The sequence below is a fragment of the Mesoplodon bidens genome, assembly GCF_964165515.1.
Source record: "Mesoplodon bidens genome assembly, chromosome: 2".
NCBI lineage: Eukaryota > Metazoa > Chordata > Mammalia > Artiodactyla > Ziphiidae > Mesoplodon > Mesoplodon bidens.
The window spans coordinates 9,359,701-9,648,058 of record NC_138177.1 but is presented as its reverse complement, the minus strand read 5'-3'; the positions used below and the strand labels follow the sequence as shown (position 1 = coordinate 9,648,058).

At 40.5% G+C, this 288,358-nt stretch overlaps 3 protein-coding genes and 1 long non-coding RNA gene across 6 annotated transcripts; 3 read left to right on the top strand and 1 right to left on the bottom strand.

The window, feature by feature from the left end:
* Positions 1-19,905: 19,905 nt before the first annotated feature.
* RGS1 (regulator of G protein signaling 1) lies at positions 19,906-24,245 on the top strand. Its single transcript, XM_081256223.1, has 5 exons — positions 19,906-20,200; positions 20,566-20,646; positions 21,060-21,121; positions 22,499-22,662; positions 23,422-24,245. Exons 1-5 carry the CDS (start codon positions 20,103-20,105, stop codon positions 23,605-23,607), a joined length of 591 nt encoding a protein of 196 aa, XP_081112349.1. The 5' UTR covers positions 19,906-20,102; the 3' UTR covers positions 23,608-24,245.
* Positions 24,246-89,798: 65,553 nt separating this feature from the next.
* Positions 89,799-108,236, top strand: RGS13 (regulator of G protein signaling 13; the record flags this gene model as incomplete). The annotated part of the gene is made up of 4 exons (XM_081223975.1): positions 89,799-89,863; positions 93,091-93,152; positions 105,604-105,770; positions 106,896-108,236. 4 exons carry the CDS (start codon positions 89,799-89,801, stop codon positions 107,079-107,081), a joined length of 480 nt encoding a protein of 159 aa, XP_081080101.1. The 3' UTR covers positions 107,082-108,236.
* Positions 108,237-112,764: 4,528 nt separating this feature from the next.
* Positions 112,765-234,928, bottom strand: LOC308607169. 3 transcript variants are annotated; one of them, XR_014013960.1, is made up of 9 exons: positions 234,638-234,928; positions 229,085-229,197; positions 228,374-228,403; positions 225,845-226,065; positions 225,098-225,195; positions 199,730-199,880; positions 194,677-194,820; positions 162,052-162,096; positions 112,765-112,875 (listed from the first exon to the last, which is right to left on the bottom strand). It is a non-coding gene; the product is annotated as an uncharacterized lncRNA (long non-coding RNA). The 3 variants fall into 3 exon arrangements; XR_014013962.1 differs by lacking the exon at positions 234,638-234,928 and adding an exon at positions 234,149-234,274; XR_014013961.1 differs by lacking the exon at positions 194,677-194,820.
* Positions 234,929-235,102: 174 nt separating this feature from the next.
* Positions 235,103-238,381, top strand: RGS2 (regulator of G protein signaling 2). The gene is made up of 5 exons (XM_081216030.1): positions 235,103-235,232; positions 236,274-236,375; positions 236,473-236,534; positions 237,110-237,276; positions 237,524-238,381. The coding sequence occupies exons 1-5, from the start codon at positions 235,123-235,125 to the stop codon at positions 237,716-237,718; spliced, it is 636 nt and encodes a 211-aa protein (XP_081072156.1). The 5' UTR covers positions 235,103-235,122; the 3' UTR covers positions 237,719-238,381.
* The last annotated feature ends 49,977 nt before the right edge of the window (positions 238,382-288,358 follow it).

Genomic DNA, 288,358 nt, shown 5'->3' with positions numbered 1-288,358 from the left:
CATGGTGAAATGACCCAGGCACTTCCTGAAGCCAACCGTGAAGAGCACTGGACAGTGCAGTCCAGAAAGAGACTCATAACTGTATCTGTGACTTATGTTGGATTTTTCAACCAGAATCTTCAAGGTTAAGGTGGTGAGTCACATTTCCTCCCCAGCTACAGATGTAACTCCCAGGTATCACTCACACAAGGCATCTGTCTGCAGCCACATCTTCATTTTCAGGAGTTGTGTGTGCCTTGCGTGAGGTTTCCTGCTTGAGCTTCCAGCCAGGGTCTCTCTTGGTTGATGCAACTTGCGACTAAGTGTGGCCACTAGCTTTCACACTGGCATTTTCCGAAGTTTTGGAGTCATTTATTTAGTCAGATATAGAATGCCCTATGCTGCCACCATCTTGGAAGAGAACTTGACCCACTGTCAGCTGGAACACTTCTGTCACATGAGATGTCACGAGGGAAGTTCAAGAGTCAGACTGAAATTGAGAAGGAGAATGGACCTCTGAGGACAGGTCAGGGGGGTGATGAATACACGTGTTCTATGGGCAGCTTTGAAGTTGATCGCCAGGGAATGTGATCTCAGTTTACAGGACGGAAAGGTCAGGGGCTGAATCAAAGTCAAGGCTTTGTGAAGGATGCAGGGTATGTGTTTCAAATAGTTACGGGAAGTATCTTGGAGATATTTTCTTTTGAGTATGTTTAATCTGTATTTATGATCATAATGGCAACCAGTCACTCCTGAGGGCACCGTTTTAGATAAGAGGCTATTCCAGACACTCGCTGCTGAGCCACTAAAGCATCTTCTGTCACTCCTAGCCAAGGATGTCTCCTGGGCAGATGAGTCTGCAGCTGTACTCTCGTGAGTAATACATCATGTAAACCATCAATTTGTTGAAACTTCCACACCAGTGAATTCTTGTATTTATAAAACTGACCCATCTTCAAGCAGATACTCTATGGTCAATGGAGTCGGAGGCCCTGGGTGTGTGTCCTGGCTCGGCCTTCCTCAATGGACCAGGGAAAGAAAATATGGTGGAGTGGACAGTCACTGGGTATCGAATCAGACACCCAGAACTAAGAACTCTAGCCCTAAATTGTGCTAATTATTTTAACTCAGATTTGTTAATTAACCTCTCAAAGCTCTGGTGCCTCATTGTCAAATGGAGATAAAGTTGTCCTTTTCTCCTGGCTCCTTGGAGGGTTGATGAATACACGTAAAACGTAGCACATAGTGAGTTCTCAATATATGTATTTTATATTCCATCTGTGACCTTAACAGGTTTTAAAAAAAATCTCTGAACTTGGATTTCCCACTGTAAAATATAAGAATAATAAGATCTATCTCATAGTATTGTAGTAAAGACAAACTGATATATAGGGGGAAATGGTACTTAGGCTCTAAAAATCTATGAGTTAATCGTTACAATTTTTTTTTTGCGGTACGCGGGCCTCTCACTGTTGTGGCCTCTCCCATTGTGGAGCACGGGCTCCGGACGCGCAGGCTCAGCAGCCATGGCTCACGGGCCCAGCGGCTCCGCGGCATGTGGGATCTTCCCGGACCGGGGCACGAACCCGTGTCCCTTGCATCGGCAGGCGGACTCCCCACCACTGCGCCACCAGGGAAGCCCAATCATTACATTTTTAAACTAGTGTGCTCTTCTAGTAAAGCTCTTTTGAGATTCTTTAGAAAAAGCATAATATTTCAGAAGTGAAGTGAATTATCTTAAAATGTTTCTCGAATGAGACATAAGAATAGAAACATGAGAAAGCATATATACGATTCATATGCATGTGTCTACATGTTAGCATTAATGCTAAGTATAAGAACAGGTGATTGCATGTGCAAAGATGCTTGAGAATTTGATTGAATGTGGAGATTCTCCCATCACTGTACTTAAAGTACATCACGTGAATAATAATCAACGACTGGTTACCGGAAATGGCCACATTAGTATGAACCAGTATGCAGGGCATCCTGCATAGCTATTGTATATCTTTCTCATCTTTTTTTGAACCTATTTCCTGCACTGCAAAGAAACTGACACAGGATGCTTATGAAACGAGATTTAAATTTTCAGTCCAGATGTGTTACAGCTTAACATCAGAAAGCCCCTAGATTTCACAGAACTAAATTTTAATGTTTTTCTAATGGAAACCCCCATGGTTTGCAGGGTTCTCATAACGTACCTTGGAATCATATTATTAAAGTCGGTCTCATACTTCTTTCTGAGCTGACTGCCACCAAAATGTTTTTTCACATTTGGCACAAAATGTTGTCTCACTGAGTGATCTTAAAACACTAACTTTAAGGACAACACACTGGGTAAAGAACTCCCCTACACTAAAATTTACAAAATACACTCAAAATCAGTATGCAATCGATAAATTTGAAACCCAAAACAAGAGTCAGTTTTGATCAGGGACGTTCAGTGAGGCATGCAACTCACAAGCCGTGTCCTAAAAACTGCATAAGATGATACATTATTATTCTAATCTTGAACTGAAAGAGCTAAAGCTTCTAAATCATACTTGAAAATTCGGCAAAGGTCCTAATACACTGTTAAAAACTACAGTCTTTATACACTGATGAAAATTTCTATGAGGAGAGCTGCCTAGGACAAGAAAGCAAGTGGTGCAGGTGATGGGACAAGAGGTACCTTTCAGCTAAGGAAGAAAAGTTGCCAGGAAAGAGCTTTAATTCTGCACTGTGGGCTCCACACCAGTGAGAGAATCCCCAAACCAGATTCCAACTTGGGAAAAGACAGAGATGCAAAAAGGAAGCTACAAGGGGAGCCCTCAGGAGTACCCAAGGAAGGGAAAAACTTGGTCCGAGATGGGAAAGATATTCTCTTTGGGGTGCTGAGGAAGCCTTCAGGGGGCACTGGGCTCACACACTAAGGGAAGTGGCACCTTGCTGTGCTGGCGACGTTGGTCACAAAGCAGTGATTTTGAGAATCAGCTGAAAACCATGGAACAAGCACAAACTCTGAAGTCAGACTTCAGTTCTATTCCAAGTTTTGACCCTTCCGGTTAGAAAATTAATCTCTTTGAAACTCAGCTGTCTAATTTGTTAAATGGGGATAATGACATCTGTCTCAAAGGATAATGTTAAAGATTAGATCAAGTGATCTAAAATGTCTGAGACAATTTTACATCTGTTATCTCACTTCAGCTATCATTGTTACTTTTATGAGTGGTATAAAATGACTTCCATACCAAATGTGAAGGGAAAAAATAGGCATGTGTGGCCTAGGGTAATATTTCTTTGGCATCACTGGTATATATAAACAAACGAAAAATTGACACAGAGAGCTGTGCCACTGAGAGCATAGCTGAAGTCTCCTGATACCCAGCCTCTTCCAGGTCACTTTACGTCCCTGAGTTTATCCCTTTCCAGATCACAATACTGAAGGATCCACTACCTCAAATCAGTCTTGAATGAGATTTTCATTTTCAGATGCCTGTACCATGGGCAAGGTTTCTTTTATGGTCGAACTATTGCAAATATAATTGTTATTTCCTGCAGTGATAAGAAGGGGAAACTGGTGTACGTTATTCTATGAATGAATTTCTAGATCTACCTGTGACACATCCAGACTTGGGAGTTACCGTTTGCCATAAGTACGCAAACAAAGTGAACAGTTCTTCCTTAACCGTGAGCAGGGTTTTAAATGATGGAAAGTGTGGTCTGGAGGTTAGGACAAGTGATTGGAAATCATGCTCCCGGGAGCCACCTGCCTCTGACAGTGATGCGCTGGCTGACTTCAGACTAGTCATTTGACCGGTGTGGGCCAATTTGTTCACTTATACTACTTCTTTTAGACCTCAAATGCATCATGCCAGAGACAAAGTCCAACACTTCAACTTTAAAAACTGTGAAAATCCAGGTCACTTGGTAATCAGTACATTCATTATATTATATTATATTATATCATATTATATTATAAATAAGACATTATATTCATCAATAAGTGCAATAAGATCAGCATGGTAGTACTCTAAAGGTCAAAACAGTAATCAAATGAATGTATGAATGAAGAATAAAATTTTGACATGAATGGATTATTGTCAACATGCAATGTCATACGTAGCAAGAAGGGGTCAGGACTAGGTAACACTTCTATCCACATAAAAATGACACAGAAACTATGGTCAGTGGATTTAAGGATGTCACCAAGCTGGGAATTTCTTTATCCAATGACCTGCTATTCTAGGGCTCTCAAGACATCAGACAAGAAAGAATGGCAACACCTGGAGATGGGGAATGAGGTACCTCGTGAGGGCACAGCTGGCTGCTGGGGCAGGCGGCCGTGCTGGAGGCCCCCGGCAGAGCTGGGCAGTCTCCCCAAGTCCAGGAGGGAACAGTGGAGGCATAGAGAGAGCAGAGAAGTTAGGGTCAGCAGGGAAAACCCAGAAAAGAACCAGCTACACAGAGAAATGACTCTCTAGGTTGTGGAAGGTTCTGCGTTGATAAGCGCTTGATAAGCGCTTGTCTGTAATGAAACTACCAGAGGCCAAGGAAGGAGGTCACTTAAAAGCACAATAGGTAACAACACTCAGACATCACACAGGGACAGAATGAGTCCCAAGAGCCAGAGTGGAAGACCTAAAAACTCAAAGGATATTCGGTAGAGTACTACAAAGGGAGTGCTACTACTTCTTGCCTCGGAAGCAGGAAAAAATTAACCTGTGACAAAACACTACTTTGATCCCACCTAAGAAAGCCTAACCTGGGAACTTCCCTGGTGGCACAGTGGTTAAGAATCCGCCGGCCAATGCAGGGGACATGGGTTCGAGCCCTGGTCCGGGAAGATCACACATGCCGTGGAGCAACCTAGCCCATGAGCCACAACCACTGAAGCCCGCGTGCCTAGAGCCCGTGCTCTGCAACAAGAGAAGCCACCGCAACTAGAAGCCCTCGCACTGTACTGAAGAGTAGCCCCCGCTCGCCGTAACTAGAAAAAGCCCGCGCGCAGCAACGGAGACCCAATGCAGCCAAAAATAAATAAATAAATAAATTTATTAAAAAAAAAAAAAAAAGGCTTCCCTGGTGGTGCAGTGGTTGAGAGTCCGCCTGCCAATGCAGGGGACACAGGTTCGTGCCCCGGTCCGGGAACATCCCACATGCCGCAGAGCGGCTGGGCCCATGAGCCATGGCCGCTGAGCCTGGGAGTCCGGAGCCTGTGCTCCGCAACGGGAGAGGCCGCAACAGTGAGAGGCCCGCTTACCGCAGAAAAAAAAAAAAAAAAAAAAGAAAGCCTAACCTGGAAAAATCAAAATGCTTTCAAGTAACTTAACCGTGTCTAAGAATATTTATAAGAATGAAAAAATATGTGGCACTCAAAAAGGTAAAATCATAACTTCTGGCATCCTATCAAAAACTACCAGGTATGCAAGAAGCCTGGAAAATACAAGCCATAATGATAACAAAACCCAATCAGTTGCAACTTCTCCAGAAATGATACAAATAACACAACTAATATACAAGAACATCAAAACAGTCATTATAACTGCAACCTATACGGTTAAGAAGTTAGAAGATTGAAGATGTTAAGGAAAGATACAGAAGATATAAAAAGGCACAAATTAAAATTTTTTAATTTTTAATTTTTGATGGAAACTACAGTATCCAAAATGAAAAATGCAACTGGATGGGATAGTGTCACATTACACAATTAAGACTAAACCTCAAGGGAGAAAATAGCGCATGTGTGTGTGTGCCCCATTCATCACAGTTCCTGAAAAGAAAATTATAAGCAGAGCCTCAAGAGATAAACTTAAAATTTCATAGATCAACAGAGGAACCTTAACTGGGATGTAAAATATCCTGTCACTGAGACCAAAAAAGAAAAAAATAAAAGCGGGAAAAATCACTTTAGATGGGAGATTTTGATTTTCTTTTTTAGAAGCATTAAGGGTGTGTGTGTGTGCATGTGTGTGTGTTTCTTTCCCTTCAAAAGGGGAAGGAATAGAAATGAAAGTAGAGTGAAGGGAACAAGGAGGTTTTCCCCAGTACGTGAAGGCCTGCAGGAGGAGGGCACCGCCAGGCCTCCAGAGATCTGGGGGATGAAGTGAGGGCTGGGAGCGGACACCACTAAACAGACCACCAGCAGTGTGAAGCAAGACCGGTTCCCAAGAGACAGTTGGTCCTTGGCTTGGAGGACAGGAACAGGCAGGGCCTGCGCAGGGGGTGGGGAAGGAGTCTCTTCCTTCTCATAGTCTTAACTACATGGATCAGCTGGGTGATAGTGGGCATGTTATTTAATCCCCCTGAGCCTCCATCTCCTTATCTAAGATGGAAGTATTGATAATTATATAGATTGCATGAATTGCTTTGAAGATTAAATGATACACTTTTCCTAATCAGACTGCTCAATAGCATCTATGTCCTCGGGAGCTGGGGCTGGGAGGGGGAGGTGTATAAGTAAAAGTGAGCTGCGATAACCAGACACACAGACTTGTGTCCTGAGCGTGCTGACAGAACGGTAAGCTCGGTGCGATGCTCCGTTGACCTTCCTATTATCTTTGCTTGCCTTCTTCTTTTGCACGTGTTCTAGTTAATCTTGACAAGCTATTCTTTTCTTTTTTTTTTTTTTTTTTTTTTTTTGCGGTACGCGGGCCTCTCACTGTTGTGGCCTCTCTCGTTGCGGAGCACAGGCTCCGGACGCGCAGGCTCAGCGGCCATGGCTCACGGGCCCAGCCGCTCCGCGGCATGTGGGATCTTCCCGGATCGGGGCATGAACCCGTGTCCCCTGCATCGGCAGGCGGACTCTCAACCACTGTGCCACCAGGGAAGCCCGCCTGCCTTCTTTTTTTGCACGTGTTCTAGTTAATCTTGACAAGCTATTCTTTTCATATTTTTAAAGAAACTGAAAGTGGTATGATAACAGTGAGCAGTGCCTCTTTTGAAATAACATGATAGGAAAAGTGCTCTGGCCTCGGAAAGCTGTGCGGCAGCAGTGCTTCTTCCTGAGGCTCCAGACAAAGGCCAATTCAGCTGGGAATCCCAGTATGTGTCGATAATTTCACTAACTCTTTAAGGGTTCAGAATGCTGTTGCTATAGAGTATAACGGGGAGTCGTAGGACACGGCTCCTGATGCAACAACTAGGAAAATACAAAAAGAAAAATACCAAAAACATCATTTTTTTCAGTAAGGACTTCTTAAAAGTTTTACTGTTTAAATATTTAGTTTCTCCCCACCCTGAGGTTTACTGAAATATAACTGACATGTAAGACTGAATTAGTCATAGGTGTGCAACATAGTGATTCAATACATGCATATATTGCAAAATGGTCACCACAATAAGCTTAGTCAACATCCATCACCTCACACAGTTACATAATTTTTTCTTGTGATGAGAACTTTTAAGGTCTACTCTCTTAGCGACTTTCAAATATACAATACAGTACTGCTAACTATAGTCACCATGCTGTACCTTACATACCGAGGACTTCTTTATCTCATAACTGGGAGTTTGTACCTTTGACCTCCTTCACCCATTTCCTCCACACCCCACCCTCCCCCCACCTCTGGCAACCACCAATCTGTCCTCTGTATCTATGAGTTGCGTTTTTTTTAGATTCCATTTATAAGTGAGATCATACAGTGTGGTCTTTCTCTGTTTGACTTATTTCACTTAGCATAATGTCTTCAAGTTTCATGCATGTTGTCGCAAACGGCAGGATCTTCTTTTTCGTGGCTGAATGATATTCCATTATCTATACATAGATAGATAACATTTTCTTTATCTAGTCACCCATCAACGGACACTTAGGTTGTTCCCGTGTCTTGGCTATTGTAAACAATGCTACTATGAACATGGGGGTGCAGATATCTTTTCAAGATAGTAATTTCAAAAACACGTCATAGGGCTTCCCTGGTGGCGCAGTGGTTGAGAGTCTGCCTGCCGATGCAGGGGACACGGGTTCGTGCCCTGGTCCGGGAAGATCCCACATGCTGCGGAGCGGCTGGGCCCGTGAGCCATGGCCGCTGAGCCTGCGCGTCCGGAGCCTGTGCTCCGCAGCGGGAGAGGCCACAACAGTGAGAGGCCCACGTACCGCAAAAAAAAAAAAAAAAAAAAAGTCATATTTTTATTTTTATTTTGGCCACACCACGAGGCTTGCAGGATCTTAGTTCCCCGACCAGGGATCGAACCTGGGACCCCCGCAGCGGAAGCGCAGAGTCCTAACCACTGGACCGCCAGGTCATTGCCCGTCATATTTTTTAAGATAACAGATGATTATAGAAGCAAAGAGGACTAGGTGAATGAAAATTCAGCAAGGGAAGAGCCCTTCATAGGTGGGCAGAGATCACCAGCCATTTTCTTTGCCACAGCCAGGCCCAGGCAGAACAGAGGGTTTTGGACCAGGCAGAGAAAACCCAGGAGTGGAGAAGGTATTAGCAGTGCTTCCACATGGGCTGACATAATGGATTAGAACGTAAAGGAGTCCCCAGCACACAGCCGGTTTTCCACGTAGGACACCTGCTTTGTGCTTTTGCTGCACAGCGGTTGGGCACCTGGTCCTTAAAAGCTAAATGAAATCTCCAGCACTCCATTGTGTGAAGCTGCCCATATGGCTTTGTGAAAAGAAGCCTACAGTGCACAACTGTTGCTGAAAGCAACGGGACAAAATGGTTTTCACTGCTTCATCTCCCTCTGGAGCATGAACTCCCTCCAGAAAGGTGGGAGCCCATATCCCTTTACCCTTCCCTCAGGTCCCAGTCGCCCAGGGACTGATGCTCCAACTAGCAAAAGCTGGAGAGAGAAAGAAGGGTGGAGGCCATGGGAGATAAGCTGATTTTCTTCTCTTTCACTGCTGTGTGGCAAACGATAACTCAAAGATAAGTTATACTGGCAGAAGTATTTGCAAGTATTACAAGAGAAGCTGAGAAAATATCATCTAACAACGCCGTATTGTAAAGGGAAAGGAGAGAATTAGGGAAAGCAGACTATACTAATGGGATGATCATTCATAGTCAGTAACAGACCCCATTTAAAGCAGTAAAGGTTAAAGTGCATAATGTAAAGTCATAAAGATAACCACTAGAACAAAAAAACAAACTTTCAAACTAATCAGGAGGAATATAAAAACAAACGAAAACAGCAATAGCAAAAAATCACACAGACTATATATTTTAAAACGGTGAGAACAGAAAGAGTAACGTAAGGTGGTAAGACAACCGAGTTTGGTCATTTTCTTCTTCTCTTGTACAAGAGATCCGTAGGGGCCGCTGACCAGGCTGCCGCTGTTGCTCTGTGGCTGCATCGGACGCTCAGGCCCCCTGTATTTCTGCTCTGCCATCCTGAGCCTCTGGCTTTCATCCTTTGAAAGCTCACGGTGGCAACATTGCAGCTGGCAGATGACAGAAAGGGCAGGGGCCAAGGACAAAGACATATGCCAGTGGAGCCTGGCCTCTTTCAACGTGCCTGGAGCAGTAACCGGCACGTGCTAAGTATTATCTGTTGAATGAATACATGTTTCATGACCCTGCTGATACTGGGTTAGGTGACACTTTACATCCGTCCCCAGAATACCCTGTGCTGAACCCTACATTGTACACAAGTTTTGAAATTTCTCATTTATTTGTCTCTCTCCAGAATAAGATTTGCCCCTAGATTCCCTAATACTTACCAGAGCAAGCAGTATGCACTAAGCACTCAATAAATATTTGTTGAATAGTTGAAGAAATCAGTGTAAGCCTCAGCCCTTGACCCCTGATTCAACTAGCTTTTTTTGGTACCTCATATGTGCCAGGCATTGTTCTGGACATCTGAGCAAAACAGGCTCATTCTTATACATTATAATCATGTAAAAAAAAAAAAGTTGGTTTAGAAGAGATTTGCGTTGCTTGTAGATTAGATGACTGAAAGACTATAGATTCTGTTGGAGCTTGGGCGACAGAGCCCTCAGAAACCCTAAGCTTTCAACTAGCCGATGACGTGCTCTGTTCTTTCTTCTGATTTCACAAAGAAAGTGAACAAAGGTAAAGGTTCACAGTGAAATCAGGTAGCCATAGTCCAACTGCACATTCAGAAGCCAGTGAAATTAGGGAAGAGAAAGAGGGGAAGGGAGGGAAGAAAAGGGGGGAAAAGAGTGTTTGGGTACAAAAATACAAGGGTTTTAGGACAAAACAGCAAATTAGGAAAGGGGGACTGAACAGTGTTTCTGAGAAAGGATCAACAACTGTGGATAATGGCCCGCTTGCTATGTAATATGTGGTACAGTTTAATCGTTGGCTGATATCAATTATTGCCACTGAGTTGGGCTGCGGTTAAAGCAGACTTTAGTTTGATGGAATCACAGGTACTTTATGTGTTCTGTGAGACCACAGACACCTGTGTCAGTATCCTCATCTTCCCGCAGCTCTGCAGTCAAATGCCCCTCTGGTTTTAGAGACACCCTCAGCTGCCCAGACCTTCTACCTGTAGACTGACTGAGGTTTGATTTGATACTTGGGTATGGTTTCTGCCAGGAAACAAAACAAAATAAAACAAAACCACCTCAACATTGCAAACCTCTTTCATCGTTAGTTCTGATGTGATATACTGTGTAAAACAACTCTGCTCATAAAAAGAGAAGGGAAAGGGAGACATTCTCCCTGGCATTCCTGGCATTACTCCATTGTCTTTGAAACTGTCCCAAATCAGAGGGAATTCTGTACAACGGGGAAAATCCCATTTTTCGATCTTCTCAGAAGCGTTTCATTGTCTATGCAAGGTGACGATTCATTGAAAGTTGTAAAGGATGCATTATAAATGTAACCATCTATAAGACCATTGTTTTAAAGAAAGTGGCTTCTAGGATTGGACAGGATCATGTAATTTATGATGCAGCCACCATGCTGTAAAGAGGTTTCAATTTCCTCAGGAATCAACGGCTGTCCCGTGGTGAACGGTGCAGTCAGGAGGGGGACAGATCAGTTCCGGAGATCATCATGGACACCGCCAGCGCCACTGGGACATCTGAGTCCTTGTCCCATTCTGACCCAGCTTCCCTGCCTTCTTGCACATGGCCACCCTCCTGCTGTAACTCAGTGTAAGCTGTACTCGTCACCTCACTTTGCCTGCATTGCCCCCTCACCCTTTCATGTGGGGAGGCAAATAGACGTTGCTCAAACAAAATGTGAGAAAAGAAACCCCAGGCTAGGAGAATAGAACAAACTCCCACACAAGCCAGGCTGCTTTAATAGTTCTGTGCAGTCTTCCGTGTGTTAAGATCTCCCTGTCGCAACTAAGAGCCTGGGCAAAACAGAATCACAAGGGGAAAAAGCCAGAGAGTCACAAACAAGACACCAAATCAAGATGCGGTGGAATTAGACAATGGTTAAAAATGGTTAATAGTTAAATGGTTAAAAAAAAAAAAAAGACAAAAATTTCTCACAATAAAAATTACCTGATTTTCCCAAAGAAAATAACAGAAGTGTAGAGCAGTTTGTAAGTTTATGTACCCCGATCTTCCGTATCATCCAAGACAAACGATAAAATAAGATTATGTGCTTGTTCTAACTTTGAGTTTCCACCAAATATAGTGTCCTGGTTTTCTGCTTCTACAAATCCAACTGAAAACAAAACAAAGTACATAGAAGAAAACAGAGATAGGAAGAGACTACAAGAGGGGCTATTTACACTTTAGGAGTCGGCTACCTTTGGAATTTTTGAATATAACTTTCCCAGTTGGTGGCAGCCATGTTTCCTCAATCTGTAGGTATTCCTGTTCTAAAGCAAATTCATAATTTACAAACATTCTGAGGCCTAGCTTAAGCTCAGCTGACCTTCAAAGGGTTAGTTTGTTCAGCATTTCCTTTTATTACCCGAGGTACTCCCAGGATACTTCAATTATCTTCCTGTTTGCCTGAGCTATTGAATAGTCAGAATGGGGTTCCTGACACTTGCAATCATGAAAATCCCATCTTAACAACAGACTCCACAACAGAAGCTTTCCACCACCCCTAATTCAAATGGAAATAACTTAGTGCTTTCCAGCCTCATCATGGGTTGGCTTAGAAACGGGAGCTGGATAAGGTCTGAAGTTGGGAGTGATCAGTATTTCCAGCTATGAGTATCTCTAAAAAGCAGATGGCGAGAAAATTAGATTGGGGTTGGCAGAAATAGTCTGTGATATTTCCACATCATTAACATCTGAACATTTGTACATTTGTCTTAACGTATTAGTTTGCAAAAATACACTAGCTAAAAGCAATGGAGGCCCATGACAAATAAATATTGATAGAGAAAGGAATAGTGTGGAAGACTGGCCCAGTGAATGCCAGGAGTCCTCCTGCCTTTGGAGCAGTTGGGTTGCCAAATTCACTGAGTTTTAAGAAGAAGAAGTCTAGGCAAAGGGCTCTAACCTGGAAATAAAAGTTGAAAACATACTACCTATAACAAATTCCATCTAAATCCCCTTTGACTTCTACACAGAGGAAACTGGCAAAAAGTGAGATGATACAATCAACCTCACAAATCAGGCCAAAGTTAGAGCTTGGTATTGAACCCACAGCCCTTTGAAATGCAGAAAGATTAGCACTTCACTAGGATTTAACAGGCACAAAAGCTTTCGTTTAATTTTTTTTTTTTTTTTAAAAAGGAAAAATGCTGGGCTTCCCTGGTGGCGCAGTGGTTGAGAATCTGCCTGCTAATGCAGGGGACATGGGTTCGAGCCCTGGTCTGGGAAGATCCCACATGCCGCGGAGCAACTAGGCCCGTGAGCCACAACTACTGAGCCTGCGCATCCGGAGCCTGTGCTCCTCAACGGGAGAGGCCACAACAGCAAGAGGTCCGCGTACCGCAAAAAAAAAAAAAAAAAAAAAAAAAGGAAAAATACGATAATGAATCAAGCTTACTTGAAAAGTACAGGCACAGGAAACTGTGGAGGACCACAGACCACTTGACCCACAAAAGCAGTAGAATCACGCTAGAGTGGTCACCACTGACTTAAAGCTATTCACCAAAGAAGGAAGATTATGACTTATTTTGAGTGTATGACAGTTATGATGAAATAAATGTCCGGTGGGTCTGACCTCCATACATGGTATATAAAAAAATGTAAATAAACACAAAAGCAAAACATTAGAAAAGACATGGAAAAAATGCAGTTAGGATAGTCACAAGAAATGAGAGACACGGCTTTGGAAAGGACAGAACATGTCAGGCAAGACGGATTCTTTCAGGAAAATCACGTAGTTAATGGAGAAAAACAAAGGATATAAGTCACCATTGTTAACCATTTTAATGTGTAGTAAAGGCAAAGGCAAATCACTGGAATCCTATTAGAAATTTGAAAAACTTCCTTTACAAATGGCCTCTCCAGGCTGACTTTGAGCATCTTTGCTTTTGCATTTATGTCCTGTGTCATGTAACAGAACGTTCCAGTCCAACTGCAAATAATTTATCAATGTTCTTATCGCACAGTTTCCATTTATCTGAACTTGTGAATAAGACACTTGCTTTAGTACTTGCCCGATTTTATTTGCAAAGCATAATCAAACAGAGTCTGACATGACTACTCTCCCTGGTTGAAATGATTATAAATCATAGGGTGAAAATAAATGAAAATGAATCCAATATGCAGGAAGTATATCAGAGATAACATTAATCAAGAATAACTGGAAAGATGGGCCTATTAATGAGAATGTTATTGGTAAGATAAGATCTAGGGTGAGTGAAGTTTACAGAATCACATGAGCCCAGTTCACTGAAGGTCCCACATTCAATTTTCTTATAACCTCTTAAATTATAGAAAGGAGGTGTTCGGTGTTTACTATAAGTAGATTAGAACAGGGTGAGAAAAAGAAACTAGATTCTTATCTTGCTCAGTTTCCAATTACTGAAGATCACTGAATTTCCCCAAGTTGCAAAGATCTTCTCTTACTAAAACCTATCAGTTGATTTCTTCATTTAGAAAATAAAATTGTAAACAAGTCTAAAATGTTTAATTCTTTTATTCATAAATGATATAACGTAGGTATCAATGTCCCCACCAACGTTTTACCTGGACACAGAGAAAAATCCTTCCAAATCCACATTTGTTGAAGCTTTTCAAATAAACTCTATGAAATGTAGCTGTAACAATGTCAGTAGCCCTACCCACAAGCCTGGAGAGTGAAGGAGCCAAAACAGACCCAGGTAGTGACCCTCTGTCTTACTTCCTTAACCAGTGAGAGGTTATGCTAATGCAGCAAAGTCTTTCAGAGCCTCTTTTAAACTCTGCAAAGCTTTGCATCTTCAGATCCATTCTTCCGTGGTCTTCATGCATGTTAAGAGGTGTCTACGTGCTGGAGACCAGTTTCTCCACTGCAGTTTTTTGTACTTTCCAAGGGGTGTTGATCTTGAATGCAGAAACAGGCAGAATAGTACATGTTGATTTTGTAGTAAATGGCAACAGCGCTTTTTAAAATTTAATTGAAGTATAATTGATTCACAATATTGTGCTAGTTGCAGGTGTACAGCAAAGAGATTCGGTTATGTATGTGTGTGTATATGTGTACATATACACACACATATATACATATATTCTTTTATTTCCATTCTTCTCATTAGAGACTATTATGAGATATTGAATATAGTTCTCTGTGCTCTACAGTAAATCCTTGTTGTGTCTCTCGTTTATACATGATAGTGGGTGGGTATCTGTTAATCCCGTACTCTTAATTTATCCTTCCACCCCCTTTCCTCTTTGGTAACCGTAAGTTAGTTTTCTATGTCTGTGAGTCTGTTTCTGTTTTTCAAATAAGTTCATTTGTACTGTTTTTAGATTTCACACGTAAGTGATATATTTAATATGGTATTTGTCTTTCTCTGTCTGACTTACTTCATTTAGTATGATAATCTCTAGGTCCAATATACTTCATTTAGTATGATAATCTCTAGGTCCATTAATGTTGCTGCAAATGGTAGTATTTCGCTTTTTATGGCCGAGTGATATTCCATTGTATACATGTGCCACGTCTTCTTTCTCCATTCATCTGTCAACGGACACTTAGGTTGCTTCCATGTCTTGGCTATTGTAAATAGTGCTGCTATGAACATTGGGGTGCATGTGTCTTTTTGAATAGAGTTTTTGTCATTTCTGGATATATGCCCAGGAGCGGGATTGCTGGATCATGCAGTAACTCTATTTTTAGTTTTTTGAGGAACCTCCATACTGTTCTCCATAGTGGCTGCACCAATTTACATTCCCACCAACAGTGCAAGAGGGTTCCCTTTTCTCCACACCTTCTCCAGCATTTATTGTTTATAGACTTTTTAATGATGGCCATTCTGACTGGTGTGAGGTGATGCCTCATTGTAGCTCTGATTTGCATTTCTCTAATAATTAGTGATATTGAGCATCTTTTCACGCTCCTGTTGGCCATGTGTATGTCTTCTTTGGAGAAATATCTAGTTAAGTCTTCTGCCCATTTTTTGATTGAGTTGTTTGGTTTTTTTGATATTGAATTGATGAGCTGTTTGTATATATATTTTTAATTGAGCTGTTTGTATATATTTTTTAAATTAATTAATTAATTAATTATTATTTTTTGACTGTGTTGGGTCTTCGTTGCTGCACGTGGGCTTTTTCTTGTTGCAGCGAGTGGGGGCTACTCTTCGTTGCGGTGCACAGGCTTTTCATTGCAGTGGCTTCTCTTGTTGCAGAGCATGGGCTCTAGATGCGTGGGCTTCAGTAGTTGTGGCACATGGGCTCAGTAGTTGTGGCTCATGGGCTCTAGAGCACAGGTTTGGTAGTTGTGGCACGTGGGATTAGTTGCTGTGGCATGTGGCATCTTCCCAGACCAGGACTCAAACCCTTGTCCCCTGCATTAGCAGGTGGTTTCTTAACCACTGTGCCACCAAGGAAGTCCCTATATTTTTGAAATTAGGCCTTTGTCAGTCGCATGATTTGCAAATATTTTCTCCCAGTTCAAAGGCTGTCTTTTCATGTTGTTTATGGTTTCCTTTGCTGTGCAAAAGCTTATAAGTTTGATGAGATCCCACTTGTTTATTTGTGCTTTCATTTCTTTTGCCTTGGGAGACTGACCTTAGAAAATATTGCTATGATTTATGTCTGAGAGCTGTTTTGTTCTCTTCTAGGAGTTTTATGGTGTCATGTCTTATATTTAAGTCTTTAAGCCTTTTTGAGTTTATTTTTGTGTAGGGTGTGAGGGTGTGTTCTAACTTCCTCGATTTACATGCAGCCGTACAGCTTTCCCAGCACCGCTTGCCAAAGAGACTGTCTTTTCTCCATTATATAGTCTTGCCTCCTTTACAGAAGACTGACTGGCCTAGATATGTGGGTTTCTTTCTGGGCTCTCTATCAACAGCACTCTTCTTCTGTCCCACACTTTCAGAGCTATTCCCTCCTCAGTACATGCCCCTCTGATGGCACTTTTCACCCTGAGGACTTGCCTAAGTATCTGTCTGCCCAACTATACTGTGACCCTCTTTGGACATTCATTCCTCTTTCTACTTGCAGTACTTAGGTCTGATACATTGTACGACTACAATTAAAGTTTGTTAAGTCAAGATATTTTGTTTCAATGGATCAAGATTTCTGTTCCTGTCACCGAGTCTTACCACATAGATATATTTCTACTTTTAAAATACAATCTCATACTCCTCATTGTCCTTTCCCCCCTAATTCCTAACGTCCACACTAAAATGTCAGCAATATTATGAAGGCCCAACATCAGTTTAATCAATATCAAGACCGAAAACGTCATTCAGCAAAGAACTCCCTACAAGGATTCAGGCAGTTGGAGCGAGTGGAAACTAAATGTAAAATCAACTCAGCAAAGATTAAAATTTACCCCCATTGAAGTTGATAGCCATAATCTGAAATGTTTTATTAAACCAATCTTCTGGACATTTTAAATTGTAACACTGGAATTTTTAATGCAGGGAAACTCTTCTTATGACACTATAATGGTAGATATATACCATTATACATCTGTCAAAACCCAAAGAATGTACAACACCAAAAGTGAACTGCAATGTAAACGAAGGACTTTGGGTAATAATGACATGTCAATGTAGGTCCATCATTGATTGTGTAACAAATATACCACACTGATGCGAGATGTTGATGGTAGGGGAGGCTGTGGAGGTGGAGGGAGTATGTGGGAACTCTGCACTTTCAGCTCCATTTTGCTGTAGAGCTCTAAAAATAAAGTACTAATTTTTTAAAAAAGAACATGAAGGCCATATGAAGTATTCCTTTCCTTAGCACTGCAATCTGGTTACTTAAACACAGTTTCACAGGGCTTCCCTGGTGGCGCAGTGGTTAAGAATCCACCTGCCAATGCAGGGGACACGGGTTCAAGCCCTGGTCCGGGAAGATCCCACATGCCGTGGAGCAACTAAGCCCTGTGCGCCACAACTACTGAGCCTGCACTCTAGAGCCCATGCGCCACAACTACTGAGCCCACGTGCCACAACTACTGAAGCCCACACACCCAGAGCCTGTGCTCCTCAACAAAAGAAGCCACCGCAATGAGAAGCCCGTGCACCGCAACGCAGAGTAGCTCCCACTCGCTGCAACTAGAGAAAGACCGCACGCAGCAACGAAGACGCAACACAGCCAAAAATAAATAAAAATAAAATAAGTTTATTAAAACACCCCCACAATTCCACAGAAGAAATGTACAAACAAGATTATATTTTTAAGAGTCACTATTTATTCTATTGGCTTTTGTCAAGTCCTCTACAATTCCAACCAAAGCCATTGCTTCAGTAAAGATACTATTTGATCACTTGTCTTTTCTTAATGATTTTCACAAAAAGGAACCAGACAGTGACACTCCGTGTGATTGATAGGAAACTTCAGTGCCCTACCATGGACTCATCAGCCTTACTGCTACAGCTTCTCCAGATTTGCCCAGCTTTGGTACATACAGGCTTTGCAGGTGCTTCCAAGCAGCCTTTGAAACAGCAGCTACATTATTGTGCCACTGTGAATTTCAGATGGACCCCCTCTACCAGGAGCTTAATTCTCCATTTGGGCTTTGAAGCACACAATCGTAATTGCTTGCAAATGCTTGAGCTTGAAAGTCTATATTGAGGTAGCAAAAGGTTGGAGGTTTAAGGAATTATTAATATGTAAGAGGCAAATATTTATTTCATTCTCAGACCACAGCTTCTAACGTGGTGTCAAAAGAACATTGTTTTTGCCAACTATTTTCCCTACTTACTGAGAGTTCAGTTCTCAGAAATGTTAAGACACTGCTGCACATTCCACCCTCCTTTTAGAGACTGACAAACGTGCACTAACATATTCAAGGTTCTCAGAAGATCGGCATTGATCAATTATTCAACTTTAACCCAACATTTCCCAAACTTATGTGGCCCCAGAACCTTTGCTGCTGCTGGTGTCACAGTCCTTATCATACTTATTAACATCCAAAGGAACTACTGTTGCTGAAACATGCTTTGGAAATTATCAGTATATCTGGATAGTAATAAGAAGAGTGGCCTTTACAAATAAACTTTAAATCATTTTTCTCTAACGTAACTTACCCACAATTATCCAGAGGAATGAGAGGTTATTAAATAAATAAACATGAGCAATGCTGAAGATTTTAACTGAAAAGTAACTATGGACTGAACCACAAGAAACACATAAACAAATGCCTTTATTCTCTGAACCCCATCATTTTTGTCTGGGTAACTTCCAAAGTGGCCAACTTATCTCACTAGTTCTCTTCCTAAATGTATCACATTATCTTTCGAATATCAACTGATGCTTACTACATACAGCATAATATTTGTGCATGCCTGTGTAATAAGCACATTTTGAAATATAAATGTGATTCCTTCAAATACTTTTTATCCTGAAGATAGAACTAAGACAGGAAAATTCCCTTCCGTTAGGTTTACCTAATACCTTCAGAAGCTTCTCTGAGTAAAATCTGTTTTGTCTTTTCAGGGGTAAAAACCAATGGAGGTTTAAATTAAACTGGACACTCTATAAATAAACCACATTCTATATACAAACTCCGTACGAGCTTATATTGCACTAGCCCCTCTACCCTGATCAGTGATTAGTCATCTATTTCCTTGGGTTTTTATTTTAATTCTTAATTTTAATTAAAGCTAGACTATATCTCTCCAGAGATACTACCGAAATTTGGAAGATCATCACCTAAGAAGTACACTACTGGCCTGGCCAAATATATTCTTATTTTTACCATGAGTAGTTTTTCTCCTGATACTGTGTAATTCTTTTGTATCAGCATATTTACACATTATGTCATATTTTTGTGTTAACTATACTTTTATGTGTTTATAGTTTTGTTTTTAATTTTACTTTATTCCTTTCCTAAGTGGTAATATACAAAAAAACCCAGTTTGATACATTAGTTATATTTCTAATAAATATTAAAATTCATGCACCCCTTAAAATCATCTTGTATATCACCAGTAGAGTGTTTAGCACACACCCTGGAAAAGAGAAACATGAAAATTTCTTGCCATGGAAATAAGGGATGAGGTTTGGAGTAGGGAAAAGTTAAGATAACTTCTCATGACTCTCCTTCCTCCCAGATGTGTGCACTGCACGAATTAAAAAAAAAAAAAGTATTTGTTTACTTTACTTTGCTTTTGGAAAGAAAAATAAAACCCTTTTTAAAATACTGTAATCAAATGAATTTTAGAGTCAAGGACAATCCAAAGTCCCGAGGGGACCCATCTCTAGTCTGTGTGATACAATAAATCCACCAAATGAAACATTTCATTGAAACATGCAGTTTTTATGAAGAAACAAGCACCCCCTAGAACCAAAGACTGATCCTGCTGAGGCTTTAGACATGTGGTATATGTGTGTGCACCTCTGTAGGTCTAATTTTCTTTCTTTCTATATAATCAAGTGACCTAGTCTCATTGGGTTAAGTTTCAACCACAAAACACTGTGTGCTTCTTTTTTTTTTTTTCAAGATACACGTCACAACACACCAAGAAAGGGGGAACTTCCAGTGTCTGTGGTAACATCATCGCTTGATAAACAGACTCGTTTGAACGGCAAGGGCCTGTGAGCCGTCACTATATAAAGCAGCAGAGACGTGGACTAGCAGATACTTGCCTTCTGAGGACCATGCGAGCAGCAGCCATCTATCTCCACGCCAAGGTCAGACAAAATGCCAGGCGTGTTCCTCTCTGCTAATCCAAAGGAACTGAAAGGAACTGATCATTCGCTTTTAGACGACAAAACGCAAAAAAGGAGGCCAAAGACTTTGTAAGTTCACTAACTGTGCAAATTTTGACTTGGATGATCCTTAATGGCAGAATAATTGAAAATGAATGAAGGGAAGAAAATACGAGCCTTTAGTTTACCTAGACCAGGGCAATGACCTGCTGTGAGTTACAAGTATATTCAGTTGTATGTAAAAATGAATCATGACAGGGCATTAAATGAGGTGGGAATTCTTCCAGACTTTGGCTTATAAAAATTGGCTCACTTTTAATATAGCAATATGTTGTATCAGCTATTTTTATTATGGCCTTATTCCTTGGAGAAGTTCGCTTCATGCTCTTTTCTTTTTACAAATAAAATGTATTCTTCTGAAGAAATATGAATATTTACTTTTGTGTCTTTTGTAGTGGAATGGATGTGAAAGCGTACCTGAGATCTATGATCCCACACCTGGAATCTGGAATGAAACCTTCCAAGTCCAAGGACCTGTATGTACACTAATACACGGAACTATCGCTATATAAGCGGCCTGTGCATTAGCTCTGTATTCTAGCAAGGCAGTAATACTACACATAATGGACTTCGTTTCTTTTAAGTAACAAGCCTAATAAGATTAAGCTGCATTAGTACCAATGTAAATTAAATACAAATGTGCATGCATATATTTGCTACTTATTATACTGTTGCAGTACATTTGGATTTTTTCACATTTTATTGGCAGATATTTTCATAACGATAGTAATTCTAAGCAAATTTTTGGTTTCTTCTAGATAAATTTTAATAAAATGTATTAGAAGTAGAGTCTTAGTTTGTGAAGTTATCAAAATGCAGCAGCCATTCTGATTTCATTTGCGCTTACACACAAAACAATACTCATTTATGTAAATGTCGTCCCCTGTAGACTCTCTGCTGATGAAGTGAAGCAGTGGTCTGAATCTCTGGAAAAACTTCTTGCCAACCAGAGTAAGTACAGATTAACTATTGAATGTTTCTGGGTTTATCTCAGTATGCTAACAGATTGAATGGCTTCATTAAAATATAGTATTCTGGATGGGAGGGTGTGCGAAAAGTTGTACTCTAGCTGTTCTCTAGCACTGATAGTTTCAGCATATTATGCCTCATCGTGGCATAATGTTGACTCGGCACTCAGTTCTGCTACTGTCCTTTAGAAACATTTGCCAAGGCAACTAGCTGTTTCCTGGATCATTATAGGAGCAAAATTTTAAATTATGCTGGGATTCTGAAGTTTAAAGCTTTAAAAAGTAAACCAAACATCTCAACATGTGAACTGCTATTCTGAAAGCGACCTAAAGGATGTATTTTTGTACCATTGGATGTAAGGGGTAGGATTCACTCAGTCAATTAATAACTTTTTCCATTCATACATGCATTGTCACTCATTCAGCCCCGGCATTTATGTGCAGGCATTTTAGAAGCACCAAGGACTCAAGAGTAAAGACACAGTGCCTTGCTGCCTTGAAGGCAGCTGAGACACACAGCATAAAACTGCATTATATATAACATGACACATTATAACACAGATATGATCAAAAGGCTTTTTAAACACAGAGTCTCACGGGGAGTTTCTGATGAGAGAAGGGAAATGGGATCAGCTTGTCTTAGCCCTCATCATGGGCACTGGGATCCTGCTGGGTTAGGACCTCGCTCAGGCGCATAGATGGGCAGCTTGTCCCTAGCCGGGGTGAGCCGATCCCCTTCTCCCCCACCCAACACCCTACAGAGCCTCACGTGGGGATCGAGTAGTTCACCCTGGTTCATCTGCTTGTTATCTGACTTAGGTTATGATTCAGCCAAACACTGCTATAGAAATGGCCCATTGAAAAGCCTGAATAACACGAGTAAATCCAAGCAGTATAGCATACATAGGTAATATACAGGCCTCACATCTTTTGACTTATATGAGTTGGATAGAGAAATTATATTTGTTAATGATTAACATGATGTTCATGCCTTCTGTCAATATTTGATTCCCTAAAATACTCTGCACTCTGGCTGAGCTGGTAGTGTAAGAAAAGAGATTGTTCTGTAACCTGCAGAGCAGAACTGTAATGTAACAGCAGATGGAAGTGAAGCAGTCTCTCAGCCACCACTAAGCAGCTGTGTACCTGGGACAAGCGTGTCTGAACCCAGACAGATTATAAACGAAGGGGTCCCTAAGGCCTTCCCATCTCTACAAACGGTGACGCAGCCATTTCAGCAGCATCTACCTCTTCCCTTTGTACACAGAAATTAGGCCACAGTACTTTTCTTGTAAATTTCTTCCAGTTATTCATTTATTGGCTCAATTAATTTATCTCACCCCTCACCCTTTCTTTTTAGCTGGTCAAGACGTCTTTGGGGACTTCCTAAAGTCTGAGTTCAGTGAGGAGAATATTGAATTCTGGCTGGCTTGTGAAGACTATAAAAAAACAGAGTCTGATCTTTTGCATTGCAAAGCGGAGAAAATCTATAAAGCATTTGTGCAGTCAGATGCTGCCAAGCAAGTGAGTATTCAGTTCATTACCATCGGTTTATATGTAAAGAAACTTAGATATAGAATAAGATTCAACATGCTAGCAAGATGAAACCCTTTTTGAGTATCATGATTTTCACTGCTATATATTTAAGTATATTCATATAGCTCAGTACAATGATAATCTAATTTTCTACATTTGTGAAAAGATTGGATGAAAGATTGATTTTGTAAAACAAGCTAATGTGATGGGGTGGGGTAAGGAGTATTGGTGATACTGACCAGAACTGCATGTCAGGGGGTCCTTAATGAGCTAGCTCGTTTTGGATTAGAATAAAGTAGAGATTAGTGCAATACATGGATTACAGCAGCAGAAATATTTCCAGTTAGTAGTAATGCCCACTTCCAGTTAAATATTCCTGGTTCAAGCAGCAAACATCTGCACAAAGTGTCCTCTCCACCTGTAAATCTTAAATGTGCACATCGCTTTTTTTGATGCACGTATCACCTTATACAGATATTTAAAAAATAATGTCTGCCCCGTTTGCACCTCCCAAAGATATTATGAGCTAACTTGGAGCAAAGATATTTCTGCTTTTTTGTGCTATTTCTTTTTAACTCTTCCACACCTAGGATAAGGTATGTTTAGAATAGGCATTCAAGAGATACTTGAGCTGATTTAAATGAGGTTTTAAAGCCACTGTCTTGAGGTGCTTCAAAAACAACAGTGACATCATAAAATACGCAATAAGTTGGAAGTGCATATGAACTGATGAGGATTTCTTTTTAGATCAATATTGACTTTCACACTCGAGAATCTACAGCCAAGAAGATTAAAGCACCAACACCCACGTGTTTTGATGAAGCCCAAAAAACCATATATACTCTTATGGAAAAGGACTCCTATCCCAGGTTCCTCAAATCAAATATATACTTAAATCTTCTGAATGACCTTCAGGCTAATAGTCTAAAGTGACTAGTGCCGGCTGGAGGGAATTAAAGATGGTATCAAGTACAGAAGGAATGTACCAGGATGGCTCCCTGGGGGAAAACCTTGGCCTTTTTGGATGACTCACAGATCCAGGGGAAGAACCCATGACTCAGGACAGATTAACATGGAAGTTATCCAGGCTCAGGGCTGAAGAAGCGTGAGATGAAAATTTAGCGATGGTAGAAGGAAGGAGATACTGTGGTACTGTCATAAAATACAGTGGACCTACGTATTAGAACATCCCTCAGAACTGAGAAGGCCGGGTAATGCTTGCTACGCAGAAACTGTGAATAAGGGTTTTGAAACTGGTGAAAACATGCTATAAGCTTCAAGGTCAACTGACATTTATGCTGCATATTGTTATACAGAGATTGTATTGAGCTGCTAAAATCTCTTTTACTTGGATGACTATTTGAGAAGTATGTGTTTCAAAATCACCATTTCTGTTATTGACACAAAGTTTTTCAGTGTTGGTTTGTTTGTTTGAGTGTTTTGGGATTGAAAGAGATGAAGAGGAGAACAATGTATTTAACTTAAGCTATTGCCTTAAAGTTGGGAAGTCAGAATATATTTGTAAATTAAATTATCACAGTGTCAATAATAAATGTGAGTTTTGTCTTAAAAACAGAAGCAATTTCTGTTTACATTTCCTTGTCATCTTTAAAAACTGGCATTTATTTTTCAGATTTAACAAAAATTTAAGCAAGGGTCTTCTACTTTCTATCACCTCTTCAACATCTAAAACTATCATCCCGTTAATCTTATATCTTATGTATTATGTGTATGTATTGGGCAGAATTCATCAGTTTTCTCTCTGCTACCACAATGTATAACGATCAAACAAATATAATACGCTTTCACATAGTCAAGCTTCAAACTGATGAGAAATTGAAGAAGTCTTTTAAAGAGGGATAGAAATTTTATTTCAATAAGTTATCTAATTAACAACTAATAATTTATTGTGATTTAAAGTTTAAAAAGCCAGATGTATTTTCTCATTTAATGGTCACAGAAATCCTATGAAAGCTGAGACTAGTAAGATTAAATCACTACTTCCCAAATTTAGCTATCAAAACTACCTAGAATGTTAAAAAACAAAACACCCATTTTGGGGCCCTATCCCAGACTGACTGAATCAGAATCCCCAAGGGATAGAGTATGAGAATCTATATTTTAGGAGTAAATTCCAGGCGATTCTGAAGATGCCCTGGTTATCCAGGGTTGGGAATCCTGGGGTTAAGAGACAGTCCCACTGCCAGGGATTTTACACATAAATTTTCTCACCACACAATCTGTGTTCCCTCTACTGTGCAACACTGCCCCCCAATGACCAGAAGACATTTCCTAAATCCTCAAGTCTTCAACAGTCCTAGGCGTTACCTAAGCAGGAACATAAGACTGCTCTGGAGGACCATCTACAGAAGGATAATCCAGACGATGCATATTCCGGCATAGCCTATAGAGTCGTATCTTCCCAGGCTCCCGTGCCCCATATATTATTGAATAATCAGCCATCACAGTGTAATACTCTGGATATTCTCAGTACAGGCTTGCCTATCATCAGGCACACAGCAGTGACACGGGGCAATATGTAGATAGGTTTAAAAAGTACTGTTCTTGAATTTCCATGGGACAAAGTCCACATTGTCTCTACCATAAGCTTAATTCTATGATTTAGCAGGTCAAAATATTACAAGAGGCTTAGAAGGGAATCCAGTTTAATCACCATCATCATTATCATCATTCTCTCCCTTACTCGTGCCATCACCAAATTCCCTCAGTCCTCCTTCTACAGTTAATGTGTGCAGTGGGTATGTCACTTGCTCTTTTCCTGCCCCCCCCTGCGCTAGCGTAGTGTCTCATTGATTGCTCATTCATGCAACTTGTTTTCTTTCTTTCCAGCCTCTTCTCTTCAATCCATCTTCAATCCATCCTCTAAATAGCCGCAAACATCGCCTTCTGAGACACAGATCTGGCCCTGCCATTTCCCATGACATACAACATAAAGTTCAAATTTCCCTTTCTGGAATTCAAAACACTCCCAGGGAGACCTTCAGGGTATAATTCGTCTTACTCCCCTCTAGGTATCCTTCCTACCTTGACATCACTCTGGATCAATTGCCTTTTCTTGAAGGAGTCCTGCTCTTCACTACCCTTTGGTTAATCTACTCTCTCTCTAAAATGCCTTTTCCTACCTCCTTCCAGTTTTCAAAGTCCAACCAATTCTTCAAGGCCCAGGTAGCATTACTCTTCCATAAAGGCTTTCTAACACCTTACACGGCTATGTAGTTATTTTCAATAAAAACCGGAGGGGAACCAAGTCCATATAAACACAAGACACTCTGCTCCTATTTCTCGCACCACTGTCACATTAAGTAGTCCAGGCGCTTCAAACTCGGAGGTAGTAGAACTGCAACTGTCCAACACACCTACCGGTCATAAAATGAATGCTTCTGGTCTTTGTCTTGATAAGATGCCATGTGAAAAAGCTACCCAGGGGCTTCCCTGGTGGCGCAGTGATTAAGAACCCACCTGCCGACACAGGGGACACAGGCTCAAGCCCTGATCCGGGAGGATCCCACATGCCGGGGAGCAATTAAGCCCGTGCACCACAACTACTGAGCCTGTGCTCTAGAGCCTGCGAGCCACAAGTACTGAGCCCATGGGCCACAACTAATGAAGCCCACGTGCCTAGAGCCCATGCTCCCCAACAAGAGAAGCTACCACAATGAGAAGCCCGTGCACCGCAACGAAGAGTAGCCCCCACTCTTCACAACTAGAGAAAGCCTACGCGCAGCAACGAAGACCCAACGTAGCCAATAAATAAATAAATAAATAAAATCTATTAAAAAAAAAAAGGCATCCAGTTTTTGGACAGATGGTCAAAACAAACATCTAAGACACCTCTTCATTTTCAAAATGAAAAAAAACAATTGTCACCATGGCTGCACAGATTCAAGAAATTGCAAAAAACTTGAAAAGATAAATCTCTTTTCATTGGCATTGTTTACTATGGTGTGGATGTTTTATTAGGTCATTTACAGAAATGTGATTAGCTCTACTGTTTAGGGAAATCTGGTCCAACTGCTCCATCTAAGATTCTCAGCTCATATGCTATGTTCTATTGTGATACTAAAGCAGTGGCAATCAACAGTATGTATAATTTAAAACTAATTCATTTCAAAAATAAGAATAAATTTACTTTGCTCAGATGTATTTTATACTATTTCTAATATGATATGTATATTGTAGAAAAGTAGGAATCCGTGAAGGTAGTAATTAGACCCCCTGATGTCTAATAAAAAGTACATATTTACACATTTACCTCATGTGGGATAAACTAAATTTCAAGTTTCTTTCATTCTGTGTGCAGACACAGGCTGTATTATATTAGGAGGAATCTTTGATGATTTATTACTGAGAAAAGAAATTCTGAAATACGTGAAGGGAAAATACAGTAAATGGTGATTTAAACTACCATAGATATAAATAATTGCTATTATACACAGAATTGTAGAATTTCCTCAAGACCGCATAAAACCCTATCTATAGAACAAAAAAAATACTCATCAACTTCAGAAATACCACCATCTGTTTTGTTGAGACCAGTATCTTAAAAGTGTTACTGAACCAAACTTGGATCCACGCGCCCAATGCACAACAAAGCCAATCTAATGACACCAGGTTGTGGTGAAGGAAAGTACAGCGTTTACTGCAAGGCACCCAGCGTGGGGCCAAACAAGAACAGGAAGCTGAGGCTCAAAAGACCCAAACTGCCCAGTGGCTTTCAGGGAAGGGTTTTTAAAGTCAGTGTTAGGAGTGAGGATTGTAGGGTGTCTGATCAGCTCATGGACGTTCTTCTGATTGGTTGATTGTGAGGTAATTGGGAGTTAACATCATCAACCTTCTGGTTCCAACGGGTCTTGGGTCTACATGCTTGTGGTCAGCAGGCACCTAACTTCTTCTACCTGGTGGGGGTGTCAGTATCTGCAAAACGACTGAAGGATATGGCTCAGGGTATTATCTATAGCCCTTGAGGAGGAACTAAAGGTCCTTGACTCTTTAGTTTACAGCTAAACTGCTATTATTTTATCTTGCTTGACTGTTTTCCTTTGTTTCTGTATTTTCTCACTTCTCTGATTAAATCTGCTCTTTGGAACTAAGGGAAGGCCTAGGAGGCTAAAGCTTTTCTACAAACAAGAGGCTGAGGACACTGGGGAGAAGCAGGGGTCTGCCTTGGGAAGGCCCTGCAAGGTCCTGCTCAGTTTGAAAAGCTAAAAATGTATCATTCTAACGGCAAAATTTTGTGTCTTACTCTGTGCCTAACCTAAATGAAACTTTTCTACAAGTAAGTCCATGGCAAAATATAGAACCTTCTATGGATGTTTCTATATAAATATTTGACTGGGTATTTACCTCCTGGTGGCTCCTTTCGCTTGAATTTGAAAACAGACCAAAGGGAAATGAAAGGGAAGGAGGGAGGGAGGGAGGGAGGGAGGAAGGCAGAGAGAGAGAGAGAGAGAGAGAGAGAGAGAGAGAGAAGGGAAACAAATTGGCTGAGTGTCTTAAATGTCTGTATTACCTTATGTCTCATTTGAAAACCTGAGTGCCCCGAAATGTCACACTTATATTTTATCTTCTCAAATTGAAATTTTAAGCCAAAAGGGATTGTGCTATAGTTTAGAATTGTCTACATTACTTTGAAACTCCCATAATTGATGGAAGATTAGGCTAGGAATTCGAATCCAAACCCAAAAGAACCAAATTTATTAAATCCATGGGGACCTTGCCTCGACTTGGAATGTTGCCATTTGGGGAAGATCTGTGACAGTAGGTTTGATGATTGAAAGAGAAGTCAAGCTCCTGGGATTGGGGAGCTGATTGGTTTACGTAAGAAGAAACGGTGCACTGTAAGCACGTTTTAGATTTAGAAAACTGCGATGGCCATGTCAATCACACTTCAGAATTAAATGTTCTCAGCGTCCTTCCTGTCTCTCCTGTCCAACTCCAAGCAGAGTCAGAGGCCTAGGATCCATGTGGCTGAGTATGTACAAAAATTCCAAAGAGTTTAGGGACATTCCAAATAGATGCTCTCATGTCACTCAAGAGAAACACCAACTTCCCACTTCTCAAGTGAAAAATGCAAGCCCTCTAAAAAGTTCTTTAACTGCAAGTTTTCTTAGCAAAAAAATAGTTACTTAAATAATAATGCATTATAATAGACCCTAGATTTGTTCATCCAGGAAGAATATTTGCTTTTGTTCTATATTTAATGTGCATTTTTACTTATTATAATATTAGCTGGCTGATTTCTCCATCTTTTCCACAGGAAAGGGATAATTGGGGTCGATCTTGAAGAATAAATAAACCTCAACCAGGGAAGAAAGAAGGTGAGAACATTTCAGGAAACAGTCTGTGAAAAAGTCAGGAAATCAAGAAAAAAATACTCTGTGTTCAGCAATGGTGATTTATTTAGTGTGGCTGGAACACATGGGGGAAGCAAGAGGGTAGGAGGGAAAGCTCAGAAGGCAGTTTAGGGCAGATTCTGAGAAGAGACACAATCCATTCCAAAGAGTGTGAGTTTCATCTTTCATATGACAGGTCACCACTGAAGTTTCAAGCAAATGAGCAAAAGACATAACTGCTTGTGCTGATACACAAGTTACTTGTTGAGTCTACACCAGAACTCTCTGAGATAAGCACTCTTAACCTCATTTTATTGATCAACAAACGTAGAACCAAAAAGGTGAAAAAAGTTATCTAAGGACACAGAACCAGGAAGTAGCAGACCCAGGGTTTGAGTCCAGGTACGTATGTTTCCAACGACTTTGCATTATCTCATGCTTCTTCCTGAAAGTGACATGATTACTTTGTGTTGTAGAAAGCTATTTCTGGATTTTGTGTGGAAGACAGTTACAAAGGAAGACATAACTGAGGAAGCAAAGCCAAACATGAAACCAGTTTTGCAGCCCAGCAGGAGAGTATCAGGGCAGAAATCAAGGCAATGGGAAAGAGAGGGCAAATAGATAACACTTGGTGAGCGACTTGCCATGAGGAGTAACTGAGGGAGGGGAACACAGGGTACCTCTGGGGTGTCCAGCCCGGGGCCTCAAAATCACAGCAAAGCCCTTTCCGGCTCAATTTTAAACATATCACCTCTGAGGTCCTTCAGCTGCAAATGTGCATTGAACAACTTGGAAACAGAAGAGGAGAGCCCTGGAGGAAGATTAAGGCATACGCTTCTAAAAGGCTCCACATGCAAAATAAATTATGTGGCGCTTTCAACAGTTTATTCACAATGAACCTACATATGAAGCATTCCACATGTTTTTCCTCAAAGCTCACTTTCTTCTTGGACAAAACTAGAGGCTTGCAAGCTCTCATCCAGGCTGAGAACCAAAACCAAGGACCAAGACACTCAACAGATCTGCAGGAAGAAACTGCTCTAAATTTGAGAGCACCTTTTAAAGACAGAAGACATGTCTTCTTCTGGGAATGAGCAGCACCGGACAGCGGGAAGGAGTGTGATGAGAGCGACTCTCGGGAAGGAAACCTGTGTCCTTAGATGGCAGGCCTGGCCCTTAGCTTGACAGTGGGTCATGTGACTGGTGGAATGTTCTAGTGCTCACTTCTTCTTAACAGAGACAAGACAGAGGACGGGAAACCCGAAGGTAGCCACTCTCTTGGCACACTTTTTCCTTCAGTCATTGTTACCTTAAATCCTCAAAACAGGTGAAGTCTACCCTTTATTTCTGGATAGAGAGGGGGGAAAAAAAAAAGACAGGAATATAGTGGGTTTCAGGTGTTGTCCTTCCTTTCCCCCCCCAAAACTGTCTGTTGCTATGCTAGTGAAACCTAGAAGGTGAAAGTTCAGTGGGCTTGTTTTAAATCAGTAAAATTGACATGCTCACCCCTGGTCTTAGCTTTCGCACTCTGCCTTGAAACCCTCAGCTTGAATTAGCTATAAAAACAGATTGTATCCCTAGTCTTGTGCTTTCTTCCTTAAACCTGTCAGTTAATTCAGTGTTTACAAATGACCCACTGTGAACAAGTAAAGGGTAGAACATGTTTCCACAGGAAGAACTGAATAAGATACTTCCTAGAATGTTTATTGGGCATGATTTTGACTAGAATTATCATAATTCATACCATCTATGGGGGTAATTAGGAAATGCCAAAGTTGAGGGGAAGAAAGCACACAATATTCCTTGCTCAGAGGTTTCTTAATTCATCTTCAGAATGCTAGGCTCCACTTTATACTTCTAGAATCGAGTCTAGACGCTTGCTTCCTTGATAGACTCCCCAGTTAGTGACACCTGCTATGTGCCGAAAGCTATGCGCGGTGCCAGGGAAACAGAGATGACTAAGATACAGCCTCCAACTAGTGAGAGGCCCACGGTGCTCTTGGGAAGAAAAGCGCGGAAAGAACTGCAGGCAAACAGACTAAGAATTTGGAGAGAGGTGAGGAGGAGAGTCGGGTAAGGCTGTCTGAGAGGAGACCTCCCCGCTGGCTCTCTCCAGGTCCCTGGTGAAGCGCCAAATGGGACTGGCGCCCCCCTCCTCCCCTAATGGGAAAGGTTGTGCGGTGCCCATTTGCCAAAAGGTCTCCAGGTGCCCCCAGCTCCGTATGCAACTTCCATGGGCATCGACTCACATCAAGTACGTCTCCTTTAGCAAGTTCTCTCTTTCTATGGTCATGAACTCGGTTGGATGCTACGTGTCCCCTTCCAGGTGCCTATGAAAGAGCGAGCAGTGGAAGCAGCCTAGACCTTCTCTCCGCGGGATGCTGGGAGGCTAAGGGACCACGGACCTCCTGCCCTTCTGCTCCTGTGGAATTCCTGGGGTCTGTCCCAGCCTCCCCTCAGCAGACAGGAAAAGGTGCCAAGTGAACTCAAAGGAGGGACTAGTGATTCTGTCCTGGAGGAAGGGTATGGCTTCAGAGACGGGACAGATGCACAACAAAGTGTGGATTAAACTCAAAGTAACCAAGTTACTTTGTGAACCATCATTGGATTAATGGCAACCTCTGAAACTCACAAACAAACGTAAACTCTGGCACTACTGGGCTACGAAAGGGCTGGAATAAGTCCGTCCTACTACTTACTAGTATTACGTTGCTCACATCGATATCTTTTTGCTTTAGCCATTATTATTGTCCCAAAATAATTATTTCTTTTTCTCTTTCCTTATAGGAGGGTGTGATAGAGACAGCTTAGATGCTCACCAATCTCAGGCCCTCCCTGGACAAACCGTATTTCCCAGACCCTCTTAAGGTGAACGGCAAATACAGAACCTTCTATTGGGTTGGCCAAAAAGTGCGTTCAGGTTTTTCCATAAAAGCTGCTTTTTCCAACAAAACATCCCGAACTTTTTGGCTAACCCAATGTGAACGTTCCTACATAGTCAGTATTTGGGTATATACTCAGTAGCTCTTTTACTTGGATTTGGTCTTTTTTCTTGAATTGCAATTTGATATTTTACCTTGCATTATTAGGGCCAAAAAACTGAGCTCTGTGTGGAGAGCAAAGGGATGGGCACCAGTTCCAGGACTGCCTAGAAGACCCCCAGGTTGCCTCCCGTTTCCCAGGTGCACTGCCAGAAGCAAAGGTTGTAAAGCCATGTGGAGGAACTGTCAAACTCCAAACAGTCATGCAACCCGCACTGGCACGTGTGTGAGTGACAGCTAAACGCCTCTGAAGGTCTAGCAATGATTTGTTACAGTGATTAGAGAGTTTTATTCTGATACATACAAAGACACTGATAAATGTTTAAGTTTCCTTCAAAAAGAAACAATTCCGGGCTTCCCTGGTGGCGCGGTGGTTAAGAATGGGCCTGCCGATGCAGGAGACACAGGTTCGTGCCCTGGTCCCGGAAGATCCCACATGCCGTGGAGCAACTAAGCCCGTGCGCCACAGCTGCTGAGCCTGAGATCTAGAGCCTGCGAGCCACAACGACTGAGCTCACGTGCCGCAACTACTGAAGCCCATGCGCCTAGAGCCCGTGCTCCGCCAACAAGAGGAGCCACCGCAATGAGAAGCCGGCGCACCGCAACGAACAGTAGCCCCCGCTCGCCGCAACTAGAGAAAGCCCGCACACAGCAGCGAAGACCCAACGCAGGCAACAAATAAATAAATAAATAAATTTATTAAGAGAAAAAAGAAAGAAACAATTCCTTTTTCATTTAGAGAGTTATATGGAGCCATCCTGGAAAAACCAGGGCAACATCTACATCAGAGTGCAGCGTTATTCAGCTCCCATGCGAGGCAAAGGTTATCTCTCTGACCTTGTGATGTTCTTCAAGATAGAGCTGCCTGGAAAAGAGGATGTAAGCTATGGATGAGAACAATATGTGAAAAGCTTATTTCAGATGCAACTGAGAATAGAAAATGCCAAAAACAACACAAAAAAGGGAGGCGAGGACTAAGAAGCAGGAAAAGAATAAGTGATGGAAAATTTTGCAACTGATAAAAACATTAAGTGAAAACGAGTTGGCCAGGCTGCGTGTATTTTCAACTCATTTGCTCTGACTCCATTTAGGGCTACGTACGACAGATAGTGATATAAATCCTCTGGGGTTTAAACTGGCCCAATCACCAAGTAAAAGTCAGGATTCCAAACAAGTGTAGTATGCGGCTCTGGAAAGCAGACCTGTGGTTAAGCTGGGATTCAGACAGGAAGTTGTGAATTCAGTGCATACCGGGAAAACTAGAGGGGTGAACTCACCGGGGCCAATTTCCCTGAAAGACCAAAGAACCACGTAGGAAACAATTCATCCTACAAGAAGAGAGTTTCAGGATGCACAAAGCTGGCCTAAAAACGGTGGGTCAGAGCTGGAGGAAACGAGTACTTTAACTGCACCAGGTGCCTGATGCACAGATTGCCCTTTGACGCGGGTCCGAAATCCGGGGGAGAGGAGAGGGCAATAAAAGAGTGACGACACTAAAAGGACCAACTCTCTGGAAACCTTTGAGAACATACGCGGGAACAGGGGATTGACAGCTGAAGGGATGCTAGAGCACGTTCCTCACTGGAGTTAGGAGCGGAGCGCTGACAGGACAGAGCACACCGACTGAAGACCAGCCCCCCGACCCGGAACGCCTGGGAAGGAAAACTGGAAAAGGGGGCGGTGCTTCAGCAGATGCCGCCGCCCTATCAGCAGACATTTACAGCAGCCTAATATCTTAGGATGTGGTGGTCTTGAAGGGGAATAGCATCCTTCCTCCCCACCCAGGTTCTGGGTATTTGAGAAATAGAAACATAAGAGCAAGGTGGAGGCGAAGGGATTAGTGATACAGTCAGGCCAGAGAACAGAGCATTGGGAGAAAGTCCAACGGGCCTGCTAACTTCACCCCGGAACTCAACCAACAGGTAGTGTCGGACGGTGGCACAATCTCTACACAATGGATGGCCAGTGCGGGGAACAAATGCCCAGGTGTCTTGTCTCAATTAGAACAAATGTGAAGAGTCAGCCCAGCTCAGAGCTCCTGGCGACGGGGCCTAATCGAGATGGAATGTCTTTCCATGATGAGCTGGGTTCTGTCAGACCACCAGGCCATAAGATCAGGTGGGCCCAGCAGCAACCCACTGAGAGATGGAAATGGTAAAGCCAGAATCGAACGTGAGCAGGGCTTAGGGCTTACCTGTGTCCTGTGGGAGCTCAGGGATCCCTCATGACTAATGATGGAGGAAGAAGATCACTGTCTGTGTTGGGATAGTCTGCAGGCACAAGCCGAAAATGGACCGATTCTGCTAAGGGGCGGACTTAAAAGAGTGCAGCAAGCAGAAACTCTCCCCATGCACAGAACTGGGGACAATGCACCTGCTCATCCACTTCGTATGAAAGGAAAGTGACCTAAGGTTAGAATAGATATTGACTCATGGGCAGTGGAGAATGGTGTGGCTGGTGAATTGGGGCCTGGAAGGAGAAAGATTGGATAACTGGGAATAAGAAGGTCTCAGGAAGATGCATGTGGGTGGACCTATCAGAGTATTCAACAGTATGAGGTCTCTGTATGACATGGCAACATCCAACAGAGATCATCCACCACACAAAAGACATGAACAACCAAGCAGACAGAGCAACTGTGCCGGTTGACCTCAGCCAGCCTCTGTCACTCAGCCAGCCCATCAGTGTTCATGAACAGAATAGCCATGGTAACAGAGATGGATATGCACTGGCCCAACAGAATGGACTTCCACCCATGAAAGCCGATCTAGTTACTGCCCTTGCCAAAGTCCAACCATCAAGAAAAAGAAACCGATGCTGAACAAATGAAATCTCAAAGAGAACAACCAACCATGGCAAGCTGACTAACTGGACTCCTTCCACCCTGAAAGAGGCAGTGACTCATCTGGACTTGAATCAACATATATCTGGGGTATAGATTTGCCTTTCCTGCCAGAAGGGCCTTAGCCAGCTCCACTGTAAGACGGCTTGCAGTTTTTGATCCGTCAGTAGGGGATCCCATATGATATCACATCAGACAAAAGGGGCCTACTTCACAGCAAAGGTGGTGCAGCAGCGGCCACATGGCCCTGGGATCCTTGGCTTACATCACATGCTGTAAGACCCAGATGCTGCCAGCCTGATGGAGCAATGGAATGGTCTTATGATGGCACAGCGGAGGCACCACCTCGAGATGATAACCTTCAAGGAAGGTGCATCATCCCCTAGGATAAAGAATATACCCTTAATCAGTGACCATTACATGGTGCTGTTCCCCCAGTATGTGGAATACATGGGTCTGGGAACCAAAGGGTCAGAATAGGAGTGCCCACATTTGCTATCAGTGTAGCAGCCAGACCTGGGAGGGGTATGGTGCCATGGGAATCAGACCCCTGGACAACAAGGGTCTGGGTCACCTTACCACGTAAGCCACCAAGACCAGCAGAAGTGCTGACCCAGGGTGAGAGGAATCTAGAAGGGGTAATAGAAGAGAAAGGACCAAGTGTGGTCTCTAGACAAAACACAGTGATGGTGGAGTACTTCATCCCATTGTTTTGCCTCTGATAAGTTCTCCCCAGGAAAAGACCTTCCAGAACCTGGAGCAGCTGTTTCTGGATGCCGGTGAACACTACGTGAAGCAATTGTATGTAGGTGGTACAAGGGGCGGATGGTTAGTGGATACTGTGGGGGCACAGTCCGCCTCAGACCCGAGGCGCTCTCCCCCAGCAGCCGGGAGTCTGGTCTGCTGACCGCTCACTGATGCTTCCTCTCCAGGAACTGCCCTCATCCTATGGAAGCTGCCTCACCAGGTTCCCATCCCCTCTTTGGAAGCAGCCTGCGGTCAATGATGGGTCAGTGCAGGATCCAAATACCTGCCCCCCTTGCTTCAACTGGGTCACACAGGAAGGGCTACTCCATCTCCGAAACTCCTGCAAGGATCATCTGAGTCCTCTGTTACCACTACATCATATATTTGTTTAAGATTTATAATCCGTCTCCTTCAAAAAAGGAACTGTATCAGGTTATAAAATTAGCAAGTTATGTAACAGAATAAATTAAAATGAAATAAGTCAAAACTATTTAAAGGGAATATCTGTTCATTGTTTACAACAAGTTTTTATTAAGGCTACTCTGCAAATAAGGTACTGGGGTAGGTGCTGTGACCAACCAGGTGCTTGTTGTGCCATCAGTATGTTTACAGTTTGATCTAGAGGTGGCATCTGCATAAATAAGTACAGGTAGGAAAACAGGAACCTCTCGGTATTCACAGCTCTAACATACATCATTTCTTTGACTCTAGAACACCACGATGAGATAGAGCTGTTACTATTCTACTTTATAGATAGTAAACCAAAGGTTAGCAAGGGAAAGTGATTTACCCAAGCAGTGACAGAATCCAATTGTTCTTTCACCACGTTATGATAAATGTTTATGTGGATGATGGTATTATCCAAAAAGATAACATGTTTTCTCAGTAATCATCAGAAAGCCTCAAAAAGACATCCACTTTACATCATTTAACCATTTTGAGAATTTGCTTCATCTTGCTTAATATCCTGCATTATTTTTTTAATATTTTTAAAATGAACTCAATGGCTCTGGTTGACACTGGATACTATCTGCTTAGTGAATCTCTCCAGCTTCATTAAGATTAGAATGAGGACTTGGCTATCTGCTGACTCACACCCTAGGTATTTCCACTATTATGAAATCACTACTTCACAGAAGGATGTTTGCTTAATAGTAATTGAAATCGTAAAAATAAAGAATGCAGAATTCTATTTTCAAAAGATTAGATTCTAAGGATCCTGTGGTGGCAGGTGAATCATCAAATAGGAAAGGCTGACTTGACTCCCTAAGAGGACGGGATAGAGTAGAAAAAGAAGGGAAGAACAGAACAGCAGGAGGCTTGCTTACTCTGGAGCTGGGCCACCGAGAAGTCTAACAGAGGCCGGACAGACAGCAGCTGACCAGAGGGTCCCTGTTGACAGGGAGGTGACGCCCCTTCCCTTGAATAACTGAGGGCACTCGCCTGGAAAACAGGCTAAGGATCAGGGCCGGGAGAGACAGTGCAAAGAGGCAAAAAATAGAGGCTGTTGAAACAACTGCTGAACAGGACAGAGAACTGGGCAGGATGGTGAGAAACACTGGAGAGGGGACATGCAATGAATTCAGTGAAGTGCGCTCTCCCATGGAGGTGCCATCCTAAGATGTAAAGCGGCAGACACAGCACTTGGAGCGGCGTTTTAACCTGCAGGTCAAAGCTTTGTGGTGAAGTTTGTCGGATTCTAAAAGTGCCTGATCTCAAAGCTGATGGGAAGCTTCTGGTTACGATCTAGCAGCCAGGGAAGAGGTTAGGAACTGAGCAAGGGAATCAAGGGAGGGAGGAAGACGGAGACCAAAAACGGAAGAAAATAGGAAAATCCAGTAACCTGCCCTCCCCTCCCCCGCATCATGAATGGACAAAAGATGGACCAAGATGGACCAAACAGCACGTACAGACGATCATTTTCCTTCTTCTCTACTTTCTTCTATTTCTCTGAGTGCTTAGGTCCCCAGACTTATAAACCACTTTGAAGTGGGTGTATGTTTAAAATAACTTGATTTTCTTGTTATTTCCATTTATTAATTAACTCAATATATTTGTATTTATCACCAAAAAAATCTTATTTTAGCTAAAATAATCAGAAAACCTCAAAATGGATTCTTGACATTTTCTTTTGAAAATGACCTAATGCAGTCTTTCCCCAAGAATTTATTAAATGCATATCATAAGCAGGGCAATTTACTAAGCATGTTAAAAGAAAATCATAGAACAAACGTTTCTGGAATCGAAAGTATCTTTAGTTAAGTTAAATTCTACCCGCATTAACAGAGGAAAAAGATAAAATCTCAGGGCTTTAACATTATAGAAGTTTACTTCTCAACCATGTAAAGTCCATTTTTTGTCTGTTTAGGGGAGGGCCTAGAAGCAGTAATGATAATTTTAGTCCAGATTCTATTGACCATAGCTAATCACATGGCCTCCAACGTCCTCAGGGGGTTTAGGAAATTCAGTCCCTAGTAGAACAGCCACTCCCTAGCAATAAATGTATACTATTAAAAGTGAAACATGAATATATAGCAGACAGACAGCTGTTTCTGCCTCGAAATGTTTACCGTATGGAGAGGCAAGTGACCCATAAACAGATAATTTCAATATAGGATCCCTCCTATGGGCAAAGTCTCCAAGAGACCTTTCCGTGTAAGAAAAAAAAAATGTACTTAACTTATTGCAAATAGCGTCACTATTTGCAATATTTTTCTTATAAAAGCCATTCGTATTTGCAACATACCCCAAATGGCCCATCTACTAGTCACCTAAGTACCTGAACATTCCATTCCAGTCCAAGAAGATAACTAAATATCTCATCGATGAACCCAGTAATTTCTTACCCATGTGCATCTATTCCTTTGGTAAACTTTATTAATGTGCCAGATTCCATGTACTGTAGGGGGACTTGGGGATAGCCTTCGCCTTTTTTTTTTTTTTTTTTGCGGTATGCGGGCCTCCCACTGGTGTGGCCTCTCCCGTTGCGGAGCACAGGCTCCGGACACGCAGGCTCAGCGGCCACGACCCACAGGCCCAGCCGCTCCGCGGCATGTGGGATCCTCCCGGACCGGGGCACGAACCCGTGTCCCCTGCATCGGCAGGCGGACTCTCAGCCACTGCGCCACCAGGGAAGCCCTAGCCTTCGCCTTTTATAGAGTAACTTCACTCTTCCTTTTGCCACCCAAATTTCACCACACCTTCAAAATCCAGCTCATTTCATTCTTTCCGTCAAGTCCTCTTGGAACAAACAAAATTGCTGCTAATGTGTCGTCTTCTGAATTTCTGTACTACTTTCTATCTCCATCCTTCCCTAGGCAACAGGGACTTAGTGTCCCTTCTATGGTTAGCTTAAACTGGTGTTTTTTCTAAGTTTCTGTCTCCTATGGAAGTTCCCAGAGAGAAGGGGCCATGTGTTAAATTATGTTTTTTAATCTTTTAAGCATGTAGCATAGAGTTTTCAATACGAACTGCTTATAAATATATTTTACTTTGAAAATTTTCGTGAGGAATTCTAGTTGTTTAATTGGTATGCCCACCCTTGCAGGGGAAAAAGAAGGAAACATGTATAAAAGTGCTTTGCAAACTCTAGGTGTTTTTCCTAAGGCCAGGATAAAATGATGCTCGTGGCGGAGAACCATCTGTTCTCTCCTCCTCCATTGTGGGCAGTGCGGCTGAGCTCCATTCTCTGGAGTGGGGAGCGGGAGTGGGTGGGACGTGAGCCACCGATGCCCCGGCCACAAGGCAACAGTGTGCATTCCCCACACGCTTCATTCCGCTCCCTGCCGCTGGAACCCGCACCTGCCCGCACCCAGCTTTCAGTCTGCAGATGGTTCCAGTGTCCCAGCGGAGCCCAGAGTGCCCTCCAGCTGGGTCCCTGTATGACTCTAGGGGTAGGGGAGGCCCACCTGCCCTAATTCTTGAGGGGGACATTTCACCACTGCCTTTGGAGTCTCTCTGTTTATGACTGTTACCCTAGCTAACACACCAATATGTGTATTATCATTGTACCTAAATTTCAGGTGAACAAGGATATTCAATTCCTTGGTCCTCAGGTTGAGCCTGGGGTGGCCAAAGTCCCAGAGCTGGCCTGTCACCCTCAACAATGGATGTCTTCAAGCACTTATCACAGTGACATGGACACATTTTATCATTTTCTAAAAGGTGTGCCATGATGTGAAAAGATTAGGAGGGTATTAAGAGTTTTCTAAACATGTCCCCCCAATTCTTAAACTTCTTCTTTAAAATGACTATTTCCATTTTTACACTTCATATTCATACATCAGCCGCCATCCTCAGCAACATGCATACGGCCTCGTACCAGATGTTGGATGTTAAAACAGACAAAACACTAAGTGAAAGCTACTTCCGCCTTTTAAATGGCTTCTTCATCCTTTCTTGGATCTTCCCTCTTTTCTGCATGAGCCAGATGCAGCAGGACAGATTTTCCTTTTTTTTTTTTAAATTTATTTATTTTAATTTATTTCTTTTTTTTTGGCTGTGTTGGGTCTTTGTTGCTGTGCACGGGCTTTCTCTAGTTGCGGCAAGCAGGGACTCCTCTTTGCTGTGGTGAGTGGGCTTCTCATTGCGGTGGCTTCTGTTGCTGCGGAGCACGGGCTCTAGGTGCACAGGCTTCAGTAGTTGTGGCACGTGGGCTCAGTAGTTGTGGCACGTGGGCTCAGCAGTTGTGGCATGCGGGCTTAGTTTCTCCGCGTCATGTGGGATCTTCTGGACCAGAGCTCGAACCCATGTCCCCTACATTGGCAGGCGGATTCTTAACCGCTGTGCCACCAGAGAGGCCCAGATTTTCCTTTTGACTAAACTTGGAAACTGAAAGACGCTCCAGACTCGTTTCCCACTCAGACAAGCTCCTTGGAGACCCAGAGGGAGTTCTGTGACTCCTCCTGCGGTCAGAACTCAGGCCTTTCCTTTCACGTTCTTCCTGCTTCTCATGGTGCAGAGGCTTTTCTTGTCACCTGTGGTTTCTGGTTCCCTGGGTGTCTATTCATCAGGTTTCTGAGGTGGGGTGGTGCTGTATTCCCACTGGGTTCTCTTTCAAACATGAATCTCCTTGGCCTGGGTTACTTTTACTTTTCCATTTATCAAAATCAACCCATGTCTTAGCCCTTATAACATAATTACGAGAAAAAATTTCTAATTATAAATGAAGTTCAAATGTATTCCAGAAAAATGCCTGCCTAAAACAACTTTAACATGCCCCTAAAGCTAAACCCACGCTTTTACTTGTATTCTAAAAGGAACGTCATTGACAAAATAGGGCATCTTCCTTCAATACACTGGATCCCAAATATGGAGAATATTTGCAAAAATCTCCAAGGGCTCCTGAACATCCTGAAAGAACATTACTCTGTCAAACAAGGACCCTTAAATGTCTGTCTCACTCCAATAGTGTCTGGGAGGAAGTCATGAGATGGGAAAGCAAGGCGAGGGGGCTTTCTGTCTAGCTGAGTGCCCCCTCATCTACTGTACGGGAGGGAAACAGAATCCCACACTACTGTGCCACTGTCTAGACTCAGAGAACGTCAGATGTAGTGTTGTCTGATTTCCTCTTCCTACTTGTAGATTATGAAGCCCTGGTGCAAAAAGATTAGGATTTTTAAGATTTTTAACTTTGTTTATGCACTGGAGCCTGCCTCAGGTCTGAGAGTTCTATAAACTAAAGCTGGTGCATACAAGTGTAACTTGGTGATACTTCAGTAACACTGCAGTAAGACAATGCCCCAGTACAGCCCTACAGGCTGTTCTCTGTTTTCGTTAGATGCATTAGAACAGCAGTTTACCATGCACACAATTATACATCAGTAGTAAATCTATGGTTTACAAAGCTTCTCAAGATGAAACAGGAAGTGTCAATAACAGTATATGAATATTTTGTTAAATTATAACTTATGCAGCCTCTAGTGTGTGTCCAGCCAATGGCTCCTCCGCTCACCAGCACCAGGTGAATTACCTGAACCTGACCCACATCACAGCCAATCGGCTGATCCACCACTGACATACTCCCCGCATCTCGTGCTCTGTTAGTAAAAATTTGGTGAGCTATTCTCCTCAAAGCTGGAAAACAGCAAAGTTCCACTCGATACTTCCAGAAAATTGCTGCCAGCCATTGGACTGGGCTGCAGTAGACTGAATAAACTGAGAACCGTTTCTCTTGCCTTTCACTTTCCCTTCATCTCCACATCACCTTTCGACCACCTCTCACCTTTCTCTACACCTTCCCTTACCCTTAACGAACACCTACCCCGATTCATTAGAAAAGCATTTTCCATTTCTCCAGTGTTGAATTGTCTACCATCACAGCATTTAATAGTTACCTCTTTTTCAAAATGACTTGTGTCACCCACACCCAAACGTTTTCAGTGAAAAACTGTCCAGACCTTCTTTTGTGGCCCTGATTTACCCAAAACACTGGCTTATCATAGCACTGACAACATGTACTTGTACACTTTATTTAAATGTTAATCATTGGATTGTAATATTGATATCTTTGTAATATTTTCTGCATCTCCATCCCCTATTACTCCTGATAACTAGGCATGTTTGCTGAATGAATGAAAACAGCAATCTATCAATAAGCTCAAACAACAGTATTCAGTATTATACGCTGTGTAGGGAATGCAGGGGTTCAGAAGAAAAACCCTCAACATTCCCTCTGGGTAGCTGAAAGAGTGGAGAGAGGGAAAGGGCTTCTACTTCAGTTTGGGAGCAGCTTTCCATTGAACAGGAAATGATCCATTCTTTACCTGGATATTATCTGTTTTTCTGGATGAAAGTATTGTTTTAGGTCCCATTATTTTTATCCCTTGCAACACATATGTACCCTTTTCATTAGGTAGCCTTTGTGCTTAATATCTGATAAAAAGTCAGTATTTTCCTTAGGGTAAATTAGAATCTAAGGACACAGGTGCCAGAAGGAATGTGGGATGATCCAGCTATCCCACATCTGGGGTATTCCAAAGAACATAAAAACATTATTTTGAAAAGATATCTACACCTCTATGTTCATTGCAGCACCATTTACAATAGCCAAGATACTGAAACCTAAATGCCCTTCAATGGATGAATGGATAAAGAAGATACGATATATATATGTGTGTATGTGTGTATACACACACACACACACATATACAAACACTGGAATACTACTCAGCCATTAAAAAGATGAAATCTTGCCAGCTGTGACAACATGGATGGACCTTGAGGGTACTGTGCTAAGTGAAATAAGTCAGAGGAGAAAGACAAATACCATATGAGTTCACTCATCTGTGGAATATAAAAAACAAACAAACAAACAAATAAGATAAATGAACAAGCCAAACAAACACATAGATACAGAGGACAAAGCAGTAGTTACCAGAGGGGAAGGGGGAAGGAGGGTGAAATGGGATCGACTGTATGGTGAGGGACAAAAACTAAGTTTTGTTGGGGAGCATGCTGTAGGGTATACAGAAGCAGAAATATAATGCTATCTACATAAAATGCATATAATGTTATAATGTTACCTCAATAAAAAAAAATCTAAAATATGCAAAAAAAATTATAAAAAGGAGGAATATGAGAGAGGAAAGAAAATGTTCCACAGAGGAAATGGGAGAAAGTTACTGTAACAGCTCTTCAAAGCAAGTGATGGCTGTCAATGCAGAAGAGAGAAACAGGAGAGAGGAGAGAAGGGCTGGAAAAGCACCCAGGGCAGGGAGGTGGTGAGGCAAAGAGGCCTGCTGACTGCCTGCTGTTCCACCTGAGGCTGTTTGACTTGTCATGACATGCATCCCTTTATTCCATCCAGTTTTCCAGACACACACATGCACAGGGTTGTTGTTTTTAAACATTTTCTCCATTGTAACATCTGCTTACTCGCCTAATAAATGCTTTGTGTGGATGGAGACAATATTTTCTCATTGCTGCTGATCAAGTGAGGAGTCTAAGTTTGTCAGCACTGAGGGGCTAAAGATGAAGCAAAGCCTCAAAAGAAACAGAAAAGAAACTTAGGAAGCAGTGGAAATCATGCACAATCAGCTCTCCAGCTCTTCCTCATCCCCAGAAGTCACAGAAAATTTGGTATGGTTTTTGAGTTAATCCTGAAATTTGAGTTTCAGGGACAGTTATTACCAAGAACTCAGAGGGGGAAAAGAAAGCCTCCAAAGAGGTGTATGTGTTCGTGGATTCTGAGAATAAACTCTAACGTGAACTGAAATAAATTATTAAGAAACGGTTTCAGAGAAATATATAGGTTGATGCATAGTTTTGCTAAACTAGACTTGGAACTAGTCTTGACTTTGAACCCGTATTCATCCTCACATTGCAAGGCAATCAGAAAATGTGTCTGCGAAAAGTTGAAGCTTTTGGTTGGTTTACAGGAAACTGTTTCAAACGATGAGCTACAGGGGCCAGACTTAACTTTACTTGGTACAAGAGGTTTCTGCTTCAATGAGTGATCGTGAAGTGGGAGGAAGAAATGAAAATGAAATCTTAACAAAAACAGTGTATTTTTCAACTGTGTCTTATGAAGTATAGATTTCTTAGAAGTATTTGCCATAATATTACTTGAAAGGATATATTTTTTTATCTTTTGTTGGACTCAAAACATTACTTTTAATCTTTTAGAATTCTATGGATTCTTGAAAATTTCAGACCCGCAAAATTTAATTTGGAGATTTAATGTAACAATCCATGAAAGGAGTCCTTTATACTTTGAGAGAGAGAGGGAGGAAGGAAGGAAGGAAGGAAAACTGCTTATTATTTCAGCAATTTTCTTCATATCACAAAGTTGTCTGTGATGATTAGTTTTCTGTGCCTACTTGGCTAGGCTATAGCATACAGTTATTCAATAAAATACTAATCTAGGTGCTGCTGTGAAAGGTATTTGGTAGATATGGTTAACATTTACAATCAGCTGACTCTAAGTAAAGGCGATTATCTTTGATAATCGGGTGGGTGGGACTCATACAATCAGTTGAAAGGCCTTATGAGCAAAATCAAGGTTTGCCTGGGAGAGAGTTAGCAGTTTTTCCCCAGAACGTTTAGTTTGGCTTCTTAATCATTACACATTTAGACCATTTTATGGTGACAATATGGAAGTTAAGAGCAAGGCCGGAGTTATCAGATCCAAGCCTATATCCCAGCATCATTGCCACCTATATGACCTTGGACAAGTTACTCAACACCTCTAAGCCTCAGGGTTCCCAACTATAAAACGAGAACGATACCTCACTGGCAAGGTGCATGCGTGCGTATGTGTGTGTGTCTGTGTGTCGGATAAAGTACTGTTAATAAAGCTCGCAGTTCAGTGTTTTATGAAAAATTAGCAATACATGGTGGCTGAATTTGATATATCTGACATTTTAAAACTACACAATGTCTGAGGTGACAAGTTCCTTAAGCAAAATAACCATTATGCTAAATAATACTTCCTCATACTTACAAAGGCATACCTCTAACAGGTCAGAGGAACGTCCCTTCTTTCAGGATGAATTCAAAACCTTAGTTTACCCAAAGGAAAATCCTCAACATGTGATGGTTACACTATATCCCCATCTGGTTGACTGGAGGTTTCAGTCACATAAGTCAGGAAAATCCAGCCCCGGCTTTGGTGCTCAGGTGGCAGGGAGTGGGGTGGGTCAGTCTGGTCTTTTGTCCTGCAGGTGATGACACAGAAGGCAGCTCGTTGGGGTGTGAGCAGCGCCACCCAGCAGGAGCGCCCAGGGCCCTGTGGACCCGAACAGAATCAAAATTTTCCCAGATGGCTTTTCAAATCGCTACGGCAATGGCATTACCTAAATATCTTTAAAAGGCACTGCCTTTTGCAGTTCTCTTTGCTCATCTGGTATGCTAAATGAAAAATGTGGTGCAGAGTGTGGTAAGTGGTCTTTTCTCCTTCAGAGTTACAGCAGAGCACACTGATGCCCCCTGCGGTAGTGCAGGAAGAGAATCAGGCAGGATCTCCTCCTTACACGCAGGTAACGCAACTCCAATGATTAACACTTTTATAGAGCTGTTCATTTGACAGAGTACAGACATTGCATTGAACTAAAATGAGAAACTTGCATCTACCTCACATTAGCCATATAACCTAGGGCTTGTCAGTGACCCCAGAGAACTTCAGTATCTTTTATATAATGGAACTGGTTTCATTTACTTTTTGTGTGTGTGTGTGGTACGCGGCCGTCTCACTGTTGTGGCCTCTCCCGTTGCGGAGCACAGGCTCCAGACACGCAAGCTCATGGGTCTAGCCGCTCTGTGGCATGTGGGATCCTCCCGGACCGGGGCACGAACCCGTGTCCCCTGCATCGGCAGGCGGACTCTCAACCACTGCGCCACCAGGGAAGCCCTTCATTTACTTTTATTTACTTAATGTGTTTATTATGCTCATCGAATGAGAATGTTTTAGATGTGGATGTGAAAAACAAAGCACTACACAAATATCTGATACTGCTGCTAGTGATCAGTAGTATTTGAAATAAAGGCTCTGGGAGGTTGCTTATGAAATGCTTATCCTAGGATGTCCACTGAGGCGGAGATGTATCAGTCCTGCATTAGATGGGAATGATACGTACCACCCACCGAGGACACTCTTGTCACCAGTGTTAAGGGGAAGCCCTCCTGCCCGGGACAGGTCACCAACTCCAGCAGAGCTGGGAGGGATTCTGAGAGAGAATCATCCAGACCCTCTGATTACACACTTGGGGGACCAAAGGCTTGGAGGGACACAGGGTTTGCTCAAGCCCACCTGGTTCACCCAAAACAAAAGGGGACTGGAACTCAGCTTGCAGGGATTTCAGTCAGGTGCTCTTTCAGTGTTGTTTTACTCTCTTCTGAATTTTGATTATTAAAATCTAATTTTATTTGAACATAATCCAAAAGGAGAAATTTGCACGATTAACTCTGTGGCCTCTAGTGGCCAGAGAGCACCTTCTGAAAGCCTCAAAGGAAAATACAGAGGAAAAGAAAATTACAGCAGTGCAGCCATGAGACAAGAGCTTGCAAATCATCACCCTAAGATGACAAGCATCACTCTGGTCGCTAAATGACGTAACCACAAACAGTGTGACTCTTCTCCTTACTGTGGTTATTCCAGAGGGGAGAAAGCACCAGCCCTTGGGACACTTTTGGGAAAAAAAAGAAACAAGATGAGGCATTTTTTTTCCCTCAGGTTTATTTAAAACTGAAAGATGGCGATCAGCTTTTGAAGGGTATTAACCACCCTCTTTCCTCCTCTAACACTATTTTACATCCACCCACTTAACACTTTTAAGACCACTTAGTCACAGAAGAAAAGAAAGTAACCAGGACTGGCGGTTGCTTGATTATCTCATATGTTAAAAAGCTTCAAGTGACTTCAATAGACACACAAATTTGCAACTGAAAATTTTAATACTGTACATAAATTCTTGGAGTTGGAAGATACACTGTTTCTCTCCTTGAATCTTGCACCTGAAGAAATTATTCTCCCTGTGAGATCCTGCACAGAAAGCCACGTGGCAGCTCCTAGAACTGATCGAGTAATGAACGAGCACTCCTCACTGGAGGATGGGGACGAGGGTTGGGAAGTCCGCTTCACTTATGTAGAATAACAATTATTTAAATATCTGACTCCACACATCTTCTCCCAATTGGTCCCACCGCCATATGCACCCACAGTGTCGTGTGCCTCCTCCTGGCATACACCTCATTTCAAGTGTTACGAGCTCTCACTTTTTCCAGGCAGGGGCTGTGCTGGTCTTATTCCTCCCTTCCCCCAGCATCTAGCAATAGATGCCCAATAAAGCTTTCATGATTTCATGCTTAAAGATTGTGGTATATTCCCTAGAGATTTGCAGAGTAAATCAAGTTATTTTTCACACGACACCCTTTACATATTGTAAGATACTTAACAGAGCTTCTGTTCTCCAGAACTAACAACCCCATATCCTGTGGCAACTCGTGACCTGACTGGTGCCAGAACCTATTCCACTGGAGTCACAGTCCCCGGAATAGGTCTCAGTGGTCAAAATCCCGTAAAAAAATGTTACAAAGGCTGAGAGCAGAGGATTCCAGCAGAACACAACGCAACTGCTATCTCCCTTGAGCCCACCTCACCTCTGTCAACGCAGTCTGTGTTTGTATCCCTTCCTTATTTAGTCACATAATATTTTTGGACTATGTTGCATTAAGTTTCTATTCATTGTCCAGTAAATTTTTTTGAAGGAAGCGCATCCTATTGTTTGAACCTAAATACAAGCTTTAAACGTATGCCTGCTAATTTTTACCAGTTCATATTCCATGTTATTAAGAACACTGTTCACTCTTGATTCTCTCATTTCACCCGAGATGCCCCTGTCTTCCTTGCACTGTCAACAGTGTTAGTGTCATATGCACCCTGAAAATTACTAGAATTGAAGCAAGTGATCATGCTGACAATAGAGAACCAGACTTTTTAAAACTCATCTCTAACTTCAGAGGAAGCAGTCCTTAACTATGCCCAGCATGGGTATGAGCACATTCCTATGTAATGCCCACGGGCATGAAGCATGACCATCCGCTTCCCCTCCAGGAGCCCATCCTTCCACTCAGAATGCCCCTCCCCAGAACTTCCCTGGTGGTCCAGTAGTTAAGACTCTGCGCTTCCAATGCAGGGGGTGCAGGTTCAATCCCTGGCTGGGGAAACTAAGATCCCAAGTGTCTCACTGCCAAAAAACCAAAACATAAAAACAGAAGCAATATTGTAACAAACTCAATAAAGACTTTTATAAAAAAAATGCTCCACATCAAAAAAATCTTTAAAAGAAAAAAGAATGTCCCTCCCCTTCCTAGATAAACTAATAAATGAGGAATACGAGAGCCATTACGTGACTGTCAAGAAGTTGAAACTTTTTAGACATGATAGCCAAGTAGATATTTTTCAAATCTAAGCTAATCATTTTTCTATAAATCTGCATTACTTTTAAATACCCACTTGTGTTCCAGGTTTCCCCATCAAAATTCCAGATCAGAACCGATATTTATTTTTCACTATTTCCTGTGCTCACTGCCTTTATCCAATCTGTTACTCAACTCTGACATGTCACCCTTCAAAGTGTCAGCAAGAATTTTCCTTTTTTTTATATTCTAGGCTCAATTTATTTACTTTACTTAACACTGATGAAATTCTTACCCTGGGCCGGGCAATACATTTGTAGGTGTTAGAAGTATAATTAATTTATTTATATCCTCATCTCATTCCAGAAAGTAATATAAATGATTTGTAAGTTTACAAAGAAAGAGAGAGAGAAAGGAAAGAAGGAAGGGAGGGAGGGAGGATGGGAGGGAATCATGACATTAAAATAGGAGCAAATGGGGCTTCCCTGGTGGCGCAGTGGTTGAGAGTCCGCCTGCCGATGCAGGGGACGCAGGTTCGTGACCCGGTCCGGGAAGATCCCATATGCCGCGGAGCGGTTGGGCCCGTGAGCCATGGCTGCTGAGCCTGCGCGTCCAGAGCCTGTGCTCCGCAACGGGAGAGGCCACAGCCGTGAAAGGCCCGTGTACCGCAAAAAAAAAAAAAAAAAAAAAAAAAAGGAGCAAATGGGAGAAAATTGAGACCAAGCCCATAAAATGGAATCAGGAATTAGGTTTACAATCCATCCCATGAAGATCTATAAATTTCCTATGGGTGGATCAGAGTTAACTTGAATTTTTTTAGTCAAGGCAAAATGGAAAAACCTGATCAATTTCATAATCAAAAGTATCTCTAACATAAAAAACCAGAATTGCTCAGAAGGACCATTCTTCTTGGTCCTGAAAGCAGAAGCGTGTTTTTCTTCAAGTGTCCACATGGAAATAGAAATGATCAGGTGTCCCCGCTCTTTGAAAAAAAAAAATGATCCTGTGAGTTCCTCTCCAAGGACTTTCCTATTTTCTTTTCACCTAGGCTTTCTCTTGACTCACTTCCTGTTCACTTTCAACCCACTGAATTGAAACATCTACCCTTATGACTTCCCTGAAACTGCCTGATGAATGAAGTTAACGTATCCTGTGACTTCACATTTACACCTGCTCAAGCTCCCTTTTCACATCGCCTTGATGCTATAGCCAGAGTAGTTCACGTGGAGAGCCACCTTGATGTGGCTGCTCCCCTGAAGAACCTACTGAGCCACCAACCACATCAAACCCAAACTCTTCTCCCAGTTTCTAAGGTGTTCACATCCAGCTTAATCTCCCACACTCGAGCTCATGCTCTCAAATCCAATAAAGAAAAATGGCATGTTTGGCCCCTAACCCCCTATATCCCTCCCACCCTTGAATGCAGCCCTACTCACAGGTTCAACCTTGTCTCCAGGCTCTAAGCAATCCTACACTTAAAACAAGGGAACATGGGGCTTCCCTGGTGGCGCAGTGGTTGGGAATCTGCCTGCCAATGCAGGGGACACGGGTTCGAGCCCCGGTCTGGGAAGATCCCACATGCCGCGGAGCAACTAGGCCCGTGAGCCACTACTACTGAGCCTGTGCGTCTGGAGCTTGTGCTCCGCAACAACAGAGGCCGCGACAGTGAGAGGCCCGTGCACCGCGATGAAGAGTGGCCCCCGCTCGCCGCAACTAGAGAAAGCCCTCGCACAGAAACAAAGACCCAACACAGCCATAAATAAATAATAAATAAATACATAAATAAATACATAAATAAATAAACAAATACCAAAAACAAGGAAACATGAAAATCCCATTGTTAAGAACTGACTGGTGGTATGTTGGCCTGGGCCTGCTGCTTACGTCTACTCTGACATGAGTACTTTTCATCTTTTCTTCTGATTACTAGTACCTTATGCTGACTCGGTTTACTTCTGACTAACCCCATGCACCCAGGCACTAACACTAGACCTCCACTAAGGGATCTCCTCTAACTTCCTGCCTTCTTGGGTTTCTCATGGTTGACTGCTGCTTCAGCCTCTATTGACAGTTAGCTTCTCTCCTACTTGACTTGTACTTGTTTTGGACCCTTGATTAGTGTTACCCACTTTCCTTTCTCCAGTCAAATGTCCTGATTTCACACACTGACCACTTCTCGGATGACCATGATTGCATGTTCTAGAGCTGGATCAGACTTGAGTCCACCGATTCTAACTCCTGGCCCGTCCTGTAAATGAATGAACTCAACCTCCTCCTTATAGAGTTCCCACAGTATTTATTCTACTCCCATGTATTTTTATTTGTTTCTTTTTCTTCCAGCTTATACTGAAGTATAGATGAAAACTGAAAGTTGCATATATTTAAGGTGTACAATGTGATGTTTTGATATACATATACATCATGAAATAACTTCCACAGTCAAACCAGTTAACATATCCATCACTTCACATAGTAATTCTTTTTATGGTGAGAACAATTAAGATCTACTCTCTTAGCAAATTTCAATATACAATAGAATGTTGTTAACTACAGGCACCACGTTGTACATTAGCTCTCCAGACCTCATTTATTCTGCATAACTGAAACTATGAGCCTTTTGGTCAACATCTCCCCGTTTTCCCCACCACTCAGCCCCTGTAACCACTATTCTGCTCTCTGCTTCTATGAGTCCCATATTTTTTTGCTGTCCCCCATTTTTAGGACGTTATACCTCTGTTCTGCAAAGCCAAATCTATCCTTCAAAGTCCACTTCAAGTCCTACTTCAACAAGAATATTCTAGCATTTCACTAGTATACCACTTCTGAACTTTATAGTAATTATAATCCGTACTACATAAAAAAGTCTTTGTTTTAGGGCTTCCCTGGTGGCGCTGTGGTTGAGAGTCCGCCTGCTGATGCAGGGGACACGGGTTCGTGCCCCGGTCTGGGAAGATCCCACATGCTGCGGAGCGGCTGGGCCCATGAGCCATGGCCGCTGAGCCTGCGCGTCCAGAGCCTGTGCTCCACAACGAAAAAAAAGTCTTTGTTTTAAAATAAATTTATTTATCTATTTATTTATTTTTGGCTGCGTTGGGCCTTCGTTGCTGCACGCGGGCTTTCTCTAGTTGCAGTGAGTGGGGACTATTCTTCATTGCGGTGCGCGGGCTTCTCATTGCAGTGGCTTCTCTTGTCACGGATCACAGGTTCTAGGCTCACGGGCTCTAGAGCGCAGGCTTATGGCGCATTGTCTTAGTTGCTCTGTGGCATGTGGGATCTTCCCAGACCAGGGCTTGAACCTGTGTCCCCTGCATTGGCAGGTGGATTCTTAACCACTGTGCCACGAGGGAAGTCCCTAAAAAAGTCTTATCTTTCTCTATTCCCCCAAGTATATAACACAATTGTTGCTAATAACATTGCAATTACATAACAAATATTTCATTTCAGCATTAACTGCATTTCATTATTCAGAATATTTCAAAATAGGAGAGTTGTGTGGAGTTTTTATAAAATAAAGTACAAAGTATTGGACTATAAATTTAACCCATATATACAGATGGGAAGATAGGTAGGAAGATAAATAGATCATTTACGTGATGTCAAAGCTGTGGAAAAATTTTAGCCTCAAGCTTTCAATTATATTCCAGCGTAAGTTCTATTCCGCTGTTGGTGTTTATCTAAAGAATGTATATTAAGTAGATTAAAGACAAACGGAAGAGGAAAATATAAACCATATAATGTAAACAGATTTTAGATGAACTGCTTTACGTTATATTCTCTCTTGAGAGATTATAATAATTGTTCCAATATATGTTGTTGTGACTTTCTTGTACATTAAAAAGAAGTATTTAGCATCATGTGACCAAACTTGCTACATTTATTTGGTATTTTTTGACACACATGAACAGTTAAAATTTGGTTTTGACGGATTAACAGAAAGGAAATATTACTACAACACAAAATAAAATGAGATGACCAGCTAGATCTCTAGGATCTATCTCATTTTACAATTATAGCATTCAATGAAATACTAAATCATCTGTTGCCAACAGATTCTTGAGATAATTTTCATTCCAATAATATGTAGACTGTATGCAAAGAAATGGACCTGGATAGTGCTTTTTTTACGGTTTCCAACTTTATTCCAAGGCTACAGTCTTTGTGATTAGAGACTGGACTGGACCAATAAATAGCTATGTACCTAGGACAAGTCACTTAACCTCTCTGACCTTATTCCCTCATTTGTAACATAGTGGTAATAAAAATAATTACACTTTCTTCTTCAAGACAACATTATGAAAAACATATAAGATAACATATTGGGTTGGCCAAAAAGAACCCAAACGAACTTTCTGGCCAAGCCAATATTTAAATGCTACACAAATAACGTTTTATATAAAATTTAATTTTTGCTTTAAGAATAAACATAACCATCTAAAAACTGAATCTTTTGAAACTATAGTCATTCAACTTGAAATAGCTAAAATGTTGCTTTAGTATCAGATGACTTCTTTCTGCCTTGGTTACTAGTGAATGGCCAAGCTTGTTGCTGTAAATAAATGGGGACTAAGGATGTTTCTAAAATATACATGTGGCTCAAGATTAGCCTTCTTCCTCTTTGTGGTCTCACATGTCTGACCACAGAAACTATTTTTAATCATGGCCTATGCTTTTTAGTGACATCTAACTCCACACAGAAGAGGCATCATCCTTACTGAGATGTAGAGACTATGACGTGTTTGACTACAATGTACTTCCTTTTTTATTTATCATTTTAACATGTGTTTCTACTTGGATAATTTTGAAAAATATTCAGATCATCTCACCATATTGAGGTAGGCAAAGATCACTACTTAAGTCTATGAAGTTCTGATGCCAAAATGGGCTAGCCAACTGTTCTTGACCTAATTTATTTAAGTAATAAAAATGTTTCGCAAGAAAGTTTATGAAATGACAACAGATTACCATTAGTGTCCACTCTAACTGAATAAAAAGAGCATTAACTGTTGAACAATAGTATTTTAATAATCACTGGGGATCCCATCTTCAGCTGTGTCTGGAGTGGCTAAAACATTCACATTATGGGACTGCGAGTTTTGTACAGTGTTTTAGAGTGAGCAAAAAGCTTACACATACAGTGCATTGTCCTATACTGAGCAACTGAGCAACAGCTTTTTGATGGTTCAAATCCCAATCATCCTACCTCCTTAGACCTGTGAGCTCAGGCAACTTAATTATTTGCATTATCTGTAAGATGGAGATAATAATATTTACCAGGAAGGATTGTTTTGGAGAGTCAATGAAAAGCTGAGTTAAAATACTTATAGGAATACTTGATGTATTAATAAAATGTTATCTTCTCTTCCTATCATCTGTAGAAATTATGAGTTTAAAAAAGTGGGCATTCTTATTATTCTTATTTAGGATAAGACTCGAAATTCAATGACTTGCTCAATGTCATACTGACTGCAAATAACAGAAATGGGAAAAGATCCTAAGTCTCCCAGACCAAGTCCAGCGCTCTTTACAATATGTCAGTGCTAACCTATTTTTCTCGAAACGGTTTTGTCATTTGACGTCATTTAGCCCCATCACTGCCCCCCAAAAAGCTACCAGTTGTATATAACATGTGTAAGTCACTGTAAAATCTACATACGAGCAACGAATCAAAATCATGGGCAAGCCAATGCCCACTACTTTCACGGACACGTATAGATGTAATGTAAATGGTTGTGTTCTAAATTTTAATAAAGCAATACAATTCTATTTCTAGTATATTCTATTTCTAAGACTTGATGCAGAAATTGTGTCTCTATTTTAGTGCTGTTGTATGACCATATAAGAAAATGACACCCATTAGAAACAAACGCATCAGAGACCCAAAGGTGTTAAGGCCTAAACAAATATTTTTTTAGAGTTTTTACAATGTGTGAGAATAACCATTACTGAAATTTCATTACTAAGAGCCCTATTAAACTTCCTGATAAAATACCTGTGAAGACATGCTAAAAGAATAAATTTCACACACACTGAATCATATAAATTTTTTTTTAATCCATGGACTATTGCAGAGAAAATTGTTCTCACACAACTGTCTGGGAAGTCAGAAAGAATCTATGACCCAAATAAAATTCTTAAGATCTGAGTCCAATCCCCCACCCCCACGGTGCCATCTGCTCCTCCTCTCTTTACATACACATTCAGAAGCCACACCTCCTGGAGTGCAGTAAGGCTAGGAAAGAAGCTGGCATCCTAAAACAACTGCTCTCCACAGGTAAACACTCCGAGGAAACGGGAAAAGAGGCGCCATGTGGGCCCGCTGCCCGTCCCACAGGATGGGATCAGCCTCTAAGGCCATCTTAACCCTGAAGACAGAACAGGGCAAAGGGCGGGGTGAGGGGCTGTCAGTACAAAGATGTCGTCGGCCCTTGACTCTATTTCTTCAACACCGTCCTCCCAACTACTACGGCCGGCCAGCAAATTTCTTCCAAATGAATACAGTGCAGTTCCAAAGAGTTGTGACGGGTAAAAACCTTTCTTACCACGTATATGTGTATACCTTCTAAAGAGAACACATGCATTTTTTTAAAGACCAAATAGAACATTAGAAAAGTTGATCACAAAGAAAGTCCTCAATAAAGTCCCCAAAGAAGAAATTACACAGACCACAATTCAATAAGAATTTGGTATTAAAAGTACACATTTTTGTGGTTATAATATTCTGCAAAAATCTCAAGTCAGAAGGAAAAATTAAAAGACTATTTGTGAAATAAAATATAGCACTATTTAGGCAACAAACTGAGACTACGATATATTAAATCACAACTTCATGAATTGGATACCAAGCCCAAACTCACTCTGCTCGCCACAGGCCAGGCCAGTAAGTCAGGAGACGAGGTGCTGAGGCAAGGAGTACAACTTTACTCAGAAAGCCGGCAGACGGGGGAGATGGCGGACGAAGGTCCCCCAGAAAACCCCATTTTATCAGGGTCTGGATGCCAGTGTCTTTTACAGACTCAGAGAAGGAAGTAAAGTAAAAAGGCAGAATAGAGAGGGAGAGGCGGGGAGGAAGTAAAGTAAGAAGGGTCATCAGTCTTGCAAAACATCTCCTGGAAAGGCCAGCCTCAGGGAGGGGATGTGTTAGTATCTTCTTTCTTGCAGCAGATCACAGGTGGGTAGGGTTCCGTGGGGCAGGCCATTATGTGTGATTATAATAACAAAAGCAACGAAGAGCAAAGGCTAAAGTCAAAGAAGCAGATCCAACATGGAGTCAAAACTGGCTCTTCCCTTTTACAGTTTGTTTTTTAAAAAAAGAAGACAAGGGCTTCCCTGGTGGCGCAGTGGTTCAGAGTCCGCCTGCCGATGCAGGGGACGTGGGACAAGGGCTTCCCTGGTGGCGCAGTGGTTGAGAGTCCGCCTGCCGATGCAGGGGACGCGGGTTCGTGCCCCGGTCTGGGAGGATCCCACATGCCGCGGAGCGTCTGGGCCCGTGAGCCATGGCCGCTCAGCCTGCGCATCCAGAGCCTGTGCTCCGCAACCGAAGAGGCCACAACAGTGAGAGGCCTGCGTACCACAAGACAAATGTATTAAATATTTACATCACAAAAAGAATGAAGAAATAGCCACAAAAGAAAGCAGTTAGTCAATGAACAATGAAGGTAATCACTGAAGAAAATATTAGGTTAAAATCTGAAATTAATAAATTGTAATTTGATGAATCCAGGAAAGGTTAACTGGAAGAAAATAAAATAATTAAATAGAAAAACCTCTGTTTGTTCTAATAAAACAGAAAAAAGTGAATTATATTTTAAAGGAAATATAATAATGAGATGATTCATTACCCATTCATTCGTTTGTTCATTCAGAAAGTCGTGAAGTGCTAAACCCTAAGTGCTGGGATATAATAAAAAACGACACAGGAAAAGTCATAACCTCATTGAGCCAACATTCCAATGGGGAGACATATAATAATAATAATGAGAAAGAGGGAGGGAGGAAAGAATGGTAGAAGCAAAGAAAGAAGGAAAGAAAGAAAAAGAACATGAGAAAAAAGATAAACAACTGGCAATAAATGCTAAGATAAAAAATGATGGGATTAAAGGCATAGAGAATATGGGGGCAGAGAGGTTTACTTTGTGTGTTCAGGGAAAGTCCCTGTGATAAGACAGCCCCAGCGACCTGAAGGAAGTGAAGAGGCGAGCTTTGTGTATTTCTGGGAAGCGCATTTCAGGGAGAACAAAGAGTAAGTACAAAGGGCCCAACCTACCAAGTAGGGTTGATGTGGTGGTGGGGGGGATGTTACAAACTCTCAAGTGGTTCGGGGAATCCAGGTGTGTGCTGGCTTGAGTCTGAAAAAGCAGCATGTCTGGCCAAGACTCCCCACACCCTGCACGATGCGGGAGCAGCCCAGGAGAACCGCCTGGGGTCTCTAGGCAGCCGGCTCCGGAAGCGTCAGAAGGCCCCTCTCCCTGAGTTGTGGAGGAGCATGGAAAGAGCTGGAGAGTTGGACTGGAAAGGCCTTGCAGCCAGAGATGAGAAGAACTCGGCAGTTACCCGCCTGGACCAACAACTGAGGACTAGACAGGCCCGGGGGTGAGTAGGCCATCAGTGTGGCTGGGCCACCAAGGACCAGAGGGCAGTGTGGAAGGATGCCAGGATGGACAGAGGACAGAAACTAGGACCAGGGGGTCTCTTCTGCTAAAAACAAGACAACAGGCCCAACATGGAGTCCATTTTGCTGAGCTCCACGTCACCAAATCGAGACAATTAATTTTCACTCTCCCAGAAATGAAATCCTACACCAATCCATCAGGAGTCACCTGATCAGCACTAGTGAGGTTGCCTGCCTGACAGACCCATGCCATCCCTTAAAGGAAAGTGGCCTGGCAATAACCAATCCGCTTTTTTTCCAAATATAACTTCCTTGTGCCTGTTCCCTTCTGCCTGTAAAAGTCTTTCATTTTGTACAGCTCCTTGGAGCTCCTTTCTGTCTGTTAGACTAGATGCTGCCCAATTTGAACCAATTTTTGCTCAAATAAACTCTTAAAATTTTTTAATATGCCTCGTCTTATCTTTTAACACTCCCTACCTACCCTGATGCTACAGTTCTATGGTAAACCCCAGAACAATCAGAGATTTTGAAATTTACTTAGAGGATATGAAATTTCAGTTTCTTAAATACATGAATTAATGGACTGAAATCCATATCCACTCAACTGTTGAGGAAAACAAGAATGCAAATATACATTTCTATACAGATATGAAATACACATTTGGCACAGAATATATACATTGAATGCCAAGACATCTTTTTTTTTGGCCACGCCACATGGCTTGCAGGCTCTTAGTTCCCCAACCAGAGCTTGAAGCCGGGCCCTCGGCAGTGAAAGCACCAAGTCCTAGCCACTGGACCGCCAGGGAATTCCCCAAGACATCTTTTTTTCTTGCTCTATTTTTCTCTGGGATTAAGGTTATGTAAACTCTGGATGTCATCAATCTTGTACAGACCAAATCCTGGACGTGCTAGGTAAATAACATTCTGCTGTAATCAAGAAAATAAATTACAGCTAGGAAACTGCTATGACAAGTACAGAGTCATGAGAGCAGAGAGCAGGGAAATCTGACTTGGGTTGGAAGACTGGGGACAGCTTCCCAGGGCAGGTGGATTTTAACTCAGTTTCCCGAGTGAGGGAGCCTCACTGCAAGCCTGTCTAGCAGGTTTTTTTCACACCCGTTTTGCAGGTGAGGAAAAGGGAGACAGTGCTTACCTGGGTCGGGAGGTGGGCGGGGGGGAAGTCAGGCACTGTGGCACCACAGGGGTGTCAAGGAGCTTTATTCAGCCTTATCTATAATTGTTTACTTTTCATAGGGAGAATGGTTTTGTGTATTACTTGTGTAATTAAAAATCCATTTTTATATAAGTTTACATAAATCATGCCTGAGATCACCTAACAAAAAATTGCCAAAGCTGAGATTTCAATTCAGGTCTGCCAGACCCCAAAGCTCATAACCAATATGCTCTGGAAAATATCCAAACTTCCAAATAATATGGCAACGGGTATGGAAATGATAGTAAAAAGAATACAGAATGAGATATTTTAACTGGAGGTCGGCGGCTCGGTGCCCTGGGTGTGTAGAATAGGTCTAGCACAGATCCGCCAGCATTGGGGACTTGAGTGACCGCGCCAGGGCAGGTACCCGATGCCTTTCCATATTTACGTTCTTCTGTTTTTCTACATCAGAGCTGTAACATGCCCTGGCTACAGTACTATGACCCGTGTGTACTGTTCTGCAAGATGAAGGAAAGATACAGAGCTCCAACAAACAAATAAATGAATGCCAAGGGCAGGACCTGGATCCTTGGCCTCCACGGGCAGAAATCTCTTCCTGCTGTAAACAGACACACACACAGGGCACATGTACCCAGCCTACCACCACCGCTATTTTATCCAGCTCATGACTGGCAGCGAAGAGGAAGTCTACGATAATCTGGTAAGAAAGGGGGATAGGCCTTATTTTATCACAATATAAGCATCAATGTTTTACTGCCTTGGAAATTTTAAGTGTGTAAGTCAAAATTCTTTGTTGTAAGCAAAAATAAGACAAAACAAAAACCTAATTAAGCATAAAAGGAAGTTACGTATTAGAAGGCTTTTGGGTAGCTCTTATAATCTCTACAGGGCCCAGAGGTTGGAAACTCCATTCCAAATCCTGCTGCAAAACTGTCCAACACATTGGCCATCACCACCGCACCCCCGGGGAAGAGGCCCGCAGTGCTGCTTCCAGATCCCTCAGCACCGCTGCCCTGGGAACAGATTATAGCTGCCTCTCCCCCACTGCTCTCCCTGCCAGGATCTGCAGCTCCTCTTTTCCATGTGACTAACTTCTGATTCACACTGGTCAACGTGCAGATACATCTGATTAGTAGATGCCATGACATGTACCACGTCCTTGCTACAGGGAGGCTGAAACATTTTGAATTTTCATTTACAGAGTGGGAGGTGGGCTCTATCTTATAAAGTAGGGGGTCCTTCAAGGGGTTCAGATGCCTAGAAATTGAACAGAATGACAAACATCCACCACCAAGCACCACGGCAGAAATGAAGAGAACCAAAAACGTCTTGTTCTATCCTCGTTTTCTTTTTTGAAACAAAGGACTAAAAAAACCAAAGTCAGTCAGTAATGGATGTGACAGATCCATTCCGAAAACTCTTTAACATCTTCATTTTCAGCCAAAAGGGAGTGAGTGTATTACCCGAAGAAAACGAGCCTTCACAGAGGTTAAAGTGTACTGCTGCCGACTCGTGTAGGAGAAAACAGATGCCTGGTTGGCTTCTAGTCACCCAGACACAATTATGTGCCCCTTAAGCACCGAAGTTGCCATTCCTGCAGACCCTCCACAGGTGACCTTTCCCCTCCTCAGCAGCCCTGCACTCCCCCTCTTGGAAATAACACGTGCATGACACGTGGAATCCCAAGACAAGACAAACGGCGTCATTATTTAACATTGCTAAAACACACTGCTTTGGTCACTAAAATCCTCTCAGTACTATAATCACAGACTCTGAAAATAACTGTGTGAAATCTATTACTAAGTTTTCTGTATCTAACCTAGGGCTTAGATACAGAATCCCAGGGGTGGAGAAACATAGAGCTATGCAGCTAGCCCTCTAAAGGTGTCACTTAATGCTTCAGGAGAAGTGCTGCTATTGACTTTTTCTACAAAATTATCACATTGGCTTTTAATTACAGTGCATTATGGTGACACCTAGTGGCTAACAGGCATATTTTGAAATCCCCCAATTTGATCAGTTTAATCAATTTTCCAATTTTTTTTTCCATAAATGCAGACATAATGTTTCCATTTATGGATTCCGGCACATTTAAAGAAGAAAATAAATATATGAAAGATAGAAATGCTCCCTATCACAAAGATAGAAATGCTCAGGAGAGCTCTAATTAAGAAAGGCCACCTTTAAAAAATTGTACTTAAATAAATCTCTTGATATCAGCTATCAATCGTAGTTAAAAAAGAAATACAGACAATACAATTACGCAAGTTCAGAATTACAGAATTACAATGCATGTATTGTAACCAGTCAACCCTCCAAAAGTATAGGAGTATGAGGCAGAATTGTTTAACATAAAATTACAGGGGTACAAGTCACAGATTTATAGGCCTGACTGGGCTGCTAATTAGCTACTGTGACCTTGAGCAAACTCTGTAACTTCTCTGTGCCATAATTCCGAAATTCGTAATACAAGAAGGTTAGAATTTAGATGACATTTGAGAGTCACCAAATTCCTACAAATTACTGTCAGTCACGTGGTCTTCCTCATCTTGACCTCTGTTCCTCACACTCCAGAGTATCTGGGCACTCTGTTCTGACTCAGGATTAAAGGCTTAATATACATCAGCATTTCTGTTACATGAATTTTCTTTTAGGTCATCAAATTTAGGTCCCTAAAATTGAATTCATTTATGGTCTCAACCTTGAATAAATGTTTCATAATTTCTTTAGCTGTTGAATGAAGTGATATTAGCTTTGAATGTTTCCTCCACTTCACTAAAATGAAGAAGGAACCACTAGCATCCTTTACTTGGTATTTAACAAACAGATCTTTTTTCACTTAATCCATGAGATTCTTAACTCTGTATAACTCCACCAAGTCTTCTCACAGTCTTCCATTTTCTACATCTGAAAGCCCTAGTCCTGTATGGACTCATTTTACAGTTTTCCCTCTCCTGCCCACTAGACCTCCTCGACCACTTTTCATATCTTCACTTTCTCTTTTGTTATTTTAGTTTTCATTTTCTTTAAAAAAATTATTATTATCTATTCTGAGCAGAGAGAAATTATAAGTAATAACACATCAAAGACTCATGGATCCACCACTTTTTTGGGGGTAAATTTTAACATTTTGTCATATTTGATTTAGTAAAAATAGAACACTGCACAATTGAGACCCTGTGTACCTATCCTCCATCCCTGTATCTTCACTATCTAGATTCGCGGTTTATAATCTACCTGCATATCTTTATATTTTATTACATATAATTATAAATAGTATGTGCATTCATTTGCCTGTTTTTAGATATTATGTAAATTTTATATACAAGTATATATCATTTTGCAATCTATACAGATGTTGTTCATTTTAACAGAAAAATTTACTAATCTTTTCCCTTAAGGTTATACTTTTAGATTTTAAGGATCTTTCTCTTAGCTCAAGGTCATAAAAATCGTCTCCATTTATTTTTTTAAAATTAAAGCTTTAACGTTTATGTCTTGAACCCATACTTTTGTGTATAAAGTGAGGTTGGGGTTTAAATTTAAGGGTTTTTTTCCCATGTGGATAATCAATTATCCCAGTACTACTTATTGAATAATCTATATTTTCTGCGAATTTCCTCCTCTGTCGTTTCATTTTCCATTTGAGTAAGAATGTTCTGTCCTGGTTCTTCTTTCTACTTGTCTTTCTTTGCACAGATATTGTTCTCTCTCAATTTCTATAACTCTAAGTAAATCTAGATATCTGTTCTCTCCACCTTTCGGGAAAGTGCATTCACTATTTTTGAGCCTTCCTTTTACATATGAATTTATGTCCAGAACTTGTCCAATTCAAAGGAAGAAGCTCTAGTGTACCTTTGTTTGGAATTCTATGGAATGTACAGACTAATAAGGGCAGAGTTCATATGTTTATAATATTTTCCTTCATGAACTCAACATAGCTTCCTATTTATTTAGGTCCTCTATTTGTTTTGCAAAAAATATTATATTTTCTCTAGAAATTCTTTCCTTTTTCTTGTTAAATTTATTCCTAGGTTCTATATAATTGTTGTCACTATTATAAATGTTATGCTTTAAGTTATATTTTTCTCATTGTTTACATGATATAAAGAAAAGCAATTTATTTTTACATGTTAATCTTGTATTTCAACATTATTAAACTTTCTTTAATGTCAAATAATTTCCCTGTATCATTCTTTGAATTTTCTAAATAGATAATCCTACCATAAAATAAAAAGAATCATTTTGTCTCTTCATTGCTAATAATTATTCTTATTTTTAATTTCTGCACCGGATATGGCCTGTAGCAAAATGTCGAATAGAAAAAGTGATAGCTACATTTTATGACAATACTTAAAATGTTTCACTCTTACTATGGCATTTATTGTAAATTTTGGTAGAAATTTTTCATAGGATTAAGGAAATTCTCCTCTATTACTAAGTTTTCAGGAATTTTTATTGTAAATGAGTATTGCATATTTTTTTTTTTTTTTTTTTTTTTTTTTTTTTTTTTTTTTTGCGGTAGGCGGGCCTCTCACTGTTGTGGCCTCTCCCCTTGCAGAGCACAGGCTCCGGATGCGCAGGCTCAGCAGCCATGGCTCACGGGCCCAGCCGCTCCGCGGCATGTGGGATCTTCCCAGACCGGGGCACGAACCCGTGTCCCCTGCATCGGCAGGCGGACTCTCAACCACTGCGCCACCAGGGAAGCCCTGCATATTTTTATCAAATGATTTTTCTAAATTTATTGAGGTGATCATAGGGCTTTTATCTATTGATGGGGTGAAATAGGCTAATAAATTTCATAACAGTAAAAATTCCTTGCATTCTGAAACAAACCCAATTTAATCCTAATGTGTTATTTTACCCAATATTAGATTGGATTTGCTAATATCTTAGGAATTTTGCTTATAAATTCATAAGAAAGATGAACCTACAATTTTCCTTTCTCACGTTGTCGTTCTTTGGTTTCAATATAGAGGTGTTAATAGTCTTATAAAATGTGTTTACAAGGGTACTGACTCTCTACTCTCTGTAAAAGTTTATGTATTGGGATTATCTGTTAATGACATATTTGGTAATGGATTTGTATGTTTGTGAGTATAAGTGAAGGGGGGAAGGGATTGCGTGCTGAAGATTTTCAACCCTTCCATCCAATTCCCTTAATATAGATTTATTCAAATTTTTTATTCATTTTTCAGTCAGCTCAGATAAATTATATTTTTGTAGAAATTTGACCATTTATTTCCTGCATTGATAGTACTTGCCTATGATTATGCTTAATATCTATTGGATATGTAGATCTGTAACCCTGACCTTTATCCATCCTTAATATTGTTATAGGACAGATCTCTTTTGTTCCTCCATCACTTTTGCCAGACAGACTTTCTTATTAACTTTACATAGAAATAGACAAATTTATTTCTTAATTCTACATTCCCTTTCTATTAAATTAGAATTACAATTTCTAAATTTTATTAATATTTGCTACAGGTCTATATCCCTGATGAATATAGATGCAAGAATTCTCAATAAAATACTAGCAAGCCAAATTCAGCAGAACATTAAAAGAATCATTCACCATGCTGAAATGGGATTTATCCCTGGGATGCAAGGATGGTTTGATGTACGCAAATCAATCTTTGTGATATATCACATTAATAAATGAAAGAAAAGAATCATATGATCATCTCAACAGACACAAAAAAAGGCATTTGACAAAATTCAACATCCATTCACAAAAAAACTCTTAACAAAGTAGGCACAGAAAGAACATATCTCAGCATAATAAAGCTCATATATGACAAACCCACAGCTAACATCATACTCAATGGTAAAAGCTTTTCTTCTAAGATCAGGAACAAGACAAGCATGCCCACTTTCATAACTCCTATTCAACATAGTACTAGAGGCCCTAGCTAGAGCTATCAGGCAAGAAAAAGAAATAAAAGGTATCAGAATTGTAAAGGAAAAAGTAAAATTGTCTCTATTTGCAGATGACATGATTTTATACATAAAAATCAATCAAAAGACTCAACCAAAGAAACTGTTAGAGCTAATCAATCAATTTAGTGAAGTTTCAGAATAAAAATTAACATGAAAAAAGCAGTAGCATTTCAATGTACTAACAACAAATTTTCTGAAAAAGAAATGAAGAAACCAATCCCATTTACAATATCATCAAAAACAATAAGATACTTAGGAATAAATTTAAATTTAAATTTTCACCTCTAAGGAGGTGAAAGATCTCTACTCTGAAACTATAGGACATTGATGAAAGAAACTGAAGAAGACACAAATAAATGGAAAGGTATTCCATGATCATGGATTGGAAGAATTAATATTATTGTCGATTCTACCAAAAGCCAATCTATAAGTTCAATGCAATCCCTATCAAGATATTAATGGCATTTTTTACAGAAGTAGAAAAAAAACACTCCTAAAATGTATATGGAACCTCAAAAGACCCCAAATAGCTAAAGAAATTCCGAGAAAGAAGAACAAAGCAGGAGGCATCACACTTCATGATTTCAAGCTGTACTTATAAAGCCATAGTCATCAAAGTAGTATGGTACTGGCATTAAAAACAGACAAATAGACCAATGAAACAGAATTGAGAACCCAAAAATAAACCCCAGCATATACAGTCAACTTATATTTGACAAGGAAGTCAAGAATACTCCATGAAAAAAAGACAGTCTCTTCAATAAATGGTGCTGGAATAACTCAACATTCACATATAAAAGAATAAAACTGAACCCATATCTTACATCACTCACAAAAATTAACTCAAAATGGATTAAAATCTTAAATGTAAGACCTAAAACTGTGAAACTCCTAGAAGAAATATAGGAATAAAACTCCTTGATATGGTTCCTGGTAATAATTTTTCCTTCTTTTTTTAAATTGTGTCTACATGACAAGATAGATGCTGCCTGAAACTACTGTGGTAATTATTTCACAATATATGTAAATCAAACCATCATGCTCTACATCTTATACAGTGATGTACCATTTATTTCTCAATAAAAGTGGAAAATATATATATACTGAATTGGCATCATGGAAAAATAAAAACAGCAAAATTAAAATATCAAGAAAATTTACCAATCATTAGGAACCTGAGATGTGTCAGTTATTACTAATCCTGATAATAACTTGCAGTTTCCCTCAGGAAACTAGCATTTGTAATGTTCAGTAACTTGTTTGTAATCTCGCAGCTAGTTTGATGACTCAACTCGGAAAAAAGATCCATCTCTTTCTGACGCCAAAGTTGGTAACCTTTCTACCTAAGAACTTCCATATGTCATTCATGGACCATAATCAGAGAGCACTATTGCTTATTTTGAGTATTTATTTGTGAACACTTTAACTCAAGTTTACTCAAGTAAAACTCATGTTACTTTTCTCTTTATTCACTATAGTCACCTCCATCAGCTTGCATATCCAGAGCTTATTTTTTTATCTGTAAACTTCTTTAAGTTGTCACAAATAGAGATTAAAGTCATAAAAAAGTACACAAAATGCAATCAAGGGTAGAGACTGTGTCTTATTTATATATGTAATCCCACATCCTCATATAGTGCCTCATACTGCTGAATAAATAAAGTCAGAGTGATCTGAAAATATTTTATCTAACTACTTCATAAAGTACCTTACAGTTCATAAATAAAATATATTATAAATATAATTCTTCTTAGAAATTATTGAAACTTCAGCCCGTAGCAACTATGTATATTAAAAACAAAGCCTTTTATTTTGTGTAAAAATAAAGAGAAAAAAACTGAATTTAAGATCTAAAAATTCAAAATCATATTTCTCTCATGTAGCTATTATGTCAGTCAACAAATTTAAGTGTGCAAAAACCTTCATTTTTTTCAAAGGAAACTAACTGTCTATCAATAAGTTTAGACTTACTATGAAATAAACCAATGAGACTTATTACCATAACGTGACTCAGACCACGTGGTCCCAGGAGAAGTGTGGCATCTTGCTCTTTTCCATAGCACTAACCAAAAAACAGAACGCATTTCTATCATCCTTAACTGTCTATCCTCTCTAGGATCAGCCTGGGGAAGGAAGGCAGGCCCTGCTTGGTAACTAACTCTCATCTCCTCAGAAGGTTTTTGCTGCTACTCAGACTCTCCTTTCCTTCTGTGGTACTGAGAAACTTTATTAAATCTGGGGACAGAGGTAGTCCTCAAAATCTGTATTTTATATTCTGATTTAAGCATTTGAATTGTACTTGCTTGTTGCTGTTCTTCCTGTGTGTTGTGTATCATCCTTCCCTGAAACAAAGAAGGCTGCAGGCCTGATGTTTGGGACAAGTTGGGGCAGCAGAGTACAGAAGGGTAGAGATTTCTGAAGAAAGGAGGTGAACTGTCCGCTTTATCTGCAAACCACAGACAAGTCTTGGAAGCCAAAAACAGTTGGCTTTAAACATGAATAAAGACAATAGCTTGAATCATATAAAATTATTAATAAACTATAAGCATTACCTTATAAAAAGACAATTTGATATGGTTTAACCTAATACAAGAGTATACATGTTATGAGTCAGTTCATCAGCTTAACATATTTTCTCTTTAACAGGGAAATCAAGGACCATTCTTCAATCTATATAATCTATATTCCTCTGTAGAGGAGGAACAGAATTCCCTTCATAATGCCATCTAAAGAGATTAGGGTCATAAACTCTCCATCACCTATGAAATTTTATAATATAAAAGCCATTTGGACAGATTATGAACACCTAGAAGGTGGCACTGTGTTCTCTGGCATGTAAGAGCATGTACATTGGAGCCAGACAGCCTGGATTCTAACCCAAAAGTCTCTTTTTTGCAAGCTATATGATCTTTTGGTGCCTCAATTTTTCAAATCTATAACGAAGAGGGAGGGAAGGGTACGCTGGGACGAAGTGAGAGAGTGGCATGGACATCTATACACTGCCAAATGCAAAATAGATAGCTAGCGGGAAGCAGCCGCACAGCACAGGGAGATCAGCTCGGTGGTTTGTGACCACCTAGAGGGGTGGGATAGGGAGGGTGGGAGGGAGACACAAGAGGGAGGGGATATGGGGACATACGTATATGTATAACTGATTCACTTTGTTATAAAGCAGAAACTAACACACCATTGTAAAGCAATTACACTCCAATAAAGATGTTTAAAATAAAGAAATAAATAATAAAGAAGAGATCATCATAGTACCCATGTCACAGGGTTTTTATGAGGATTAAGTGAGTTAATGTTTGGAAGGGCTTGGCACAGTCTGTGCTATGTGCTTGCTTTTGTTAGTATGACTATTATTAGATATCATGCGTTGGGTTCTGTCCCCCAAAGTTCCCTATGTTGGAATCCTAACCCCCGGTACCAGGGAATGTGATCTTATCTGGAAACAGGGTTGTTGCCCTTGCAATCAGGTAACATAAAATCATACTGGGGGGGGGGATTTGAACACAGTCAGACATGCCCTCAGGGGAGCACCCTGCGAGGATGAAGGCGGAGACTGGGGTGATGCTTCCACTGGCCGAAGAATGGCAGGGATTTCCAACAAACCACTGGAAGCTGGGAGAGAGCTGTGGGACAGATTCCCTCCCAAAGCCCTGAGAAGGAACCAACTCTGCTGACACTTTAATCTTGAATTCCCAGCCTCCAGAACGGTGAGACGATACATTTCTGGTGTTTAAGCCACACAGTTTGTGGTATTTTGTTACAGCAGCTCTGGCAAACTAATACCTTAGATAAAGCACTCCTATCTAGAAATATGACCAAGAAGTCTAAAATAAATCTACTTTTCTTTACAAAGACACCCACTTTCTTTGAAACACGTGCAGTCTGACAAAGAATAGCCTCTCCAAGTATTGGCCACAGCAAGAGAGAACAGTGGCCCTGTTCTGCAAGGACAACCCACTGGTAGAGTGTGATACGACACCGGCAGCCTGGGAATTCTCAGTACTTGCCAAGCAGGCTTTCTGCACGTACACATATGGCCAGGATAGGATTCAGTATGATGTGCACTAGGTGGCCTTCCAACTCAGAAAAACATCTATGCCAATATGTCCAACGTTTAAAATCAAGATCACCTAAAACTCAGGGTGGACGTAACATGATCCTAATAAATATTTATTTCCTCACTGAAAAACAAAGAGAGAGATTATCACATTATTCAATCAAACAACTTTATCTAAATGAACTGGACATCTCAGGTGAACTGTATTGGTGTCTAATTCATTTGTTTCATTTCTGCATCTCTACATGAATAGCTCTTGCCCTTTTTTAGTTCAGTACCTTTGGTCTCTATACAGAATATAACCTTTAATTTTATGATTCACTTTTGAAATAATAATGTTAACCTCACCTTCCTTAGTTGTCAGATTTTAAGAGACAGGAAATATGCCTTACTCTTTAAAGAAATATATATATATTCCCCATAGTCTCTAACTCACAGAATTCAATCAAGGATAACTTATTGTGAAATGCCCAGAAAAGATAAATCTATAGAGACAGAAAGCAGACTGGTGGTTGCCAGGGGCTGGGGAGAGACTGTAATGGACACATGTGATCTTTGGGGAGTGATGGATATGTTCTAAAATTAGATTGTGGTGTTGGTTGACTAACTGTACATATTTAGTAAAATCACTGACTTTTACAATCAAAATGAGTGAATTTTATGGTATATAAATTATTTCTCAATAAAACTGTTGAAAATTTTTAATAAAATAGGTCTCTATATGATTTGTATTTTCATAGCCAGCAACACAGAGCTGTAGACATGTAGAATGGTGAAGGCTTAGGGTTGTAAAAAAAAAAAAAAAAGCTGTTGCCATAGTACAGCTAATTAACATCTTTACTACCCATCCCATTTTCTTCCATTAGCAAAAGTGTCTCTGGCCATCCTCACCATGGAAACATTCCTAGTGTTGGTTTATGTACGTTACTTTATTAGTTTTACAATCTTCACCTGAGGAAAAGCTAGTTGATCCCACGCCGGACTGACTGCCTAATATTCAGCCAGCACCCGCTATGTTTTACGTTCAAGACACTGCCATTTGAGAAAGGATTATTTACCATGACAAATCGTAAATGGAGAATGAAACATAATTTAACTTGAAAAATGTTTCTGTGCCAGAGTCATATGCGCGTTGCAAGAGGGAAGTCAAACTTCCCTTTAAAGCGGTTTTAATTATTCAGTCTCTGACGTGATTTCAATATAATCCAACCCAAATGCTGCCTGATTCTCCTCTGCCAACTCTGATGAGTAGTGTAACAATACACTGCACTATTTAAGGAAAAATCCTTTCCTTTTCCCGACAGTGTGGATTCCATACTCAAGCATCCCGAGTCCCCGTGAAGACTGAGTCACTGAACTGGAGGAGTTTATGTTAACTGAGTTTTTTGTGTGTCTCTAGAACCCCCTTTGGATCCTTTTGTGGAACAAACTTTTAAGGGCCAGATCAACACAATCCAAAACGCAGGCTCCTGGGCTGCTGGTCACCCATACAGGAAGTCTTTACTATTTCCCCTAGAAAGACACAGTCCCACATTATCTTTTCAATATTATCTTGCATAATTATTTCTTTTTTTAATTGAATTATTATATTAGTTTCAGGTGTACAACACAGCAATTTGATGCTTTTATACAACTGATCACCACTATGAAGTCGAGTAACCATCTGTCACCATAAAAAGTTATTACAATATTACTGACTATATTCCCTATGCTGTACATGACATCCCTGTGACTTACAGCTGGAAGTGTGTAACTCTTAACCCTTTCACCTGTTTCTCCTTCCCACCTCCCCTCTCCTCTGGCACCCCTAAGTTTGTTCTCCATATCTATGAGTCTGTTTCTGTTTTGTTGTGTACGTCCATTTGTATTTTAGATTCCACATAGAAGTGAAATCATGCAGTGTTTGTCTCTGTCTGACTTATGTCACTTAGCATAATACCCTCCAGGTCCATCCATGTTGTCACAAATGACAAGGTCTCATTCTTTTTATGGCTGTGTAGTATTCCCTTGTGTGTATACATATATAAAACACATCTTCTTTATCCATGGACACTTAGGTTGCTTCCATATCTCAGCTACTATAATAATGATGCAATGGAAATTGCTTTCTCTAGTCCACTATTCTCTGGACCAATCGATGCTCACTTGGTACTCATTTCTGCCAAGGAGTCTTACCTGTTCCTAAAAGCAGAGACCATGTCATTCATCATCTTCAAATGTCCAATTATTAGATTCTACCCACTTTTCAAGAACTATCCCAGTACCACCCCTTCCATAATATATTTCTATCACCAATCACATATAATTTTTTATTCCTTTTATACTCTTTCTATATTGAACCACTTTTTCCACATTTATTATGTCCTCTTTTATTATATAGTACCTTGATTATTTTCCTTACTCCTCGTTATACTACAAGCTTGTGACACTAAGAGGTACTTTGTACCACCTTGTGTTCTCCATTCTGCTCCCAGCCCTCAACCTCACCCAGTATCATTCTCAGAATTAGAAAGGGCTCAATGACATCAATTAAATAAAATAGTAACGGTTATGCCATCCTTACCTATAACTACAATATCCGTGTATATCAATTCAAATGGAAGAAACAATGAACAAACATGCCTTATCCAGTTTCCTTGCCTAAGGAGCAAAACATACTTCTCCTCAATGAAAAGAACTTCTCTGTGAATATTTCGAAGGGGACGCATCTCTTTACCAATGTCCTTTTGCCAGTGTATCCACACACCTCCCCAGCTCTCATGTTTTGCATGCTTCCGTCAGCATCTGGAGTGATTTTTATATTACTCTACCTTCTAACACACAGAGCAGTGTGGTGTAGCAGAGAACGTGAGTGATTTGCAGTCACTCAGGCCCAGCTCCAAATTACACAGCTCAGCTGGATGACCTGGGCAGGCTGCCTACCCTATCTGAGTTCCAGATTCCTTACCTGTAATATGAAGATCAACACCAACCCTGAATGGTTACTGTGAGGATTACATGGGAAAACGTGTTTAAGACATGATTTGCAATGCCTGGCATATTAAAGGTACTAATAATATTGAATTAAAGGTATCAAATCAATTAAACAAATATTTATTTGAGTGCCCACTGAGGGCTTTGCACTAATTTGCTCTGAGGACCCAATAATGAACAAGACTGGCACGGGCCCTGCTCTGAAAGAGCTTAGAGCCTACTGAAGGAGCCAGGCCCTTGTGTATGCAAATGCAGGCCTGTGACAAGCCCAGTAAACGCAGAAAGAAGCACAGAATGCTCGTAGGGCACAAACGAGGGGCGCCAATGGCATCAGAAGAGACGCCGTCACTCTTCTGATACCTTCAAACTGCAGAGAAAACTCAGTACCTACCAAGTATGGCTGTTATTAACACAAAATCTATGTCATGGCCCAGTGCTGGGGGCACAGTACAGGGTGCCAGGTACCATCTAAGTGAATCACCACACCTTCTAGGGCACGCCACAGTCCAGAATCCACAAGCACAGTCACATGCAGAAACAGGAGTCAAATCTACACACAAATGCCCATCATTTAGATATACAAAAAGACCTCAAGATAAAAGCATAATCAATACACAGGTATTGTATTTGCATATTTTCCCATTTTTGGTAATAAGTTAAAACTCAGTGTGAAGAGACAGGGACTGATAAGCAGTTTCCGTAAAGCAGATGCCCTGTGATGCTTCTAAAGCCTGCTTTCTTCATTTTCTAAAATAGCATGCTAATTTTAAAAGGCAAAATAATACAAGACATACAGGCTGGTGAGTGGAAAAGTTTCAAGGCTCACAAGGTCAATTTCCCATTGTAAGTGGCCCCTGGGGAGTGATGAGAAACCTGCACTCCACTCATCAGACAGGAACCTGTGTGGCTATTTTACACTTCACTGTACTTACAGCAGCCTTAGCCGACCGAAAAGCTTACAGGGGAAAAAACAACACGAGTTTAGGTAAATGAAGGCTGCTCGGCTTTGCTGTTTAACATGGATGACAGCAGTGACAGAGGGCCTTGAGTCCGTGTCTAGGGGCCACGTCCCTTGCCTCTGAACGGCTTTGGCAAAGAGCTGCAGGAAGGGGTCCACCATGTCTCCAACCCTCCCCAGACGGGGGGCATCACCACACTCCTCTTATTCTTCTCTGCTCTGCGCCCGGCAGAGGGGTGAATATGCACATTCTGACTTGTGGCCTAAATCCTGAACATCCTGGGCAAGCACAGCCTAGAAGAGCCTTCCATTTCTTTTCAATTTCTAGGCAGGTCTGCTTAAACTGACTTCAAATATTGTCCTTTCTTATAATCAGAATACATACGTCACCATAATATTTCCATAAAGTGGCACCCTTGTAGCTCTTCTATTCTATTTCTTTCGCCTGGGTTACATCTTCATCAACTGGAAAAAATAATGAAACTAAATACCATGAATTAATGCACACCCTAGTTCTTTCTCAGCAGAGAAGGATGGAATGGAAGGGCCCCCACGAAATGCACTGGAGCCTATCAGAGATGAACAGCTGCTAAAAACTGCTAGAAGGCTGATGAAACCTAAAATCTACCTAATTAAGAGTCATGTGACATTGAGCCCCGATTTCCTCTTCTGAAGAGTGAAAATAATAAGATCTACCTCTAAAGGTGGCTGAAAGGATTGGGTGAAGTGCTGAGCTCACTGTGCCCATTGCAGGCCCTATGTAAATGGTACTTATCACTATTATTATTACTCTGATTAAGAATCACTCCATAAGAACCGTGGGATGTGTGTAAACACAGAATGCAACAGAACTCCTCAAATACAGCGACTACGGACCGGACTGCCCAGAAGACGTGTGACGTCAGGGAAATTACCTGGACCAGAAGTAAAAGATCTGGTCGCTGGACACGGCTCTGCACACTTAGCTGTGCCACCTGGGCCACCCATGACCTTCCTCTCTTCTGATTTTGTCATCTGAAAATTTAAGGAGTTGAACTAAATTCTCTGTAATACCCGTGAGAGGCCACAGGCTATTCTTTTTATGAATCCTCTAGATTAATCCGGGCCCAGCCACAATACCTGAGAGAATGAATGTCCGGTTCTGACCCCATACTTAACTTGGTGAGGAAATGCAACTAGATAATACACAGGAGCTTTGGGGGAGAGGACGGTGGCTACTGCATATAAGCTGTCTCCCTGGACAACGGCTGAGTACAACACTTGAACTCCTAAACTTCTCCAAACCACATCCTCCGAGGCAGCTCTGCTCGACCCCAAATTCACTTTCTGGTGCCAGGAACAGGCCACTGTACTCACTGATACAGCACCTATCTCGCAGGGCTCAAGCACTGACAGATAGCTATCACACTGAACTGCTTGTGTTTGAGAGCTGCTAGGATAAAACATCCTTCCACTGATAAGGAATCTCAGACACGCCAAGTCAAGAGACCTTCTCTCGAGCACCAAGCAAGTCAAAGGCCATGGAACACTGCACACTGTCTTTACTCCTCAGGCCTCCTAATTAGGTCAACCGCAACGGCCCAGGCCACTTGGACGGCCCGTGCTATGGACCTCTCCACCAGCGGCCACGGCTGCGCTTCCTCCTCTGAGACCCCCCCGCCCCCCCTAACCTGACTGCTCCCCCCACGTGACACTCGAAGCTGCCCTCACTCCACCGTAAGCATCACTATCAGCTCCACTACGCGGCAACTCCGGGGTCAAACGCCCTCCAGACATTTTATCGACATCATGATGTTAGGAGGATTATTTAAATGCCTTCTCGCTAAACCCCATTATAGAGAACAGAATTCTCCACAGCACAGATTGGAATTTGCACAAAATTTGCCTTCTGGTCTCTACCTCCTGATCTTTTCTCTCCCCTTCCAGCAAGACCAGCTGAAGAATTTGTGAGGCCCAGTGCAAAATGAAAACAAAAAGCCCTTTGATTAAAAAACAACAACAACACAACTGTGAAGAATTTTAAGACCATGACAGCAGAGCATTAAAGCCAGCCCTGGGCCCTGTGTCTCTTCTTCCTGAGCTCTGAGCACCTTTAAAGACGCACGGTCTGTGTCTTCCTGCACCTGGACTGCCGCCCGCCACTACAGCAGCCCCCAGCGACTGTCTGTCGGTCCCTTCGTCCCGCGCGCCACTGACATCTGTGTCCTGTCACAGCCCCTCGGAGACCAAGCAGTCGGCTAGTTAACTCACCAGATGAATTGTACACTGTGTCACCTGGAAGGTCCTAATCCCCACATCCTCATTTCAAGCGTGGCCTCCGGAACCCTGGCTGCACTGCCCTGAGGAATTCGTCACTGATCGGCCCAGGGGAACCCTGTGTGTGTGCACTGTGTGAATCCCAGCATTTGTCAAGTAACCTTGCCTGTGGCCCACCTAGACATGAGGCTTAAGCCTGGAGAAAGTCTCCTCAGCAGAGTAATCCATCTCCTTTCTCCAGAAAGACAGATGAAACATTTAATTTCTCATTCTCTAGAACCAAATGCACATTTGTCAGCTAAGAACAGCTCTGCCAATGAGCAGAGGCCTCAACCTGAATCAATAAACTTCAGCCTAAAAATAAAGCCACGCAGCCCCTTTGCAGTACTGCTTGACTCAAAACAGACCTAAGTGGAATATTCCTTAATTAATTACCACTGTTTCATAATAGTTTTTTTGACCCTCTTTTCTCAGGCATGTTTGACTCTCCAGGCTATTTCTAGGCATTGCAATTCAGCAATTTTAAATCTGTTTCTAATCTCCAGATAGTATCATTCATCCTACCAAACAACCCAGGGCCTTGGCAGAAAGCAAAAATAAAATAAGAAGTATATTATTAAGTACTGTATATCATTGTTCACATCATCCAACATAACCAGCGTTTTGAATTGCTGGCGTTATTTAGAAAAGTCTGGGTGTTTTTCATGTGTCATTCAACTCAAGTACGTTTTGCTTTATGTTCTTGATATTCTGAGCATCAGCTGAGTTTCCGAAATTTAAACTAGAGGGATTCACTAAGGGAATCCTTAAAGAATTCTTTTGTAAAATAAACCACTGTTTTCAATATGAATAATCATCCTGTAATCTATATTTTCTGTCAGACATTTTACATATTCTGGTAGTAGGCAGCATATACTGTGTTTCATCAAAGAATGATGCCCAGACTGCATCATCTGAGACAGAGATAACTTAGATTTAGAAGCATTACATTCTATTTATTCAACTCCTGAAACCACGTTACTAACAACAGTGGAGACGCCAAGTTCTCAATATGAAATGAATTAATTACAGTGAATATAATGCAGCAAGAATGGGGCAGGACTTGTATAACTATAGCATCTGTGCCACATGTCCTTCTGGTAAACAAAGAAGTGGGGGGGAGGGGTAGACATCTAGACACGTGTGCCTGAAAACTCTCGGTTACTACATAAAAACTGAAATAAAAATGTAAGACATGTACAATTCTCTAGTCCTCAATAAGAAGTAAATCAGAGGGCTTCCCTGGTGGCGCAGTGGTTGAGAGTCTGCCTGCTGATGCATGGCACACGGGTTCGTGCCCTGGTGCGGGAAGGTCCCACATGCAGTGGAGCGGGGCTGGGCCCGTGAGCCATGGCGGCTGAGCCTGCGCGTCCGGAGCCTGTGCTCCGCAACGGGAGAGGCCACAGCAGTGAGAGGCCCACATACCTCAAAAAAAAAAAAAAAAGAAGTAAATCAGAAAAGGGATGTAAGAAGAGCACCAAGCTCAGGGCTTAAGAGGCCTGAGTTTAGTGTGATTTGGAACAATGCAAAAGAGATCAGTTTCTTCGTCAATGAAATGAAAGCTTTCAACTAGATTATCTCCAAAGTTGCTTTAAACTCTCCATTTCTGTGATAGAATTTCTACTTTAAAATGCGGTCGGAGAAGCAGCTCCAGTACAAGCTCTTCAACTCCTTACGTAGACAATACCAAGATTTAAAAACAGAAATTTCACCCTTGTGGTAAAAGTCTCTTTCACAAAGCTGTTCAGCAAAGGTATGAAGAAAACAACCAATTAATATAATTTTCACACTTTTGTTTACCCTCTGCCTACTTAGAAAAGCAATAAGAAGGGATAAATGTCCACTAACCTGAAAAAAATGCCACCTTTCCCATATTATTGTATTTGAAAGTTTTCAGTAAAGTTAAAGCCAATTTCATGTTTTATTAAATATTATTTTCTGTATTATTTGAAAGTATGTTTGGGAAAAATGGATGTTGTGATGACAGCCCCCCAATTTTTCTTTTCCAAACTAAAGTCATGCTTCCTTGTGTCTCAGTCTCCCTTGTCTAATTCCTATTCAGCCCCTTTCCTTGGCTTCATCTATAAAAATCATTCAGTAATCTCTATGGCTCTGAGGTCCTGTATTAAGAATGCCTTGCAAGATTCTAGGACCCCAGGATTATATCTTTTATAATGGCACTGCTGCTCATTTTCCTTTGGACATAATTTTCTTTGGGCCAAATTACTTTTCCTTTATGTAAAAATGTTTTAAGCATAGATTTTCTATATCTTAAAAAACAAAACAAAACACTTATTTGAATGACTAGTTTTACAGTTGCTAAAGCAAACCCCAAATATTCAAACTTGTGGGAGGAAAAATATGTTTTTTTTTTTTTTATGGAGGAAAGCCCATCAACGTAGACTTCTAAAGGTCTGGTATTGCCATTGTTTAAATTCCTTGCTTTCCATAAAAATTAAACATGTTTTAACTCATTTTGCTTGCTTCTCATGTCCTTCCAAAGGTTTTACAATGTAGTTTCATTTTGTTATTTTTCAGATCCAAAGACAAATGTTTGCTTTGTGTTTTATTCTAGTTCCTTATTTGAGAGACTCATAAGGACTCCATTGTTCAAATTTGCATGCTTCATAAAAACACATATTTGAGTAAATTATACTTACAAAGCTTAGCATTTGCTGACATCTCTCATTAATTACTACACTAATTTATAGGTTATAAAAAGGCTACAGGGAAGACACAGGACTGTCTCTAAGGAAGGTTTGTGATAGGAAAACTTGTGCAATATAATCCTTCTCCCTAAACTCCACGATTTAATCATAAGTCAGAATTGGTCAAAAGAACATTAAGGGTAGTTTTTATTTTCGATGAATCTTGCTGGAAAGGGAATATATTCATTCATTGTTCAAATGTTTACTGAGCATCTACTACACCAGTCTCGGTGCTCCGTCCACATATGCAGCTGAAGCGTGGGTGAGAAAAGCAGGGGATTCCTTTGGTACCGGAGGGAGATCCATGCAGGCTGACCCCAAGTTCTCCACCCTTCGAGGTACTGCCTACCAACCGACTCAAGGACCTATTTCTCCTCAGATTGCCCTTGTCTCTGAGCCACAACCTAGCCAGCTGTTTCCCTGAGTCCCTGGACACCACACAGACCTCCTGGAGTGGGGATGGAGCTATTCACCACTGCCCTGGGGACAGATTTGCTTTGTTTCCAGATGGTCAGCAAGTTTTGAAATAGTGATCTGCAGAAGAGCCATTTTAATCTCTGTGATTTAAAAAAAATGTTTTTAAACAGAACATAGGAAAAGTGGCCCAGGTGTGTTTGTTCCACCCATCTATAGCTGAAAATGCATACACTTCACAGAAAGCGCAGGGAAGTGAACTGTTTAGGTGACGAGAAGCCAGACAGGCCTCAGCTTTGCAACCATGTCCAGTGCACCCAGCATGTCTAAGGTATTTCTCACTTAAAGAAGCACATAATGGTGTTTTCCATCTGTGATAAGAAGGGACTACTGGAGTTCCAGCTTCCTTGATATTTCATTGAGTTTGACTTTGTTAAAAAATAAATATATCACATTTCATATAAAAGAAAATATGGATTATAGGAAACAAGGCATATCTTGAAAGCTCTCACTACCAGACACCTAGAAATGCTAGAAATATATATATATATATATATATATATATATATATATATATATATAACAAAACCCCCCATTTAAATGCATAGTTGAGCTCACAAAAGTAACAGAAATCCCCAAGGAAAACCAGAGCAGAGCCTTAAACCAGCATGAAATGTACAGCTGAACTCAGCCAGAGGGCTGGCTCTTAGGAGTCCTTTGAAAGCCAGAAAAAGAGATCCCAGGCTGTATCAGGTAGGTAGGTGAGCCAAGGACCCTCAAAGTGCTGCATCTTCATTGAGAGAGTAGACCAGTTACCTACAGAGACTGAGGACAAGATGAAGCAAGCATGTTGGATTCAGCATAATACCAGGTATGTGCTTTCCTGGATTTATCATTTAAATTTACCCTACCTGTGTGGTCCAGGAACCAGCCCCCTCAACCCCAAGTCAAAAAATAACAAAGCAGTCCTGGGTTGGAAGGGCCTGGGGACACTTGACAGGGCCTATGCAAATCTTCAAAGGGATGTACCCTCAACCCCAAGCAGAGATAACCAGATCAGCGATGTGAATGTAGAAAAAAGCTAATAGATGCGTCCCAGTCCAAATTAAACAACTGTGCACTGTCTTCTTTTTTCTAGGAAAAGAACATTGCTTTCCTACCTAAGTTAATGTGGCCTTAAATACCGTGGGGAAAACAATAAAATTCTAACTGATCCCCTGGAAACTAATCGGGAAGGACAGGATGGGACCACTAAGTGCTCAGGAGAAAGGGAAACAAAGTAGGGCTGCTGTTGCTTTGTAATAACGAACTGGAGGTCAGGACCCTGACGGCATTACTGATTTCCTGGGAAGGCCCAGAGAATGGATTCAGAGCAGCTGTCCCATGGAGACTGTAATGATCGGCGTTAGTGACTGAGCTTTACAGGCTGGCAGAACCATAACTGTAACAAAGGCGTCTTTAGAGTCAGTCATTTGAATAAATGCAGACAAAACTGATAGTTAGTGTTAACTGCTATTTAAGTGCATTTTGTCCTGGCAACAGTGTCGGGTGCTCAGTTGACTGCTTCTAATTTATGTTGTCACTATGCTTCTGGCTCACACAGGGGAGAAGCCAAAGTCAGATTGTGTCTAAGTCAGCAGCAAGCCAGAGCTGACAAGACCAGGAGGTGAGTCAGGTCTCGTGGCAGATGGAAGGTCACACTCTAAGACGTGGACCTTGAGTCTGTCACGACAGATCCTTGCTCTGCAAGGATGCAACATGGGAAGGACGTGCAGGCAGGAAGGACCAAGTGCAAGGCTAAGGGGGCAGAGTTAAAGGAAAGCAGGAGCGGCCCCGGTCATCCTGAGCCAAGGGCACAGGTGCAACGAGGGGAAATCTACCCAGAAACGAAGAGGAACGTCTCAGGATCTGGGAAAGGCAACGGATCCTCACAAAATGCAGGTCACAAATATCTGGTCACCCCAGGAAAAGGGCCTCATCTCTTACTTGGTGATACAGTGAGGATTGTGGCTAAGAGACTAGTAGTCTGGGTGGTTTCTTGGAGCAAGGTACTATCAGAACAAGGTACACAGCACTCAAATGTTTCCTAACGTGTTAGTAAAAATTCTGTGTCTTTGTAAGTAAGAACTTGAATAAAATATTTTTAAATCCTTTAATGAAAGAATGTAAAGCTAAAACAATTGCTTTAAAAAAAAAAAAAGCTTCTGTTAAAGACTAAAAAGGCGCTGTGACATTCACACCATCCAAGATTGTCTTTGACAGATTGTTCCAGTACACTTTTCTTTTTGTTTGTCTTTTTAGATTAGTAAACAGGAATTATTAGCATTTTTATACAGTACTTAAGCATCACTGTAAATGTTTTCATAATTTATTATCTAACCACTTAATTTTCAGTTTAGTTAAAGGAAATGAAAACATTCTAATTGAGTTTTCCTAAGTATTGGGTGAACACAGCTAGAAATAGCTGCTGAATATGATTATAAAATTTGGTTTGAAAAGAAATATACCTCTGTAGGCGGGTAGAAAATAAAAGTCTGTACTTCAATCTGAACAGAAAACTTTCCACAGCAGTAAGTGTAGCAGCCATTCCGCAGGGTCTCAAAGCAGGTGATTATATTTGTGGACATGTGGGAAAATCTCTCCTATATGGGAATGAAAACACTGCCACACACTGTCGACTACTGGATACGTTTCACTGAAGAACTCACCAGTGCCTGCTAGTCAAGTCACTAGAGGTTTCTTTTGGTTCCAGAATATATTATAAAGTGCTACCGTACGAACGCATGGCAACAACTATTTAAGTAGGATGCACTGTAAATAGTAGGCTTATTTCTTAAACCACCACCGCCATCAATAACCAATATTTCTTTATTCTGTTCATATGAAGTTCATTTTGGATTTTAACCATACAAAAATATTAAATATTCACTGATTGTGCACATCTGAACTTGTGTTACTTTGGACTTAGTTTGGCTGAAACAGAAATAGAGTCAAAGTGATTATGCAGAATGTGCAGATCGAAGTTAATCAGAAAAAAAAAAACAGCCTCTCAAAGGCAAGGGCATTCCAGAGCTGCACCAGCAAAAGCACAAGGATCCTGGTACCTGCCCTGACCCAACATCACTGAATCAGTCACAGCCGCCTAGGCACCAAGGATTACAATGCTCCAACCCCATCAACTGTCCTGACTTACCCTTTTCCAGAGACACCACAAATGCTAAGAAATCTGCCACAAGCATCTACACCTTGTTCTGGAATTCTTCCAGGACTGCCTTCTACCTACCCATCCTGTTACTCTTCCCTCCATGGCTTGTTTCCCAGCCCCTGCTGACACCCAGTTTTCACTCCATAGGAAGAGGCTCCAGTTTTGTTCTGTTAAATAGGCTTTGAAACTGCCACTCGTTCAGGGTGTCACTTTCAGAATCTTCCTGTCTGCTTCTTGCACCCAAACCATGAGAAAGAGGAGTCATTCCTGAATCCCAGGCTCAACGCCTGGAGAGAGTCTCAAATGCCCCGAGCTGGGGAAGGAACTGGACAACGAGAAGCCAACGAAAATAACTGCATTCAGCAAACAACCTGGATCCTTTCCAACTAACCCAAACCCCACCCTTTATTTCCTGCACCATTGCTACTTGTATTCAGCTCCTGACTTCCTGAAGTTTGTCTGCCTTTTCTATTCCCAAACTTACCCTTTAAGCTTGACAGATTCAATTTCCCTGGGTTTAAACCTCAAAATCATAGAATACACGTAAAGGTACTCTTCTACATCATTAGGCTTCTAACTACTAAGAAACACCCCATCAACCACAGCCTGATCTTTCCTGTTTTATTTAGCGTTCATTCCTCCACCACCACCACTCTGTTTCTCCCCCTCTTATCAATCACCCTCCCCCCGCCCCACACACACAATTACAGGAGGCACAGGACAAGGGCACTGGCAATCTCACCATCCTCTGCATTCACCAGTCCTCACCCACAGCACCGTGCTCAGTTAAGATTTTAATAGGTGTTTTAACAAACTGGAGAATGAAGGAAAGTCTAAAAACTGCCCTGTGAGGACCAGTTGAAAGAACTAGAAAGGTTTAGCTAGAAAACAGGCCTCTTTAGATCTTTCGATTGTTATAAGTCCTTAGTAATTTGACTATTCCATATTGATTTTAATGGTTCTCAATAATTTGATAACAAGTGTTTGCTGTGGTAGCCGACTTATTGGTATTCAGTTCCCTGTCTTTTTTTTAAAGGGGGATTTTACTTTAAGCTATCCATTTTCTAAAACTACATAAATGAATTATTTGGGGAAAAAAAGGCCGACTACTACATTGAAGATTTCATGGAGCTACCGCTTCCAATCATCTGATCACTTCAGATGGGCTAATGATGTTAGATAAGACCTCTTTATCAGCAATGCATTGCATCCCACAGCCCTGATTTCCATATTCAACAAAACCCCTCTTTGCATAGATACGTGTGTAAAAACAGAACATTCATTCGGTACAGAGGCCAGAGTGCCATCGAAGGTAATTATTGAGGCAGTCAAGTTCTTTTATGCCAGAAAAAATAAGATGCTGGGGATCTTAGGGAATTTCAGAACCTGATTTCAAAAGGATCATACAGGGAGGAAATAGAATTTAGCATGGTGGACTACTCTACAGCATGTATTTGTAAGTACGAGATTCTATAAAATAGTTGATGAATACAATAATGTTCGCTTGATATAAATGACTAGTGGATGTTTATTTCAAAAGCAGAAGCGTTAGCAGGTTTCTTCTAAGGAAAACAAAGAAACGAACTAGTAAGCACACATTTGTGTGGCCTAGGCTTTGAATACTTAAAACTTAAAAGTCACTCACATATAAACGAAGCTTCTAAATTGAGCAGTAAAGGAAATATTACAGTTTTAGAGTAGAGTATGGTCTTTCACTTTATGTGTTTTTTGTGTGCATGTGTGTATATAGGTTTAGATAAAGATACATTATAAAATCAGGAACTTCAGAATTGTTTGTTTCAAAAATTATGCATTACCAATGATTAGTTCCATCATTTAATTAGCTGTACTGATTTCAAGTGTAGGTTGTTAGACGGTTTCTATGAAGTATTAACTTGATTTTATGAAATTTCTTCATTCTTTAATGTTATGCCTAAGCACAACTATTGCACAAATTACTTGTTTTTCACTTTTATTTTTTTAAGTTATTTATTTTTTAATTTATTCATTTTATTTGTTTATTTTTGGCTGCATTGGGTCTTCATTGCTGCACACGGGCTTTCTCTAGTTGTGGTGAGAGGGGGCTACTCTTCCTTGCGGTGGCTTCTCTTGTTGCAGAGCACAGGCTCCAGGCACACGGGCTTCAGCAGTTGTGGCTCACGGGCTCTAGAGCGCAGGCTCAGCAGTTGTGGTGCACAGGCTTAGCTGCTCTGCAGCATGTGGGATCTTCCCGGACCAGAGCTCGAACCCGTGTCCCCTGCATTGGCAGGCAGACTCCCAACCACTGTGCCACAGGGAAGCCCAAATTACTTGTTTTTTAAAAGGCAAGAATTTTGTGTGCTATGACAGACAAAATCTCACTAAAATAAAAAATTTTTCTAGGTTTTTCTAAATCTTATGTGACATGTCACATTATAAAATAAACACATTCAAATGACATTACATATGAACAGAATATCAATTGCCTACCAGGATAATAGAACATTTAAATATATCAAAAGGCTCTATTTAAGAAAATTTATTTATTTTCATATCACTTTGAGAAAGATTTCATTTAAACGTTAGAAGAAACTTGAATCTATTCCTGGCATATTATATATCTAACTCAATTAATAACTAATGCATTTATAACCACTCTAAGAATTGGCTTGCATAGATAAAATATATTCTTTCTTTAAAATAATCAGGAAAAAACATTGGAGGTAAAATCATACAAACGACTAAACTTGTTCCAAATATTCTATGCTTAGATAGTAACAGTGCATACTAGTTTTACCACGAGGATATTGAAAAATAAAAAAGCTAGGTAAATTAATACATAATATTAAATAAGATAAAATATTTAAAGAAAAAGCAATGGAAAATACAAATAAAAAGTATAGGAATTTTTATGATATCAATGCATGAAACTAATAAAATTCTAAATAAGGAGTTAATAAATCAAAAATGTAGATAACCATAATCCAGCACTTACAAAGTGGAAAAAATATTTGCTTAAAATGTAAGGCAGGGTATTTATAGAAATCTTTGCCAAATATGCATTCTCCAGGAAGCACACAATAATTTTTTGTTTGTTTTTGTAATTATTTTATTTTTAGGTCAATGGAATTTTTCCACATATCATACCACCAATATGAGAAAAAAATGATTATTGTTGATGTGAAGCTTGGTGAGTTTCTCCAATTTAAATCAATTCTATATCTTATCAGTTTAAGTCACTCTTTCACAGGAAACTCTTTTCTTGCCAAAACAGAATTGTAGTTCTGTGCAATATTTGAGGCTCATTCATATTTTTACCAGTAAATGACCATGTGTACTCTAATTTGAAAGGTATAATTTCACTGCAAGTGTTCTTAATTGGATTTAACTATAAGCAAAATAAATATGAGTTTATCAACAGGAATTTTAATCAAATTCTAGTTGTGAAGAACTATACTTTAATTTTTTTTTAGAATTTACTCCTTTTGGAATCACCAAAAATATTTCTTAAAAGTTTGCAATTGTAAATATGAAAGTGTCTCACTCTGTCACTCTATATTTTGGTAACTGTAGATGTGGATGCACTACTTAATGATAAATATTGTTGAAGGCAGGACTGCAGACATTTCCTTTTAAACCACTAGCTATTTTGGAAGTTCTTTGTCCTCACACTGTGAATTATATTTTCTTCATTTTGTCAGATGAAATTCCAAAGGCTGCCTTTTCTCTTCTCCTTTTAAAGGTATGAGAATTTTAATTTCTATTACTTTGTCTGCTTTCCATCTTCCAGAATTCGTTTGGAATATTGTGTTTTCTGTCTCCTTGTTTAATCAGCCTTTTCCTTCATGTTTAAGCCTTATACATCCCTTTACTATAATTTTAGCAGTGTCAGTTGGAAGAAGTAATAAACTCAGGAGTTCAATCTGTTCTATTACCAGAAACTGGGTTAAATAATTGTGCATTTATCTCTTGGTTTCAACGTTGGAGGCATTATGAGGACATTGGGAGTGTTCTGTGATATTCCAGCAAAGTGGAGGTGCATAGTGATAGTGAATCCAGCAGTAACTGAAAGAGGGTATGCAGGTGTGCAAGGGACGTGAGGTCCCAGGAATCTTAGAAGATGAGCAGCAGGGCTCCGGTCACTGGGACAGCAACCAACCAGTTCCATTTCTCAATGGACTAGAAAACCAGAAAACTTCATAAAACAAGACTATTTTGTGATCTAATTTTTCTACGTAGAATACATCTTGTACCCAATTCTGTCACTAAGTATTAACTTAATTGTTGATGCTTTTATGTCATTATATTCTATTGGCATTCCATAATTTAATAGATCTGTGAATGTTTGACTTAGAATACAACAACATGTAAGTAACTACTTATACATGAATATCAAATAGCATTTGCACATAACAGCAGGAAATTTATACTCTAGTAAAAGTAAAGTCAGAAATATAAATAACTTTATTTTTATATATTTTTGTATATTATATATATTTATACTCCACTCCTTTTCCAACTAATGAGCCACCTGGGCCAGAGAACCTCCCTCTGCATCAGTCATGTAGCTGAGCACAGGGCTGCTACTCGTCTATATGGAGCCTTTGCTGGAATTTAAAAAGGTAGCCTTTCCACCACATGGATGAAACCCCACTTGGGGGCCACAGCCTGGAAAGGGAAGTGTGGGTGGATCTCAACCCTTCTCTCCTCCAGACCAGGCATCCGGGTTGGGGGACAGCCTGCATAATTGTACATAAGGGGAAGCTCTGGCTGGGCTGTCCTCTCGTCCCTTCCCCTCTACCCCTCAAGCTTGCCAGGGCTCTTCTGGCCAAACAAATCCTTCCTGGCGGCCCCATCCCTTCAATAGGGTACACATGCCACATGTGTCTGAAGCTCTGCAGCAGACCTAGCTAATTATAAAGCTGGAACCTCAGCTACTAACATAATACGTGAACAACAGAAAAATGGGAACACAAGAGCAAACGCAAACGAAGGAAGGAGGATTTGCAGGGTGTGCTGACACACTGAAGAATGAAGAAGATTAATTGGAAGAACTTGAGGTCTGAGCTGAACTTTAAAAAGAGGAAGGAATGCAGTCTGACAGAACGTGTGCTTCCTGTACATACATTAGAGCTTAGGAAATACTTCCTGAGGGACAGAGTGTAAGAAGCTGAAGGAGGACTGATCAGATTAACTGGAACAGAAAGTTTTCGCACACATGCATTTTTCTAATATTTACAGTTCCATTTTAGAGAAGAGGAAATTAGGAAACTGAGAGGTTTTTTTTTTTTTTTTTTTTTTTTTTTTTGCGATACGCAGGCCTCTCACTGTTGTGGCCTCTCCCGTTGCGGAGCACAGGCTCCGGACGTGCAGGCTCAGCGGCCATGGCTCACGGGTCCAGCCGCTCCGCGGCATGTGGGATCTTCCCAGACCAGGGCACGAACCCGCGTCCCCTGCATCGGCAGGCAGACTCTCAACCACTGCGCCACCAGGGAAGCCTGGGAACTGAGAGTTTAATCAATATGCCCAAGTTCACACAGCTAGTAAGAGCCTGGACTCAAGCATATGTCTGTTTGGCTTCAGAGCCCAGGACTATTTTAATCCACCCTGTCACCTCTCAGGAACTGCGGGACTCCCCAGAACTCTAGTGCACCCAGAAATTACTTTACCTTTGCTGTGCTGCCGACCTCCGTGGCTGGTGCACACTAAGACTCCTCTGCTTTTGTCAAACAGGTGCATTGAATTTATAAAAGAAAATATGATGACTTATAAACAGACATGAACTTTAGATACAAAGATCACCAATGTGTGCACACAGATCTAGTAGATCAAGTGAGGAGACGATGAGATATAAAAATGATTGTTAGGGCTTCCCTGGTGGCGCAGTGGTTGAGAGTCCGCCTGCCGATGCAGGGGACACGGGTTCATGCCCCGGTCCGGGAGGATCCCACATGCCGCGTGGAGCGGCTGGGCCCCTGAGCCATGGCCGCTGAGCCTGCGCGTCTGGAGCCTGTGCTCCGCAACGGGAGAGGCCACAACAGTGAGAGGCCCGCGTACCACAAAAAAAAAAAAAACAACAACAACAAAAAACCACACAAACGATTGTTAAAGTAAAGCCTGGGGGACAAGTCCAGGCCCAGGAGAAGACAGAGATGACCAGCGACACTGACAGAAATGACACATGAAAGAAAGAAGTTCTCTACCATCCTCCTACTTAGAAGATAAGCAGAGAGCCATCGGGTATAATCCGCATCTTAGAGGTGATTACAGAGATGAGGAATCTTGAAACTTGAGGGTGCAATTACACACAGGATCAGTTAAGGACAGCCAATCGCTGTAACAGTTTTCTCAGCCTCGATTATTTCAGTGTTAATCAACTTCAGTCAGATTTGTCCTTCTAGAAAAAGACTTATTCTCATCACACTGTTATTGAAAGACCTCAATGAAGTATCCCTACCAACAGGGTAGAGACCAGCATTGAAGGCCGTCCAGAATCTACCTGCACAAACACATTCCCTAGAATAAACTCTCCCTTTTAGTCAAACTAGTGTGAATCTAGAATAAACTCTCCCTTCTGCTTAAACTACAGTGAATCTATATTTGCACTCAAGAGTCCTAATTTTGTTCCATCCTGTAGATGTATTTAGCTTCCTGTCCCTTGGTTCTCCGCACAGCAAAGACCCACACAGAAAATGAAGTCCAGCAGACCACAGCACCCATAAGTTCTTATCCCCAAACCTGCAAATATACTTAGACCCGCACCTGTGCCTTCCCTGCCCCTTCCAATTACAAGGGGACAGTAACTTCCTCCTATGCTTCCACGAGGACATCTCCAAAGTCCAACGCCCCCCTTCTGAATCCCACCTCCTCCTTAGTCTTCAGAAACCTGAAATTCTACTGATTTTCCCTCCTTCTCCTATGTCTTCACCCTCTGTCCACGGCTACCACGGCCAACTTCAGGCTGAATCACTCACAGTGTAGACTTTATGAACGATGTCCCCAGAGAGGTGCAGGCCAGGTCTCCATTTCCTCTTAGTTTTTGCTGCTTGTTTCCGCCCGCCCCACTCCACTAAAACCACTCTCGCCGGGGTTAGAGATGACCTTCTTGTTAACAAATCAGAGGGATGTTTTCAGTCCTTTGCTCTCTTAATCTCTACCCAGGTCCTGACACTGAATTAGCCATTTTTTTTCCTTTTGATAACTCCTCCCTTGGGTTTCTGTCATAGCATAGTATTCTGATTTTCCTCCTGCAGGGCCCTCTTTCTCAGTCTCTCTCTTAAACATGTGTGTTCATTCATCTGTCCTGAGCCACCCGCTTGTCTTGTTTTATACTGTCTCCTGGACCATCTCATCTTTTCTTTTGGCTTCTCTTATACGTTTTATGAAAACTGCCCATGTTTACCTTGAGGTTGAATCTCTTCTACCTGAACTTGGTTCCTCTCCTTCTCCCACCGGGTAGAGTCAATACCTCAACACGTTCGGATAGTTCCTCCGCTGAAACATCTGCAATCTATCCCCTTCCCAACACTGCTACTGCGACCTTCCTCTCCGAAGCTTGTAACATCGCTCACCTGGACTCCTGCAGTCACCTCCTAACTGGTCTCCCTCATTCCACCCTGGCCGCCCTACAATCCATTCTGCTGCAAAACCAGTTTCAAATGTTAACACGTCTATTCCATGTTTTCAAACCTTCAATGACTTTTCAGCTTCTTACTGTGAAACTGATGGTGTGTAAGGCCCATCGTGCTTGGCTTCTGCCTCCACCCTTAGGACTGCATCTCCCACCACGTTCTTACTGCAATGAACACTCTGGAGCCTTTCTCTCCGAGCTCTCTCCCTGCCATACTCTGGACTCATGTAGTGACCACATTCCTTTCATTTCCTCAACGAGGACTCGACCCATTGCCTCCTAACCTGGGCCCAGGCTGCCTCTCGCCTTCACTCAACACATCCCTGCACACCCTGTAGTTCTAGCTCAGCTACTGCTTTACTGGGATGTCTTCTCTAACCACCCCCGGGTCCAGTTAGGTTCTCCTCCCATGTGTACTCATGGGCCCCTGTACTTCCTGTTGCAAAGCCCCCACCACGTGAATTTTCACTGCTTGTTAGTGAGGATGGGAAGAGGAAAGACAGGACCTAGGTAGACCCCCGGCAGCCAGAACCTGGTACATAACAAGTGTTCAACAGATGTTTCCCATGAACCAGTAAAGACTGATATAAAACTCACTCTTTATCCTGAATAACTCACTGCAGATAAGTGTGAATATATATTTAGCAAAGCATTTCCGGCTCTCATTGTGAAGTGTGGATTTAATCATTTTTAACAAATGTTTGATGTTTTTTTTTCTCAAAGTCCTGAGTTAAAAACCTTCTATGCCATACATGGTCGATAAAGCCTGGGCTGACTAACCTCTACCTGAATTTTAAAGTCAAAGTTACACTGACCAGAGAGGGGAAAGCCAGGTAAGCAACACTCCACTCAGAATCCGCCTTTAAAAAGGCTTATTTTTTTATTTGGCTGTTTACACTATTTTGTTTGGCTAATTACAAAGAGGCCAATTCTTGTTCAGTATATCGAGAGATCTTTCTATAAATAAGAGTTATCCAAAGTGGGAAGACTTGGGAGTTGGTGAATTCATTGCTGGGAGCCCCTACCTGGAAAGTTTTTCAGAGAGCTGTATGTTTTGAAAGCTGTTATTAGAGAACGGGTGGGCCAGATGAGTTCTAAAGTCACAACTCAAAGCACCTATATTCCTGTAAAATATTTATGAGATGAGTCATTTTATTCTCTTCCCTCCTTCCCATCCCCACCAGTGGGTGTGTTCCATTAACTTCAAGAACCCATCCTTATTTTTTTATGATTTATAACTTTGTCTGTTCTTTAGAAATTGACTCTAATATATAATCATTTTAAATCACTAGATTATACTAAGTATATGCTGCATTTCTTTAGAAAAATGAGCAGGCGGAATTGTTGGATTTGTAAGATGTGCAGAGATGACTCTAAGAGGCCTCCTTCAAAGTAAGTAGCATGTAAATTCTATTACCATTATAATGTATATTTATCACATGATAAGTAGGTGTATGTTTATTCAACTGCTGTCTTAATATATTTTGCTCAGAAAAATTTGCATTTACATGTAATTCCACTAGAAGGGCAATCATGCGTTGCACTAAGGTTCCATTTTCATTATTCATGGTTTACACTTGAGAATTCGGCAAGTTTAATGTTTTTAGAGAGTCTTTTATGAACAAATATTCTTAGGTTTTTTTAAGTCTTATATTGTTAAAATTTTATATGTTAAAGTGAGATTCTTTCATCCAAAATATTTACATGGTTCAAACCCTCTATCTACAAAGTGCCAGACCTTCATCTGTGGTTGGAAGAGGTGAGACTGGAGGGGTAACCAAATGCTCACCAAGCTCCCAGGTCTCTTCTACATTTTGCCATAACTCAAAATGAAGCCATTCAGATGGGGCCAGTGGCTATATTAAAATGGAAAGCGGAATGCCTGAGGAGGGTAGCAAACCATTTGACTGGATTTGCTCACCTTGAAGAATCCCCAGGCCGAGGATCCCTGTTAGGTTAGCCTGAGAGCCTGATCTCATCTGCATGGAGACTCAGTCGTGGCCACACATCCCTGCTACAGTCGGAACTCCTGGTATGCAGGCTCCCACCCTGAGGTATCCAAATATCCAAAAATGCAAACCAGCTACTGTGTGTTTGGAGGATGCGGAGTCTCCAGTGGTGGGTGGGAGAGACAGGAAGACCCAAAGCTCAGCATTTCAATTGACCAGTTGAGGCTGCTGAACTGCACAGGCCTGTGTGAGAAGGAAGACGAGAAGGCTGGTTTGGGAAGAGCTTCCTTCTCTTCTGCTGATGATTCGCATAGAGCATCACCATCAACGCTCGCCTTCCTTCTACCTGCCCTGACACCCACCATCAGGGCCGGCGAAGGCCAAGGAAAGAGAATTCACATGCCTCACATACCAAGAGATGATAGTCATTTGATAAGTGCTTAATGTTCTTGACCTAACTTAATTTTCAGGGTAACTTTGTGGATAATAAAACTGAAGCTTGGAGATTTTAAGTTAGACCAAAAGCTATTAAGTCCAGCACAGAAATCAGAACCCAGGACTGTCAGACTCCAAACACTCCTCATTCCTCTCTCCGCAATGTTGCGATGTCTCAGAATGCTCCCATATCTGTTTGGTACCTGCTCTCTCTCTGTCCAGAAGAAAGGAGGGGACACAAAAGTGGAGTCTGTTATTAGAAACTCCAGTGGATGAGGGGACAAAGGTGTTTAGAATTACCCTAAGGGAAACTGGTAGCCACGGGACAGCATGAAATTGGTGAAATACTCAGAAAAAATTACAAGCAAAAATGGGATTCAACCAAAACTAAATTTTACTTCACAGGTTTACCCCCAACCATAATTACCCCAATCACAATGCATCTCCATAAACTCACGACCCTTAGAGGCACAGGTATTCCCTTGTCAACAACCACCAACACCAAACTTTGAGGTAACCCAGGACAGTGATGGTATCTCCTCTCACACTGTAGCTTTTCTTCTTTCCTATATGACAGTAAGGTCTGCAGGACACCTTGCCAAGCACTTTTCATTTCGATGGATTGGAAAAGGTGATTTTAGGTTTCTGTTTTTATAGTTCTAATACGAGAAAGGAACAAGGAGTCTGACACCATTTCATGGAAATGTTTGCTGAAAGCAATCTCAACGGCAGTGCACTGTTAAGCCTCAGTGCTGATGCAAACAGTCCATCTAGAACTAGCAAGTACCACCTGAACTTTCAGAAAACAAAGGATATTTGACCTTTCTAGGACTCCCAATATTTTTCTATGTCCCAGGTTACTTTTTAACCTCTTTAACTAATCTTCTTTCATTGTGTTAAGTACCTGCTAATGCAGATGGCTGTCCCCTCAACACTGAGTACTGAGCTAACTATACCAGGTGACAGCCAATGGGCAGTGCTTGCTTGTATCTATAGTGGCTTTTGATTAGATGTGGTTATTAAAAATAGGAAAAATAAGAATGTATCATAAACCGAATGGCAATGAACGGACTGAGTATTTTAAAGGAGGGAAAGAAAGTGATTCTGAAGAACAGTCGCTTACCAATTCACCTCATAAAGCCCACCAAAATGAAAGAAATGAAGTCTTGAAGCCAGTATCTTCCACAGATATTTTCAAAATGGTAAATAGCCTTTTTCATATGTTTAGGTCAAATGTAACTTGACACATTACTCACAGTGATAAAAACTAAAACCGTCAAGGTAAAAAAATATAGAGCAAATAACAGACAAAGAAAATATTTATACATAATAGATAAAAAGTTATGTGTGCCACTAGGTTTTGTGGATAAACTCTAAGAGTCTAACAGATAAATGAGCACACACACTGCTGGTGGCAGCGGCATACAACGTATCACTCTTTTAGAAGCATTGATTCTACTTCTGTTAATCTCTTAAGGAATTACCTTGACTGCGGGCATGGCAAGCCTCAATGACAGCTGGGTTATATTTGGTTTTATTAGTGAAAAATTAGAAATGATCAAAACACTCACTGAGAATAATTATGTAAACTATGGAATGCCCCCTTGTAGAATACTTCATGGTCACTATAAATGATACTGACTCCCAGTGATGATAAATTTACAATTACTCATCTAGAGATAAAATAATATTTCCCTAATCAAAAATATAAATAAATAAATTTACAACTATAAATTATAACACTATAAATTGTGAAGACGTAAAAGGCTTATTAAAAGGGTATATATACATATATATATGTGTGTGTGTATATACATGTATATACACACCCCACACACATATAAAGTATGCACACACATATGCAGAGAATGATTACTTCTTGGTTAAAAGCACACAAACATGCATACAACCAAAAAACTAAAAAGAAATACATCAAAATATTAACAATGGTAATCTGGGCCACAGAGATTATAAAACTCTGGTTCTTTATCTTTTAAAATTTATTTTATCAGATTTTCATGTTTTTTCTACTTTTATATTTTTATAATTCTAATCACTTAGAAAGTAAAAATAAAACGTAAAAGATCACTGGGAAATAAATTTCCATCCAAAACTACACACAAATAGAGTATAACTATATTTGGGCATTATTTTCAAGAAAGCATATTCCTATTTAGTTCAGAAAAAGCTTGAGAATATTTTAGTGCAATGAGCACCTTTTGTTTCTTTTCAAAGCCTTACTCTGGAGGAAGCATTACAGTGGGCCCAGTCTTTTGAAAAGTTGATGGCTACGAAATGTGAGTATCATGTACATATCATTTTTTAATAACTAGCCAGTTTTATTCTTGGAGGAAAATGAGGGAACTTGGTGATGTATGTTTGCTGCGCTTCTCATAGCCTTCTAAACAGCAACTGCCACGGTTAAAAAAAGAAACCTGAAAATAGTTTGCCGTGTCAACCAGTATTATTTTCTTTGGTGTTAATTAAAGCAAGATTAGTCATTGTGAACATTTATTCTTCACAGGTATATGTGTAAAATCCCTTGGAAAATATGCTTAAGTAGTAATACATACTGAAATATACTGCCTTCCTGTAGCTTTCTGAAGTTATAATTTAAAAAAAAACTAACAATTTCCTCTTCTTAGTGCCTTGAGAAGAATAAATTTGAGTTTTGATATTCTAAAAATCCTCAAAGTTTGCTTCTAACTTTATCAGTGTCTGATTTAAGTGGGACTTCATATAAGTCCATATTTAGTTATATATCAGTGTCAGAACTCAGATGGTATAAATGGAAGGTGATAGCAGTGGATGTGAGGAAGATAAAGTCAGAGGCTCAACACAGGACATAGGAAGGAGCAGTCAACTGTGTCTGGGGTAGGAAATGGGGAGGCTGTAGGAAGTGATAAACACCAGAGGACAGGCGCAGAGAAAAATTAGGGCGCACTCAAAGAAAATTCCTCTGTTTGCTGAACTTGGCACTTTTTTCAAAATGCAGTTTGTTCCCCTCCAACGTCTGCTAATGATTTGCTCTAGACCTTTTTTTATTTGAGATTCCCTGTTAGCTTCTCTGTGAACGTTTAATCTGTTTACATCTATTGACTGTGGGAGGGGAGTTAGCTGTGATACCCAAGGTTTAAATTGGCAGGGGTGCCAGCAGTTATCCTGGGCAGGGGGCTTTCTGTCCCCCAAGGCTCACCATGTTCCTGGGGTCCTGCCTGCTCCTCTCGACTCAAGGGCCCCCCCACCCTGGTTCGGAGACAGCTGTCGCCACCTGGCCTCGAGGGCCATGGCACAGGTGCGGAGCCCTGGCTACTCCTACTGAAACACCTTAGCCAGCCGGCCTGGCTCTTATTCCACGGCGCCCACAGTGCTGGGACCCACAGCTCCAGGCTCTGTCACCACCTGAGGGCCCACCTCAGGTAGCAGCCCTTCCCAGTGGGCACTGAAGGCCACGCTTTCTTTCTCGGATGCCACCATCCCCGCCTCTCACTTTTCAGATGTACCTCATAGTTCGTGATCTGGTTTGCCAGCATGACGGCAAATTTTAAGATATGTATCCTTTTGGTCAATTTTAGGACATTGGTATAGGAGGAAGAGACTAAAGTGTATGTTCAGTTGGCTATCCTGACTGAGTCTCTGTTAATAATTCAGAGTTCGTCCCAACCCCCAGTAATCCATATTGTGCGGCATTGCCAGATTAATCTCCCTCTTGGAGTTTATTATTCTTCATCTGCAAAACGGCATAATATCATGTATCCTTTCAGCATTCCTATGCAGGTTAAATATACACCCCCTCGCTCAATGCCTGATACAGAGGAGACACACAGTGACTGAGAGTTATTTCTCTTAGAAATAAAGTGCTTGTCTTGAATAGCATGCCTTTTTCTCTGCTGCCCACCCAAAAGTCCAAAATCTCCAACCTGGTTTTCAGGACTCTATACCTAACCTGACGCACTTTCTCACCCTTACCTCCAGCTCTGTCCCCACACGTGACATGCCCTTCCGCCCCTGTGACGCCTGCCCCATCTTCTACACGTCCAGCTCTCCTGGTCCAGGCTTTTGCCTCTCTGTCTCCTCTATCTACTCTGCCCATCCTTAAAGGTAAAATTCAAGTTCCACTTTCTCCTCTTGGAAACCTCCTGGAAATATTTTTCTCTCTCTCTTCTATTTGATGGTATCATTGTTTACTTTGCTTCTAATTGTAGCAATTTCGTGTCCTGGATTTTTTTCCACAGCTGCTTTCTCACTAGATTGTAAATTCCCTTAGAGCACAGATCACTTCTCATCCACCTTTCATCTTATCTCCCAGAGGCCGAAATTGTGCTTTGTACCTAATGGGCATGCAATAAATGTTCAATGAATAAATACAAGACAAACATTAGTAAGAAAAGATCAAAACGCCAAACCAGATTGTGTAAGAGTTTCTGTGCCAATCCTGGCAGCCTCATAAACTAAGTGAATAAAGTTAATTACTCAGAAAAAAATTTCAAGTGGGATCTTGGCTAGAATTAGCAATTTAGAGATCTAGCATCATAAGAATAAGTAAAGTCTAAAGAAAAAGATGAGGACAGGAAGACAGCATACTGCTCTTTACAAAAATTGCCAAAAACAGGGTACTAACCTTACCAGAAATTGAATTACTGTGAAATTCATGTAAAAATTCAACAATCATGTAATAAAAAGGTGATAAAATATAAAATAAGTCATTCTATGGGACACACAATCCGAAAGATAAAACTAAGAATCCAAACATTAAATGTGCCAGAGAATAGACTGCATTTACATTAAACAAGCACAGGAGTAAAATGCATCCTCTAGCTAAGACACACAGATGCCTCCACACAGATTAAAAAGCAATTTCTAAGAATATGTAGTTCAGAAACCCACATGGCAAAGATTCTCACAAGAGGCAAATTTTGAGCTGGGACTTAAATGACTCAGATTGTTGTAAAATGATAGAGTTCTGACTGTAAGTACTTTAAAGATAGGAAACGGTTTTAAAAGAAATAAGTACAGTGAAGACAAACAAGTGCTTCTTTCAATGAAAAAATGTAGTGTGTAGTATTCCTCGGGATTTGGTGTGAAGACTGGTCTCATTAAAAAAATCTCCACAATGAATTAAAGAGAAAGTACCCTGCAGAAGTTCCAAGTTTATACATGATAGAAAGTCCTTCAAGTTTCCAAACATCCAAGATTTTAGGAAAAAAATTATTTTCAAATGGGCATAAAAGTAGTAATAACTTTTTTTTTTAATTTTATTTTTGGCTGCATCGGGTCTTTGTTGCTGCCAGCGGGGGCTACTCTTCGTTGCAGTGCATGGGCTTCTCATTGCGGTGGCTTCTCTTGTTGTGGAGCATGGGCTCTAGTCACGCAGGCTTCAGGAGTTGTGGCACGTGGGCTCAGTAGTTGTGGCACGTGGATCAGTAGTTGTGGCTCGCGGGCTCTAGAGTGCAGACTCAGTAGTTGTGGCGCACAGGCTTCGTTGCTCCGTGGCATGTGGGATCTTCCCGGACCAGGGCTCGAACCCATGTCCCCTGCATTGGCAGGCGGATTCTTAACCACTGCGATACCAGGGAACACCAATGATCACCTAAACGCTGAGGACTCTACAAACGGGAAAGGTCAAGACTAAAAAATAATTACAATCAAAACTTTGATTAATCAAGGTTTTAAATTTGATTTTGATTAAAATATCAGAAAAGAATGCCAGAAAAGAATGCAGAAGGCTCATACGTAAATAATATTCTTTGGCCAAATCTCAAAAGATGAGGATAGGGGTTTCCCACTAATATCCGAGTAAAGTATGCTTAATATAAATAAAAATAAGTTTAAAATGGCAACTAGTGCCCTTGGATGAGTCATTCAATCCTTCCATGTGTCTGGCTGACCTTCCTGGCACTGGACAGTATACAGTGAAAGAGGCCTAGAGGGTCACTGTGCTCAGCTCGTGTGCACCCCCTAGAGGGAGGAGAGAGACAAACAGGAAAGCCAACTAATAGCTTAATTAATTCCAGAACGTAATAAGTGCTTTGAAGAAAATAAAACCAGGTCGTATTACAAAGAAAGACAGGGGTAAGAGGGAAATTCAACGGGATGATTAGAGACAAACTGTCGGAAGGTGTAAAATGTGAGCTCAGAACTGAATGACGAGAAGCGGCCAGCCATACTGGGGTCTGGGGGCAGAGCGGCCCAAGCAGAGGGAAACCGTGTTCAGAAGACCCTGAGATACGAATGAGGTTAGTGCCTTCAATTAGCCAAAGAAATGCAGCCTAACAGGAGCACAGGGCCTTACAGGCCACATGAAAGGCCTTAAATGCAAAGTAACAAGCATTAGTGTGCTTTGAGAAATACCCTCTGAGGGTGGGGAGGGCAAGGGAGGGGAGGAGATGAAGAGATACAAACTACTAGGTATAAAACACAGAAGACCCAAGGATGCGATGTACAGTATAGGGAATCCTGCCAATGTTTTATGATAACTTTATATGGAGTATGATCTATAAAAATATCAAATCACTATGTTGTATCCCTGACACTAACATAATATTGTAAGTCAATAAAAGAAAAAAATCAATAAAAGTACGCGCTCGTTCTCTTCTGAAGAAAAGAAGCAGAGAGACTAGTTAGAAGGCTATTTCAATAAACCAGGTAAGACTGGAACTCAGTAGGGAAGACAAAACCTGGTGTAATTAGCATATAGATGCTAATCGAAGCCATGGCCCTATGAGTTCACTTAGAGGGAGAGTTCAGAGAGAGGTGAGCAGAGATCCAGACGTGGAGCTTCGATGCACACCAGTATTTCCATATCCAGGGAAGAGAAGGAGCTTGTGAAGGAGATGTTAAAGGAGCACCAAGTGAGTGAAGAATGACAGGACAGCATGTCATCACGGGAGGCAGAGGAGACAGCGTTTCAAGAAGGGAGGTGTGCACTGTGTCTAAGGCTGCCGGGAAGTCAGGTGAGACGTGGAAGGAACATGGACCATCGGGTGGGGCAACATGACGTCAACCGTGCCAAGAGAAGAGCAGCACGGTGGGGATGGACTGGACAAGAGGAAGCAAGGCAGACGCTACAGGGAATGATTTACATAGATTTTGCTGTGAAGTTCATCAGAGAAAAGCACGGAGACTGGAAGGAAGCGTGAATGCGGTCCACACTGGGCGTAAAGCGTCAGTAGCTGTTATCGGTTTTACCTGGGAAATAAAGCAGCATAGTTGCAGATGACGGCAACCATTGGAGAGGAAGAAACGGATGACACAGACTAGAGTGGAGGCGACTTTAAGAGCAAAGGAGCAGTGCAAGGCAACAGGGAAAGCAAAATCAGGTGGGAGCCACAAGTGAACTGTTTGGCCCCCCCAAAAAGCAACTGGGATCCCTTCCTCTCAGGAGGAGAGTCGGAAAGGGCAGGTCCCAGCGGAGGTAGGTTGGTTGATTTGGTGGAGAGAAGGCAAGGGAATCTCCACCTAATCAAACCTGTGTTCTCAGCTAAATTTGAAGCAGGGTCGTCAGCAGCTGAGGAGAGGATGAGTTGCATTGTGAAAGGAGGGGACGGGAAATAGTTGCTGGAGGGCTGGAGAGCCACGATATTAGGGGAGGACGGCAGGACGACAGGGAGATGCTGGGGGCCCATTTTAAAATTTGCAGTGGTGATTTCAAGTGAGAAAGCACAACTGCGTATTCTTCCACGGCCTGTTGTGTGCACTCCGGCACAGACACAAGAGCAGACATACAGTTAAGCCCTTCTGGATCGGCAGGGGTTCTGAATCCCAGAATTTGCATCAATCTTAAGCTTGGCCAACATCATCCTTAAATGTACTGAACGCTTCCCTCCCTTTCTCAGCGATCACAGTCACCATGGACAGCCTTGGAAATGCCAGATGGAAAGTGCAGGATTATCGCAGTGCTGAAGGCACCGCAGTGCATCACGGCAGAGAGTGGACACCACAGGTCACTGAGGGACATTGCTGTTCCCTCCTGTGTGTCCCTCGGCTCTCCTCATCCGTGAGATTCCGTGCTGCTCACTGGGGACTGGCAGCTCCCTACACCACCCTTTAGTCTCAGCGCCGCTACCCACAGCTGTTGCCATGGCTCCCCTCGCCATCCCTCATAATCCCCATGCTGCCATGCCTCACCCTTCCCGCCAGCACTTTTGTCTTCTTTAACTTTTCATGCATGTCCTGACCTTGCAGGGAAAACAACAGAACAACAACAAACCTGGCCTTTTGTAGACCTCAATGTTCAGTTAGTACATTTTCTGTCTCGCTCTCAAGAAACCAAAAAGTAACAGCTTGCCAGGTATAATCCTCTGTTCTTTGGTGCTCCCTGGATGCTGAATAATTAGAGCCTGCCTCTTTAGTTTTCAAAATCTACAGACAGTCTCTTTAAAATACAGAAGCACGGGGCTTCCCTGGTGGCGCAGTGGTTGAGAGTCCGCCTGCCGACGCAGGGGACACGGGTTCATGCCCCGGTCCAGGAAGATCCCACATGCCGCAGATCGGCTAGGCCCGTGGGCCATGGCTGCTGAGCCTGCACATCCGGAGCCTGTGCTCCGCAACGGGAGAGGCCACAACAGTGAGAGGCCTGCGTACAGCAAAAAAAATAAAAAATAAAAAATACAGAAGCACGAGGGATCCAAAAGCCTAGATTAACAAACGTTTCTTTACTGGGTACCTGTTATCCGTCAGGCAGCACGTAGGCATGGGGCATGCAAAGGTGAGTGACTGCAGTGCTTGTTCTCAAACGGCTTGCAGGCGAGGGGAGAGTAAGAGAAGTAAATCAACCAACAGAACAGACTGTGGTACAGAGGGAGATAAATGAGAATGAAAATAAGTGTGGACTAGGTGCTGCTTGTCAACTGACAGGAAGCACTTATCTAACCTGCTGTGGGGACAGGGGCTTCAGAGAGATTTTCTTCAGAAACTGAGATACCAAACCTGAGTCTTAGATCAGGGTATAAAGCCCGCCACACAGAAGCAACTGCATATACAGCAGCATGGCAGTAACACACTACCTGGCCAGGAAGAGCAAGGCGCAAACCAGGACGGTGTTCAGGCATGGCAGGATGAGGTTGGAGAGGTAGACAGTGCGGTATCCTCATGCGCCCTGCAGCCGCTGCCAAGAGGTAGGGGTTTTACCATTAGAGCAATGGGAAAGTTTGAAGGCTATAAATAAAGGGCCATGGCCGGATTTTCGTTTTACAGATTTTTCTCTAATAAGAGTGCAGAAAAGATTGAAAGCAGATCAGATGGATGAACTTAGGCTTTTTCAGATTAGATATTTTACAAATATTCCCCCCAAATCATAAACAAAAGTAACATGTAAAAGTAAAACAGAAGATAATGCCATAAATAAAACAGATAGTGTCTTTAATATACAAAGAGACCTGGAAATTCAAAAAAACAGTAACAATGCAAAAGAAAAATGGACAAAAAATTTGAAGTTCACAGAAAGAAAAGAAATGGTCTGGAATAAAGAAAAAATGTTTAAGCATTAATATTTTTAAAACACAAATTTAAATAATTACAAGTCACTGGTTTTACCCGATCTGATTGGGAAGGAAGGAGTGTGTAGACATGTCAACACTGCTATTACTAATGAAAAACAATGAAATATTTCTGAAAGCAATTTTACAATAGGTATCAAGAGTCTCCAAAAATATTACATCATCAATCTAGTAATTCTACTCTTTTAATTCTAGGGAAATAATTAGAGATGCAAAGATTTATAAACCAAAACGGTCAATGTAGAATACTTTACAACATATAAAGGGGAAATAATCTAAATATTCGATAATGGTAGCACGGCTAAATATAATACAGTGTAGTAGTCACACAATGGACTATTACATGACCTTTAAGAGTAAACAGGAGAAAAAAAAAGAGTAAATAAGAGAAAGTGTTTGCTACACCATATTAAGTATGAAAGAGTGATACAAAATTGCTTTCATTGTATAATGCCAATAAGGTAATTTGAGAGTGTGTCTGTATTTGTGAAGATGAATGAATACTGTTTAGGTAGCAAGTTAAATGAATACTGTTTAGGTAGAAAGTTAAACATGAACAAAGGACTGAAAGAGTGAAAGGAAATATATCAAGTTGTTAACAAATTTCTGTATTTAAGTTGCTTTTATAATAATACAGCAAAGAGAAGTTAGGAGAAAAACCAGAAATGGTTAATATCATACAAGGCAAACCAGAGAATTTCAATAAAACAGACTTATTTTAAAACTGCACACAGAGGCTGGTAGAATTATGGAATTCATTTTCCCCAGTGGTACATATTAAAAATAAAATGGATTTAACATAATTTTAGACACTTTTCTGGTGGCAGACTGCCACACAGCCCATTTTTAGGATTTAATGCATGCCATGAGCCTTGCCGCCTTGCAGAAAACAATCCTGGAATAGATGGGGCACCATTCTGACTCAGACAAGAGGAATGTCATGTTTCCTTTCTATTTACATCAAGATACCAGCATGGGGGCTTCCCTGGTGGCGCAGTGGTTGGGCGTCCGCCTGCCGATGCAGGGGACACGGGTTTGTGCCCCGGTCCGGGAAGATCCCACATGCCGCGGAATGGCTGGGCCCGTGAGCCATGGCCGCTGAGCCTGTGCGTCCGGAGCCTGTGCTCCGCAACGGAAGAGGCCACAGCGGTGAGGGGCCACATACCGCAAAAAAACAACAACAACAACAAAGATACCAGCATGTGTCACCTTGTGTGTCACAGAAATACTAATTTCAGTGACTAATTTGTAAAGAACACACTAGAGGGGCTTCCCTGGTGGCGCAGTGGTTGAGAGTCCGCCTGCCGATGCAGGGGACACGGATTCGTGCCCCGGTCCGGGAAGATCCCACATGCCGCAGAGCGGCTAGGCCCGTGAGCCATGGCCGCTGAGCCTGCGCGTCCGGAGCCTGTGCTGCGCAACGGGAGGCCAGAACAGTGAGAGACCCGCGTACCGCAAAAAAAAAAAAAAAAAAAAGCACACACTAGGGAGTCCCAAAGGCACCACTCTCATTCTTCAAGGAAAAAGCGTACACTACGTGTGACATAAACCTAGCTCTTCCATCTTCTCAGTTTAATGAGCAATTCTCCTGTTTATCCCTATTACTCTGCTCAAGCAGAATCACGGTCTCTGGAGCATTAGTGCTCAGAAAGGAGCATCATTTAAAACCTCAGAACGGGCCGCACTGGGCTGCATCGCCTGATTTGGAAAAGGCTCTCCCCCCTTGTAATCCCCTTGTTGTATGAGTCAATAGAAATTCTAAAGTGAGCAATTCAGTTCTGACTTTAATAACTGCTTGGATTCCTGGAACAGTTTCTTTTTCTTTTATTTAATTAATTTATTTATTTTGGCTGCATTGGGTCTTCGTTGCTGAGCGCGGGCTTTCTCTAGTTGCGGCAAGCGGGAGCTACTCTTCCTTGCGGTGCACGGGCTTCTCATTGCGGTGGCTTCCCTTGTTGTGGAACACAGGCTCTAGGCGCATGGGCTTCAGTAATAGTGGCATGTGGGCTCATAGCTGTGGCTCGCGGGCTCTAGAGCGCAGACTCAGTAGTTGTGGAGCACGGGCTTAGCTGCTCTGCAGCCTGTGGGATCTTCCCGGACGAGGGCTCAAACCCGAATCCCCTGCATTGGCAGGCGGATTCTTAACCACTGTGCCACCAGGGAAGTCCCCCTGGAACACTTTTGTACAACTATTTTCAGCTGCTTAACTTACATAACAATTAGCCTAATGAAGACAAAATTCTATAAAACATACCAATCATGTGAGCTACTTGTTCTACACACCAGAGTCCTATCCGTAATATCAGACAAGTTCAAGCGGTCCAGGTTAGCTTTCACTAGGATATGATACAGTAATATGTGGTACTAAAATCTCACTAATCTACAAGAAAGGTGCATTTCTTGTTCATGCTACACAATGACTGGGTCAACTGTAGCTCTGTTGCAGGTCTTTATTCTGGCCTTCAGACTAAAGGAGCAGCTCTTCCAGAATGCATCCTTCTCACGTTTTTTTGGGGGGTGGGGTGGGGAGCAAGCGCAGAACCACCTGATAGTCCTCCTGAAGCCTTCTGCCTGACCTGCACATGACACTGTGCGCGGGTGTCATTGGCTGACACAAGCCCAATGAGCAAGGCTGAAGTAAGTGGGACATGAAAGTACAATCCTCCTCCAAGAAGGGCAGGAATAACTGAGAACAATACCACCGTCTACCGCATCGGGTATCTATAGAAAAATACATGTGGCAACACACGGATGGGTTCATCAGCAGAGGACTCGGGAATGTTGAGAACTGCTGAACCCTTCGGCCAGCCCCAGAAGACCCCTCCTCCACTCAATCAGGAGGGAAGTCAAAGAAGGCAGATACAGATGCAGGCAGCTTCTAGAATAAAAATCCCTAAACATTTTACTATACAGTTAAGCTAAACATAAATATAAACACAAATTTGGAATAGTATAACATGTAATCTAACACTGGTTTCCAAATTATCCCCCCACCTGCCCCCCACCCCATCCGCTTAACCCATGCAAGCAGCCTGGTGGCTAAGTCTCATTCCAGGATCTGTAGATTTCATCTGGTAGCTTGTTTTTTTTCCTATTCCATAACTCATTTATTTTAGGATCCTTATTTTCTGTTCCTAATGAAGCACTCAGTCAAAATTTCTCTAAGTACAAAAAATTGCTTTTTATTTTCTTAAACAGGATTCTAGTTCTTTCAATACACACTGCAAATTACTGGCTTCCAGCTTCACTTTTATGCCAGAAATGGCTTTCTGTTTTGATTTGTTTTGTTTTTTTGGCTTGCCTACCCATTCAGCTGTTTCTCTAATAGGAATACCAATTGCTACATCTGCATTCTCTGACCCCAGCTTTCTGTGTCTGTGATGAGGTGAGGCACATCTTAAAGTTAATTGCTGTGAAAACAAACTTCTTGTTTTAAGTGTAAGGTAAAATATATGCTCCCATTGGGTAGAAATACCAAATCCATATCCTTTCCTTGTTACATCTTTATACAAGCCCTACCCCCATCTCGTCTGTCCTCTCAATTCAAACAATGCTTCTTTTGAACCATCTCTCACCCAATGGCGTGAAGGCTACACTTGCTCCCATGATACTAATGAACCAAGCTCTAATTTTGTGTCTTCCTAGGATAGCACATTTCTTGCAGATCACCAGCTTTCCCCAACCCTAATGCCTCCTTAGAAGGTGTTATTAGAATCTGCCTCTGTTTGAGTTTTTCTCTTGAATACAGAATACCTTAACTGTTGTCTTTATTTTTGTATCAGTGGTGACAGAGCAGTAGAAGCCAAGGAGTCAAGGAGCCTGGCTTTCTGGTGCTGGGAAACTCATTAGATCCAACCTCTAACGTGAAGATCTAGGAAAATACGAGTTTACTCACCATTGCTATTCCCTCTGATTACTATTATTTCTTGTAACGGTTAACAATACTAAGATATTGTTAGTCAAAATCCTATGTTTCATCACGTGTTCAATGTGCCTACATACACATTTCTGTCACTATTGTTGGGAAGTTACGTTGTCTTATCATTTAGCAATTCAATTTCTCAGATATGCCAAGAGACTTCCTAGTCACCAAAAGAAGTTTAATATTTTTCTCAGAGGGTTCATCTTCAATCTTGAGAATACTTGATCCCCCCTCAAAGATTCTGATTAATGTGTTAGATTTGTGAAAACTCACTTAACCCTCTTCTTCAAACACTGGTGCCCACAAAATAGTGGCTCAATTGGGAAAGTTCCTCCCACACGTTTGCCCCTATCTTCCCACTTCAGAAAAGACCAGAGCTGAGGATGACCATCTCTGGCATCAAGTGTCTCTTAATGGTTGTTCTGCACATCCTCACTGTCCTGTTCTGGATTTTTTTTTTTTTTTTTTTTTTTTTTTGTGGTACGCGGGCCTCTCACTGTTGTGGCCTCTCCCATTGCGGAGCACAGCCTCCGGATGCACAGGCTCAGCGGCCATGGCTCACAGGCCCAGCCGCTCCGTGGCATGTGGGATCTTCCCGGACCGGGGCACGAACCCGTGTCCCCCCAGTCGGCAGGTGGACTCTCAACCACTGCGCCACCAGGGAAGCCCCTGTTCTGGATTTTGAGGTAGGTTCCAACACCCTATCCAAATTCCATTCCCTGCCTCGTCCTTCATTTCTGGTGTGAACCATAAACCACGGATATGAAGTTGAATTGTTCATTATCCATGTTCTCCTGCTCTAATTGGATACGAGAAACACCCCGGGCTATACAGCCTGATCAGTTTATCACTTCTACATGCTTCTGGACATTTTCCTTTCAACCCTGACCTGCCTGTTTAGATTCTAAACCTTGCTCTTACCCTCCAGTTTGTACTGAGGTTTTAGATTTTTCATGTCAGTTTCATGATCAGAGCTCTCTCCCACTGAGGCCATTTAAGTCCTGTTTCTGCGTCCTTGTGACCTATTCCATCCTAGACCCGGCCACACTAGTGGGCATTTTGCTCTGAGTAACACAGAATAAAGGAATGAAGGAATGACCCCACCACTAACTGGCACTGTCAACACATGCTTCAGAGATGTGTGTGGGGGTGGGGGTGGGGTGTGTGTGTGTGTGTGTGTGTGTGTGTGTGTGTCATTATATAATACTCACTTGTTAAGTAATTTGGGAGCTCTGATTCAGATGTTAGTTTTAAACTGCATTGCATATTGTTCAGATATTTTTAGGATGCTGACCCAGGAAAATAAACTGATTTCTCCTCTACTTTTAGATGGTCCAGTAGTCTACGCAGCATACTTAAAAATGGAGCACAGTGATGAAAATATTAAATTCTGGATGGCGTGTGAAACCTATAAGAAAGTTGCCTCACAGAGGAGCAGAACTTCTAGGGCCAAGAAGCTTTATAGGACTTACATCCAGCCACAGTCCCCTAGAGAGGTAACCACACCTGACAATGCCAGCAACCGGAAACCAGTACACCCCAGGAAAGCGTCAGTGTCTGTCAAGCACACGTATGTGCCAGCACTTTACATCCAGTACCTCCTATAGTGTTATGTACTCAGTGTTGTTAACCTTATTTTACAGATAATAAACCTGAGACTCTGAGAAGTTAATTTAACTTCTTCAGTGTCACACAGCAGTTAAGTAGGAAAGTTAGGCCTGTCTGGCTCCAAAGCCTCTCCTCATTAAGTTATCTTAATTCCCAGGAAAGTGGAAAAAAAAAGAAGTCCTTGTAAGAATTGACTCTACTACACGAAACAACAGATAGCACCGACGTGGTGACTTCCCCAGTGGGGGTGGGCAAAGGGTGCCATCACTGCTCACCTTAGTTTAAAACCAGCAAACTCAGCAAACATCCACACCAACATCCCTGCCAATCACTTACAACTGGAGAAAGGAAATAAAGAGTCATGAATGAAACGGACACCCTGAGACTCCTCCTGGTGGAGAGAAAACGAGGAATGAACATTCTGGTCAAGAGGAGAAGGGTGGAGGGTGGTTTATGAGATTCCTGTCTTTCAGGAGAGTCCAACATTATTGACTTGTTTCTCAAAACTCTTGTCTGGAAAATACTTGGTTTATTGAATAACCATTTCTCTCCTCTATTTCTCCACTCCTCTTCACTTTCTTCCCATTTCAGGGCATAGTCAGTTAAATCAACATTCATGACTGTTAAGGAAGATAAACTTCAAAATAGCCCCAATTTCCCTTTTCTTTAAAAGAGGCCTCCATCTCATAAACTCTTTGCTTGCAGACTCCACTAACAAACCACTTGTATCTGCCTAAGGAAGCAACGGTTTCTGGTATTTCCCTGGTCTTGGCCCTCATGTTTTGTGGGGAGTTTTTTTTGTTTTTTTTTTTAATCTGGGATGTGGAGTTGGATGTTTACTTTTTCAAAAGCAAGTAGCTTATCTCTTATCAGTCTTTTAAGATACCAATGAAACTGCAAACAAACTTACCCTATTCCACTGAAAAGGAGAGGAGGAAAAAATTAAACCTTTCTATTCCATTTTCATCTTCAATTATGCCTACTTATGTTCCACATGTAATTTCACTTTTCAGATTAACATTGACAGTTCGACAAGAGAAACCATCATCAAGAATATTCAAGAACCCACTCAAACATGTTTTGAAGAGGCTCAAAAAATAGTGCATATGCACATGGAAAGGGATTCCTATCCCAGGTTTCTAAAGTCAGAAATGTACCAGAAACTTCTCAAGACTATTCAACCCAACAACAATTATTGACCACCACTCAAAAGTTTAAATTGAAGATGGTATACTGAAAGTCCTGGCTTTGTGCTTTTAATATATTAAAAAAAAAATCAGGGCTTCCCTGATGACGCAGTGGTTAAGAATCCACTTGCCAACGCAGGGGACACGGGTTCGAGCCCTGGGCCAGGAAGATCCCACATGCCATGGAGCAACTAAGCCCGTGCGCCACAACTACTGAGCCTGCACTCTAGACCCCACGAGCCACAACTACCGAAGCCCACGCGCCTAGAGCCTAAGCTCTGCAACAAGAGAAGCCACCGCAATGAGAAGCCCGCGCACCGCAACAAAGAGTAGCCCCCACTCGCTGCAACTAGAGAAAGCCCGCGTTCAGCAACAAAGACCCAACTCAGCCAAAAATAAATAAATTAAATACATAAATTAAAAAAAAATTAGAAATGGAGTAGGAATGAAATAGAAGAAATCAAACTATAAATTGATTTCTAGTTCTCAAAGAGAAACAGATCCTGAAAGGATGGACTACAGAACTCTTATAACATGAATGATACAATTTATGGCATACCTACATAGCTCACTTAATATATAAGGAGAAGGAAGGTCTTTCTTCATGACAACAGTGTGATAAAGTTTTTACTGTAGAAATCCAACTAGATGGATGTTTTCTTCTTAATGAAATTTTTCTGTCATAATGCACAGATCAGTTCTTTAAAAACTGTAGCTATATGAGTTTTGTCTCTAGCGTGAATGTACTCTTTAGATAGAGTGCTCGTAATAACTTTAATTAGTAGACAAATTTGGTACTCAAAGTATAATCAATTGTATTATATCATAAGCCATATTAAAAGATGTGTTCTTGAGAGATATTTTACCTATAAAATCTTCCTACTATTACTTTCATAACTAAACTTCTATATTGCATATATCTTCTACATGTGAAAAATTCCAAATGAGTCTAAGCTATTTAAATGTATGAATTTCCTCATGTATTTTCATACTTATATTGCTATAGGGTAGAAAATTTGGTTCCTATATTTCGAGGTTTTTCTCCTCACAATTTGAATCCATCATGATGGTCTTGATAATCAATAAATCCAAATATAAACTAAAAACTTTATAAATATGTGATTTTTTTCAAAGATATGATAAAGTAATTTTTCCAGTAAAAGACTGTTTTTATCTTCCCTGTCATAGAAGCTTCTTAGAATCTGTCAGAATATTCCAGAGGCAAGAACTCATGTCTGTTTCACTTGCTTTGTTCAGCACATAGCACAGGATAAATGTTCCTTAGTAATGGATAAATATTCTTTACTTTTGATAAAGAATAAGATACTTAAAATATTTAATATCATTTTTCCAAAGAATTAACTGTAGGAAATTTCTGATCAAGATTTTTAGTTTTAGTATGTCAGGTCTCAAATTTGACTGAAATAGCATTACTATTTTAAAATACCTATAAACCTAAGCTGTATCACATGAAGATAAATATTAACTGGAATTATTCTCATTAAACAAAGAATTATTATAATATAGAATCAATATTCAGGGGTTCATTTCTGGGAGAGAGAATTAGCTGTGCAGGAGAATATTTTTTGTTAAAAAGTATAAAGCTGATTAATGGGGGCTCTAGTTACTTGTAGAAGGTGTTACCACAGTAGTCCAATTTTATCTAATCCACTGAATTTATTTCTTTTAAAAATACCAGTATAAGAATACAGGTTTAAGTCTCAGATATCTGAACTTGATAATGATCCCTAGGCACAATATGCCAGAAAAAAAAAATGTTTCCATGCGTTTCAAATAGTCTCCTCATCTCACTCCATCAGCAAATGAGTATATGCATGGGCAAGTCAGAAAGGTCATACATCCATGGCCTCGAGACACATGGTTTCAGGACACCTTGAACCCTTCTCACGCAAATTATACTAAATCAGCCAAACACTGATGTAACTAATAAATGGAATAACCAACATCCTTTGCTACTTATTTTTCCCCTTGCACTCCAACACAGGACAAGTCTAGAATTTTCAGTTTTGCTTATGTACTGATTTTACCTTCCAAATACAGTCCCTCTGCCCAGCCCTCAGAGCACGTTCACCTCATGTTGGGGAGGCAAGGTGCCACATGGCGACAAGAAACAAAAAGCAACTGGATTAGCGCCTATTCACACACCTCATGTCTCTCTCTGCACCTCTAGTACCAATAGGCCTCAGTTTCTTCACCTATAAAATAAAGAAATGGGTCTAGCTGATGGAATGAGCCACATGCAGTGTGCTTTTACATCCCATTACTAATGTATTCATCGTTTCCTTCAAGCTTGGACTCATTTTGAAGAGGAATTCCTCCAAAAATTGATGTTTTCATGGGAAAGTGGATAATGAACTATTCTGTGGTTTTAACACCAATTGAGGGAGTTCTAAATTTTTTTACTTAGGAACAGAGAATTTAAACTTAAAGTGCTATCTGTTCAAGAACTCTATGTGGAAGTATGTGTTTCATGTGACTGACAGTTAAATTAGTTTTCAGATTATTTTAACTTAACGATCTTAAATTCTGTTTGTTTTTCTTAGGATTATTAAAAATTAATAAATATTTCATTTTATTAAAACAACTCAAAAATTGATTGTATTTATCAAATGGCTACAAGGATATATTCACATTAACACATTTTTACATGATATTTGTTTTATCCTTATATTTTCAGATTAATAAATTAAAAACATATTGTTAGAGTTCTGATATCAGAACCTGGATGTATTAATGATTTTTCCCCCATTTTTAGATAAAGATTTTCAAATTCTGGAGATGTACAAGATAAGCCTTCATTGTTTCCTCATAAAAATAAAGTCTTATCTTCTCCAAAGAAAGATAGCGACAGAGATTTGTACAATTCAGATGCAAGCATCTTGGCAGAGACAAGCACTTTCCTGTTTATAACTTATCAGTCACACCACAGTTTTGGCAACTGCAAAGGACTTTTTACCAATTTTGGAAGGATAATTACAGAAAAGATATGTATGAAGCTTTCTTCAAAGACATAATGGGGTGTGATTTGAAGAAAATCGTAAGATCCTACTGTCCCAAAATATCTTTCCCATATCTAGGACCTGAAATTTCCATCATGGTCATAAAAGATGAAAAAAAGCATCTGAACTCAAGCTTTAAGTAAGCAGTGAAACACTAGTGCTGACACATTACCTGTTGCTTAGCAGAAAGCAAAACATGGGGAAAACAGAATACAGGCATATGGGGTGGCACAGAAAAAGAGGCTGAGAGAACAAAGATATTAGAGTAAATAGAGGTCACCACATACCAAACAGAAGTGGGAACTTGGGGGACAAATGGAAATGGATTTCTTATTAAAATCTCCCTATGCTGATAATAGAAAACCAAAAGGGGAAGGAGGGGTTAGTTTAAAAAGCAAGTATTAAGAGGTATAAACTACTATATATAAATAATAAGCTATAAGGATATATTGAACAGCACAGAGAATACTGCCAATATTTTAAGATAACTTCAAATGTAGTATAATCTATAAAAATTTTGAATCCCTATGTTGTACACCTGAAAACTAATATAATATAGTAAATCAACTATACCTCAATAAAAAATAAAAATAAAATAAAGTATACAGGAAAAAAAAAACTGTGCCTGTTCAGGCTATTTTGAAATACTATTTCCCACTGAAGAAACAGACGGTGAATGATTTTTTTTAAAAAAGCAGTTATTCCCAACTGCTAAGTTTACATTTTAGTAGAAAAAAATGAATAGCATTCCTATAAAAATAAAAGAGCAAGTATTAAATTCCCCAATGAACAGTATTTATAGAAGCATTCCTTTAATAAAAACCTACCCAGCTGAGTAGAGATACTGTAAATACGAACATTAATTAGAGGTTTCTTCTCTCAAGGATGTGTGAGCTGATAATTAAAATACAAAATAGTAATGGCCAAGGTTGACGCATGTACAGAGTGCTGTGGAATCCCAGCAGAAGCGTCTACTTCTACCCTGGAGACCTTGGAAAGAGGAGAAGAGATGCTGTGTAAGATGATTCTTGAAGAGTAAGTAACAGATCATTCACAGGAAAGGAGAAGGCAGTGTGGATTGAAACAAGGGCTCAAGAAGGGAAATTCTGCAGCAATTAGGAAGATGTAAAAGGTGGTGGAGGCTCTGAAATCAGATCTAAGTTCAAATCCAACAGCAGCTTTGAGAATTTAAGAAACTGCTTAACTTCTCTGAACCTTGTTTTCTCTTCATCTGTAAAATGATAATAACAATAACATTAGTAGCATCTTCCTCATCGGCTGCTGTATATTTAAATGCATATCAGGGTCTGTACTGTGGTCAATAAAATTTAATCATACTATTAGGTGCCATAAAAGTCCAAATGAGAGGCAATGATAGTCAGAGCTAGGCAAGTGAGGAAAAGAGAGACAGTTCTGAGGGAGAAACTGTGAATTGGTCAGATAAGGGAAAAAAGGGAGAGATCAAGGCTGATGCAAAGCTTCTAATTTGAGCATCAGGGAAGGTACAGATGCCATGAGCGGAGAGAGGCAGCCCGGGAAGGTGAGCAGGACTGGGAGGCCTGCTGTGTGTGAGTGTCTACATGCTGTGCTGGGGACTCCAGAGAGAGGCAGAGATGTAGATCTGGGAGCTGTTAGCATGGCTGAGTCACTGACCACAGAAGGTCTTACAGGGAAACTGCAAAACAGAGGGTAGAAACCCAAAGCACTCAATCAAACCTTAGAGAAAAAAATAACATACTAATGACTCAAATTCTTGCTGTAAGCTCATCATGACATTTGCAGTAACGATAATGATGGTTTATTGCGTTTTCCTCTGTGGATATTGTGCTAAGTGTTTGAATACGTTATTCATTCATTCAACAAGTAGTCTCAGAGCACCTTCTGAATGCCAACCTGGTTCTCAGGTGAGAACCAGAGATGCACCAACAAACCTAGCAGAAGACATGGCTGCCCGCACGGAGCTTGCACTGTCTTGTGTGACAAAACAGTAACCAAATAAACAACATCACATCAGATTACGACAAGTGCTACAAAGAAAGGAAAAGAAACCAATACGATAGAGAGCAGCAGAGGCAGGATGGGGACAGCTGGAGACAGCTGTCAGGGGAGCTTCTCTGCAAAGTTCACGCGGTCCCCCCTCCCGACAGCCCTAACCGAGGCTGGGACTCCAAGGCTTTGCAAAGTTAAATAACTGTTTCAGTGCCTCTCGGCTACAACCAAGATTTTTCTGACTCTCATACCTTAACCACGGTAAGTACAGCCTCCCACAAACAAGCTAAATGGCAAGGAAATGCGCAAAAACCTAATATAGTAAAATACATATTCAAATGTAAAGTGCTATTACCTACACAGACTGTTTTAATATGGAAACGGTCACTATTACAGCTACCGCTAGTTACTGCTGCTAATAAGCTCGTACAGATTGGTTTAAAACATTGCTGATGCTTGGGTTTCTGCTAGAAAGAAGAATTACCAGGCAACTGATTGATGTAATGATGCCCAAGTTCCAGTAATAAGATGAAACCTCCTCTCTTTAGTTAGCAAATACATCGTTGACTCCAGGAACCGAAACACACACATTGAGTAGTCAGCTTACGTTTATGAAAATGATGCAGGGGGAGACAGGAGAGGAACCAAGCCTGTCGAGAGGTTGGAGGTCATGGTACTTACCGTGCAGCATCCCACGCTGTCACCGCTGTCCTGGATGGAAAGTGAGCAGGAGGTCCAGGCTCAGGACCATGGCCATGGCCAGTGAGTACTAATGGCTAAATCTTCAGATTGAGAGCCTGGAGGAAAGGTGTGGGCAGAGAGTGAAAATGTCATTAGAAACACGAAAAGCCAAAGAAAGAAAGTGCTGAAAGAATCTAGAATCAACGGCCAAAAACTTTAGAGAAAATAAAGGAGGAAATGATGAGGGTATTTTAGTTATTTTCACAAGCAGCATCTTTCTCATCTGAGGTCATTTTTAAAAAATCTATCAGCCATACATGCAGCAGCATTTGCCACTTTCTGAAGACACCACCCAACATCTGGCACCTACCACTGTCATGGTCAGTTTCGCTTAAATTAGGAACCAGTCACTGAGGGCTTAGATCCTTTATCTAATTATAAAGAAATGTGTTTATAGAAAGGATTTGACCAGTGGCATTTTCAAATTTTAACACTTTATGGGCAGAATGTCTTAGAAAGAATAACTCATTTTCAAAAATCAATAAAGTCCTAGGAGTTTTCTGGTAGCATCTTTGGGATTCTCTATGTATAGTATCATGTCATCTACAAACAATGACAGCTTTACTTCTTTTTCAATTTGGATTCCTTCTATTGCTTTTTCTTCTCTGATTGCTGTGGCTAAAACTTCTACAACTATGTTGAATAAGAGTGGTGAGAGTGGGCAACCTTGTCTTGTTCCTGATCTCAGTGGAAATGGTTTCAGTTTTTCACCATTGAGGATGATGCTGGCTGTGGGTTTGTCATATATGGCCTTTATTATGTTGAGGAAAGTTCCCTCTATGCCTACTTTCTGCAGGGTTTTTATCATAAATGGGTGTTGGATTTTGTCAAAAGCTTTCTCTGAATCTATTGAGATGATCATATGTTTTTTCTCCTTCAATTTTTTAATATGGTGTATCATGTTGCTTGATTTGCATATATTGAAGAATCCTTGCATTCCTGGAATAAACCCCACTTGATCATGGTGTATGATCCTTTTAATGTGCTGTTGGACTCTGTTTGCTAGTATTTTGTTGAGGATTTTTGCATCAATGAATTTGCTAAAGTAGCAGGATACAAAATTAATGCACAGAAAGTGCTGGCATTCCTATACACTAATGATGAAAAATCTGAAAATGAAATTAAGAAAACACTGCCATTTACCACTGCAACAAAAAGAATAAAATGTCTAGGAATAAACCTACCTAAGGAGACAAAAGACCTGTATGTAGAAAGTTATAAGACACTGATGAAAGAAATTAAAGATGATACAAATAGATGGAGAGATATACCATGTTCTTGGATTGGAAGAATCAACATTGTGAAAATGACTCTACTACCCAAAGCAATCTACAGATTCAATGCAATCCCTATCAAACTACCACTGGCATTTTTCACAGAACTAGAACAAAAAATTTCACAATTTGTATGGAAACACAAAAGACCCCAAATAGCTAAAGCAATCTTCAGAACGAAAAATGGAGCTGGAGGCATCAGGCTCCCTGACTTCAGACTATACTACAAAGCTACAGTAATCAAGACAGTATGGTACTGGCACAAAAACAGAAAGATAGATCAATGGAACAGGATAGAAAGCCCAGAGATAAACCCACACACATATGGTCACCTTATCTTTGATAAAGGAGACAAGAATATACAGTGGAGAAAAGACAGCCTCTTCAATAAGTGGTGCTGGGAAAACTGGACAGGGACATGTAAAAGTACGAGATTAGAACACTCCCTAACACCATACACAAAAATAAGCTCAAAATGGATTAAAGACCTAAATGTAAGGCCAGAAACTATCAAACTCTTAGAGGAAAACATAGGCAGAACACTCTATGACATAAATCACAGCAAGATCCTTTTTGACCCACCTCCTAGAGAAATGGAAATAAAAACAAAAATAAACAAAAGGGACCTAATGAAACTTCAAAGCTTTTGCACAGCAAAGGAAACCATAAACAAGACCAAAAGACAACCCTCAGAATGGGAGAAAATATTTGCAAATGAAGCAACTGACAAAGGATTAATCTCCAAAACAAAACTTATAAGCAGCTCATGCAGCTCAATAACAAAAAAACAAACAACCCAATCCACAAATGGGCATAAGACCTAAATAGACATTTCTCCAAAGAAGATATACAGATTGCCAAAAAACATATGAAAGAATGCTCAACATCATTAATCATTAGAGAAATGCAAGTCAAAACTACAATGAGATATCACCTCACACTGGTCAGAATGGCCATCATCAAAAAGTCTACAAACAATAAATGCTGGAGAGGGTGTGGAGAAAAGGAAACCCTCTTGCACTGTTGGTGGGAATGTAAATTGATACAGCCACTATGGAAAACAGTATGGAGGTTCGTTTAAAAACTACAAATAGAACTACCATACGACCCAGCAATCCCACTACTGGGCATATACCCTGAGAAAACCATAATTCAAAAAGAGTCATGTACCAAAATGTTCATTGCAGCTCTATTTACAATAGCCAGGAGATGGAAGCAACCTAAGTGTTCATCATCGGATGAATGGATAAAGAAGATGTGGCACATACATACAATGGAATATTACTCAGCCATAAAAAGAAATGAAATTGAATTATTTGTAGTGAGGTGGATGGATCTAGAGTCTGTCATACAGAGTGAAGTAAGTCAGAAAGAGAAAAACAAATATCATATGCTAACACATATATATGGAATCTAAGGGGAAAAAAAAAACGTCATGAAGAACCTAGGGGAAAGACGGGAATAAAGAAACAGACCTACTAGAGAATGGACTTGAGGATATGGGGAGGGGGAAGGGTAAGCTGTGACAAAGTGAGAGAGTGGCATGGACATATATACACTACCAAACATAAAACAGATAGCTAGGGGAAAGCAGCCGCATAGCACAGGGAGATCAGGTTGGTGCTTTGTGACCACCTAGAGGGGTGGGATAGGGAGGGTGGGAGGGAGGGAGACGCAAGAGGGAAGAGATATGGGAACATATGTATATGTATAGCTGATACACTTTGTTATACAGCAGAAACTAACACACCATTGTAAAGCAATTATACTCCAATCAAGATGTTTAAAAAAATCAATAAAGTCTTCAGAGTTCAGGAAAAATATTGATATCCACTATTTTACTTGAGCCTCAAAACAGTCCTATCAGGATGAATTTTTATCCCTGATATGTGAGAAGGAGAGTAGTGAGACCCAAAGAGCACATGGGCCGGTGGTTGAGTGGTGAGGTTCTCGCATGCGAACAGAAATCCAGTAGCAGGTGGTAATAGGAAATGCCTTGCAGAGGTACGGGGTGAAGTAAGTGAGTTGATGGATTCAGACTCCCAGACCACTATACCTGGCAGGTCACCGTGAGCCTAAAAAGGTAGTTATTAAGACAGAGCTTGGGATTTTAGAGAACAACAGCATGTGAGAATCAAAATGGAGGGAATCTGTAGATGGGATACAAGAGAAAAATAAAATGAAATACATCGGGGAAACAGAAGAAGCTGTATTGTAAACGCAGGGAGCAGTGGCCTTAGATGACAATCGCTAGAAGGGAGGAGGGGGAAATGAAGAAATAAGCCGCATGCAGAAGTGCTATGTTAGTAAATAAGCAGTGCTTACAACGATAAACACCCTTCATTAGAGAGCTTCCATTCTTAATAAGGAAAGGAAACGTTTCAATACAAGAAAGGAATCTGCCAGATCTATAAACATACTTAGTTTGAAACTTATCCTGTAAAAGGAATGGTATACAGAAAGAGGTGGGAAAACCTACTGGATAATTTAACTTCTTTACAGGATTACAGCTCATCTTGCTGCTTCTAATTAATAATGTATTTAGCTATATTATTAGACACTTAGATGTGTTTTTCTGGCAGCAACGGTAACTGAGTTCTTTCTCACAGGCCTTTGCTAGTGAGAAGCATAATAAAAGACAGTGGAGGTAAATATAGTCTGCTTTCACGCTGTAAGGCTGTCTGATAGCACCCCAGCCCTTTGGTGATTTATACACAAGTTACATCCCAAGTAACTAATTCTAAAATTGGACCGTATGTGCTAGCTCAGTTTTTATGTCTCAGTGTGGCAGTTTGTTTCTAGAGTTGCCACAGATGAATGTTACTATTAGCTTAAAGCTTTGGTGAAAAGTGTCATCAATGCTTATTCTTTGAGAAGAGGAAAAAGAAAAAAGATACTGAGGTTCTGTTTCCAGAAAAAAAAAACTTGGAAGCTACTAGGTGCCAGGCACTGTGATAGTCATTTTGCATTTCTTATCTCATTGAAGTCTCACAATAAATGTGCAAAGAAGTTATTATTAACTACATTTTAACCTTGAGAAAACTAAGCTTCAGAGAGATTAAAAACTTGTCCAAGTTCACTCAAGGAACCAAGAAACCAAGCCAGGACTAAAACTAAGAACTTTCTGACTCTGAAATAACCGCTCTTCCCATAAATCAAACGAGATTTTGCTGATTAAAGACCAAAATTGCAACTTCTTTCAGTCACATGCTTAAAATTAGCCTCTGAAATTGAGGAGACTCTTTTGTGACTGAGTAATGACTGATTTTCTTAATAAATCTCAAAAGAGATATTGTCATCATTCAAATTATATTGTAAGGATGGTCACAGTCATTATCCTGAACACAGACAAGTTAGCAAGTTCTTTCTATGCAATGTGCAACAGTTATTGATATGTGCACTCTGATGCACATTCTAAGAAAAAAAAAACCATGAAGACTTAATTTTAAAAGATATTACTGTCTTCAGTAATTCCCTATCTTTCCAAAGGCAAGGAAATTCTTCAGATAAATGAGTACCCGTTCAGAAAACAGGACGATGTTCAGAAATCATCAGGGCCCTCCTTGCTTGCTAGACTTCTCTGGAGCAGTCTCCCACCCACTGCAGCATCACCAATCATCTACCCCCCCCGTCTGAGATCGCCACCTGAACTCCAGACAGCAACTGTGCAATGCCACCACACTTCAGGACCCCCATGTACACTCACCCTCTTGGTCAGTTATTGCACTAAAGATGTAATACATTATCATCACCCATGTTCAGTAACTGTGAAAAGTGGGTGATGTGAATCCCATTTTTCAGATGACGAAACTGTTACTTACCTGAAGTTATAAACCTAACAACTGATGGAGCCAGGCAGCAATCCAAGCCCAGGTCTTTCTGATTCCAAGTCTGATTCTTGTCCCTCTCGCCCTGACTGCCTCTCTGTGTAACTTCCAGTTCCCACTCGTGGTTCCAGAGCCCTCCTGATCTTTTCTGTGTCTATAAACTGAACGCCACTTTTCCTCCTTATAATTCATCTCTGCTTTCTTTTTCTCCTGGACTCTTTATGAGGATGAATGGTGTCACTTACCAACTGTAATATATTTGTATGTTCACTTGTCTACCTCTTCCACTAAATTCTCAGTTACCTTTGTGTGCCTACAACCCGTCGGAGAGCCTGGCAAAAAGTCTGACACATTTAACATATAAGTATTTGCTTGGTAAGTGATGCTATTCTGTCACCTTAGCTGGAACCCCGGAGGTCATCCACGACTCATTCCTCTCCTGCCCCTGAGACCAGTACGAATCGAGTCTCATCCGTTCTACTTTAAACGTCTCGTGAAGCTGTCTTCAGTTTTCCACCGTGACTGCCTTAGTTATGGTTTCCATTCCCACCTCTTGCTTGGATTACCACAGTTCTCTTCTGAATGATGGAAACACCCTCCTCTCTGAGGTGATTCTCGCCAAAAACATTGTCTACCCAATGCGATCCGGTTCTTCAGTAACTCCTCACCACCTCCACCACGACACATGTCTCTTCAGAGCTCTGACCGTGCAAACCGCTCTCATCTCGCCCTTCGCTGGCCCTCGCGTGCTCTCTCTCTCTACCCCCCTGGACCCGCACAGGTCCAGCCATTACACACTGCTTATAAGCCCCTTAAACCTAGGTGCTATTTCTCCACTGTGTGGCTTCTTGCACAAGCAATGCCCTTTATCCATTTATTTACCTCATACACTTCTAATTAAAAGGCCAGTCAAAGGTTAATAATTTGTCATCCCTTTAAAGGGACAGTCTTCACGCCTGGTGGATCAAGATGGCAGAACAGGAGGATCCTGAGCTCACCTCTCCCCAGGGACACACCAAACTACAACCACACATACAACAACTCTCTCTGAGAACAGCCTGAAGACTAGCAGGACACATTTACTACAACTAAGGATATAAAGAAAAGCCCACATGGAGACGGGAAGAAAGGGAAGAGATGCAGTCTTGTCACAAGCCACACCCCCGGTGCAGTGGCCCACAGGCAGGAGGGACATCACAACCACGGATGCCCCGAGGAGCAAGGGGTCCGTGCCTCACACTGGGCTCCCCAACTCAGGGGACCTGCACAGGGAAGATGAGCCCCATAACGTCAGACCTTGAAAGCCAGTGGGACTTACATCTGGGAGAGCCAGAGAGCTGTGGGAAACCGAGACTCTGCTCGTGAAGGGCTCGTGCACAGACTCACTCTCACTGCGTCTCAGCACAGAGGAGGCAACTTGGAAAGTGCCTGGGTTATGTGAGAAGGAGATTTGTTGACTAATATTAGGGCCTGTGCTGGAGGGATAGGGATCTGGTAAAACTTTCTTCAGGGACAGAAGCACTGGCGCGTGCCATCTTGTTGTGCTCTCTTTCTACCTACCTGGCCTGGCACTGGCAGGTGCCACTTCTGTCACTTGCCATCATCTCAGCTAAAACCATGCACCCACCCCGGTGTTCTCCTGAGGACCAGCCCTGCTACCAGGCCCATCCCAGCTGGCCCTTCCAAAGCAGCTCCCAGCACCCCCCCTCCGCCTGGCAAGTGCCCTGTGTCAGCATCAGTGGCCCCTCTAAAGCAGTTCTTGCTCCAGGGGGCCAGCCCCCAGCCACAGCATGTTCACAACAGCCACAGCAAGGCCTCAGGGCCAGTCACACTGGGGGCCAGCCCCACACATCAGCATGCCCACAGCAGTTGTGTGCAGACCTCTCAGCCAGCTGGCCTGAGGGCCAGCTCTGCCCACCAGCATGCCTGCAGCAATCACAGCCCAAACACAGCAAAAGGGCACACACAGTCCACACAGGAGATAAACCTGGAGCACCTGGCTCTGGTGACCAGGGGGGATTGTGCCACTGCGTCCCGCAAGACACCTTCTACATAAGGCTACTCTTTAAAGACTGGAAGATATATACCTCACATGCTTAATACATAGAAACAAACACAAAGAGTTAGGCAAAATGAGGAGACAAAGTAATACCTTCCAAACAAAAGAACAAGACAAAACCTCAGTAAAGGAACTAAATGAAACGGAGATACAAAATTTACCAGGTAAAGAGTCCAAAGAAATATTCATAAAGATACTCACTGAACTTTGGAGAAGAATGGATGAACTCAGTGAGAACTTCAGCAAAGAGACAGAAAATATAAAAAAACAATCAGAGCTGAAGAATACAATAGCTGAAATGAAAAACATACTACAGGGAATCATCAGCAGATTTGAGGATGCAGAAGAACAGATCAGCAATCTGGAAGACAGGGTAATGGAAATTAACCAACTGGAACAGCAAAAAAAAAAAAAGAATCCAAAAAAATGAGGATAGTTTAAGGGCCCTCTAGGACAACATCAAGTGTGCTAACATTCGCATGATAGGGGTCGCAGAGGGAGAAGAGAAAAAGAAACAATGACAGAAGAGCTATCTGAAGATAATGGCTGAAAACTTTCCTAACCTGGTGAAGAAAACAGTCATCCAAATCCAGGAAGCTACAAAAAAGAAAAAATTACAGGTGAAAATCTCTGAGGAACACAGATGCAAAAATCCTCAACAAAATACTAGCATGCCAAATTCAACAATATATTAAAAGGATTATTCACCATGATCAAGTGACATTCATTCCAGGGATGTAAGGATGATTCAACATCTGCAAATCAGTCAATGTAATACACCACATTAACAAAATGAAAAATAAAAATCATATGATTATATCAATAGACGCAGAAAAAGCATTTGACAAAATTCAACGCCCATTCATGATTTTTAAAAAAACTCTTAACAAATTAGGCATAGAAGGAACATATCTCAACATAATAAAACCCATATACAACAATCCTACAGCTAGCATCATACTCAATGGTGAAAGGTTGAAAGCATTTCCTCTAAGATCAGGAACTAGATGAGGATGCCCACTATTGCCACTGTTAATAAACATTGTATTGGAAGTCCTAACCACAGCAATCAGAAAAGAAAAGAGATAACAGGCATTCAGATTGGAAAGGAAGAAGTACAACTGCAACTATTTGCAGATGACGTGATACTATATCCAGAAAACACCCAAAGACTCCAGCAAAAATCTATTAGAACTAATAAATAAGTTAGTAAAGTGGCAGGACCAAAATAAATATACATTAATCTGTTGCAATTCTATACACTAATAACAAAACTATAAGAAAGAGAAATTAAGAAAACAATCCCATGTACTATTTCATAAGAAAGAAAAAAATACCTAGGAATAAACTGAGCCAAGAAGGTGAAAGAGCTATACTCTGGGAACTGTAAAACACTGATAAAAGAAAGTGAAAACAACACAAACAAATGGAAAGATATATTGTACTAGTGAATTAGAAGCATTAATATCGTTAAGATGTCCCCAAGCAATCTAAAGACTCAATGGAATACCTATCAAAATACCAATGGCATTTTTCACGGAATTGGAACAAATAATTCAAAATTTTGTACTGAACAGCACACCCTGAATAGCCAAGGAAATTTTAAGAAAGAAGAAAAAAGCTCGAGGTATCATGGTCTCTGATTTCAAACTATACCACAAAAGTATAGTAATCAAAACTGTATGATACTGGCACAAAAACAGAAACATAGATCAATGGAAACAACAGAATAGGGAGCCCAGAAATAAACCCATGTATATATGGTTAACTAATGTATGACAAAGGAGCCAAGAATACACAGTGGGGGAAAAGACAGTCTCTTCAATAAATGGTGGTGGGAAAACTGAAAAGCTACATGCAAAAGAATGAAACTGGACCACTTTCTTATATCACATACAAACATAAACTAAAAATGGATTAAAGCCTTGCTTTCAAGACCTGAAACCATAAAACTCCGAGAAGAAAACACTGGCAGTAGCTCTTTGATATCAGTCTTGGAAATATTTTGTTGGGATCTGTCTCCTCAGGCAAAGGAAACAAAAGCAAAAATTTAAAAATGGGACTACATCAAACCAAAAAGCTTTTGTGCCATGAAGGGAATCATCAATAAAATGAAAAGGCAACCTTCTGAATGGGAGAAGATACTGGCAAATGATGTATTCGGTAAAGGGTTAATATCCAAAATATACAAAGAACTCACACAACTCAGTATAAAAAAAACAGTAAACAATCTGATTACAAAATAGGCAGAGGATATGAATAGACATTTTTCCAAAGAAGACATGAAGATGGCCAAAAGACACATGAAAAGATGCTCAACATCACTAATCGTCAGGGAAATGCAAATCAAAACCATAATGAGATATCACTTTACACCTGTCAGAATGGCTATTATCAAAAAGACAAATAACAACAAATAACAAGTGTTGACGAGGATGTGGATAAAAGGGAATCCTCCTGCACTGCTGGTGGGAATGTAAATTGGTGTAGCCTCTATGGAAAACAGTATGGAGATTCCTCAAAAAATTAAAAAAAAACTGCCATATGATCCAGCAATTCCACTTCTGGGTATTTACCCAAAGAAAACGAAAAGACTAATTTGAAAAGATAAATGCACTCTTATGTTCACTGCAGGACTATTTACAGTAGCCAAGATATGGAAGCAACCTAAGTGCTTAAAAGTGGATAAAGAAGATTTGGTATATATAAAAACAATGGAATATAACTCAGCCATAAAAAAGAAAGATATCTTGCCATTTGAGACATGGATGAACCTAGAGGGTATTATGCCAAGAGAAGTAAGTCAGATAGAGAAAGACAAATACCATATAATTTCACTTATATGTGGAGTCTAAAAAACCAAACAAAACAGAAACAGACTCAAATACAGAGGGCAAACTGGTGGCTGCCAGAGGGGCGGGTGTGGGAAGTTGGGTGAAACAGGTGAAGGGATTAAAAAGTACAAACTTCCAGTTATAAAATAAATAAGTCATGAGGGTCTAAGGTACAGCATAGGGAATATAGTCAATAATATTGTAATAACTTTGTACGGTGACAGATGGTTACCAGACTTACCGTTATGATCAATTTGTAGTAGATATAAATGTAGAATCACTATGCTGTTTACCTGAAATTAATATAATATTGTGTGTCAGCTATACTTCAATAAAAATGATAGAAATAGAAAATAAAGTGATAGTCTTCAAACACGTGATCCTTTTGCACAAAACTTCTAATCATTAAAATATGTACACCTGATTTTACAGGTTCAAAATATGGAAATGTATTGCTTGCATTAAATATCACCAGTTATTTTATCTTTTCTGTTATTGTTCTTGTATTTCAGTTGATCTGACCTTCATTAGTAGGTAGCATTTGTAGCAGAAAAATAATATATGAGATATTAACCAAGATTTTTCATCTGTGCGTGGGGGGGATGGGTGAGAGGGGTGAAGGGGTCAAAAGGTATAAACTTCCAGGTATAAAATGAGGAAGTCACGGGGATGTAATGTACAGTATGGTGACTATGGTTAACAATACTTTACAGTATATTTGAAAGCTGCTAAGAGAATAAATCTTGTAAGTTCTCATCACAAGAAAAAAAAATTTTGTCCCTACATGTGGTGATGGATGTTAAGTAGACTTACTGTGGTGATCATTTCATGATATAAACAAATATCAAATCTTTACATTGTACACCTGAAACTAATATAATGTTATATGTCAACTGCATCTCACTTTTTAAAAACACATTTCTACTTTCATGTTCTCCTATTTTGTCAGCAGCAAACAGCAGCAGCTCAAGGAAGCAGAAAGAGCACAAAAAGCAAATGGTCAAAGTCTTGGCTTTTGAGTTCCAAAATAAAGACCTGAAACTTGTAGTGATGCCAAAGACCTTAAAAGATTTTTATTTGCAAGCACAGACTTTTCCTACTCAAAGGCTGTCTTGAAAACCCAAGCATAATGTTTATGCTGTTAGAAAAATAAATAAAGGGGTCTCTAATAAGGAGCACTTAGAATCACTCTTTACTGAAATTTTCCAAACTTTTTGTCTTTAGCATGGAAAATTTTAATTCAAGTTTATGTCTTATAGTTATATCTATTCCCTTCGCTTTCTAGTTTTTATACTTTATTTTGCCAATAGAACTTTAGCAAACAACTCATCAGAAAAATCTGCTTTACTTTGACTGAAATCATAGCTCTCTTATAAATACTGTTTCCATAAACACACTTGGGTCTTCTCAGTTCCGCACTTTTCCATTAGATTTCACCGGCGTGAAATATCTGCCTCTTTTCTCTTGGCTTGAAATAAATCCTGTGCCTCCCTCAATATCCAGTTTCAATCCCACTATGTTTTCCCAAAGTCCTTCATGATCACCCCTGGCTAGAAAGCCATCTGTCTCTCACCTCTGAATGCCCACAGCAACCATTATCAATGAAATCCATGGGCCGTAAATCTTGTGCCATTTTGCCATAATTTTTATCTTTATTGAACTACTTCTTAAAATTTTTATTATCATATTCTTTTCAAGAATAGTACTCTTATTTCTGCAACTAGAATATAAATTTTTGGAGGGAACTAAATATGTTTTCCACCTTTATATCCACCAGAGACCACATCAGTGGGTTGAAAGGCATAAATGCTAAAAGCACATTTGATATGGTATTTTATCTTTGGTGATGATGATTATAGTAACAACAATAACAGTAATAATAATAATAATAATTTATTAAGCATCTACTATGTGCCGGGTGCTACGCAAATCACTTCATGTGGATTATCTCCTTTAACTCTCACATAAACTTATGAATTTGGTTCCATTATTACCTTTATTGTTTAGCAGATAAGACAGACTTTAGAGTCCTGAGAAGTGTTAAGTCATTTGCTCTAAGCCACACAGCTAGAAGTGGAAAAACCGTAACTTAGTTTAATCTTCAATGTTAAATTTCTCGTTGTAGGAATCCACATCTAGGACTTCCTCAGACGGACAAAATTTTATTATCTGTTTTTTGATGTCATGGTTTTAGGAAATGTATTCTTTATTAAAAGCCAATCTCCATTCCAGTATCTAGACCATCTGAGAGCAATGGGAAGGCCCTCTGCAATGGTCTCCAGAAGTAAGAAATGGATGGGGTTAAGGGTGCTTCATGGCTTTAATGAAGTACCATAAATTTTCAGGGAAAAAAACAGTAAATCACATTAATAGAAAACCTAATGAACCAGAACTCTGCAATAAATAATGATAAATATTACACAAAGCTTTCTAAACATCAGAACTAGTGATAATTCTGAAAAACTAGGCAGTTAAAAAGTTCAACATGGAATAAAATAATTATTGTCAACTAAATCACTGTGAGAGAGAAAAGTGTTTTTTTTTAAAACCTCCAAACTGGATCTGGAATTGGTGAAATCATCTGCAAGTGAAACCTAACTGAAGAAGATGAAGACGAAGAGACTGTAAAGTGCTCTGAGTACCATACCATCTGTTCCCAGTTTATTGCTTCCTACAGACAAAGAACGATCACACATGAAGGAGGATGAAATATTAAGGGACCTCTAAATAGTCAGGGTGTCTAATAAGACATTTCAAAACTAATAGTTCCAAAGATTAATTCTTGGTTTTCCTCCAAACCCTGTTCCTCCCCAATTCCCTCCCCTCAGGAAACACCACCGCCTTTTCCCAGTTCTCAACTTGTCCGTGTTTCAGGTTTGTTTCACTGGCCTACAATCCCTGCCCCCTTCCTCTTGGCTTTAAACAGACCCTGTTCCTCCCTCAATATCCAGTTCACATCCCACCATGTTTTCCCAAAGTCCTCATGATCATCCCGGGTTAGAACACTCTCTCACCTCTGAGTGCCCACAGCAACCATCATCAATGCAATTCATGGGCCATAAATTTAGGCCCCAACCCTTGGAAGGGTTCAGGAACCCTTCCTGAACTCCGCTCTTTCTGTCACAGCCCACATGCAATGCATCAGTCAATCTGGTCATCTCTGCCTTTGAACTATACCCCGAGTCCTGTCGAGCCACTACTTTGACCAAGCCACTGGCACACTGTGTCTGGACTATTGCAGTAGACCCTTAGCTGGCCTTAGAGTTTCGACCTCTCCATTTCCATCACTTTCCCCAACACACACACACACACACATACACACACACACCAGAGTATTCTTTTAAAAATAAGATTATGTCACTCTTCAAAATTCTCCAGTGATTTCAGTAGCACTCAAGGAAAATGCCCCAAATCCTTGCCATAGACTAATAGATCCACCGATACCTCACCATCAAGCCTAACTAATCTTCCTGCTACCATCCTCTACTGCTCTAACACCACCAGCAAAAACCCATCACCCTTCCCTCTACTCCAGACATGGGGTCTCTCTGCTCTTCTATGAACTCATCATCCTCTTCTCCCTCTACCCCAAGGCATCTTCACTGGCTAACCGCTGGGCCTGGAACACTCTCAGTTCAGTTCTCCGCTCAAATGCCTTGGGGAGACATTCTCTGATCACTCTACACAAAGTAACATTATTATATCATCACCACCTCTTTCTCTTCCACTGAACCTTATTATTCTTCACAACACCTGTCAATCCCTAACACCTTATTTTAATATATATTATAATATACAAAGTATATATTTTAAAATAAGTTCTTGGGAGGTTCTATCTAATCGGAGCCTACAATAAATAAATAAATAATGCATACTAAGAATAGTTTTTAATATACACTCAGTTGGTCATTTTGCAAATTTCTCAACAATGCAATGGTCCAAAAATGCAACTGCAAAATGCATGAAGTAGGGCTGATGAGGAGAAAGGTTAGGGATTAAAAGCAGTATTAGTGAAAACGTATGTCCATACAAAAACCTGCACACAGATGTTTATAGCAGCTTTATTCGTAACTACCAAAACTTGGAAGCAATCAACATGTCCTTCAGTAGGTGAACGGGTAAACTGTGGTACATCCACATGATGGAACATTACTCAGGGCTAAAAAGAAATGAGCTCTCGGGCTTCCCTGGTGGCGCAGTAGTTGAGAGTCTGCCTGCCGATGTAGGGGACACGGGTTCATGCCCCGGTCTGGGAAGATCCCACATGCCACGGAGCGGCTGGGCCCGTGAGCCATGGTCACTGAGCCTGCACGTCCGGAGCCTGTGTTCCGCAACGGGAGAGGCCACAACAGTGAGAGGCCCGTGTACGGCAAAAAAAAAAAAAAAAAGAAAAAAAAAGAAATGAGCTCTCAAGCCATGAAAAGACATGGAGGAACCTTAAGTGCATGTGACTAAGTGAAAGAAGCCAATCTGAAAACGCTTTATACTGTATGATTCCAACTATATTACATTTTGGAAAAGATAAAACTATGGAGACAGTAAAAAGATTAGTGGTTGCCAGGGGTTGGGGGAAGAGGGAGGGATGAACAGGCAGAGCACAGAGGATTTCTAGGACACTGGAAATACTCTGTACAATGACATGTGGCATTATCCTATCACACAGCACCCAAATCCATAGAATGTATAACACCAACAGTGAACTGTAATGTCAACTGCAGACTCTGGGTGATTCTGATGTGTCAGTGTAGGTTCACCAGTTGTAACAGATGTACCATCTGGTGGGGCATGCTGATAATGGTGGAGGCTGTGCGTGTGTGGGCACAGGGGGCATATGGGAAATCTCTGTACCTTCCTCTCAATTTTGCTGTGAACCTAAAATTACCCTAAAACAAAATAAAAGTAGTATCTGTGGATAAAAGTGACTTCACAGAGTTGCTATGAAGATTACATTACTCTCAATAACATATGTGAAGTATCTCATAAACTGACCAGCCTATTACAAGCCCTCAATAAATGTCCACAAACACACATCTTTTGTTATTGCTCCCGTTCTGTTTTCTGTAAATGGGAGCACACAGATGCCTAGAGGAGTGCGATCATTCAATACTGTCACCTGAAAGGCATGAAACACAGTGAATTGTTAGTCTGCAAATTGAAGAGTGACAAGCATCGGCCTATTAGTTTACATTGCTTACAACAATAATCTACATCTAGCACTGTAGAAAAAGCAAAATAACCTCATAAAAACCCAGATTACTACGGTCTTCATTACATTCTGGACTAAGTCTTCTCTCTGATATCACACCTACACAATGTCAAAGTGTTCGAAGGACCAATTTTCATGATAATTCTATTTTAGTAAATATGTTTATGTAGACAGTATCTATTTTATTACCTAATATTTCCTGGAAACTCTGATTATTTACAAAAAATGAGTAGATCCTGTGTCAATAAGTTCAGGCTAGTATCTTCTGCCATCTAATGTATTAAGAATTCTTGAGAATTTTCTGATTACAATTCAAATTAAATGCAAACAGTCAAGTAGCACACAGAGACCCCATTATCCACTCTCTGTGAGCTGAGAGGATGAATAATATAATGAGACATGTTAATTATTTGCTTTCCAGCAGCTGTGACTGATTAGTTTTGACTGGTACATCTTGCTAATGTGATAGAGGACAGTAAATATCAGGGCAAGGAAACTGTGGTCTCTAATGACTTGCTTCATTTGTAGCTTGCTATGCAATTTGCCAAAGTGATGCTAGATCCCCACAATCTCTTAACCAAGTGAATTTCATGTCAGGGGACCCTAAGTTTTCAGAGCCCTCTGTCTCAGAAAAGTTGGTCTCTCTCTGTCTCTGTCTCTCTGTCTCTCTCTCTGTCACACACACACACACACACTTTAGTTTCTGAATTGATAACATACAGAACCAAACCTACGGAGGTACTAAGAGATCCCAGCCACCATATGTACTTTTCTTTCTTTCTACCTAAGACTGCCTCTTTAAATCATGTTGCTTATTTTTAAACAACTAAATGCCTTTTGTGAGTCCACGAGTGGCTGCACCAGATCCAGTATGAGCTTTGAACTGCATGTGAGGGGTTTTGAATCATGGCCATCTAGAAGAAACTATCACTAGAGGTGTATTTCTCAACCTTTTTTTATCATCCCCCTTTAGATTTTTTTTTCCTAATTGTCCCCTCCCCGTGAAATTTTAATACCTCAGATACACCATACCTGGTTATGTACTATGGCCTTTTATGAGGCCACAGACCTGAAACATCTGAGATTTTCTTGATCCCCCAAGAATCTGTTTTCACCCCTTGGGAGCAAGATCACCCCAGCTGAGAAAGTGTTCACGAGAGGCTTCATTCCACCCCCGCTTCATCGTTGTCTAAGTTACATATTCTCGTTGGACACGTGAGCTCTTCAATAGCTCATGTTTCCCATACGAACTGCTAGAACAGGCACACCCCAAGTCTAGGTCCTCCCCCGAAAGGAGGTGGTCAAGACAATGCACAGGGTACAATCACACTTCATCCTCTTTCTATTCCCCCCAGTAACCTAGGCTGAATCAGGTTCAAACAACTTCAAGGCAGCCTTGATGGAAGAAAGAAAACTCAGAAGTGCCATGTGCAAATAGTGCTTTGCAGAAATACTGAATGAATTGGAACCCACAGTCTACCTACTTTAATTAAGTACTTCACTTTTCTGAGCTTTAGCATGCACATCTATTAAGTGGAAATGTCAATAGTTATTTCTTGCCCATTTAATAAAGATTTGTTAGCTCCATTGAAAGCCCCCATGAAGACAACCAAAAACACTTACTGATCCAAAGAAGATAATTTTCCTAAATTTACTGTAGCAAGTAAGAACACTACCTTGACAAAATCTTAGAATCACCAAAGGGAGAAAATTAAGGACGGTTACTTATAGGGTTACAGGACCCGCGCTAAAAGATTTCAAGGTCATTTTGAAAAGCAGAGAAGCAGTTGGGATTGGGTAGAATTAAGCACAGAGTCACTTGGGATTGGTGGCCACAGTAAAGTGAGCTCTCGATATGAGGGCTGATAAGCAAGCTGTTTCCGAAGCAGTTTGAGGAGCAAGCTATTCGTGTTCATACGATAACCATTTTAGTTGGCCTGTGGTCTTAGCTTCCTGGAATGAAACAAAAATAATACATTTCGCTTGGTCCCAGTATCATTTAACACAGGGACTGGAATTTGTTTCAATTCTCAGTTCCTGCAATATGTCAGACATATACACTGTGAACAAGTTCCCTAGCTTCAAGAAGCTTCTACTCCCGCAAGAAAAATAAGCTTCAAAAAGGTACTGCATGGATCAAGTCTTTTAAAGAAGTGTAGGTTGCTAGGGAAGTGAAAAGAAGAGGGGGTCATTCGTGAGAAAAACATAATAAAGTGTTCTTTGTAAAATGTCTAGCAAAGTCTCCAAGACAATACAGGAAGGATCCCTGAGAATATCCACTGGCTTTTCAGTGCTTGGACCTGAGGATGAAAGGTGGGATGGAGTGGTTTACCTCATTTCTCCATTCTGAATTTGCAAGGATCTACAGGTTAAGTAATTTAATCTATAAATATAGAGAGATTATAGATTAAACTTCTGTTGTCTTTCCTAAAATTCTAAGGAAGATAGACTCTCCCTCTGAGTTTGTGAGGTCGGGCATTAAATCAAGGAATAGAAGCTATCAAGACAATAATCTAGAAACTATGAGTTCTAGTTAACCCAAATGGTCTGGGGTTACAATCAGTAGAAAGCCATGCCCTGGTTTTAGTAAATGCTGCCTCTTAGTAGGTATGAATATCACATATGCATATTTAAGAATCATGACTAAATGTTTTCTTGACACAAGTCTTTGGAGTACAAAGGGTCTAACCCATAAACCAAAATTCATCAGCAGTTGCAATCTAGAATTACTGAAGCACTGAAACTTAAATAAATCTACTCAAGAAACCCAGGCAGATCCAGGAACACCAGACACTTTAACTTCGTAAAATTATCACTTGGGCTGTGTCTATTCTGGCTCAGTTTTGACGGGTCCTCTGGCAGATCTTCCATGAGCCAACAACTCCTACTACCTTCTGCCCTCTCAGGTCTGGTGAGCCCACATGTACCCTCTTCCCTTCCCTGTGGAAACTGGCTCCACTCCTACAGACCCATTTTGGAACCTGGCACCAGCACACGAGGCTCCCCTGGCAAACCTGTGCTAATCCCAAATGCTCTGGCCCATCACTTACTAATGCTGTAACCCTAAGGAAGTCACTGAAACTCTTGTGCTTGACTTTTCTCACCTAAAAATGGGGGTAACGATAATGTCTAGAATTCTAGAGCTGTTCCGAGGTTTAAGGAACATAATGCATGAAAAGGGGTAAGCACGGTAACTAAAGAACAGAGAACTACACATTTTAGCTATTGTTATTATTCATGCCTTGATGTGTCTCACTGATTTTGTCTCTTCTCAATTGCTGCTGATTCCAACAGAATCTTAAGTCTCATCACCTGACACCTCATGTCATGACTTTAAGAGCTTTCCCACTGGTTTTCTTACCATCAATTTTTCCCCTTCTTCATTTTAGACATTAGTAATTAATTTATCCCCTATGTGCAACTTCCCATCACATCAAGTTCCTGGCTTGAGCACATTCTTGGGCCTCACTCTCAAGGTTTCCTGTAAGCTGACTCCGCTAAAACAACCTAAACACATTGTTAACGCACCATGGATTCTTTTTGGTAGTTTTCAGTAGAAACCAATGGCTAGAGGGAGTTAAAGCTATAGGTCTTCTCTCCCTCTGTCACTCAGAGTTACACCAAAATGAAAGCAAGACTGAAAAAGCTGCCTCTGCCACCGATGCAAACAGTGATGTGACCCTAAAACAACCATGCCACCTGTTCTGTAAGCCTGGTGGAGGCCCATCTCTCTATCCTTTCTCGTGTTCCAACAGCATTCTGTATAGAAAATTTACCTAAAGCAGATTCTACACCATTCTTTCTTTCCCTGGCTTTACTGAGATATAACTGACAGGCAACACTGTGTAAATTTAAGGTGTACAACAGGTTGATTGGATACATTTATATATTACAAAATGGTTACCACCATCGTGTTAGCAAATACCTCCCTCACATCATATAATTACCATTTCTTTTTTTGGGTGAGAACATTTAAGATCTACTCTCTTAGCAACTTACAAGTTTATAATAGGGTATTGTTAACTACAATCACCATGCTGTACACTAGGTCCTCAGAACTTATTCGTCTTATAACTGGAAGGCTGTACCCTTTGACCAGCATCTTCCCACTTTCCCCACACTCTACACTCCCTTTTTTTTTTTTTTTTTTTTTTTTTGTGGTATACGGGCCTCTCACTGTTGTGGCCTCTCCCGTTGCAGAGCACAGGCTCCGAACGCGCAGGCTCAGCGGCCATGGCTCACGGGCCTAGCCGCTCTGCAGCATGTGGGATCCTCCTGGACCGGGGCACGAACCCGTGTCCCCTGCATCAGCAGGCAGACTCTCAACCACTGCGCCACCAGGGAAGCCCCCTCAACACTCTTCTAATGGCAAGATGCAACTCACCTGGTCAGGCTTGAGCAACAGTATCCTCTGCCTAACAACTGAGCCCAGGTCAGGTTTAGAAACCTGAGCCCAGCGTGTCGTCCACAGCGTGTGGTCAGTGGGATCTCTGTGCCTTGTTTGTGCCCGAGCTGCCATGCCTGTACAACGTTTCTAGACTGATCAGCCCTCATTTCATGGATTATAAAATAATAGCTAACATCAACTATAAAAACTAATCAGACTTCCGGGTAAGATGGCGGAAGAGTAAGACACGGAGATCACCTTCCTCCCCACGGATACACCAGAAATACAGCTACACGTGGAACAACTCCTACAGAACACCTACTGAACGCTGGCAGAAGACCCCAGACCTCCCAAAAGGCAAGAAACTCCCCACATACCTGGGTAGGGCAAAGCGGAGAGATCCCCACACAGAGGATCGGTGCCGAGCGGCACTCACCAGCCCGAGAGGCTTGTCTGCTCGCCCGCCGGGGCGCGCAGCGCTGGAAGCTGAGGCTCGGGCTTCGGTCAGAGCGCAGAGAGAGGACTGGGGCTGGCGGCGAGAACTCAGCGTGAAGGGGGCTAATGTGCCACAGCTAGCCGGGAGGGAGTCCGGGAAAACTCTGGAGCTGCCGAAGAGGCAAGAGACTTTTTCTTCCCTCTTGGTTTCCTGGTGCGTGAGGAGAGGGGATTAAGAGCGCTGCTTAAAGGGGCTCCACAGACGGGCGCGAGTCGCGACTGAAAGCGCGGAGCCCAGTGACGGGCGTGGGACGCTGGGGCTGCTGCTGCTGCCGCCAAGAAGCCTGTGTGCGAGCGCAGGTCACTGCCCACACCGCCCTTCCGGGAGCCTGTGTAGCCCGCCACTGCCGGGGTCCCGGGATCCAGGGGCGGCTTCCCTGGGAGAACGCACGGCACGCCTCGGGCTGGTGCAACGTCACGCCGACCTCTGCCGCTGCAGGCTCGCCCCGCACTCCGTGCCCCTCCCTCCCGCCCGGCCTGAGTGAGCCAGAGTCCCCTAAGAGGCTGCTCCTTTAACCCTGTCCTGTCTGAGCGAAGAACAGACGCCCTCCGGCGACCTACACGCAGAGGCGGAGCCAAATCCAAAGCTGAGACCCAGGAGCTGTGAGAACAAAGAAAAGAAAGGGAAACCTCTCCCAGCAGCCTCAGAAGCAGCGGATTAAAGCTCCACAATCAACTTGACGTACCGTGCATCTGTGGAATACATGAATAGACAACACATCATCCCAAATTGAGGAGCCCGGAGTCAGTGCTGTGCCTCTGAGGTGGGAGAGCCAACTTCAGGACACTGGTCCACAAGAGACCTCCCAGCTCCACATAATATCAAACGGCAAAAATCTTCCAGAGATCTCCATCTCAACACCAGCACCCAGCTTCACTCAACGACCAGCAAGCTACAGTGCTGGACACCCTATGCCAAACAACTAGCAAGACAGGAACACAACGCCACCCATTAGCAGAGAGGTGGCCTAAAATCATAAAAAGTCCGCAGACACCCCAAAACACACCACCAGACGTGGACCTGCCCACCAGAAAGACAAGATCCAGCCTCATCCACCAGAACACAGGCACTAGTCCCCTCCACCAGGAAGCCTACACAACCCACTAAACCAACCTTAGCCACTGGGGACAGACACCAAAAACAACGGGAACTACGAACCTGCAGCCTGCAAAAAGGAGACCCCAAACACAGTAACATAAGCAAAATGAGAAGACAGAAAAACACACAGCAGGAGAAGGAGCAAGATAAAAACCCACCAGATCTGACAAATGAAGAGGTAATAGGCAGTCTACCTGAAAAAGAATTCAGAATAATGATGGTAAAGATGATCCAAGATTCTATTTCCCAGATCCAAAATCTTGGAAATAGAATAGACAAAATGCAAGAAACAGTTAACAAGGACCTAGAAGAACTAAAGATGAATCAAGCATCGATTAAAAACACAATACATGAAATAAAAAATACTCTAGATGGGATCAATAGCAGAATAACTGAGGCAGAAGAACGGATAAGTAAGGTGGAAGATAGAAAAGTGGAAATAACTGATGCAGAGCAAAATAAAGAAAAAAGAATGAAAAGAACAGAGGACAGTCTCAGAGACCTCTGGGACAACATTAAACGCACCAACATTCGAATTATAGGGGTTCCAGAAGAAGAAGAGAAAAAGAAAGGGACTGAGAAAATATTTGAAGAGATTATAGTTGAAAACTTTCCTAATATGGGAAAGGCAATAGTTAATCAAGTCCAGGAGGCACAGAGCATCCCATACAGAATAAATCCAAGGAGAAATACGCCAAGACACATATTAATCAAACTGTCAAAAATTAAACACAAAGAAATCATATTAAAAGCAGCAAGGCAAAAACAACAAATAACACACAAGGGAATCCCCATCAGGATAACAGCTGATCTCTCAGCAGAAACTCTACAAGCCAGAAGGGAGTGGCAGGACATAATTAAAGTGATGAAGGAGAAAAACCTGCAACCAAGATTACTCTACCCAGCAAGGATCTCATTCAGATTTGATGGAGAAATTAAAACGTTTACAGACAAGCAAAAGCTGAGAGAGTTCAGCACCACCAAACCAGCTTTACAACAAATGCTAAAGGAACTTCTCTAGGCAAGAAACACAACAGAAGGAAAAGACCTACAATAACGAACCCAAAACAATTAAGAAAATGGGAATAGGAACATACATATCGATAATTACCTTAAATGTAAATGGACTAAATGCTCCCACCAAAAGATACAGATTGGCTGAATGGATACAAAAACAAGACCCATATATATGCTGTCTACAAGAGACCCACTTCAGACCTAGAGACACATACAGACTGAAAGTAAGGGGATGGAAAAAGATATTCCATGCAAATGGAAATCAAAAGAAAGCTGGAGTAGCAATTCTCGTATCAGACAAAATAGACTTTAAAATAAAGACTACTAGAAGAGACAAAGAAGGACACTACCTAATGATCAAGGGATCGATCCAAGAAGAAGATATAACAATTGTAAATATTTATGCACCCAACATAGGAGCACCTCAATACATAAGGCAAATACTAACAGCCATAAAAGGAGAAATCGACAGTAACACAATCATAGTAGGGGACTTTAACATCCCACTTTCACCAATGGACAGATCATCCAAAATGAAAATAAATAAGGAAACACAAGCTTTAAATGATACATTAAACAAGATGGACTTAATTGATATTTATAGGACATTCCATCAAAAACAACAGAATAAAAAAAAAAAAAAAAAAAAAACAGAATACACATTTTTCTCAAGTGCTCATGGAACATTCTCCAGGATAGATCATATCTTGGGTCACAAATCAAGTCTTGGTAAATTTAAGAAAATTGAAATTGTATCAAGTATCTTTTCCGACCACAATGCTATGAGACTAGATATCAATTACAGGAAAAGAGCTGTAAAAAATACAAACACATGGAGGCTAAACAATACACTACTTAATAACGAAGTGATCACTGAAGAAATCAAAGAGGAAATTAAAAAATACCTAGAAACAAATGACAATGGAGACACGACGACCCAAAACCTATGGGATGCAGCAAAAGCAGTTCTAAGAGGGAAGTTTATAGCAATACAATCCCACCTTAAGAAACAGGAAACATCTCGAATAAACAACCTAACCTTGCACCTAAAGCAATTAGAGAAAGAAGAACAAAAACATCCCAAAGTTAGCAGAAGGAAAGAAATCATAAAAATCAGATCAGAAATAAATGAAAAAGAAATGAAGGAAACGATAGCAAAGATCAATAAAACTAAAAGCTGGTTCTTTGAGAAGATAAACAAAATTGATAAAACATTAGCCAGACTCATCAAGAAAAAAAGGGAGAAGACTCAAATCAATAGAATTAGAAATGAAAAAGGAGAAGTAACAACTGACACTGCAGAAATAGAAAAGATCATGAGAGATTACTATAAGCAACTCTATGCCAATAAAATGGACAACCTGGAAGAAATGGACAAATTCTTAGAAATGCACAACCTGCCGAGACTGAACCAGGAAGAAATAGAAAATATGAACAGACCAATCACAAGCACTGAAATTGAAACTGTGATAAAAAATCTTCCAACAAACAAAAGCCCAGGACCAGATGGCTTCACAGGCGAATTCTATCAAGCATTTAGAGAAGAGCTAACACCTATCCTTCTGAAACTCTTCCAAAATATAGCAGAGGGAGGAACACTCCCAAACTCATTCTACGAGGCCACCATCACCTTGATACCAAAACCAGACAAGGATGTCACAAAGAAAGAAAACTACAGGCCAATATCACTGATGAACATAGATGCAAAAATCCTCAACAAAATACTAGCAAACAGAATCCAACAGCACATTAAAAGGATCATACACCATGATCAAGTGGGGTTTATTCCAGGAATGCAAGGATTCTTCAATATACGCAAATCAATCAACGTGATACACCATATTAACAAATTGAAGGAGAAAAACCATATGATCATCTCAATAGATGCAGAGAAAGCTTTCGACAAAATTCAACACCCATTTGTGATAAAAACCCTGCAGAAAGTAGGCATAGAGGGAACTTTCCTCAACATAATAAAGGCCATGTATGACAAACCCACAGCCAGCATCGTCCTCAATGGTGAAAAACTGAAACCATTTCCACTAAGATCAGGAACAAGACAAGGTTGCCCACTCTCACCACTCTTATTCAACATAGTTTTGGAAGTTTTAGCCACAGCAATCAGAGAAGAAAAGGAAATAAAAGGAATCCAAATTGGAAAAGAAGAAGTAAAGCTGTCACTGTTTGCAGATGACATGATACTATACATAGAGAATCCTAAAGATGCTACCAGAAAACTACCTGAGCTAATCAATGAATTTGGTAAAGTTGCAGGGTACAAAATTAATGCACAGAAATCTCTGGCATTCCTATATACTAATGATGAAAAATCTGAAAGTGAAATCAAGGAAACACTCCCATTTACCAAAGAATAAAATATCTAGGAATAAACCTACCTAAGGAGACAAAAGACCTGTATGCAGAAAATTATAAGACACTGATGAAAGAAATTAAAGATGATACAAATAGATGGAGAGATGTACCATGTTCTTGGATTGGAAGAATCAACATTGTGAAAATGACTCTACTACCCAAAGCAATCTACAGATTCAATGCAATCCCTATCAAACTACCACTGGCATTTTTCACAGAACTAGAACAAAAAATTTCACAATTTGTATGGAAACACAAAAGACCCCAAATAGCCAAAGCAATCTTGAGAATGAAAAATGGAGCTGGAGGAATCAGGCTCCCTGACTTCAGACTATACTACAAAGCTACAGTAATCAAGACAGTATGGTACTGGCACAAAAACAGAAAGATAGATCAATGGAACAGGATAGAAAGCCCAGAGATAAACCCACGCACATATGGTCACCTTATCTTTGATAAAGGAGGCAGGAATGTACAGTGGAGAAAGGACAGTCTCTTCAATAAGTGGTGCTGGGAAAACTGGATAGGGACATGTAAAAGTATGAGATTAGATCACTCCCTAACACCATACACAAAAATAAGCTCAAAATGGATTAAAGACCTAAATGTAAGGCCAGACACTATCAAACTCTTAGAGGAAAACATAGGCAGAACACTCTATGACATAAATCACAGCAAGATCCTTTTGGACCCACCTCCTAGAGAAATGGAAATAAAGACAAAAATAAACACATGGGACCTAATGAAACTTAAAAGCTTTTGCACAGCAAAGGAAACCATAAACAAGACCAAAAGACAACCCTCAGAATGGGAGAAAATATTTGCAAATGAAGCAACTGACAAAGGATTAATCTCCAAAATTTATAAGCAGCTCATGCAGCTCAATAACAAAAAAACAAACAACCCAATCCAAAAATGGGCAGAAGACCTAAATAGACATTTCTCCACAGAAGATATACAGACTCCCAACAAACACATGAAAGGATGCTCAACATCTTTACTCATTAGAGAAATGCAAATCAAAACTACAATGAGATATCATCTCACACCAGTCAGAATGGCCATCATCAAAAAATCTAGAAACAATAAATGCTGGAGAGGGTGTGGAAAAAAGGGAACACTCTTGCACTGCTGGTGGGAATGTGAATTGGTACAGCCGCTATGGAGAATGGTATGGAGGTTCCTTAAAAAACTACAAATAGAACTACCATATGACCCAGCAATCCCACTACTAGGCATATACCCTGAGAAAACCATAATTCAAAAAGAGACATGTACCAAAATGTTCATAGCAGCCCTATTTACAATAGCCCGGAGATGGAAACAACCTAAGTGTCCATCATCGGATGAATGGATAAAGAAGATGTGGCACATATATACAATGGAATATTACTCAGCCATAAAAAGAAATGAAATTGAGCTATTTGTAATGAGGTGGATAGACCTAGAGTCTGTCATACAGAGTGAAGTAAGTCAGAAAGAGAAAGACAAATACTGTATGCTAACACATATATATGGAATTTAAGAAAAAAAATGTCATGAAGAACATAGGGGTAAGAGGAATAAAGACACAGACCTACTAGAGAATGGACTTGAGGATATGGGGAGCGGGAAGGGTAAGCTGTGACAAAGTGAAAGAGCGGCATGGACATATATACACTACCAAACGTAAGGTAGATAGCTAGTGGGAAGCAGCCGCATAGCACAGGGAGATCAGCTCGGTGCTTTGTGACCGCCTGGAGGGGTGGGATAGGGAGGGTGGGAGGGAGACACAAAAGGGAGGGGATATGGAAACATATGTATATATATAACTGATTAAATTTGTTATAAAGCAAAAAATAAAAAATAAAAAATAAATTAATCAGGCAACTGATATTAATTGAAATAGAGACAGTGAAGCTCTCTGCCTGCCTGGGCCTCTGGCCCTGGGGCCTCTGTTTAGAGACTTTCATACACCGACTAACCACTCCTAACGTGCGTATTCCTGACTACGGTATCTGAAATGTCGACCTTATAGATTAAATTAACTAGCACTTTCTATGCTGAAGCATTTGACAGTAAATTGCAGGATATAACGTCTTCTCTTTCCCTGTTTCCCACCACGCACATTCATCTAGAGCAGGGTTTCTCAACCTTGGCACTACTGACATTTCGGACTAGATAATTCTCCTAGAGGGGATGGACTGTGTATTATAGGATGTCTAGGTCAATTCTAAGACTGGGACCCACTTTGCTTACAGTTGGTCCCGGTCTTAGAATTGACCTTCTCTGCTCTGCTAATCAAATGTGACCCATGCTTTAAGACAAGATAGCCATAAGCACCTCAAAAACCACATTAAGCTCTCAGAAGTAATTTGTTTGACCCATGGGAATGCAGTTTCCAGATCCCCATGGTCCCCCACAGCTCTGGTTATCTTAGAGCTTCCCACCCTTCCTACTTTTTTCATTTATAGTTCCCGCCGGGTCCTGTAAGAATAGACTTTGAAACCTCTACCTTAATATTAAACAGAAGTTATCCTTACATAAAAGCTTCCACTCTTTATGTCCATAGTGACCTGACTTCTTCCTTTTCTGGAGAAGTTTTACACTCTAAAGCAGAGAGATAGAGATGAGAGAGAGAGAGAGAGAGAAAGAGAGAGAGAGAGAGAAAGAGAGAGAGAGAGAGAGAGAGAGAAAGAAGAGAGAGATTCTGGTACCAAAATTTGCAACTTAATTGGTTCCTGTTAACAGAATTAAACTATTAAACCACAATATACAAAAGTCATTTATTCTTTAAATAGTCACAGAAATCACAAGTAGTTAGACTGGCTAAAATATTGTTCGTGTGGATTCATACAGAATATGAGCTGTTCTGCAATTCTCAAAAGATCAAGGCCCATAGATGATAGAGTTCTTTAAAAAATTCATGTGGGAGTATCCATTTATGTGGCAATCTATGAAACTGTCTGTACTAGGAAAAGGTACAGGTAATAATTTTTTGTGAACTACTAGCTAAAAAAAATTTTTTAACTCTCCTAGGTTTCTAAAAACAAACCCTATCATATTACATCAAGAACATTATAAAAGCAAATGTTGGCAAAATACAAAGTTAGGTGAACAGTGGCTGTTCTCAGCAAGGCTTAATAAACGTAATAGGACTTATAACAAATTAATGATTAATAAAAGCACCATGAAAATGCAGTGATATATCTGTGCACACATTATCCATGCAGGTTAAATCACTTAAAAGTAGTTCTACCTGGATAGTTTTTAAATTGGATAATTTATAATATGTAAGGAAGATTTTACAGTTTTCCCTAAAATATAAACAAGATAAACATTTGACAACATTTTATTAAAATACTTTATATCTCCACATTTGTTTTATCTCAAAAGTCTTTAACAGTGCAAAAAACATTTCCCAAACTGAAATTAATATATCAGGAAAACATATATATGTGTCCGTGAACTATCTACTTTTTGTAAATAAACTATGTCACTGATCGTCTCACTTCTTTTCTTTTCCTTTTATTCTATTCTTACATCAAACACTTTGCAATGTTCCATCACAGCCAGACACCTCTCCCCAAAGAAATCTCTTTTTAAATAATATGGCCTTTTCTAATCTTCACAACTGCTGTTGGGGGTAGTTATATTCAGTTTATAGAGAGGAAAATGAAATCTCAGGGAATTTGAGAATATTGTCTAACTTCCTAAGTGGAAAATGAAGAACCCAAACTCAGGCATATCTGACTCCAAGTCTGTGGTGTTTAAGCTACTCAAGCTGCTCATCGGTTTTCTCCCTCTTAGCAAAGGGAGCCTGACTGTACTGGTCAGTAGGGTCCATCTAGTTCAGTTATCTACGTACAATCATTCCAAAAGGTTCATTTAAAAAAATTTTTGGCACTTTATGAGATAACCAAAACCTTATTTGAGAATGCAAAGAATGAATAATCCCTAGTCTAAGTAAGATGTATATGGATATGTACAGAGATATTACTATATCTTAGAATGCATTAAGCAAATAAATAGTATCCATGCATACATAGTATTTATGATAAGCATTCAATGGATAAAAATGAGGTCTGAATAAACTTGCATGACTTTCTCACAGTGGAACTGGTAAACACTTTAGTATGGCTGTGAGAATAGTCTCCATTCTGGTCTGGAGTTCTCTTTTATTAGCATCTTCTTTTTCCTTAATGAATACTTCACTACTTTTGTGCCACCCTATTCTATCATGGAATGTTGGTTTACTGAGCGCAAGGATCTTTATTTTCAGTCTAATTTTTCATGTGCTGAAAGTTCAAGTATGAGATTATTACATTCTAATAATATTTACTCATAATGACTACTCAAATCCTGCTAATCATTTTGTTAAATCTATTACATTTATTATCTCATATCATATTTACAGAACATTGCAAGGTAGATATTTTTACCTCCACTGTGTAGTTGAAGAAACTGAGGCTTACGGGCGGGTACTGTGTGAATTCTAAAGTCACACAGACGGGAGATGGTGGACTGGAATTCAGATGCAGAAATGTCTAATTCCAAGCTGTGTGCTCAGCCACCTTGCAGTACAGCTGAGGAGGGAATGTTTCTCTAACAAGCCTTGCAAAATGTCAGCTGCATGCTTTCCATGCTGTCCCAGAGGCTTACATGGGCTAAACCTCTTCCTCTGTTTACATGGCATTCTGAGCTCTGGGTGAGGCAACTACTCTCTGTGCCAAAGGAAAGAAAGAGTACTTTATTCAGTTCCCTACGAAGGAAAGAGAACTAATGTTGTTTTCCAGGAGGAAAACTATTACTTTCAGATTAATGACTGAGTTGAAGATGGGTCATCCATTGGGCAAATATTTCCTCTAGTGCAGCATTAAATCTTCTCCAGTATCAGTGCTCAGGGGATGTATTCAGTTAATTCTATCTAAATGGAGGTCACATTTTAATCAAATTATCAATTTTATCAACTTATATATTTTATACAATTTCTATATTTAATTCTACAACTTATTTAGCTACTATCATTTGAATAATGTAAAATAATTTTAGCTATATAAAATAACTTAAATTACGCAGAACTTAATTCCACCTGAAGTCCAACTTTTTGTAGATTCAAGGATATTAAAGAGGCTTAAAAAATGTTTCAAGTGGACATTTAAACTTCTAATGGGAAATGTTATAATTCACATACTTAAAAATACCCTGTCATGTACAAAGATGAAATCTGTGACCTCTTTTCAACAAGCTATATTTAGTTTCCCAAGAAAGAGGAGGAGGAAGAATTTTGCAAATCTGTCTCCATTTCTTACCTGGTTCCTGCTGAAGCAATAACAGGCACTTGAAAAATGTCATTCTGTAGGATTACGGAGCTAACTGGCCGGCCTGGGCTAAATTCACACTCGATTTTCTTGGCACCACGCTAAAACCAACTGACCTATTTGGTGTTCAAAGCAAGAAAGGTTTACTCTGCCAGTCTAAATACCTAGAGGAATCACTATGTAGTATTTTTTTAGTTTTTTTTTAACCCTAATTAAACGTAGTTTTAAAGTTTATCCTGAGAAATTTATTTTCCAGTGGAAATTTACCCCCTGGATATTTAAGTAAAGTTTTTTTTTTTTTTTTCCTAACTACTTAGAAAGCAGTATGCTAGAAGTCACATATCAGGGATCTACCATAATACAACTTTTAATAGACACATGGGTGCATTTTAGCCAAAATCCACATACTTGGCTGGGGATGAATACATCTATTATTTACAGCTAAATATTTCCTCTACCTGGAGAGATTCCTATCCTGGAAGGATTTTAGAACATGAAGTACTAATATCTTATTTTGAAAATAAAGTGAGTGACAGCCTTCTAAAATCCTTGCCAGGAAGAAAAATGCTAAACATAGATTGTGAAACTCCATCTTGGGGAGATTAAATCATACCTGTATAAACACCTGAAGTCATGGCAACTTTCCACCACAAACCAGTCAATTCATTTTATATTTTCAAAATTCTATACTTCATGTGTGTTATTTTATAGTGCACTTTTGTAATCATTGTATCCTTTTTAACCATTCCCCAAATCCCCCAAATATTGCTTTTTTACATGAGTTGTAAAGCTCAGAAAAATTAATTCACTAGCTTAAAAAGGTAATCACAGAGTAATACACAAAACAGGATTTAAAAAAACACAGAAACTTGGGGTATTCTAATGAAAAAGAAAATAGCAAGTATCCTCATTTAAGTTTCAAATCATTAACTAAATTCAAGTATCATATAGCATTAATTCTAACACTCAACGTTTCCTATAACATTACATCATCTTTCTCATGCATGAACATATCTGATCTTCAGAGCCATTCCTTGAGGAGACTATCATTATGATAATCTCCATTTTATAAATAAGTAAATAATAACTCAGAAAGTTGAAGTGGCTCCTAAGAATTAAGCTCGGGTCTCAGACTAGATCCTTTGTGTTTTCTAAGGCAGGCAAGCCCCATAAAAGTCAGGGTAAATCTTTACTGAACAATGAGGATAATCAGTTAGTACACAGGTCAAATTGCACTTTAGGAAACCCACCTGCTATACTGTATGTAACAACTATTCTGTGGTTCTGTAGAACAAGACCATTTCCACAATCATGAATGTGCCAGTATAATAGTAACAAAAAGCTTAGCTTGTCTGATTATAAAGAACTAGTTAAATAACATACTCCTCATAGATTTCTGTCTCAATATTAAACATGTTACCCTCCTATTTGGAGGTTTCTAGTTGCAGAGTAATAGTCATTGCTCAGAGAAGAAGTAGAAAGATAGGCTATGACTTAAGTTTCTAGGCAGAAACATTGTTTACATGTGCCATGTCTTTGCATATATAAACAATTCTATTCCCCCCATCACCAGGTATATTTTAGCAATAATAGCTTAAGTCTGAACCATCAACTAAATTAAAACAGGATTCTACCTACATTTTTAGTTTATGAATCTGACATAATGGAATTTAAGCCTTACACAGAGATTTCTGGAGCCCCTTGGACTTAAAATTTTAACTTTTAATTAGTATTAACTTGATACAGTTGCAGTAGAATGCAGCATAACTACTTGATTTATTTTGAAAATGGATCAGATAGATCTATTGTCTTTCACACCTTTAACTATGGGTTTGACTAAACCACAAATCTGTACTTTGAAAGTATACACTGTTTTCTCCTTTTTGACCTTTACTGTATTAATTACCTCATGTATATTCCTACACACTTATTTGCAAGTGAACGCTTACACACATATACACACACAGAGTTTAGCTGTCTACCTAAACTATTTTAAATATTTTTAAAGCTCAGTGCTTTCCCCTTTAACTTTCTGAACAATTTCATCTCCAATCACCCATCTTCGCAGTCCTAAATCTACGTCTCTCATTTTGTGCATTCTCCTTAACTGCAAATCCACATGTCCGGTTTTCAGGTGGACCCCTGTAATACGAATGTTCCCAGAAGCAGATCAAATGCCTCATAACTTCAAACTCCTCATCTTCCTCCCGAATGCAGTCCTCCTCCTGCATTAGAAATTCCATCTCACGGCCTCATCATACTCCCAGTTGCCTATGTTTGAAACCTCAGAATTCCAGATCATCTACCATCCCCTTCTGTTACTCTCCTCCTCTAATCAGCTTGTCTGCTCATCTGATTACTTTCATCTAATCCGTGCTTCCATTCCCATCTCACCCAATACTTCCATTCATTTTCTCACCGTTTCCATTAACGCTTCCCTAGTTTCTCTCTCATCACTTCTCACCTCACTTCACCGTGTTTTCTACTATTCATCCTTCCATGAATTTAGACCTCTTCCCCATTTCCTTATCCTTCATGAAGTTACAGTAACCTCCCCAAAATTAAGATCTGGCCATGTCATTCCTCCCCAAATCTGCAATGGCTCCCAACATCCAAAGAGTAGGATTCAGATACCTGGTTTTGGTATTTAAGAGCTTTTTCTATGTGGATCCAACACACTTCAGTTGTATCTCCTCCCAGTCTATTGCCTTTCCCTTGGTCTCTACTGTGAATTAGTCTTTATTCCAATTACATACTTTCTATTACCCAAGACTCCTTCCTTTATCTTTCAAGGAATGACCTTTGTTCTCTCCTGTCCTTACTTGCATCTTGAAATCCTGTAATGTCCTCTAACTCTAAACTCTTCTCAATTCCCTGAGTCCGAATGATTGTCTTCCTCTTCTTTTCCTCATTATACTTTGCTTGCACCTCTGCCATGGTACCTATTATATACCACTTTAAATTATATTAGGTCTAGTTCAATCCAGTAAACATTTATTGAGGGTCTTCTCTGTGAAAGGCCAGTACTAGGGAAAACAAGATGATTCAGACAGTGTCTCTCCTCAAAACTTTACAATCTAAACAATCAACTGTAGCAGGCAGATTCTGCATCACAAAAAAGATACAAACAAGGTGCTGGGAAGTCTTAAAGGAAGCAAACCTGTATATGTCTTCCTTTCCCAGAAAAGGGCAGGAACCATCTTTCTCTTTCTCTCTTTCTTTTTTTCTCCCTCTCCCCCCGCCACCACACGCACATACACAGAGTAACACACAACATACACATACCACTGTGAGTGTCATGCAGTAAATATTACTGCCTGGAATTCTTTAAAGTAACTCAGTAAGTTGATCAAAGTAGATTTAATGCATATTATGGGCTGAACTCTGCCTCCCGCAAATTCATGTGTTGAAGTCCTAACCCCCAGAACATCAAAGCGTGAATGTATTTGGAGACAGGACCTTTACAGAGATGATTAAGTTAAATGAGATTCAAATGACTGAGTTAGAGTGGGCCCTAATCCAACCTAACTGATGTCCCTATAAGAAGAGAAAATTTGGACACACACAGGGACACCAGGGATGTGCACTCACACAGGGAAGACGGCGTAAGGACACCATGGCCATCTGCAAGCCAAGGAGAGGGGCCTCAGAAGAAACCAACCTTAATCTTAGACCTCTAGCCTCCAGAACTGTGAGAATCAAATTTCTGTTGTTTAAGCCACTCAGCCTGAGGTACTTTGTTACGGCAGCCCTAGCAAATTACTACACTGCATATCCAAAAACCAACAGGGAAAATGGGGGAAGCTGACACCCTGAAAACTAACTAGAAAATAAGCACATAATTGAAAAATAAGCTATGTAATTTGTATAGGTCTACACATTATAAAAGCAAAAAAAATATTCTGATTGGATGAGGTTTATGTAACCGAAGAGGAGAGTTATGACACTGTGTATACCAAAGCATGGACTTGATTAGGGGTTCCCAGTTATTTTGCTACAATGTACTCCCTTATTATTTATCGCCTACCTTGCCCTCCAAGTACATGTTGCTAACTGCATTTGCTTGCTTGCTTGATCTGTCAAACAAAGCATATATTATTTTCCTGTATACTAAAGAAAATGTGTGTGTGTGTGTGTGTGTGTGTACCTGAGTGTATTTTTCATCAAGGTGAGAATAGCCTGACATTTCAGTTAATCTATGAAATCATATTGCAGGTAAATACATGATTCTGGTAGATTTCTAGAAACACTGGAAGCAGCTTGAATAACATCCCCCTTTGCAACTTTCTTGGATCATTAATAGTTTGGATGTCTATACCCAAACTGATATAACTGGATCACTAAAATCTATACTCCTCAGTGTTTGGCCTAGGTTTTTACTAATGTAGATCTGAATTTGAGTTTTCTTTGAAAGTACATTCCCAAGCAATCTTCCTGAATGACTTTATGATAAAATGATATTTTTAAATGTTTTTATTACTATGATCTTATAACGTTCTGGTTTCTTGCCAAAATTAAATAAACAAATACAAATCCATTGCTTCATAGCACGACCTATGTTATAGTATATGCCATAGAAAGAATGTTAAGCAACGTTATTTATCTACAAAGTCTTGTGTAACAAATTAGTTGTAAGTGAAACTAAACATAACTTACCAAATGAGTGATACTGAATTACCATGTAGGATTTATCTGACAAACTAAGGTAAGCACTTACTGCTATGGTTGTTGAAAATAATGAAGAGCACCCACTCACATGAAGTTCAAATCAGAGGCCGAAACTTCACTGGCACCATGTTCTAGTCACACAGGATGGATGTATATGAGTAAGGCTCTACCATGGTCAAAATTATCAATTGACTTTGTGTAATTCATTAGTTGATGGAATAAATTATTAAAGGAAAAACAAAACATAGACCGTTGACACTTTCTATTAGTTCACTTTCTTGATTATAATAGTTGTATATAAAGCAACTGATTTAAGTGTCACATAATTAATCTACCTTAGACATTACAACAGTGCAAATAAAATCACATTAATGGTTAAAGTAGTTTGCTCAAATGATCAAAGGAGTCAACTAACAGTGAGAACACAATTTTTCCATTTCTAAATGAAGCTGGTCAGGGCCACTCCAAAGGGTTCTACAGGTTGTTCTCTGTATAAAGGCACAAAGCTGAGGCAGTCTGTGGAGGCTGAAAGCCAGCCTGAGATGATCCCTCAAGCCATGTACCTATAGGCACCAGAGGAGGTGCCTGTGACTAACTCACACAGAGGCCCTTTTGGACCCTAGCAGCCCTGCTCCTGTCACTATTTTCTTCAACTAAATGATGCTAAAACCCCCACAAATTCTTAGAATCCACTCTGAAGAATATCTAAATAGAATGTGACTCATGGACCAGTTAGACCATAGAAATCTTTTGAATGTGATTTGAACTTAAGCAATTGTAAACAGTTTTAAATTTCTGAATGACTATCCTTTCGCAAAAGATAAATATTATATTCTAATTTCCAAACATTAAACTGCCAATGCAGAATTCAGCAAATTAATGGAATAGAAAGGCAATCCGTTGACTGGTAAGATATTATCTCAATGACAAATATAATTAACAAAGGCACCTCAAGACTGTTCAAAATTGGGAATTCCCTGGCAGTCAAATCATTGAGTCCTACCTTCCTTCTATCTGTGTCCTCTATGAAAAGCAGCTAACTAAACAAAAGATTTAGGATCACAAGATTAAACCATGTGCCAAATGTATATTAAGATGATTTGGAAGTGAGAACTCATGAAAGAAGCAAATTGAGATTTTCTTTTTTAGTAATTCCTTATTTCAAAATTCTTCTTCAAATTTTTCAACCAGGTTAACAACCTAAGGAAAGTTTGCAACCACTTCGTAGATAGTGAGGATATCTATGAGGTGGGGGGGAAAAGGTGGTGAATTGCTGCCTTTCAGTTATGCAAGAAGCATGTATTTTTTGAGCATTTTCTATATGTTTTAGAGCATGTAAAGACAGTGTGTGACCTTAGCCCTTTAGAAGCATTCTTATTCTACGGGAAACTAAAATTCTTGTCATACATCAAGATTTTTACAAGATTTTACAAGCAGTAGAATAACATTTTGTTTCTTTTTATTCATCAGCCTCATGGAATTTTATGGACACATTTGGTCTTTGGGTCTTTTGCTCAGAGAATATATTTTCAGGATGTAGTGTTGCTTATTATCCTTTTGTTCTTCAATTTGCTCTTGGGCTTCCTAGTTACAAAGCATTCATTCCACTGGCATTCTCTTCATCATTAATTGTTCAAGTAGCCTTAAATACGTTTGTATTCTTTTTTTTGTGTGTGTGGTATGTGGGCCTCTCACTGTTGTAGCCTCTCCCATTGCGGAACACAGGCTCCGGACGCACAGGCTCAGTGGCCATGGCTCATGGGCCCAGCCGCTCCGCAGCATGTGGGATCTTGCCGGACCGGGGCACGAACTCATGTCCCCTGCGTTGGCAGGCGGACTCTCAACCACTGCACCACCAAGGAAGCTCTACCTCTGTATTCTTAAGCAAAGGAGATGTGGTCATTATGGGTATAAGTATATATATTTTCATTTTTAAAGCTCCTTCAAATAGAGCCAGTAATAAAGTACAGATTTAAAACTACACCTCAGAGGTCTGAGAACCCAGTCAACCAGATTATATTGGTTAAGAGTGAATTAAATCATCTGTGATTTTAAAATGCTTGCATTCATATACTCTCAGAAAAAAATCAAATTTCTGCTTAATAAAAGCAAAATTTCTAATGAATTCAAGTTAACATTCATATGATGGTATTCCTTAAATAGTAATATGCAACTGATACTTGTTTGAGTTTCTATCTATCGAGAACAAACACTACAAGCATATTCTGGTATATATTCCCCTTAGGTTCTATTTTGATTGTCCTTGGTAAGGTTAAATAAATTTCTTTCATCAAAACTGTATACACTCATCATAAGTAATCAAATAAAATAATGTAGTACAAAGCAAAAAAATTTTAAATCCCCTAAAATCCTAACATGTAGAAATCATTTTCTGAATATATTTTGACTTGCACTGTGGATATTTTTCTATATATAAACATTGAAGAGAGGATAGAAAAGTACATAGATGATAAATACACAGGCTTTTTAAAAATGGGATTCTACATAGATGACATTTTAAATAGAAATTATTATTTAATTATACTTAGATTTAATGAAATAAAAATAAACTGAATTGATGTATTAGGCATTAAAATAAATATTTCTTAAATACCTAAGTTCACAAAAGAGTTCTCTAGAGCTGGAAAAAGGTGTAAGAAATCATACTTTTAGCCTAAATTTTAAAAATTTAAACAGTATCTGTTAACCTTGTGCTCCATAAGATGAGAACACAGCCCCTTCTACTTCTTCTTACCTTTTCTTCCCACTCACATTTCTTAAGTATATTAGGAGATAATTAATATCAATTCTATTTGTTAAATTATTTTCATATTGCCCTGAGGCACCCATCCAGCCTGCTAGTTGGATTTATGACATCAATAAGTGAGTGGGAAAATTCTACCTGTTAAAAAAACATGTTAATTGAGTTGCTAAATAAATGTATTTTAAATTTACAGCATGAAAAATTGTCTTGAAAGACAAACATTTTTGTTTCAAGAACCAGGCACTTAAGAGACAGAAGAGTTTGTCATTTTCCAAAAATCTGGGTTTTGAAATTCAAGAGGCAAAGCCCTGAAGCAGGAGCGGAGCATAAAGTTTACACCATAAACAAGACAAAAGTAGGATGAAACAACAGCTAGTAGCAGCACAAATACAGAAAAACTCTCATCAACTGATGAAAAAAGAGAATCAGAGGGAATGGAACTCTAGCTTGAGTATGTCCTGGCTCTGTGAGATAGGGTTCACTCCATTCTGGAACAAGAACTATGGTTTGAGATGGATAATTGCCGCAGATGCTGTAGGTGCCCATCCCACACTCTTTTAACATTCACCATTCCCTTGAATGCTGTCCCAACAGTTTCAAGATGTAACCATCTGTTGACTTTGCCTCCGGGCTTCCTTTGGCTGCCAGATCCTGGCTGGCCCTCTCTCTCTAGTTCCTGGAGTTAACCCGGGAGCAGCTTTCAACCAATATCTGATGGGAGGTGGTGGATAAATACCTCTGCTCCTTTGCCTCTGGGTGGGGTTAATTTTAAGGTGTGTTTTATACTATCTCCTAAATTTCCTCAGAGTAATTGAGCCCCCTTTACCTATGGTATTGATGGTAACCTAAGTAATGAGGCATTCTTTATTTGTTTTCTTCCCTTCTCTGCCACTTCTCCACCCAACTGACGCTTTCTGGAATCACATCTCAAATCACCTCCCAAATACTTGCACCCACATCTTTATCGCAGGGTCTGCTTCTGTATGAACCCCACCTAAGAGTGTAAAGAACAATAAAAGAGGTGTATGGGGAATCTGAGAACAGAAATGGGCCACACTTCTCTGTTTAAGAGATAGGTTCTCCTTCAGGTTCTCCAGAAAGCAGACTCTGAGATCAAGTTTAGAGTATAGGGTGTTGAATAAAGAGTCTTGGAATCAACACCTGTGTAAAGGAGACAAGAGCAGGTCTGAGCCAAGGAGGAAGCTTCAGCAGAAGCTCAATGAGGGTCAGCCAACCTCACAGGGAGCTCTGGAGCTAAAATGACTTCTTACCCTGACTCAATTAGGATGTCACTGGATGTGGGCTACTTTGGAAAGTGTGCGACCTAGGGTGAGAGAGATGTCTGCGGCTGAGCCAATCTGAGAAAGGGATGACAGCTGAAGACTGTATACCCTCAGTACAGCAGGAACAGGGGTAGAGAGTCCTTCCTGGAAGAGGATTCTGAGAGGCACAACTTGGTGTCCACCATGGACCCCTTCTGCTACTCAGACCACTTCATGTAGGTTGGGGAAGCAGATCCTTCAAAATTTTCAAGGTTCAAGCATGTATATGTTAAATGACACCTTCCTCAAACTTGTTTTGGCTTTTATAACAGCTACAGATACATAATAGACAGATGGTAGGTAGGTAGGTAGATAGACAGATAGATAGATACATAGATAGACAAATATACAGACAGACAGAAATTTGTCAGAGCTCTCCATTGAAACAGAGCCAATAGTATATATACATATAGAGAGAGGGACTGAGATTTATTTTAAGGAATTGGCTCATGTTATTGTGGAGAATGGCAAGTCTAAAATCTGAAGGGCAGGCCAGCAGGCTGGAGACCCAGAGAGGAATTATTAATATGGCAGTTCAAATCCAAAGGCAGGGGCTTCCCTGGTGGCGCAGTGGTTGAGAGTCCGCCTGCTGAGGCAGGGGACACAGGTTCGTGCCCCGGTCCGGGAAGATCCCACATGCCGTGGAGCGGCTGGGCCCGTGAGCCATGGCCACTGAGCCTGTGCATCCGGAGCCTGTGCCCCGCAACAGGAGAGGCCGCAGCAGTGAGAGGCCTGCGTACCGAAAAAAAAAAAAAAAAAAAAAAAAAATCCAAAGGCAGTCTGCGGGCAGAATTTTCTTCTCTTAAATTAAACTGATTGGATGAGGCCCATCCATATTACGAGGGTAATCTGCTTTACTCAAAATCTAGTGATTTAACATTAATGTCATGTAAATACTTTCAACAGAAACATCTAGACTCATATGTGACCAAATAGCTAGGTACTGTGGCCTAGTCAAGTTGACACCTAAAATCATCACAGATGTGTAGGCAGATCTATACATATCATCACAGATAGATATTAATAATATTACTATCATTTTGCCTTTTCCCTCCCACTTAGCTCTCAGGTATTGCTTTTTTACTGAAGGCACTGTACCTGCCTCGTCACCTCTCTTTCCTCTCTGCTTTGATTTCCCATTTCTAATCTTCTGAGGGATGGATAAAAAAGAGAAGCATAGTTCTGAGTGTAAAATGGAAAGAAAATGCCTGTAAATGACAGCCAGAGCACTTACCCATGAGTAAGAGGACTTTAGTCTGGGCATGTGGATTTTGTGTTACTGGACTTGGCTACCCAGAAGTCTTTCTTATTTATTTTTACATGTCTATTTATATCGGTGATTGAGTTTGCCAAACATGTGAGAGGTAACAACAACGAGACTTTCTAAGAAGTTATTATTTACCCATTTTTAACATAGAAAATGTATAGAAAACTTTTTATTAATCTTATGAAATCTGATAATTCAAAAATAATAAGAATGTTTTAATTAATGGAAGGGTCTCATTAATATTTGATATAATTTCCAATCAAATATTTAGAAGATGATTAATATCTTTATTTACTCTCTTTTGTAAAACTAACTTCTCAAGTTTCTGTTTCAACACTAGAGACCATAATCAAGATGGAAACTAGTCATCTTTTCAGCTTCCTGGAATTTATCATAATTAATCTTTGAATACATTAAGCCAAAATGTTAGAGGCATTTAATAGGGAAAGTAATATAACAATAAAAATGTTGAATTAATACCATCACTATTTCCAAATCAATATTGGAAAAATAATTCAAATGATCTATAAGTAAAATCCCTTGTGATTAATATCTGGAAGTATCGCGTGTAATCAATATCTGGTTTATCTTCTCAGCTTTGGTCATGCCTATAAAGTAATAGACAAGAACCAAGACACAGCCTTCCTCAAATCACTGATATGAAGCTCTTTGTTATGCGCTAAAACTGAACATGCCTCATCTTTGGTATTTGTTTGCCCTGAACTGTGTCGTTTATTATCTATTGTAAGCAAGTCAGGCCTGGTTACAAAGTCTTCGCTTTCTGAAATGTATGCTACTTACTGCTCTACACATGACTCAGGAACACGTTTACTTAATAACAAATCCTTTGCTGTTTCTCATGTCAGAAAGTACCAAGTAAGCAAATGGAAAGTCCTAACAGTAGGAGAATGCTTGCCAAAATCAGTGGATGTGACTTCCAGTGGCACTCCAGATTCAAAAATAGAGTGGAGTTTAATTCTTTCCTTTGAGGGAAAATAAAACCACGGCATTTAAAAAGATGTCTCAAATAAGGCATCTTTCCTCAGAAATAAGAAATAACAGAGTGCTATCTGAAAATACCCGCTAATGTCCAGTCAGACAGTGATGTGAACACTCAAAATCAGAGCTTCTGCCTCAGACATTGTAAGGACCAGAGAGAGGACCTGTCAGCACAGGACATCTAGCCCTCCTAGACCATTCCTGTCATTCTCTCCACAGGGCTGACAGGCACCAGAAATCTCGATCTCACCAGCAGGTGCCCATAATGTCAGCTTTCAACAACAGGCATTTTATCATAAGCACAGTGTATTTTTAATTCCTGGCAGCTAACTTTTCTGAACCAGCCTTGATCTAATGTTAAGAGAGCTGGACCATTCTTTGAGCTTCACTTCTGCTCTGAGACTCAGGAACCTATTCATGACAACCCTTGATCTCTGCCAGTACTCTTTGTTTATCCTCCCTGCAGAAGGATGGCTCCTGGACCCCAGTCTGCTGTGCCCACACCTTGGGGCACACTCTGACCAATGACGTTTATTCCTCCAACTCTGACAACGAACGGTCCAAAGTGTATTCAAGTTGGTACGAATTTATTTCACGGCCCTTTCCCATACATATAACATAGAGTTGCAGCCAGAGTTCTTGCTGCAGAAAGCTATATGCTTTTTCCCCTAAGAGGGATCATTTAATTCCCCACAGGGAAAGATATGTAGAATAAGCCCCCAGCAAAATTACCAAGGCTGGAAACTGTCCCCCGCATCCGTTTTCAGGCTGTGGCCCAAAGCGTCCCTTTTCCCATATTCCAAGAAGGAATCTAGACAGTGCAGAGTTGAAGGTCTCAGGCTCACAGAGGCCTGGTGTGAAGCCAGCTCTGAGGGGCCCAGGCACCGCCCTTGCAATCAGGCTGCCTGGGCAGATCCTGGCTCCGACAGCCGCCAGCTCTGGGACCGTGGGGAAGTCATGTAAAGCTTCCACACCTCGGTCCTTCCGAGTGCAGTGAGGGTATGAGATGAGGCTCATGAGGTATGAGGAGAGATGAGGGTAATAATGGGGCTGTTGTGAATATTCAAGGAGCTTGCCCACATGAAGTCACTGGTAAAATGCCCGAAACAGTGCAATGCTGATCCCTCATCAAACTGTCTACTCACAGCTTTTAAAAAAATAAAATAAATTTATAAAAGGAAATGGACCTGTGGACGTAACTTGGGTGTGAGAGAATACAGTCCTTTTTCGTCGTTACTTTCACGAGGATGATTAAGACCAGTATCACTCTACCTTCACCACAGGCACCTCCTGGCATGTCTTCAAACTCACCAAACACCAGCCTTGCGCTTGCTGCCCCTTCTGCCTGGCATGCTGTGTCCCCAGGTGGCCACACTGCCTCTTCCCGTCCTCCAGTGTCCTGCTCAGACGTCACCATCACAGAGAGAACGCTCCTGACCCCTGATCCATAACACCACCCTGTATGGTTCTCTATTCTTTTAAGCAGCTTTACGTTCCTTCATAGCATTAGGGCCATCTGATGGTTCATTATGTATTCATCTCCTTATTATGTATTCATCGCCTTAGTGTCTGTCTCACCACATGTGAAGGCGCGGACTTCCATTCACTGTGCCCCCTGACATCTGTGACAGTGACTGGCACGTTACAGTACTCAAAATTATGCGTTAAGTAAATAAGTGTTGTTACCGAATGATTCCTCACCAAGCAGGTTATACAGAGGAACAAGGATGCGCGGTGTATGTCAGACAGAGGTCAGGGCTGCAGTTCCTCTCGTGGAGCTCAGTCCCCGGCCAGGACCCTCTCAGCTGCACGCATGCTAAGATGCCAAAAGGTAAAATGGACATTTCTCTCCACTGTCTGACGCTAGGTTGTTTCAGTTTATTTCCAAAAAGACAAATGTTTAAGATTTTCAATTGTTTCAATACATGTGGCCATAAAGAGAGATTGGAATTAATGTATATTCTACTACAATCATTTGTCAAAGTATCATGGGCTCAGTAGACACAAAAGAACACAACTAGGTTTGAAACACCAGTTGCTCCAAGCTGACAATTAGGTTGTTTGCTTTACTTAGTTAGGTGCATGTATCTTTTTCATTTCTATCCTACAGGTCTTGCCATAAAAACCATGGTGTCTAAGATCCAGCTCAGGTTATGTTCTATGCGGTTAAGTTTGCAAACCAGAGGAGGTCAAATCTGCACTACACTTTAACTGATTTAGATCTTGTTATTTCAACAAGCAAACAACTTAAGTGTACTGTCGTGGGGAACTCAGGGACAAGAGCGATCCCATCATCGTCTGTGTACTCCGGGCCAACAGGATGCTTCGTGAGGCTCAGTCATATTGGTAGAATGGGCGCACTCCATGCTCTTCGCAAAGATTAAACAGCTTTATGATAAGTGGTATCCTAAATCAATATTTGTGATGCATTTTTTTAATGCAACAAACACAGTATGATTCAGAAAGATGCTTGTAATAATTACATGGAACCCCTCTCCTGAAACTTTTCCAGCTTTCTTTCCTTAGAATAGCATTCTAGTGACTCCTTAGGAAATCCTTATAAAGTAAGTAAAGGATGGTAACAAGAAAACCCATTTTACAAATGAGGAAGTGGTGGTTACTTACCCTAGGTTCAGGTTCTAATTGAAAAGTCAGGACAGAAGACTCTGTATCAGAGTCTACTGTTAAGCTCCATAAAGGGAATGATTTCTTTCCTAGCATGATTTTCAAACTTATCAATTGATCCCAAGGTCATGAAATAGTTTTTACAATTTCTCTTTAGCTTTGCGCCAGCACCAATTGCTATTTGTCACCAGCCTTGGAAAGGGAGCAAGAGGTTGGAGAGATGGCACGTGGATTTGGTAAATTGAGATATAATTGTCTCATAGCATTGTACTGGTTTTAGGTATACAACATAATGATTTGATATATGTACATTTTGGGAAACGATTACCTAAATAAATTCAGTTAACATCCATAACAATGCATAGTTAGCAACCTCCAAATACTGATATATAATATAGTATTGTTAACTATAGTCACCGTGCTGTAAATTACAGGATTTATTTATCTGATAACTGGAAGTTTGACCACCTACTCCTATTTCACCCATCCCTCCACCCTACCTCTGGCAACTACCAATCTCTGTATCTGTGAGTTCAGAGTTTTTGTTTGTTTTTAGATTCCACATATACATGAGATCTTATGGTATCTTGTTCTGTGTGACTCATTTCATTTAGGAGTCCTCAAGGCCCCTATTCATAGTCTCAAAATGGCAGGATTTCCTTCTTTTTTATGGCTAAATAATAATTTTCCATTATTTTCTTTATTCATTCATCCACCAATGGACAATTAGGTTGTTTCCATGTGTTGGCTATTATAAATAACGCTGCAATGAATAGGGAGTTACAGATGTTTTCGAGTTAATGTTTTGTTTCCTTTGGATAAATACCCAGAAGTGGAATTGCTGGATCATATGGTAGTTCCATTTTTAGTTTTTTGAGGAACCTCCAGACTGTTTTCCACAGTGGCTGCACCTATTTACATTCCAACCAACAGTGCAAAGTTTCCCTTTTTTCCAAGCCCTTGTCAACATTTGCTACTTCTTCTCTTTTTGAAAACAGCCATTCTAACATGTGAGAAGTGATATTTCATTGTTGTTTTGATTGGCATTTCCCTGATGATTAGTGATATTGAGCTCTTTTTCATGTACCTGTTGTCCATCTGCATGTCTTCTTTGGAAAAATGTCTATTCCAGTCCTCTGCCCTTCTTAAACTCAGATTGTCTGGGTTTGGGGTTTTTTTTTGTTTTGTTTGTTTTGTTTTGTTTTGTTTTTGCTATTGAGTTGTATAAGTTCTTTGTATATTTTGGATATTAGCTTATCAGATGTATGATTTGTAATTCTTTTCTCTCATTCAGTAGGTTGTCTTTTCATTTTGTTGATGGTTTCCTTTGCTGTATAGAAGCTTTTTAGTTCGATGTAGCCCCACTTGTTTACCTTTGCTTTTGTTGCCTTTGCTTTTGGTGTCAAATCCAAAAAACTAATCGTCAAGACAGATGCCAAGGAGCCTACCCCTATGTTTTCTTCTAGAAGTTTTATGGTTTCAGGTCTTACATTCAAGTCTTTAATCTATTTTGAGTTCAGTTTTGTGTATGGAGTATACAAAATGAATAAACAGAAACCTCAATTAAATAGAGTTGGGAGACTAGAATGGGGAGCTCTCATGGCCTGCAATGATAGCAGAGCCCAACAGGAAGAAAGACCCCTATTCTTTCCTGGCAGGACTCAGCCAGTGAAAAGCCATGAACTCTTTGTTTACCATCACCCTCCCTACTTCCTTTTCCCTTCTATAAAAGTGTTCTTCCTCCCTTGCTGTGTGGGGACTTGCATATGGCTCGCCATGGTTGCAGAAGCCAAATTACAATTCTCTAGTGATCCCAAATAAACCCATCTTTGCTAGAGCAATATCTGGCAGTTATTTGTTTCAGGTCAACAGGGGTAACATAGTGGTCCAGTTTCATGCTTTTGCATGTGGCTGTTCAGTATTCCCAACACCATTTATTGAAGAGACTGTCCTTTTCCCTCTGTATATCCTTCAGTCCTTTGTTATAAATTAGTTGACCATACAGGCTTGGGTCTATTTCCGGGCTCTCTATTCTGTCCCATTGATCTATGTGTCTATTTTTGTGTCAGTACCATACTGTTTAGATTACTGTAGCTTTGTGGTATAGTTTGAAATCAGGGAGCATGATATGTTCCCTGATCTTGTTCTTTTTCAAGATTACTTTAGCTATTCAGGGTCTTTTGTGGTTCCACACAAATTTGGGGGTTCTTAGTCCTATTTCTGTGAAAAATGTCATTGGAATTTTGAGGGGGATTGCACTGAATCTGTAGATTACTTTGGGCAGTATGGGCATTTTAACAATATTAATTCTTCCAATTCATGGGCACAGAGTATCTTTTCATTTATGTGTGTCTCCTCCAATTTCTTTCATTGGTGTCTTATGTTTCCTTGGTTAACTGTATACCCAGTATTTTATTCTTTTTGATGCAATTGTAAATGGGACTGATTTCTTAATTTCTCTTTGATAGTTCATTATTAGTATATAGAAATGCAACTAATTTTTGTATATTGATTTTGTATCTTCCAACTTTACCAAATTTGTTCATTAGTTCCAACAAGTTTTTTGGTGGAGTCTTTATGGTTTTCTATGTATAATACCATGTCAGCTACAAAGAGAGACAGTTTTACTTCTTCCTTTCCAATTTGGATGACTTCTTTTTCTTGTCTAGTTGCTGTGGTAAGGTTTCCAATATTATGTTGAATAAAAGTAGTAAGAGTGAGCATCCTTGTCTTGTTCCTGATCTTAGAGGAAATACTCTCAGCTTTTCACTACTGAGTATGATGTTACCTGTGGGCTTGTTATATATGGTCTTTATTATGCTGAGGTACATTACCTCTATACCTCTTTGTTGAGAATTTTTGTCATGAATGGATGTTGAATTTTGTCAAATGCTTTTTCTGCATCTATGGTGATGACTGTATTGGGTTGGCCAAAAAGTTCATTTGGGTTTTTCTGTAAGGTGTTACAAACTTTTGGGCCAGCCCAATATGATTTTTATCCTTCATTTTGTTAATGTGGTATATCACACTGATTTGCAGATGTTGAACCATCCTTGTGTCCCTGGAATAAATCCAATTTGATCATAGTGTATGATCCTTTTAATGTACTGTTGAATTCAGTTTGCTGATATTTTGTTGAGGATTTTCTTGCATCAATGTTCATCAGGGATATTGGCCTTTAATTTTATTTTCTTGTAGTGTCTAGTTTTGCTGTCAGGGTAATGCTGGCCTTGAAAAATGAGTTTGAAAATGTTCCCTTCTCTTCTATTTTTTAGAAGAGTTTGAGAAGGATTAGTATTAATTCTTCTTTAAATGTTTGTTAGGATTCATCAGTGAAGCCATCTGGTCCTGAACTGCTGTTTGTTGGGTGTAATGCATTTTTAAATGTTTCAAAGAGCACTCTGTGTCTTAATAAATAGACAATATGAGAGGTGTGCTTACCCAGACAATCATTCTCTTAGGGAACATCAGTTTAATTTCAACATCATAATTATTCTGGCACTAAATCAATCAAAGCTCTTTCTCCTTTACCTCAGTTATGATACTTAAATGTTACTGAATTGAAACAATCATAAAATTGAGGAAAATACTATATACTGACAACCTACAACAAGTATGTCAAAATATCAATAATTTATCCAATTCTTCATGGCCTATTGATCGGTAAATGCCATGTCACTGCTCCAGCAGATCCCTGGGTCATTGTAGCTTCATGACTGAGAATTGAGGCTGGCCAAACTCCCCATAAGGGACCACACAATCACATGCCTGACCCTCTTCCAAAGTGTTAACATGCCCAAAACATTAACCCAAGTAAGAATGAGAGCACTCTTCTTCTTAAAGATTAAAGACCAACAGCTCCTGTTGCCTTTGGTGCCACAGTCACTGAAACTGGGGTCCTGGGTGCCTCCACCACAGCTGGGGTACAACTCCTAGCAACATCCTTAGACTGTCATCATTCCTTAAGGTTTGATAAATGCACCTTGTTTAAAAGACAAGCTCAGATAGGAGCACTCTGTGACAAAACTGGCCTGGGTGCCAAATGGGATAAGGTCTCTTATTCAATAGCACACACACTGCTCTTGGTGAGAGTGTTTGGACTGGAATTATGTGCTTCCAAGGTCAGCTAATTCACGGTCTCACAACCAGAGCTTCCCTTTAGCCTCCAGCCCTGAGACAGAACCTCACCCACTAGATACATATACTCTGGTAGCGATGGATTCACTCTCCAGAGTGTCACTGCTCTTCCCTGCAGGGAAGAAAAGATGAAGGCTACGTAAGTTAATTAAAAATGTTTAACAACTTTGGATTCCAAAAGAAAGGCATCATTGTGGGCCCCTTTCCTCAGAGGAAACTCTTCCACTTCCATGCAAATTTATGGTTACAGATGGATTCATAATGGAGGGTTTCTCCCTCTGCTCCTAGGGTAGCAACTAAACTCCAATAGATATAAGAGAAAAGGGGTAAAGTCTACTTCCTACATCCTAAGCAGATACCCTGGCATGGCTAAAATGTCTTTTTTCAAAAACAACATACATATATATATATAAAATGCCTTGCACATGATAACTATGTATCAACAAAAGGTACCTTTCATGTTCAATGAAAGGTAGCTATTGTTATTAAAAACATAATCCCACAATGCACAGATTCTGCTGGGCCACTTCTCAACTGGAAAAGCCACGTGGAATGGCAAACAGCATTCAATTCCACTTTCTGAGTCACCTACATAGTCACTGCAAAATTAGAGCTGAGGTCAATAAAACACAGACTTTTGTAATAGTCCAGATCAAACTCTTTTTTTCCCCATCCCTAAATGTTACATTTGCAAGTAAATGACCACAGTGTGTTGACGAACAACCTAAAATGATAACAGTATGTATTTTCATCAATAACGAAAATTGGGTTGGCTGTATAGATGCTTGGAAAAGAACAAAAAAAGGCAACACTCATAAAAGTAGGATAAATTGGAATCAAATATCATCCCCTGGATAAATTCCTTAATTGTGTGTATGCCCTCAGCACTTCACAGACAAGTAAAACAGAAAAACACACTTTCCTTTTAATCGGAGAGCCTAGAGATGAATACTAACTCCTTTTCACTTGTCCGAAGAGATTGAAGATGAGAGATGCTCAAGAATGGAATATGCTTCTATTCCCAATAGCCAAAACATGGAAACAACCTAAATGTCCACTGACAGATGAATGGATAAAGAAGATGTGGTACATATATACAATGGAATACTACTCATCCATGAAAAAAGAATGAAATAATGCCATTTGCAGCAACACGGACAGACCCAGAGATTCTCATACTAAGTGAAGTAAGTCAGAAAGAGAAAGACAAATACCATATGATATCACTTATATGTGGAATCTAAATTATGACACAAAGGAACCTATCTATGAAACAGAAACAGACTCACAGACATAGAGAACAGACCTGTGGTTGCCAAGGGGGAGGGGTGTGGGGGAAGGAAGGATTGGGAGTTTGGGATTAGCAGATGGAAACTATTATATATCGGATGGATAAACAACAAGGTCCTACTGTAGAGCACAGGGAACTATATTCAATATCCTGTGATAAACCATAATGGACAAGAATAAAAAAAAGAATGTATATATGTATAACAATCACTTTGCAGTACAGCAGAAATTAACACAACACTGTAAATCAACTATACTTCAATTTAAAAAAAAAAAGGAATGTGCTTACTCAGTGGGAGTCACGCTGGCATCAGTATCCTGGGCTCTGGTCCACCTGTAGATACACAGAAAAGCAGATGACAGGGACACACATTCACAGGCCTGTCTCCCAGATGAATAATAACAACAGCTTACATTTACATAGCACTTACTGTTTGCCAGAGACTGCTCTAAGCACTCACCGAGTGTGTGAGACTGTGTGTGTGTGTGTGTGGTGTGTGTGCGCGTGCATCATTTAATCTTCACAACCACTCTATGAGAAAGCTACGTATCCTCACTTTAAAGATGGGAACATTGAGGCCCAAGTTCACACAGCTCGGAAGTGGTAGAGCTGGCATTTAAACTCAGGCCATCTGAACTCCGTAGCCGTGTTTTTCACCACCATGCTCTACTGCCTAGAGTGGCATCATTTCCCCTGAAGGGCCACCAGAGAGTGTTATTCCTTCCGAGAACAGTCGTGGTGCTGCTCTCTCCTAGTTTTTCAGGTGATCCTGGAACCTTAGGATTTTTCTGACTTAGCATGTCTGCAGTTCACACTAGTGGAGCTCCTGTGTCACTCTGAGAAGTTCAGAGATTGAACCGGTCACTTAATCAGGCAGCAGTACAATGTGACTTCCTGTCCCCTGAGCAGCACTGCACTGGGCACTGAGAACTTACAAGGTAAAGGGAGGATGGCCCTGCTGAGGCCCAACCTAACGTGATAGTATTAGAGAATCGGCCTTTGGGAGGTAATGGGCCTTTGGGAGGTAATGGGCCTTCGGGAGGTCCTGAGGGTGGGACCCTCATGCTGGGAATAGTGCCCGTATAAGGAGAGACACTAGAAAGCTTGCTCTCGCTCCCTCTGTCATAGGAGGACACAGCAAGAAGGTGGCAGTTTCTCAACCCAAGGAGGGAGCCTTCACTAGAAACCAATCATGCTGGCACCTTGATCTTGGACATCTAGTCTCTAGAACTATGAGAAACTAAATTTCTGAGTTTTGGGGGGTTTGTTTTTTTTTGTTTTTTTTAATTTATAAAGAAAAAAAGCTCCATTTATTTTGTACTTTCTTTTACATCATCATCTTCTTCTTTCCCGCTTTAAAAAGGCTCACATTCTCAGTGGAAACCCCAAATGTCAGTTTGTGGGGCACAATGTTATTTTATGGGTAAAAACAGAAGTGCTGATATTATTAATTAATCTTGATTAATTACAAAGCAGTTCAAAAATATGGAATGCTTCACGAATTTGCACGTCAACCTTGCGCAGGGGCCGTGCTAATCTTCTCTGTATCGTTCCAATTTTAGTATACGTGCTGCCGAAGCGAGCACAGATTTCTGTTTTTAAAGCCACCCAGTCCATGGTATTTGGTTATGGCAGCCTAAGCTGAGATAGACACAGACAGTGTTTAATGACAAAGACAGGATAGACACTTAAATCTGTGTTCATGGAAGAGAGACAGGAGCGAGAAACCATATTTAGAGGTTTACTAGTAGAAATATTTATGCATTTTAATAGAGAAGGTAAACAGGGAAGGATGGGTGTTTATCATGGTGGCAGATAATTATTATCATCAGTACTATTGCTACCACTTATTGAACATTTAACATACTTTCTCATTTAATCCTCAAAAACAACCCTATGTGAAACTGAAATTTAGAGGGACCAGGTCATTTCCCCAGAGCATACAGCAATGTTGTCAGGACAAAGACAGGACCCTGGCTCTGACACCAAAGCCCCTGACTCTGCCTTGCATCATGCAGAAGGTGGCAGGACAGCTCTGGGTTTTTCCGGCAAAGCTTCCAGAGCAGCTAAAATCCAGGAGGGTAGAAACCCAGCAAACAATATCTAGAATTAAGGCTTTCCAAAAAAACAACAAGGTACTTCTTTTTAGCTCCTGCCAAGACAAAGGAAAACAGCAGCTTCTTATCTGTAATGTGATTCTCCCTTTTAAATTAATCCAGGGTGAAGAGAGAGATAGCACCAGCTGAAGATGCACATGGAGACTATGATCAATCTCAAAATATCCTAAAAGGGACTTTGTCTGATCTGGATAACCATGTGCTTGTGTCAATCTTAGATCACATTCCCTTTCAGGTAAGTGTGAAAACTGGGAAGGACTCGATGCTTAAAATTCAGTAACAATATAGTATTATCAAGATTTTGGATTTGAAATCCAACGTACTCCATTGTCCCTTCACTCAGAAAACCTGTGCTCTGAAGCGAATTAATCGAGGGATGAGAAGCTGGGTAACGCCTATGGAATCATTACAGTATGGCGACATTTTTTGTCTGAAGCTCTCTGCTCATTTGAGCATTTTGTTCTCAGGAACAGCCCAGTACTTAAGAAAAATTGTCCCACAGATTAGTGAAGGCATTCTTTGTCAACCATCTGGCAGGCTGTTAAACGGATACTTTTTTCCTTTTTTTTCCAGCCAAATGATTTCAGCACAATCTACTACCAGATGTCTTCTGTTTCTGAACAAATGATGATAGAAAGCAATCTCTGTCTAACCACAAAGGTATAAATATTGAATAATCTTGGCTCCATTTAAAATGTAATGCAACAAACTGTGGAACCCTGAGCTCAAAGACACGCTGTTCAATTTTCTCTCAATTTTCCTAAGGATATTTTCTATCTCCCAAGATTATTCTAAACAATAAGGGGAATGATGCATTCAGAGATAAACAGATGATAAATGTTGGCTCTATTTGTTTTGGTATAAGAATAAAGTCTGCCTCATGAATTATAAAGTATTTATAATGTGTGAGCAGAATTCAATAGTATAATCAAATAAGCCTTAAGAAAATGTTCTATTGATTAGCATTCTAAAATATTCATAATTGTTGTTGCTCTGCATGCTAATTAAGCAAACTCAAATTTATATTAAGAAGTGTAATGTTTAATTCTTACACAAATTACTTTTATGTGTCAAATGACTTATATCCCTCCTATTCCCAAAAGGATTTAAAATAGATTACAACGAAAGATATAACTAAGGAAAGTAAAAAATTTTTAAGTCGAGGACTAAAAAGAAGATGTAAACATTCTGACTACAAGATAACATCAGTGCTGCCACTGAGGTTCTGCATACCCTCATATTAAGGTCTAATACATGATAGATGATAGTTTAGATAGATAGATAGATAGACAGGCAGACAGATAGATAGAGAATAATAAATTGTGTGGCTGCCATAATTACATAGTAAAAAAACATGTCAACTCTTTAAAGAAACAGAATTTTTCCTGGCACTAAATTCAAACCAAGAGTTTATAGGTTAAGGGAAGAGAAGTGATGAATAAAAAAGAAATACATTATTAGAGCCCCTTTGAATAATCTTCAAAACATAAACTAGAAGTCTCTATGGAGATGGACCATGATGACAACATTCCAGGAATTCCAAGATGATGGGATCACCCCCACAGAGATGCTGAAACAAAGGCAGGATGGACACTCCTTTCTCAGGGCTAGAACAGATAAATGGCACAGACTGAGGGGGCTCCAGGATCCAGGCAGTGGACAGAGGCTGTGGTGCAGCCAGGCACAACACCGCCGGGGTGTGCTGGGGCCTGTGGCACACAGCGAGAAGGCAGCCCCGCAGAGAGTACACACCCAGCCCGAAGGAAGGGCACAAACAACACCCTCTTTTTGAGGAAATCCAAACCCACAGGCCATGTGCTCCCAGCTGCAGGCAAAGAAAAATTATGTGTGAAATACTTCCTGTCAGATACGCTGTCGGGAATTACATGCGACACCAAGATGAGGTTTTAAGCACAGCCTGCAGGGTTTCCCTTCCGTGAAAGATGTGGTAGGTCATGGCAAGGCATCTCTTGCAACAACTAGAAAACGCCAAACAAATTACCAAAAATCATACCTTTAAAGACACTGAAGACCTATGGGGACAATGAGGACCAAATATACTACAATCACAGGAAGGGCAGGTTCCCTCCCAGGTGACCTGATCATCAGAGAGAGAAGGGATGGCAAGTGTGCCAAGCTCAGAACTCCCAGAGGGTGAAGATGACCTCCTACTCTTTCAGGGCACAAGAGACAGAACACCAGGTGCTCAAGGAAAAGCCTGAGAAGGTCACACCTGAAGAACATGGATAAACCTGTGCTGGGAAATACTCAGTTATCATGTGACTCAGTGTTTCAGCCCTGAAAATATAATCTTCTATGATTTAGGAATACAGCCCAGATCTCATGACTTCCCTTTATAAGGCAGTACGGGTCTTCCATCTATGCATTTATCTAAATTCTTTGTTCACTCATTTGTATTTTTAGCCTGTGCTGCCACTGGGAAAAATGAGACCTATAAGCTTACTCTCCACTATGTGAAGAGATATATATAAATGTATTTACAATTCCACTTACTAACTAATCCATTTATAATAGATTTTTAGAATAGTCACTTCTAATTTTCCATTTCTAGGCTTCAAAGCACTAAAATATTTAGTCTGTTACTGACTATATTTGTTTTTGCATCTTTTTGAAACATATTTTTAAATACACAGTTAACACCTGAAGATATTCTCCATGTTGAAAAGTTTTGAATCAGATTTTGTAGGCGGCCCATCCAATCCCATTGTCTTCCTCAGAAGTAACCGGTTTGATGTGAATCTTTTCAGTCCTTTTAAAGATACATTTATGGTCATATAAATGCAAATGGACATATATTTAGATTTTTATATGAAATATTTATGCAAGTATTACATAATGTGCTGCAACTTGGTTTATTCAAGTAAAAAGACAAATTCCTCATATGTACAGATACCCCTATACATGTTATTTATTTTTTTTATTTTAAAATGTTTTTCAAAAAACATTTTAATCCTTTGTTATTCAGTTGAAAGTACTATGTTATAATTTATAATTAGGACAGAGTCTGTACTTTTACGAATAAAATTCTGAAATGAATTTTAAAATAACTAGAAATGTATCTTCATTACAGTCAAATTTTTGTCAGATTTTTTTTTGTCTTAGGTTGTATTTATAATTCTGAATTTCCAAAAGTATTAATAAGAATTGAGGGGTACCACATGTTATCTAATAATAAGAACTTTTGAGTAGAAAGTGATCTGTGTCACATAAGAAAACAATCATCCTCCCTGTAGAAGCTGGTCATGGAAAGTCACTCAATTCATTACTTTCCTTAAAAAGGAAACAGTTCCAACTGTATCTCTCACTGCTGTTCTCAATGTTCTGCATCGTCACTAAAAGTCTTGTCCATATGCTCCTTGTTCTTTTTGCTTCTGTGCCTCGCGACCTTCCTCTTCTGGCTGTGAGGCGCATCCACACGGCAACACGTGTCCAAGCTCAGCTTGCCTTCAAGAGCAGCTCACTGACCCCCCTCTCCAAAATCACTTGCTTTCTTTAGTTTTCCAATCAATAGCTGCACTCTCTTGGACAAGTCACTAGAAACTGTAAATCTGTTTTCCTAGAGTATTAGAGAATCTCTCAATTTCCCCCTAGTCCCCAGTGTGCAGTGGTTCAAAAATGCTCCCTCTTGGTGGACCCTCCACTGCATTTATCACATGTTCCTCTTTGTGGGGCTAATACAAGTCTCCCCTGTGGGATGCAGCCTGGCTCACCTCCCAGGTTAGAGGGCGGAGGCGGAAGGAAGGACTCGCTGGTGAGCACTTTACTTGAAAGCCTCCCTGTGATTTGGATCCTTATGATTTTTTTCTTTGTAACAGCTTTATCGAGGTGTGACTGACACACAATAACCTGCATGCGTTTACAGTGTAAAATTTACACTTAAATGTGTTCATACGTGTGTTCTGACACATTTATGCAACAGAGAGACCATTAGCCCAATCGAGACAATGAACATATATATCCACCACCCCCAAAAGCTTCCTTGTCCCCTGTTGCATATCTTTTATTCAAAAATCCTTCCTTCAATTAGGTGGCTATATAATTACAGATTCTTTTGTATGTAAATGATATTTACCTCAGACTTAACCTTGGTTGCCTTAATTAAATTTTAGCTAGGCCCTCATCTTCCAGCTTTGACTAGGAATCGTCTTATTTCCTGAAGCACTATTTTTCAACCTTTCTTCCAACGCAACCAATCCTATCAGTGACTCTTCTCATTATGGGGAGTGATTCTAACACAGCCTTATGGTCAGAATCCTTAGTCTTGTATATGGCTTAACTGAGAGAAGGGTTTCAGCAGATTTTTCCACACAGACAGTCTTTAAAATTAAAAAGCAACACTTTATAAAACACTGACGCATAAGCAATCACTATACTATGATCATGACGTTTTAGAACAAGAGGCACTAATAATCTGACAAGTATTTAAAGAAACAGAAGTTCCCAGGAAATCAGGTCCATTGATGGTTCACAAAATAACTCACTCAACAAGCATTAACCCCACACTATTAGCCACACACACACACACCCATCCTTGAAGATCACTTCCAAAGAAAGCTTCTCAGCCATGACATCTTCAGCGACACTGTGAATATCAGAACACCTACCTGGAGACTGAACACTTTAATATTCAAGGAACAGAACTATTTGAAACAAACCTTTTATGATCATATATTTTTTAAATGATGACCTTACAAAAAGTGAAGAATGGTGAGCACAGAGAGCATCACATGATAATGATGAAATTCATCAGGCAACAAAAGGCCAGGCCACAAGATGCAGACAAGATCACACAGATTTTACTGGAAGATGGCAGGGACATCACCACACATCTCTGGTGATGCATGAATTGTGACAATTTCCAGTTGCTGATGGAGGGAGGCGGGTGGATAAATGTGTGTATGTGTCTGTGTGTGTGTGACTGATGAGCTTTTTGAGAGGCTAAAATATCTGTAAACAATGGGGGAAATGTCTTAATCTAGAACACACCACTCCCAGACGTTCTGAGAACATTATCTTCCCAATGAAATTTAATTCCTCGATGATGAGCTGACCTTACAATCTGAGAATAGTCACACAGCTACTTGGCACTGCTTTCAGAGTAAGTTCTGTGCCCAACTTATCTTGTACCTCCCAGACTGAACAGCCTGTGTCCAGACGCTGTTGGGAGGAGTGACAGCATTCATAAATGCAGAGGAGAATAAGCCCAGCTGTGATCACAACACGTGAACTGACGAAATGGGGCTACTGCTCTCAAAACCGCCACTTCTGTTTCGTCTGCTCATGTAACAATTGTGATATGACACTGCAGCCAGAGTGGGACAGACAGAAGGCTGGGAGGGAAGGAAAGAAGCACACCAGTCAGAGGCAGAGACAGTCGTGGTTACAGCATGGCAGGGCCCGGCCATTTGGGTTTGAATGTTGGTGCTAATATATAAAGTTGGACAAATTCTTTAACCTCACTGTGCTTCAGGTATAAAATGGAGATATTACCACAGGATCTTCACTGGATCACTCTGAGGATTAAGTAAGTTAATGTAAGTAAAGTGCAAAAAATAGTGCCAGGCATACTATAAGCACAAGTCATTGCTATTATTGTTGCAATATTTCTTTCATGTTAATTTGAATTTAACATCCAAATAACTGGAGAGAAATAGGTGAAAATAAAATAATTTGGATCCTAGGTTGCAGGGGATATAAACCCAGCTCAGACTGGATTTTTTAACAGGACTTATGCTAAGAGAACTTAAGGAAGGTGTGCCTCTCAGGAACACGTGGACGGGATGGTGCCTGGTGAGCCTCGTGCACAGCAGAACCACAGACAAGTCGAACACCCCCAGCCTGCCCCCTTGCTCTTCTCCACGACAGCTTCCCTCTTCTCTTTCTCTTTGCAAAGCGGCTTCCTCCTCTCTGAAACCGTGCTGGGAAACACGTTGCTGACACACCATAGGCCGTACATGCTACATTTTAGGAACTCAGAGACGGGTTTACTTTTCTCAGTTCCAGTTTTAAAAACCTTCCCAGGGAAGGCTTCCTACTGCCCATTCCCCAGGCAGCCCCAGAAAGGTCCAGATGGATGAGGGGAGGAACAGCTCCCAGTGCAGTGAGGGTGCGGGGCACTCCTGAGCACGCTGGAACTTCTTCTAAGAGGGCTTTACATGAAAAGAAGATGATACGAGGGCAAAAATAGAGTTCTTCCTCTGAATCAGCGGCCGCCTTCTTCTCCACCAGGTTTCCTCAATTGGCTTTTCTTCTCAAGCTCAGTAAGACTCCAGGAACAAAAGGAAATCTCCCAACTTCCTGATACTTTCCCACACTTGGAACAGAACCATGTTTGTATGATACTCATTTCTAAATGGGTCTTGCTTGTATTATTTGTTTGGTCTAAATTCCAACTGTTGATGCCTAAATTAGTTAGAGGAATCTCATTCTTGGTCCTAACCACGGGTTTCTGTTTTTAAGTTTCAACTTAGAAAATCCTGTCATTTGATTCATGTAGTTGTGGCTATGTATCAAACTCTGAAACAGAGTTTTAGGAAATACAAACCACTTTATATTCTGTTTGTTGCAAAAGATAAAGAAGATGTGTCACATATATACAATGGAATATTATTCAGCCATAAAAAGAGACGAAATTGAGTTATTTGTAGTGAGGTGGATGGACATAGAGTCTGTCATACAGAGTGAAGTAAGTTAGAAAGAGAAAAACAAATACCGCATGGTAATGCATATATATGGAATCTAAAAAAAAAAATGGGGGCTTCTCTGGTGGCGCAGTGGTTGAGAGTCCGCCTGACGATGCAGGGGACACGGGTTCGTGCCCCGGTCCGGGAAGATCCCACATGCCGCGGAGCGGCTAGGCCCGTGAGCCATGGCCGCTCAGCCTGAGCGTCCGGAGCCTGTGCTCTGCAACGGGAGAGGCCACAACAGTGAGAGGCCCGCATACCGCAAAAAAAAAAAAAAAAAAAAAATGGTACTGATGAACCTAGTTGCAGGGCAGGAATAAAGAGGGAGACATAGAGAATGGACTTGAGGACATGGGGAGGGGGAAGGGTAAGCTGAGACGAAGTGAGAGAGTGGCATGGACATATATACACTACGGAATGTAAAACAGTTGGCTGGTGGGAAGCATCAGCATAGCACAGGGAGCTGGGCTCGGTGCTCTGCGATGACCTAGAGGGGTGGGACACCGGTGGGACAGGGAGGGTGGGAGGGAGGCTCAAGAGGGAGGGGATATGGGGACATGCATATGCATATGGCTGATTCACTTGTGCAACAAAAACTAACACAGTATTGTGAAGCAATTATGCTCCAATAAAGATCTATTAAAAAAGAAAGTTTGTTGCAATCTGTTTAGCATGTGGGTATGAGTGTGCCTGTGTCTGTGTATTTTTTTAAATAACATTTTCAGAACTTTTATTTTCATTAATAAAATGATATGCTTCCTTTAAAATAACTCCTGATACACCATAAGGAAGACACTGTTATCCTCTTATATGTGCAGCTTTAAGTGCAGTGCCTGGCACACAGAAGTGGCTCAACAAATAATTCTTTAAAAACTGAATGAGGAAGAGTGGCCAAGATGTCAGAGTAGGAGGACCCTGAGCTCACCTTCTTCCAGGCATAGCAAAATTACAACTATTTACAGAGCAATTATCCATGAAAACGACCTGAGGACTAGCAGAAAAGATTTTCCACAACTGAAGACATAAAGAAAGAACTACAACAAGGAGGGGAGGAGGGGTAGAGACATAGTATAGTCAGGAGCGACACCCCCTCGGTCAGTGACCCACAAATGGGAGGAATATCACAATCCAAGAAGTCCTCCCCAAGGAGCCAAGTGTTGGGACCATATCAGGCTCCTCCGCCCAGGGGTCTTGCACCAGGAAGACGAGCCCCCAGAACATCTGGCTTTGAAAACCAAAGAGACTTATACTTGGAAGGGCTGGAGGGCTACAGAAAACAGACACTCCAGAGCACAGGCAAAATCTCACATGCCCCAAGTCCCAGTGGAGAGGCAACAGTCTGAAAAGAGCTCCTGGGTCAGACCCACATGCTGATCGTGGAGAGCCTCCCAGGGAGGCAAGAGGCAACTGGGACTCTCCCTGGAGACGCAGATGCTGGCAGAGCCATTTTTAAGAGCTTGTTTTACCATGCTAACACTGACACTGTCAAGCACATTTTGGAATACTCCCTCTCGCCTATTGGCACAGGGAGTTTACCTGCCCATCAGTGGGCCAGCAGAAGCCCCAGGCTCACATGGGCCACACAGAGAGCTGTTCAGGGAACCAGCTCCACCCACCAGCAGCCCCATGCTTCCCAGGCACACAGCCAATCACACAGAAAGCCCACCTCGCTTTCCAGGGGGACCACAGTCACTCCAGGAGGCACGGCCTTACATCCAACTGGGCCAGGGATTTCAGCCCAACCTACCACTGCAACCACAGCAGCTGGCCTCACAACAGAAGGGCACAAGCAGCCCACACAGCAGGCAACACTAGAGCATACAGCTCTGGTGACCAGAGGGGAGTGTGCTCCTGGGCCCCAAAGGAGGTCTCCTACCTAAGACCACTTCTCCAAGACTGCAAAATGCAACTTACCCACCTAACACAGAGAAGCAAACACAGAGAATCGGGAACATGAGGAGACAGGGGAATGTGTTCCAACAAAGGAACAAGATATGACCTCAGGAAAAAAAAAGAAAAAAGAAACAAAGTCGAAATAAGCAATCTACCTGATAAAGAAGTCATCATAATGATCATAAAGATGCTCACTAAACTCCGGAGAAGGCTAAATGAACACAGTGAAAATTTCAATAGAAAGTTAGAAAATATGAAGATAAACCAAAAGGACTGATGAATACAACAACTGAAAGAAAAAATACACGAGAAGGAATCAACAGTAGATTAGATGGCAGAGGAATTGATCAGAGGACTGGGAAACAGAGTAGGGGAAACCACCCAAGCAGAACAGAAAAAAAAAAAAAAGAATTAAAAAAAAATGAGGATAGTTTAAGAGACCTCTGGGATAATATCAAGCCTACTAACATTCACATTATAGGAAACACAAAAGGGAAAGAGAGAGGGGAAGGAGCAGAGAACTTATTTGAAAAAATAATAGCTGAAAACTTCCCTAACCTGGAGAAGGAAACAGACATTAATGTCCAGAAACCAAAGAGAGTCCCAAACAGATGAACCAAAAGAGGTCCACACCAAGACACATTATAATTAAAATGGCAAAAATTAAAGATAAATAGAGAATCTTAAAAGCAGCAAGAGAAAAGCAACAAGTACTATACAAAGGCACACAGGACCATCAGCTGACTTTTCAGCAGAACCCTGGCAGGCCAGAAGGAAGTAGCATAATACATTCAAAGTGATGAAAGGAAAAAACCTACAACCTAAAATACTCTACCTGGCAAGGTTATCATTCAGATTTCAAGGAGAAGTAAAGAATTTTATAGAGAAACAAAAGCTAAAAGAGTTCAACACACTACTGGCTTTACAAGAAGTATTCAAGGGACTTCACTAAGCAGAAAAGAAAAGGCCACAACTAGAAATGTAAAAATTACAAAAGGAAAAGTCTCACAGATAAAGGCAAATATACAGTAAAAGTGATAGATCAACTACTCATAAGCTAGTAGGAAGGTTAAAGACAAAAAGTAGTAAAATCATCTTTATCCACAAAAAGTAGTTAAGAGATACACAAAACAAAAAAAATAAACATATATATACTACACATGTTGTTATATGTAAGTCACATGGCAACCACAAACTAAAAACCTATAATAGATAAGAAAAAAAAAGAGAAAGAAAGGTATCCAAACATAACACTAAGACAGTCATCAAATCACAAAGGGAAGAAAGCAAAGAAGTAAGGAACAAAAAAGAATTACAGAAACAACCAAAAAACAATTAATAAAATGGCAATAAGTACATACCTATCAATAATTACTTTAAACGTACCTGACCAAATAGTCCAATCAAAGTACAAGAAGAAAAATAGAAAAAACACATTCATGTGGAGTCTAAACAACATGCTACTAAACAACTAATGGTCAACAAATAAATAAAAGAGGAAATCAAAAAATATCTTGAGACAAATGAAAATGGAAACAAAACATACCAAAATCTGTAAAATACAACAAAAACAGTTCTAAGAAGGAAGTTTATAGCAATACAGGTCTACCTCAGAAAATAAGAAAAATCTCAAACAATCTAATCTTAAGATTTAGGTTTAACTTAAGTTAAACTTAAAGGAACTAGAAAAAGAAAAACAAATAAAACCCAAAATGAGTAGCAGAAAACAAATAAAAAGGTCAGAGCAGAAATAAATGAAATAGAGACTAAAAAAGCAATAGAAAAGATCAATAAAACTGAAAACTTGTTCTTAGAAAAAATTTTAAAAATTGATAAAAGTTTAGCCAGACTCATCAAGAATGAAAAAAAAAAAAAAAAGAGAGAGGGCCCATATAAAACCAGAAATAAAAGTGGAAACCTTACAACCGACACCACAGAAATACAAAGGACCATAAGAAAGTACTACAAAGAATTATACGGAAATGAAATGATCAAATTATAAGAAATCAATAAATTACTAGAAACAAAATAATCTCCCAAGAATGAACCAGGAAGAAATAGAAAACATGAACACACCAATTACCAGTAATGAAACTGAATCAGTTAAAAACAACAACAACAACAAAACCTCCCAAAACAAAAGTCCAGGCCAGATCCAGATGGCTTCACACGGGAACTCTACCAAACATTTAAAGAAGAGTTAACACTTATCCTTCTTGTCTGAAGTGACACTTAGGTTAAGTGCAACAGCCCAGATTCAAATGTAAGTAAACTCACTCTAGACTCAGGAACCAATTACACTTTCTAGAAATGAAACAAAATATAGTATATATACCTATAAAGATAATTGGCTATAACTTCCTAAACTGTGAATTGTCATAAAAATGACATCTGTCCTGTATCATTCAGAAATCGGTATTAAAATCAGGAGCATTATAAGATAATGGAATGTCTAGCCCTATTAATATACTGATATTAATATCAATTGACAGACTTTTCAAAAACTTTATAATTCATTTTTCATTATTCAAATAAATATACCTGAATTCATTTAACACTTACCCTTCTCCTTTTATACATTTTGTTGCAATGGTAAATGTTGCAAAAGTGTTTCCTTAATTTCTCTTTCAGATTTTTCATCTTTAGTGTATAGGAATGCAAGAGATTTCTGTGCATTAATTTTGTATCCTGCAACTTTACCAAATTCATTGATTAACTCTAGTAGTTTTCTGGTGGCATCTTTAGTATTCTCTATGTAGAGTATCATGTCATCTACAAACAGTGACAGTTTTCATTCTTCTTTTCCAATCTCGATTCCTTTGATTTCTTTTTCTTCTCTGACTGCCGTGGCTAAAACTTCCAAAACTATGTTGAATAGGGTGGCAAGAGTGGACATCCTTGTCTTGTTCCTGATCTTAGTGGAAATGTTTTCAGTTTTTCACCATTGAGTATGATGTTTTCTGTGGGTTTGTCACATATGGCCTTTATTATGTTGAGGTAGGTTCCCTCTATGCCCATTTCCTGGAGAGTTTTTTTATCATAAATGTGTGTTGAATTTTGTCAAAAGCTTTTTCTGCATCTACTGAGATGATCAGATGGGTTTTATTCCTTAATTTGTTAATATGGTGTATCACATTGATTGGTTTATGTATACTGAAGAATCCTTGCATTCCTGGGATAAACCCCACTTGATCATGGTGTATGATGCTTTTAATGTGTTGTTGGATTCTGTTTGCTAGTATTTTGTTGAGGATTTTTGCATTACGTTCATCAGTGATATTGGTCTGTAATTTTCTTTTACTGTGATATCTTTGTCTGGTTTTGGTATCAGGGTGATGGTGGCTTTGTAGAATGAATTTGGGAGTGTTCCTCCCTCTGCAATTTTTTGGAAGAGTTTGAGAAGGATAGGTGTTAGCTCTTCTCTAAACGTTTGACAGAATTCGCCTGTGAAGCCATCTGGTCCTGGACTTTTGTTTGTTAGAAGATTTCTAATTACAATTTCAATTTCATTACTTGTGATAGTAATGAAATCTGTTTATCTGTTTATATTTTCTAATTCTTCCTGGTTCAGTCTTGGAAATTTGTACCTTTCCAAAAATTTGTCCATTTCTTTGTGGTTGTCCATTTTATTGACATGTAGTTGTTTGCAGTAGTCTCTTATAATCCTTTGTATTTCTGTGGTGTCAGTTGTGCACACACATGCACAACTGTCTATAAGAGACCCCCTTCAGACCTAGGGACACATACAGACTGAAAGTGAAGGGATGGAAAAAGATATTCCATGCAAATAGAAATCAAAAGAAAGCTGGAGTAGCAATACTCGTATCAGATAAAATAGACTTTAAAGTAAAGACTGTTGGGCTTCCCTGGTGGTGCAGTGGTTGAGAATCTGCCTGCCAATGCAGGGGACACGGGTTCGAGCCCTGGTCTGGGAAGATCCCACATGCCACGGAGCAACTAGCCCCGTGAGCCACAATTACTGAGCCTGCGCGTCTGGAGCCTGTGCTCCACAACAAGAGTGGCCGCGACAGTGAGAGGCCCACGCACCGCGATGAGGAGTGGCCCCCACTTGCCGCAACTAGAGAAAGCCCTCGCACAGAAACAAAGACCCAACACAGCCATAAATAAATAAATAAAAATTTTAAAAAATATATTCACAGCTTTTAAAAATTAATTAATTAATTAATTAATTAATTAAAATAAAGACTGTACAAGAGATAAGGAAGGACACTACATAATGATCAAGGGATCAACCCAAGAAGAAGATATAGCAATTTTACATATTTATGCACCCAACATAGGAGCACTTCAATAAGTAAGACAAATGCTAACAACTATAAAAGGGGAAATCGACAGTAACACAATAGTAGGGCACTTTAACACCCCACTTACACCAATGAACAGGTCATCCAAACAGAAAATAAATAAGGAAACACAAGCTTTAAATGACACAATAGACCAGTTAGATTTAATTGATATTTACAGGACATTCCACCCAAAAGGGGCAGAATACACTTTCTTCTCAAGTGCACACAGAACATTCTCCAGAATAGATCACATCTTGGGCTACAAATCAAGCCTTGGAAATTTAAGAAAACTGATATCATATCAAGCATCTTTTCTGACCACAACACTATGAGACTGGAAATCAATTACAGGAAAAAAAACTGTAAAAAACACAAATACATGGAGGCTAAACAGTATACTACTAAATAACCAAGAGATCACTGAAGAAATCAAAGAAATAAAAAAATACATAGAAACAAATGACAACAAAAACACAACAACCCAAAACCTATGGGATGCCACAAAAGCAGTTCTAAGAGGGAAGTTTATAGCAATACAATCTCACCTCAAGAAACAAGAAAAATCTCAAGTAAACAATCTAACCTTATACCTAAAGCAACTATAGAAAGAAGAACAAAGAAAACCCAAAGTCAGTAGAAGGAACGAAATCATAAAGATCAGAGCAGAAATAAATGAAATAGAAATGAAGAAAACAATAGCTAAGATCAATAAAACTAAAAGTTGGTTCTTTGAGAAGATAACAAAACTGATGAACCTTTAGCCAGACTCATCAAGAAAAAAAGAGAGAGGACACAAATCAGTAAAATTAGAAATGAAAAAGGAGAAAACTACATTCTTTTTTGAGTTGCCATTTATCATATCTAATCCATCCAAAAGATGTGCTAAGTTACATGAGATAAGCTTATCCAGTACAACAATCCTATTATATTTATGTTAACACTGAGATCAAAAAGGTTAACTAAGTTGTCCAAGGTCACTTAACTGACAAGTCTAGGATTAGGAATTAAACCCAGATCTCTCTGACTCCAGCATTATTGGGCAATACAGTCTTTATAATCAAGTAATGATGATAATTGTTTAATGCCCTCTTACTATGTATCTAGCACAACAGGAAGAGCTTAGGGTAATTCATTATTGCTAATTAATACATTTATTCCTCACAATAAGCCTATCAAATGGGTACTATTCAACCCATCTTACAGATGAGAAAACTTAGCCACAGTTTAGCTTGTCTGAAGTGACACTCAGGTTAAGTGCAACAGCCCAGATTCAAATGTAAGTAAACTCACTCTAGACTCAGGAACCAATTACACTTTCTAGAAATGAAACAAAATATAGTATAAATACCTATAAAGATAATTGGCTATAACTTCCTAAACTGTGAATTGTCATAAAAATGACATCTGTCCTGTATCATTCAGAAATCGGTATTAAAATCAGGAGCATTATAAATTAATGGAATGTCTAGCCCTATTAATATACTGATATTAATATCAATTGATAGACTTTTCAAAAACTTTATAATTCATTTATTCAAAGAAATATACCTTAGAACATTGGCTAAAGAGTTGGGTTTTTAAATCTGTAACAACTAGAACTTTCTTAAAAATAGTTTTAAATCCAAATGACATACTTTTATAAAAACTAAATACTTTCTTAATTAAGTATATACCAAAAATATCAATGATTTAATTGTTGCTTCTGTATATAGTTTTTCCAAACATGAGCACCACCATGACCATTACCATTACAACTACAGCATTCTTTTTTTTTTTTAATTTATTCATTTATTTATTTATATTTGGCTGCACTGGGTCTTCATTGCTGCACTCGGGCTTTCTCTAGTTGCAGCGAGCAGGGGCTACTCTTCATTGCAGTGCGCAGGCTTCTCACTGTGGTGGCTTCTCTTGTTGCAGTGCACGGGCTCTAGGCATATGGGCTTCAGTAGTTGTGGCACATGGGCTCAGTAGTTGTGGCTCGTGGGCTCTAGAGCACAGGCTCAGAAGTTGTGGTGCATGGGCTTAGCTGCTCTGCAGCATGTGGGATCGTCCCGGACCAGGGCTTGAACCCATGTCCCCTGCATTGGCAGGCAGATTCTTAACCACTGCACCACCAGGGAAGTCCCACAGCATTCTTTTTAAAACTTGCTTTTCATCCAGAATTTCACACTTTGATTTTTCAGTAGGACATTTAAATTCCACTATTAATCATGAGTTACTTTAGAAGCTATGATAAAATTGAAAAATGATTAATGTCATGTAACAATTTCATTTAAAAAATAAACTGTAGTCACTTTTGAGAAAGCAAATTTCAGGCAGTAAAGCTACCTGAAATCAACTTTTGGAAGAGGTAGTAATTTACGTAAAACTAGGGAAGTGACAACTATCTTAAGGCAACTGCTAAATTTTTGATCTCTTAGAATAGACTCTTTGGGTAAGTTGAGAAACTCTCCAAGGTGAGTTGTCTGCTTCAGGTAACTGTTTTCCTAATGTACACATAGCAACAGCTATCATATGTGGATTTCCCAAAATGAAATGGAAAACAGTCACTGTTTCCTTTGTCCTACCCAAGCCTGTGAGGCAGACTGTGATCAGATAAGTTATTTCTGTAATTGCCAAACACTTTTGATTTCCAGTAAGGAAATGACTGAGGGAACTAGTAACAGAAATACAAAGCATTATAACACACCAGGAAAGTACTAGTTAAGCTTCTTGACCTGGCAGACGCCAATACAAAATCAAAGCAGGCAATCCTCTGAAGAAATCAACTCTAGTCATTCCTATCTATAAGTAAATCCAAATCAAATTAATAAGGGCATTTACTCCAAGTAAAGTAGCTCTAATTTTTCATTTTGTGACATGACACTTAAAAGGCAATACAATGGGTAAGACTTCCTTAAACTGTGAATTAGATGAAATTATTTTTTCGACTCCTATTTCATTTTCTGTCACATATCATATCTTTCATTCTTGGAAAAGTAATTGCTTTAAAAAAAAGTCAAGCAACACTTAAAAAAAAACACAGAGTAGAAGGCCTTCAAGGTGTTTATCAGAGCCACTGAAAAGTTCTAATTAAAAACATTCAATTACAGCATTCATAGAAGGATCATGAAAACAGTCCCTCAAGGCAATCACCCCCCTTCTCCTAGAATGTTTTACTCTCAAAGAGCTCTCAACTCGTCTCCACTAGGCCAAAGCTAGTTGGTTAAACAACAAACAAACAAACAAACGACTCCTTCCAGGAGTCATTACATTTCCATAACAGACCCTTGAATGGGAAGGTCGATTTAAAGAAACAGATCTCATGTCTGGCATGTAGGCACTGTGAGAGAACAATGAGTTAGGTGTCTTTTCTGAGCAGAGGGCATTGCTCAGTACCTCCTCCAGTCACACAACGTGGGTGACTCTAATTCATCAGCTCCCTAACCTGGCTGACACAGGACCTACTCTGGTGAGGTCTGCTTTTGCTTTGGACCTATTTGTCACTTCATTCTCACTCAAGGAAGAAAAGCTTCAGAGTTTTGACTTTTTCTGAGATAGAATATAAACAAAAGGAGACAGGAAGGAGGAACCCAGAAACAGCTGGTGGTCGAAATGAGATGGTGGAACATGCTGTAAAAACAAAACAAACCGTTAAATTGGAATGACAATATCCCACAGATAAAACTCCCACTGGTGCTCCAGTAAACAAAAGCCACACCAGGCACTGTGTCACCAGCATGTTACCAGATGCTCAGTTTTCATCTCATCACATTTCAAGGAAAAATAAAAGTCAGTAGGGAAATCCTACTAGTTTGCTTCATTGAAATATTTTTGTCAGCCAACTCTGCTGTAATAAATCTGTTCTACAAAATAATATCTTTCTACCATCACCATACATACTTGCATTACTCTTCTTTCACAAAGTCTATCCCACTGACATTCTTCTTAAGGATTGCATCAAATGAAACACGTTGATCTAAGGTTTTGTTTATGTAACTCATAGGTAAAAAAAACGTCAGCATTTAAAGTATATGAAGTATACGAAAGCACCAGATGAGGTCTAAAAATGGCTCTTTCCTGCCAGCTTACTTGCTGGGTCATATGACTTTCATCAGCTTTTAAGTGAGTTGGATACCACCTAACCTTACACACAGGATATCTGAGGATGAATGATCAAATCTGAAACTGCTTTAAATCCTGAAGGATAGCCTCGTACTCAGTAAAAAGCAGTTTGGATGGGTTTTTTTTTTCTTTGTTTTATGAATTAAATGAAGGGCAAACTCAAGGGTTTTTTTTTACTTCTTTCTTACCAAATATGGCAAAGTCACTCATAACAAAGCTAAAATGTGAAAATATGCCTATCCACCACGGCCTTTAATGGTCATAGATATTTGTTGCATAATCCTGGGATGAAATTTCAAAGACAAGGGTTGTGGTAGGACCTGGCCCCGCCCACCAGTGGGCCAGCACCAGCCATGAGACCCCACCCGGGGCTGCACACCAAGCTGGATGGGATCCAACCCTGCCCACCAGTGGGCATGCAGCCACTGCACAAGGGAGGGCCTGGCAGTCAACTGAGCCAGGGGCCAGCCTCACCTACCAGCACACCCGTAGTAGTCAGTCCCACCGCAACAGAAGGACCCATGCAGTCCACACAGGGGGCACCCCTAGAGTGTACAGCTCTGGTGACAAGAGGGGAGTGTGCTGCTGAGCCCCACAGGACATCTCCTACATAAGGTCATTTCTCCAAGATTGGGACATGTAACTGACTGACCTAACACACAGAAATAAACACACAGAATTAGGCAAAATGAGGAGAGAGAAATAGGTTCCAAAGAAAGGAACAAGACAAAACCCCAGAAGAAGAACTATGTGAAGTGGAGGTAAGCAATCTACCTGATAAAGAGTCTGGGGTAATGATCATCAAGATGCTCAACAAACTCGGAGAAGAATGGATGAACAAAATGAAAAGTTTAACAAAGAGTTAGAAAATGTAAAGAAGAACCAAACAGAGCTGAAGAAAACAATAACTGATATAAAAAAGACACTAGAAGGAATCAACAGTAGACTGATACAGAGGAACAGATAAGTGAACCAGAAGACAGAGTAGTGGAAATCACCCAAGCTGAACAGAAAAAAGAAAAAAGAATTTTTTAAAATGAGGATAGTTTCAGACACCTGTGAGACAACGTCAAGCCTACTAAAATTCACGTTATGGGGATCCCAGCAGGAAGAGACAGAAAAAAGGGCAGAAGAAATTTATTATTATTTAAAGAAATAATAGCTTAAAACGTCCCCAATCTGGGGAAGGAAACAGACATCCAAGTCCAAGAGGAACAAAGAGTCCCAAACAAGATGAATCCAAAGTGGTCCATACCAAGACACATTATAACTAAAATGGCAAAAATTAAAGAGAAAGATAAAATCTTAAAAGCAGCAAAAGCACTAGTTACATACAAGGGAACTTCCACAAGACTGCTAGCTGACTTTTCAGCAGAAATTTTGCAGGCCAGAAGGGAGTAGCACAATATATTCAAAGTGATGAAAGGGAAAAAACTACAACCAACAGTACTCTACCCAGCAAGGCTATCATTCAGATCTGAAGAAGAGATAAAGAGTTTTACAAACAAGCATAATCTATAAGAGTAGGGAACTTTAACGCTCCATTTACATCAATGAACACATCATCCAGACAGAAAATCAGGAAGGAAACACTGGCCTTAAATGACGCATTAGACCAACTAATTTTATATATATATATAAAACATTCAATTCAAAAGCAGTAAAATACATTCTTTTCAAGTGCAAATGGAATACTCTCCAGGATAGATCATTTGTGAGGCCACAAAACAAGTCTTAACAAATTTAAGAATATTGAAATCTCATAAAGCATCTTTTCCAACCAGAACAATATGAGATTAGAAATCAACTACAAGAAACAAATTGCAAAAAACACAAACACATGGAGTCTAAACAATATGCTACAAACAAACCAATGGGTCAATGAAAAAATCAAAGAGGAAATTTAAAAATATCTTTAGAAAAATGAAAATGAAACAGTGTTCCAAAATCTATGGGATGTAGGGCAAGTAGCTCTAAGAGGGAGGTTTATAGCAATACAAGCCTACCTCGGGAAACAAGAAAAGTCTCAAATAAATAACCTTATATCTAAAGGAACTAAAAAAAAAAAAAAAACAACCAAAATCCAAAGTTAGTAGAAGGAAAGAACTAATAAAGATCAGAGCAGAACTAAATGAAACAGAGACTACAAAAACAAAAGATCAATGACACTAAAAACTACTTCTTAGAAAAAAAATCTAAAAAATTGATAAACCTTTAGCTAGACTCAAGAATAAAAGAACAGAGAGAGGGTCCAAATAAATAAAATCAGAAATGAAAAAGGAAACCTTACAATCAATACCAGAAATACAAAGGAGCATAAGAGATTACTATGAACAATTATACTCCAATAAAATGGACAACTAAAGGAAATGGACAAATTCTTAAAAATGGACAATCTTCCAAGACTGAATCAGGAACAGACCAATTACCCTAATGAAATTTAATCAGTTAAAAAAAAAACAAACTCCCACCAAAAAACGTCCAGGACTAGAGAGTTTCACAGGTGAATTCCAACAAACATTTAAAAAGGAGTTAACATCTATTCTTCTTCAACTATTCCAAAAAAATTGAAGAGGAAGGAATACTTCCATACTCGTTCTATGAGGCCAGGATCACCCTGATACCAAAACCAGACAAAGATATCACAAAAAAAGAAAATTATAGGCCAATATCACTGATGAACATAGATGCAAAAATTCTTAACAAAATATTAGCAAACTGAATTCAATAACACATTAAAAGAATGATACACCATGATCAAGATCACTTTATCTGCAAATCAATCAATGTGATACACCACATTAAATAACTGAAGAAAAAATCATATTATCACCTCAAAAGATGAAAAAAAAGCTTTTAACAAAATTCAACCCACGTATGGTAAAAACTCTCAACAAAATGGGTATAGAAGAAACATACCTCAACATAATAAAATGAAAATGCAGCCTACTGAATAGGAGAAAATACTTGCATATGATATATTCGATAAGGGGCTAATACCCAAAATAGACAAAAAACTCATACAACTCAACATCAAAAAACCCATACAACTCAACATCAAAAAACCCAATTGAAAAATGAGCAGAGGACCTGAACAGACATTTTTCCAATGAAGACATACAGATGTCCAACAGACACGATAAGATGCTCAACATCACTAATCACAAGGGAAATGCAAATCAAAACCACAATGAGATATTACTTCACACGTGTCTGAACAGCTGGCTGTCTATTATTTAAAAAACAAGTGACAAGTGCTGAGAGGATGTGGAGAAAAGGGAACCCTCATACACTGTTGGTGAGACTGTAAATTAGTAGAGCCACTACGAAAAACAATGTGGAGAGTCCTAAAACAATTGAAAATACAACCACTATATTATTCACCAATTTCACTTCTGGGTATTTACCTGAAGAAAACAAAAACACTAATTCAAAAAGATACATGCACTCCTATATTCACTGCAGCATTATTTACACTAGCCAAGATCTGGAAGCAACTTAAGTGTCCATCAATGGATGAATGGATAAAGAAGATATGAGATAGACACACATAATGGAATATTACTCAGCCATAAAAAGGAAGGAAATCTTAACATTTGCAATAACATGGATGGACTTAGAGGGTATTATGCTAAATAAAATAAGTCAGACAAAGAAAGACAAACACCATATGATTTCACTCATACGTGGAATCTAAAAAACAAAATAAATGAACAAACATTATAAAACAGAAACAGACTCATAGATACAGAGAACAAACTGGTAGTTGCCAGAGGGGAGGGTGTGAGGGATAAATGAAGTATTTGAGGAAGATGAAGAGGTTACAGACTTCCAGCTATCAAATAAGTCACTGAATGTAATGTACAGCATAAGAAATATACTCAATAGGGCTTCCCTGGTGGCGCAGTGGTTGAGAGTCCGTCTGCCGATGCAGGGGGCACGGGTGCGTGCCCCGGTCCGGGAAGATCCCCCATGCCGCGGAGCGGCTGGGCCCATGAGCCATGGCCACTGAGCCTGCGTGTCTGGAGCCTGTGCTCCGCAACAGGAGAGGCCACAGTGGTGAGAGGCCCGCGCACAGCAAAAAAAAAAAAAGAAAAAAAAAGAAATATACTCAATAATATTGTAATAACTTTGGTGACAGATGTTAACTAGACTTATCATGATCATTTTGTAATCTATAAAAATATTGCATCACGGGCTCCCCTGGTGGCAGAGTGGTTGAGAGTCTGCCTGCCGATGCAGGGGACGCGGGTTCGTGCCCCGGTCCAGGAGGATCCCACGTGCCGCGGAGTGGCTGGGCCCGTGAGCCATGGCCGCTGAGCCTGCGCGTCCAGAGCCTGTGCTCCGCAATGGAAGAGGCCACAACAGTGAGAGGCCCGCGTACCGCAAAAAAAAAAAAAAAAAAAGTATTCACATAAATTTATGAAATTTATCCTTTGACAACAAACTTCCAAAAATAAAATCCATGATAGTAGTTAGAATAGCTGACCTGTTTAGAAGCGTGTTTAGATTTCCTAAACCATAAATCACAGTCATGTCTCTGCTGTGTCTCATTCCATTTCAGATAGATGTACAGGGGCTCTTTGACTTTCAATGGAAAATATGATAGTTGCCCTACTTTTACCTAAGAAACTAAACATGCCTGGCCTACTGAGGTCTCTAAGTAGAGGAGAATAACACAATGGTAAATAGAAATACTTAGTGAGTCACCTGTGTGCCTAGTCTTGAAAAAAATGTCTTCAGCATTACATCACTCTGAACACAAGCCAGGTATCATCAGATCTCATTAATTAGATAAGCAGACCAAATTAAATTTCATAATACTTAACTCAAGGTGATTTTAGGGTATACCAAAGATTCCAATGTATAGTTTATATCTTTTGAAATATTAAAAAAAAATAAACTAATGGAAGTTTTTAGTTTTAAAATTCCAGAACTCTTAAAAATTTCAAATCCAAAACCTAATACAAGCTTCCATGTATAGCATTTCAGATTTTAAAATATATTCTTTTTGATTGTGATTAACAATAAATATTAAAGTATGGCATATATGTCCTTCTTCAGACATCATACTGAGATAAATGAATAATTTGGGGTCTTGGTAGAAATTCCTCTATTATTCTAAAATAAAAGTTCAGTAGTAGATTACAGAATTACGGATCCTCTCTGACCTGGATTCATTATTTTCTTTTCCTTCAGTATAGATATGGCTCAGGACCAAATCTAAAAATTTATATGAAGCATATCTAAATATAGATATAGGAAAGCATTTATCCTCTTTTACCGATGAAAACAGCTTTCAGCTCCAGTGCCCAGTCTTGCAGCTGGGAATTACAACACTGAAAGTTAGAACTGGCAAGAGACAAAACCGTGGAGGAAATAGTTTGGGGTTTGGGGTGTTTTTTAATACCTCCAATTCCACGCATCAGCCTCCTGAAACAACAAGGCTACATTTTACAGTATCTTAGATCTTTAATGCAGAGAGCCTTGTGTTCAGGAAGCACACTTCTGCCTTTCTTTCAATCAGTCCTAGTTATCAAATTCTCTGTAACTTCACTGAAGTCAATCTGATGAATTAAATAATACTCACAAAATTCAAATGAGTGATGATAACATACGTTATCAATACACCTTGGGAGGGCATGGGGACTGAGGGATCCGTATTTTAATAGGTATGTTTTCAGATGAACTGCTTTAACCATTAGTGAAAGAATTTAAGTGCTGACTCTAAAAGCCAGGAGGGTACTTGGGGAGAGATGCTTTCTAACAGAATCCCCTTGAATCAAGTCATTCAGATGACCCAGTCATCCTACCCGTCAGGTCAGCACTGCCTGAGGATAAAGGAACCATAACCCTACCCGCCGACTGAGCACTAGGTAAAGGGTCATCACCCATTCCTCGACTCCAGGAACCTCTGTATACATAGCTTAATGGTCTGCATGGGACGGACCTCTGTTCCTATTCAGTTCAGTTCCACAGCCATTTACTAAGCAGCCAAGAGCAGTAAATAAAACACCACGTGAGCTAATTCGGGGCGGCAGTTCTCGGCCTGGCTACCTAGTGACACGATGACCTGCTGCTGTCAACTGGGGGAAAGGAGAGGAGTTGTGATGAATACAGAAGGCACGGCTCATCCCTGGGAAGTTATTTAAGTTCTTCTTCATCTGGATGGCCAAAATCTCAGGAAATCCCCGGCATGGCTTGTGTGTGAACACGCAGTACCAGGAACAAAGGTTAAGCCCCACCCATGGGCAGGGTAAGCAGCCCATCCTCTCCCGAGGCCACAGTAACTACTGCTCCTGACTGCCCCTCCACCAGCCTACAAGTGTGTCCTTGAGCTGCAAGAGGAATTTTGGAAGAGGCTTTGCAGAACAGCTGTAACCTGGTGGAGGTCACCTCAACAGCTCTAATCTTAAAATAGCTGAGTAAAATAAAATATTACTAGATTAAAAACTTCTTGAGTGCAACGACTATATCTTATAATCCATTGTGACAATCAGCATAACCCCTGATGTCTAATGTTCATTGAGCAAATAAGTGAAAACCTGAAGAGACTGGAAAAGGAGGACTTGTTGAGAGCAGTTAGGCTAACTGGATTGTGAATTTTAAACTGGTTTAGCATCCAGATCTTTTATGCAACTGAAATCTTTTAAGATCAAAGGGTAAAACAGAGAAAGAGCAAGTGTGGAAAAAAGATGAGCCAGGAACTTCTGGCCCCTCTCCTCCCATCCCACTCGCCTCTACTGGTGGCCCTGAGGCATCCCCTGAAACCTTCAGGATTGCTCAGAGCACAGGTTAAACACAAGCACACCAAACCTCCAATTCGCTAACTGCAAGGATAACATTTAACCTGGTTTATCATTGCAATTCTAGCACGTGCCACAGGTTTTGGCAAACAGTAAGTACGCAGTAAACGTGAATGAATGAACGAATGAATGAGCATAGGATTATAACATTTAATGAAATGTAGGATTAGAACATTTAAATAAACTGCTCAAGGAAATGGAGTAGTTTTAAAAGACTCAGTAGTGACCAACTTACTCATCCTAAGATTCGTATATAATTGCCTTTAAAATTTTTTTAAGTCTAAACAAAAAAAAATCCTCAAAATATATTCAGAGAAATTTTATTTTACTGTAGTAAATATAATATTCATTGGTGAGGGTCTTCAAGTACAGAAAACTAATTAATAAATTAATTAAGAAACAAACTCCATTTTTCAGAAGGCGCTATTCCATTGTGCTTGAGTAGAATGAACAGTTCACCTCTAAACTCGCTCATGCTCACTGTTACCTTGAAATTGAGCTGTGCATTATTTACTATCCTTTCAGGGAATTATCCTTCCCTGGTCACTGGCCACAGCTGCTGAAGTGAGTGATTCTTTCCTCAGGTTCCTGATCTAGCTTTGCTCCAATTTCATGCTGCCTTTATGCTACTCAAAACTCATCTTCAAGTTACAGCTTACAGGATGTTTTCCCCCAACCCAGAGCATTATACTCATGTTTCAATCACAAACACAGGTATACTTGCCTGAAGGTTCCTCAAATGCAGATCCCTCCCAGAAGCTTATCAGGGGCATTTCTTAATTAGAACAACACACACTGGTTGCTAAAAGACAAAGAAGTGTATAATGCTTGCTGACAAACTGCACTGAATTTATAAAGCAAATTTATCCAAAAACAAAAACAAAAAACAACTCTGTTCTTCCCTGCAGTCAAATGAATGTTTTCTACAGCAAGCTATACATTCAAAAATCTTTTGACAGGGGAGCCTTTTGTACATTTCCAATTTCTGGAAATAATGCAAAAGTGGTTCCAAAAGTTTAATTAAATTTATGCATACTAAAGTACTCAATTATAAGACCAATACTGTTTATACTGACCAAGTTCAATGAAAATACTAACAGACTAAAATATGTTGAGACCTGGGAGCAGACTGGGAAGGTAGAAAAAACTGAGTCCTATTAGAGAATATCTTGTCTATAACTCAGGGTTCCCATCAGTCATTATTAGCTTTCACTTGATTTTAGAAATTCCATGAAAGAGATTATGTAAGCCATTGGACTTAGGTCTACAATTTTGCCATATGTTCCAAATCATAAGGATATTCTAAGATTGATACACTCGGTTCAAAAGTTTAAAATTCCAGGAATTCAAAGATTCAATTCCCTCTCTTGAAGGATGGGTACTTGGTAACTCAAACAACTTCTAAGGTTAGCTCAAGAACTATATCTGCAAAAACTTGAGCATAATTGATACTCAAACCCTGTGAGTCATCTCTAAAACTACGGTTTTGTTTCCACTGGAAAGCTCTGAAATTCCCCAAAACCTATCATTTATTTGAGTCAGAACCATTCAAGCAATGGAGGAAAATTCAGCTTTTAGTATCTGGTCTATCCACACACTCAATTTTAGCTTAAATACCTGTACTTCCTTGAACAAATTAGGACCACTCATTTTTCTCTGTTCTCAGAATTTCAATATGCTCAGATTTCTGGTCATAACATACAAAGGTACAACTTGAGATGCACTCATATGCATCAAATTGGTTCTCTCAAAATCTTTTAACTGATTAAAAAAAAAAAACTTGATCTAAAAAAAGCAGCTCAATGAATATCTTCAATAACTTTCCATCCCCTGCCCATCCAGCACCACATTCTACTTCAACTTCTTCCAAATATGCCATAACCAGGAGTCCCCAACCTTTGCGGCACCAGGGACCAGTTTCGTGGAAGACAACTTTTTCCCTGGAGGCGGGGAAATTGTTCACGGATTGCTCCGGCGGTAATGCCAGCAATGGGAAGTGGCAGAAGAAGCTTCACTCGCTCATCTGCCGCTCATCTCCTGCTGTGCAGCAGCCAGGTTTCTAACAGGCGGCAGACCTCTGGGGACCCCTGCCATAAACTACTTAAGGGCCAAGGGGAAGAGAACAAAAGAGAGTTTCAAACTTGATCACTTTCTCCATCTGTGCTATTAACCTGGCTTGCAAAGTTTATTGCATAAACTCTGTTAGTGTATAACACAATGAAAGATGTGCACAGAAATAATTGTTAAAGACAATTATTAAATAAATGATTAATTTTTTTCTTTTCCTTGCAGATGCCCTGTGACAAATGAACTCAGTTTTTATTGATTCTAAGGTGATGGGCATTTTCTGTCTCTTGATCTTGGTTGTAGTTACAATGTTTAAGTTACATCTGTAACAGGCGACAAGGCGTACAGTTAAGATGTGAATTTTTTTTACCATGTGTTCATTACCCCACTGTAAGAATATGTTCAAATAGAGCAGCCAGATCTTCTCAAAATTAACCTGGGTCTCAGCTGTCACATGTGTAAACTAGTGATAATAATGCTGCCTTCATCTCATGGCTGTATAATTTATGTAACCATGTGAAGAGCTATCTTCTGTACAATAAAATTTTTCTTTGCAAAAAAATAATAATAACGCCAGGCACCGCTGAATTTAAGAAACAAAGGTTAAGAGCATTTTGGTTATTTCCAATTGTTTGGAAATCTCTGCAGAGCTGTCGTTTCCCTCCTGCCTCTTTTCTCCTGGCCCTGGTAACAACGCATATTGCTCCAACCCGCTCCAGTACCTATTCAGCCAAGCAGAGCCCGGCCTGACCCCTGTAGTACCCTTGGGATTTGAGGCTGCTCTGTTGCAGTGCTTGATGCCAGACTCTGAATACTGGGCAGGGCACCAGGAACCTTTTTTGCCTTTTCAGAAAGCAGGCATTGACTTTCTAAGCCTACTCTTAATGGAAAACCCCTTTACCCGAAGGTTTGTGTCTAAATGATTCTCTGGGTCTTTCTCCTTGTACTCTCATTCCTTTGTCCAAAAGAGAAAGAGAATGAGATCTAAGTAGAAGGCTACCCTGGTGACAAAGCTTCTTCCCTTTATTTTGAGATTGGGAACCAGCACCGTGAAAGCAATTTTGTGTTGAATGCTGAAGATTGTTTTAGGCTTTAGTATAGAGGTTTGCCATCACATTCTGATGAGCACTATTAATGACTTTTTTTCGTAAGAAAACAAGTCCTCATTCCCTCAGCAAAGCTTAAACAAAAACTTACATATAACAGAACAAGATTTAAGGAGAAATATGCAGCTATTTCTTCACGGAGTGCAAACATTTTAAGCCATATCAGTTTATAGGATAGCTGCTACTCTTAAGCACTCTCCTTTGAGCAAGAAAAGTCACACTACAAGAAAAGTCTTTATAGAACAACTTCCGCACCGGATGCTTTAACAATATTTTCAACATGGTCTTCCTAATCGTCAGTTTAATTTCACGAACTGGTTTTGTGGCACACTGCCAGACACCATCACAATTTTCAGCAAATACACTGATCCACTCTTGAAGCTGCAGCCAGAGAGCCAATAATCCTTTTGCATAAATATATCAGTCTTATCAAACAGGAACTTTTAAGATCATTTAAAGCAGCTTATTTCCTAACATATGGCATATTCAAAGTATCATTAAAAGCTATTTAAATTAGTTTTATTTCCTCAGCTATTGATTCTATGGATAGGAAATGGTATGAGTCATGTATGAATTAAACATAAATATTAGGTAATATTTACTGAGTCCCTACTATGCCATACAGTATGCTCAAGTTAACTCATTCAATCCTCAGAAAGGTGCTATAGATATATATTATTATTATTAGCCCTGTTCTACAGACGAGGAAAATTAGACTCAGAGAGGTTAAGTAACTTGCCGGAAGTTACACAGTCATTTTCATGCAGGAAGTATGGCTCCAGAGCACATGCTCTTAACTCCATGATATGCAGTACAACTAACTCATCCACCACTTACTTACACACAACTCGGCAAGATAGCTTCTTGACAGGTAAGCAGCAAATTTAAAAGGGAAGAAAACATTCACGTTCTGGCTTCCATTTTATTTTATTTTATTTTATTTTTTGCAGTACGCGGGCCTCTCACTGTTGTGGCCTCTCCCGTTGTGGAGCACAGCCTCCGGACGCACAGGCTCAGCGGCCATGGCTCACGGGCCCAGCCGCTCCGCGGCATGTGGGAGCTTCCCAGACAGGGGCACGAACCCGTGTCCCCTGTATCGGCAGGCGGACTCCCAACCGCTGCGCCACCAGGGAAGCCCCTCTCCCATTTTTTTATCAGTACTTCCTATCGTTTCCTGGGCGACCCCCATGCACCTGGCACTGTGTCAGAAGCTGAACAAACAGGAAAGGAGACAGACACAATCCCTGTCCTCAAGGAGCTTATTTCTAGTAGGAGCAGAAAGGGACAGAGAATATAACTTTAAACAAGATAGACTCAGAGTCCGTTACATGCTGTGAAGGAAAACTGGATAATATGACAGCGAGTACCTCTGACACAAGAAGAGGGTACTTTGAGTAGAATGGCCAGGAAAGGCCTCTCTGAGGAGATGGCATCAGAGTATAAAAAAGTCTTTAGAAGGCAATTAGCAGAAACCAGCTACACAGAGTTGAGAGATGAGGATTCGGGCAGAGGAAATAACAAATGACAAAGGCCTTGAGACAGGAAAGCCCTTAACTTGCGCAAAGCACTGAAAAGAAAGAAAAGGTGGCCCAGATGACTGAAATCCAGTGGGCAAGGGTATGAGTGGAAGAGACTGAAGTTAGGCAGAAAGGCAAGCTCAGACACAGCCATGCAGGCGAGTACAGGTTTTCTTCTAAGCACAATGGGAGACCCCCGGAGGGTTTCAGACAGGGTGACGCTGACCAGGCTGGCTTACTTGCGGACTCAGCAGAGGCACAAGCAGCAGCCACAGGCAGAAGCAGGGAGAAGACTGAACAGCTTTTTCTAATAATCTAAGTGAAGAGGGAGGATGGCGTGAGTTACAGTGACACAAGCGGAGAAGAAAGGGAGTCAACAGTTCTTGAGAACTGTTTTGGATGTGTGTTGACAAGACTTTGGGCTAAAGGCAAGTGAATGGATGGTGGTGACATTTATGGCGATGGAGGAGATGCAGAAAGGAACCGGACGGGCGTGGCGGTGCGGAGGTGGGGAGGTCGGGGAGAAGAGATTCAAGACGTTGGTTTTGGAAGCTCTATTCATATCCAAAGAGAGATGGTTTACATAAATTTTAAATTCTTTCTTCAGCCCTTCAGCATGGTGCTGATGCAGTGCGTGAGCTCAGCAAATACTTCCAGTTATAGCACAGACAAACCCTGCAGTGACAGTTAAGGTTGAGAGAAGTTCAGTCTCGCGAGAATGTAACTGTTTCAAGACTTTTGAAACCCTTTGGATGACCCGGAAGGCTGAAATGTTTATATAAGAGAAAAGAACTAACCTCCTGTGTGTTCTAACCACTCGTGGATGGGCCTCTGGAGCTGATGACCCACGACACGGCACCTCCTTCTCTCCTGGATACTATTTCAGAACTGCCCCCTCTCCCCACACTTCTAACACGCCTTCCTAGACACGCTCTCGGCAAGCAACCTTGCCGCCTGCTTCAGAGCAACCCACCTGTGTCTGTGCCCACCTGTCCTTCCTCCTCACCGGTGACCATCTAGAAAGGTCTGCACTCCTGGCAGAGGTAACCGAGATCCCCTCTCCTGCAGCTGCCTGGGGACTGGGCCCAGCACCTCTCCTCTCTCCTTGATCAGCAGTCCTTCCTTTCACACCGGACCTCTGGGTCACACACCAACACTGTTATTCTTCATTGCCTAAAAACAAGGGTTTTGATCCCCACTCTTTCTGCCACCTACGGTCCTAATTCTTTGCTCCTCTTTGCAGCAAGCTCCGGAAAACTGTCTGTAGTCGTCCTCTCCTTTTCCCACCTCTCACCTCTCTTTCTGTCTTAAACCCATGACTAACTTCATCCCCACCACTCCTCTAAAAACAATTCTACTCAACGTCGCCAGTAACCCAGTCGTTTAACCCACCTGGCATCTCTCGGTCCTCATGTTATGTAACACAAGTGGTGACTCTCTCCTCCTTGGAATATTTTATGTCCCTTGGCTTCCGGGACACCAACCCTCTGGACTCCCTCCTGCCTCACGGCCAGACTTTCTCAAGTTCCTTCATGCACTGCCCCTCTCCTCTCCGACCCCTCAGCCTCGGAACATCTCCTTATCCCTACTCACTGCCTCAGTGACGTGTCCGAATGCCAGCCACATGCTGACAACTCCCAAATATCTACCTCCCTCCCGAGCCTCTTGCCAGACTTGGATATCCAGCATCTTCACCTGTATATCTAAAAGGTGTCTCAAACCTAACACGGCCAACTGTGAGCATCACCGGCAAACCCTCACCCCTACTGATGGCAACTCTGTCCTTCCAGTTGCTCCAGCCAAAAATATGGCGCCACCCTTGATGCCTGTCTTCCTCTCGGACTCCACGCCCAATCCACGGTTGTCTTTTTCTGACCGCTTAGAGAAGCTAAGTGACTTGCCCAAGATTCCTCAGCTAGCAAGTGACTGTTGAGATTCAAATCCAGTTCTCTCCAGCACCAGATAGAGCCTAGCTTGACTACTAGCCTGAAAATGAGTCATCCAGCTAACCACTAGAATAGACAAGGAATATATATGGTGTATGCAAATATTCCAAAGATTCTCTGTGTGGTAACTCTGCACCAATATATTATCTATAATACATGACACTTTCACAGCTGGTAGAAGAAATCCGTTCCGCAGTTTTGTAAGCACACTGATGGAAGGACAATTGATCGAAAACTTACTAGGGACTTCTTCTGCTCTCTGTGTTTAGATCAAATCACCAGACACAAAACCTTCCTTAACACATTTGCCCAGAATTCAGATGAGCAGGTTTTCCAGTGCCCTTACCAGAAATAACTGTCAAAGACATCCTCTGATCCTCCTTACTCTGACTCGCTCTCTTTTCACATGGCTTTCTGAGTTTGGCAATCGTGAACAGATTTACAGAGCTGCAGGAAGATGCCGATGACCCCATTTCATTCTTCCTTCCCTCTGTAATTATGGAACACAAGCATTATCAGATTGTCTCAAAGATGTTATCTGTCTAAACTGTTTTGATTGCTTGCCCCCAATGTTTTTGTTCCACATACTCTACATGATGTCAGGACCTATCATTTTCAGAAGAGGGCTTGGAGAAGCCACTTAGTTCACTGGGCATAAACATTGTTTACAAGCACGATAATGGGTCAGTTCCTTTAACAGAGACGCTTCCAGAGTCCTCGGTGGCCTCCCTAAAGTTTTTGCAGCGTTTTCGTTTTAAATCCCAGTATGCAGCTTTTTGATCCTTTAGGCTTTCAGGAGACAGTGGTCTATATCTTTCAGGGATGGCAGTGGGATATTGGGAGAATAAGTTTAAAGACCAGTCATTTTCATGACTCAGAATTCTTTCTCATATGATAAATTGCAAATAGTAGCAATATTTATGTTATGGTTTTTAAATAATCTAACAATTTCTCCATTCCCCCACTAAGAGAAACTGTCATCTCTACTTTTTCCTTATGCTTTCAACTTGCTCATGCACCCCTGGGAACAATACTTCACTGTTAAAGCCACATGGGTCTGGCTGCTAGGTTTTACTTTCCTACGTGTGGAAGGAGTCAGCGCCAATAAATCCTTAAAGCTGCTGCTAAAAGAAAATCAGGCATAAGAACTTCAATCTATGCACACTCTCCTCTTAAGCTCTCCCATCACTGGTTGCACTCAATAGTACCTGCTGCCAGGGTCACCATCAGTTATGAACAATACATAAAACACAGGATAAACTCTTACCAAAAACTTGGATTAAGGACATGAACTGGCCCAAATATTTCAGGGTACGTTTATTAAACATTAAGTGTGTAGGCAATCAGAACTGTTAAATAATCTGCGGCTATCCAGCCAATACACCTAAAACACTGTCTTTATCCATCCACAGGACCACGTTGAAAACTGCAGAGTGCTGGCTGCTTCATGTTTCAAGTTGCAAACCTTCCAGCCTCATCGAGGTCCTTAGTGGAAGCATCTCTGTCATTCGTTCCTCCCCCAGGCTTGCTTTCACATGTGGCTCACACTGAAGCTCGGAGCCAGGCAAAGAACTTCCTCTGAATCACTCCAGCATAAGTGCTATTGACGTGCAACCCTGTGAGAAGCTACAGGCCATGCAGAAGCCATTAGCCACTTCTCATCTTGGCAATCCTATTCAAGAGGAGGCTGCTTCCCCCTGCCACAATCTCCTTTTCTATTTTTCCTTATGGCACATTTCTGAGACGGTCCTTGAGAACTCCTCTTTAGTATATCTTTATATTTCAGTCTGTTATATACCAAGATGCTTTTGCTCATCAAATTCTAAATGGGTCATGGTAAGTATAATGTCTAACAGCAGTGACAAATATGGAAGAAAGTTTTGGTGAGTCTATAGTCTAATGACCATGGAGATTCCAATTTTATAAAATACAGCAAAACAGAGAATTCCTAAAGAAAAGTACTTAAGGAAATAGAATGAACAGAACAGAGAATCTAAATTAATATTGTGGAGTAACAGATAAAGTTTAGAACTGGACTAAAGTCACCCAACACCACAGACCTCAGAATGTGGGACTCAAAGTCCACTGGAGAAAGGTCAGTTCAGATGTGCACAGAGTTTAAGACCACAACTGCTTTTTTTTTTTCGCGGTACGCGGGCCTCTCACTGCTGTGGCTTCTCCCGTCGCGGAGCACAGACTCCGGATGCGCAGGCTCAGCGGCCGTGGCTCATGGGCCCAGCCGCTCCGCGACATGTGGGACCTTCCCGGACCAGGGCACGAACCCGTGTCCCCTGCTTCGGCAGGCGGACTCTCAGCCACTGCGCCACCAGGGAAGCCCCCAACTGCTTTTTATTATATTTTGATGTTTGACATTATTAGAACACCTTTCATCACTGAAGTGCTCTTGATAAAGAGTTCAGGTGTTTCAACTTGTGACTTAGGCTCAATGGAAGACCTAGATTCTCATAAGGAGAGGCTGGCTGTAGGTAGCAAACGGATCTGACACAGCTAATACAGCATGTGGACATGCCTTGGGATTAATGACTGAGACTGTAACAATAAAACAAATGCTGTAACGTTGGGGAGCCAGAGCACAGGGACTTGGGGCAAACAAAGCTGGGCCTAAGCCCAGGCACAGAATTTGCTTTTCCCTACATTCTGAGAAGCTACTGTCTGATCAGAAGAGATATCACTGCTGCTGTAAATAAGGATGGCTTCTAATCTCCTGTTTTCACGGCAACGCCAAACGGCAGTGACTGCACATTCTCCAAGAAGAGAAACTCTGTTAGTTGCAACAAGAATCTCATTTCTGTACCAAAGCATAAATCACTGAAAACCTAGTCAAACCATGCTTCCATAACAGCAATTTAAATCTCCAATTACAGAAAGAATTGTATAAGCATAAAAAAAGACCCCTCTAAATAAAAAGATAACAGCTACTGCTTAAAATTTCTTCTTATACGAGGAACTATTATTTACACTCGTAGCAAAAGGATAAAATTTCCGAAATTAAAAGTCAAATGGAAGGATAACTGTCATCTTACCTACAAATAATACTTTCCTGTACCTGTTGTCATGATCATATGTTAATCTGTAGACAATGTATAAATATCAAATCATAAATCAACTTCCTTATTTGGAAAAAAAATACTAAGAGAAACTATACTAAGAGTAGTGATTTTTCCAGGATTTTCTAACTGGGTAGAAGGACAGGACAAATTCTAAGGCACTGCTAATTTTCAAATCTATGCATTAGGCACAAGCTTATTAACTTACGTATGCCGTGCATTCGTTTCTTAGAAGTCTTTCCCCAACCGAAGGCCTTCCCTTACTTTGAGACAGAAGCATTTCCTACTTTGCCCATTGGTTACAAGATCCCTTGTAACACCATGCATCACTACTAGGCCCAGTAGTAGCTACAGGAAATGTCACAGAATTTTCTAATATAGGGTGACCTAAATACTCAATTATTAATATGCAGTAGCTGTTTGCTACATGGGACAGTACTTGGCCTGTTGGCCCAGGTCTCAGTGTTTAGATTCAGTAGCATCAATGTAACGTGCAAATGCAAAGTACTTCCAACTGTCACATGCTCCCTCCTCCACACCCACTTTCTAGCTTGAGGTCCCTGATATTGACATCAATTCACACAGACTGTGCAAAAAGGGTTACTTTTTATTCCCCCTTAAAAGAATGCTGAAGTGACACATATATATCAACTTATATATATCATAACACATATATATGAGGAGGTGGATACATGCTCAAGGTCATGAAGAGTATTTATGGCCACAGATGCTGCCCATAAGAGGTGAATGTAAATCGTCAACAAAACGTACTAAAGAGACTCCAGCCCTGCACAGATACACATTATGATTATTATTTATATTTATACTGTATATTTTATATATATTATTTAATATGGTAAAAACTACCCATGAAGCCTGATGGACACAACCTTAACCAAACGATCAAGGTTACGATCACCGGATTTAAGCCACACTGATGTCATGTGGCCCCTGATATACTGCAATGAGAAGAACACCTCACCTTAGGTGTTTTTTGCAAAAATCCATAATCCTAGTGTAATCATAAGAAAACATCAGACAAACCTAAAATGAGGGACCCTTTACAAAGTGCCAAACCAGAACTCTTTAAATTTTGTCTCGAGGTCACGAATGGCAAGGAAAGACTAAGGAACTGTCACAGACTGGAGAAGGCTTTGGAGACCACGGTTAATGCCCTATGTTAGCCTGGGCTGGATACTGACAGCAAAAGGACATACGTGGGAAAACAGGTAAAATCCAGATTAAGTCTGTACTTTAGTTAATAACACTGTACTAGTGTTAATTATTCCTTTGTTTTGACAAAAGGCACTGTGATGGGGTAAGATGTTAACACTAGGTGATACCGGATGAGGAACACACAGAAACTTTCTTCTATCTTTGTAACCTTTCTGAAAATCTAAAATTTTCCCCCCCAAAAAAATTACTTAAAAAAATATTATTAGCATATGACTAAATGTTACCAAATGCCAGCCACAGTGACCAAGAAATAATATGTATGTTAATCTCCTGAAATTCACACAAGAAAATGTTGCAAATCTGGTACCTAAGACTTAAGATTCTTCTCTCCTTCCTTATAACAGCTGGATGTAATTAACGATAACCACCTGTATTCCAGCAACCTATCTTTAAATTCTAATAACTTAGCTAAAATTAAGCATATTCCAAACAGAATAAAATAAAAAATGAAAAATTCCCAAATTTCTTAAAACCCCAACTGACTGCCTGGTTTCTTAATCTTTCAATGTATTTTATAAAATGAAAGGGCTACTTTTAATTTTTCTTTAAATTTTCCCTTTTTGCTCATCTAATAAAACCAATCTTTCCTTTTAGTTTTCTTATATAAATTTTAATGGAGCATCAAATTTGACAAGGCACATTTCACTTACAAGAACTATTTATCTAGCTTACAAACTGAATGTTTAATATTTTTGTCTTACAGTATGATGCCACTTTTGTCAAAAGGGTGTGTGTTTGAGTCTAGAGATAGTAGTCTGGAGAGACACACGTCAACAGCGGTATGACAGACAGCAAGCTGACCTCCAAAGGTCCACACTCTCCTTCTCTAGGGTAAAGTTGCTGCCGGAAAGTGATGATCTAATTTCCAAGCCCCCTTTCTTCTAAGTGAAGCTATGTTACTAGTTGGGGGCCATATAATGTGAATGTGTATCATCTCTAGGCCAAAGAGTTTAATCATGTGCTTCCTCCACACTCTCTTTGCTTTGCATGATAATCTTGAAGGCGTACTCTACAGCAAAGTAATTCTTTGAAAGCAAAGTTATAAAACAGTAAGAAAACTAACACATTATTAATTTTATATTAAGTATCACTCACCTATGTCTGTGTAAGGATAGGCTATCCACTTCAATATAAGTCTTGCACATGATGTTCTACACATATATCTTTGTATATTTATTGAATACAATCGTGTATAAATGGACCCACGCAATTCAAACCCATGTTGTTCAAGGGAAAACTGTAAGTCCTGCATGGAGAAAAAAAGAACAAATTACTTAATCTTTCAATCCCAATAATCTTCCTCTTACGTCTCGTGACTTTGAAAAAGTTACCTCTTCCTACCAGATAAAAAATGTTTTCCTCTTTAGGATAAAGTTATCTGGAAATGCTAATAAGTATTCTGCTATGTTTTAGATCCAGTATCACAAATACAGTATCCCAGGGCAGATGTACACGTCATTTTAAAAATATTACCTAGATGCATGACAACCAAGTCAAAAGGATGTAAAGATTCCAGCAGATGTGAGAACTTAGAAAAACTAAAAGTCATAGAAACAATGAGCACCTTTAACCTGGGGATATTCATTATTTTGTTTATATGTCCACAGCATACTCTAAAAACAATCATATATTAAAACGAAAGCAAAACCAACAAATAAAACTATGCCTTTGACCCCACAAATATTTCATTGTTTTATGCCTTTATCTCAGTCATAACGACATAACAGCCGTGGCACAGACGTGCAATTCTCCCCTAATATCTACACGCTTCTTCACGATTCTGGTCCTGCTAGAGACAGGTATGCTATATTACTAGCTTTGACTAAAAATTGTGAGAAGTAATGTGTGTCACTGCCAGGCTGAGGCAGTGAAAAATCCCAGAGGGATACTGCACAGATTTTCATCCCCTGCTTCAGTGAATGGAAAACTAGTATTGAGATGACAGAGTCAAGATGCAACCTTGAATCACTGCTTAAAGTGAGCTGCCTTGGAGACCTGGCAGGCACACTGAAGGCTTTTCTATAATAACACACTGAGGTTTCTGAGTTGGTTTGTTACTGAGGCATAGCCCAGCCTGCCTAACACAGCACCTCCCAACTTTCTCCCTCCTTTGAATTCCATAGCATTTCAATCCACTTACTACAAAGGTACTTACCTCTAAGTAAGCTTTGGGCACTTTGTTATTTAAGTTATTAAGCTTTGTTATTTAAACAAAGTCTTTGCTTAGTCTAACTCAAAGACTTTCAGTGAGACAAGTATATTCTTGAGACCTCTCATTCATTGCCTTACAGAAAACATGGTATAAAAGAATGAATCTTAAAAAAATAACTGCACAGGGGCTTCCCTGGTGGCGCAATGGTTGAGAGTCCACCTGCCAATGCAGGGGACACGGGTTCGTGCCCTGGTCCGGGAAGATCCCACGTGCCACGGAGCAGCTGAGCCCGTGAGCCATGGCCGCTGAGCCTGCGCATCTGGAGCCTGTGCTCCGCAACAGGAGAGGCCACAACAGTGAGAGGCCCGTGTACCGCAAAAAAACAAAAAACAAAAGAACTGCACATCACAGACTAGTATTTAAATTCATGAACATAAAAAAGACATTGACAATGTGCATCTATAGGAAACAAAACAGAAATGAGAGAACTGACTAATTGTATCTATTTTTTCTCTGTCAGCCATAGTGAAGAGGTCTAAATGTCATTTGCTCATTTACGGTGATACATATCAGAAGTACCAGACATCAGTTTCTTTGCATTAAAAAAAAGTGGTAAGATAAAAATATCTTAGATGTACATATTAAAAGCAACAGCACTCACTGCCAAGAAGGACTGCGGATAAGGCAAAATCTTCTCAATTATAATCAGTAGAACAGGGGAAAATGTTAGTGTAATTTCACCCGGCATCTAAATCCACTGGGGTAAGTCTATAAATACAAACATGTAAGTTAATTACTAAATGACTCACTTAGCTAAACAAGTCAGTATGTTTGGAATCTAAGTTACCCAGCTCTGCACTGGCTCAGTGAAGCTGAAGTGGCTGTAATGGAAGCACACTCAGGTTTCCCAGGACAACCAAAACCAGTGCTTGCCCATCATTTGATGGATTCCTAACAAAATATAAACCCGATTTAAAATCAGGGCCCAGCAAAAATCTATGACACATATATTCAGATGTCCATAAGACTACACTTTCCAGGTCAGCACCTTTTCACAACATATATTCCCAAAGATCTAACGACATGCCTCCTTTAGCACACAGAAGGGTTGTGCTTAACCACGTGCATTAGAGCAGTGATTTTTCAGGGACTTCCCGGGTGGTGCAGTGGTGAAGACTCCATGCTTCCAATGTAGGGAACCCGGGTTCGATCCTCAGTCAGGGAACTAGATCCCCCATGCATGCCACAACTAAGAGTTCGCATGCCACAACTAAAGACCCAGCACGACCAAATAAATAAATAAAAGAGAACAGTGATTTTCAGGATGGAGCAGGGAGTGAGACAGTAGAAAGTGAGAGAAGGCGTATTAGAATCACCAAGGGAGGAGTTTCAAACCAGGTCACACGCCCGCCCCAGTCACCCTGCGCATCTGACAAGCCCTTAGAGTCTCAGGCCCTGTGGGGTTTGGGGAACAGGCGTACAGGCTGTAGGGGCCTCAAGGATCCTGCTCTATCCTCACACCTTCCCCCCTCTGGAACTCCTGAAATGAAGACAGATACACTTCTTTTTCTGTAAGATTTTTTAAAGGTGGACTCCTGAGAGAATAAATTCAAACAAAATACCCAGCAGAACAGTCTCAATGTTCCTGGTGGAGGCTGAACCAAATCTTTCCTAAGCATCTCCTTCACACTTTTCGTCATCTCGGAGAAAAACAGCATGTTCCAACTTTCTCACTTATGCTCACGTTCTAGGAAACAGAATGTCTCACAATACTGAATAGAACTGGAGGGATTATACTAAAATCTCTCGACGATGGCTTCATAGAGTTTTAATGAAAATGTAAAATTTAATAGTATGGTCCAAATATAATGTTCTGTATCCCCACAAAATCTCTTTTCTTCACAAAATTTTACTCTTTCACTGAAACCAAGGTTACTCTACCCGGCAAGGATCTCATTCAGATTCGATGGAGAAATCAAAAGCTTTACAGACAAGCAAAAGCTAAAAGAATTCACCACCACCAAACCAGCTCTACAACAAATGCTAAAGGAACTTCTCTAAGTGGGAAACACAAGAGAAGAAAAGGACCTACAAAAACAAACCCACAACAACTAAGAAAATGGTAACAGGAACATACATATCGATAATTACCTTAAACGTGAATGTATTAAATGCTCCAACCAAAAGACACAGGCTCACTGAATGGATACAAAAACAAGACCCATGTATATGCCGTCTACAAGAGACCCTCTTCAGACCTAGGGACACATACAGACTGAAAGTGAGGGGATGGAAAAAGATATTCCATGCAAATGGAAATCAAAAGAAAGCTGGAGTAGCAATTCTCATATCAGACAAAATAGACTTTAAAATAAAGACTATTAGAAGAGACAAAGAAGGACACTACATAATGATCAAGGGATCAATCCAAGAAGAAGATAAAACAATTATAAATATATATGCACCCAACACAGGAGCACCTCAAAACACAGGGCAACTGCTAACAGCTATAAGAGAGGAAATCGACAGTAGCACAATAGTGGGGGACGTTAACACCTCACTTACACCAGTGGACAGGTCATCCAAACAGAAAACTAATAAGGAAACACAAGCGTCAAATGACACAACAGACCAGATAGATTTAATTGATATTTATAGGACATTCCATCCAAAAACAGCAGATTACACTTTCTTCTCAAGTGCGCACGGAACACTCTCCAGGATAGATCACATCTTGGGTCACACACCAAGCCTCGGTAAATTTAAGAAAACTGAAATCATATCAAGCATCTTTTCCAACAACAACGTTATGAGATTAGAAATAAAATACAGGGGAAAAGAATGTAAAAAACACAAACACATGGAGGCTAAACAATATGTTACTAAATAACCAAGAGATCAAAGAAATCAAAGAGGAAATCAAAAAATACCTAGAGACAAATGACAATGAAAACACGATGATCCAAAACCTATGGGATGCAGCAAAAGCAGTTCTAAAACGGAAGTTTATAGCAATACAAGCCTACCTCAAGAAACAAGAAAAATCTCAAATAAACAATCTAAACTTACAACTAAAAGAACTAGAGAAAGAAGAACAAACAAATCCCAAAGTTAGCAGAAGGAAAGAAATCATAAAGATGAGAGCAGAAATAAATGAAATAGAAACAAAGAAAACAATAGCAAAGGTCAATACAACTAAAAGCTGGATCTTTGAGAAGATAAACAAAATTGATAAACCATTCACAGACTCATCAAGAAAAAGAGGGAGAGGACTCAAATCAATAAAATTAGAAATGAAAAAGGAGAAGTTACAACCGACACTGCAGATATACAAAGCATCCTAAGAGAATACTACAAGCAATCAAGCAATTCTATGCCAATAAAATGGACAACCTGGAAGAAATGGACAAATTCTTAGAAAGGTATAACCTTCCAAGACTGAACCAGGAAGAAACAGAAAATATGAACAGACCAATCACAAGGAATGAAATTGAAACTGTGATTGAAAATCTTCCAACAAACAAAAGTCCAGGACCAGATGGCTTCACAGGTGAATTCTATCAAACATTTAGAGAAGAGCTAACACCCATCCTTCTCAAACTCTTCCAAAAAATTGCAGAGGAAGGAACACGCCCAAACTCATTCTATGAGGCCACCATCACTCTGATACCAAAATCCGACAAAGATACTACAAAAAAAGAAAATTACAGACCAATATCACTGATGAATATAGATGTAAAAATCCTCAACAAAATACTAGCAAACAGAATCCAACAACACATTGAAAGAATCATACACTATGATCAAGTGGGATTTATCCCAGGGATGCAAGGATTCTTCAATATACACAAAACAATCAATGTGACATACCATATTAATAAACTGAAGAATAAAAACCATATGATCATCTCAGTAGATGCAGAAAAAGCTTTCGTCAAAATTCAACACCAATTTATGATAAAAACTCTCCAGAAAGTGGGCATAGAGGGAAACTACCTCAACATAATAAAGGCCATATATGACAAACTCACAGCAAACATCATTCTCAATGGTGAAAAACTGAAAGCATTTCCTCTAAGATCAGGAACAAGACAAGTATGTCCACTCTCACCACTGTTACTCAACATAGTTTTGGAAGTCCTAGCCGTGGCAATAAGAGAAGAAAAAGAAATAAAATGAATACAAATTCGAAAAGAAGAAGTAAAACTGTCATTGTTTGCAGATGACATGACACTATACATAGAGAATCCTAAAGATGCCACCAGAAAACTACCAGAGTTAATCAATGAATTTGGCAAAGTTGCAGGATACAAAATTAATGCACAGAAATCTCTTGCATTCCTATACACTAAAGATTAAAAATCTGAAAGAGAATTTAAGGAAACACTTTTGCAACATTTACCATTGCAACAAAATGAATAAAATACCTAGGAATAAACCTACCTAAGGAGACAAAAGACCTGTATGCAGAAAACTACAAGACACTGATGAAAGAAATTAAAGATGATAGCAACAGATGGAGAGATATACCATGTTCTTGGATTGAAGAATCAATATTGTGAAAATGACTATACTACCCAAAGCAATGTACAGATTCAGTGCAATCCCTATCAAATTACCAATGGCATTTTTTACAGAACTAGAACAAAATATCTTAAAATTTGTATGGAGACACACAAGACCCCGAATAGCCAAAGCCGTCTTGATGGAAAAACACAGAGCTGGAGGAATCAGACTCCCTGACTTCAGACTATACTACAAAGGTACAGTAATCAAGACAGTGTTACTGGCACAAAAAAAGAAATACAGATCAATGGAACAGGATAGAAAGCCCAGAGAGAAACCCACACACCTATGGTCAACTAATCTATGACAAAGGAGGCAAGGATATACAATGGAGAAAAGACAGCCTCTTCAATAAGTGGTGCTGGGAAAACTGGACAGCTACATGTAAAAGAATGAAATTAGAACACTCCCTAACACCATACACAAAAATAAACTCAAAATGGATTAGAGATCTAAATATAAGACTGGACACTGTAAAAGTCTTAGAGGAAAACATAGGCAGAACACTCTTTGACACAAATCATAGCAAGATCTTTTTTGATCCACCTCCTAGAGTAATGGGAATAGAAACAAAAATAAACAAATGGGACCTAATGAAACTTAAAATCTTTTTGCAAAGCAAAGGAAACTACAAACAAGACCAAAAGACAACCCTCAGAATGGGAGAAAATATTTGCAAACCAATCAACGGACAACGGATCAATCTCCAAAATATATAAACAGCTCATGCAGCTCAATATTAAAAAAACAAACAACCCAATCAAAACATCGGCAGAAGACCTAAATAGACATTTCTCCAAAGAAGACATACAGATGGCCACGAAGCACATGAAAAGCTGCTCCACATCACTGATTATTAGAGAAATGCAAATCAAAACTACAGTGAGGTATCACTTTACACCAATTAGAATGGGCATCATCAGAAAATCTACAAACAACAAATGCTGGAGAGGGTGTGGAGAAAAGGGAACCCTCTTGTCCTGCTGGTGGGAATGTAAATTGATACAGCCACTATGGAGAACAGTATGGAGGTTCCTTAAAAAACTAAAAATAGAACTACCATAAGACCCAGCAATTCTACTACTGGACACATACCCAGAGAAAACCATAATTCAAAAAGACACATGCACCCCAATGTTCACTGCAGCACTATTTACAGTAGCCAGGCCATGGAAGCAACTTAAATGACCATCAACAGACGAATGGATAAAGAAGTTGTGGTACATATATACAATGGAATATTACTCAGCCGTAAAAAGGAACAAAATTGGGTCATTTGTAGAGAGACGTGGATGGACCTAGAGACTGTCATACAGAGTGAAGTAAGTCAGAAAGAGAAAAACAAATATCGTATATTAACGCATATATGTGGAGTCTAGAAAAATGGTACAGATGAACCGGTTTTTAGGGCAGAAATAGAGACGCAGATGTAGAGAACAAACATATGGACACCAAGCGCGGAAAGTGGCGGGGGGGTGGTGGTGGCGCTGTGATGAACTGGGAGATTGGGACTCACATGTATACACTGATGTGTATAAAATGGATAACTAATAACAACCTGCTATATAAAAAAATAATTAAATTTAATTTAAAAATAAAATAAAATAAAATATCTAGCAACTAGTATAACATTACATAGACCAATTATAATGGATACTCAACCAGCAGACACCAGCTATAAACAACTGATAAAGCTTTCCCAGTGTGTATTATCAGAATACCAACCTGAAAATAGCAGTAAATACAAAGAGCCCCTCCCTGCAAAGAGTTACATTTTTTTAAATAGGAAGAGAGACAACAGATAAAACATTAAACTAATTACTAAGAAAATTTCAACTACAAGAGTATAAAGAAGATAGAGAAAATGTCATCTGAGGAGGTGACATTTGAGTTGAGATGTGAATTAATAAGATGTAATAAGTTGAAATGTGCCCCCCCAAATATGTCCATGTCCTAATCCCCAGAACTTGTAAATGCTGACTGTGTTTAGAAAGGGGAGCATTATAGATGTGATTAAGTGAGCACCTTGAGATAAGGGGGTTATCCTGGACTATCCAGATGGGTACTAAATCTAATGACACGTCTTTATAAGAGAAAGGCAGATGGAGATTTAAGACAGAAAGAAGACAAAGACAGAGGAGTAAGCGATGTGAAGACAGAGGCAGAGATTGGAGTGATGCAGCCACAAGTCAAGGAGTGCTAATAGTCACCAGAAGTTGGAAGAAGCAGAGAATGGATTCTTCCTGTCCTAGTCAGCCCAGGCTGCCATAACAAAATATCACAGATGTGGTGGCTTAAATGACTGACATTTATTTCTCAGAGTTCTGAAGTCTGGGAAATCCAAGATCAAGGCATTGGTTGATTCAGTTCCCCAATGAGGGCCTGCTTCTTGGATTGTAGACGGCCACATTTTCTGTTGTTTTAATTCACAGTTCATAGTAATTTGTTATAGCAACCCTGGGAATTTCATACAGAAAGCAACTATGGAGAATCTGATAGAAGTATATTCTAATCAGAATGAACAGCAAGTGAAAACTTCCAAGATCATCTATAGAGAATGCACCACTTATCAAAGGTCATGAAAGAAGATTTTGGGGAAATACACCATGTTCATAAAGATGCCATTTTTCTCCAAGGTAATCTATAAATCCAATGCTATTCCAGTCAGTATCCCAAAAGATTTCTCATGTAAATTTACAAACTGATTTTAAAATGCATATGGAAGATCATAGCCAAAACAATTCTGAAAAATAAAAGAACAACAGGTATAATATTTACTTAACATATATTGTCTTATAAAGTCAGAGTAATTAAGAGAATGTGATATTGCTATAAGGATAAACAGATCAAAAGAGCTTAATTTCAAAACCTAAAAATAGACCTCTATTTATGAATACATATAAACAATAACAAAATATATGTATACATATATATTATATACACACACATATATATACGTATATTTGAAAAGTCAACAAAGGTGGCATTTTAGATCAGGGGAACAAACAAAATTTATTTAAATAATGCAGGTGCGCGTTATTATACTATTATAAATACATATATTATATATAAATATAAGTAATATTATATTATGTTATATATAATTTGTATTATATTTATATTATATATAAATATATATATTATATAATTTATATTATATTTATATATTATGTTATAGTATATGTTATATATAATTTATATTATATATAAAAGGAAATTCCAGGTAGATTTAAAAACTAAATATAAAAAAATCAAACTTCACAAATTTAAAAAAACAATATTGAGAAATACCTTTATGACCTCAGAGTTAAAAATGTCTTAAATAAGACCCCAAAATCCAGAACTGTAAAGAAAAGTATTTCATAAATTCAATTACTTAAAATATTTAAAGACAATATTATAATAGTGAAATGAAAAGGCTCAGAGTTTACTTCACTTGGAATTTATATAACTGACAAAGACTGAGTGTCCAGAATATATAAAGAACATCTACAAAACCAGTAAGAAAAAGACAATTTTACGATTTGCTTTTCCACATTCAACATTCCACAGGCATACAACGGAGGTCCGCAGATGCTGCATGATACACAAACACCCTTGACACCTTAGTTGGGAGAATGGTCCCTCCTGGGGGAGGAGGTGGAATGGGGATCAGAGGGACCCACAGGACAATAATCATGTGTGCACTGTTTTCCTTCTTGACCTTTCTATTTCTATTTACATGGGTGTTCATGCTGTTACGTTTCTATACCTGAATTACTCCATAATAAATAAAGACCCAACACAGTTAAAAACAGTAATAAACTGATCAAGCATAGGGGAAAAGAAAAGGACCTCACAGAACTGATTCATTACCTTCCGTGTAACCATGAACAGAGGTAAAATACTCATTAGCTTTTTGCAATTCTTCTTCCTGGATCACATATTAAAGAGTTAAAGTCTCCTATTCTGTATTTATATTAAAAAACTATATTTACCAATTTCACATTATTATGTTTAAACAATAATTCTTACAGTAGTCCTAAATTCTTCTGCTACTGCCTATAGCTCTTTTGAGTCAAAAAAAAAAATGAAAGGATTTAAAGATAATAGGTAACTCAGCAGAGGAAAAAGCACAAAGTCTTGGATGCAAAAGGCCTAGATACGACGTTCAGCCGTGCCTATTACCCACTGACGGGGCCTGCAATTTACACAACATCTGCGAACCTCCCTCCTCCATTCCTGATGTGTCAAACGGGAACACTAATTCTTCTTAGATGGAGTTGTACATATAGGAGGTGCCTGGCAAAAAGAGGATTCAAACATTTTTTTAAAGCCAGACATGGCCTTTTGGGGTAGGAGATTTGTTTTTCTCTTTGGATTCCTTGGTTAATCAATGTAATCCTCCTTTCCTTCCTTTGTAAACAGTGGTCCAGGGAAGGTTCACAGCAGGAATCATCCTTCCCAGGTACAAGCAGGAAGGGGTGCTCTACCTAAACAGAATTTTAAAATGATAATGAAGGGCCTCCCTGGTGGCGCAGTGGTTGAGAGTCCGCCTGCCGATGCAGGGGACATGGGTTCGTGCCCCAGTCCGGGAAGATCTCACATGCCGCGGAGTGGCTGGGCCCCTGAGCCATGGCCGCTGAGCCTGCGCGTCCGGAGCCTGTGCTGCGCAACGGGAGAGGCCACAACAGTGAGAGGCCCGCGTACCGCCAAAAAAAAATAAAATAAAATAAATAAAATAAAATGATAATGAAGCACACTAAAAGCCTGCCTGCTGTTGACTGCTACCCTGTGCTGGCGATTTAAATAATGTCAATACTAAAATACTCCTCTTCTGCTATGGTAGACCACTCCCACTGTCCTCCCCCTTGGTAGGCCGCTGCTCTTTTATGCCTTCCTCTCTTTGTAGTACACAGCAGTTTAAATTCTGACAGCGGTCTGCCTGTTCTGTCTCTAACTCTGAAGCAGCTGAATGTGGCTGAAGAAAAACGCACAACCAAGCTAACAATTCCAGTTTTGCATTCGTGACCTCAAATCCCAAATGGGCACTAAACATTGGTGAGTATTTTACTACACTTTCTTGGAATATTTGTTTTCTCACTATCCAAAATCACCACATCACACCTTTTTCTTCCTTCTCAAATCTACAACGTCCCGCCCCTGCCATTCTGCTCATTATCAGCTGATGACTGACTCTTACTCCAATGAGCAAGTGGAAGGACTGAGATGAGAATTCCCTAAGCTTCCCACCATCAAACATGCCACTTGTACTTGTGAAATCTACCTTCCTGCCTCCTCTTCCAATAGGTGAGGTGTTCCTGCTCCTATATGCTTCTCCACTGGTGCTTTGGATCACGTCCCCTATCACCATTCCAAGGACTTGGGGCACACGAAAACCTCCTCTCAAGTGATAATTTTAAGTAATGAAAGGATGGTCATGGAGGGATGGATGGGTGAATCCATGAATGGGGAGAGAGAAAAAGAGAGAGAGAATTATGTTCCCATGATCACACCTCCTCAGAGCCACAACCCCACCTTGTTTTAGTTCCTTTCCCAGTAATAGTTTTCTAAATTGATGTCTAACATCATTCTCTCCACTTCCTCACTTCTTAGCCCCTCATCCATTTGATCTCACTGGACTTGGTCACCACCATTCTGCAGAAACTATAGTAAGCAAGATCGCCAAAAACCTCCATCATGTCCAAACCCACGTCGTTTCCCCACCCTTATCTCAAACTCCCCACAGCGCGCAGTGACTCACTGCTCCCCTCTCCTTGAGACATCTCCTCCTCTTGCGGCAGCACGTTGTCTGGTGTCCTTCCTGCCTAACCAACTACTGGTTCTGGGCTCGTTCGCATCTTCAGATCCTACCTGTCCACTTCCTTCTCACAAATCTCTATCTCCAGCTCCAGCCTCCCCCTTGAACTCTGTCTAAAAGGCATTTATTTCCATTTTAACATGTCCAGAACGGAACTCTTGATTTTCCCCCATATATGTTCATCTACCATGTTCACCTTATTAGCAAATGACACTACAGCCCACCTAGTTACTCAAGCCAGAAACCTAACGGTTACTTTTTATTCTTTTCTTCTCACACCCCAAATTACCTCGTATCATATCAATAACTGAAATATATCCTAACTCTAACCATTTCATTCTGTGAAATAAAATTCATATTTTATGGCAAGACTAGAAAAATTTAAACATAAAAGATCTTCTCTGTCCCTTGGCCTCCTCTCTCCCCCCGCTGCGTGCTGTGTATCTGCATTATGCATCGACCACACCTCCACCGTCGGCAGGGATACCTGGTCAACCGTAAAGAGTAACATTCTCCTGGCATCAACAAGACAACTCCTTAAGAGGTAACATTCCTTCTTGATCTTGTAAGGGGTCATGTGAGCCACCAGGACGACGCTTAGATCTGGATTACGTAAAATGTCAATAATATGTTATCTGATGTACAGCTCTCAGTCTCAAAAACAAACAAACAACCTCAAATAACTGCAACCTGACTTCTAACCCACGGTTCTCAGAGCTTTCTGAGATGCTCTTCCTGGGCTATAATCCTCAATTTTGGCTTGAATAAAATGTTCCATTTCTTTCTTAGCTCGACTGATTAATTTTTCGATGACAATTCCACTCTTTACCATCTAAGCCACCTTCATCTGGGCTACTCAACTCTCCTTCTGCTTGCCCACACATCATTGTTGCACCAAAAATTCTATGTTCCATAAAAAAAAGCATAGACTTTTAAAGTGCGTATCAGATCACGTTGCTCCCCTGGTGAAAACTCTCCAAGGACTTTCCATTACACCTAAAATAAAATCCAAAACCCTCACTGTGGCCTAGAAGCGCCCACACCGTCTCGTTCGTCTCTACCTATGCGATCTTATCTTGTGAGGCCCTCCCCGTGGCTCAACACACTTCGGCACCTTCTTTTTCTGGATGCAATCAAGACCCTTCTCCTTAGAACAAGTTCACATCCCTGTTTGCCTGGGTGGTCCAGGTTTGCATCTGTTATCCTGATGTCCTGCCCACTTTTGTATTTGTCCCAGACTTATCTTTTACTTTAATACCAAGGCTTATTAACTGTTACATTAAAATAAGCCAGGATGAATTTGGTAGATCCTCATTTTGTACTTCTAGTTACTACCCTGGTCTTGCCTAATTGTATGTGAGACACGTGCAGTGAACTCAGCTCTCACTTTAACTGGTTAAATCTGAAAGGCGACCTCAGTGAGGATCCTGTTTCCCAGACCCTTTCCAATGGAAAAGGACCAAACAAGCTTCCTAAAACAAAGTGCACTGGGACAAGAGGCTAGGGAGAGCCAGCTCTTCCAGTTTTTGGTGGCGTGGGAGATGTAGTAAATGTCTCTGCCTCTGGTGTCTGAACACCAGAAAGAGACAAATCTCCACCCCAAAAGGCTAATTCTGGTACTAGCCAATGGGGCATGACCTTGGGTAATATCCTGTGGACTACTGGACTTGCTTGTCTGGGTGTTGGAGTCTCAATTAGCAGTGTTTGGGGGTTCCCATTTTGTGGGAAGCGAGTAAGAGAGGTCTGATTCTGAGCACAGATTATGGCTGATGACCTGAAAAACCGCTGTGCAGACGGGCAGCAGCTGCAGTGAAAGGGCACTTGCTCTGGTCGGCCCAGACTGCCTGGATTTTGGAAGGGACACCCAGAGCAGCAACGTCTGCAACAGCAGCTCAGAACGATGCCATTCAGCATGCTCTCCCAACTTTAGGAGACAGAAACTTGGGACAACTTCATTGGACTAAGCAACCCTGGGGACACGTAGGGATATCTGGAGATGAGGGAAAAAAAGATGGGCTGCCACAGATTGTGAAGTAGAGATTCAGAGTCATCTACATCTGGTAAATAGTAGGAACATTTTTTTGAACTCTACTCTGGGTCATTTAACTCTCTTCTGGGTCTCCAAAACGCATAATAAGTCTGAACAAACTCACTGCTTGCAAGACAACTCCTACAAAGCCCTTGACGCCTTGTCCATGCTGGGTAAACAGTAGCTAGTATCACCGATTACCTAAGCAGTACCCAGATAACGTAAGGCTCCTAGAAGTTTCCAAGAAGTTATAGACCCTGACTTACACACTCTTAGAGTTTATACTCTACTTCGGTTATAACGGAATACATACGAATTTCAATGACAACAAAAGTCAAAATGAAAGTAAGCTCAAAGTAAGTATTCCAACAATAAATGCTTCAGGCGTTCAAAGAAAGGGCATTATTTTGAGCTGGGTAATATCTTTTTATATAAAAATGACTGAGTCCATGATGGCAACAGGCTATACAAATCTCGGTCAACAAAGAGGAATACTAACAACACATCCCAAAGAGAAGGTTGTAAGTACTGAGAACAAGTTGAATATTTTCATTTATTTTCTTTTCCTCAAAAAATAAATCATTTACTGTTGGAAGGTCAATTAAGGTACATACTGAAAAACGGTAGGAACTCAGAAAAAGAATAACATGGCCACCCATGCAGCGCCCACAATGTGATATGTACCTCAGTAAACTTCTTTGGCACTCAACCACACAGGACCAGAAACTATACTACCAATGTCTCAGAGTAGTAAAACTCAGGGATGCTAATTTATACAAACCAGGCCTACAGAGATTAATTGCCAATGGATCCTTTACACAGAGGAATGCAACTGTCATTTGGTCTAAATAGTGCACTTTTGGACACATGCTTCATGGAAACAAAATTTTCAGATGAGCTTGGTGAGGATGGACTCAGAATGGCGATAGGGCAGTTAATTTTATGACTGCATTATTCTATGACATTAGATCTAACGGACTTACGGGTCCATCCTCTTAATAAGGAAAGAGTCACCAAATGGCCCCATACTTCATGGTGAACACCTAGAACGTGGTCTGGCTCCCAGGAGGCATTTAGTACATATTTGCTGAATGAATGAATGAATGAAAGTTCCCCTGTGCTTGGATAATTATTGCCAAACTTTGTCTTTCTGGTTTTCTACAATTTTTCCTGAAATGTTCTAAACCGCATTATTCCAATCAACACATTTTTTGAATGATATATTAATACCTTCAATCCTTTATAGTCAAGATTCACTAGCTGGAAAGTCGGTTGTTCTATTAAAACAGGGTTTTTCAACCTCAGCGCTATTGACATCTTTACCCAGATAATTCTTTGTTTTAAAGGGCTGTCCTGTGCACTGCAGATAGTTTAGCAGCATTGCTGACCTCTACCCACTATGCCAGGAGTGCAGGCACGCACACGCGCACACATGCACACACACACACACACACTGTCTCTCCTGTGTTTCCCATTAATATTTACTTCTGCGATGCATGATGATGCATTGTTTCATGGTTTTGAGGTAGTTCATCACAACAGGACTAAGGAAAAGAGGATTGGCTTGGGGTGCAGTGAGGCAGGGTGGAAGGAGTTTGAGAGGATAGAACAGTTGCTAGGAACAGCTAAGTCAATCAGAAATGTCCCCAGGCATTGTCAAATATCCCCTGGGGACAAAATCAACCAGTTCTTTAAAGTGACATCTCTGTTCTTATCTATTAAGTACTAATTTCAGAATTTAACAGTTAGAGACTACGTCACTGAGTCCTTAGTCTTCATTGCTGTCTCTCCTAAACGTCACCCTTCCCCCGCCAGGTACTGCCCAGGCCACCAGACCATTACATAGATACACCACCTGCAGCAGTGATTTCAAGGGAGAGGGGAAAGAAAATAATCCGGGAGGAAATTAGGTCCCTCACTTCCACCTACCGCATCCAAATATAGTAGCCCTCCATATCCGAGGGTTCCATAGGCACAGATTCAACCAATCATGGACGGAAAATATCCAGGGGAAAAAAAAAATCCCAGAAAGTTCCAAAAAGCAAAGCTTGAATTTGCCAGGGTCAGCAACTATTTACATAACGTTTACATTGTATTAGGCATTATAAGTAATCTAGAGATGATTTAAAGTATACAGGAGGGTGTGCACAGGTTATATGCAAATACTGCACCATTTTATATAGAGACCTTGAGCATCTTCGAATTTTGGTATGGGGGTGGGGGGAGATACGTGGAACCAGTCGCCCCCCTACTGTGCAGATGTGAGGGACCACTGTAATGCCAAGGGTCCTCGGAGATACAGTGAACGTGGGTCCTATTTTATCAGTTGAGTCTTATCAACACACTTTGTCAGGTTTCACGCAGCACAAAAGATAACAGGAATCAAGTCCCCCCAAAAAGATGAAGAAGTTTGACTACAATGACCATCCTCCCAACAAAGACTGATGTGATTTTATCAGGTTTTCTTTAAAATCCAAACGCTTCTGGCTTACTTATTCTAATACAAAGTTACTGGAAAGAAGGAAGAACATTAAAGAATTTTGAAAAGTCAGAATTCTTGACTCATTGATCCTAAAAACAAATTTATGAAACAAATATAAGCAACATATTATGACTTTTTATAATTTAAAAAGCCTATTAACTTATATAATCATATTTTATGAATATAAACTAATATAGCACATCAAATACATAAGAAGGCAGAAATTAATACATATGCCAAATACCATCTGAGGTAAAGATTATTTTATAATTGAGAGAACAGGAACCCAGACTAAACCAAAGTTATAAATAAGAGAATCAGGATGATGCAAACCTTGTGTTTTATCCCCAACCCTACAGCACCTCCCTTGTGAGTGTAGGGGAGCAAAACCTGCCACCTCAAAATGTCTCTTTGGCATGAGGATTATTTTGAACTGAAAACAATCAAGGCCCAAAAGACTCAGGAAGAAACCCTGACCTTCCCCATAACTGCCTAAAAAACATTTAGATAGAGGGCCTATTCCAGGAAGAGAGCTATCCCCCGCATCCCCGTATACAGTAGGAACTATTATAGTAGGAGCTATAGTAGGAACTAGGTATGTAGACAGGGAGGAAACTAGCAAATTCCTCTCTGTGTCCCATGCCTCTTCCTGGCCCAGCAAACATTTATTCATCAAACATTTGTTTTTCCATCTCCATGTGCATTGCCTTCCTCCCCTTTAAGTCCCAAACCACAACCCTCAACATCCTCTTTTGTCTTTAGCTGAAGATGGTATTTAAAGGTGAAGGTTTCAGCCATTTGAGGAGTTATTCATGGGTCTCTCCCATTGTACATATGTTATTAAAATTTTGTTTGATTTTCTCCTGTTAATATGTCTCATGTCACTTTAATTCTTAGACCAGCCAGAAGAACCTAGAAGGGTAGAGAAAAATTTCTTCCTGCCCGACATGAATATATCTCATTATTCTTTCTCTGATTTCATAAAAACCTTAATAACTATCGTAACTTCTATGTATGCCTGAATTGTTGATACAGCAAATATCACTTTATCTAAAATATTTTAAAATACTATACAAATTTAAACATAAACATTCTCAATGATTTCAATTGGTTAAATTAAACTTTGTTTGGGAATTCCCTGGCAGTCCACTGATTAAGAATCCGCACTTCCACTGCAGGGGGCAATGGTTCAATCCCTGGTCAGGGGAACTAAGATCCCACAAGCTGTGTGGTGCAGCAAAAAAAAAAAAATTTTAATAAAAAAATTAAACTTTAAGATTTTGATGGTCTTAAAAATATAAGATAATAATGTACAAGAGTGAAAAAAAAATTGAACACTTAGCCAGAAATTCTATTTAGTCATATGCTGGGATGATTCAGCTACATAAAGTTAGTTAAATCAAACATATAACCAAAACCTAATAAATATTTTTATAAAATAACTATATATAAGATGTTAGTATATTTGAGCCATGTTTGGTCCTATTCAGGGGAATGGAATGTTTTCCTGTAGGTGTTTTTCTTGACAAAATAGGAACTTAAATCCCACAGAAACTCTGGGAGGCTGATGGTCTCCTCTCCCTGGCTATAGATCAGGTCTCAGAAAGTCATGGATATTTTTCTGTTTTAAAGTCAGACATGGTATTTCAACAGCTTTTTATTATACCTTAGAACCAGACACAGCTGCCTTCAGAGACATTTTTTCCTTCATCTTGAGTCTTCTCTTAATTTGTCCTCAAATGACCAGCCAGGAAAATCAGAAAAGTTTAATGTGCCAAGAGTCACGAAAACAGCGTTCTGATAAGCACTGGGAAGCAAGGGCATGTCTAGGAACAGCTCTGATCTATTTCAGGAGCTCTCTACAAGAGGCTCCTAAGCTAAAGTTTTCAGCCAATAAATTTGGTTTAACCATGAAGTGGATAACAGGATAACATCAGTCCAACCTTCAGGACTTTTCCACTTCAAATAATTACCTACAACAAAACCGCAGGGTACTTACACTTAGCACCAGTAACCAACCTTTCTGCAGGAGCAACTCTTTCCTAAATACTTAAATAAAGAATAATAAAGGGCAACAGTCAGAAATGTAAAGACTCACAAAAATTTTGATCATTGTTCTTTGCCTAGCACCCACAGAAAAACCCTTAAGCCTAAACTGTGGTTACAAGTTAAGTATACCATTAATTTTAAGCAGAAGAAACTATTAGCATATGATCAGCTATCAATCACCCCAAGACTAAGTCTCTCCTGGCTGGAGTTGTCTTGTTTTGTTTTTGACTTATTTTTTTAAGTAAATGCTTAGGACCACATATTATTTTTCACAAAGAGAAAAGTACAAAAACTGTACTGACCTATGTGATTTATCATGGTTAACAAGCCAATTTTAAAAAAGAAAAAAAATTGCAACAAAACATATTGCTGATTTTGGTATTAGGGTGATGGTGGCCTCATAGAATGAGTTCAGAAGTGTTCCTCCCTCTGCAATTTTTTGGAATAGTTTCAGAAGGATAGGTGTTAACTCTTCTCTAAATGTTTGGTAGAATTCACCTGTAAAGCCATCTGGTCCTGTACTTTTGTTTGTTGGGAGTTTTTAAATTACTGATTCAATTTTGATAGTTAATTGGTCTGTTTGCATTTTCCATTTTTTCCTGGTTCAGTCCTAGGAAACTGTACCTTTCTAAGACTTTGTCCATTTCTTGAGGTTGTCCATTTTATTGGTGCATAGTTGCTCATAGTAGTCTCTTATGATGCTTTATATCCTGTAACTTCTCCTTTTTCATTTCTGATTTTACTGATTTGGGGCCTCTCTCTTTTTTTCTTGATGAGTCTGGCTAAAGATTTATCAATTTTGTTTATCTTTTCAAAGAACCAGCTTTTAGTTTCATGGATCTTTTCAACTGTTTTTTTAGATACCACTGTTTGCAGACAACATGGTACTATACACAGAAAATCCTAAGGAAGCTACCAGAAAACTACTAGAGCTCATCAACGAATTCAGTAAGGTTGCAGGATACAAAATTAATACACAGAAATCTGTCACATTTCCATACACTAACAACGAAACAGCAGAAAGAGAAATTAAGGAAACAATCCCATTTACCAGTGCATCAAAAAGAATAAAATACCTAGGAATAAACCTACCTAAGGAGACAAAAGGCCTGTACTCCAACAAACTATAAGATGCTGATGAAAGAAATTGAAGACCACACAAACAGATGGAAAGATATACTGTGTTCTTGGATTGGAAGAATCAATACTGTTAAAATGACCATTCTACACAAGGCAATCTACAGATTCAATGCAATCTCTATCAAATTACCAATGGCATTTTTCACAGAACTAGAACAAAATTTTTTTTTAATTTCTACAGAAACACAAAAGACCCCGAATAGCCAAAGCAATCTTGAGAAAGAAAAACGGAGCTGGAGGAATCAGGCTCCCTGACTTCAGACTATACTACAAAGCTACAGTAATCAAGACAATATGGAACTGGCACAAAAACAGACATATAGGTCAATGCAACAGGATAGAAAGCCCAGAAATAAGCCCACGCACTTACGGTCAATTAATCTATGACAAAGGAGGCAAGAACATACAATGGAGAAAAGACAGTCTCTTCAATAAGTGGTGCTGGGAAAACTAGAGAGCTACAAGTAAAAGAATGAAATCAGAACATTCTCTAACACATATACAAAAGTAAACTCAAAATAGATTAAAGACCTAAATGTAAGACCAGATTACCATAAAACTCCTCAAGAAAAACATAGGCAGAACACTTTGACATAAATCGCAGCAATGTTTTTTGGATCTGTCTCCTTGAGTAATGGAAATAAAAACAAAAATAAACAAATGGGGCCTAATTAAACTTAAAGTTTTTGAACAGCAAAGGAAACCACAAACAAAATGAAAAGACAACCTAAAGAATGGGAGAAAATATTTGCAAACAATTCAACGGACAAGGGATTAATTTCCCAAATATACAAACTGCTCATACAGCTCAATATCCAAGAAACAAACAACCCAATCAGAAAATGGGCAGAAGATCTAAATAGACATTTCTCCAAAGAAGACAGACTGATGGCCAACAGGCACATGAAAAAAATGCTCAGCATTGCTAATTACTAGAGAAATGCAAATCAAAACTACAGTGAGGTATGATCTCACACAGGTCAGAATAGCCAGCATCAAAATGTCTACAAATAATAAATGCTAGAGAGGGACTTCCCTAGCAGTCCAGTGGTTAAGACCCCATGCTTCCACTGCAGGGGGCATGGGTTTTATCCCTGGTCAGGGAACTAAAATCCTTCATGCCACACAGTGCAGCCAAAAAAAAGAAAAAAAAAGAAAAAAAAAAAAAAAGCTAGAGACGGTGTGGAGAAAAAGGAACCTTCCTACACTGTTGGTGGGAATGTAAATTGGTACAGCCACTACAGAGAACAGTAAGGAGGTTCCTTAAAAAACTAAAAATAGAGCTACCATATGAGCCAGCAATCCCACTCCTGCGCATATATCTGGAGAAAACTATAACTCAAAAAGACACATGCACCCCAATGTTCTTAGCAGCACTATTTACAATAGCCAAGACATGGAAGCAACCTAAATGTCCATCAACAGATAAATGGATAAAGATGTGGTATTTACATATACACACACACACACACACACACACACACATACACAATGGAACACTACTCAGCCATAAAAAAGAATGAAATAGTACAATCTGCAGCAACATGGATGGACCTAGAGATTATCATACTAAGTGAAGTAAGCCAGACAATGAAAGACAAGTATCATATGGTATCACTTATGTATGGAATCTAAAAAAATGATACAAATGAACTTATTTATAAAAGAGAAACAGATTCACAGACACAGAAAACAAACTTGTGGTTACCAAAAGGGAAAGGGGTGGGGGGAGGGATAAATTAGGAGTTTGGGGTTAACATATAAACACTACTATATGCAAAATAGATAACCAACGAGGACCTACTGTATAGCACAGGGAACTCTACTCAATATCTTGTAATAACCTATAAGGGAAACTAATCTGAAAAAGAACATATATACACATACACACACACGTATAACTGAATCACTGTGCTGTACACCTGAAACTAACACAACATTGTAAATCAACTATACCTCAATAAAAAAATAAAAAGAAACAAAAAAAATATTGATGAAAAAAATCAGGTAAGATTTTAAAAGCTGCCCTGGGTAAAAAGGGTAATTAGTCTGGGTAACTCCAATTTTGTTAATTCTTTTAGTAATTGTCAGATTATGGACACATGATTATTCCACTTAATTTGCCAAGTGATTTTCCCAGTGTGCATCTACAATGTTTGAGTTTTCTATAATTTCTTCCTTTATAAAACAGGGATGATATTGTTCCTTCCTTATTCTCTGTTTTTATTTGGGGGAGTAGGAAAAGCACTGAACCAGGATTTAGGGAAGTCATTCTAGCACTGGAGTGTCACTTACTAATACGTGACATCAGACTAACCTCAGTATCCTCATCTTTAAAACATAATGTTATTTCCCTTTTCTACTCCATATAGTTAAAAATAATATATGATCCAGCAATCCCACTCCTGAGCATATATCTGGAGAAAACTATAACTCAAAAAGATACATGCACCCCAATGTTTATATATTTATAGTTATAAATAACCATGAAATGAGATGATGCACATGAAAATAATCTCAAATTGTAACATCCTATATAAAACTAAGATGCTATTAGCAGGACTTTACAGTGAAAGCCAAAGACACTATTTGGGCCTACGAATAGTCACAGCTCCATCATTTATAGATCTTAGATGACCCTCAGTTTTTAAGGACTCCAAGTATTCATGTTTCCCTAACCCCATTAGCATATATCAGTCAAAAATCACTGACATTATGTTCCAGAAGCCTAATTCTTATTCCACGAAAGCCTGACAGGCCTAAAAAGGATAAAAATCTGGCCTACGTTAATGCCTACACTCAATTATATAACAGTGCACATACCAAAGATGTCCAAAATGTATTTCAGAACAGCAAAACTGGTTCTCAAGTAGCAAAATTAACACAGGCCTTGTCAATTTCCTCTTCTCTAATTGTTAACTGGACACACTCTCGGACGGTCTTTTACCAATGACCTTCCTATTGACATCGACTTTGTGACAGTCTGCATCTTTTGCAAATTTTGCTATTCGGCTTTGCATTACATGTGCATTGTATGTCAGTGATTGTTAATTACCAAGACTACTATGAAGTGGGAAGAGGGTTTTGAGTGTAAAATGCATTGGTTTTCAACTCATTAGTGGATGTTTTCCTATTTTGATGGCCTTAGCATCCCTGTGCACTCAGTGTGGGGACTATAGTAATGAATACAGATAACAAGGACACCCTATTCCTACCTCAAAAGGTTGTTCTGAGAATAAAGGTGAAATTCTGCTTGGCACACAGTAAGCCTCAATAAATGTTGCTTACTGGTATTTTTAAAGACAGAAGGCAGTAAGCAGAAGCCATGAGGCAGAAACAAGTAGAGACAAAAGTAGTAACCAATTATGGAATAGGAAGACATCTACAAAGGGAAGCAAGGAGAGGAGTGCTGAGTCACAAGCATGACAGACAAGCAGAATCACCCTTGGCTCCCAGAGCTGGGCCAGATTTTGAGCACTGCAGCCTTGCTCAGAGTTTCCTGGCTCTCCCTTCAGACTGCGTGTACACAGTCACAATACACTGCTATCACCTGGGGTAACTGAGGATGCCTCAACCACAAAATAACCAAACACACCAATGGGATCTCTTTGTTAAATTTTAGTCAACCAGACTTGCTTCTGGGGGAGATACTGACAAAAGAAATATTCCTTTCACTGAATGAAAGAGCCCCTTTCTTTTCTGATTTAACTGAGGCTCTTAACTGTTCTCTTCCTTTACTTTCAACAGATCCCAAAGGATACTTTCTCCACCTTCATGGGAAACACACACACACACACACACACACACACACAGTTTCTGGGTAATATATTAAGTGTGTACAGCACTCCACAATTTACAAAGCATTTTATTTCACATCCACGAGAGGAGAGCATAAAAATAACAAACTCTGGGAATGGAATATAGGGATTTTCATTTTTAAGAGATCCCTAGATGACTCGCCAATCCTTTTATTTCACGTTTTTTCACTCACTAAATGAAAATCAACTTCCAATTTTACCTTCCTAGGAATATCTGTACGTCATCTGAAGTTGTGGGTGTTTAAACACTCTTGAATCACACACATATAAACAGTCTCTTGGTTTATTACATAAATTACTAAGAATAACATTCATGGGTTTTCTATTAATTAACTAATTCATTATTTCATTCAACAATTATATTGAGCATGCAATTACCACGTGCCCAGCAATGTACTCAAGGCTGGATTTCACCAGCTCAACTTTCACGATCGACCTTTTACAGATCATAGTTACACAGCCAGGGTACCCACGAGGAGACCTACCGACGACAACCCAAACTGAGCTTCCCATAGAAACATCAATTCTACAGTGGAACAATTACAGGCTTGGGATTCAAACCCTGGCTCTGCCGGACATGCTTGCTATTTAGTTGGGGCAGCTTCTTCAGGTCTCCAAGCATCTGTAAGATGGAGATAATAGCACCTACCTCACAAACGTGGAAGGATAAGAGAGAATGATAATAATAGAGAGTGCCTGGTCAGTGTTTGGCACATGTAATAGGTGTTCAATAAACAAAACCTACTGCATTTATTATGAAAGGGCCAGACTTTTTTCTAAGGAAGATTCTTGAAAACCCCATTCTCATGTATTATTTTTTTTTTACAGCAGGTTCTTATTAGTCATCAATTTTATACACATCAATGTATACATGTCAATCCCAATCGCCCAATTCATCACACCACCATCCCCACCCCACCCCCACCGCTTTCCCCCCTTGGTGTCCATATGTTTGTTCTCTACCTCTGTGTCTCTATTTCTGCCCTGCAAACCGGTTCATCTGTACCATTTTTCTAAGCTCCACATATATGCGTTAATATACGATATTTGTTTTTCTTTTTCTGACTTACTTCATCTCATGTATTATTAACGTTCTCATTTTTCAAATGGAGAAAAATTAAGCTCAGGGAAGTTAAATCCTTCATTCATGTATCAAGTGTGGTCAGCCCTTACTGTGTCCAGACGAGGGCTGTTCTCTGCAGACACAGGGATGCAAAGGACAGAGTCTCTGGCCTCAAGCACCACTGTCTCACAGAGGAAACGCAGGAGAAGCGAACCACCCCAGAAGAGGGAAGCACGGGGCCGTGGCAGCACACAAGTGAGCTCGCTCAGGACGCGGGGGGCCTCGAAGAGGCTCCCCAGAGGGGGTGTCCCAGCCGAGTCATGAGGGAAGTAACGTGACAAAAGCAGATACGCACTAGCAGCCTGGCTTGAATGAAACCAAATCCTTGTCTCCAAGACCCGTGAATGCCCCACTATTCCATAGCTCCTGTGATTAGGTTCAATTAACAAGGATTTTCTTAGCGCTTGCTTTATGGAAATGTCTGTACTAGATGGCAACAAAGGTGAATCATTATAGTTCGTATCTCATGATAAGACAGACATACAGATAACAAACTCAACCAATACCAAATGTAAGTTTGACCTTCAAAATCCGGTGCTGGACTTTCTGCTTGAGCTTTCACCTAGTTCTCAGACTCTTGGTGTGGATGCTAGTGATTCCTGCCATGCCCTGGGGAAGCAGGTCAACAGCACTGCCCACCCTGTGAACTGCCCCACGCAGCAAAGCTGGGCAGATATTATTCACCACCTCACCTGTGAATTATGATATAAATTCTTCAATTTCTGCAAAGGAGCTTATCACTTGTAGGTACCACGAATTCTATATTTGACTGTGCACAGTGTTTCTGCTTACTTGAAACTGTTTACAGTGGAAATATTTAAAATATTTTATTTAAGGTACCTACATCTTTATAACTGAATTTTTTCTTTAGTTTTCTTTTGAGTGCTTTCTTCAGCAGATGTGGGCACCAGAAATATGCCTGCCTCAAACCAATTATTGGGGAGGGCTTCCCTGGTGGCGCAGTGGTTGAGAGTCCACCTGCCGATGCAGGGGACACGGGTTCGTGCCCTGGTCCAGGAAGATCCCATATGCCGTGGAGCGGCTGGGCCCGTGAGCCATGGCCGCTGAGCCTGCGCGTCCGGAGCCTGTGCTCCGCAATGGGAGAGGCCACAACAGTGAGAGGCCCGCGTACCGCAAAAAAAAAAAAAAAAAATTATTGGGGAAACTTCCTGTCATTCTGTGCTTTGGAGCGATATAGGAATTACCAGACCCTTAGCAGTTTTATTCAGCTCATCTGAAAAATCCACTGAACCCTGAAGCCACCACTCACTAACGGTAGTGCTGCCCAATCAGTACAGACTCACCTTCACACGCCTTCTCAACCCTGCACTCAGATAACCACTGAGTGACAAACGTGGATGGGCTCATTTATCTTCAGTCTTTCTTCTACTATATGTGGAATCTAAAAAATAAAACAAACGAATGAATAAAACAAAACAGAAACAGACTCACAGATACGGAGAACAAGCTGGGTACCAATGGGGAGAGGGAAGAGGAATGGGGCAAGACAGGTGAAGGGGATTAAGAGGTACAAACTACTAGGTATAAAAGGAGTAAGATACAAGGATGTAATGTGCACCACAGGGAATATAGCCAGTATTTCATAATAACTTCATGTGAGTATTATCTATAAAAATATTGATTCATTATGTTGTATACCTGAAACTAATGTAATAGTTGATTGTAAATCAACTATACTTCAAGTTTAAAAGAAATTAAGACAAGTTATTTTCTGTGTATGGCTGTGACCACATTCCACAGCTTTTCGTAGATGACTGTCCCATTTTAATAATTTCTAAATAGCCTTTGACTTTTATTTTTATTTCCTCCTTGGCCTACAAGCTCTTCATCTCGTACACTCTCTGTATAAAACAAAACCCAGGGAAACACAGCATGTGGATCACTGGTACACCTTCTAAAATAATGTAATATCCCCCTCACCCATGACCCCTATAGCACACCCTTGTTCAAACCTGTTGCTCCAAAAAGGAAACTTTTTCAGGTTAAATTGAGGACACTGTCCACTTACTTCTCAAGAGGAACCAACTTACCTGCTATTGAAGTCTGATAGGTTTTTGCTTCCATTTGGTCCTTTCTGTTTCACATATTCCCCAAGTTCCATATTTCTTATACATCAATGGTACATTTTCCTCTTTTACAGCAGTCCTACAAAGTTTCCTCTTTTCTTTTCTTCTCTCTCTTTTTAATTTCTTCCCATTTCAGTGGATTGTGGGGAAGAACAGGAGGTAATTGCACAGGCTCAACACAAGACCTCAAAGCAGAAATCCAGAAAAATTTTTCAACTCTTTTAAGTGCTACCCAATTGATCATACTTTTAATAAGGCTTTCTTATTTGTTTTCCTCTTCCTGAACCTAGGAAAATTACCTAAACTGATAATTGTACATATTATATATTATAATGTTATAATAAATTGAACATTACAATCCAAATAATGCAATACTGCTTATATGCGAACAGAAATTCAGAGTTTAAAAGCAGTGAAAGTATAAAGGATATTATTTTCTATCATTATGAAAGTTTTAAAACCATTAGGAAATGTTCTGTTTTCTAAAATCTACAATGCGTTAGGCCTCAGTCCGTTTATCTGACAGAAGCAAAAAAGAGGCAACCTATTACATAATGGTCCAAACTGGAAATTCCTAAAAACAAGAAACAAGCTACTTTTATATTAGATCTAATTTACTATTAAATTGTCTAATTAAGACAAATACACACACACACATATACACATCTATATGGCTTCGTTCAAATATATATGGTAAGAGACAGTGAAAGGAAAACAAATGATAATACCGTGTGACCTTTTTAATCCTGTGGGGTTTTTATTTTTTTAAACATTTTTATTAGAGGAAATGTGAGATTTTTCACACATTCATAATGTTTTAAATGAATAGCCTCTAAACCTGTAAACCTATTTACAATAGGTAAAAGTCAGATTTTTAAGAAAACCAACAAATAGATTATTTCATAAATTGCACACAGAAAAAATACCAACAGAAAGAATAGAAAACTTAAAAACACTGCAAAGTTCAATGTTAGTATGGAAAGTTTATAAGGTTCCAATAGGAATTTAATTACAGATATGGAGAACATATGAACCTCTGGCACAAGTCACACTGGTAACAGATGTCAAACGCCCTGGAAGGGTTACCATGCATGCATTCATTCACTCATTCACTCATTTGTATGTCCACCCATCCATTCCCTCAGCAAATATTTACTGAGGATTCTCTATGTTCCAGGATATAATAATTTTTAAAAAGAAGAAGGAGAAGAAGAAGGAGGGGGAGGGAGAGAGAAGGGGGAGGAGAAAGAGAAATTGTCTAGTGATGAACAGTGACAAGAAACCAGGAAATTACAATCCATTGTGGTAAGTAAATTAACAGGTGCTATGGCAGCACTTAAGAGGAGCACCTTATCCAGATATGTCAGTGGAGGGAAGAAAAGTGTGTAGGTGGTGTACACAAAGAAAGCTCACTTAAGCGATACCTGGAAGAGTATGAATCATACAGAAGAAAGTCGGATAAAGAGTGGAAAGAATGGAAAAAGGTCCAAGTAGAGGGAACAGCATGAGCAAATGGCTAAAGGAAAGAGGAAGCATAGCATGTGGAAGGAACTACAAAATATTCAGTAGGTAGGGGCATAGAGAGCAAGGCAGCAGTCACAGAAGACCACGTAATAAATGAAAGGCTTTCAGGGGCCAGACAGAAAGGATCTTGTAGGGCAATTTAAGCAATCTGGAACTTAAGGGTAATGACAAGCCATTAGCGGTTTTAATCAGAAAAGCAATCATGACCAGACAAGTGTTTTAGTAGAATCACACTGCCTGAAAACAGATCATTCATTAGAGAGGATCAATTATCAGGTGAGAGATCAATTAGAAGTTTTGCCTGGATCTATAAGAGAGATGAAGAGAGAATCAGGAAAGTGGAAATGGAGTAAAGAGAAGTTTATAGTCTCAAGATACATTTAAGAAGTAAAATGAATAGGCAGGATAAACTTGATATGAGACTGGGAGAGGGTGGAACTCAAAGAGAAACTCAATTTGTCTTTGGTAACTGAGACAGAGAACAAAGGCGAAGAAACAGGTTTAGGTGCAACGATGGGAAATGCTGTTTTCAACACGTTCACTTGAACCGCCTATGAGTCATCTAGGTGAATCAAGCTAATGGATAATTAGCTAAAAAGGTCTGAGATTAGGAGAGAGACGAGCATAGACATTCATCAGCACACAGACCACAGCTGAGTTTATGGGAGTGACTGCATAGCGTGAACGTGCAGAGCAAACACAGAAGACAGCTAAGGAACTTCAGCATTGAAGGGACAAACAAGCAGATGCTGCAAAGAAGGCAGGAAGAAAACCCTCTTCCCAAACAGAAAGTCAATTGGATATCCCTATAAAAATCCCCTGGCTTAGATCTGGGAGACCCACAGAGAAAGTTCTCCTGACCAGCTTAAACTCACGTCTTTGCTAAGCTTTCGAACATCTGATAGATAGCCACCATCACCCGCCCACTTCTCTACCCTCCCCCAAAACAAGTGACACACACACTCTTACCTTTTCATCAAGTTCATAAGCTCTTCTCCCCTGAAAATAAAAAAACAGTCTGCTAAGAAGGTCTGTTTCTATATTATATGACAAACAAACATTAACTATTTAATGTTTTTAAAAAAAGGGAGACGCTCCACCCAGGTGGTAGTCTCACAAAGCAGAGACACCTTCCTCCAGAAGTCCCTCAGGTTTGCTACAGTCATCCACCAGCCCAAGGGATCATGATGTTCCCCAAGGGGCAGGAGGTGGAAAAGAGAAGATAAAGAACAAATTGACAAGCTGACTGAAATTCTGTAGCTCTCAGCTACAGCTGGGTGTTTCAGGACAAGAATTAAAGGCTTATCACCTTTTGGAAAGACAGCACGAAGAATGACTCAGAGCATAATGCCTTGCACCTTGACATAAATGTTGATTTATTCTTTCAAGAAAACTCTACAATATGTTAAAAAAAATTAGCACTCTTGGAAAAAAACTGTCGCAGTCCTGCCAAAGATGAACTTTTCACACCAGCTTGAGCCCCACCAGATTCAAAATATGGAGTTTATTCACATATTTCCTGCTCTTCAGAGAGAGAAAAATGGAGACCTGCAAATATGAAGAGGCTTCCATGGAATCCTGCAGTTACTCGGCATTTGGTCCTGCTGAATCAGTGTCTTGGACACCCAAGCCATCGCTATTCCCATTGGACAGTGTATGCTGTGAGGAGTTTCTCCTCACCTGGTCAGCTGAGTGCAGGACTTCGGGAATGCTCGCTTAGCCGTCTCTGGGTTGGTGTCCACTGCAGGAAGAGTTCATCTCTGCCAACTCACGTGTCCCAACTTCACAGTGACCTGTGAACCAAGGCATAGAAAGAGAAGAAATGAATGACTAGATCAACTTCTACTCCATATCCCAATTCCGGAAAACCTACAGTCTCCCTCAGGATCATGTCTCCGAGAAGAGAAAAGGCCACCAAATGAAATGCCGACATCTCACAGTCAGGGTGAATTTTTAAAAATGCAAATTGGATAACTGCTCTCACAGCCAAAACACTGGCTGTTTTGTGCTCTGCCATTACCATGGGAAGGATAGACCGGGTTTTACCACAGATTACAAGACAAGGATGAGAGATTCAGGGGCCAGAGCCCCTCACGTTGCTGGGGTAAACACGGCTGATCCAGGCTTGGCTAGGCCAGGTGACTATGCTCACCTTTGCTAGGTTTAGTTTAAAATTTATTTTAAAACTCTTGAAGAATACGAAACCAAATGCACACTGCATTAACTGAAAGAGATAAAATAATTGAAGCACTGAAAGTCTGTAAGTCTCCAAATAAGAAAGCTTCACTATGATCAAAAAGGGGGACGGTGGGGGGAGAGGGGAATGTACTCAGAAAGGAACAGGAAGAACCACCAGAGGCAACTTAACATCCTTCCTACACTGCACTGAGAAAAATAGATGAATTTTCACCAAATATCTAATGTAGAGAGAATTCACCCTGTGAAGATAGTGGAGAATTCTTTCAAAATATCAATAGATGGAAATGTCAGCATGTGAAGAGCTAGACATTTCCAAAACATTTTTCAGGAAGAACTTAAAACATTTCAAAAAGTAACCTTACACCCCTGATGTTCCCAATGGGGCATTTGGAGGAGCACAAAGGGAGCACCAGGGAACCCAGTGGATGAACAGACACCCAGAAAGCAGTGGCATCAGGCAGGGATGGCACAGAGTCCAGGGCCTAGAGCCTGGTGGAGAGCAGATGCATCCTCCCAGGGACAGGACCACAGACAGAAGAGCCCTCCCCTGGCCACCCCCACCCTTAACGCAGCGTGTCCTCCGCTGAAGCCAGCCAGAACTTGTCCTTTTGCTCCTTGGACTGGTAGGCACTCAGGGCCTTCTGATTCAACCCTTCCACCTTAATGGAAGACCTGCCACCCTAAGAGTAGCAGCAAATAGTGGGTGCTAGGAAAGCAACAACAAAATGGGAAAAAGAGTAACCTGGAAGAAACTAGTCCTACTACAAAGTTTTGCTGAACACCGGGCCTGGGCACTATGAGCTATCATCAACCCAGACACTCATGCAGTCCCCGCAATGTTTGCTTTTCACTTCCTCGCAAAGGAAGGCTGCTGTAATTACTTCCACCCTGAAGATACGAAGCCTAGGCACAAGAAGGCTAAGCAATTTGCCTGGGGTCATAACTAAAATAATGCCAGGAACTGGGAACTAAAGGCAAGTATCCCAATTATGGACAAACCCTCCAAACATCCTGCTCTCCTAAGGATAATTTATGAAAATAAAGGCAAAAGTACTGTGTCTTTTGAAGCTGAGGACGTGAGCTCATTATTGAGGACTTGAACATTTAGAACAAGGCAGTTGGGGCAGGGCCTACTGGTATCTCCTTGAAAGCACTGTTCTTTTATCAGTTAATTCGGTTAAGATTTGGGAATTTTTGTTGGTTTAAAAAAATGTGTTTGGGAGAGAAAATCCACAAGGTTTTAGGTTCTTGCGAAGTAGTCCATGGATCAAAGACTTTTGAAAGCCAGTGCCTAAAATGAATTAATACTCCCTACATAGGAACAGTCAGCAAGCTGGAAATACCAGTGCAAATGGATTCCTTACTTACTAGATGAAAAGAAGCCTTTCTTCACACTTAAAAAAAAAAAAAAAAGATTCTCTGCAACTGATATCATATAGACCTTTGAAATCTTGTACATTATGATGCCAATATCCCAAGATTTCGAAACAGTAATCAATAGACACTTGACATTTTCATGATTTGACAAAATTCTGTGCACAGAAATTAAAATCCCAGGAGAACAAGTGCCAGGAAAGAAAGCCCTAGTTTTATCTCTGCAGTTAATAAGGTAATATGCCATCTATGTAACTTATTTCATCAGAAAGTGTTTCTAATGGCCTACTCTCCCCTGGGATTCCATGTGGCCCACTGTCACAGAAGACAGCAGCAAGAGGCAGATACTGGAAACAGTCCCCCAAACCTAGACTTCATACTAAGTGTTCTTTAACTACAGGAACCTACTAGAAGTATTTCAATATACATTAGGATTTTTATTCAGGAAGAAAAAAAAATTTGTGATGCTCCTGTTGTTGGTTTCCAAAGAGAATCCAGGTGCTTTACTTAGTAAGAGGGAATTATTAAATTTAAGGAGGCCCTGTCTGCATTTGAAGTATGACATACTTCACACGATGGGTGAATTTAAGGCAGAACCATGGAAGTGCTCTTACTGAGATTACCAATACAAGGATTAGTAAAATCATTAACTCCTCTATAATACATGTCAAGTATTTGGTTGAAACTCTGACTCATTCCTGACAAAAACACTTTCTCTCTTAACAACTCCTAGGTATGAAAATTACCTTCTAAGAAAGAGAACAATTATGAATTTTAAATCTCAGACCATATTAGGAGTGAAGAGTACAGTACATAATCCTGTGGGGTCATAAATTCATTCATTGTGGGGTCATATGTTCCATCTGTTAAAAGAATATTCCACCAATTAAATGAGAATAAGACCAAAAAGAAAAAAAGGACAAAAAAGACAGACAAAAGGACAAGACAGGTGTCACACTTCCTCAAATACACTCAACAATTAGGATACTAAAAGTTTTCATTATTTCCCATTACTCATCACACCGTTTGACACACGGCACTTAATTTCCTAATTTTTTTTTCCTTTTTCTAAACTGCTCACCAATTTAAGATTTCATGAGGTAAGCAACAGGTTTACAGCTTTTACAAATTTAGGAACTAAGATATCTTACTAACCAAAAAAGTAAAGCACAGAGAATACACAGAATGATCCTTTTCTTTTAAAGCATATATCTTGTTTCCTAAATTTCTAAAGCATAAGTATGCAAGTTATTATGTATAAGTATTTTCAGATAATAATAATAGTTTTTATTAATAATAGCATATAGTGGGTGCAGAAGAGAGAAGTATGGCAGGGGACACTTTTGCTTTCCGTAATCTCCTTTTGGTGTTACTAAAAACTTGTATTTTTTGTTTGCCTTCTTCTGTAACTTAAATTTTTTTAGATACAAAAAGTTCAAGGACCACCCTGCAAGCTTCCACCACTAATGCGCTCAGCAGACAGCCTCTCCAGTAGAGGGCACGGTAGACTCAGCATGGGAAATGTATATGTAGTTCATCAAGCCACTCTCAAGCTAAGGTTTTGCTGTGCAGTATTTACATCCTACTGCATTGTTTCTTCCTCCAACGCAGAATGGAAAGCATGTGTCATCTTCATATTAAGCAATCCCATTCACCTAAAAGCCACTCACAACAACAGCAAAAAAGGGAAGTCATCAAACACTGCAGTTTTCGCTTTAAATGTACGTCTGCCTGCCTTAACTTCAGTTGTCAATCGGAAATGGTTTGCAAAAAAAAGCAAACAGTTATATTAAAAACTTACAAGAAACATCTGGAATAGTCTGTATTTAAACCAGTTACTTACATGGATATACATATACATTCACAACATACATTCACTGTCGTGAATGTATTGAGATGATTAAACTTTTCTGGCTTGAAGATCTCTGAAAAAGTTCAAATCCTAAACAGTTTACTTATTTTCTTATTTGTTTTTTACCCAGAGAACATTTATTAAGTACCTATTACGAGCTTGGTACTCCACAAAGCTGTGACGTTATCTTGAATTTTACTAGTACTTACACATTTATAACCTAACAAACCCTGAATTAATCCTTTAATGATTTTTCTACCTTGAATAGCTATGCTTCCAGATATTTCCTTCTTCCATGCACACAAAAATTTTAACGAAAAAACAAACTTTTGTATAGTACTTGAAAATTTGCAACGGCCTTCCACGAAAGATTCCCATAATATACAGTGAGGCTGGCAAGAAAAACACATTCATTACTCTTAACAGAGACGAGAAACGGGTGCTCAGGGAGGTGGGATGCGACTGCCCCAGCAGTTACTTAGCAGTTACTGGTGAAGCTGAGACTCTAACTACATATCCTGACACAAGCCCAGCTCTCTCTCCTGATGCCTCTGAGTCAGAACTCCTGTCTTTTCCACTATGAGTGAATTCTACCATCCAAGGTTCCAAGTGAAAAACATATTGAGGTTTAAAGTAGCAAGAAAAGGCAAGTGTCTGCATGTTACACATATTTAATAAATAAGTACTGAATCATCAGAAAGTGAAAATAGCTGTTGGAAATATGCAAAGTTCTTTCAGAGATGCAGAGTATACATAGGCTTGAGAAAAATTATATTCTTACATTTCACAAACATGCTTTCCAGTATTTCTTACTGAAATCTACATGATTTTCCTTTCCATAAGTGAGTACACGGCTGTCCTCTTTAGTAGTAATTGCAGGCTTTACTCTCCAAGTCAAACTGGGAGCTCCAACTGGCAGCTCATCGTAAGAACATGGTAAACTAGTCCCCATTTTCTTTTAACAGCTCTTATGCAAAGCAGAGAGAATAGCTGCAGTCTAATACCTTGCTGTTAATCTCGCTACTTAGACGCTTGAGGGAAAACCACTAGAATATTCCACTGGACGGTTCTAATCATGTTATCTGATATCAAATCATTTTGGAGTTGAGGTTATCTACTTGTCCTTACCAATCAAACCATTTAACTCGTGCTACAGCAAGATAATTTTTGAAGACTCCACAGACTAAGCTTATTAAAGCAAACTGTTAACTCCTCCCTCCCTCCACCGCCACCTCTCCTTTTTGCCAATTAAGTGTTCTGGTAAATTCTAAGCAACTAAGAATGACTCAGGAGGAAATCTTGCATCCTTGCACTCTTACACTGATTCGGGTGTATGACAGCTGCGAGGTCCTGGTGTTTCCCTCTATCTCATCGTAAGGAGGTCTGTGATTTCTCTTTCTGTTCTGGAAGGACAGGCAGCCAAGGACTCCTGAGGGATAGTCTGCAACCCCACGGACAGACCCAGCCACGTGCCTGCTGGTGATCAAAACTGCACACCCAGGGAAAGCACTTTCTCCTGTCCCTTCCCTGACCAAAGTTCATCTCCAAACGTGCTACGAGACGCCCAGGCAGAACGCAAAGTCAGTCACACCACCTGCCTCTGGACCGTCACCTTTCCTCCCATTCACGGTTTCCTTCCGCAAATTAAATGGAGTAGCAAAGAGGAACAGATGAGGGTCTCCCCACGGCCTCAGTTTGCAGACCAAGAAATGAGGCGTGGGGAGAGGGCGTGCGCTCCAAAAAGGGGGAAACACATCCTAATTCAAAATAAGGTAATTGCACTCGGGTTCCCAGCAAGCAACCTTTACCTGCTGGGCAATCCTCGCTCGCTTTGGGGTCAGGAGCACGTGAGCGTGGGGGAGGGGAGGGGATGGAGAAAAGGAAGGGGAGGGCGAGCGCCCCGGCCGGGCCTGCAGCCGACCTGGCTCCCTGCCTCCACAGCCCTGCGACCCTGCCCGGCCGCCACAACTCGGCAGAGGTGTCTGGCGACCACTCGGTAGGAAACTTCTCTGCTCCCAAACCGACCCGAGCCGGTCGCCGCGTTTGGCCCGACTGCGCACGACGCCGGGGCCGCAGACGTCAGGAGCTTCCTCGCTTCCAGACCCTTCGCTGGCAGCCGTGACTGCGCAGACGGGAGCTGACCTCGCCCCCGTGCCCGGCTGCAGCTGGCCAATCGGCGTCCAGTGGAGGCGGGAGTGGCGTCGTCAGGCCCCGCCCCCGAGCCTCCGCCTTTTATAAATACGGCGGCGCCCGCCCCGCTACTCGGAGCAGTATCCTCAGTCGGAACACGATAATGCCTAGTGCTATGTTCCTGGCTGTCCAGCACGACTGCGGACCCATGGACAAGAGCGCAGGCACCGGCCCCAAGAGCGAGGAGAAGCGGGAGAAGATGAAGCGAACCCTGTGAGTAAGGCTTTCTTTTCTCCCCCCCGCCACCCCTGCGGACCCAGCTGTCCTGGGCGGCTGCAAATGCGGTACATTTGCGCTTGGAACTGGGTAGCGTGCACCTCTGCAGGGAAAAAAAAAAAAAAAATGTGGAAAAGGTTCATTTGTTAAGTAAGGTTTAAACCTGCGTGGGTATTTATTTTTGTGACGTGAGCGAAGGACTCTCGGGTAGAGTTTAGAAACTGCAGAAAATTCTTGATGCAGAGGCGGTGGTAGATGCTGGTTGGCTTTTTGTCCCCCTGCAGCGAAAATGACTTCAGGGAATCCTGCGGCCGAAGCGCGTCCCCAGCATTCGTACGTTGCACTGTAAATTTTGCTCAGCTTTACATGGCTGCTGCGATGTAGATATTTTTTGCTGATTCCGAATATATTCTTTTAAAATCTTTTCTTTTTTTAAATTGAACAGCAGATCTCACCCACTCAGGACTGTGGAACAAATAATTGTTCTGCATCATCTTCTTAAAATGAGTGTTGTAATTGGGGGAGGAGGACGGGCCATCTCACACACATACTTTCATTACGCACAGCTTCTAGGGTGGTCCAGAGCCTCCTGCGCGAAGGGTAGAGGGAAGTGAGCACGGGCTGGTTCAGGGCAGTTCCACTGTGGGTTTCATCAAGTGTGAAATGTCTTAGACTTGTAATTAACGTTCCAGAAAAACTGCTGCCTTCTGTGGGCCAGAAATAACATCTGCTTTTTGAACTATGCAAACTAGATTCATAAAAACACCCTATAATTGTAGGTAGTTCTACCCTTAGTTTTAAAACTAGTCATTATGTTCCGATGAGTGGATGAAACTAGTGTGTTTAGTATATAGGTGCTGGGTTTAAACGTTAAAGGTGTAAGACTGACAGGAAGAGTTGTGTCTTATTTGGTTTGTCTGTAGCTAGAGGGAGCAACTTTATTTGGTAAAAATGCCTTCAGCTGCATTGGCAATTTCAAGTGTTGCCACTAAGTGAATATCCTTTTTCTTTTTTTCTTTTCTTTTTTTTTTTTTTAAGATTGAAAGATTGGAAGAGCCGTTTGAGCTACTTCTTGCAAAATTCTTCCTCTCCTGGGAAGCCCAAAACCGGCAAGAAAAGCAAACAGCAAACCTTCACCAAGTAAGTTGAAAATCTTGTACTTGCAAATGAGCTCACTGCTGAGCTGAAAAGGGAACCTCTGACATGAGTGAGCTAATACGCAGAACTTCTCTTGCAGGCCTTCTCCCGAGGAAGCCCAGCTGTGGTCAGAAGCATTTGATGAGCTGCTAGCCAGTAAATGTAAGTTAACCTCTTGAATTTGATCCATTTCAAGTATCAGGAGACTCTAGAAACGTTGTGTCCACACAGCAAGAGCAGCTTGCCCAAGGGGAATTTTACTTTACAATCCCCATGACATGAGGCGTATTCTTCTCCTTTATTTCCCAGTGATTAACCAGGGAAATGCATGACTTTTTCACTCTAGGTGGGAAAAAAATTAGCCCAAAACTGTAATGGCAGTTGCTTTCTGTTAAGGTTGAGTCAGGTTTTCCATTGCAAACAGTGTTTTCAAGAGACGTCGTTCCCAGAGAACTTACGGCTCCCCTATAAATATTTACATTAACAGCGAAGCTAAGTATTTATATATTTTTGTAGTAGTGTGCCAACTTAAGCGTTTTGCTGACCGGCATCTTAGTCTTTAAAGAGCTAAATTCTGAGCATTACAGGTTGACTGAAATCTAGAAAATTGCTATCATTTAGAAATAATAAAATATGGGGCCAGGGGAGTGGGAGTTCTAGGAAAAAACAGAAGGGATTATTTGGTCACTCAGTTCACTGTATGCTTGCTTTCTTTCTCCCCCCCCCCCAACCCCCAGATGGTCTTGCTGCATTCAGGGCTTTTTTAAAATCTGAATTCTGTGAAGAAAATATTGAATTCTGGCTAGCCTGTGAAGACTTCAAAAAAACCAAGTCACCCCAAAAGCTGTCCTCAAAAGCAAAGAAAATATATACTGATTTCATAGAAAAAGAAGCTCCAAAAGAGGTAAGGGGAGATAAAAAAGTTCCTCCTTTTAGCACGTTTTAAACATTCTCAGCACCAAAGTGAAACAGAAAGAATTGAAGAGACCTCACATTAAAAGCGGAGTGGGGTAAATGTTTTTCCCCTACTTCTAGTTTCAGGGAGGTTAATTACATTTCTTCAGTGCCTTGGCTGGTGAAGCTAATCACACATGCTAGTTTTTTTGTTAACTCTGAATATGGAATAAACCACTTTTTATGTTTTATTTCAGATCAACATAGACTTTCAAACCAAAACTCTGATTGCCCAAAACATACAAGAGGCTACAAGTGGCTGCTTTACAACTGCCCAGAAAAGGGTGTACAGCTTGATGGAGAACAACTCTTATCCCCGTTTCTTGGAGTCAGAATTCTACCAGGACTTGTGTAAAAAGCCACAGATCACCACAGAGCCCCATGCTACCTGAGATGAAAAAGGGAGGCCAGAAACGAGGACATTTCATTTTTTTCCTAAGGGGAACGGCTGTCACCTGCCAAAAAGACTGACCTTGAATTCAGCCTGGGTGTTCAGGAAACATCACTCAGAACTATTGATTCAGAGTTGGGTAGTGAATCAGGAAGCCAGTAGCCGTCTAGGAGAAGCTGGCACTGGGACAGCTTCCGTAACTGATGGAGCACAGGGAAAGCGTGGTCTAAACGTGGCGTGTCTCGCGCTGGAAAAGCAGGAGCTTGAGACTGAAAGATAACGATGTAACACTTGGTCCAGAAGCATTTACTATCAATAGGTCTGGGGTTATGTGGCCTTAGTGAGCTGGCTGTACATGTTTCCCTAAATCAGTCCTTTGTTACCACATAGTGGTTTAGCTGTAGTTTCTTTAGTAGTAGGTAACACATGTTTACTAGGTGCAAGGGTATTGAAGTTCCTATGACTACAGATCATCAGTACTGTTCTCTCACGTAACTCTAAAACTGAAACAGTCTGTTTGAATTGTCAATCGGTGTGTGTAATAGAATGAGTGCTGTTGTGTAGAAAATAACAATGTCCATTCTGAGTGCCAAAACTGTCCTGATGGCAGCTAAACTTTGAAGTGGTCTTTGAATACTTTTAATAAATTTATTTTGATAAATAATGTTATTGAATATTTGGTCCAGATGTGGGTTGGGGTGGGTTTTTCTGGTAACTGAATATGGCAGATACAAGGTGAAATATCTCCTCTCTGGTGAAGAAGAAGTGTCAGTTGATGGGCCTGTTTAGTGAGAATTGACAATCCTCGGAGAAATTACAGCTGCAGGGAAGATCTGTTCCCATCTCTAATGCTTCCGTAGGTCAAAGGAGGTCAGGTCCCATCTTTAGAGCCACCCTGAGATCAACCTTTCTAATACAACCTTGTAAAAATCAAGCTTGATACTGAAAATATGGGAACATTGGCTTTAAAGCCTTTCATGAGTATTAAAGATCAGCTAAATACGAGAAGTAAAATGATGTAAGAGACAAAGCACCAAAATTATTCACATAACTAAGCTGCTCAAATGAAGAAAGAAACCAAATAAAGAAGAAAGCAGGCCTTTTTACTTCCCTTGGTTCCATGTTCCCCCGCAGGGTAATGGCATGAGCTTCCAAGATCCACACCTGAAACTGTTCACTTCCATGATGGAGCTGTACAAAATCAGAATTTCCCTGATTTGCCAGCCTTCATTTGGCCAATAAAGAATCTGGGGACTTCCCTGGTGGTCCAGCGGTTAAGACTCCATGCTCCCAATGTAGGGGGCCAGGGTTTGACCCTGGTCAGGGAACTAGATGCCGCATGCCGCAACTAAAAGATCCTGCACACGGCAATGAAGATCCTGAGCACCGCAACTAAGACCTGGTGTAGCCAAATAAATATTAATTTAAAAAAAGAATCTGGTTATGTTACTGCAGCTAATGATGAAGGCAAGAAGCATGCTTTTGTGGCTTAGACTTCACCTAGACGTGTGCTCTTTCCCTAGTTGAGAGAGAGGCCTTGAATCTGTTATTCTCCAAACCAGCTACTTAGAAAAGGAATACTCTTCTCCAGCAGACTGCTTTTTCAACCTTCCCGATGATGGTTTTCATTTTGAAGAGGAGGGCGGACACTCGTCTTGGAAAACCTGAGCCCATGGACTGATTTCGCACCCCTTCGTGACCTTGGGAGTCCTAATCTGCCCTGGCTCCTTAACTCACACCTTCCTGCCTATCCCACTGGTTCCTGTGACGTAGTAAGGGGCTTTAGGTAGTGTAAAGCGCTTTTTAGAACATTTATCCTGATTTGCCGGAAGAAAACTTGACCTCCCCTGGTTTAAACTGTTTTCGTGGTGCTTGCACTGAACTTCACCTTCACCCCACTTTCTGGGACCAACAGGCACAAGCTCCATGAGAGACTTGAACTAGTCTACTCCTGTGTCACCAGCAGCCAAAATAATACATAACAGGTGCTCCATAAATAGTGATAGAATAAAAATTCTGAAGGGTCACTGAAAGATATGTCTTTGGAGAATAAATACGTCAGGTCTGCACAAGCCTCAATTTGGAAGGGTTTTGGCCAACAGAGAAACCCAGGAATCACGCCATGTATCCAATTTGTCACCAAGTCCTATTTTTACTTCAAGTCTCTCTCCAGCCTGCTTTCTGTTGCCACCCTGATCAAAGGTGCCACCATCTGCCCGGGCAACTGCAACAGTCTCAACTCACCTACCCTCACTCACTTTTCCCCCCTCCAGTGTGTTCCCTGCTTTTTAACCCTAGGAAGCCTCTCAGCACAGAAACCTGATCTTGTCTCCTGTTGCTCATAAACCCCTGACAGGATTCCCAAACAATCAGGATAAAGGCATCATCCTTAATACAGTCTAACACTTGCATGGGCTTGACCCCTTCTTCCACTCCATCCATCCTCCACCACGCGTCCCCCAGCTCTCTCTGCCAGCCTCACCGACCTACTTCTATTCCCCCGTGGGTGCTATGCCCGCTGGTTCCATAGGACCTTTGGGCATCACAGTCCCTCTGCATGGAATGCAATTTTAGCTCTTCCTCATCATTCACAGATAGGTGCGATCGTCACTTCCTCAGGGAAGCCTTCCCTGACCTCCTTACCTGGGTCAGATGCCCTTTTAGATGTTCTCATAGCACCAGCTTCTCTAATTCAGCACACTTAATAGAATTCTCATTAATTTGTACGATAATTAATAATTCTATCTTTTCCCCCTGGATTGCAGATGTCACAGTTCAAGGATTCCGTGTCTTTTTCTGCTCACTGCCAGATCCCAGCACCTAGCACCTTGACGGGCACACAATGCCAGCTGCATTCATGAATGCATGAATATTAAAAACTCTTACATTTTGGTGAAACAGAAAGTATCTACCAATGCACAAGGAACTGAGGACAAGGTTTTAAAAGCCCCATTGCCTCAAACATCTGAAAATATCTGCCGAGCTTTCTTCTTGGCAAAAAAAATACCTCTTACTAAGCATGTTCTCTCTAACTTTTGACCTTTAATAGAAGGAGAAGCCAGATTATAGTAACAAGAAGCAAGAGTTCTGACCGTTTCCGGGCTGCTAGAAGTACAGGCTTTATTCAGGTGGTATTTTCCAATGTTCTTTAGTGTAGAACAAGCTGAAACAGATTTAAGTTTAGAAACCACGTACCTCCACAAATAAATGTCACTTAATGTTCCCATTTGTTGGAGTTCGTACACTTAGACTCCACAGTCCACTCGCTTTGATAATATTTCATTTTCCATCTATTTTAAGTTCAGAAGCACTTCAAAATGTAATTTCATACGGTCCCACTGAAAAAATTAGAATTGTGTATTATCTGTCATGTGAGCCCAGAGAGGCAATACATGAGTTTCAACGTGGTGATTTAAAATGATCACCCCAAATTTTATAGGAAACAGGTCTTTGGTAGAGGGTTTGTTTGACCACATTATTTGATCATTTCTGGCAGTGATCCTTACCTTGTGGGGTTGCAGAGTGAGGAGGCTGTGTTTTTGTCAATGGCAGGAAGATGAGGTTGATCTACATTTTGGCATCGGATCCAAGGAGTAGTTTGGAATTGATTGAGGCAACAATAACAGCACCCAAAAGCTTCTCCTGTGACCTGATTTTAAAATCTAAAGCTATATCTTTAATGTTTTCCAGACTCTCTATTATTGAAGACCATTATTTTTAAGAACTGCATAGTGTTCTGTAACATGTGCTTATTATAATTAATTCTCCTCTGTTGAACACTGTAGTTTTTCTATTCTATATGTTTTGTAAACACTATGGTTAATTTCCTTAATTATGTGAGTGTATACACATTATGTACTTGTATACATATTACATATATTTGTGTGTGTAAATGATATATGTATATTAAAATGTTTCATCTTAAAAAAAAAAGAAAGGAATCACTAGAGGAGTAAGAAGTACATGCTAGCCTAAGGCAATAGCATTGAACAAAAGCCTGGTACTACCCATTGGGGGTCCATGATTCAGCATCACCAGAGTACCTGGCAGGATAAGGCCAGGATCGGTGTAGAAGCATGGCCCAGAACCAGGTGATAGAGGACAGTCTTGAATACGAAAGGTTAGGATTTTATTCTGAGGTGATGGATACCAATCTCAAATGTACAAAATAACCTGGGCAGCAAATGAAGGATAAATTGGAGTCAAGCAGATGAATCAGGAGACTGCAGTTATAGCCCGGATGAGACGTGCCACGTTGCCTAAACCAGGACGTTGTCACCAAATAATTGAATGTATTGGGTTGGCCAACAAGTTCGTTCGGTTAGTGAATCCATTGTGCAATCAAGTTCTTGGTGAAAATGAAAAAATGTGTCTTTTATTTTTACTTAAAACCGAACAAACTTTTGGGCCAACCCAATAAGTTAACAGCAAATTACACATCTATGCAGAGCACCGATCTCAACCACACAGGGGATGGTAAGACATTGGTCCTCTAGGAGGCACCAATTACGTATCTGATGAAATAATGTTCCAAAAGTAAAACATGAGGCGGGCCATGATTGGCGATTAATTATCAAAAGAGAAGTGCAAGACCCTTTAGATGGAATGAATCAAGAAACAAAGTGAAGTGGCAATTTTTAGCAGATTTTAAAAATGGGTTGAGGGCTTCCCTGGTGGCGCAGTGGTTGAGAGTCCGCCTGCAGATTCAGGGGACACGGGTTCGTGCCCCGGTCCGGGAAGATCCCACATGCCACGGAGCGGCTGGGCCCGTGAGCCATGGCCGCTGAGCCTGCGCATCCAGAGCCTGTGCTCCGCAACGGGAGAGGCCACAACAGTGAGAGGCCCGCGTACCGCAAAAAAAAAAAAAAAAGAAAAAGAAAAGGATCGATTAGCAAGGATGAAGTGGAGAGTGTCAGGGTTGAGAAACAGTTTAAATAAAAGGAAAGGAGAAAGCAGGATTGCATTTTGCAATGTGCTATGATATACAACAGCTAAATAAACAGATATTGTAGGCAGATATTTTTGATGGAGATGTATATTTGAAAACTATTGACATTTCAATGATTTATTTTTGGCAAATATTTATGAAGAGCTTCTCCAGGCACGGGAGATGTGAAAGAGCAGGAGAAATGGTCATCTACTGAGAAGGAAAGAAACAGAAAGGCTGGAAATTCAAAATCACAACAAAAACTACGCTTTATTTGTCTTAAAAACTGATTTCTGTAAGATCATCAACCAGCCTAGTCATCAAGCACACCACTGTCATGGTCCTCTCGACTAGAGCTTGATAGGTCAGACCCCGTGTCCTGTTTCTCATTTGTTCCCTAGACTACCATCTGAACACTGACTTTCTCACACAAAATATATGAACTCTGGAATCTCCCAAATCAAGATAAACTCCTATATCTAAGGCTAAAACTTCTCCACCATGTGGCCTTTTGCTGCCCATCCAATCTTATTTCCCACCACTGACCAGAAACATTCAATGCTGGATTTTCTTACTGTTCCTGAGATATATTATTTTTCTCCTGTTATGAGATCAAATTGTTCCTCTTGCACAGAACCACCCTTTCTTTCCCTAGATTTTACTCGTTTTTCAAGGCTCAGATCAAGTTTCACCTTTATGAAATCCTGCCAAGGGAGTCTGTCTTATCTTCCAAATAAATGGTCAATAACTGGACCATTTTGGCTTATTCTACTTAATTTTTGGAGTAACTAGTAAAGTTCCAGACATGGAAGATACTCAGTGCCCATTGATCATTGATTCAGTAATTAGGTCATTGACTGATCGATTCACAAACTCCTCAGTAAAAATGCATGCAGAGATATAAAGGATTTAAATTTTCAAAACAATGTTTTTTCAGGAGTCAACATAGTTTTTCATTTTTTCTTTATGTTTTTGCCTTGCAAATTTAGAAAAAAAAAACTATTAACTGTGTGGATCTTGGATAAGATCCTAACATTAGCTTTTCTCAAATCCCAAATTAATCTGATATTTATATAGTTTATAAAGCACACTGCCCTATATGGAAACTTCCCTAAGTGAGGCCATGTGTTTACTTAGCTGTTGTATATCTTAGACATGTACGGACGTCACACCAAATCAAAATAATGAAAAGGAGAAATGGGACAAAAAAGGGAATGAGAAGAAACTATTGATATCTGCTGCTGTCTGCTTTGGGGTAAGAAGGGACCTGATTTTTATTTTATTTTTTTAATGCATCTGCAACTTCCAATCTCATAGGCCTCTTGCCACTTTCACCCCAAATTACTCTTCAGTCTCTCACTTCGGAATGCAACTACAGCTTGTCTACGACAAGTGCATTTTTAAACTACGATATTGAAAGAACTAAGAAAATGCACATATGCAGTTTATGTGAGCCATGGTGAAGTCTGAGAAAGACCAGATATAAAGCTTTGGTTTGAGAAGCAGGTGGTACTTAGCAGACCTTTGCCCTGTTAACAATACAAAAACAGGAAAGTTTACAGTATTAAATCTCTGTTTGGCAGAAACCTGTGCCTTCTCAGAAGTGGCCACTGAGCCTGGTAATCTAAATGTCAGGGCTTAAAGTGCTACCTCTTTCTAATTTCTTGTACTTCTGTTTTCAGATTCCGGAACTTCACAAGTCCTATAACTTTCTACAAAAGTGATAGTACGGTGATTAACATTTTAAGAGCAGCTGATAACAATAATTTCTGAAATAATTTCGATCATCAGACAACTATTTTTAGGAAAACAGTCAATAATTCACCCCCTATTGAAACTGTTAAAGTATCTCTGAACTTTGAGACGTTTTTTTCATCCAGAGAATGTAGAAAGAACCCAGAAACAGCACTAAACATAAAATCAGTAAAGTAGTGCTGTCCGATAGAAAAGATAATGTAATATAACATAACATGCCACATAGGTAATTTTAAATCTTATAGCCACATTAAAATACGTAAAAAGAAACAAGTAAAATTAATTTAACAATATATTTTATATAACCCTGAATATTCAGAATGTTATCATTTCAACATGTGATCCATATAATAAATTATGAAAGAGAAATTTTTTTTGAAAGAGAAATTTCATATGTACTTTTTTCTTATTAAGTGTTCAAAATCTGGTGTATGTTTTTCACTTATAGCACATCCAGGTCCACACCAGCCACCTTCCAAGTGCTCAGCAGCCACATGTGGCTAGTGGCTCCCTTATTGCAAAGCATAACAGTAAAAGCTGAGTCTGAGATGACAGATTATAAACCAGAATAAATTTACACTTTGCTTATTTTTTTCCAGTCCCCAAAATATACTTTGTAGCCAGCAGTTCTCAAAATCCTTTACCACCTTGCTGCTTTGAATTAGGAAACCTGCCTTCTATTTGCTGAATAAAGGCAGTCAAGCTAGATTGCCTGAGATCAGATCCCACCTCCAACTCTTACTGGTTGTGTCACCAAGCAGGGACATATTATGGAAGCTCTTAACCTCACTCTCAGCTATATAACAGCAAGGGACAGACCCCTTTAACAGGTCTTTCTGCTCTTTTGATTTCTTTTCCAAATACATGGATAGATACATGTAAAATGCTTATAACAGTGCTAGCAAATGATGTTTAATAGTAACATTATTTATTTAAGCATTAGCTACTAACACTACTTGGTGTAATTTTCTAGACATGATGGAGATCAGTAAATACTGTTGACTGGAAGACCCCTAGAAAATCCTGACTTGAAAGAACTAGTTTCTTAAGGGAACTAACTCCTTTGCACAGAATTAGAATTAGAATTAGAATTAGGATTAGGATTAGGAGTTGCTTTCACACATTCAACAATATTCAGCCCGGTACCCACTAAGCAGCAAACAAGATACATGGTCTCTGCCATCATGGGAATTTCTGTTGCAGTAGATATCCCCTCTACAGTCTTCTGGCTTATATCTATCATAGGATGATTTTGTCTGCAAAGAGTCAAAAACCCCAATCAAGCTGGCTTGCAAAATATGGAAATTCAAAGATAGGATCGACCCCAGTCATTGTGCAATCCGGGCTCCTGCTGTGACTGGGCATTGTTTCTCTAGCCCTCCTCTATACTTCTGTTTTGAAAACAGACTGGCTTCCACCATGGTCACAAAAGGGAAGAACCTAGGGGCAGGACAGGAATAAAGATGAAGAGTAGAGAATGGACTTGACACGGGGAGGGGGAAGGGTAAACTGAGACCAAGTGAAAGCGTGGCATTGACATATATACACTACCCAATGTAAAATAGATAGCTAGTGGGAAGCAGCCCCATAGCACAGGGAGATCAGCTCGGTGCTTTGTGTCCACCTGGAGGGGTGGGATAGGGAGGGTGGGAGGGAGACGCAAGAGGGAGGGGATATGGGGATATATGTATACGTATAGCTGATTCACTTTGTTATACAGCAGCAACTAACACAACAGTGTAAAGCAATTATACCTGAATAAAGATGTTAAAAAAAAAAAAAAGGTTGCCACTAGTGACAGGAGCGATGGAGACAAGAGATCGCTCCTCCAAGTCAGTTAAGAAGGTTTCTTAAGTCTCCTTGGGTCACCCTGTAGCAGTCCAGAGAAGAAATCATGCAGATTGGCTTAAGGTTGGGCTTTTTTTTTTTTTTTTTTTTTTTTTTTGCGGTACTCGGGCCTCTCACTGCTGTGGCCTCTCCCGCTGCGGAGCACAGGTTCCGGACGCGCAGGCTCAGCGGCCATGGCTCACGGGCCCAGCCGCTCCGCGGCGTGTGGGATCCTCCCGGACCGGGGCACGAACCCGTGTCCCCTGCATCGGCAGGCGGACTCCCAACCACTGAGCCACCAGGGAAGCACAAGGCTGGGCTTTTAAAGGATCCTTGGCAAAGGTGTGGAATCATCACCAGGATCCAGTACTACTCGGTCCAGGAGAGGGCTCATGCCTAGGGTTGAGGTGGGTTGCTGAAGGAAAGTAGGGTTTTGTTAGTAAGGAGGAAATGAAACTGTGTGGGCGATCAACAATGTCTACCACACATGCTGCTAAAAAGGAACTGGTATTTGTGTGATAGTTCTAAAGCCATTGCAGAGGCAGTCCATGACTCAATAGGGACTTGGGGAGAATACCAGAAAATGGGCCATCGTAAAGTGAAATTTAGAACACACATGATTTTTATCCCAACTGCATGCACTATTGTCTTTATCAGTTCAAACATGAATGGGAAGTATTAAGTGAGCAAATAAATATAAAACAAGGAATATGTTTAGAAATTTGATTTGCAGCTCCACTGCTTACAACACTACTTCCAGTGGATTGCCTGTTCTCTTGGAATTAGAGTTTTCCCTTTCCAACTCACCCTACATACTGAGTCAGATTACTTTTCATAAACACCAACGTTACCATATACTGTGTTTCATTCAGTTTCATTGCTCTCCTACTTCCAAAGTACCATAGGAAGAGCACTGGATTGGAAGTCAACAGAATGAGATTTCTGATCGTAACAGCATTAACCATTTAGTTACCTGTCTAGGTCACCCGTCACCTCTCAGCACCCCAGTCACTTCATCTTCTTTTTTTTTTTTTTTAAGATTTTTGTTTTGATGTGGACCATATTTTTTTTAAGTCTTTATTGAATTTGTTACAATACTGCTTCTGTTTTGGTTTTTTGGCCCCAAGGCATGTGGGATCTTACTTCCCTGACTAGGGCTCGAACCCGCACCCCCTGCATTGGAAGGCGAAGTCTTAACCACTGGACCGCCAGGGAAGTCCATCCAGCCACTTCACGTTTAAGGGAGTTGATTGGATCGTGAAGTCTCTTCTAACTCTAAAATCCTGCTTGGCTTTGGATCTTCTCTGCAATCTGCCTCTCCCTTAACAACCTTAATTTTCCCCCAAACAATCTACCATAAAATCACTGCTTTAATCTCTCTGCTTGCCTCCTCATCCCCATTAAAAAGCCACCATCATTTCACTCGTATTGACCTGCCTGAATAGGTTCCCTGCTCCATTTATCCTACCCATATCCCATAGATGCTTCAAGACTTAACTCACAGGGCTTCCCTGGTGGAGCAGTGGTTGAGAGGCCGCCTGCCAATGCAGGGGACACGAGCTCGTGCCCCGGTCTGGGAAGATCCCACATGCCACGGAGTGGCTGAGCCCGTGAGCCACGGCCGCTGAGCCTGCGCGTCTGGAGCCTGTGCTCCACAAAAGGAGAGGCCACAACAGTGAGAGGCCCATGTACCGCAAAAGAAAAAAAAAAAAAAAAAAAAGACAACTCACATTCCCATGGCACACCGGTTTATTAATCTCTGCATCTAATCTCTCATTCAGCAAATACTTGTTGAGTGCGTACTCTGTGCATAGCACTGAGGACACCTCGCTGAATAAGAGACAGGTTTCCTGCCCCTGGAACTTACATTCCACTGGGGTCAATAGATAATGAACAAGTAAACAAACAAGTTAATTCTAGATTATGGCAAATGCTTCCCCCCAAAAAAAATAAGCTAAGTGGTGAGATAGGGAGAAAACTGGGTGGTCTGGGAAGGCACATTTTAGCTGTGCAGTATTGTCAGATGTTCTGTGAATTTGTATTGACCAACTGATGAACTAAACAAAAGCCCGGTTCTGCTTTGCAATAACAAATCCTCTTTGCATAAAATAGACATAAAACTTGTTTTAGCTAAGCCATAGCTTTCTATTAATTCCAAAATAATTTTTATCCGTAAGAAAAAGAATCTTTTCACCGACGTATTACATTCAGTGTTTTTAAATTCTAAAATATAACAACCCCTTGAGGTAGTTCTCAAATCAGCAAAGATACCAGGTTTAATCTAAAGTTTTTGCTACTGTTATTATTTTGATACTCCAGGCTAATGTTTCTAGAGAGCTCCTGACCTTCTGATTATTTTTTATGGTTTATTTCCTCAGGTAGCAACCTGCTTCTCTTCCTAGTATACTATCATGTTACTGACTTTATCACATACTTTATTCCCTGGGATAAAAACCTGTCACTATATGTACTTTTTATGAAAGTTAGAAACCTCAGCCATTCACATTGCTGAGTTACTAAACCTCAGAGATTCTCCTCACAGCTGTACTCCTTAAATTTACAAGGTGAAGACATCAAGAAAACGGGAAAATAAAAGAAAACAAAATAGTGGGGAGAGAACTTACATGAAGACAACCAACAACAATAGTATTCTAAGTAATTTACATGAAGGCAGTATACCTTTGGGCAGGTCCTCACCACCTCTCCCCTGGATTCTTCACTACAACTTTCTACTGAAAGGTCTCCCATCTCAAGCCTGGACATGCTCCGTGCATCCTAAGAAAAGAGTGGAAAGGTTGTGGAGCAGAAAGAATAATCAGATTCCAGTGGTCATCTTGACTCCACCACTGTAACTGTTGTTCAGTCTTTGGCTTAGTACTGAACCTCTCTCAGACTGTTTTCTTACTTGTAACTTGTATCAACCTCATAAATGGTTTTAAGAAATCTAAGAAACATTGCATGCACTGTACTTACCACGTTTATTAATTCCCTTTCCCTTCCTAAAAATCCAATGAGATCACTTCATTTCTTTACCTAGGAAGACCTATTCACAACCCCATGACTTACATTCAGCTCCAAATCTACTGGCAGGCTCCTCTCATTCTGACTCAATTACTTTTCCAGCTTACTTTCATCGTTTTTTAAAATTATTCTCTTCACTCTCCACTAGGGCACCCTGGCCTGCCACCAAAGCAGACATCTCTACATCCCTTGACAGGAAGAGCTTCTCCGGAGCGCCACACCCCAGGCCTCGGCATGTATTGTTTTCTTGCCTGAAATGCTCTTCTTTCCTCCTTCTTGAGACTGAGATTTCCTTACTCCTTCTTCAAATCCTTGACAAAAATTTGCTTTCTTTAAAACTTCCCGGACAAACCCCGAGGCAGAAAAAATACTTCTTTTTTCTGATCACCCACATTATTTTGTTCACGCCTTCATTATAGCATTTTTATTGAAATAATATCTATCCCACAACATTAATCTCTTCCCTTGTGCACTTGCTTGTAGAGACATTTCCCTGTCAATCAAAAGCATTCTCATTGCTTGGGCAAGACGTGGAACTGTTTCCCAGGAGGAAAGAGAACTCTACCTTGTGCAGTGTCCAGTTTGTTTCTCTGTTTATTATTTTTTTTAACACTTCACATATGATCTAGAGCAGAGGCTCTGAACTTGTCCACAGACCTTTGGGGGGTTTGTGCCCTTGGATAGGAGGGAATTCCATCTTCATTTTCACTAACCCCAGGCTAAATTTAGCATTTCCTTCCATTGTGAATCTAGCAATAAACCACAACAGTAGTAGCGAGACATGAGACTCTGTCACAAATAGAAAGCACAGATACTTCTACGTCACATTACAGTTGTTGAAGATATTTTGAAATCTTATTTACAATCATTATTACTTCCAAATCTCAAGAGTCATTAGACCTGCCAGCAGATCTTGTTTAAAGTGTTAATGAAGAAGTACATGTATTACTCTATCATAGTTTATGTAAATATTTTACTTTGAGATATTGTAGATTCACGTACACTTGTAAGAAATAATACAGAGAGATCCTGTGTACTCTCTACTCATTTTCCCCCAATAGTAACATCTTGCAAAACTACAGTAAAATATCACGACTAGTATATTGACATGTATAGTTCAAGATATAGAATATATTTCCGTCACCACAAGGATTCCTTGCCTTGTCTTCTTTATAATCATACATACTTTTCTCCCACCCCACCCTATCCTAAACCCCTGAAAACCACAAGCTCCTATCCATTTCTGTAATTTTGTCGTTTCTAGAATGTCATACGAATGGAATCTTACAGTATGTAAACTTTAGGGACTGGTTTTTCCACCAGCATCACACTATGGGTATTCATCCAAGTTGGTGTGTGTATCAGTGAGTTATTCTTTTTATGCTGAGTCCTATTCCACAGTGTGAGTATAGCATCATCTGTTTAACCATTTACCCGCTGAAATCCACCTGGATTGCCTCCAGTTTGTGCTCTTATGAACAAAACTGCTGTAAACGTTCATGTACAGGTTGTTGTGTCAACTCAAGTTTTCATTTCTCTGGGAGAACAAGAGTGCAATTGCTGGGTTATACATGTTTAGTTTTGTAAGAAAACTGCCAAACTGTTTTTCAGTGGCTGTATCATTTTATGTTTTCACCAGCAATGTATGTATGAATAATGTAGTTTTTTCCCATCCTCACAAACATTTTGAGTTAAAATAGTTTTTTATTTTAGCCATCCTAGTAGGTGTGTAGTGATACCGATTAGTGTTTTAATTTGCATTTCCCTAAAGGCTAATGATGTTGGACATCTTTTCATGAGCTTACCTGTCTGAATATCCTCTTTGGTGAAATGTCTGTTCATGTCTTTTTTCATATCATCTTGTGCCTTTTCTGTTTAGGTTATTTATTTTACTGTGAAAGCTGAAACCGAATGTCTAACATCTGAATTTTAATATCAAACCCTCTTTTACCGCTTATGTTTTGAATTGGTTACGGTATGCCTACCTTGCTTCCTCTTGCTTTTATAAGATAAGAACTAGAAGTAGGTCTAATGGTGGAAAGTGGTCTTAGTTTTCCTTCATCAGAGAATGTCTTGATTTCCCTTTCATTCCTGAAGGGCATTTGCACTGGATACAGGATTTTGTGTTCATGGTTCTTTCCTTTCAGCACTTAAGAAGTGATATGCCTTCTAGCCTCCATGGTTTCTGATAAATTTGCTGTCATTCAAATTGTCTTCCCCCTATAGGTAAGGTCATTTCTCTCACTACTTACAAGATTTTTTCCTTTTGTTTTATCTCCCCTTTTTTTATTGAGTTATATTAGTTACAATATTATATTAGTTTCAGGTGTACAACCTAGGATAATTTTGTACATTATGAAATAATCACCATAGTAAGACCACTTACCGTCTGTTGCCATACAAAGTTGTTACAGTATTATTGATTATATTCTCTATGTGTACGTTTCATCCTGTGATTTATTTATTTTATAACTGGAGGTTTGTAACTCTTAATCCCCTTCACCTGTTTCATCTGTCCCTCCCCTACCCCCACCTGGCAACCACCACTTTGTTCTCTGTATCTATGAGTCTGTTTCTGTTTTGTTTGTTCCTTTGTTTTGTTTTTCAGTTTCCACATATAAGTGAAATACAATATTTGTTTTTCTCTGTCTGACATTTCACTTAGGATAAGGTCCATCCATGTTATCTCAAATGACAAGATTTCATTTTTTGATGGCTAAATGATATTCCATATATAATGAAATATGTATGTATATATATATATATATATATATATATATATATATATACCACATCTTCTTTAGCCATTCATCTATCAACGGACACTTAGGTTGCTTCCATATCTTAGCTATTGTTAATAATGCTGCAGTGAACATTGGGGTGCATATGGTTTTTGAATTACTGTTTTCTTTTTCTTTGCATAAATACCCCAAAGTGGAATAACTGGATCATATGGTAGCTCCATTTTTAGTTTTTTTGAGAAATCTCCATTTCGGTTTTAGAAGTTTGACTTTGATATGCTTTGATGTGTATTTCTATGGATTTATCCTTTTTGTGATCCACTCAGCTTCTTGAATATGTAGGTTTAGCTCTCTTGTCAAATTGGGAAGTTTTCAGCCATTTCCTTTCAGCCCCACCCTTTCTCCTCTCTTTTCAGGGCTCTGATGACACAGATGTTAGCTGTTTTGTTACAGTCTCACAGGTACCTGAGGCTCTGTTTTTTTGTTTGTTTGTTTTTCCTCAGTCTATTTCCTCTCTTTTTTTCAGATTAAGTAATTCCTATTTTATCTTCAAGTTCACTGTATTGTTGCCTCTGTCTTATCCACTCTGCTATTGGGCCCATTCAATAAACTAATTTTTCCATTTGGTTCTAATTTTTCCATTTGGTTCTTCTTTTTTTTTTTTTTTTTTTTTTTGATAGGGGAAAGTTTTTTTTTTTACTTTTTATTTTATATTGGAGTATAGCCGATTAACAATGTTGTGATAGTTTCAGATGCACAGCAAAGGGACTCGGCTATACATATGCATGTACCCATTCTCCCCCAAACTCCCCTCCCATCCAGGCTGCCACATAACATTGAGCAGAGTCCCCTGTGCTATATAGTAGGTCCACTGGTTATCCATTTTTTTTTAAGTTTATTTATTTATTTTTTTAATTAGTTTCTGCTTTATAACAAAGTGAATCAGTCATACATATACATCTGTTCCCACATCCCTTCCCTCATGCATCTCCCTCCCTCCCACCCTCCCCATCCCACCCCTCCAGGCGGTCACAAAGCACCGAGCTGATCTCCCTGTGCTCTGCGGCTGCTTCCCACTATCTATCTACCTTACGTTTGGTAGTGTATACACGTCCATGCCTCTCTTTCGCCTTGTCACAGCCCACCCTTCCCCCTCCCCATATCCTCAAGTCCATTCTCAAGTAGGTCTGCGTCTTCATTCCCGTTTTGCCCCTAGGTTCTTCATGACATTTTTTTTTTTTAATTCCGTATATATGTGTTAGCATACGGTATTTGTCTTTCTCTTTCTGACTAACTTCACTCTGTATGACAGACTCTAGGTCTATCCACCTCATTACAAATAGCTCAGTTTCGTTTCTTTTTATGGCTGAGTAATATTCCATTGTATATATGTGCCACATCTTCTTTATCCATTCATCCGATGATGGACACTTAGGTTGTTTCCAGCTCCGGGCTATTGTGAATAGAGCTGCAATGAACATTTTGGTACATGTCTCTTTTGGAATTATGGTTTTCTCAGGGTATATGCCCAGTAGTGGGATTGCTGGGTCATATGGTAGTTCTATTTGTAGTTTTTTAAGGAACCTCCATACCGTTCTCCATAGTGGCTGTACCAATTCACATTCCCACCAGCAGTGCAAGAGTGTTCCCTTTTCTCCACACCCTCTCCAGCATTTATTGTTTCTAGATTTCTTTTTTTTTTTTAATTAGTTTCTGCTTTATAACAAAGTGAATCAGTCATACATATACATCTGTTCCCACATCCCTTCCCTCATGCATCTCCCTCCCTCCCACCCTCCCCATCCCACCCCTCCAGGCGGTCACAAAGCACCGAGCTGATCTCCCTGTGCTCTGCGGCTGCTTCCCACTATCTATCTACCTTACGTTTGGTAGTGTATATATGTCCATGCCTCTCTTTCGCTTTGTCACAGCTTACCCTTCCCCCTCCCCATATCCTCAAGTCCATTCTCAAGTAGGTCTGTGTCTTTATTCTCGTTTTGCCCCTAGGTTCTTCATGACATTTTTTTTTTAAATTCCGTATATATGTGTTAGCATACGGTATTTGTCTTTCTCTTTCTGACTAACTTCACTCTGTATGACAGACTCTAGGTCTATCCACCTCATTACAAATAGCTCAGTTTCGTTTCTTTTTATGGCTGAGTAATATTCCATTGTATATATGTGCCACATCTTCTTTATCCATTCATCCGATGATGGACACTTAGGTTGTTTCCAGCTCCGGGCTATTGTGAATAGAGCTGCAATGAACATTTTGGTACATGTCTCTTTTGGAATTATGGTTTTCTCAGGGTATATGCCCAGTAGTGGGATTGCTGGGTCATATGGTAGTTCTATTTGTAGTTTTTTAAGGAACCTCCATACCGTTCTCCATAGTGGCTGTACCAATTCACATTCCCACCAGCAGTGCAAGAGTGTTCCCTTTTCTCCACACCCTCTCCAGCATTTATTGTTTCTAGATTCCTTGATGATGGCCATTCTGACTGGTGTGAGATGATATCTCATTGTAGTTTTGATTTGCATTTCTCTAATGATTAATGATGTTGAGCATTCTTTCATGTGTTTGTTGGCAGTCTGTATATCTTCTTTGGAGAAATGCCTATTTAAGTCTTCTGCCCATTTTTGGATTGGGTTGTCTGTTTTTTTGCTATTGAGCTGCATGAGCTGTTTATAAATTTTGGAGATTAATCCTTTGTCAGTTGCTTCATTTGCAAATATTTTCTCCCATTCTGAGGGTTGTCTTTTGGTCTTCTTTATGGTTTCCTTTGCTGTGCAAAAGCTTTGAAGTTTCATTAGGTCCCATTTGTTTATCTTTGTTTTTATTTCCATTTCTCTAGGAGGTGGGTCCAAAAGGATCTTGCTGTGATTTATGTCATAGAGTGTTCTACCTATGTTTTCCTCCAAGAGTTTGATAGTTTCTGGCCTTACATTTAAGTCTTTAATCCATTTTGAGCTTATTTTTGTGTATGGTGCTAGGGAATGATCTAATCTCAAACTTTTACATGTCCCTGTCCAGTTTTCCCAGCACCACTTATTGAAGAGGCTGTCCTTTCTCCACTGTACATTCCTGCCTCCTTTATCAAAGATAAGTTGGCCATATGTGCGTGGGTTTATCTCTGGGCTTTCTATCCTGATCCACTGATCTATCTTTCTGTTTTTATGCCAGTACCAGACTGTCTTAATTACTGTAGCTTTGTAGTATAGTCTGAAGTCAGGGAGCCTGATTCCTCCAGCTCCGTTTTTCGTTCTCAAGATTGCTTTAGCTATTCGGGGCCTTTTGTTTTTCCAAACAAATTTTGAAATTTTTTGTTCTAGTTCTGTGAAAAATGCCATTGGTAGTTTGATAGGGATTGCATTGAATCTGTAGATTGCTTTCGGTAGTAGAGTCATTTTCACAATATTGATTCTTCCAATCCAGGAGCATGGTATATCTCTCCATCTATTTGTATCATCTTTAATTTCTTTCATCAGTGTCTTATAGTTTTCTGCATACAGGTCTTTTGTCTCCTTAGGTAGGTTTATTCCTAGATATTTTATTCTTTTTGTTGCGATGGTAAATGGGAGTGTTTTCTTGATTTCATTTTCAGATTTTTCATCATTAGTGTATAGGAATGCCAGAGATTTCTGTACATTAATTTTATATCCTGCTACTTTACCAAATTCATTGATTAGCTCTAGTAGTTTTTCGGTAGCATCTTTAGGATTCTCTATGTATAGTATCATGTCATCTGCAAACAGTGACAGCTTTACTTCTTCTTTTCCAATTTGGATTCCTTTTATTTCCTTTTCTTCTCTGATTGCTGTGGCTAAAACTTCCAAAACTATGTTGAATAAGAGTGGTGAGAGTGGGCAGCCTTGTCTTGTTCCTGATCTTAGTGGAAATGGTTTCAGTTTTTCACCATTGAGGACAATGTTGGCTGTGGGTTTGTCATATATGGCCTTTATTATGTTGAGGAAAGATCCCTCTATACCTACTTTCTGCAGGGTTTTTATCATAAATGGGTGTTGAATTTTGTCGAAAGCTTTCTCTGCATCTATTGAGATGATCATATGGTTTTTCTCCTTCAACTTGTTAATATGGTGTATTACATTGATTGATTTGCGTATATTGAAGAATCCTTGCATTCCTGGGATAAACCCCACTTGATCATGGTGTATGATCCTTTTAATGTGCTGTTGGATTCTGTTTGCTAGTATTTTGTTGAGGATTTTTGCATCTATGTTCATCAGTGATATTGGCCTGTAGTTTTCTTTCTTTGTGACATCCTTGCCTGGTTTTGGTATCAAGGTGATGTCGGCCTCGTAGAATGAGTTTGGGAGTGTTCCTCCCTCTGCTATATTTTGGAAGAGTTTGAGAAGGATAGGTGTTAGCTCTTCTCTAAATGTTTGATAGAATTCACCTGTGAAGCCATCTGGTCCTGGGCTTTTGTTTGATGGAAGATTTTTAATCACAGTTTCAATTTCAGTGCTTGTGATTGGTCTATTCATATTTTCTATTTCTTCCTGAGTCAGTCTTGGCAGGTTGTGCATTTCTAAGAATGTGTCCATTTCTTCCAGGTTGTCCATTTTATTGGAATAGAGTTGCTTATAGTAATCTCTCATAATCTTTTGTATTTCTGCAGTGTCAGTTGTTACTTCTCCTTTTTCATTTCTAATTCTATTGATTTGAGTCTTCTCCCTTTTTTTCTTGATGAGTCTGGCTAATGGTTTGTCAATTTTGTTTATCTTCTCAAAGAACCAGCTTTTAGTTTGGTTGATCTTTGCTATCGTTTCCTTCATTTCTTTTTCATTTATTTCTGATCTGATCTTTATGATTTCTTTCCTTCTGCTAGCTTTGGGGTATTTTTGTTCTTCTTTCTCTAATTGCTTTAGGTGCAGGGTCAGGTTGTTTACTCGAAATGCTTCCTGTTTCTTAAGGTGGGATTGTATTGCTATAAACTTCCCCCTTAGAACTGCTTTTGCTGCGTCCCATAGGTTTTGGGTCGTCGTGTCTCCATTGTCATTTGTTTCTAGGTATTTTTTAATTTCCTCTTTGATTTCTTCAGTGATCACTTCGTTATTGAGTAGTGTATTGTTTAGCCTCCATGTGTTTGTATTTTTTACACATCTTTTCCTGTAATTGATGTCTAGTCTCATAGCATTGTGGTCGGAGAAGATACTTGATACAATTTCAATTTTCTTAAAATTACCGAGGCTTGATTTGTGACCCAAGATATGATCTATCCTGGAGAATGTTCCATGAGCACTTGAGAAAAATGTGTATTCTGTTGTTTTTGGATGGAATGTCCTATAAATATCAACTAAGTCCATCTCGTTTAATGTATCATTTAAAGCTTGTGTTTCCTTATTTATTTTCATTTTGGATGATCTGTCCATTGGTGAAAGTGGGGTGTTAAAGTCCCCTACTATGAGTGTGTTACTGTCGATTTCCCCTTTTATGGCTGTTAGTATTTGCCTTATGTATTGAGGTGCTCCTATGTTGGGTGCATAAATATTTACAATTGTTATATCTTCTTCTTGGATCGATCCCTTTATCGTTATGTAGTGTCCTTCCTTGTCTCTTCTAATAGTCTTTATTTTAAAGTCTATTTTGTCTGATATAAGAATTGCTACTCCAGCTTTCTTTTGATTTCCATTTGCATGGAATATCTTTTTCCATCCCTTTACTTTCAATCTGTATGTGTCTCTAGGTCTGAAGTGGGTCTCTTGTAGACAGCATATATATGGGTCTTGTTTTTGTATCCATTCAGCCACTCTGTGTCTTTTGGTGGGAGCATTTAGTCCATTTACATTTAAGGTAATTATTGATATGTATGTTCCTATTCCCATTTCCTTAATTGCTTTGGGTTCGTTATTGTAGGTATATTCCTTCTGTTGTGTTTCTTGCCTAGAGAAGTTCCTTTAGCATTTGTTGTAAAGCTGGTTTGGTGGTGCTGAACTCTCTCAGCTTTTGCTTGTCTGTAAAGGTTTTAATTTCTCCATCAAATCTGAATGAGATCCTTGCTGGGTAGAGTAATCTAGGTTGCAGGTTTCTCTCCTTCATCACTTTAATTATGTCCTGCCACTCCCTTCTGGCTTGTAGAGTTTCTGCTGAGAGATCAGATGTTAACCTTATGGGGATTCCCTTGTGTGTTATTTGTTGTTTTTGCCTTGCTGCTTTTAATATGATTTCTTTGTGTTTAATTTTTGACAGTTTGATTAATATGTGTCTTGGTGTATTTCTCCTTGGATTTATTCTGTATGGGACTCTCTGTGCCTCCTGGACTTGATTAACTATTTCCTTTCCCAAATTAGGGAAGTTTTCAACTATAATCTCTTCAAATATTTTCTCAGTCCATTTCTTTTTCTCTTCTTCTTCTGGAACCCCTATAATTCGAATGTTGGTGCGTTTAATGTTGTCCCAGAGATCTCTGAGACTCTCCTCTGTTCTTTTCATTCTTTTTTCTTTATTTTGCTCTGCATCAGTTATTTCCACTATTTTATCTTCCACCTCACTTATCCGTTCTTCTGCCTCAGTTATTCTGCTATTGATCCCATCTAGAGTATTTTTCATTTCATTTATTGTGTTTTTAATCGATGCTTGATTCATCTTTAGTTCTTCTAGGTCCTTGTTAACTGTTTCTTGCATGTTGTCTATTCTATTTCCAAGATTATGGATCATGGAAATAGAATCTTGGATCAGCTTTACTATCATTATTCTGAATTCTTTTTCAGGTAGACTGCCTATTACCTCTTCATTTGTTAGGTCTGGTAGGTGTTTATCTTGCTCCTTCACCTGCTGTGTGTTTTTCTGCCTTCTCATTTTGCTTATGTTACTGTGTTTGGGGTCTCCTTTTTGCCGGCTGCAGATTCGTAGTTCCCGTTGTTTTTGGTGTCTGACCCCAGTGGCTAAGGTTGTTTCAGTAGGTTGTGTAGGCTTCCTGGTGGGGGGGACTAATTCCTGTGCTCTGGTGGTTGAGGCTCGATCTTGTCTTTCTGGTGGACAGGTCCACGTCTGGTGGTGTGTTTTGGGGTGCCTATGGCCTTATTATGTTTTTAGGTAGCCTCTCTGCTAATGGGTGGGGTTGTGTTCCTGCCTTGCTAGTTGCTTGGCATAGGGTGACCTGCACTGTAGCTTGCTGGTCGTTGACTGAAGCTGGGTGCTGGTGTTGGGATGGAGATCTCTGGGAGATTTTCGCTGCTTGATATTATGTGGAGCTGGGAGGTCTGTTGTGGACCCGTGTCCTGAAGTTGGCTCTCCCACTTCAGAGGCACAGCACTGGCTCCTGGCTGCAGCACCAAGAGCCTTTCATCCACCCGGCTCAGAGTAACAGGGAGAAAAAGTAGAAAGAAAGAATTAGTAGAAGAAAGAAAGAGAGAGGGAAAGAAAGGAAGAAGGGAAGAAAGGAAGGAAGGAAGGAAGGAAGAAAGAAAGGAGGGAGGGAGGGAGGGAGGAAGGATGGAAAGAAAGGAGGGAGGGAGGGAGAAAGGAAAGGAAGAAAGACAGGAGGGAGGGAGGAAGGAAAGAAAAAGAAAGTGGAAAGAAGAAGGGTGGGAGGGAGGAAAGAAAAAGAAAGAAGGAAAGGAGGAGCGGAGGGAGGGAGGGAGGAAGGGAGAGTAGGAAAAAAAGAAAGAGCAGGTAAAGTAAAATAGAATAAAGTATGAAATATAGTAGCGTTATTAAAATTAGAAAGTAATTATTGAAAAAAAAAAAAAAAAACGGACCGATAGAACCCTGAGACATATGGTGGAAGCAAAGCTATACAGAGAGAATCTTACACAGAAGATTACACATACACATTCACAAAAAGAGAGCAGGGGGAAAAATCAAAAATCTTGCTCTCCAAGTCCACCTCCTCAATTTGGGATAATTCGTTGTAAAAAGAGGAAAAGGGCGAGAAGTCTGAAATCTTGCTCTCTAAGTCCACCTCCTTAATTTGGAATAATTCGTTGTAAAAAGAGGAAAAGGGGGGAAAGTCTTAAATCTTGTCCTCAAAGTCCACTTCCTCAATTTGGGATGATTCGCTGTCCATTCATGCACTCCACAGACGCAGGGCACATCAAATGGACCGTGGAGCTTTAATCCGCTGCCTCCGAGGCTGCACAGAGAGATTTCCCTGCCTCTGCTCTCACAGCTCCCGGGTCTCAGCCTTGGACCTGGCCCCGCCTCTGCGCGTAGGTCGCCGGAGGGCGTCCGTTCTTCGCTCAGACAGGACGGGTTTAAAGGAGCCGCTGATTCGGGGGCTCTGGCTCACTCAGGCAGAGGGGAGGGAGGGGCGTGCAGTGTGGGGTGGGCCTGCGGCGGCAGAGGCCGGCGTGACGTTGCAGCAGCCCGTGGCGCTCCGTGCGCTTTCCCGGGAAAGCCGTCCCCGGGTCTCGGGGACCCCAGCAGTGGCGGGGTGCACAGGCCCCCCGGAAGGCGGGGCGGACAGTGACCCGTGCTCGCACACAGGCCCCGCGGCGGCGGCGGCAGCGGCGGCGGCGGCGGGCGGCGGCGGCGGGCCGCGGCGGGCGGGCGGCGGCGGCGGCGGCGGCCCACGCCCGTCTCCGAGGTCCGTGCCTTACCCGCGGCTCGTGCCTGTCACCGGCGCTTCCCCAAGCAGCCCTCTTAATGCCCTCTCCTCGCGCACCAGGAAACAAAAGGGAAAAAAGTCTCTTGCCTCTTCAGCAGCTCCAGACCCTTTCCCCGGACTCCCTCCGGGCTAGCCGTGGTGCACTAACCCCTTCAGGCTCTCTTCCTGCCGCCAGCCCCAGTCCTCTCCCTGCGCTCCGACTGAAAGCCGATACCCGAGCCTCAGCTCCCAGCCCCGCCCGCCACGGCGGCCGAGCAGACAAGCCTCTCGGGCTGGTGTGTGCCTGAGGGCACCGGTCCTCTGTGCCCGAATCTCTCCGCTTTGCCCTCCGCACCCCTGTTGCTGTGCTCTCCTCCGCTACTCCGAAGCTTTCCCCCTCCGCCACCTGCAGTCTCCGCCCGCGAAGGGGCTTGTAGTGTGTAGAAACCTTCCCCCCTTCACGGCTCCCTCCCACTGGTGCAGGTCCCGTCCCTATCCTATTGTCTCTGTTTATTCTTTTTTTCTTTTGCCCTACCCAGGTATGTGGGGAGCTTCTTGCCTTTTGGGGGGTCTGAGGTCTCCTGTCAGCGTTCAGTAGGTGTTCTGTAGGAGTTGTTCCACGTGTAGATGAATTTCTGATGTATCTGTGGGGAGGAAGGTGATCTCCGCGTCTTACTCTTCCGCCATCTTCCTCCGGGGTCCTGAAGCCTGTCCTTGCCTCCTATCACACTGGAATCCCATCAAGCCTTCAGGCTTCCTACCAGCTTACTGGATGGAATCTGCTGGCGTCTCCCCGCTTTTCCCCTCCATTAATGGCAGGGTCCCAATGTGTACTTGCGACCCATGCTTTTCTCAAACCAGTGCTTCTCCCGTTTAGCGCGCGCCAACCCCCCTCGCGGGCTCCTTGCAAAAGACTCTGGTTCTTCTTTATGTCCTCTATTTCTTTGCTGAAACTTTTTATTTTTCATGTGTTTTACATGTGCTCATAATTGCTTATTGAAGGGCTTTTATGATGGTTGCTTTAAACTCTTTCTCAGGTCATTTTAACATCTCTGTCATCTCACTGTTGGTATCAGCTGGTTATCTTCTTTCATTGAGTTGAGATTTTTCCTGGTTCTTTGCATGACAAGTGATTTCATATTAAAATCTGGACATTTTGAGTATTTTGTTATGAGACCTTGGATCTTATTTAAACCTTCTGTATTAGTTGCCTTCATACCTGCCTACTCCAGTAGGAGAAGATAGATGCTGCCTTATTATTTCCAGGATTAGAAGTCCAAGTTTCCCACTTGGCCTCTGTTGACACCTGAGGGCGGACAGATGCTCAGTTTTACTCTTGGGGAGGGGTGAGAGTTTCAGCTCCTAACTAGATCTCCGCTGAAACTTTGCTGGCTCAGAGTCTGACAAAGGTGGAAACCTATCTCCCCATTCAGACTTTGCTGGCATGGGCATGGGTATGGCCACAGATTTGTGCGTGTGTGTGTGTGTGTATGTGTGTGTGTGTGTGTGTGGTGTTTGGCTGGAATAGAGTACTTATTGTTTAAAAGTTTTCTGTCTTGTTAGGCTGAATCCTTCCCTGGTCCTTTGGCTAAAGAAAGAAGGCTTTTGTTGAGACTTTTCTGTCTGCCTGCCTTGACATTTCTGGGTTGCCAACTTTTTCAGCTCCAGATCCGGGATATATGAAGCAAAAAGACAATCTAGAAAACTCATCATATTATTATTCCTTGGGCCCTAAAGTCTCCAGTTGGTCTCCTTATTCTTTTCACTTTTCAGAGTCTTTTTATGATTGTTTCATATATAATATGCAGGGATTTTAGTTGTATTTAGTGAGAGGAATAGGGGAAAGAATATCTATTCCATCTTCCAGGAAGTGGAAGTCTCCTCTATTACTGTTTTTAAAGATATTTTGATGACTGTATTTCAATATAATTGGTTTCCTTTGCAATCCTATATGTTTTATTTTTGGATTTATAAGCAATATTCTGAGAATCACCAGCTAGCCATAGAGGTCCACAGCACAGAGCCACCACTTTAGAGAAAAAATTTTAAAAGAAGAACCTAAGGAGGCAGCACAGAATTATTTCCAAGATATGCAGTTGGCCCAGCTCCCTTCTTTAGAGCACACACTGGCTCTTCTAACGTCCATGCATCCTCTCCGACCCCACCCAGGGTTATGTGGAGAAGAGAAACTACAACAAGAACTGGGATAATTACATGGAGAGGAGTAGGGAACTGTCCATCACCATGCAAGCTGTCGCTTAGCAGGTGACCCAAGCTGGCGGATCTTCCTCAGAGAACACCGGCTGCCATCCTGGGAGAAGTGAAGTTAGCCATTCTCCCCATCACTTTGGGTGTAGGTTTTCCACAGGACAGCCCCTTCTTAACTGTGCTATATTGGAAATTCCCTTTTCAGTGACCTAGAATACTCACAGGCATGCCTCCCACCTCAAAGAGATGGCAGTCTTGGTCACCCTGATGGCAGGTAGAGGAGAAGAAAGAAAGACCACACACCAGGACCTGAGAGGGACAGCTCAGTCACTATCACATTCCATAGAATGTCTATCCTTTCATTAGACTGTGAATTCCTCAAAAGAAATTACACATATATGTTTTATATACATATACACACACACATATATATAACATGTAATATATATTTTACATATTTAATTACCAGTATTTAGCACAGACTGAGGCACATGGCAGATGCCTAATAAGTGTGGTTAAATGAACACATAAGCAAATCTATCCCATAGAGAAATGTCATATATAGAATTTACCAAAAGACCTCATGCTTGTATATTTTTATCTTAGTTGAGAAAACAGTATTAGATTATCTAAGACAAATTTTAGTCATTTTTTGGGCTTTCATTCCTAATTTCTTCTTATCCATCTACGACTACTCACCCAAACATAGACAATAAAGTGTATGCCTGCTTTCTCCATTTCACAGACCAGCTGGCACAGATGTCATGCATGCTGCTTAAATACGTTAATGAATGGCTCAAGGTTTCCAGGTCCAGTCACACCAATGCCATTCCCCTCTTCCACCTCCCCACCCCTACCCCAAGGGTCAAGGTGAACACATCCTGCAGCGCCAGTCTGGATAGCAGAAATAAAATTGATTCATATAACATTCGAGTCATCTGCCATTGACTGATGGTAATACCTTCAGTTAACTAGAGTCTGTAAACACAAAAAGATAAAAATCTGAGGTGCAGCCTCATAAATCTTTAACCCATGCAGCTCTCCTCGACAGCAAACTCTTCTTGAAAGCAAATGACAATACAAAGAAACCATTTGCAGGAGGTTGGGATTGACATATACACACTACTATACATAAAACAGATAACTAATAAGAACCTACTGTATAGCACAGGGAACTGTACTCCATGCTCTGTAACAACCTATATGGGAAAAGAATCTAAAAACCAGTGGATATATGTGTATATATATAACTGACTCATTTTACTGTACAGCAGAAACTAACACAACATTGTAAATCAACTATACTCCAATAAAATATTAATTTTAAAAAAAGAAAAGTGAAAACAAACTGCCCATGTATCTTGGAAATGATGTGTTATACACAAATACATTTACAAATAAAACATATTAAAAATGAAAAAAAAAAAGAAACCATTTGCATGTCTCAGTGTTAACTAGCTACCCAACCAAGTCTAAGAAATGAAACAAACATTGCCAAAGAGCTGAAAGGAAATGACTAAGGAAGAGCTGGGAAATAGTTCACAGCATCAGGAATGACAACTTGTAAAGGACAGTGACATTCTTCACTTCCTCTCTGGGCAGGGCATACACGACAGCCTACGAACGGCCATGAAACACAAACCCAGGTTGGTCTTACTAAGGCCAATAACAAAGGAATCTTGGCAGCGAATCTGACAGCTAATACTGTGAGTGAGGCTACTGCCGAAAATAATTAGTGAATTCCCTGCCTGGAACTCTTCATCAGCGCAGTGGGAACCACTGAAAAATTAATATGCTCGGGTCTCAGAAAGAACACCTTCTGCATCACCCAGATAGATAAAGAAATTAAAAGACAAGAGTATCTTTTTAAAGGCAGATTAATTGATCCCTTTCCTTAAGTAGAAAATATTTGTTGTTTGAAGTAAAAACAAACAAATATCTGAAGTAAATAAAAAGTTTTGATGAAATAAAAGATTTTAGATACAGTATGAGCATAGGGCAGACAAAACATGGATATTTATTTTGGAATTGATGATGTTTTAAAACTGTCTTGCCTTATTGTTGTAAAATTAGCATTACAGGGTTAGAAGTCTCAAGCTGGATAAAATCATGACAGAGGTCGTGTCAAATAAATTGCCTAGATTGGTTAAACTTCCAAATGGATTGACTTCCTTGTCACGCAGGCTTATTGTGTGTGTGTGTGTGTGTGTGTGTGTGTGTGTGTTCACCCTGGGTCAGACTGGAAATTGGGGTAAGGAGAGGCAGCTATTTAAATCTCTTCTGGGCTTCCCTGGTGGCGCAGTGGTTGAGAGTCCGCCTGCCGATGCAGGGGACACGGGTTCGTGCCCCGGTCCGGGAAGATCCCACATGCCGCGGAGCAGCTGGGCCCGTGAGCCATGGCCGCTGAGCCTGCGCGTCCGGAGCCTGTGCTCCGCAACGGGAGAGGCCACAACAGTGAGAGGCCCGCATACCGCAAAAAAAAAAAAAAAAAAAAAAAATCTCTTCTACAATCACTGCCTAGAGGAAAAGACGAAAACTTTGGTTGACCATTCAACTGGTCTTTGAATGCAACAGAAAACAGGAACAGAGAAGTTACATAAATCTAGAAAAGTTAGAATCTCTTTTCACCTGTAAAACTTTGGAGAATTCTGAGTCATACAGGAACTGATCTCCTTACTGCATCTCAAGATTTCTACACGATACAGTTTTCTTTACCTTTTACTAGATTTTTATACTTTCCCGTTGCAAGTACTCCTCCTGGTTGTACTCAGTTCACAGTGGATAATCTCGTTAATCACTCATTTAAAGTAAAAACAGCTTAATGATACCTGTGAAGAGGTGAACTGCTGGAAGTAAGAAAAACAATAAATAATGGCACCTATCCTCTTAGTAAGTGTGGGGCACACTACAGTATACCGTTTAGGGGTATATTACAAGTAATTATGCTACCAGTGCTCAATTATTATAAACAATAAATATTAGTAATTATACTGATGCTGAATAGCAATTCAGTGACTCTATTTTTTGTTTTTTTTGTTTTTTTTTGCGGTACGCGGGCCTCTCACCGCTGCGGCCTCTCCCGTCGCGGAGCACAGGCTCCGGATGCGCAGGCTCAGCGGCCATGGCTCACGGGCCCAGCCGCTCCGCGGCATGTGGGATCTTCCCGGACTGGGGCACGAACCCACGTCCCCTGCATCGGCAGGCGGACTCTCAACCACTGGGCCACCAGGGAAGCCCCAGTGACTCTATTTTTAACTTAAAAATTGCTCCTGGGACTTCCCTGGTGGTCCCGTGGTTAAGAATCCATGCTTCCACTGCAGGGGTGCAGGTTTGATCCCTGGTCTCAGAACTAAGATCCCACATGTTGTGACGGTGAGCCCAGAAAAATAATAATAATAATAATTAATATGTAAACTTAAAAATTGCTCTTGGCTCCTTGTCTTTTCTCAGGATAGCTAGGGCTCCTGGTATTCCTGCCAGTGGAAGACAGTAATAGACAACCTTCTCCTAAGCTCTTAAAGTATGAAAAACTTAGTCCTTTGAAAACCATCAACCCAGGAAACAGCTTCATGATGAAAAATAAACAAATAAATAAGCTCCAACTTCAAAAGTGGTCTAAGAGCTTGCATCCATTTTGACATTTAAATGTTTTAATTCAACATTTATATTTTGGGGGAAAAATTGCTCATGAACTCAAATGACTTTATAGATCCTAATAGAACCCCCAAACCTAGCAGTTCTTGATTATTCAGTCCCTCATCTTCAGTGCCAACTTTATTATTTATACTGCTAAGAAGACCTTAGAATTGTATAATATCTCACAGTTTACAAAGCACTTTCACACCCACGTGAACCTTACAGTAAGATAATGGGATATAGAATAGGTTTTTAATAGAAAGAGGAACAAATCCAATCTCCTTATTTCACAAGAGAGGAAGAAGTGGGGAGCTGACATGACTTGCCAGTGTCACTTCGCTCATTTGGAGCAGAACTCAGATGAGACTCCAGACACAAGCTACTTCCCTCCACACCAGCTGCCTCAACTAGATTAGCCCATATTTTAAAGACTCCAAACTGAGGTCCCAGGAGTTTAGGTGCCTTTTTTAAGGTTATACGGCAAATAAGTGCCCAAGTCAAAAGTAAACCCACTTGCCAGCGGTCCTTCTCTCTTCTTCATCGATTATGGAACTTTGATTTACTACTGAAGATTGTTTCCATATCATTTACATACAAGAAGAATAGATTTTCTCTAAATTTAAAAATGAACTTACTTTCCACCATTGGAGATGTAGACATATGGTTTTTTTTCTCCAGGCATTTCAGAATGCACATTTGGAGCCAGGTGGATAAGTCAGGCCTGAAGACTAAGACTCTGGAGTTCTCACTGTGTCTGTATAAGTCAATGCGTGAGAACAAATTAGGTCCCCCAAGAAGAGCCTGTAGTGTGGAGAGACAACAGAAGAGGCTGAGCATCTGTTAGAGGCTATCAGCATTTCAGAGACATGTGGAGATCCAGTGAAAGAGACTGAGAAGCAGTTAACAGAAATAGTAGCAGAGTCATATGGGAGAAAAGAGTTTTGAAAAAAATAAGTTCGAGTCAAACAATTCAAAATGCTAGGGGAATGTCAAAAAAGAGGCCATTGGACCTGTGTTATTTAAAAACACCTGGACACTCCTACACTGTTGGTGGGAATGTAAATTGGTGCAGCCAATATAGAAAACAGTATAGAAGTTCCTTATAAAACTAAAACTAGAGCTACCATATGATCCAGCAATCCCACTCCTGGGCATATATCCGGAAAAGACAAACAGAAAAGATACATAATTAGAAATATGTAATTAGAAAAGATACATGCAGCCCGGTGCTCACTGCAGCACCATTTACAATAGCCAACACATGGAAGCAACCTGTGTCCATCAACAGAGGAATGGATAAAGAAGATGTGGTTCATATATACAGTGGAATATTAGCCATAAAAAGAATGAAATAATGCCATTTGCAGCAACATGGATGGAACTAGAGAATATCATACTGAATGAAGTAAGTCAAACAGAGAAAGATAAATATTGTATGATATCACCTATATGTGGAATCTAAAAAATAATACAAATAAATTTGTTTATGAAGTAGAAACAGACTCACAGACATAGAGAACAAATTTATGGTTACCCAAGGGGAAAGAGGGAGAGGGATAAATTAGGAGTGTAGGATTAGCAGATACACACCACTGTATATAAAATAGATAAGCAACGAGGATTTACTGTATAGCACAGGGAACTATATTCAATATCTTGTAATAACCTATAATGAAAAAGAATCTGAAAAATTATACATACATATGCACAACTGAATCACTTAGCTGTACACCTGAAACTAACACAATATTGCAAATCAACTATACCTCAGTTTTTAATTTTTATTTATTTATTATTATTATTATTATTATTTTTTTTTTTGGTACGCAGGCCTCTCTCTGTTGTGGCCTCTCCCGTTGCGGAGCACAGGCTCTGGACGCGCAGGCTCAGCGGCCATGGCTCACAGGCCCAGCTGCTCCGCGGCATGTGGGATCTTCCCGGACCAGGGCACGAACCCGCATTCCCTGCATCAGCAGGCAGACTCTCAACCACTGCGCCACCAGGGAAGCCCCCATACCTCAGTTTTTTAAAAAGCCATTATCAACCCCCTGATAAAAACCCACCTGGTTAAAGATTTTGTACTTTATTGTTAAAAAAAAACACAGAGAATCTTTTTAGACCATTTTTGTGCAAGAGAGTAACGACGAGAATTGTTCTCAACAAGTCTGACTTGGCCGGTTCATGTAGGGTAGATTGAGATGAGGAGAAATTGCAAGAAAGACAGATTACGGGCTTCCCTGGCGGCGCAGTGGTTGAGAGTCTGCCTGCCGATGCAGGGGACACAGGTTCGTGCCCCGGTCCGGGAAGATCCCGCATGCCGCGGAGCAGCTGGGCCCGTGGGCCATGGCTGCTGAGCCTGCGCGTCCGGAGCCTGTGCTCCGCAACGGGAGAGGCCACAACAGTGAGAGGCCTGCATACCGCAAAAAAAAAAAAAAAAAAGAGAGACAGATTACAATTGTGCAGGTATGAAAAAATGAAAATTGAAACTAGGATGATATCAGTAGAGACAGAAATTCGAAAGGAGATGTAATCAATATTTAGAAAAAGTTAAAGCAAATATGTATACATTACAATTCTAGCCTTTGAGGAATTTAGTTGAGGGGAAAATTAATTCTTACGCAATGAAAATATTGGTCGATGTTACAAGTCCATATTTACTTACTAAGAGGCAATTCTCTGATACAGTAAGTGCTGATATCAGGGAATGCTTGATAAAGAAGTATGGGTACAAGCAGGTCATTCAAGATACAGTTAATTCATATAGAAGCCAGGCAACAGTTTTTTAGAGCTGAAGAGAAAGTGATGGCTTAAAACTATGTATTAACTTCTAATAAGGAGATCAGTTATTAAGTCGAGGTGGATTTAGTCATTTAAACAGGCACCTGGTCAAACCAGTAATGATGACTTCTTTCCATTTCTAAAGAGAATAATTATTTTGGGCGGCTTTATAGATGTAGTTCTCTAAATACCGTGGCTAAGAGTCCAGTTTTAAACGACCGTTTGCCAACGTTCTCTAAATAGTATTTTGCCATGTCCCCTGAAGTGCCTGTGAAGACATCAAGAGAAAAATGCGAAACACCAAAGTCTATGATTGACAGGCACTGTATTGCCAGATTCTAAGAGGAAATTCTGTTACCCCAACATCCCACGGAGCTGATTTAGGAATCAATCTTTTGAGGACACATGGTTTACAACCTGAAAAAGAATAGAACTGTCTGCCTGAGGCTAAGGAGAGGGATTTTGATCTTTCTCCCAGTGCCCACCTTTAGGCACAAAAACCAGGGGACCCAAGGGAACTGTGTTAGGGTTAGGGTTACCTCCCCTCATATACACAGGTAGAGACTGCAACTCCCTCCACCCGCTCCTTTTTTGCTTTGCAAAAAAAAGAAAGCAAGGAAAAGACTGAGGGGCTGGTAGAGGAGCATGGAGTCCTGGGAGGAGAGTGCCAACAAGTGCAGCATGTAGAGGAGGTGGTGGATGAAAGAGGTGGTGGAGGAGAGAGGGACCAGTCCTGGAAGCAGTGCCCAGGGGCAAGTTGCAGCATCTGTGCATTTCACTGCTTCCGAGAGACAGAGGACCAGGTAATAGGGATGGACCATCCGCCTCCATACATCAAAGTCTTATGTGCAGAATCCCTTCAAGATGCTAGAAACGGGGCCATGAGTCTAAATGCATCAATATACCCTCAGTATGTCACCCAAGAAATGAGATTCTCACTCCCGAAGGTCCACACACCATTAATGAACTCCAAGATTGAAGCACTGGGTGTTCTTGGCTACTCTCCTGACTCTCTGCCCTCACCTTCGTGGTCTCTTTTGCTAACTTCCAGGCTCTTCTTCTAAACCTCTTTCCCTGATAGGAAGGCATCTGAGAAGAAACCCTTCTGAAAAAGACCAAGAGTTCACGTTGACATAAATCGACAGTTGATGGTGGTTCCCCAAAATTGAATGCAGGGTTGGGCTGTGTTAATAGAGGTGGAGGCTATAGGATGAGGGAGGGGACAGACCAACTCTGCTGTGGACCCGTCACAGCACAAGCATCACTACAGTCCTGGACCCTGTGCTACGCAAAGAACATGTCCTCCTGTGCTTCCAACTAAGGGTCTCTCTTTCCTCAGTCTCCCACTTCCCTGGACCATCTCCTCTCTGTTGGCATCTGGTTGGTTATGAAGGCAGTGTCTGATACAAAGGCACCTGATCAAGGAGGAGGGGAATTTAGTCACAGCTGGAGTCCTGGTTAGTGTAGGAACAGAGCTGACCTTGTGGGAGGGAGGGATGCAGCACGGCTTTCTAATGATTTGGCCCAGAGGGAGTGTTCTTTTCCAAACACCACGAAAGATGTGTTTGCCAGCAGGCAGCCTGGCATTTCATGCACTCTCACGGCTCCGATTATCATTTCTATACTGACATCTGCCTTCAGCTCAGATAGATCTACACCCAACCGCTACTGGACAGGAGAATGTTGGTGGGGAGCCTCTGAGAAAGTTGTACTCAATTTTGAAAGAAATATGAGAAAACGCCTTCTCTCTTTCTGCTAGATGTGAATAAGAAAGTGGGTAATCCTGATTGCAACAAGCAGCCTTCTTGTTACCACAAGAAGGACCAACATCTAGATGAAGCTGATGTGGGACTTCCCTGGCGGTACAGTGGTTAGGACTCCACGCTTCCCCTGTAGCGGGCACAGGTTCAATCCCTGATCAGGGAACTAAGATACCGTAAGCCATGCAGTGCGGGCAAAAAAAAAAAAAAAATCTGGGTGAAGTTGATGCTATGGACCACAGTGTAGACGTGAAAAGACCACTGATCTTGGTAACATCACTTCGCTGCTGAATCAACCAACCCAGAAGACCACTCTACGTCTGAACTCCTTTTATGTCAGATAACAAAAGTCTTAACTGTTCAAGCCAGTTTTAATTGGATTTTCAGTAACAAAGTCAAAAACATCCTCACCAAAACATTACGTATCAATACTAGGTATTTGATTGACTGGGGCAAGGGCTTTGCACTGAACTATACACATTTACTAAATGGGCCCGTAAAGGGGCAGACCTATCATTTAGTCTTATTTAAAAACTAGAGATATAAGACCAGTAGCGATCTTTTATGATGGATATACTTCGGTGCCTCAGAGGGGATGTTAGAATCCCAGCTTGAGCACCCACTAGTTGTGTGACCCTGAGAAAGTTACTTAGATTCTCTGGGACTCAATTTCTTCCCCCACAAATGGAGATCATCACCGTACCTATCTCAGAGGGTTATTGTCAGGACCAAATGAAATGATACATGTGTATTAGTTAGGATTGTTTCAGCTATGAATAGCATTTAAAAAGTAACTGGCTTAAACAAGAAAGAAGTTTCCTGCACTCTTATGTTCAAGTGTACAAAGATCTGCATCCCAGGACAGGCATGGCCTTTTGTAGTATCAGAGACTCAGACTGCATCTACTTGGTTGCCTCTGCCTCAAGCTTCCCTCATGGTACACAGTTCAGTCCCCCTTCCACGCAGGACACAGGCAGAAAAGGAGATGCAATCAATATTTGGAGATTGCATCTCCTCTTTTTTAAAGGTTTTACTCCATTTATAGTTATTATAAAATATTGGCTATATTCCCTGTGTTGTACAGTATACCCCTGTAGCTTATTTACTTTATACATAGTAGTTTGTACCTCTTAATCCCCTACCCCTATGGTGCCCCTCCCTCCTTCCCTCTTTCCACTGGTAACCATTAGTTTGTTCTCTATATCAAACTAGTCTGCTTCTTTTTTGTTTTATTCACTAGTTTGTTGTATTTTTTAGATTCCACAGATAAGTGATATCATACAGTATTTGTCTTCATCTGACATTTCACTAAGCATGATACCCTCCAAGTCCATCCATGTTGTTGCAAATGGCAAAATTTCATGTTTTGTGGCTGAGTAATATTCCATTGTATACATGTACCACATCTTGCTTATCCATTCATCTGTTGATGGACACCTAGGTTGCTTCCATACCTTGGCAATTGTAAATTATGCTGCTGTGAACACTGGGGGGCATGTATCTTTTCAAACTAGGGTTTTTGTTTTCTTCGGATATATATTCTCAGAAGTGGAATCGCTGGGTCATTGTTAGCTCTATTTTTAGTTTTTTGAGGAACCTCCATACTGTTCTCCACAGTGGCTGCACCAATTTACATTCCCACCAACAGTGCAGGAGGGTTCCCTTTTCTCCACACCCTGTCCAGCATTTGTTATCTGCAGTCTGTTTGATGATGGCCATTCTGACAGGTGTGAGGCTCCTACTCTTTAGGACATTTCCTGGAAGCAGCACACACCACTTCTGCATGTGGGCTGAGCTAAAAATCAAGAGGTTTGCTATGGGAAATGGGGAGAAAGCATCCAACATCCTCTGCCACAACCTGTGAGGTATAAACAGCAGCATCAGTGCATGGCAGTTATTCTTATTAGAAATCTCTGCTGCTTGAAGTCCGGCCCTATGAAACAACATGGATGAACCTGGAGCACATCCTGCTAGGCGAAGTGAGCCAGACATAGGAGGACAAATACCGCATGATTCCACTTACATGAGAAATCAAAAACAGTCAGACTCATAGAAGCAGAGGTGGAAGGGTGCCTGCCAGCGGCTGGGGAAGGGAAATGGGGAGTTGCTCTCCAATGGGTCTAAAGTTTCAGTTACATAAGCTCTAGAAATCTGCTATATAACACACACTTAAAAAGTTAAGAGACTTGGGCTTCCCTGGTGGCGCAGTGGTTGAGAGTCTGCCTGCCGATGCAGGGGACACGGGTTCATGCCCCGGTCCGGGAGGATCCCACGTGACGTGGAGCGGCTGGGCCCATGAGCCATGGCCATTGAGCCTGCGTGTCTGGAGCCTGTGCTCCACAATGGGAGAGGCCACAACAGTGAGAGGCCCACGTACCGCAAAAAAAAAAAAAAAAAAAAAAAAAAAAAAAGTTAAGAGACTAGATCTCATATTAAGTGTTCTTACCCCAATTTTTAAAAATTCTCCTCTTTATCACAAGAGCAGGTCCTCTCCCAAGCCCCCACTCCCAGCTTCACTTCCATCCAAACCCCACCCAATCTCTTAAGCCCACTGGGGGTCTATTTAAACTGCAAGTTATTGAGACACCACACTGTGTAGGCACAAGACATGCAGAAATAAAGATACAGTTCCCACTCTCAAGCATCTCACTGTAAAGCAAGAGAAGTTACTGTCGAGTTGCCGCACGTGAAGCTGTGCCTGGCTCACAAGAAGGGCTCAGTGAGTCTCTGCAATCCTTACTCTTGTGGCTAAGGGCCTAGATATTGGGGTCAGGAGGACTTGAGCTTGAACTTCGGCTCTCCCACTTACTGTCTGTGTGACCTTGGGCAAGCCGCTAAACCTCTCTGTGCAGTTGCCTTGTTTTCATTCTTTGACAGCTGCATCCAGCATTTCATGTATTACAGGAAAGAACATTGCATCATAAAATTCTTTTCTAAACTTGATGTTTCAGCCTCAAGTCTTATAGATCACAGCACTCTAAGAAGTTATTGTCTAGAATGTAACTTCTAAATGTCCCTCTATGAAAAAGGAAAGTCGGGCTTCCATGGTGGCGCAGTGGTTGAGAGTCTGCCTGCCAATGCAGGGGACACGGGTTCGTGCCCCGGTCCGGGAAGATCCCACATGCCGCGGAGCGGCTGGGCCCGTGAGCCATGGCCGCTGAGCCTGCGCGTCCGGAGCCTGTGCTCCGCAACAGGAGAGGCCACAACAGTGAGAGGCCCGCGTACCGCAAAAAAAAAAAAATAATAATAATAATAATTAAGCAAGTAAATAAAAAAAAGGAAAGTAAGTGATTATTTTTCTCTAAATTCCGTCATGGTGTCTGATAAAGAGGTTTTAAACCAGCTCTTTTAACCAGTCATACTAACAGCATGTCTTGTCAAGCATTTGAGTTTCCAATATACCAGAACAATCCTGTGACAGAAGAACAAACAGTCTAGAAAACACATAAAACATCTTTGTCCAAATTTACTCATCTTCCAAGGAAAGATAAGGCAGCTAACATTTGACATCATGTATCTTGGAAATCTAAAAATAGCTTTTTCAGGAAACACCAGATCTCCAAAACATGAAATAGAGAAGTTGGTAAATGGATCATTTAGGCTTGTTTATCTACAAGATTTCTGGTAGTTGAAGTTAAGGATGAATAAAGATTTGGTTGGATGGGTTCATAGTCAATAGATTGGTTTTATCATGAGAAGCTTAAAGATAGATGGATATTTCCAGTGAAAAATATTCCCTAGGTTTGCTAGAATAAAAAACAAAGGGAGAGGGAGGGAGAAGGAGAAGTTAAAGGAGGAAGAAAAGGGAAAGGAATTTTAACTTGTCTGTGTCTACAGGAAATGAGAGCTCTGGGAACTTCCAGAGAGGAATGAGCGTCCAGTGCTTGGTGCTGACACAAGAATGCACAATTCACTCTCTCAGAGGTAGCCTCACTGGATAGGAAGACGAGCTCAGTCACAGGGTATCCGATCACCTTCTAGAGGGACAGTCTGATTTTAAGTTGTCAAAAATGTTTATCATCCCTTTCTACAACAAATGACGCTCTAAGTCAAAGACCACCATTGAACAGTTTGTGGAGCAAGTGGTCTGCTTCAGGGGGTGCAGCTTTATCTACAACATGCCTTGCCAGAAGGTTTCCGAATCCTCACTCAAAGCCTAAAAACCTAAAACTGTGAGTTGACAGTATTGACAAAAAAATCGTGTTCTCAAAACTAAAGCTCCTGAGATTCCGCTAACTAAGTACATAACACTATCTTAGGAGATGCCCAATGCAAAGAGCACATCTCCTGTTCTCTTGCTCATCTGTCACACTCTGTTCCTCAGTGGTTACTGTGGCCCATCCAGATGGAGTCTCACTGTGACAGCCAAGAGAGAGCAATGCTATCAGACCAACATTGCCCAAAGAACAGCCCAGAGGCGACTCAGGTTATAGATCCAGAGTCTACAGATCAGGAGGCTTTTCAGGCTCCAAGATGTTAGCAAAAGAAGTGAAGACCTGGGGGAAATGTTCTCAATGCCTTACTGTTGGTTACGATGCTTTGGTTTAGAAGTAGCAAACCAAACTGAAGAGAGAGGGAAAAAAGGAAATGTGCAGACTCAGTGTTGTGTTCGGTCATGAGTTGATCAAGAGGCCACCCTGTATCTGCTTCTCTGTGCTCTCCCAGCTCTGCCCTCCTCCCTGTGTCCGCTTTGTCCTCTGCCTGACTTCCTTCATCACGGGAAGATCGGCAGGAATTCCAGACTTCACGTTCTCCCGCCACAATATCTAGAGGAAGTGGCAACATCTCCATCAGTCTCCCACGTGTGAGTGGGGGCGTCTGTCCTAGAATCTCCTCACCCATCCACTTACGTGTGCTGGGGGGAAGGGGGGTGTTCACAGGCCCCCTCTGAAACTGACCGCTGTGACAAAAGCAAGGGCTTAGCTGATTGGCAGTGAGGGTTCTTCCCTGGGCCTGAGGGTAAGGCCAGCCCTACCTACTTCTCCTACAATAATTAAGAATGTTAAAATAAAAACTCCCCCGAGGCTTCCCTGGTGGCGCAGTGGTTGAGAGTCCGCCTGCCGATGCAGGAGTCATGGGTTCGTGCCCCGGTCTGGGAGGATCCCACATGCCGTGGAGCAGCTGGGCCCGTGAGCCATGGCCGCTGGGCCTGCGCGTCCGGAGCCTGTGCTCCGCAACGGGAGAGGCCACAATAGTGAGAGGCCCTAGTACCGCAAAAACAAACAAACAAACAAACAAAAACTCCCCTGAAGAAATATCTAGATGCTGGTAGAAAAGGGAAAGGTGGGTGGAGTCATGAAAGAATTCCAAGGAGGTAAACAATAGATGTTTACTACAATTATTTACGATTCTTCTTTTTTAAACTACAGAAACCAATTCTAACTAACCTAAGTAGAAAATGGAACTTTATTATAAAAATCCCCTCAAATCTCTTAGGTTTAAAGGCACAAATGCTACTGGACTTCTGGAAGGGTCAGGAATGGAGGGTACAAAATCATTGGAATTTTCTCTCTATCTTTGATTTCTCCTCCGTGTATGTATGGTTTCTTCTCTGGGTGTGGACTGGTTTCCTTTGTTCTAATGTCCACATGGTGGGTAAGACTTCCACTGGCTCCTGACTAGATGTGAGGTCCAGTTCCCAGAGAAAATGCTCTGGGTCTCAGTTTTAGTATCCTAGGAAAGAGATTCTAATAGTTTGTATCAGGTGACTCCCTGGTCATGAGATGGAGTTCCATTTTATGAAAGGACTCCCAAGGTCCACTTTGGTGACTTTATGAATGGCAGGACCATAGGGGCAGCTCCCAGAGAGGGGACAGCTGAGAAAACCCTCCAGTAAGTATTCAGTGTGTACCTACGACAATATGTTTTGCATGATATTGGCCACCTGAAACATTTAGAGCAGTGGTCCCCAACCTTTTTGGCACCAGGGACCAGTTTTGTGGAAGACAATATTTCCATGGACCAGGAGTGGGGGGATGGTTTAGGGATGATTCAAGTGCATTATGTTTATTGTGAACTTTATTTCGATTGTTATTACATTGTAATATATAATGAAATAATTATACAACTCAACATAATGCAGACAGGAGGCGGAGCACAGTTAGTAATGCGAGCGATGGGGAGCGGCTATAAATACAGATGAAACTTCGCTCACTCACCCACTGCTCACCTCCTGCTCTGCGGCCTGGTTCCTAACGGGCCATGGACCGGTACTAGTTTGTGGCCCAGGGGTTGGGGACCCCTGAGTTAGAGTTTAAACTTTGTCCTAAAAGTGAAAATGTATATAAAAAGAAGCAAACTGGGCTTCCCTGGTGGCGCAGTGGTTGAGAGTCTGCCTGCTGATGCAGGGAATGCGGGTTCGTGCCCCGGTCCGGGAGGATCCCACATGCTGCAGAATGGCTGGGCCCGTGAGCCATGGCCGCTGAGCCTGTGCGTCCAGAGCCTGTGCTCTGCAACGGGAGAGGCCACAACAGTGAGAGGCTCGTGTACCGCAAAAAAAAAAGAAGCAAACTATCAAACCTGGGACTTCAAAGAAAGAAGCAAGATAAAGCTCTTATTCCTCCCCATCATTTGGCTGAAATCCTTCTGAGCATCTCTGTGTTCCAGAAACACTTGATACTGGTGCCCATGAGCACACCTGACTCCATTATCACAGTTATTTCCATGGGTGTTTCCCTGAGAACACAGCATCCTTTTAGAGTTGGAGAGAGTTTTCAATTCACTGTATCCAACAACCATTGTAGTACCTATCTCAGAGCTAAAGCTCATTCCTATTTATGCAACAGATGGGTTAATGATGATAAGTCTGAGATTATCTCATTCCTTCATTCACTAAGCATTTGAATACATGCTTTCTTTGAAGAACTATCTGAGGAATACAGAAAAAGTTAAACATCGTATACCCTGCTTCTCCCACCATGACCTGTACATACGTGAAAAGAAGTTCAAAATGTACTTAAATGAAAAAACAACCTATGCTCCCTTAATAAGTGTTTTCTTATTCTGTCGCAAAGTATTTAGTTGACTATTGTTAATTTAAGGTTGTCTTTTGTTATGAAACTCTATAAAAAGGAGCTCAATACCATGTACTTGGAATAGAATAGGACTTGATAAATACTTGTTAGTGAATGAATGGTGACTCTAATCTTACCTTACAAAATGCTTCCCAACATTTTTCACATCATGGCATATCTAAAAAAAATATGGTTTTTTGGTCAAGACCTTTAGGTAGTCTCCATGAGGCCACTCCAGGTCCAAGGTAATTAGGGATGTATGGTTTTAACAACCCCAGGCAAGAACTGCAGGGATCAATATCTTAGCACATCTTCACATGACAGCCAACAGGAAGAGTAAATGATGCATGGTCTGAATTTTTCATCCTAGATGACTCAACTCCTTTTAGGCTGAGTGACACTTGCAGAGAGATTTCTGTTTTAAAATCATCTTTTAGATAAGTCATTTTTAGCATTACTGCCTACATCAGTATTTCTTTACAATGAGGGATTGTGATTCCCAGCAGAACTGTGGGGAAAATTGATCTGGAGTGATGCTTCCTAGTTATCTCAGCTCCCAAAGCACCAACTATTAGAGGTTTGGATTTCTAGCTGATGAAATAATATGTGCTTTTCTTCTCTCCATCTTTTTTCCTCTTCTATTTTCAGGAGTTAGCCTAGCTGCAAAATCTGGGAATGTTGAATTAGATTTCCCAGTGGGCAGAGACAATATACAAAACCACTTAATGACATTTTCAAACACCAGAACTGTATATTCTTTTGCCTATAAAACTTGTCTTCCAGGATGATTCACAGACACTCCCAAACTTAGCTCATTCCCAGCCCCTCCTCTTACAGACATTTGCTCTCTCCTCTCCAGGGCCCCCTGTTCTCCTCCTTCCCTTGCCTATTCCTGTGTCTCCACCTACAGTCACCCAGGCCTGAGTCTCATAGTCGCCATGAGTCTCTCCCTCCCATCCCCTTGCCTCCTTTATCAAAACAGCCACTTAGTCTTAGCATTTTACCAGATAAACTGCCTCAAATTGTTTTCCCTCCACCCTCACCTTTTCTTCCTGGAGTCTTTTCAAAATTCCCCTGCCTTCATTCCCACCACCTTGACTCAATTCCCACTACTCTAGCTACAGTGAGCTTTCAAAATATAGGAAAACACAGAAGTCCCCAAATAGCCAAAGCAATCCTGAGAAAGAAAAACAGAGCTGGAGGATTCAGGCGCCCTGACTTCAGACTATATGACAAGGCTACAGACATCAAAACAGTATGGTACGGGCACAAAAACGGAAATATAGATCAATGGAACAAGATAGAAAGCCCAGAAATAAACCCACACACCTATGGTCACCTAATCTATGACAAAGTAGGCAAGAATATACAATGGAGAAAAGACAGTCTCTTCAGTAAGTGGTTCTGGGAAAACTGGACAGCTACATGTAAAAGAATGAAATTAGAACACTTCCTAACACCATACACAAAAATAAACCCAAAATGGATTAAAGACCTAAATGTAAGGCCAGATGCTATAAAACTCTTAGAGGAAAACATAGGCAGAACACTCTCTGACATAAATTGCAGGAGGATCTTTTTTGATCCACCTCCTAGAGTAATGAAAATAAAAATAAGAATAAACAAATGGAACCTAATTAAACTTAAAAGCTTTTGCATAGCAAAGGAAACCATAAACAAAACAAAAAGACAACCTATATAATGGGAGAAAATATTTTCAAATGAAGCAAATGACAAGGAATTAATCTCCAAAATATACAAAGAGCTCATGCAGCTCAATATCAAAAAAACAAACAACGCAATCAAAAAATGGGCAGGAGATCTAAATAGACATTTCCGCAAAGAAGACATACAGATGGCCAAAAAGCACATGAAAAGATGCACAACATCACTAATTATTAGAGAAATGCAAATCAAAACTACAACAAGGTATCACTTCACACAAGTCAGAATGGCCATCAGCAAAAAAATCTACAGACAATAAATGCTGGAGAGGGTGTGGAGAAAAGAGAACCCTCCTACACTCTTGGTGGGAATGTAAATTGGTACAACCACTATGGAGAACAGTATGGAGGTTCCTTAAGAAACTAAAAATAGAGCTACTAAAATTGTTGGAGTAGGATCCAGCAATCCCACTCCTGGGCATATATCCAGAGAAAACCATAATTCGAAAAGATACATGCACCCCAGTGTTCATTGCAGCACTATTTACAATAGCCAGGTCATGGAAGCAATGTAAATGTCCATCAACAGAGGAAAGGATAAAGAAGATGGGGTACATATATACAATGGAATATTACTCAGCCATAAAAAAGAACAAAGTAATGCCATCTTCAGAAACATGAATGGACCTAGAGACTGTCACACTGAGTGAAGTAAGTCGACAGAGAAAGGCAAGTATCATATGACATCACTTATATGTGGAATCTTAAAAAATGGTATAGACATCGGGTGCGGAGTCAAGATGACAGATAAGTAGGATGCAGAATTTGCATCTCTTCACAAATAGGGCACCTCACAAATAGGGCACCAGTGGGGGACCATGGACATCTAAGGGGACCGGAGGAACCCCCAGCAACCGGGTAGGACATGGGGCATGGGGGGAGTGAAGGGGGAGGAGAAGTGGAGGTGGGACGGGACTGGTGCCCCTGAGGGACTGCTGGAGGAGGGGAAGGGATCCCACACCTGAAGGGGGAAATTGGGGAACCACTGGGAGGGCAGAGGAGGACAAGGGAGTGTGGCCAGGTTTTCCCTGCGCATTTGGGCCCCTGGGAACCTGCTGAGATCCCAGGCCTGATCCTCTGCCCATCTAGGCCCCCTCTAGCCACACGGGTCCTGAGGGAATGGGAGGGAGGGAAGGGGGAGCAAAAGTAAAGGCCGGATCTCCAGGACTGGCACCCGAGGGGTGGCTGGGGAAGGAGAGGAGTTCCTACACCCAGAGAGACCCACCTACGGTTAGGGGTCCAGCAGGGATGGGGGAGACCCTTGGGGAGACAGTGGTGGGTGTGTGGAGGAACGGAAGGGAACGGGGTCAGTGTTTTCCCTGTCCATTTAGGCACCAGGGAGCCTGTTGGGCTCCCAGGCCTAATCCTCTGCCCTCGGAGCCTCCCTCCTGCTGTGCAGAGCCCAAGCCCCGCCCCTACACCCCCACCCAGGGCCCTACCTCCACCCTTGGAGATCCCCTGTGAGACCCCCTCCAATGTGCTGGGCCTAAACCCCACCCACACACCCTCATTCAGGGCCTTACCTCCAAACTCGGGAGCTCCACACTCCAGAGGCCCTCCTTTCCACTTGTTGCCTCTCCCCTTCAGTGCAGGTCCTAAGCAGAGGCCCCGCCCATGCTTGAAGTCACCCCACCTAGGCCCTGCCCCCAACACCTTTTCCAGCTGCATGGGTCCTGAGTCTAGGCCCTGCCCCACAAAGATCACCTTCCCACCTGCCTAGGTCCCACCCGACCCTAAGCCCCCCCCCCGCCTAAGTTCCACCCCCGCCTAAACTCCACCCCCATAGTCAAGGTTTTTTTTTCTTCTTCTTCTTTTCTCTTTTAAATTGGGGTTCTGTTTTACTTTGTTGATTCACTGTTGTTGATTCATTTATATTTTTATTTTTCTAATAAATATTTTATATCTCTAATTTTATTTTATTCTTTACACTGTTATTGTTCTCTCTTTTTGGCTCATTCCCCCCTTTTCTCCGTTTTTCTGTTGTGGTTTTATTTTACTTCTTGCAGTTGTTTCAATTATATTTTTACTTCTCCTAATATATTTTTTACCTTTCTAATTTTATTTTATTTTATTTTTATTCTTTGATATTTTACTGCTCCTTTTTTTCTTTCTTTTTCTGTGTTTTGATTTGTTTTGTTTTTTGCTGTGCCACACAGCTTACGGGATCGTGCATCACAGGAGGTCGGCTCAAGCTCCTGTGGTGGGAGCTCCGAATCCAAACCACTGGAATAACAGAGAACCACAGGCACCAGTGAGACCTCCCAGACATCCTAATCTCAGCACCCAGACCCAGCTCTATCAAACTGCTTGCAAACTCCAATGCTGGACGCCTCAGGCCAAACAAACAGTAAGACTGGAATACAGAACCACCCATCAAAAAAAAAAAAAAAAAAGAAACTGAAATGACAAAAAAATATGTTACACACAAAGGAGCAAGGTAAAAAACTAAAAGAACAAATAAATGAAGATGAAATAGGCAACATACCTGAAAAAGAATTCAGAGTAATGGCAGTAAAGATGATCCAAAATCTCAGAAATAGAATGGGGAAAATAGAAGAAACATTTAACAAGGATCTAGAAAAACTAAAGAGCAAACAAACAGTGATGAACAACACAATAACTGAATTTTAAAAGATTCTAGAAGGAATCAATAGCAGAATAACTGAGGCAGAAGAACGGATAAGTGACCTGGAAGACGAAAAGGTGGAAATAACTGCCAAGGAGCAGAATAAAGAAAGAAGAATGAAAAGAATTGAGGACAGTCTCAGAGGCCTCTGGGACAACAGTAAATGCACCAACATTTGAATTATAGGGGTCCCAGAAGAAGAAGAGAAAAAGAACGGGTCTGAGAAAATATTTGAAGAGATTATAGTTGAAAACTTCCCTAACATGGGAAAGGAAAGAGTCAGTGAAGTTGAGGAAGCACAGACAGTCCTGTACATGATAAATCCAAGGAGAAACACGCTAAGACATATGTTAATCAAACTATCAAAAATTAAATACAAAGAAAAATATTAAAGCCAGCAAGGGAAAAGCAACAAATAACATACAATGGAATCACCATAAGGTTAACAGCTCACCTTTCAGCAGAAACTCTGCAAGCCAGAAGGGAGTGGCAGGACACATTGAAAGCGATGAAAGGGAAAAAACCTACAACCAAGATTACTCTACCCTGCAAGGAGTTCATTCAGATTCGACAGAGAAATCAAAATTTTTACAGACAAGCAAAAGTTAAGAGAATTCAGCACCACCAAACCAGCTTTGCAACAAATGTTAAAGGAAATTCTCTTGGCAGGAAACACAAGAGGAGGAAAAAACCTACAATAACAAACCCAAAACAATTAAGAAAATGGTAATAGGAACATACATGCTGATAATTACCTGAAATATAAGTGGATTAAATGCTCTAAGCAAAAGACATAGAATGGCTGAATGGATACAAAAACAAGACCCAGATATATGCTGTCTGCATGAGACCCACCTCAGACCAAGGGACACATACAGACTGAAAGTGAGGGGATGGAAAAAGATATTCCATGCAAATGGAAATCAAAAGAAAGCTGGAGTAGCAATTCTCGTATCAGACAAAATAGACTTTAAAATAAAGACTATTACAAGAGACAAAGAAGGACACTACATAATGATCAAGGGATCAATCCAGGAAGAAGATACAACAATTGTAAATATTTATGCACCCAACATAGGAGCACCTCAATACATAAGGCAAATGCTAGCAGCCATAAAAGGGGAAATCGACAGGAATACAATTATAGTAGGGGACTTTAACACCCCACTTTCATCAATGGACAGATCATCCAAAATGAAATAAATAAGGAAACACAAGCTTTAAATGATACATTAAAGAAGATGGACTTAATTGATATTTATAGGACATTCCATCCAAAAACAACAGAATACACTTTCTTCTCAAGTGCTCGTGGAAATTCTCCAGGATAGATCATATCTTGGGTCACAAATCAAGCCTTGGTAAATTTAAGAAAATTGAAATCATATCAAGTATCTTTTCTAACCACAATGCTATAAGAATAGATATCAATTACAGGAAAAAATCTGTAACAAATACAAACACATGGAGGCTAAACAATACACTACTTAATAACCAAGAGATCACTGAAGAAATCAAAGAGGAAATCAAAAAATACCTAGAAACAAATGACAATGAAAATGCGACAACCAAAAACCTATGGGATGCAGCAAAAGCAGTTCTAAGAGGAGAGTTTATAGCAATACAATCCTACCTCAAGAAAGAAGAAACATCTCAAATAAACAACCTAACCTTACACCTAGAGCAATTAGAGAAAGAAGAACAAAAAAACTCCCAAAGTTAGCAGAAGGAAAGATATCATAAAGATCAGATCAGAAATAAATGAAGGGAACAATAGCAAAGATCAATAAAACTAAAATCTGGTTCTCTGAGAAGATAAACAAAATTGATAAACCATTAGACAGCCTCATCAAGAAAAAAGGGAGAAGATTCAGATCAACAGAATGAGAAATGAAAAAGGAGAAATAATAACTGACACTGCAGAAATACAAAGGATCATGAGAGATTACTACAAGCAACAATATGCCAATAAAATGGACAACCTGGAAGAAATGGACAAATTCTTAGAAAAGCACAACCTTCCAAGACTGAACCAGGAAGAAATAGAAAATATAAACAGACCAATCACAAGCACTGATATTGAAACTGTGATTAAAAATCTTCCAACAAACAAAAGCCCAGGACCAGATGGCTTCACAGAATTCTATCAAACATTTAGAGAAGAGCTAACACCTATCCTTTTCAAACTCTTCCAAAATATAGCAGAGGGAGGAACACTCCCAAACTCATTCTACGAGGGCACCATCACCCTGACACCAATACCAGACAAGGATGTCACAAAGAAAGAAAACTACAGGCCAATATCACTGATGAACATAGATGCAAAAATCCTCAACAAAATACTAGAATCCAACAACACATTAAAAGGATCATACACCATGATCAAGTGGGGTTTATCCCAGGAATGCAAGGATTCTTCAATATATGCAAATCAATCAATGTGGTACACCATATTAACAAACTGAAGGAGAAAAACCATATGATCATCTCAATAGATGCAGAGAAAGCTTTTGACAAAATTCAACACCCATTTATGATAAAAACCCTGCAGAAAGTAGGCATAGAGGGAACTTTCCTCAACATAATAAAGGCCATAAATGATAAACCCACAGCCAATATCATCCTCAATGGTGAAAAACTGAAAGCATTTCCTCTAAGATCAGGAACAAGACAAGATAATCAGGTAAGTGCCCACTCTTACCACTATTATTCAACATAGTTTTGGAAGCTTTAGCCACAGCAATCAGAGAAGAAAAAGAAATAAAAGGAATCCAAATTGGAAAAGAAGAAGTAAAACTGTCACTGTATGCAGATGTCATGATACTATACATAGAGAATCCTAAAGATGCTACCAGAAAACTGCTAGAGCTAATCAATGAATTTGGTAAAGCAGCAGGATACAAAATTAATGCACAGAAGTCTCTTGCAGTCCTATACATCAATGATGAAAAATCTGAAAGAGAAATTAAGGAAACACTTTTGCAACATTTACCATTGCAACATAAAGCATAAAATACCTAGGAAAAAACCTACCTAAGGAGACAAAAGGCCTGTATGCAGAAAACTATAAGACACTGATGAAAGAAATTAAAGATGATACAAACAGATGGAGACATATACCTCTTGGATTGGAAGAATCAATATTGTGAAAATGACTATACTACCCAAAGTAATCTACAGATTCAATGCAATCCCTATCAAACTACCAATGGCATTTTTTACAGAACTAGAACAAAAAATCTTAAAATTTATATGGAGACACAAAAGACCCCGACTAGCCAATGAATCTTGAGAAAGGAGCTGGAGGAATCAGGCTCCCTGACTTCAGACTATACTGCAAAGCTACAGTAATCAAGATAGTATGGTACTGGCACAAAAACAGAAATACAGATCAATGGAACAGGATAGAAAGCCCAGAGGTAAACCCATGCACCTATGGTCACCTTATCTTTGATAAAGGAGGCAAGAGTATACAATGGAGAAAAGACAGCCTCTTCAATAAGTGGTGCTGGGAAAACTGGATAGTTACATGTAAAAGCATGAAATTAGAACACTCCCTAACACTGTATACAAAAATAAACTCAAAATGGATTAAAGAGCTAAATGTCAGGCCAGACACTATCAAACTCTTAGAGGAAAACATAGGCAGATCACTCTATGACATAAATCACAGTGAGAAACTTTTTGACCCACCTCCTAGAGAAATGGAAATAAAAACAAAAATAAACAAATGGGACCTAATGAAACTTAAAAGCTTTTGCACAGCAAAGGAAACCATAAACAAGACGAAAAGACAACCCTCAGAATGGGAGAAAATATTTGCAAATGAAGCAACTGACAAAGGATTAATCTCCAAAATATACAAGCAGCTCATGCAGCTCAATATCAAAAAAACCAAACAGCCCAATCCAAAAATGGGAAGAAGACCTAAATAGACATTTTCCAAAGAAGATATACAGATGGCCAACAAACACATGAAAAGATGCTCAACATCACTAATCATTAGAGAAATGCAAATCAAAACTACAATGAGATATCTTCTCACGCTGGTCAGAATGGCCATCATCAAAAAATCTACAAACAATAAATGCTGGAGAGCGTGTGGAGAAAAGGGAACCCTCTTGCACTGTTGGTGGGAATGTAAATTGATACAGCCACTATGGAGAACAGTATGGAGGTTCCTTAAAAAATGAAAAATATAACTACCATATGACCCAGCAGTCCCACTACTAGGCATATACCCTGAGAAAACCATAATTCAAATATAGTCATGTACTGCAATGTTCATTGCAGCACTATTTACAATAGTCAGGACCTGGAAAAAACCTAAGTGTCCATCGACAGATGAATGGATAAAGAAGATGTGGCACATATATACAATGGAATATTACTCAGCCATAAAAGGAAATGAAACTGAGTTATTTGTAGTGAGGTGGATGGACCTAGAGAATGTCATACAGAGTGAAGTAAGTTAGAAAGAGAAAAACAAATACCGTATGCTAACACATATATATGGAATCTAAAAAAAAAAAAAAATCAGAAGAACCTAGGGGCAAGACGGGAATAAAAATGCAGACCTACTAGAGAATGGACTTGAGGATATGGGGAGGGGGAAGGGTAAGCCGGGACAAAGTGAGAGAGTGGCATGGACATATATACACTACCAAACGTAAAATAGCTAGCTAGTGGGAAGCAGCCACATAGCACAGGGAGATCAGCTCAGTGCTTTGTGACCACTTAGAGGGGTGGGATATGGAGGGTGGGAGGGAGGGAGATGCAAGAGGGAAGAGGTATGGGGACATATGTATATGTATAACTGATTCACTTTGTTATAAAGCAGAAACTAACACACCATTGTAAAGCAATTATACTCCAATAAAGATTTTTTAAAAAAAGAAAAACAAATACCGTATGCTAACACATATATATGGAATCTAAAAACAACAACAACAACAACTGGTCTGAAGAACCTAGGGGCAGGACAGGAATAAAGACACAGACGTAGAGAATGGACTTGAGGACACTGGGAGGGGGAAGGCTAAGCTGGGATGAAGTGAGAGAGTAGCATTGACATATATACACTACCAAATGTAAAATACATAGCTAGTGGGAAGCAGCCGCATAGCACAGGGAGATCAGCTCGGTGCTTTGTGACCACCTAGAGGGGTGGGATAGCGAGTATGAGAGGGAGATGCAGCAGGGAGGAGATATGGGGATATATGTATACATATAGTTGATTCACTTTGTTATAAAGCAGAAACTAACACAACATTGTAAAGCAATTATACTCCAATAAAAGAAAAAAAGAGCCATCTGTAAAACACCAAGCTTGAGGTTCCAGGTGTATAAGCAACAGCTGGGGGCTAACATGTTTGAACTGATCGCTGGTTTGCATAGAGGGTCTTGAGACCTCTACAAATATTGAGCTTATAATTTTATACCCACACATAATTTTATACACATAATGGTTATTACAAACTTTCAGCAAATTCAGAACATAAGGAGGACAAAAATTATGCCACTGAAGAGTACAGAGACTTTATTATAGCTCAGTTCCAATATATTGTATTATATTTCTTCCTTTTCAATTCATCAATAGAGAACCATATGACATTTCTATTCGACAAATATGGTGAATGATGGCCATAATATATATTGATAGAAATTTATGAATCACCATTTTCATTATTTGTAAATTAATAAAATAATTTACAGAGATGTGGATTTTCAGTTACTTTTTATTTCTTTTATGGGTATTGTAAATACAGTTGTCACTTCCTAGATAATTTATCAATATTAAATTATTAAATCTGCACTAATGCAATATCAAACATTCATCATTCAAAGATTCTTGTTTCTCATAATTTATATGTGCTTTAAGGAAGAAACAGCCATGCAACTGGACTTTTTTTTTTTTTTAGCTTTTTTGGAATAAAACATTTTTCTTAATCTCTGCTTTGTGTTATATTGTGTTTTCAAAAAAATAGAAAACAGAAATTTCATAAAAATCATTAAATTTTAACTTAAGTTGCCTGATATTTTTCCAAAAAGAACCACTTTATTCATATAGTCTTTC

Excerpts from the sequence above, each read along its gene's own strand:
- RGS1 (XM_081256223.1), top strand. The coding sequence starts at position 20,103 with ATGCCAGGCGTGTTCCTCTCTGCTAATCCAAAGGAACTGAAAGGAACT. Across the intron at positions 20,647-21,059 it reads CCTTCCAAGTCCAAGGACCT|ACTCTCTGCTGATGAAGTGA; the intron begins GTATGTACACTA and ends CGTCCCCTGTAG. Across the intron at positions 22,663-23,421 it reads AGTCAGATGCTGCCAAGCAA|ATCAATATTGACTTTCACAC; the intron begins GTGAGTATTCAG and ends ATTTCTTTTTAG.
- RGS2 (XM_081216030.1), top strand. The coding sequence starts at position 235,123 with ATGCCTAGTGCTATGTTCCTGGCTGTCCAGCACGACTGCGGACCCATG. Across the intron at positions 236,376-236,472 it reads AAACAGCAAACCTTCACCAA|GCCTTCTCCCGAGGAAGCCC; the intron begins GTAAGTTGAAAA and ends CTTCTCTTGCAG. Across the intron at positions 236,535-237,109 it reads TGAGCTGCTAGCCAGTAAAT|ATGGTCTTGCTGCATTCAGG; the intron begins GTAAGTTAACCT and ends CCCAACCCCCAG.